The 244,717-nt window shown below is 39.2% G+C and overlaps 1 protein-coding gene and 1 non-coding gene across 2 annotated transcripts; both read right to left on the reverse strand.

The window, feature by feature from the left end:
* Positions 1 to 46,286: 46,286 nt before the first annotated feature.
* Positions 46,287 to 193,175, reverse strand: Scp1 (Sarcoplasmic calcium-binding protein 1). Its single transcript, XM_083133841.1, has 6 exons — positions 193,066 to 193,175; positions 96,152 to 96,205; positions 68,934 to 69,100; positions 66,425 to 66,554; positions 52,740 to 52,843; positions 46,287 to 49,021 (listed from the first exon to the last, which is right to left on the reverse strand). Exons 2-6 carry the CDS (start codon positions 96,201 to 96,203, stop codon positions 48,893 to 48,895), a joined length of 582 nt encoding a protein of 193 aa, XP_082989967.1. The 5' UTR covers positions 96,204 to 96,205; positions 193,066 to 193,175; the 3' UTR covers positions 46,287 to 48,892.
* Positions 122,064 to 122,137, reverse strand: TRNAT-UGU (transfer RNA threonine (anticodon UGU)). Its single transcript has one exon. It is a non-coding gene; the product is annotated as a tRNA-Thr (tRNA).
* Positions 193,176 to 244,717: the final 51,542 nt, after the last annotated feature.

Below are 244,717 nucleotides of genomic sequence, written 5' to 3' on the forward strand. Positions count from 1 at the left end.
TAAGGGGTCAAGAAATTCTTTGTGAACGTAAAGGCGTTCACCTGAAATTCTTTACATCCGGTATGACAGATATTGTCATATGGCTGGTTTATCTTACTGTATATAGACACATGTAAGATGATTAGAGGTGATTTGAACATGTCCATGTACATGGCATGCAAGTAATTGAGAGAATACACGAAAGATGGAGTATAAGTGCTGTTAAAAATAATCACTGCTCACGTTATCACGTTAATATGAAAAAATTAATGTTGGAAGGCCCCAATCGAAATTTTAGGAATTAAACTATAAATTCTCGAGTTACGTCACGTGTAGATATCGATCTTATGATAAAATACATTTTGATTCATATTTAAGCTTCCTGGTAGCACTTTTTGACTTTAGGTTATAATATCCTTTATTTTAATAATAATTACCGCGAAAAGTTTGATGTCGCCTTTTGCACAGGGACATTTCGGGCTGACAGCGATTTTACGGGGTCTTGCAATTTGTACACTTAACCTTAAAAATTAACTTATGCAGCATGTTATTCTCCATTATTTCGCATAAATAAAATAACTATGAGTATTTAAGTCTTTATTACAATAAGATCATTGATACATACATATATATATTAGTACTCAATATTATGTTCAGAAAAATTCGTGTTGTTACGCGGAAAAACGTGATGTAAAAAAGAGTTGTTGGGACTTGGAGGGAAAGTGTAAGAAAAAAGAAAGGATCGTGGAATTTTGGTAGGTTCGATGCAGAACCGAGAGGAAAATAATCCTCAAAGATTGGCTTTCACAGGATACGTGGACGACGTTGGAGTAATGTATTACTATTTTGAACAATAGGAGATCATCTGATGGAATGGGCATTTAGTGAAAGTGAAATCGAACGTTTATAACGATCCATGAAAAAAGGTAGGGTGAGTGGATGCTTCACGTGATCCCACCGCTTCAGGAGGTAAGCCGTTGTAGTTATATATCTTTCATGGGCTCATGTTTTAGTACTTATTGGGTAGATCTGCCTAAAATACGTTTGTGGACAAAGCATGCTAGCGTGTGATTCGAAGTGGTGAAATATAGATCGCGAAACGATCATTCTGAATCTCGTGGCTTGCAGCAAATGGCGGGCGATGCCATTACTATAAATAATTGAGTTTTCTCAAATATCTAGAACAAAACCTGATTAAATCATCAGAAAAGAAAGAACTTTGAATAGGTAATTTAGGTCTGGGTAGGAATCAATAACAAAGTGCACTTTAATACGTCAAAATATTTCAAGGTCATATGTCCTTATATGGGCATGTAGTTTGCAGACAAAGACAGAATAGTGAATATTTTGCACGGCTTGTAATTGATGTGCAATTGTTTTCAACCTTCTGTTCACGAGTGATCCTAGTTAATACTATTACCTTAACGTAAATTATGTGCAAATGAGGCGATGTTGCCTAACTTGTCACATGGTGGAAATACTTAAGACTTAAATCAGCTGTTCATGCTGCAATAAGCAACGAGGTGTGTGCTTTTGAATAAATAAACAGCTCCAGTTGTTGATATGTATCAGAGGTGTAATATCTCATATTAATAAATGAGTTAATTAATTTATGAGTTCTATTTCACCCTGAATATGTTCACTAGAATTGGTATGTGATAAGTGCATGTTTCATGTATTAATATTTGTGTGTTTTCTTACAGAAGGGGAAACTTTGTGTGTCCTGCCCATGTATCTCATGTTATCTTATGCTTGTAATTGATATGGCATATATCCAGGGATAGGTTAGGAATTTGGGTAACTTCAAAATTTTGAAATGCAATAGACATGCTTGAGAGGCATGGAAGTGGGTGGGGACAAAACATGTAAATTACTCCAGATACATCTGTGCTAATTCTGAATTTGAAGTCAAAGGTTGAATTATTTGGTGACTTAGTCAAGTATATCCTTTATTTGGATATTTTATTTTTATTGGGTAATTTTATAGTTTCCAAACAGCAATATAATTTTTTGTGGCTTAGATTTCCTCTTCAGTAATCAACAAATCTGCGCTTCCCGCGTTACGGGTATGACACATGAGAGCCATCTGAAAATACAAGATTGAAGTTGTCATTTTGGTGTCAAGGGAATTTTTTTTTCGGGTGCTCTCGTGACGTGATTGCGTGCAGGTAACCCTCACCTATGACGTACCGCCATACCGGGAATTAACTTGCATCTACTGAAGTTTTGTAAAAGGTGTAACCCAAAAACTGCTCATAGCAACAACCAAACTAAATGTATTTTTCTTGCAGTTTACGATTCTTACAAGCACTAACTACTAACTAACTATTTAGCCTTCTTGAACTCGAAACTTTATGGCTGCACCAATACTAGCCTTCCATCTGTCACTATCCTGGGCGTGATAAATCCAATATTTTCCTTCCTTACCGATTTCCTTTATCAACTTTATCCCCTCATCTTCGTCTTGGCCTTCCTACAAGTATCTTACCATCAGGTTTCCCAACAAGAATCCTGTAAATTCGTCTTTACTCTCCCATTCGTACCACATAGCCTACCCATCTAAGTCTTAAAGCACAAGCACAATTCTTGCTGTTACTTTTCGGGAAGACACACGTTCCCTTACACATAAGTTGGCAAATACATTTTATGGTTGAGCTAAGGCTGAGAGACATTGTGTTCTCTTAAGGGATTTCCCTCAACTACACAATACCAACTGTAATCACAATACCAATGTGTAAAGATCAGCACTCGTAGTGTAAATTGTTAGGTGGGTATGTTATTTTAGTCTTGGAGGTAGTTGAGAAGAATTCTTCGCATAATATAATCCTTGCTAGGAGAACACTTTTCCCTTTATCGCCCAATTACTATGCTTATCATATCTCGTTCTTAAATTGTGCCAAAAATATAGGAAAACTACAAACATCACAAAATTTGGGTGCCCAGAACTGTGTATTTTTAATGGCGTCACTCGACGGTAAAATGTTTTACAAACCATGAAACATATTTCAGTGATTTTACGAGAGGTGGCTGAAAAGTTTTGAACCTCAAGAAAACCAAAGAAGTTAGAGATTTGACAATGCTTTTATTTTAGAAGCTAACCCACCTCAAGGGCTACACATTGCTCCAGTGGTGTTGAAGCGTCTTTATCCCAGTGGAAAGGAACTCTTCATGTTGGGACCATACGTACACCTCCACGGCTTCAATGATTGCAACGACGTCGTTGGTCAACGAAACTGGAACCCGGAGCCATGGATTGTAGCCGTGGCAATCGCTGTGGTGCGTGCGGGAGCATTGTCCTGTTGGAAGAGGACTCTTCTGGTCAGCATGCTTGGTCTCTTTCCTTGACCTTGCACTCTGAGACGTTCCGGTAGGTCAGAGTAAACTCTCCGGTGCTGGTGTGACTCCATGCAAGGGAATTAATAAGCACATCATGGAAAACCTAGCGATCCCGAAAATCTGATGCCATCACCTTCCCGGTTGACGGGGTGACCTTGACCTCTTTCGGTGTGAAAGGTGATGCCTGCTCCTATTGCTTGGATTCTTCTTTTGTTTCCGGCTGATAGTAGTGGGACCAACACTCATCCATAGTAGTGAATCGAGCAAGAAACTTGTCCACATCCGCTTCAAAAAATTCCAAATTGTTCCTTGACATCTTGTGCTGAGTGTGCTTCTACTCAGGAGTCAGAAGACATGGGACCAATCGATCAGAAAGTTCTGAGAAGCCAAACTATATCTTCACAAGGTAATCGGCTCGCACTTATGAGACGTCTGATCTGTCTGCTACTTGACATGTTGACAATTGGCGATGTTGAATGATCATTTTCAAAACAAGGTCAATATTTTCTTTAGTGGTGGTGGCAGTTGTTTATCTCTATGAGAGGACTGTTTACAGAGCAAAGAGAGGCAAGGATAGGGATCACAAATATAAAAAGCGATGCGGCGATGTCTGTTGAAAGAGGCCTGGTTTTCATACACGTTTACATGGAATATCGAGGAAGAAGTAGAGAACCATGTCAAATAAAATTGAAATAATAGAGAAGATAATTCTTCATGGTAATGAGTGACTGGTGTGCTGTAGTAGGAAGCCAATAAAAAGATATTGATAAAGCCAGAATAAGAACTCATTAATTGTTGGAAATACACGTGGTCATGCGACTAGAAGCTTTAGAAAGTGGTTATGATGAATAAAGGAGCACGCGAAACCGTGAAATAGTTTGTGAAAAAAACGATACCAGAAGTGATCAAGACAAGAAAATTTAGCTGGAAGGAATAGTTAAGAAGAAAAGTCTACGGAAGAAGAACATATCAGCTAATAGATGGTAGGAGATAGTAATATATGGTTTGCCTCTAAGATAGGAATATTTGATGCTAGATGCACTATTAATAGAGTTTGATTTTGGAAGGTTAGACTAATAGTACGTGTTTTGAAGTAATCTCAGAAGAATGCTTTACTATAAAATATATATCGTGTTAGCGATAAAAGCAACGACCTCTGTAGGCTGGACATATGTTTGCAGACTAGAGATGCCACTGATTGAATTAATGTACTGCATGTTCTGTGTATCAGTGACTGCGGCGGTAGAGTGGTTAGCGTTGCGATCTACGAAGCGAAAGATCCTATGTTCGAATCCTGATTAGGACATAAATACCTTAACGTCTGTCTTGTTGTTTATTCAACGTGTAATGATAGAAAATGCCTGAGAATATTACGTACTTTCAACTGACTATTCTGATAGTGGAACCCTGGGTCACTCGGGGAATAGCTGGATCTGCTAAGAAATAGAAAAGAAGAACGAACTGCCTGGATCCGACAGAGGACAGTTTACATGGAACCCTTCCCCTACGACGCAGAAGCGGAATGTTTCCTACCGCAACTAAGAAGAAAAGAGGGTGGAGAACGATTAAAGATAAATAACAGAGAAAATTAGATCAATAGGTACACATACTTATTAGAAAACCCATTTTCTAATAAATATGTATAACTTTGATCTAATTTTAAATTTCAATTACCCCATTTTTCCTACTTGCTCCTCACCTATAAGGATCAGTCAGTGGAAAGCAAGCCACCTCGTATCTCGATGTGTAGATACAGCGGCTTCACGAAACTCCTGCTGCCAGGGGAATGGGGGTTACTTTGTGGCTCGGTACATGGCATTCGCGTAACAGGCTCGTGTGAAGCAGTGCGAGTGTTAGCCGTGTGAATTGCAAACGTGCAGGGACTTGCCGTCCGACATGCCGCAGAGGCCAGTAAGGAAGAGCAGCGAGCAGTCATTCGTTTCCTGGTGGCGGAAGGCGCTAGTACGCGAGACATTCACCGTCGAATGACGGCAGTGATTTAGGGATTTTGATCCTTTGTAAAAAAAACAAAAGAAAGAAAACACCTACCCACCCCACCACCTACCAAAATAAATCTCTACGAAGCGGAAAAGAGATTGCGGATGCATTTGCTTGTCATTTCAAGCGATGACAAATCAAGCTACGAAACAACATTCCCCCTGGATAACACTAACGAACTATTGGGCATGCTCCATATTGGTGAAATTTCCCTAAATGACGTGGAAGATGCAATAAAATCACTAAAACCGAAAAGATCTGTTGGTCCCGATATGGTCCCCCGTACGTGATAAAAGGATGCTCGGAAAGCCTTAAGTACCCGCTACACATTCTTATTCAACCTTTCACTCTCCACCTGCGTTTTCCCGGAAATATGGAAGCTTTCTGAGGTGTGGCCCGTACCAAAGACCTCCAACAAAGCTGATATCAACAACTATAGGCCAGTCGCACTTATTTCAACTCCCAGAAAACTCTTCGAACAAATCTTATGTAAATACATTTCCGGTCACCTTCATCCGATACTGTCCCCTCACCACCGTGGATTCATACCTAAACGGTCCATTGTAACAAATTTATTGGAAATCTCCGACTTTATAACCTTCATGCTGGACAGGAAAGGGCGAGTTAATGTAATTTATACTGATTTTTCAAAAGTGTTCGATCCTGTTGACCATGGTACACTTCTCCAAAAGCTTCACCATCTTAACCTCTCAGCCCGTGTTTTAAAACTTATCTCCTCCTACCTGAAAGACCGAAAACAGTATGTTAATAGCATGTCTACTGTATTTCAGACCTCCTCGGGTGTCCCGCAAGGATCGAACCTTGGACCACTGCTATTTCTTGTGATTGTTAACTATCTCCCAGAATGCCTGTGCTACATTCCAAGAAACTCCTGTACACAGATGACCTGAAAATATTTAAGTCTATAACGAACGATATTGATACCTTGGAACTTCAAAAAGACATTGAAAATCTTCTAGATGGTGCGCTCATAACAAACTATGAAACTCAATTTTAACAAATGAAAAATTATGACTTTCACTCGAAAGAAACAACCCTACACGCACACTTACGCAATCAGTGGCCATACGTTAGACAGAGTTTCAAGTTATAAAGATCTTGGTGTTCAGTTTGAAGAAAATAACAGTTTCCGAAAGCACATCGACCGCATTGTAGCAGAAGGGTACCGAAACCTTGGGTTTATAATGAGAATGGGAAACGACTTTAAAAAGTCAGAAACATTCCAAATGCTATACAATACCTACGTAAGCAGGCCCCTGTGGCGGAGTGGTTAGCACATCGCGCTACGACGCGAGGGGTCCCGGGTTCGAATCCTGGCCTGGGCATGGATATATGTGAGTGTCCATTCATCAATTTCATCATATCATCACTGATCCCCATCTTCGTAAATTAGCCAAAAGTGGCACAGAAGGCGAAGTAAAATAAATCAAATCACAAATCACAATACCTACGTAAGGTCGAAATTGGAATACGCGTCTATCGTCTTGTCCCCACAAAACCTAAATGAAACCAGCGGAATAGAGAATGTACAAAACAAGTTCCTTCGATTCTTAAGACTGAAAAAAGACGGTGTTTACCCTGAAACCTACATATTTTTATCAACATAAAACTAGATTCCAATATTAATATTTCTTGCATTCATAACTTAGGTATGGTACATAACTTTTACAAACTGTTTACTATATTCGATAGTCATTTGTTTTATTTTGAACACGTACGTTCATAAATTCACATTACAAACTCATCATAACTCAACACAACACAACACGTACGTTCATAAATTCACATTACAAACTCATCACAACATTGTAACTACTGTGCTCGTCACAATATAATCAGGCCCGTTGCACCGGCGGCAAAAAGCCGAATAAGGTAAATTTCAGAATTCATTTGTCTCTGCATGAACGAAGTCGCCACCAGTCGGCGCGACCATCGATGCCAAATCCTAAATTTCTCGTTAAAAATTTAGTTTAAGTCTCTATTAATCAATAATAATCAATTGAACATGATTTTATATTTTATTAAACGCCTTTTTCTTCTTAAACATGTATAAGAAAAATCGTACTTTTAAAGTCACTACTTCTACATGACGAAACCTGTGACGTAACATCGTTCCATATATGATCTGTGATGGTACCGTATTCGCTATTCAACGACAACTGAACGAAACTTTAACCCTCGAACGCTTTCGCCCTCGGCTTTTCTTTTTGTCTTGTTATAATATTGATCGAGACGCCTACCATCTCAGCTTCACATTTACATCTCCTTTGATTTACACTTTACCGATACTCACCGCCCCTCTCCCTAATATTAATTATACCGATTTCGGTCGACACGAATACTACAAAGAATTATGGCCCGACTACACTTTTATTTACACAGACGGTTCCAAAGATGCCGACCGCGTTGGATGTGCCTTTTATGTCCCTCGATACAATGTTGTACGTCAATTTTCCTTATCGTCAGAAGCGTCTATTTACTCGGCAGAGTGCTATGCCATTTATCAGGCTTTGCTCCACGCTCGTGAAGCACACTACACGCAAACTTTAATTCTCACAGATGCCCTCAGTGTATTATTTACGATCGCTCGTTGTGGTAAGGCAGCTTATCGTTTGCAACTCTTTCCCACCTTAATTTTACAGGAGTACTTTCACCTCCACCACAACGACCAACGAGTACAGTTCACTTATGTCAAAGCACATAGCAATCTTAATCCTTATCAAGACCTAGTGGATCTTTATGCCAAAACAGCTGTGGACGTTCCTTCCCCCTCTCCTATCCGACTTGCCTATACTGATCTTTTACCTCGGGTCAAAAAAAAAAAATTCATTCCCAGTGGGAAAATTGGGCTCATGCCGCAGTGGCAAAAACCACTACTTATAAATGGTTCAACGATAAACTCCTTATTCGACCCTAGTTTCATCACCTAAAAATGCCTCGTGAAGTGATCACTTGTATCCTACGCCTTAGAACGGGACACGTGACCACTAACGATCATCTGGCAAGAATTCACCAAACTCCTTCTCCCAATTGTACCTGTGGAGAACATAAACAAACCCCCACCCATTTATTTTTTCAATGCCCGCTATGGAATACACAACGTCAGGCACTCTTTCACAGACTCCTTCGAAAAAAGGTTCCTTTTCCTCTCTCCTTGCCCTCTTTACTTTCATCACCTTCCCCCTCTACTATGTGGATTCTCTATGGATTTGCTCGACAGTGTGAACTTCGCTTTTGATATCATCCCTCATCATTGCAGTGTTATAGTGACATTGAAGTGAAGTGGAACAAAATATTGTGCTGTTTATACTAGTGCGCGAATTTCCAGCCCTCAATGTTTTCAGACCGTTGCCCAAGACTGCTACCATACAAGCGATGAGGGGCATGAAGAAGAAGAAGAAGATCTGTGATGGACGTTCACTGACTGACTATAAGGATAGAACAACAAGAAAATAAATAGAACAACATGGCTTATTGTGCAGATTTTTATTGTACGAACTGTCAGAAGAGGAACCCAGAGCTGTCTTTTTTTCGTGTTGCGTCAAATCCTGAAAGGTTAGTTATTTATGAATTCTGCTTGCTCTTTATGTAAAAATCATTTACGTGAAGTTAGTTTCCACATATGATTTCCACGGAGAATAATTCCTAGCATGTCTTCGTATTCTGTATTTTGCTTAATTTAAATAAAAGGTCATGTGTTAAGACAAAGTCTGAAAGGTAAAGGTTCGATTTTGTAACTTAATGCTATTTATAAATAACATAGGAGGATAGGAAGCCAACGAGAATAGTGGGAATAACTTGAAGTTTGCTTGAAGTTCAGAAAAGCTCATTTGTGCATGTTATAATGCAGAAAGTTGCAAGTTATCGCGCTCCTATTCGCTACTGCATGAAGTTTATTTCTTGTAGCATATAAAACTTTGTCAACATGTACAGAAGATGAATAAAAGCGTGTAAATATTAAAGCGATGAAACCTAAGGTAACTGTTCCTATCGTTCTATGATTTGTTATAAAATTCTCTAAGCAAGAATACTAATTATCGTAGAATTTTAGCAATCATTGTCACACGAAATATGAACCTTTTATATATATTTAAAATACCTAAAATATTTTACCAACATTTACACATGTGTTACTGTAAAGAACAATCCTTTCTCACTGGTGCCACGGAAGGAAGATTTTGTGTTTCAAATCACATTTTAATCTATGTGCTTTAGTCCAACACTACAGAATTATTGATGTTACTCCTATTATTAATAATAATAAATTTTGTTAATGGAATCATCTAATTATATCTGTAGTTAATCTTCTTCAGAAATATGTTGTGTCATAACATTTTTCTTGAAAGCAATCCATTCAATGACAAAAATTGCATTGTTAGCCAGTTGTAGGTTAGGCAGCAAGGTTCAGTTACTCTTTCTAAAAAATAATGTGGTAAATCTTTGCTTCATATGTTAGGAAGTTTAGTGCAATATCTATATATTTTTTATTTGCATTGCCACACATTGTATGGTAACATAAGAATTAGTTGCGATGAGAAATAATGTGAGAATTAAGTAAAAATAAATCAATTGAATGGTGACAAGCACATAAGATTTTCCGCAATAGTTGAAGGAGCTATCATAGAATGGACCCTTATACATTTGACACTACTTTATTCAGCAGATACAGATAGTGATCTAATGCATATTCATTTTCAGTAACTTTTCTTGGTGATGACACGCTTTGACCTTAGCTCACAAACAACTCTTGCTTAATGGAATTTTGAGTGACATAAAATGCAGAATGCTTTGTCTTGCATAGTTATATGTTTCTAAAATAATTTTTCATCTTATTTTTCTTGTAGAGCTGAAATATGGTTCGAGAAAATATGGCGAAAGGACTTGAGGCACAAAACATACAAAAGTTACAGAGTTTGTGGAGACAATTTTTCAGAGAAAATGTTTATGAATTCTAATAGAAATAAGTTAGTGCATGATGCATACCGAGATGTAGAACGAAGTAAGTATATTGCATTTCTTATGGAATAAATTTGTCATCAGATATGGCTCATGCATAATAAATGATATTCTCCCTTTTCTGGATTAAAAAAAAATATATGCTTTAGAGATAAATTTTGCTTAAAGTACATAACACCTAACAACACAATACATGGCTTGAGGATGTTAGAAACAAATGTATTTAATGTTTCACTAAATATTCCAAGCAGGGTGGATGAAAAACGATGATATGATTTTCAGCTAAACAGTCCTGAAAATATTTGAACAGTTTGATTAAATGAAATAAAATGCACACATTTTTCTGTTTGAGACTGTACATATGTGAACCTATTATGGAAATGTTTGTTGAGTGTGTTAATGATGCTTCAATAATTTCAGTAACTTTTATTCCAGTGAAAGTCTGTAGGCCCCTTATGAGATCATCATACCTTATGCAAAATATATTAATTACTAGTGATTCAATAAATATATGTATACCTGAATAACAATATGTTTGTTTATTTTCCCTTACATTTGTTATTAGCAATAGAATATAATGTTTTACATTTTCACAGTATGAGTACTAAATCATTAAGAGTAATGTACTTACTCTGAAACTGTTTTCTTCTTCTGGAGTATTTCAACATGTAAATTCATTCTTGGTGAAGTATAACATGTCACCATAGTGAGTGTCCGACCAAGAATCCTATCAGTATGACTATCAATGGTTTGTCTCATGGAATTTCATTAAGAAATATTACGATAATATTCAATACAGTGGAAATTAATTGATGCAGTGTTTTAAGGATTTCTTATAGTCTTTTACTCTATATTCCATATGTTTAATGCTAACAATATGATTTATATATGTAATTGGAAGTAAGATGCTTGAAATGAATTTTGGGACTTTTAGGCATATATGGCCATATTGGGCCATTCAAGGTATGTGAGGAAGAATCCTCTTATCTGATATCGTTACTTGAGTTTGAACTGTTCTTTTAGGTCTACTTTATGCACATAAAGGCTAATTGGGTTGAACCAACAGTTTAAAGTGGGATCCGAAACACTATGGGTCTCCATCAGGTATCGAACCCATACCCGAGTTAAAAAGTGGGTGTGAAGAGCCCCTTGAGAAAAGTTTAATGTTATAAAGACTTGCAAAGGACATACACAAAACTACGAACTTCCTCAGAGACAGTATAAGAGCCCTGCTCTTCTCAAAAAGGTAATGAAATTAGTTAAAGTGCTGTCATTATCTCCCAACCTGGTCAATAATTGGTAAGATCAAAAGTTTGAGGAAAGTATAATCTACACATTAGAAAGGAATAAGCCAATCACTTAACATTTAGACAGGGCACATTAAATGGTCTAGCCCTTGCAGCAAATGATCATGAGTGAGACACCTAAGTTCGATACGAAGCGAAGTTAAATTTACTTCTTGATGGAAGGGATGGTATGAGAAACTTCATGCACCAATGATCGACCTGATAGTGTGAAGCTTGAAAGAACGATTATCACTTTCTTTTAGACTGACTAGAAAGATGTGTGACATTATTTAGAAGCTGATAATGAGTAACAGGGATTTTGTCAATACGTCATCCACTATAGGTGAAACGTTGCTGTTCATTGGTTCATCTCCAAGTGACATATGTCACATGTCACTTTCGTGTGAAATCTCTCTAAATTGCAAAAAATACTGTTGGTTTCTTTGTCATCAGCTGGAAATTTGCACATTTCTTTTCTTTTTGAGTTAACTTTAAAATTCATGTGCAATATTTATTCTGAATGCATAGATTGTATCATCTTCAGTACTGTATTAAGTATATGAATATATAAAATACATGTCTGTGCGGAATAAGATCTTTCAGTTTTGTATCTTAAATCGTCTTCTTTACATATCGATTGAGCACTTACTAAGGGGAGAAATGAGAAGGTCAGATGGAGTTTTACAGTTTACTCAGCTAAACAAATGAGAGTAGGAGGAGAAGGGTAGGTGGCTGAGGGATGCGCCAACACTTACCTCTGCTTCCTGGCGGCGGCACTGGCTGCTACTACCAACTGATTACAACTCAAAATAAGACCTGGTGACAGGGCACCCTTCGCTTAAATAGTAGCCAGTTCCGCTGTACTTTGCAACCTCCGTTTCCTGTGGAATTCTCCTCTGCAAGTCGGAACATTCCAGGAGACGGAGGAAACCGGACGAGAAGTACACCAGGAAGCAAACGTTCTGCACCCGCATCCCCAGCCATCTACACTCCCCTGCCCTGAGGAACCTTGATATGGGGGAAATTTGCATATCGTGAAGTTTGTTTGCAAGAAGGCTAACGTCTTGATTATCCTGAGCGGTGCTATTTGGAACGGCCGTGCGTGGAAAGGAGGCGCCCTGAACGGTCGTTGCTCTGGCTGACTCGACTGGATGGGCAGCTGTTTCCGCCGTGGGAGCTGCTGCGCTCGCAAGTTTGTGCCTATGAACGTGTTTCCTTCGTGTCGGCTTCGCAAGGATTTTCTCCTCGTCAGACGAGAAGGAATCGGAAGACGACGTGCCGGAATTAGAACCAAATATTGTATTGAATTTTTCTTGCCGATTGCGTTCTTTAGCGATGACTCGACGCTTCTCCACGCGTCTGAGCCAACTAATAAGGTCTTCCAAACTTGCGAACTCCTTCTCGGCGGCTTCCAGGTATTTATCCTGGAGGCCACTTATGATGGAATACATGAGCTTATTCTCTCGAATGCCAGGAACAAGTTTCCTGACCAGAGCGGATTTACTCGTTACGTAATTCATCACCGTTTCATCCTTCCTTTGGATCCTAGCACGGATCCTGTCCTCGGCTAACCTGAGGTCACCTTTCTCTGGGAACGTGTCTTTTAATTTGTCCTTGAGATCGTTGTAGGACAACCTAGCAAAGTTCGGGGAAAGCTTAATGCCAGAAAACCATTCCAGGGCGATTCCCTGCAACGCTAACGCCAGAGCCGATTTCTTTCGCTCTTCGTTCCACCCGTGAAATTCCGTCAGGTTGTCGAACTTCAACAAGAACTGATGGACACTGTCTCGTTTTCCTCCCGAAAATGCGGGCGTTTTAAAGGATGCGGTATTCGACATGTTGACCGCAAGGTCGCACGATTTTACTTGATGCCCTAAGGACTCTTCGGGGTGGTTTGGACAGTGCGGATCAGCTAATGCATCGATTCGAGTGGCCTGTATTTGCCTACTTAAAGATCTGGTAATGACTCGCCGATTGGTGTGGGGGATGGGGGTAGACGAAACAGCTAATGAATGAAGTTCATCGAGGGTGCGATCAAGTTCATCTTCGAGTTCATTGAGCCTATCCATTGAACACTCATTGCTTGGCAAATGGAAATAGACATGCCTATTGGGGGGAGGGGGGGTTGATGCCAAAAGAGAGAAAAATAAAGGTTGAAAAACCGGGAAGCCAAGCCTCCACCACTTAAATCGTCTTCTTTACATATCGATTGAGCACTTACTAAGGGGAGAAATTAGAAGGTCAGATGGAGTTTTACAGTTTACTCAGCTAAACAAATGAGAGTAGGAGGAGAAGGGTAGGTGGCTGAGGGATGCGCCAACACTTACCTCTGCTTCCTGGCGGCGGCACTGGCTGCTACTACCAACTGAAGTAGTGGGATTTGTGGTATAACCAGGACCGGAAAGGATGAGCCCCCCTCAAGCAGATTTGGCTACACTTAAAACAGGCTCAACATGCCCATATGAGCTTTTTGCTCAAGTGTGGAACCCCGTCTAATCCAAGATTTTTGTAAAAATGCCCTCGGGAAGTTCCCGAGAAATGATGACGCCCCTCAGATTGATTTGCCTACACTTATAAAAGGCACTTCTGTGAGATTGTTGTCCATAAATTTGTTAAAAATATGCCCCTCTTGATATTTTTTTTGCCCACACCTAAAAGTAGGCCACACACACACACACATACACACCCACACCCACCCACATACACACCTACACACACAAACACACACACACACACACACACACACACACACACACACACATACATACACACCTACACATACACACATACACATATTTATTTTACCTGGAATATTTCAATTGGGCACCAGGCTCAACTTGTGTATCTAGTATTAAGATAATATAATTCTTCTAGAATTGCTCTGTGACCCTCTCATTTCTTACATCATAAACATATGATTTTTCACCTATGAGAATAACACTACATATGGTGTCATCAGGTAATGCCTCATGGAATTCACAGATAATTTTAATGTTTGTCCTGTCATTAACCACAACTTGTTTCCTTTTTGAAGTGTTGATTACAAACATGGGTCTCTGTGCTTTGAATTCATCTGGTGTGTAATACATGTCAGTATTGCCAGTAGTGACCCTTTTGTATGCTGTAAATGCTTCATATAATTTGAGGAAATCATCCTTGGACATGTCTAAATTATAATTTTCTCTAGGAAATACCTCATTTCTGCCATTTTTAAGATATATGTTCTTGATGTTGCAGTTATGAAATCTACTTGAATTTTTTTCCTGATTGTTGTGTCTTCCAGTATGAAACAATACCACCACAAAATCCGGCATGTCATATTGTATGCTGGAGAATGAATTTGTAGCATCAAACTCATAATAAGTACCAGTTGCGGGCTTCTGTACACATTGATATGTATAAAATTGTAAAAGAACCTGTGGATTTTTTATTATATCAGCTTTGTATTTAAGAGCATAACTGGCCTCATATTCAACAACCGGGATTCTTAACTCCATAGTCTGAATAATGCATTTGCCTGCATCTGGTAGGGTATTAGGCAGAGCTTCCCCTGTAGAGTTTAATGTACTGTACCTCATCAAAGCATTGTTATCATTTGCAGCTCTTCTAAATGTGATTCTTAAACCACCCTTCCACATAATATCTTTATAATCTGAGAAGAATCCTGGCAACAGGCGCATAGGGAACAGCACAGTGTGATTTTTAGATAATATTTTCTCACCAGCCTCAAATCCACCTATTTTGTAGTAAGAAGCCTCGGTTTTGGATAATTTTAGTGTGGCCAAAGCTGTGGAGGTAATGCCGGGATAATCCACTCTGTTTATAACAACACCATGCTTTCTGATCTCAATTTCAGAGAATAGATGAGGCACAAAATTGTCTACCAATCTTATATTTGAATTTGCCGGATAATCTGTTCCATCGAGCTTTACAACATCAAATTTGATGTATAGATCTGCTCTGTGAGGGTGTATAAAGCCATCCCTTACATCAAGATCAACCTCAATTTCTGTGTTGGGTTGATTTAAATTTGCAAATGTCCTCCTGTTTGGGGGGAATGATTGTAGCTCATAACTCTCAATATTTTCCATTTTTTTTTGTATGTATTTTTATTTAAATATTAATCTCTATGATAGCAGTTGTTGTGGCTCCAGCAAAATCAACTAATTCTTCTTTTTCATTAGTGACCATCAACTCAATATAATCTATTCTATTATGGCACACAGGAAAATATAATGTTGGGGATGGAGTGTAGATGATGGGCTCCATAAATTCAGAATTAGGTTTGAATGTTGCAATGATGCCAGTTTGTTTGTGAGTGCCTATGACATTTGATTTGGTGATCATACCCTCGGCCACATTACAGTGAATATTCAGAGTCTCTATGGCCAAGAATTTAGGTATATTCATAGCAGTGTGTTTGATGCCTGGTTCAAGTTTTGTGTTGTTCTCAAAGCCTAACAGCTCTCCTATAGTACCCAGATCCACTGTTTCTGTAGCAGATACAATCTCTACTCTGTGAGTGACAGAATTTTGACTTAACACTACACCTCTGGGTAATTGAGCATTTAGAGTGGACAGATTATATTGCCCTGGAGTGATGACAATTTTTTGATCCCCTAATGCAATTTTGTTGTTGTGGTGTGTAATATTAGGGATTAAGTACATGCCATAAAATGCTCTGAGAGCTATTGTTTTGGGATACACTATGTCATCATGCAATTTGAGTTTCAATATTGAATTTTGGCTGGTGAGATGGAATACCCCCATGATGTTTCAGATACCACAGGGCTTTTTGAAAATTTTCAATTCATGGTTTATTTATTTGAGACATATATCTAAGAACTGATAAGCACAAATGTCCACAATTAACATCTTTGAAGTTTTGAACACGGGCATTATTGTAATAAAGATTGGGTGATTTTAAATATTTTATTAAATTTTCAGGCGGAACACCTCCAAATGAATCAAACACAAATGCCTCATTGTTTAAATATTTAAGATAACAAATCCAGTGAGTGCCCTGATTTTTGAACTTATCCAAATTAACAATGCCACACTCTTTGTTGAGTGGTTGCTCTGGCAAAGAATCAGACATGTACACACCTCTAAAATGTTTGATGCCCAGTGGCTTGATTAAAGCTTCAATATCTTATTTTGTAAGCGGCTCTTGTTTTTTTAAACTTATTCATGACTCTCTTAACACCTTTGCCTTGTTTCTCCATGGCCAGGTTATGGCGCTTCAATTCATCTAATTCTGCCCTATTTTTCTTGGCATCTATTACTGTTTTTGCTATGGCGGCTGATCCCCCGGCCAAGCTCCCAACAGCCCCGAGAGCAGCTAAGATGGCAGGGATGGTAAATATAAATCCCCCCACATGTGATTTTTTTCTAGATTGCTGTAATTTTTTTAATTGGGGGGTGCTAAGTAACAATTTCATACCATGCCCTTTTGCTTCATACCATGCCCTTTTGCAATACAAGAATTTTTTTCTTCCGCTGCTTTTTGGTCAAAAGGCTATCAATAGGCCCAAGAGATTTGAGACCTGCATAAGGTATTTGATACATAACACCCTTGGCCTTCATCCTAGGTTTATTATGTACATATTCACAACCCCCACCCCAGTTTTTGTTTGGTGCTCATAGCTATGGTGGTTCCCAATGCTGCTATTTTTTCACTTAAAGAAGCATCTTTGCTTACAAATCTACCAAATGCAGCCTCTTCTAATTTCTTGTCTGCAACATGTCTCTTGTCAAGATCAGAATGTGTGTTGTATGCTATGTCATGGTCTCTACAAGCAGCATCTAGGGGATTAACACCAGGATCACCTCTGTTTAATCTATGGTCCAATTTTGTGCCTGGACCACAATACTGATAGCCTGGAATGTGTAGTTCAAATGGCAACTTGTTTATAATGTTATTAACAAGGCCCCGACCCTCAGAAATATTCCAAAATTTAGGTGGTAGAGTATTAATAATTTTTATAAGATATCCAATCCCCTTAGTGTCATTCACTATAAAATTAGACAATTTTGTGCTTATCATGTCCATAATTCCAACCTTTTCATTGTAAAAATTGTGGTTCCCAGCATTTTCCTCCCCAGCTATCACCAATAACCTATCTACAAGTTTCCTGACATCATCAACCCAGACAAATTCTTTAGGCAGGGTGTTGTATTGTTTGATTCCACTGCCAGTTTTGATTTGTGACCATATGGGCTTGATTAAGTTGTTATATTTTGCCCCACTGCTAGACTTGACTCTTTTTTGTGTGGGATCATTGTTCTGGTACAGAGCATCTGATTTTATTAATATTTCTTTGTAATGTTCATAATCGTGATCTGCATAGCTGCCAGGTCTCTTCCTAGTCATCAGTTCCCACAATCCAGGTGTGCCGGGGTACTTAACAAAAGCACCTTTTTCTCCGAGACGAGATTCTGAATATACAATCAGATCATCTCCCATAAATGTTACTCTGAAATTGCCCATTCTATGTATGATGCTACCATCAGGCTCTGTGTCAGCATATAAGCCAAACACCTCATCTTTATTGTCTTTAGGTGTGGTTAAATATTTTTGAGCAAGAAGACCCAATTCAATAGGATCCTGAGTAGCTTCAATTCTTCTAGGAGCAACAGGACTAGGTGTATGAATGCTGGAAAGTGGGGTGAATGGATAATCTAATATGTTCCTTGCAGCTACAGGTACAAGCTCTGTGATCAAATTTTGATTTTGCTCTGTAACAGTTTTGATATTCTTACCTAATTCACCAATAGCATCAATTATGGGCTGTTCTGTTTGTTTGTGTTTTTCATAAATTCCTCGGTTCTCTGATTTCCATCCCTTAAATCTTTTTACAAGATAATCTCTTAATTTAAGATCATCAATAATTGGCCTTTTCATGTTTATTTATATATGTTTCAATGTCTAGAAAATTGTTGATTTTATTTCTGTATTTGCCAGTATTAGGTGTTCTTGTCATATCAATTGTGACAAACCCATAACTGTCCTGGTTCCAGCACCTGCTGCAAAATTTAGAAAAATCATTGTAGCTCAAGTCCCCACCTACATATTCATCATGTATGTGTTTGAGGTTGGTATGATCTTGATGAAACACACATATAAAATTGCTATTGTCTCGGATCAGTTGCTTGGGTATTTTTGAAAAAGTCTGTGCCAGGTAGAAGCAATCAATGTTTTTGTGTCGGCCCTGTGTAAAGAAATTTCTAACCTTGTTTTGATTATCCAGTATAATGTCATCAAACACAACAACAGAATTATCGAGACATTCATGGAGTGGCTTAACATCTGGTTCAAAAGTGGCTATATCCAATCCATCATATAGCTTCATCAGCTGCTGATATTTTAGTTGTTCCAAGCTCTTAGAGAAGATATACAAGTGCCTGTTTTTCCAGTCTAACCAGTTGGGTGCCAATAAAAAATTATCAGCCATTAGTGTAGTTTTACCACAAGCAGATGGCCCAACAATAAGACACCTAATATTTTCAGGCAGCAATTTTCCATTTCTCTTATTCTGTTGTTCAGGTTCTGGCAGCCTTTTTATAACATCCCAGGTGCTCATATTACTATTTTGCTTGCATCGATCCAGCTGTGTTCTGGAAGTCCTAGCCATTTGACAAGTAACTTGTTGCCTTTTCTGCGGATGATTTTTTCTATGAGATATGTGTCAGGCTGTTTACTTTTGCTGAGCTCTTGTTCATAGAACCTGCCTTTGAGAATTTCTCCTCGGCGATCCTTTATTATATATGTGTTAAGGGTCCCAGGTTTAATTTGAACCACTCTAAATAATTCTGTAGTCCAGTTTCTTGTAAAGCCTCTTTTGAATAAGTGCTTATATTTGCTGATTCTTACTTGATCACCCACCCTGTATTTGGCCTTTCTTATTGTTGGCTGGTATCTAGGATAATAAACAGTTCTGATCAATTTTTGCTCATCAGATGAAGTTACTTCAGAGGGTTTCATGTTGATTGTGGAATGGACCGAGTTGTTATATTTATGTAGAAGTTCTGGAAGAATATTAATCCATTCATAATTACCTTGGAGTGTAAATTGTTTATACATAAGATTTTTTAAGGTTCTGTTGAATCTCTCTACAATTGAGGCCTTGAGGTCACTGTAATTCGAATAATGTTTTATTGCCTGGCTTTTAATAAATTGTTGAAACACTGAATTATAAAATTCTTTGCCATTATCTGTTTGCAAATAGCGCGGGGATCTTCCACTCTGATTGATGATTGTCCTGATGGCTTCTGTAACACATTTTCCCGTCTTGGATTTGAGTGGCACAGCCCAGGCAAATTTTGAAAATGTGTCTATTACAGTGAGTAGATACTTGTAGCCCTTGTTGATTTTGTCTAAGTTTTTCAACTGTCCACTTGCCATTTCAATCAAGTCGCTCTGCCATAAATCATCTATGCCCTTTGTGACTACTGGGAGTCTCTTAAAATTATGTCGGGCTTGTCTGTGTAATTCATCAACAATAATTTGTCTAGACATAATATGAAAACAAGAATATTGCAACTATGGGGTGTTCAGCAGCTGATACTGCAGGATTTTCTAAATATAATTTGTCCCCTATTTGTATTTTAAATTCCAGAGAGCCATCATCTTCAGCATATGCTGTTTCTAATGTATTGGGATCTGTAAAATCCTCTAACTCTACACTGGTGATTTTCACTTTGTTGTCAGCATTTGTTATTGATAAGGTAGGGTAGTGGTGTGCCTGTGGTTGAAGCCAATATTTGATCTTGATTGGTCTCAATGTGCCCCCAACAAAAAATTGGTAATAAAATTGTGCAGGGGACAGCATATATATTTTGCCACCTGGTGTAAATGGAGAATCATATTCTTTGTTGGGGATGCTGTACAATTCAAGAATTACTGTATGTTTTGGATTCTCGATTATGCCTGTTATTTCTTTTTCTGCTGTAAGCAATCTGCTTGTTACAGATTCAAGATGCTCATTGATGGTCCTAACAACATCATCATGGCCTGGCTTGATTTTTATGTCCACAACAAGTTTTTTGTATTGTTGCACAATTTCTTGTAGCTGGGTGGCAAAAACAGACAGAGCATTTGCTTGATTGGATTCCATGGTCCCTAGCTGTTGCTTGATATTAGCTACAATTTGTTGCAAATTTTCAACAATTGCCAATTTTGAATTTTGAGCAGTAAGATCATGGACCTGTCTTCTGATATCCTCAAACAGGGCATGCAGTTCATTAATATGTTGATTGGTTGGTAGAGTGGCCACTGTCTGAGTGAGATGTTTGATCTCTGCCTGGATATTCTTGATATCTTCTGATTTCAATATGCGATTCACTGCCCTCTTTATATTTTTAAGTTCCTGTGATGTAGGCAAATTTGATACTGTATTTTGCAAAAATTCAAGTGCCAATTTCACATTGTTTAATTCAGAAGCATCAGTCTCATTTTGCATAGCATCTTGGAGCAGCGCTATATCTGCCTGAGTGGGTGTAGATTGTTGTAAAATTTCAAGTTTTGTTTGGATATCATCGATCAAGTGATGAAAATGAGATAGTTCAGATTCAGTGTTGAGGTTTTCAAGCTTTGTGATCTGTTCCTGGACACTGACAAGGGTATCTACAATCCCAGGGAGGCGGGATTCTAGTACATTTGCCAAATCACTTTGCACTGCTGCTATTGTACCTTCAAGATGGGTTATGGAACTTTGAATTTTTCCAAAATCTTCATATGTTTCAAGTTGCAGCTTAATATTTGCAACACTCCGAGTTATTGCACTCAAAGCATCAGAAGATGGCAAGTTGTTCATAAAATTTTCAAGTGTCTCAATTTTTTCTTTAACCTCGGCTATGGCATTGTTCAGAGGGTCCAGATTAGGTATTTGGAGTGATTGAATCTGTTCTTTTAGAGTGGAAATCACTAGATCAAAATCTTCTTGTGATTTTATGCTTTTGACAATTGTTTGGAGCTGTGCCTGGACATTATTTATCTGCTCTTCCAATTGCTGTTTCAATTGCTCAGAATTGGTGGCCTGGGTCTTAAATTTGGCTTGAAGAGCTGCTACAGCTTCTTCCAAACTTTGAAAATTATCCAATGTGGCCAGATCAGTATATTTCTGATGCAATAATTTGAGTTCAGAATCAATTTTAAGAAGAGGGTCCATGCATTGTGATTGCAAATTTGTAATTTCTAATTGAAGACTGGCATTGAGTGTGGTTTGTAAAGCTTGTAAATCACTTCTTAATTTCTTGACTCTGACATCAAGCATCAGAATCTCATCACTGTGATCTTCATGTCTTGTATGGCCAAAAATATCATTAGGCATTTTTGATTTAGTGGTTATTTATTATAGAGTATCTGATTCTTAATTCTATAAAAAAAGGTATAAGCTTGTCATAAGATCCAGGGACCTCAATATATAAGCAGTCACCAGCAGAAACAGTATAAACAGTGCCAGAAACCATGTTTGAGTGCTTAATTCTGTAAATATTTCTCCCTACTGAAATTTTAACATCACCCTCAGGGGTTGTAATAAATTGCAATTGCCCACCTACAGGTAATTGGTAATAATTTAAATTATTGTTAAATATGTACAATGTTTTACCTGTTTCATCATCAACATCTGTAAGTATGCTGTTCAGATGAATAATTAACAAAGCACTCAGTTTAGACAGCATATCAGAAGAGGGTTGTGGTATTGGCAGGTCCATAATACCTTGTTTTTTAAACCCAAATAAGTTCATAGGCATGTTTATTTATTTCAAATCATGCTCTGTGTTTGGGCATTGTTTCCCACTTTTCAAATCACAATGACCCCATGGTAAAGTATGTATGCCACATGATAAAATACATCTCTTATCATCATGTGGGTCCAGAGCCACTTTTCTTACAATATTGCTAGTCAATAAGTGATCCACACTCTGAATTCTGGATTCTGATGTTTTGATTGTGCTACATAATTTGAGACAATTTTTATAATCTTCAAATTCAAGCTCTTTTTCAACAGTAACTCTGCCAATGCCCTTTGCCTTTTTGGCAACAGCGCCACTACATGTCTCAAAACTGTACATTTTGGCCCTTAACCCAGCAAATGCCACAATAACATCACCAAGTGTCTCATCTTTTAACTTGCCAGGCACCTTTTTGTTGTGGGGTTTAATTTTTGAATGTTCACTGGTATCAAAATATTCAAGCAATTCAGGCTGTGACATATCTTGATAAACATCTTCTGTTTTAATATCAAGAACAAAACTATCCGTGTCCATGTACATCAATTTTACACAATCACCATAAAAAGGTTTCAGCACATCATAATACAATTTTAACATATGTAATTTGGCCAATTCCAATATCACAGCCCCTACATAAATAGGTTTATCAAACTTAATTTTTGTTTTTTTCATGTTGAAAAGTGCCATATTTTCATCATAAATTCTTCTATAATTGAAATTAGGCTTTGCAACCAATTTTTTGCTCAGGCTGTGGTCAGTAATTATTTTAACATCGGTATGTTTTCTGACATTTTCAATTGTTTTGCCATATACAGAATTGACCATCAATTTAAACAAGGCCTTATCAAATTGGCTCTTTGCAGATGTTCGAAGCTCTGTATTTGTATCAATATATGGATTCAACCATCTTGAGTGCCTGAACCTCAAAACTTTGCCAATTTTGGTTACTTGAACACCATGATGCATCAGGAACTGGAGGTTTTTGTAATATATGACATAGCCCTGTTTTGACTCCAGTGTCACCATGAGCTTCTTCTGTTTAGAGCCAGGTGAGCACTGAACCTCGGGAATTGGGGGCAGATCAGAAAATTTGTTGTGTAAATCATCAGGAATTGTCAGATCAACCTCTAAGAAGAGGCCACAGTCACTGTCATCAAAATCCTTAAGATCTTCAATATTGAAATCTTCAACCCATTCAAGCCCTGCATATGGCAGTTTTTGCATCATGGCATAACCATACAGGCTGTTTGCATCTACATAAAGTATATAATTTGATGGCCGTGCTGGATTATAATCAGGCATATATTTGTTATTTGCTCTGGCATATCTCTGAGAACATTGCACCATGCCTCCTCTTATACATTGCTCCATAAACAAGTACATATCTTGATCTTGGATTAGATCCAATTGCTTTTTAGTGTTTAAAAACATTGCAGTCCATGCTAGACCTGGGGCACTGTAAAAATATATTGGATCCAGTTCATAATTTTGCATTGATGATTTTCTGAATGCTTGAAGTATATCAGCTAAGAGGGTCACATCAAGTTTTAAATATGCCATGTGATAATCACCAAATGTCTGGCATTTTAAATTGTTCCACATCAATTGGGCATGGTGATAATCATCATCAGTGATTCCAGATCCTCTGATTTTGCTGTAAAACTGTTGTTTTGGTGGCAGAGAACACTCATCAAATTTAGAAAAATCTGTAACATAATCATATGGATATACACCCTTCCGCCTAATTAATTTCAGGTCCTGATTTGGAAACAATGCGCATGTAATTTTGAATTGATCATCAGATAATTGAGTGGCCAGTGTAGCCAGGCTAGCCGATAAAATTCTGTAAGAATCAAGAAATCTTATGTGAATAGGAACACCATTAACTTTAATTATTTTGCTAATAGCAATATATTTCTCATCATTTTCAGCTAAAATATTTAAATTCTGCTTGTCAAACCCCTCATATCTGATCAAATGATGAAAATCATAATTGGATGCTCCATGGCAAAATATGGGGACAAATTTTGGTCTCTTGATCTTAATATTACAGCTATTACACAGGGCCATTAAGAATTTACCATCTGTATGAGAATGGTGTTTCACCTTGATATTTGTATCTGAAAATTCAGAATCACATACCGGGCATTTTTCTGCATTGTTGAAATCTTCAATCTGTTTCTCTGTTAAAGGCAACATGGGTTTTGATTTTAATAAAATATTAGATGCTATGTCATGGCACTCATTTTCTATTCTAAGTGCAAATTCTTTGATGGCATCTGCTCCCATGTATAAATTTTCTTTACTAACAACACCATCCTGTACAACCACATAATAAAAGCTGGAAGGTTCATGTAGCTGGTATGGTGTAATTGAAGATTCTTCAGGATCTGGATTGCAGAATGCAAGAGGTTTGAGGTTTGATTCAAAATCACAGACAATATATGCTGGGTGTTCCAACAAGGCTTCAAACTTTTTGAATTTTGCTTTTTCACTTGGATTAGGCATCACCATATGAACAGGTTTATAATTGCCACAGTATTTCAGATGCTCAATTAACTTATTTTTTCCAATTTCTGCACTCTCTTCACAAACACTATTCACCATTTTTCTACCATCAAATACACTTAAACATCTTCTGCACAACTTGAATATTGTATTGGATTTGTCTAGTTGTGTTCTCACTAAAGCTTCAAGATTATGTATCAGAGTGTAATGATATTTGCCATCCCCTTCAATTAAGAGCAGATCAATCGGAACAGCAGAATCGTCATCAAATGTATTGATTCTGAGAGGTGCTATCAAGCAATTATCACGACCAGTGGAACAAACAAATACATTAATAGATAATTGTTTGCCATTGATATGCCTGGCCTTTTTTTCAAATTTATCAATATTCTGAACAGACATTGGATATTCTAAACCCTCCATTGCCTCATCGAAATTGTGTTCATATTGTTTATAATAAGTTATTCTCTCAGGATGCCTTGAAACTGGATACAAAGCAGCTAAAATACACCACAAAAAGCATTTCTCATCATTATTTTTTATATTAACCACGGCTGTTTTGTTTTTGATATTGGCAGGTAATGGCACATAAGTGGAACCTTGTAATGGGTTGAATTCAGAAATATTAACATAGAGCCTGTGTGGAGATCCGCATAGGCTCCATCCAGACTCTTTTGCAGCAAATTCAGAGTGTTTAATATTCAATTGTTCCATCAAACTGCTTATTATTTTGTCTGAATTTGCATTTGAATATACCGGTACAGTTTCTGTTATGTGGGGCTGTGTAAATTTTGTGCCATTTGGCTTCTTATATTGTGTAAACAATTTGAGGGACAGCTTATAAGACCCATTTTGTGCATTTAGAATTGCCTGCACATCAGAATTTATACTGTTCAAAAAATTCTTAATGTCACATTTTTGCTCTGATACAAGCCGATAATCTTTTAATTGGCCATTAAAACTGCTATGGATAGGTGGTTCATAGCGTGGCTGTTTTGCCGGTCCAGCATTAACAGGTGCTTCATGCTTTCTTTTCAGACCAGATGTAGAGGGTTGTGGGGGCAATGTTGATAACTGTGCAGAGCAAGTATCTTTATGTGTATGTGTGAAGTATTGCATACTATATTCTCTATGGCATTTTGGGCATATTTTTGTGGGAGTTCTGCATTTGTCTGGATTACAATTCCTTTGATGCCTGGCCCAATTGGGGCTGGTTATATTCTTTTTGCATTGATTACAATATTTTTGATTTAACATTTTTTGTTGTTGTTTATTATATACAATTTCTTGGGGTTCAAATCAAAATTCTATGCTTAATAAAAAATAACAGTTGGGTTCAGCAGTGTGATTTGTGTGTGTGTATATGTGTATGTGTGTATGTGTGTTAATATTTTTTGGCTTTGGTATTTATATAAAATTTATTGGGACCCAAATCAAAACTCTATACTTAATAAACCTATGACAGGTTGTCAAAAATTCTGTCTATTAAATCAAATAGATTTGTAATTCAATTTATATAAATTTGCAATATTTTTGTGTTTAAAAATATGAGCAGCACTGCAACAACACACCCTTTCTCTTCAACAACTCTCACAATACTGGCTGATATGCAATGCAAAATCTCTTTATATACCCTAAGCACGGACCGCATTGAAAACATCTGAAACAATAGGCCAATCAGAATATAACACATCATTACATTATGTCATAAGCAACCAATCAGAAAACAACACATGTCTAATAATTTGTTGCACATGATGCAATAGAAATAAACCAGAAATAGGCCACAAGTAGACCGGAAGTAAATATGTGTGGGTGGGTGTGGGTGTGTGTGGGTGTGTATGTGGGTGGGTGTGGGTGGGTGTAGGTGTGTATGTGGGTGGGTGAACGTCAGTGAACGTCTGTCAACGTCAATCAACGTCAGTGAACGTCAGTGAACGTCAGTCAGGGTCAAGGTCAATATCAGGGTCAAGGTCAATGTCAGGGTCAAGGTCAATATGTATGTGTATGTGTGTGGGTGTGGGTGGGTGTGGGTGGGTGTAGGTGTGTATGTGGGTGGGTGTGGGTGTGTATGTGTGTGTGTGTGTGGCCTACTTTTAGGTGTGGGCAAAAAAAATATCAAGAGGGGCATATTTTTAACAAATTTATGGACAACAATCTCACAGAAGTGCCTTTTATAAGTGTAGGCAAATCAATCTGAGGGGGGTCATCATTTCTCGGGAACTTCCCGAGGGCATTTTTACAAAAATCTTGGATTAGACGGGGTTCCACACTTGAGCAAAAAGCTCATATGGGCATGTTGAGCCTGTTTTAAGTGTAGCCAAATCTGCTTGAGGGGGGCTCATCCTTTCCGGTCCTGGTTATACCACAAATCCTACTACTAACTGATTACAACTCAAAATAAGACCTGGTGACAGGGCACCCTTCGCTTAAATAGTAGCCAGTTCCGCTGTACTTTGCAACCTCCGTTTCCTGTAGAATTCTCCTCTGCAAGTCGGAACATTCCAGGAGACAGAGGAAACCGGACGAGAAGTACACCAGGAAGCAAACGTTCTGCACCCGCATCCCCAGCCATCTACAGTATTTATAATCCCATTGTGTGTGTGTTAAGGAGTGGAGACTGGGAGTGTGCTTATCTAGCTTGATCCTACATACTCCATGACTGCTTTGTTTTGTATTCTAAGACATTCATATTTCGAGTCCAGATTTTTGTGTAACTATGGAATATGCAATGCCATATGATGGAATTGTAGTCAATATGTAGAGTGGTTCCAGTAAGTAACTTCGAACAAAACTCGCTTGTATGACATATTCCTACTCCCATTCTAGATTATAAATTAGATATGTTTGACAAATACTAAATGAATAAGCATGCAGTGATTAGTTAATAATATATCATACAAACATCCACACGTTTTTAGAAATGGGTTGAAATTACTATCATGCAAACCAAAAAAGTGAAATTTTATACAACTTCGATTGATGGATGGATTTGGTGTTTTAAGTCCACTTTATTCACAGTAAGGCCAATCGGGACTGGACCTACAGTTTAAAGTGGGATCCGAACCACTATGCGTCTTCATATACAACTTCGAGATGAGGTGGTTGCTATATAGGCATTCTAGGTTAACTTGTGTAAGGTGTGACCTTTTCTTACTCTATTTTCCTATTACTATTCATTATCATCATCATAGTACAGGGTGGGCCAAAAGTCCCTTACCACCCCTTGTAAAAATCGTTTTAGTGGAAATTGATGAATAACAACCATGTGTGACCACATTAGGCCTAGGGGGAAGTCATAAGGTGGGGGTGCCCTTGACGGCGGCCATCTTGAAAGCCGCCAACTTGGATACAAGTCCAGTTTTGTAAATGGGAAGGTAGGCATGCGATACATGATTTTAGGCTAGAATTTGATAAGGAAAACAATGGTGAAGTCGTAATGTTGAAATCTTCATTTGTTAAAAAGTTACAGGCATTCAAATGTTGGAATCACACTTTTACATATGGTGCTCTACGTGCTCTACGTGAGCGCCCTCCGCACCACGCACGTGTGTAGTCGTTCACCCCAATTGTCCATGACCCTGCTAAGTGTGTCAGGTAAAATATCAGCACAGGCTGCAAAGATCCTTTCTTCCAGGTGAGCAACGTTCCTGATCTTCTCGGCGTATACCTTGGCCTTTAAATGACCACACAAATAAAAATCCAATGGAGTCAGATCGGGTGAACGTGCCGGCCACTCAATGGGACCACGACGCCCGATCCACCGTCCAGGAAATTGTTCATGCAGATAATCACGGACGTTTAATCCATAATGGGGAGGTGCACCAACCTGTTGGAAAAATAAGGGAAATGTGCCATTATCGGACAACACGGACGGCAGGATGAGATCACGCAACATTGCCAAATAATGATCAGCATTAAGGTTACCAGGAATGACGAATGGACCAATTAGTTTGGTACCCCATAGGCCACACCACACCATAACTTTACCAGCTCCTACCAATTTACAGGGGTCAACCCAGTGAGGATTGGTAGCGGACCAATAGCGACAGTTTTGTTTGTTGACCTCTCCTTGTACATAAAAATTCGCTTCGTCGGAAAACAGGATTTTTGCGGCGAATGTGGGATCTGCTTCAAGTTGGGCAACTGCCCAGTCACAGAATTCCAGGCGTCGATCTGGGTCGTCTTCTGATAAATAATGTTGAAGTTGCAATTTGTACGGATGCCAATTGTTTTTCTTTAGGATGCGTCTGATGGATGTACGGCTGACACCACATGCCGCTGAGAGGCGACGAGTACTGCGGTGTGGTTTTGTTGCAACAGATGCCAACACTGCTATGGTTGTGCCTTCGTCTGTTGCAGTAGTGGGTCTTCCAGACCTGGGTTTGTCCGCTACTGAACCAGTATCCATGAATTTCTGGAAGAGGTTGGCAACACTCACATGAGACACAGGATCTCGATCTGGGTGCCGTTCATTAAATTCAGCTGCTACAACCCTTGCACTCCTTCCACCCCATGCCCTTATTAACTCTTTCCTCTCCTCTGTGGTTAGTGGCATGATTTAGGCACCTGCAATAAATAAAAAATGAAGGTGTGATTCCGACATTTGAATGCCTGTAACTTTTTAACAAATGAAGATTTCAACATTACGACTTCACCATTGTTTTCCTTATCATTTTTCTAGCCTAAAATCATGTATCGCATGCCTACCTTCTCATTTACAAAACTGGACTTGTATCCAAGATGGCGGCTTTCAAAATGGCCGCCGTCAAGGGCACCCCCACCTTATGACTTCCCCCTAGGCCTAATGTGGTCACACATGGTTGTTATTCATCAATTTCCACTAAAACGATTTTTACAAGGGGTGGTAAGGGACTTTTGGCCCACCCTGTAGTTTTTACAGAGAAATAGACTGATAGAATTAAAACAATTACAATTTTATTCCAGAAATTATTTTGTTTGATAACTTCCCCAATGAGCTGTGTCACTCATAGCTATTATTTTATTCTATTCTCTCTATTCTATTCACTGAACTTGTTTCTATGTTGTATTTTCCAAAATATTATTTCATCTACAGAACACTGAATGTAAGTTGTGATAGAAATTAACTGTAGTGTAAAATATTTTCTTTTATGTACAGCATAACATAACCCATGGTTCTACAGAATCGTTTCTCAACCTATAGGGTGCGACCCACTCCTGGTTCCTGAGGGGACATTTGGTGGGTCGGGAAGTTGGGCTCGAAACTTTGTTAACTGGGTCTTAAAAACCTATTACATTAAATTACTTAGATATATTGAATTAACAATTTAAATTCAGGCCGTGTTGTTGTAAAAGAGCAAATATATGATTATAAACTGGGTGCACACCCCTACAAAGTAATTCCGCTGGTTCCCATCTTATGGGTCCCATGAAGTGTAATATCCCTCAAGGTGGGTCCCTGACTGACAAAGGTTGAGATCCACTGCTTTACAACACTGGAAGGACTTTGGCCTATCTCCTCCAGTCTGCCTCCCACAACCCTACCTAGAGGTGTGGAGATCTTCAACCAGTAATGGGGTGACGTGCGGTCAGCACATCGAACCCTCAGCTGTTATAGGAGATATCCCAGACTGGGTTACGCTACTCACTTGTAGGTCCCCAATTTTCTTAGGATGGTGGGTTGCCACCAGTCCTATACACAGACTGAAAACCCAGAGAATGAACCAAGGTGGACTCAAGCCCATAAGAAAAAAAACTGTGTGATGAAAGTTCCGTTAATATATTACATCACATTTTAAGTTTGGAAAACAAATACTGACTATACGTATACTATATCTTTTATTCCAGTATATTTCATACCTACAAGCCCACAGCCGATTTGTAATGGTTTTGTTAGATGAATAGCGCTAATGTTCCATCAGTAGTTTTTAATAAAACGTTTTATGTTTTATTCTTATTTCCTGAGACAAAACCTTCGAATCCTGTCTTTTGTTTCCCTGGCATTTTCAGCATCATATCTCCCCCCCTCTCAGGGTACTCCACTGATATCAATTGCAGAGAAAGTGAATGCATTTGTCTTTCGTTTTATGAGGCCATAGACAGATGAATGGAATTTTCTACGTTGGTAAATCAGAAGTGTCTACATCTTGCGATTGAATATGGTACACAATTACAGCCGATCCCCCTATAATACTAGACACTCAATGACGGCACCATAAACAGTTGCTGATATTAAGTGTGCTGTATCCTGCAGATTGCCACCCACGTTAAACTGTACAGCAATTGTTATGAAGAGAAAAATACAATTTGGGAAATGTTGCAACATGGCTCGAGCGCCCTTTAGAACACTTTGGGTAGCGCAATGATCCGCTCACCCCACCCTTCCATTCCTGCTTTTATTTTTCTGCTAATTATTCGGACATATCTCGTAAGGTCATAGTATTTATTTTATTTAAGTGCATAAAAATGTTCTACAAGGATAAATACCATTGTTCAGTTAATGCAGGGGTCCTGCCTGAGTTCGAATCCCTGTTAGAGCTTTCTTTGCGTCATCAATTTTTCATAGGATCGTCGCGATTAGCCTAAAAGTGGAAAAATGCGTCTCTAAATAACAAACAACGACAAGTGAGGGGTAAAATGCATTGATGTACGAACAAAGTAATCGCCGTAGAGTTTACACAAGATACATTCGCGATTTGCCCAAAATGTCAGTAAAGCAAACGCATAACAGGGAGAATACGAAATAAAAATACGTATTACCACAGATAATACACGGACCATTTTTCATGCACAACGGAATGATTTACGTGCTGGAATTTCAGGAACTTGAAATTATTTTCCTATGTTGTGCTTCTGGGCTACTAATTCTGTATATCTCGTAACTTATACTCGTATGTAGAAATCATTCAAACGTAACATGCATTAACTGAACAATGGTATTTATCCTTGTAGAACATTTTTATGCACTTAAATAAAATAATTAATACGACGTTAGCAGATATGTCCCGAATTATTTGCAGAAAATAAAAGCAGGAATGGAAGGGTGGGGTGAGCGGATGATTGCGCTGAGACGCATTCAACTGTCACTGCCAAGAGTAAGATGTGATTGGCGGAGAGGTTGCTATGACAACGCTTTAAGTTTCGAAGGCGCCGTAGGGTGGCTCCACATGCCATTTTCTTTGAGTTCGTGTTTTAAGTCCACTTTATGCACAGTAAGGCTAATCGGGACTGGACCTACAGTTTAAAGTGGGATCCGAACCACTTGTGCCTCCACCGGGTATCGAACCCGGGACCCCTTGATTACAAGGCAATGACGACATGCCATTTTCGGTATACGCACAGATTACAAAGGAGAGATAGGAAGTAAGCGATCTTGTTAATCTGTGATATAATCCCCTCCCGTAGGAAACATTTTCTGCGTGAGACAATTATTCAATATACATTAAATTGTCGAACAAGAAGAAAGTTTACAATAAATGGGGTAGATTACAAACTGCTTTCTACAAACACTAACGCAATACAAATATTTGCGTTCAAGCATGCCATTCATACATAATTTAGGTAATTTTCTTTGTCGTAAAGTATTTTGGATCTGTTGATTTGAGCATGGATTTGATTGCTGAACGTTGCTCGAAATTCTGCTTGCACCACCAATTGTTGTAGGTTCGGTATTTCGGGAATATGCAAAATTTCTGGTCAACGAAAATCTGGCGTTTTGAAAGAAACTTGTCCAACATTGAATGATTGTTTGGATTTGTTGTTCAGAAATTTGGTTGTCTTATTTCTTCTCATAAATTCTTCCTGGTCCTCTGGAACTTTTTTCCGGAATGAACCAAATCAATTCTGTCTAAAATAGATATCAGTCTGTCCATACTTGGTATATCATGACATGACACATGTTCTGACACATTTCTCGGTATTTGTCGCAACACTAACTGAATCATATCAGATTCAGATGGGTCTTCTTCCAAATTTGAATAGGCAGAATAGAGTTTTAATGCAAGAGTAGCTAAGTTTTCATCAACATTAGGATCATATTTTCTTGTTCGTAGAGCTGGCAATTGTGCTTGTACTACTTGTTCAGAAGCATAATGATGCAAAAACTTTCCTACGAAATCCTGAAAACTTGAAAATCTCTTCTTATGAGAATTATACCATAACAATGCCTTGCCGTAAAAACACTTATATATACTATTCAGCCTGTATTCCTCCGGAACTCCCATTAGATTGAATGTTGAAACTAACTGATCAATGTAGTCTCTAGGACTTTGTTTCTCTAAATTTCCCCCGAACTTTGGGAGTAGGTTCAAGTCACTCACTTTTAATATGCGTTGCATAGTCTCATTACAGCCAGTTACTATTGCTTGTGAAGGACGGTTATTCAACGAAGTCATCGAATTCAGAAGACGGGGTGTCATTGGGTCAAACGGTACTGTAGTTACTACTGTGCTATCCTGATTATTCGGACTTATGAAGTGTACATTACTTCTGGCAGTACTAAAACCTGTGCCGCGATTATATGTAGCATTATTTCGTTCAGAATTATTGTCTAACACACAACTATTTCTGCAAACTGTTAATGGGCAGGAATTGGTATGAATACTACAGTTAATAGAATCCGTAGTCATAGCATTTGTTGAACAGTCCGGGACACAAGTATGGACATTTCTCGTACTATTGTCAGGCGAGTTGTGAACAGAACCGGTGTAAAATTGCCCTTGTAACGAATTATCACAACAGCATAAATCTCGTGTGACATATGAATTAGTGAAAGAAGCATTTGTACAGTGTTTAGAATTAACATTACTGATGGCCTGATAACGCTCCCTAACTAATTCTCTTCTTTTCGTTCTCTTGGCCTTGTACGTTTGCTTTACATGCGTAGTATTCGAATCTTCACTCCCAAAATCTGTTACATCTGTATCGGATGAAGTTGCGTTCGTATTTTTGCCTTTAAAAGAAACAAATTTCTTCTTTCTCTTAACATAGTTTCTAGTTAAAGCTGTTATTGGAGTAGTTTGTGCAGTTTGAGAATTTACATCGACTTGATTGGCTTCAGACAAGTCAGATATTTTATCAACGGTTGGTGCATTATCATTCTCAGGAGCTAACACTTTTGTACTACTAATGTGCCCTATTTTAGTTTTAATATCACCAATCTCATCTTCTAAGCGAGAAATAGATACTTGTTGTTCATTTAGTGTAATTTTAACAGCACTTATATTGCAGACTTGTTCTTCCGCTTGTGACGTTAGTTCGACGAGATGTTCCTGATGAGAAGAAGTCTTTGCAATAAGTGATTCTATATTAGACTGCACACCACTTAATTTCTCTTTAACCTAATTTTTAAGGGCGTTAGTATTTAGTTTGCAAGCATCAGCCACCTGTTTTATTTCTTCTCGGAGTTCAGCGCGAAAAGTAACAAGAGACTGATTGAAACTTTCTGAAAGAGTCGCTGTTATTAACTCCTCACTTTCAGAAAACTTGTTTATTTGATCAGTGAGTTGCTGTTTCATCTGCTCTTGGCTGTCTGTAAGCTGTTGTTTCATCTGCGCTTGGCTGTCTGTAAGCTGCTGTTTCATCTGCGCTTGACTGTCTGTAAGCTGTTTCATATGTGCTTGGCTGTCTGTAAGCTGTTGTTTTATCTGCGCTTGCCTATCTGTAAGCTGCTGTTTCATCTGCGCTTCACTGTCTGTAAGCTGCTGTTTCATCTGCGCTTGACTGTCTGTAAGCTGTTTCATCTACGCTTGGCTGTCTGTAAGCTGTTTCATCTGTGCTTGGCTGTCTGTAAGCTGTTGTTTCATCTGCGCTTGACTGTCTGTAAGCTGCTGTTTCACCTGCGCTTGACTGTCTGTAAGCTGCTGTTTCATCTACGCTTGACTGTCTGTAAGCTGTTTCATCTTCACTTGGCTGTCTGTAAGCTGTTTCATCTGTGCTTGGCTGTCTGTAAGCTGTTGTTTCATCTGCGCTTGGTTGTCTGTAAGCTGGTTTCATCTGCGCTTGACTGTCTGTAAGCTGCTGTTTCATCTGCGCTTGGCTGTCTGTAAGCTGTTTCATCTGTGCTTGGCTGTCTGTAAGCTGTTGTTTCATCTGCGCTTGGCTGTCTGTAAACTGCTGTTTCATCTGCGCTTGGCTGTCTGTAAACTGCAAACCGAACGTCATCCATTTTATGAATTATTGTCTCCAATAATGCATTAAAATTATTATCTTTATTGTGTTCAGTCCCATGCTGGCCAAACATCGGATCGCATACTTTGCACAAGTACTGTTCAAATGTATCAGAATTACTGGAATGTAACGCTGCTAACTGTAGACATTTATAGTGATATAACTTTCCACATTTGCGACAAGTTATACACTTAGCATTCTTATCTGGATCCTTACAACAAATCCAATTTTCAATATTGATTTCCACATTGTCAGAAATCAAGCTTTCATCAATCATGTGTCCTTTTCGTGTTGATCTTTTCCCTTTATCTGTCATTATTTAACTATATTATTAAGAAAAACGTATAGCTAAACACTTACTAATTCGAATCCTGGAAACTTGGTCGCCAAATTATTGAAACCTACACATTTTTATCAATATAAAACTAGGTTCCAATATTAATATTTCTTGTATTCATAACTTGGATATTTTACAAACTATATTCGATAGTCATTTGTTTCATTTTGAACAAGTACGTTCATAAATTCACATTACAAACTCATCATAACTCAACACAACACAACATTGTAACTATTGTGCTCGTCACAACCCCAAATATACTCCTTATCATACCCTAAAAAAATATTCAACGTATAATCCCTAGGCGATAGAAGTAACATAGATCACTTACTATTCTTGCATAAACTTTTAAACAACTCATTAGATTCCTCTCAGCTGCTATCAGAAATTCCTTTTTATGTACCATATAATAAGGCAAGACCACGGAATGAGCTGTTTCAAGTACCGAGAGCTCAAACAAAGTCAGTCGATGCGGCACCCACTCGGAGAATGTATAGGGGTCATTCCATGTCAAATCATCCAGAATTTTGTGAAAATGTCACCCACCATCCCCGATTTTGATGAAATTCGGTGTACTTATAGAACTTTTAATGCTGATTACAAAAATGACAATTTTTTTTAGATTGGTCAAGGGGTTCAGACGTTACGCACTTTTTAAATTCTCTGTATAGGTCACTTACGGCTCCACTTTGAATGACATGCATTAGGTTATAAATGATAGTATCTACCCTCAGGTTTGCCGTAGAAACTTCAAGTTTGTTTTCTTTTGTTCAGGATAGTGTAAGCTTTCATTTAAATATGGTTTGAGATGAGTAACCATGTATTTTTATGTATAGTTTCATGTATTTCTTTTAGAAAAATAAATGACTAAATTCAAGAGCGAATTTCGTGCAATGCCCCCGCTTCAATTTCCCTCCAATTTTATATGTAGGTAGCTCAGAGTGGGTACTAATGCCTGATGGAAAAATTGGGATCGGCGGTTCAGAGACAGGGTGATAAAAAAATCATTTGCATCAAATGACATTAAAAGTTAATCTCAGTAAAAATGCTTATGTACTGAACACAAAGCCTGAAGTACAATATGTTTTAAGGTAAAATATTCAAAATTTCTGTTCACTGTGTGTGAAGGTAAGCATTGGGTGGAAATCTTTGTGATTTTCTCAATCCATATATAGTTCCCAAGTTACGCCCATGAAGATGCTACCTACCTAATAATATTTACTCTATACTCTATTGTACTTATATATGTTCATTGTTAGATAACAAGTTCTGGATCAGTTCTAGACATGTATTAGATATCCAGAATTGGATGTATTCTGGATATCCAGTTTTGGACAAGATCTGGGTATGTTTAAGATATCCAGAATTGGACGTGTTTTGGATATCCCGTATTGGACAAGATCTGGATTGATTTTGGATATCCAGATTTGGATGTGTTTTGGATATCCAGTTTTGGACAAGATCTGCCGACGTATTGGATATTCGGAACTAGACAATGTTCCTGAAAGCCAGTTCTACACATGTTTAGGCTGTGTATAAGATATCAAGAATTGGTCCAGTTTCAGATGTCCAGTTCCGGATATCCTATATACGTCCAATGGATATCCAGAAATATATATCTAATGAGCATCCAATGGATATCCATAATATCCATGATCTGGACATTGTGGATATCTAATGGATATCCCTGGGAGATTTGTGCTGTATGGGACCAAGGTGCCAACCGAATGTTTGCTGCCAACAACATCCTTCAGCGTACTTGGCATGAGGTGTTACATGGGCCTTATATCCTTCGCTGTGGTGGTAGTCATGTGAAGTTTAAGCCGACCTCAGTGCGAGAGTGGTTAGCACCGCGCGATAGAACGCAAAGGATCCCCAGTTCGAATCCCCGCCTGGGCATGTGTGATCTTTGTGTGTGTCCTTTCATCATTTCCATCATACCATAACCGATCCTCATCTTCCAAAGGTGGCAGAGAAGCAAGTAAAATATGGAAATGAAAGTTTACTAATGATTATTAATGTGTTTGCATATTCATTTTTATTTTTTATATTTTGTGCACTTCTCAAAGCTGGGACTGAAGTTAATAGGTGATACTTAAACAGCAGTGTACAGTTTTGTACAGTCACCGGCAATAGAAATGGTATATGCATATTTTAAAATACTAGTTTTCTTGCAATGTGTTACGTTATGTATGCTACAGTCACCAGACTGTTATGTCCCTGAATCTCGTATGTGAAATCTGTTGTCTCACATTAAGAGCGGAGAGATAGTACAGTCATTAGCAAAGATAATAGCAAATTGTCCATAGTTATTTTCATTCTTTTTATTCTTCTTCCTGTGTTGTTTTAAGGAATGTATTTCTGTTTATGCAAACCAGATGTTGCACTCGGCTTATTGACGTTCTTATTTCAATTGCAGGTTAGGAAATTGTGAATAACAGACTGACTGAAGATGGCGATGGAAAATTCACCTCCTGTTACTTTTGCCGTTGTGTGTACAGTCATGGAAAAAAGTTCTTCCCCATAAGGCTTTAATAGGAGCAAGTAATGCAGGAGGGTAGGCAACACATATTGCACCCTTCGATGATCGGGTGATTTTGCCTGTCTTAACACCGAGAAATGTGTTCCACGCGAAGGTCAACATGACAGGAAAGCAAAGAGGGTCACGTGACTATTGGTTACGTGGAGTGTTGTGCTTCTCCACGTCCCCAGTTCTTGATCCACATTGCAGAAAAAGTAGAGCTGCATGCAATATATGAAAATAGGTTGTTTTCAACTACACGCTTAATTATGATTTTCCCAATTGTAAATCTATCAGACGTGTCTCCCGATTTAGTCGGGACAGTCTTTTACTTTGAATTCCTGTTTGTCATAGGCGTAACTTGACGGGAGCAGAAAGGGCATTTGTAACCCCCCAAAAAATCAGGTTTCTTAAAGCTGCTAAAACAGGAATTAAATACTATGATTTGACGCGTCCAAAAAAAGTATTATATTGAAAGATTTTTCCCAAATACGTAGATAGAAATTTAATACTTTGAAAGTGTCTCAGATTTGTTTATTGTCACAACTTAGTGTGGCACAGGTCTACTACAAAAGTGGAATTTCGTAACAGAAATATGAACCCACTCCTTTTATTTCGTAGCCGATTTCATCTTGAAACTGAAATTAAGAATATTAGTTAATAATGTCATTGGTAAACAATAAAAAAAATGTGTTAGACCCAATTCTTTAATACCTTATCATAATCTTTATCGCAAGTTGAAATTTTGTTGTAAGTCCACTGTATGCAAAAAAAAAAAAAAAAAAAGGTAAAGTTCTCACCTGTGCTTGGCGCTACGCCATTAAGGCGTATAGGTGGTGTGGGGGTAACGCCCCACACTTTCTTGATTCGTTCGTGAGTGGGGGTGATGTGATCAGCATCACGCCGCCCCACACTTTCTTGATTCGTTCGTGAGTGGGGATGATGTGATCAGCATCACGCCGCCCCACACTTTCTTGATTCGTTCGTGAGTGGGGATGATGTGATCAGCATCACGCCCCTGGCCGCCTTTACCACCAGGGTTTCCCCCAGGTACCCATGTCATTCGACGCTGGGTGGGCGCTGGGGCCGCTTCCAACGTTAGAAAAGTTCCCGGGCTTGAACCGGCCGGGAATCGAACCCGGGACCTATAGCATGGTAGTCAGACGGGTTTACAGTCTGAGTCACCGGCACAGATAGACTAATCTGAAGTGCATACAGTTTAAAGTGGGATCCGAACCACTATGTGCGATCACCTGGTATCGTACCCCAGACCCCTTGATTACAAGGCCTTACCACTACGCCATCAGTGAGGCGCACACAATCTTTGTATTTCGACCTTTTTAAACCTATATGTATCATATAAGAGGTTGTTTAACGTTGCTATGCCTCTATGGATTATATTTAGCCAGTATTCGAGCACATAGCGTCAGGTTTCATAGAATATAAGCTTCTCTTCCATGTTTATGGTTTCCTGTCTGCAGTAGAAAAACTGGCAGGTTCCCATAGCTTTTCTTTCAATAGTCTTCCAATGGTTGCATATCATATCACTCAAATTTGATTCATTCGTTTCGAACACAATCCCCGATGGCGCAGTGGGATCGTGGGCGCCTTGTAATTAAGGGATCCCGGGTTCGATACTCGGTGGAGGAACATAGTGGTTCGGATCCCCCTTTAAATTATAGGTCCATTCACGATTAGCCTAACAGGACATAAAGTGGACTTAAGACACCAAATCAAGCAACTAACACAATCCCGTTATTGTCCAGATTATCGAATCCAGAACCGTCGTCGCGAATAACATAAGCAGGAAGACAACGTGAAATAACCGAACAGAAACAGAACCTAAAACCTACATCGGATAGATTGGATTAAGTCGACAATACAGCACGGGTTCTGAAATGAAAAAGAATACGAAAGTTGAAGGACCTCTATACGCACCCACTTTTCCTCCACTCAATGGGGAAGATATCCTTCTAGCTGAGAAGCCTTTACGTAGGAGTGCCCTGAGGGAACTTCAAGGCCACGACGATAAAGTGCAATGACGGGACCAAAACATACGGCAGATAGCTGTGTTCCTGCTTATTTCGTACGCCATTGATAACTGGAACACGTGACCTCGTCTTTGGTAGAGCAGAAGCCTGCTTGCTTGCCACCACCCTTTAGTTCAGTGACCTTCGCCCGTAGTCAGCAAGAGTGAATGACTCACCATATACTTGTCTGTGAGGCTACACAAGAATAGATATTTCGTTAGTGGCTGTAAGTATTGTTTCATCTGCAGTTATATCAGTTACCATTTCAATAGTTTCCTTCCTGATGGTTACGTTAGTGATAAACATGTAAATTAGTTCTCGAGAGTGAACGTTTTATCTATTTGAACGGGGGATTTTTATACAGCCTGCATGCATTATTTTTTTCCTGAAACAAGAAGAAATTCGAAGACGCAAAAAGAGTTGTATAAGAGTAGTTAACAAAAGGAAAAAAGAAGAAGAAATCGAAAATGTAAATGCTGAAATAAATTATGGTAGAGATCGAGTGAATAACATTTTGTCATGGGTCCTCCTCAATGGCGTAGTGATAACGTCGTCGCCTTGTAATCAGTGGATCTCGGGTTTGATACACGGTGGATGCACATAGTGGTTAGTATCCCACTTTAAACCAAAACTAAGAAAGAAATTGTCGCAGTGTAAGAAAATGTCATGTTCAACCAGATACGAAACAAAATTGAATAATATATTGCAGGTTGGAGTTCACATCTGTAGCATCTAACCAGCACAATTATGAATCGCAACTTATCGTATCAGATCCATTTTTATTATACATGTATGATAATATAAGAGAAGTAGAGGAAAGAGAAAACCAAGCGAAACACGGACGCCTTCTCCAGAATTTCAAATCTCGTTACATAAGGTTCTGGGTTGGAGTCCCGAACAGGCATGACTTTCTTGTTCTTGCCCTTTTATCTGCTTCATTTCATCATAATTCATCGTTATGGTTTCCCTGCAGGGGAAGAATAATGACAATAATTGCCAATACAAAGCCAATGACAAACAGAACAACTCGATTACGGAGGTGCCAAGAATAAACGAGATTTGACAGTGTCTCCGTCTCTCGGTTTGTCGAATTGAAAATTGCTCTCCCGTTCTCGGTCTCGATTAGTTAAATATAGAAATCGAAAATGTATGTGAATGAATATACATGTATTTTATATATTCCGGTTTTGTAGGAGATTTCGTGAGAGATGAAATAAGTACTCTTCTATCGTATTTATTTTTATAATTTTTATTCCCTGTTCGATGATCGCGACGATAAGGACGAGTGACCATTACATGAAATTGATGACGAAATAGTCAAACACCCCCGACAAGGACGGTACTCAAACCCGGAAACTTTGGCGACGATATCGAATGTCAATCACTTAATGAGCTTGACCACCGAGCCTGCTTAATGTTGTTTCTGTCAGGTAATTCGTAATAATATCCCACATTCACTATCATTTGCTTCATAACTTATCTTATTGTTGTGATTAACCTGAATTCAAAGAATAAGTTGAAAGGCAAAAATGCAAGATTGAATGTCTCTGATGTTACTTCGTGCCGAATAATATGACGTGGTATTATGATATGAATTTATTAATCATATAATATGCCTATTCATTCCATTGATTGATCCCAATTGAGCACACAAAATATGCTATAATGTCCACTCCATGGAGGAGTGGTTAGCACAGCGCGCTACGATGCCATGGGTCCCTGGTTAGAATCTCAACTTGGGCGTGGGTGTCCTTGGTAAGTGTCCCTTCATCAATTTCATCATAGCATCACTCATCTTCATCGTCGCTATTTGCCAAAAGTGAAAGAATAGCAAATCTAAATAACAAACATCCAATCAAATCGAACATCTCTACCGATTTAATTCTATACGGTACCGAATTCCCACTTTATTACTGCATCTTAAGTCATTTTACAGCATCTCAATTGTTTTCCGATTCGAAAACATTTGGAATGTTGTTTTGTGCAGTTGATTGTGCATTGTTTCGTTGTTTGGATTGTTTAATTAACGTCGCATTAATTAGTTTTAGACCAATCGTGACAGGGGAAAGCAAGAGCACAAAGGAAGCGAAAAAGACAAGGAAGAGACCACGGCTTTCTTTAAAGATAGCATCCCGTGAATGCAACTCAAGTGACTGCAGAATATTATGAATAAAATTTATTTCGCTTTTTCCTTTTATTTCTGTTTCAGTTATTTTACTTCGCTTTTCTTCTACCACTCGCGTTACTCGTGTCGGTGAGGAAGAATTATAAACTCGTGAAATGGACGATGGTACAAAAAAATATATGCCTCTCCCACGGTTCGAAACTGTCAGTACAAAATATTGTCTTCTTTTTAAAATTTACGGTCAAATATGGTTTGTCACGTAGCAATTTTCGCTTATCTCTTTCTCAAGGGGTTCCATTGCCTCTCTGATGTCGTAGTGGTAACGTCTTCGCCATGTAATGAAAGGCTTCCGAATTCAATACCAAATAGAGAGGCATTTGGTTCGGATCCCATTTTAATCTGTAGGTCCAGTGCATGAACTGGACTTAAACAATTAACGTGTGGCATGTGGTCTGTGATGAGAACCATCATTTCAGCGAACCTTCTTGACAATGACTCTAATATCACTTGAAAGAATAGTATTTCCTTACGAGTAGCTCTTGTCAAGAAACCAGTTCCTGATATTTTCTTCTGGAGGCATCGTAGCACCCAGCTGTTTGTTGTGGCTGGGGCACGAGTCATGTGACTCATGCTATCAAAGCTCAATCCTTCCCGAGAACTCAGAATCACCAGGCAAACTTAAGCGAATATCTTGTTATTTGGGTTGCATAAACAACAGGCTTTAAGACGTTACGAAATTCTACGTCCCGTGGCCCAGGTATTTTTTTCTAAGACTGTACATCCTTCCTTCACATACCACATTAATTGATCTTCAATATGTCAATTTTCCTCTCCAATGGTATCTTCTTGTAATGAAGGGGTCTCGGGTTTGATCCCCGGTGCAGATACATCCTATAGTGTCTCGGATTCCACTAAGCTGCAGACCCACTAGCGATTAGCTTACATAAGCATAAAGCTCATACAGGACACACTTTTATATTTCAATCTCTCTTGATCACTTATCAACTAAGGGCGGATCTCAGTAGGGGTAATTGCCCCCATAACTCCCCGAACCTTTTTGTCCTTATTTAATTTATTCCTTCTTGTTCATATTCAGCAGTATAAGTATGTATATCATAACACCATTAAGTCATGTTTCCATGATTATGAAAAATTAAATATGCTGACCAAGGCAGTAATTTATTTTATTAAAAACATAACCTAAACGTAACGTTTCAACCTTCTAGCAAGGTCTTCATCAGACTCTGTATCAAGTACAAAAGTAACAAGATACACAAAAAGGGGCATTATATATACACAAACATTACTTCCTTCTGACTATTAGAAAGTTATTAGGAACTTTCTAGCAGGTGGCTTTCACTTGCCAACTGCACTTTCACCTAAAAGGCTAAACATATTTTCTTCCATCTAGAATGTGGTTGGACTCTTTATCTCACGCTCTTTTTCCTTCATTCTTCTTCCTTCTCCTCTCCTCTTTCTCTCTTGTCCTTTCTACTCTTTCTAACACCTTATTCCATTATTTGTTTAACTTCAGTCCCCCATTCTAGTTCATTGTCTCTTCTTCACCTTTCCTCTCTATTTCCTTGGCTTAAACGTTACGTTTAGTTTATGTTTTTAATAAAATAAATTACTGCCTTGGTCAGCATATTTAGTTTTTCATGTATATCATATGTTTAATTTGTGTAAGGCATTTTCCTTCTTTTTGTAGGACTTGTAATTCGGAATGTCTGTTTTCATTATCAATAACAAGAGCATCCTCACTATTATTATTAACTCCTAAATCTATATTGAGGCCTTTATATTCTATGATATGAGTATCTTTATGGGTACGACTTCATTGTAGGCAAAATCACTTTTATCTTTTATTTTGTTTTGCTTGTTTGCTGACGTCATACGTCTACGTATTTTTACATATTTAGATTAATTGTAACGATTTATAGAATTATGATAATTGTGGAGGGAATATAAGAATATCTATTACTTACTCGGGATTCTAACCCATGATCACTAAACCCTAGACCAACCAGTCAGGTAGACGTCTCTCTCTGTACAGAATTATGTAATAATATACTGGGTGAGCCGGAAGTGTGGAACAACCCCTATAACAAACAAACACATTGTCCCTAAACATGATGTGAGTGAAGGAAAAAACAGCTAGGCCATGCTTCCATTATATCCAGCATCTTGGAGCCCCTTATTCTCTTAAAAGAAGAGGTGGTCATGTGACATTCCAAGATGGGATAGACTTTGACCAGTAACAGGATGGTGTGATCAATTTTATCGTAACTTGAATCACTCTCAAGCAATTGGTTGCTTTCTAAAAGTTCACTGGCAAAAGGCACTCATATTATCAGTTCATCATTCATCGCCATTCTCGCGATTAACCCAGGAAACAGAAAAGCCACTTGATTACGTAAAATTAAATTTACGATAAAACTGAACACACTATCGTGTTTCTGTCAAATTCTAGCCCACTTTGATATGTCACATGACCAAGGCCGGATTAACGTAGGTGCTATTGACGCTGCAGCATTAGGCCCATTCCTGAAATAGGCCCAGATGAAAACAGACGAGAATTTTCCGAAAGCTGAACAGTTTTCTTTTGCTATATTAACCTGAAAATAAATCTTAGAATGGAATTTGGAGACCCAATTTCGGACGCCTAGACACAGCGTTACTTATTATACAGTTACTATTATTCTTTACGCTGTGACGTAACTTTAACGTCTTTGTATTTATTGTTCACCGAAGATTTCTAGCATCCGGCCCAATTTCGTCTTAATCCGGCCCTGGACATGACTATCTTAGATTAATACATTAGACTTGTGTATAATAATTTTAAAATGTATCATGTCTATTACAGTATGAATACAGTAACCTAAGTAAGAAACGTAAATTATACAACCTTAAATGTTGAAGAAATATATTCTGTCATCAGTTTATAGAAAATATCTTAGTAGGGTAATAGATTGTAAAACAAATCTGGAAAAATTAAGTGTGAAGGTGCTTCATTATAATACCAGAGGATATCATAATGTATTTGCAGCTACAGTCTTGAAATCCAACACTTGGATGGACAAATTGGTAACGCTAGAGGGGTAAATGTCCCAATGTATAGAAATGAAATTCGACAATAATGTAGACTAAATTAAGAACAATTATTTTTTAACTTTTATTTTTTTTTAAATTTCTGACTTTTGTATTGAATGGATATTATTATAAGCCTCTTTTATGTAGCTAACCTTACTCTGTAAAATGGTTTTATGCATCCATGTATATAAATGCACGGTGTTTTATAAAGGTGTAAATCGGTTCACCAATTTCAATCTTTTCATTTAAGAATGTAAGATTGATTTCAAGATGGCGGCTACCAAAAGTTTGCCATCTTGTTAGCATGACCGAGATAGTTTTCCCTTCATTCACCTCACGTTTAGGAACATTGGATTGGTGTGTATCAGCCTGCTTGCTTTTTGTAGGAGCGGTTACGTACTTTTGGTGGACTACAAGAACTGACCAATTACGTGAGAACGATTAAAGTTAGGATAAAACTAAGAACACCATCGTGTTTCTCGTCAAGTTCTAGCCTGATTAAAGGAAATTATGTTGACTCCAAGATGATGGCCATCTTTGTAGCATGGCCTAGATGGTTTTGCACATCATGTTTAAGGATATTGAATTGGTGAGTGTCAGCCCACCAGCTTGCGCAGGATTTTCTTTTCTCACTGGAATTGTAAAGGTGGATATTATATAGCTGCTTTCTAGGGGGGGAGGGGTTACATTGTAAAATATTTCGTAATTGCCATTGTAACCTTCGTTTTAAAAGCTGTTTATAAGCAAAATTGCTAACTGGGGCAATTTTAAAAGGGGTTTGCATTTACCCCTTTGGTTTATCCCAAGTTCTTTACTGCTTGCTTTCATTTGAAAATGTTGATTTTCTGAAAATTTCAGGGAGGGCTGTAGCCCCACTAGGTCCCCCTTTTGTACGGCAGTGTATCAGCCCGTTTATTTTTTATAATGGTGGCTCCACACTTTTTTCCCACTCTACATTATTTGTATTTATGAAAAGAACTATGTAAATGCTGGTTGAAATAATAAAATATGAAAGAAAAATCTATATAAATGCTGATTGAAGACCGAAAAATTGCTCTACAAAAAACGTTCCATTCCTGGATCCGCTACTGATGTCAACTAAACGTTCATACACTACAGGAATTTCAATGCAGATGGTGAATTATTTGTTTTTTTTTCATGGAACCACTGCCAGGAAATGCATTACTGACAGCTACAAAGTAAAACTCCATTGTGGTTCAAAATTTCTGTTTTTATTGTGTAATACTGACAAGCATCCAATGAAACATGAACTTCTATGAACAGTACATCCAACGAGTTTGTCGTCACCCACAAATAACCAACAACAAATAAAACAAACGTATGGAATGGGAATCGAAAAGATGGCGAAAGATGGAGTTTTAAGGAAAGGTTGAAGTTGGAGCTTGTTATTCAGGTATTACACATATACTGTAGAGATATATACTTTTTTAGATGATTTAACGAGGCATAATGTACACCCCGATCGCACAGAACACACACCATATTTTAACCAGCAGAAATGCATGTTAAGTGACCAGACAGAAAATAACATGGTCGGCCACTGGTTGTTACTCAGTGTACAGATTTCTGAAACATCAATGCGGTGGTGTCTAAAAGCAGGAATAAACAAAGAGAAAATTATGTGCTGTGCAGAATTCAAACAATTAACATAATTGACAATATTAGCTAGAGCCAGTATCTGAACACGAAATGTCTTAATATAAACGACACACACAGAATCAATGAGTAGCTTATGTTTTCCTTCAGTAACATTAACATATACATATATATATAAGATGTGTAATACATGGTCCAGAATGCAAACACGTGACAGGTATCTGGCATTTCAGGATTATTGTCTTATGTGCAATGTTCGTGCTGGAAATGTATTCACATGAGCATATTGTTTAGATGGTCGATAACATTTCAAAGAAAATGCAACAGAGTGTTGCATTGTTGAAGTACAATCAGAAACTCCAATCAATAGAGGTTGTATTCTCTTTTAATCCTGGTGTTCACCAGATTATCTCAAATCGCGAAACAGCAGAATAACGTTTTTGCAGTTATTGATGCAAAAAACCATGGTCCAGTGTCAGACAATAATCCTAACTGTAGTGTAAAAAGCCAGAATAAACCTGCTGTAACATTGTCTGTATGTACAGGCTTTGGGTCCCTGTAAAGTATGTGTATAAATGCTACAATAATAGCAAATATGTATGAACAAACAAGGTACAATAATGAGTGCGGAATGAGTAAATATGTATTATTTTTTAAATACACTAAACACGACTAAATCTTTCCCTGTTAAATAACTCACTTCCTAAACTACATTTCATCTCAGAAAGGGCCTACTGTCATTGCTAGTCAACTACACTGTGTGTGTATGTTTTAGTATGATGTAAAAATATTTTTTTAAAATTTATGGATAAACCAGCACCATAAGTTAGCATGTAGAATCCATGTTAGTGTTCTGAGGTTGAACTGGGCTCAGCTTGTTGTGTTCTGATGGTCAAACTAGCATGGACCTGCTGTACACAAACTTTCCTGTCTGCCTAAAAGCACTCAAATTCATCACAAGTGTATTTCTGATGCAGGTAAAGTGTCAGAAGTCACATGTTGATAGTGTCAGTGGTGATTTCCTACCTCAATGGATATGTCTCCGTGTGTCGGCGTGTACGTGAGTGTGTGTGTAGTGTTCTTCGTTCTTACATCCTTCATACCTCACAACAGAGGAAGCTAGCCATCTGCCATCCATCACCCCAGAACTGGAAACAGCAATAGCAGCAATAGTCGGACAAACCATCTGCTTACTGGTTGGAGGCGACAGCTCCTGTCTCTGTGCAAAGTGTACCAGACACATGTCTGGGAAATCCCCCAAAGGCTTGGTTACGAAATTAAGAGGAGAAGATACATGAATGCCATTTTTTAAACCTCAAACACAATGTTAGTAGATGAGTTTAGAAAGAAAAAAAGGCATGAAGCATCAGAGAATGATATGTTCTACTTCTTTTGTGACAAATCTTCGGATTTGTCATAGTAAACAAAAGTACATACAATTGGGAAGTACAAGGGTTGATCTTCACAATGGATCATTTCTTGAAAAATACAAGTGCAAATTGTGGAATGAAATTATGAGTGTTCAGAATTTCCAGAAAGAAACTCCACAGGGCATTGATCTTCATTTAGCCACGCATTCCTTGATAGTGTTGGAGCAACAAGTATTGTTATAAGATACTGCGATACAAACAAAGACAGAGCGAACACAACGACAACAAAGAAAACAACGACAACCTCTTTGGCATTTGTAAAATTTTCAAAAATAATCCATTCGGTCAATATCAATGTAGGGCATGTCCAAACCAACTTTCTTGTCAAAAGAAAACAACACTGCATTTCTTATTTTTTTAAAAACCCAATTCTTTGTAAACTCTGAGGCCAAACAGAACAACAGCAACAATCGCTTTCCTATACCATCTGCAACAGGGAAATTCACATGCAAAAAATGATCCAATTTATTTTAATCTTCTTTTTTTTAATAAATATATTTTTTCATGATGGTTGACCGTGTACAGCGTAGTTGCTGAAACGTTGTGGAAAATCGAACGTACCACGAAACCTTCTTAAGACGATAATTTACAAGAAAAACAGGGAGGTCATTTATGTGTGTATTTTGGACAACGTTTCATTCTGTTGAGCTTTTACAAAATATTTTTTTTATGGTACTCGGTGGAGCTGAGTCGTCTTGATAAGGTTCCAAGGCTCCAGACGACCGCGTCACAACACAGGTTGGTCTTTCAGCATTTCCTGCAGCGGGGCTTAGCTGAGTTCCTGAAGAGGTCCGAAGAGGTACACGGCTGGGCTGTTCTCGTCAGCGTTGCCGATGAACTGGGAGTACAGCTCCTGGTAGCGTTGAAGTGTGATGCCTCCCTTCTTCTTGTCCTCATCCTGTAACGAAAAGAAAGGAGACTGTATTGGTAAAAGTTTCAAGAGTCACTTAGGCATGGGCAATTTTTCCCCTGGAACGCAGCGGTGTAAAATGCACCTTTACAATTCCAGTCCCCTGCGAAGAAAATCCTGCGTACGTTAGTTGTGTGTGTGTGTGTATGTATGTAAGCGTTGTATATATCTGCTCCAGGTTCATATATAGCTATATATATAGACAGGTAGAAACAACTCTAGTAGAAGATTTTAATTGCTCAATGTAAGTAGTTCTTTCTTATAAGTATTTTTCCCGAATGTTTAATTTTTAGTGTTATTGACAATATTGGTAAAGTTATTAACGGTATACAAACTGACAATTCACAAAAGCAATACCAATAACATGAAATATAATAGCATGCTGTACTGCATACTTTGTGTTCATATGCGATCATTAAAATCCCCGTTTCATATTTTTACGTTTTCTCCATTGTAATATGCCTCATTTATGGCAATTGTGAGTGTCATCATCATCATCATCATCAATATTATATCTTTAATGCAATTTTTGCAGAAGTTAAATTAATTTATACAGATATTTAGTGAAAATATATTCCATACTTAATGGAAACTTTCTCCCCTAAAAGTTTCACGAAATTTAACGTATACCCTCTGAAACTTTGGAACTACAGTACTGACTAGTACCATAATGTAGTATAATGGGTTCAAGATGGTTTTGATTCTATGGATTGAAAGTTAATGAAACTTTTTGCATTTGGATACAAAAAGCGAGAATTTTTCAACGGCTGCATCTTTCATCTATTAAATTATTTGAAGCTTTACAAGGGGGCACAAATGGGTTCAGTGTATTTAGGAGGATACTAAAAAGTTTAGGGTGTTACAAGGTACACCGTTCCACTCTGCCACTACACTCCTGCATATATTCTGTGACATCGTTTTGATCTTAAGCCGCATTTTTAGCTGTGTTCTGATTTTTCTGACCTCCACCTTAGACTATTAGGCAGGGTGGCATTTGAAGGGATGAGGAAAAATTTATCCCTTTGGCTTTTGCATCACCACCTCTGGTCGGTACTTTGAGAGGTCTACATGTAGTTCATATAATAGTCCGATGCTTTAAGAGTATTACTGTAATTTCTCACCCACTGCTCTCAGCCAGTATGTACAGGGTTGTTAGAAATGATTGACCCGATTTCATAAATTCACTGTAGCTTTATTATTTAACATATTGTCAAAAAAACTTTGCAGACGTATAGGAAAACTCAAAAAGTTTTTTTGTGTTGCACGTTCGCTTCTGATTTCTGCCACGAGAGCGCAGCAGTGAGCATTTATTCAATATGGCGACAGGCAGAGAGAAAGCTTATGTTGTGCTCGAGTTTCATTCACATCAGTCTGTCGTAACAGTGCAACAACACTTTCGTGAATTCCTAAACAGGAGATTGACAAACCGATGGATCGGTCGTGGTGGGGATGATGATCAGCAATTCCGGTCATGGCCTCCACGCTCTCCGAACCTAACCCCATGCGATTTTTTGTGTGGGGTTGTGAAGGATACATTGTTTATGCCTCAGCTACCAACAAACCTAACAGAACTGAGAGCTCGCATCAACAGTGCTTTCCAACGGATTGATAGGGACATGCTGCACCGAGTGTGGGAAGAACTTGATTATCGACTTGATATTTGAAGAATTGCTAGGGGAGGACATATAGAGCACTTGCAACATGTCACAAAAAAACTTCTTGAGTTTTTTGACAATATGTCAAATAATAAAGCTACAGTGAATTTATGAAATCAGGTCAATCATTTATAATAACCCTGTATTGTGTTGGGTGGTGATTCCTTGGTCTTAAAGTGTTGATCTTTTAACTCAAACTGATTGCCGATGATTACTCTCGCTCGATTTTGTCCCCATGTTAGCATGTCTCTGTAAGTTTTAAGAGCCTTTTGCTTTCTTATTCTTCAACAAGGGATATTTACCTCATCATTAGAAGGGTGCAAATATCAATTTAGGCGTGCGGAGGGGAGGCCGTACTTATGTGGACAATGTTATCCTAACTGTCGTAACTTCATGTATTAGGCATATGAAGATAAAATTTCAACATAACAGTATCTTGGTAATCGTTAGCACAGATTTTCTTATCATTGTGATGATACTTATGATAGGGGGCGGAAGTTGATGACCTAAAAAATATATGTATATGACCTATAGAATGTCCTAAAAAAAATGGGAAAAATGACGTAAAAAATGCAAAAATGACAATTAAATTTGTGAGTTTCAGGTTAAAAATTCAAATGGAAAGGAAATTAAACAAGATTCAATCTTGCTTTAAAAAATAAATGGCACCAAATGATACTACATGCGCATTCAATTAAAATATGCAACGAGGATTTGCAATGGAAACAACCGAATAATTTTAAAACAATCTAATGAAAAAGTCGTATACACTGAATGAATTGGTGTAAAATGCATTATTTTCCCGCATCTTTGCCTGGTGATGTAGTGTGGTGTGTTTCTGTGGCACTGTAAATAGAAGAAATCCTGCGAGATATATATAGGCCTATGTTCACCTTGGTGAAAAGACTCAAGAATATTACCAAAATGAATGAAGTGACAAAATATGACGAAACAATACACCGAATATTGCGAAAAATGCCGAAAATCTGGGGAAATGACCTAAAACCTGAAAATTGGCAAGAAATGCAAAAACAATGCACTTTAAAATCACCATTTTTGGGTTCTAGACGAAGTGTAATATTGTGTATACTTAATGGGCATCGTGTCCGAGATGTCAGAAAAAAGATGACATTTCATCAACTTCCGCTCCATACATGACATTTAAATAATGAATGTGAACGATATTAGTACAGAATAAGCAACTCGAACAAGTGTAATACAATACCAGGCCATATATATAGGAATTACAGCTGAATCCCACTCATTAAATATATTAAGTTTCTCCACGTCTTTTTTAATGTGCATCACTTCATGAAATATAATATTGTACACTCACCGGCAATAAAAATGGGACACCTAGATACTGAAATACTCAGTTCCGTGCAACGGCTACAAGTTGATTTTAATAGCAAATTTTCAACGGTAAGTTCTGCCATCGCCGTAAAGTTAGGTAACACACATGACGTCTTGCAGGGAAGCCAGTATTTCAGGATGGTGTCCTATTTGTATTGCCGGTGACTGTACGTGATCACTTGATAGCTATACACTTGGTGATTCTTAGGGGAGAGAGAGGGAGGGAAGGGGGAGCAGAACGTGTCAAATGAAACGAAATAGCTTACGGTTTAAAGCACGGATATTATTTTTAATATTTTAACGGTAATTTCTACATTTTAAATTTTTTGAGGATACATTAGGAGGTGCGAAGGCACCCCTGGCAACCCCCGTGTGCACGGCTATGAGTTTATACCGCGTTTGTTACAACCTGTCCCGGTTCCCGCGCTAGCTGATCGCTGGCTTTTCTCCGTGCTGGGGAAAGTAAAAGCCAGGCAGCCAATTAAAATACGCAACGTCGCAACAGCATCTACGTAAGCGCCTCTCTTCTGGCTTCCATTCGCTCCTCGCTGCCCAGCAGACGATTTTTTCCTCGTTTCTCATTGGCACCGAAACTGTCGAGCGATGGCTAGCGCGGGAAACGGGACAGGTTCTAACAAACGCGGTATAGTATCGATATGTTCATTTTAAAGATTAAAGAAAGGAAAGAAGATACTCACGTTCAGCAACTTGCTGAAGGCCTCATCAATAACCTCGACGTTGGTGTATGCGCTTCTGGCGATGCAGTCGTAACGGAACTCCTCCACTCCCAACACTCCATCAGCTGAGGATAAACAACGAACGCATGAGCCACGACAATCTCATACTGAATACACTGAGCAAATAATGTTAAAGTTTTTTTTCCAAAATAGCCCAATTTCAAAACATTGTATGCCGTGGCATTGTTAAACAACAAAGGCAGTTTTCTTTAAATATGTAAATTACGCCAGAAATGTAATCTTACCATGGAAAACCAAAATATTTATATTTAATGTTACTTAAAGTGTTTCTACTTGGATTGCATCAATATGTATTACATCAAATGCTACGTTAAGGCTTTTTCCAAGTGTTTCAAAGACAAACTTTGATTGCAAATCTAAAGAAACGGGTGTGTCTTGGCTGCAAGGGACTTCCATTTCGAAATGCTAGTAATATAACTTCTACTCACGAATTCATAAGTACTTAATTCAATATTTTAAGGGCTCTGGAATAAAACATGGTGACATTTTGGTCATTTTTGAGTTTATTAAGAAGTATGGTTATTAGAAGCTATATTGTAGATAATTTTTTTTCATGGTGTGTTTACCAATTTTAGAAAGGTTAAATGAGTCCAATACAATGTGACAATTAGAAGCAAAAATTGAAGGACGGCTCTTTTTACTTTGGAACTCAATAATGGCCATTACATGTTTTACCACCGAACCCTTTAGCGCACTGAAACGTTTTGCTACGATGTTTTAACTTTAATGTATTTTAATTTAACTGGCAAAATAGAATTTGGGCTATTTTTGATAACTTGTAATTTTATTGATTGGTATTATTTATTTTTACTTCGTTTTTCTGCTACGCTTGACCAATTGCGAATATTTAGTAAATTGGTTGGTGTCAATTGATGGAGTTGTAATTCAGAAGTTCCAATATTTATCGCTTAACTTAATATATTAATTACCTCAATTCTACATGCTATATTTTAATTATACAAGTATATCTAGCTTCATATTTAACCTATATCTAGTATGCTACTATCATACTTTTACAGTGTATACTGAATAGCTTTGCGATATTACACACTTAGAAATGGGGTTTCTGTTTAGTGGTTCGTAGATCTAGATCTATGGTAGCTATACGTTTTATTGTATTTGTAAATACCGACTTTGGACAACTACAAACAATTATTACTAACATTTAACAAGATTATAAACAAGCAATAAAATCGTTTGAAAAAAAACTCTTGGAGGAAAGATATGGCCCATGGCACTGCTCTTTAAACATTTAGATTTTTCTTACAGTGAAACTTTTATATTTAAATGATAGAAATACCACAAAATATTCCATTGTTCTTACTTTTAGAAATACTATAAGTTTAAATATGAATGAATATTATTGATAGACAGCTTTTTCTTCTGTAATGATTTGTTTCTGCCAACAGTGGGCATTTGTATATTAATAGAAACGTCATTTTCAAAATTGTTTTGAACATTTGTTCCCTTGCTAATACTTGTTTCTAATTTTAATTATTATATAATTAATACAATGTTCACTAAATAAATCAATACATCCGTTAACTTCTTCTCTTAAATATGCAAGAGTGTAAAATCTTATATTTAGTAGCTTACTAGAATATGTCACGGACTTGATGTCACAGATATGTATTTTCCATATTTCACATAGCATTTCTGCCAGTGTTGACTAATTGGAACAAGGAGGATGATATTGTGAGTGGTAACATGAAATTGACAAAGGGAAACGCATGTTCAGTTAAAGACTCGAACCTACAACCCTTGAATGTTGCTCAACGCTTCATAGAAAATTCCATAGGCTATTCGTCCCTTGGAAACACTTGTAGCTACATAGCTTTCCTATGCTCGCCTTCATAAAGTACTATTTTTGAACCCTTGATGTAAGGCAAAAATAGTTGATACGATCAATGGGAACCGAATCGATAACGGCTTCGATTGTTTCATGATTTTTTTTAAATTCTCCTTGCAGAAAGACTAATTATTGTAGAATTTTGGCATTCATTTTCACACGAAATTTGGATCTTCCTTAAAGTAATGAGCATTGTTTGGAAAAATCTTTAAAATTACCTTACGCCAACATGCGCGCTCCCCATGGACAAGGCATTCTCACCTGGTGGAGGCACATAGTGGTTCGGATCCCACTTTAAACTGTAGGTCCAGTCTCGATTAACCTTCCTGTGCTTAAAGTGGACTTAAAACACTAAATCAACAACAAGAACAACTACAAGGCATTCTCCGTTGATAGAAGTGACAGCAAAGGATCGTAGACTAGTGGAAATGTAAAAGTAATTTGGAGCCCTTCTGAAACTATTCAGCACAGTTTCCATTTCGAAAAACTTCAATTTATGGGTAAACTAAGATGTTAGAGGCACCTGCGCAAAACTCCCAATTTAGCACGTTGACGCATTGCACAGACTACCACCTAATTTAACTACGAAAACATGTAGGGAGATTTTTTTAATGCCGGTATTGGTGCTACAACTATTTTTCGTCTTCTTCTTCTTCTAAGAGAACCAAACCCAAGAAGTCTAACCTAACCAACACTACTACACCAAAAAACTAGCAGCCAATGGCAATGCTTGAAACAGTTGTAGCAGCAATCACTACCTTATTTTAATGCTGAGAGAACTAAACCTGAGACGCCTAACCTAATCACAAAACCATTAGGGTTATTAAAATTCAAAGGTAACAAAACCTGACCCTCCTAACTTAATTACGAAAGCATGCATTGAACAAAATTTACTAACATTTTGGACACAAGAATTGTATAGAAGTATATGGAAGTGAAAAACCAGTGTCAAGGAAACACGCAGTAATCGCTAATGCTCTGCAGTGTGTGTTAACAGACGTAAATCGAAGTCAAACCATGTAAAAAAAATGCATACGTAACATGACGAAATCGCAATCAAACAAAAGTAACTTGGCCAAAGAATCATAAAACACTTTTCATTAGAATGTTTACAATAATGTACGGGCTCACGACAACCAACGACACAAAGCACCAGTCATCAGCTACATCAAAAGCACAACAGAGAAATGACATTGCAGACGTTCTTATCGAAGTGTCGATCTGGGTTTTGCATTGAACAATCAACTTACCATTCATGTCGGATGTCTTGAACTTTGAATCTATGAATATTTTCAAGGAGTTTGGGAATTCATCGTACGCCTTGCCCACGCAAACGTTCTTTACGGCGAGCTTAAATTCCTCGACTGTCACTTGTCCGTCCTGCAATTACGAATACAGCTCACTCAAGGAGAGAAGGCGCTTTCTAACTCTTAAATATCAGCTTTGAATAAGTGTTCGTTTGTGGCATTTATAGACATTCCGTCCTTTCCTTAGTGACGCTGCTCGAAGCTCAAGAGATTTAACTTGAAAACGAAGAAGAAAATCATTGGGAAATAAACTGTGGTGTGCAAGGGCAAAATTAAGTCAGAATTATGATGCAAGATTATCTACATATACACTTTTCCTTGATGTAACAAGTACAAAATAATTTTAAAACAACGAAAGCTCTTTAAATTGTGGGATTGAGTAATTCAAATATCAGTTTTGAATTAAGTGTTGATTTGTGGCAGTTCTAGACAGGGGCATATCCAGAAATAAAATTTGGTATCCATCCAGGGGTACACATCCCTCAAGGCCAATAAAGCATCAGCCTCCCCCCAATAATAGTACGAGAATGGTTATCTCGTTTTTGTTTGGTTATTCTTGGAATCGAAATTTCAGAATTAAATTTCTGTTGACACTTTTTAGAAGCAGTTTGAAATATTTGGCTGAACTTGAACTGTCATCATGTCAGGGAAACAGTTTTTTTTAATTATTATATTTTTAATACTCTAATGAATTAGGTAATATCATGAATACAGATATGTATGTGTGGATGTGTGTGCCGGTACGATTGAACGAAGATTCAGTAATTAGTGAAAAAGCATTTTACGTTATTATTATTATTATTATTTAGGTTTTTATATTTTTTTACATGGCAACTATGTATGTAGACAAATCAGAGCCGAGTACGGAGTGCACCGAGCCTCGAAAAAGGAGGTAAGGTGTGGATAAGCCAGGCAAGTCATAAACACTTCATCGTAAATCTCCCAAAGTTTCCGATTCTGGTTTGTGAATTAGTAAGAGCAGAGGCTAAATCGTGACGAGGGCTCTTAATACTTTAACAGCTGAACAGCAAGACTGAAAACCTTTTCACAGATAAATAGTGTAATTCAAAAATTCCTCCTCTACTGCGGGTAGATGATCACTTGCTTGGGATGGGTCACTCTGACAGCTCCACTTAACTGACAGGGTTGAAGAAATTTAACAAAAACATGAAGTGAATCATGTTTCACACACTGACAATAGTCAAAACAGATTCTCAACTGACATATCACTACCAAGTTTGAAACTTGAAAACTTTTAGTTGGTGTTATTTTAGAATCCACAAACCGTGCACACGGAGATAAATGTTATACATCTGCTATAAAATGTCTCATCCGGAAGTATGGTGAATCTACCTTGTAGTATTTGGTTCTAGACACTCCTTCCCTTGCACACTGGCGCTGTTCGAAGGTTAAGAGTAGAGTTCCTGGATGTATGACTTGACGTCAAGTCATACATCCAGGGTCTCTAGTTAGATTTAACTTGTAAACGAAGAAGATAATCATTGGGATATAAACTGTGGTGTGCAAGAGCAAAATTAGAAATATGATGCAGGCCCATCTACTTACATATTATTTTCTTGATGAAACGAGCACAAAATATGTCTTAAAACCGTGAAAAGCAGTGAAAGGCGAAAACTCTTAAACTTGTAGCTGTTAGGTAACATTTTGGTAACTATACCTAGATATTAAAAGCAAGAAAGTTTCAGTAATCTGTGCGAGGAAATCCAGTGATCCCATATCGCTATATATATTATTGCGTCGTTGGATGGTAGGAATACAAATCGTTGGCTAGGGGTTGGATTGAACTGACGTCATCAACATGCTGGGAACCGCACCAGGTGACAGTGATTAGCACGGAATGGATTTATATGTAAATACATATCTTCATATGATGCTAAAATCAATGTTATTTTGCATTATATTTGGTAATCATGGTATGTAAGCTCAAAACTGCCCTTCTTATTTTCTATATTTTTACACATGTTAGCTTTTAGCACATGTTTTAAATATTTTAGTAATTTTACATTTAATTTCCGAACATTTTCCAACATATTCCATATTCATGCTATTACATTTTCCATTCTGTTAATGCCAAAGGTTTTCCTCTCGTCTATTTGCACTCTGTTTATTTTAACTCTCAGCAAGAAAAAAATGCATCTGTTATTCTAACATCCTTTCAACAATAGAGAATGCAAGCTCAAGCTTTCGCGGTGAAATTCATTGCATTGTTTGCGTAATGAAAATTCAGAATTGTAAGTAGATATTTAATTACATATTTTTATTAAAATAACTAAATATACATTTATATATCCGACACTATTTTAGTACATATAGCCTAAATCTATTCCATGGTGATTAGGAAAACACGACTAAATCTAATGTGACGAACAGGTTAACGAAAATAATCACGCCTGTAGCCCTGAAAGTCAGGGGTGCCCATTCCCCCCAAGGCCCATGACACACTCCATCCCAAAAAGGTAGAACATTTACCTCCGTTTATGCCGAATTACTCACATTATTTTTGTCAGACAAAATTTGCGAAAAATATAATACCAGAGGTGCAACCACGAATTTTTTTCTGCGGGAGGCAAAACGTACCAATATTAATAATAATAATAACATCATAATGGCTTTATTATTATTATTACTACTACCAGTACTAGTAATATGAAAGACGTTATTATCCTCATAAATTACGCAAAAAGGGGGTAGAAGACTGTGCTAAAGCATTTGTTTGGAACAAACGATTTGAAATATTTTTCAACACCGTCAATTTAACATTAGCTAATAATAGAAATCAAGCACACAAACTGTATTATTGAATGACACAAAATGAATGATAAATGCATTCCGAAGATACATGTGTCACTTTCATGTACAACATATGTTTTACACATATGCAACATGGAGCGACAAGAAATAAATAAAATACATATGCAACAAGCTAACGCTAAAATGTGTAGGTATTCAAAGCTTTTTCAATACAAATATACAACACATATTATTTAAATTCATTACATTACAGAAAACAACTAGAATGCGAATGAAGCGAGCAAGAAAGTTTTTAGATCCAATTTTTGCAATTGAAAACAATATTGATTTAATAGGGCGCAAATAATTTCACTGGACGCCATGACATTCTCTCTTTTACAATTTTTTTACATCATTCGGCGCCCATGGCCGACTCCCGCCGCCCCTAGCTACAGCTCTGAACTTGACGAAAACGAGAAAAGCAGATGATGCGAGAGAAGCAAGCAAGAAAATTTTACAAAATGAATTTTTATTTGCATAAAATTTTAAATCGAAGGGGTAATTGCTCCTCTGTGCCCCCCTGCAGGTGCCCTTGGCCGTCAATGTTTACCTCCCCTTGCTACCCTAGAATTGACTTCTGTCGAAGGTTGGGGGAGGGGCAATAGCCCCCTCCCCCCCGTGGTTGCGTCACTGTATAATACAGACATATTTAATCAATATATGTTTACTTTAGATACGTTAGGCTCACTGCAATTGTTAGTCAACCTTTTTCTGCACAGTTTGTCTGCTCGACTAACCTTGTATTAATGCAAATACCACGCCCTCCCTGCAACCAAACCGATTCTAAAGGCATAAGAGGTGGTGTTTCATTTCAACCCACAGGTGATCAATAACAAGTCAATCAAACGATACGATCCCTCCATTTTTGTGTGAAGATATATAGAATTGGTATAAAATTTTGCCCCCCCCCCAAAAAAAAAATTACCATGACGCAGGCGCGTCATGAATCCCCTCTGTGGGCACCCCTGCTGGGAGTATAATCGAAAATTTCTGTGTAAAGTGGCAAAATTATCAAGTTTGGTAGAATATTTGAATGCATCTAGGTTAACATTCATTCGTTGTCACTGTTCTTGTAAAACATGCGAAGCTTTTTTATTTGTCGATGATTGTAAGTTACTTATTACATACACTAATTATATTTTTTCTTTACTTCCATTTTGAAAAAAAAATGCCCCCTACATCAAGAAGTCTTGGTCCTATGTTCGAACACTTGTTAAGGTATGATTGCGTTCGCCCCATCATCCAATTCGTCTCTTTATACTCACAGTCGCGATTAACCTAAGTGATAGAAAACCTAAATAGAAAGATAAGATTTGTGCAGATTTGTATCGCTTTGTAATCTAGTGCTTCTGGATTCCATTCCTGGTGGAGATACAGGAGAGTGCTCGGGAACCATATTTAAAATGCAGGTGTCAAAATATGGACAAACAAAACTATACCCAAACGTTATTACCATCTTTGTTTGGGGTATACTTTTATGTACATATTTGGTTCTTACACTACTTCTGAAAATATGACAGCGTACAGTCACGGATAAAAGTACTTCCACCACAGAGCCTTATAGGGGAAGTATTTCTTTCCAAAACTGTACAAGCAATTTTGTTACTGAATAAGATTTCAGTTTTCTTTCCACGTGTCTATCGTCTGAAACACCCTCTGAAATATTTAACAACCTGTATGTGAGGGATCTATAATCGTCCATTGAAACGAGAAGCGTATCTCATAGCCTATTCTGTTTGCCACTATTGTCCTTGCTTCGCAAGATGAATAATGCAGTGCCGAGTCTTGCTTGCTCATGCCAGTTAGACCTTAATCACGTTTTTCCTGTATAAGCGAGTGTAATTTGCTATGCAAAGTCTAATCATGCAGAAAAGTGGATCATTATTTTCGGTGCCTCAAAGTGGAAGTGAAAAAGGAATTTGGTGTGCACTGTTGCCTCTAAGGGCATTGGATTCCAAACTATGCGCTGTAAAGACATTTTACCAGGCACTAGATAGGTGGCACAATCTCTAATTGAGTGTTTAACGTTGCTTCTTTGCAGTCATTGGAAGTAAGTTACGTTTTTGACCTTTAGAAATGAGGAACTACAAGTAATCACTTTTTGAATGTAGTAACTGTAGCTACTTTTTTTAAATTAGCACGTTTTGTACTTCATTATTTAGCTGCGACGATGAGGATGAATCATGCTTTCCCTAGAGTGAAGGGCGATTCTAGTTTCTATTATAATATCCCTCTTGTACTTCTCAATACATATGTAAGTACATCCTTTTTCGGTTTTCATGTTAACGAAGTTAGGTTTGCGCGACTTTTGAAACATTTTGTATAATATGAGCCTACTTAATTTTCGTCAACCATAAGTGTGACTTCACGTTTACTTTTAATAACAAATACGATATGCAAATTTTTAATTATGATTCTAACAGTGAGGTCAGGTTACGTGACAATTATGTTTCTAATATACAGGGTGTCTCATAAGTAATAGCGCAAACTGACACAGTTGAAAGTACACGATAATAGAAGCAAAAAAAAGTATCAGTAAACATGGGTCTGCAAACGAGCCGTTTTCGAGATAATTGCGAATGTGTGGTTACAAGCCTCCACTGACTTCATTGTTTGTAAACGTCGTCCTAGTTGGTAAAATATACTCTTCGTTGCTGTAAGGTTCCATTTTCACCACACAGTACAGCACAACTGACGTGACTCCCACAGTACGATTAGACCGTGTACTGATTGTATCCATCCTGTTTGATTACAACGCCACCTCTCGGAAATGTTCTGTTTTGTAAACAGAGCAAACCTCGGAACGCGCAAGGAGTAAAGCACTCGGTGTTTACAAAAGGCAATGAGTGACGGCTTCTAACCACACATTCGCACACATTATTAGCATTTTACAAACTAGGACGACGTTTAGAAACAATGAAGTCAATGGCAGCTTGTAACCACACATTCGCAATTACTGTATCTCGAAAACGGCTCCTTTGCAGACCCATGTTTACTCAGACTTTTTTGCTTATATTCTCGTGTACTTTCAACTGTGTCAGTTTGCGCCATTACTTATGAGACACCCTGTATATATATATATATATATATATATATATATATATATATATATATATATATATATATATATATATATATATATATATTCATTTTATGAACCTTTACAACATTTCGTGACATGTCCATGGATTATGTAAGGAGTGAATTGAACCTTTTTAAAGGACAGGTTGGCCAAGGAAGTTCCACCAATCCCTCTGGCTACAGCACTGCAGACACATGATGCCTTCTGGTGGTTGTACAGTCACCGGTAATACAAATGGGACACCTATACCCTAAAATGCTCGCTTTAGCAAGGCGTCATGTGTGTTGCCTAACTTTACGGCACTGGTAAAAGTTGTAATTGAAAATTTGCTATTTAAATCCACTAATCGCCGTGGAGTTAGACAACACACATGACGCCTTGCAGGGAAACGAGCATATCAGGATCTAGGTATTTGTATTGCCGCTGACTGTACATATAAGCAATCTGCAGGCAATTCTGCTCAATCGCTTGTTTTTGTTTAACTCTTGTATTACAGGTGTCATTGTAAGTCAAATTTCTGTTAAATAATTATTGCAAGTAACAAAACAAGAACTGCTTTTGATTGTCCACAAACGAACACTTAATTCTCTAAACTGCTGATTACTTTAACTCATTCCGCATTCCTTCGCTGCTACGCCATCTTTGTGGTCCATTTTGATGCTACATTCACAACGGATAAACGTTATTAGTAAAGAGGAAAGCGCTAACTAAAGTCACAAAACAATGCCATAATTTTAGTTGACAGCAGAGAAAAATACCTTGAAATCTTATATACATGCCTCAAATTCTCATTACACAGGTATAATAATGCGAGTTGTGATTCTTTGTTGACATTTCTATAGAAATAAGTTCAATAAGTTGAGTTTCAACGTAAGTATACAATTTAGAGTTGTTCTGTGTTCCATAAGATTCTTAGGAGTTAAAATCTTATGTTAAGTAATTTTAATTTTACATGTCTTTTGCTGATATGTATGTTATGGGTAATTTCGTGCACATAATTAAGCTCGTTTGGCATGAAAGATTAAAGAAACGTTGTGGTTATGAGTATAAAAGGTGTCTCAAAATAATGATCTTTATTTCAGACAGGTAATATGTTTCAGCGATGCCTCTGGTCTGGTAGCCTGTTGCAGATAAACAGGTTCACTAGTCAAGTTCCAGCGGAAGTTTGCTTCAGTCTTCAAACTCTCAGCTAGGAGCGCTCTCGTTGCTGAATGTGTACAATGGCATCGGTTCAGGAAAATGTACATTGCGATGTTACCCCACTGAATTTATCCTTTCGGGATACATGTAGGACGTGGTGTATGCACAACTGTGCCCGATAAGAACATATTACGTGAACGCTTCAGAAGTGCAAACTGTAGTCGACAATCCCCAAAACGTTGTACACAGTGGCGGCGATTAAGTGGGACTTTGGGAAGGGGGGGCAGTTGCCTCCCCGCTTTTGCCACTTTTGCCCCCGCACCTTGTGTGTCATTATGGGTGTCATATTAAGTGTTTAAAGTGAATGCTCTAAAACTAAAGGGGTATATGTAAGTACCAAGTTACCTTCCCGATGGCGTACTGATCAAGGGGGGCCGGGTTCGATACCCTGTGGAGGCACATAGTGGTTCGGATCCCACTTTAAACTGTAGGTCCAGTCCAGATTTGCTAATAGGCGCATAAACGTGCACTTAAAACAAAAAAAAAACTCAAATTCGTTACCAAGTTATGACCAGTTGAAATCAGAGGTTATCATAAATAGAAAGAAATTAACCTTTGCAACATCTACATAATCAAATCTATCAGTAAAAGTTAAATGGCACTTGTAGCGAAGTACGCTGCAGCTGTGATGATAGTTTGATCAGGGACAGCTCAACTTCTAACTCGTTTGTCTCTATATTAGCGTAGAACGTGGGCAAATACTCGTATTTTACCAAGAATATGGTGACATTAGCAGGGCATTTCCTATTTGAGTCTCTGTCCAGATTTTCTTTGAACGTAAAAATGCCAAAATGTCCTTTTGTGTGACTATGCCTTATGGTCTGTCTATATGATGGGTATGTGTATATTAAGCAGTACGTAACGCCAGAAATATTGAGAAAATGGAAGCTAACACCTGGCGATTGTTACGTAGAAATTATTTCGCATTTCAATGTCAACAATGTACATATTCCAATTTCTTAAAATATTGGAGTTTCCTCTCTGTTTGCCTGGAACTAATGTCCCCACTCAACGAGTTTTTGTACATTCATGTGGACAACTGATAAAAACGCTCTTTCAGTACAAACTTTCAAAGATATGTTGATTAAGAAAGTGAACTTTAATCTCACATGTGTAAACTTTTACAAAATATTATTTGAAAAGAAGATTGTACTGAAGAAGATCCATTCATCGGCAAAATATCAATGAATGACTTTAGGACTGCATGTTTGGAGTGCAATGCATATCACCATATTATGTAAGTTATTTGCACAGTATTTATTTATTTCATTAGTGTTCAATCATAACTATTTATGACGAAACAGTATTTGTATTTAAAAATGTGTTTGCCGCCCTATTTTAACTTCAGGAAAATATAAATAGATATTCCGTTTTTTTGTTGTAAAAATCTACCAAAAATGAAACAATTTTCTCGACGTACATGTGGCGGTACAAAACTGGCAAGAGAGGCTTTCTTTCAGAATAAATTAGCTTGTAAACATTGCAAACTCAAAGACTTATTGTCCCAGTTTCGATGTGATTTTCATCGTAAATTGTTTCACAAGACCTCAATCGTATTTGCAAGACAACGAACAGAGGACAGCGTTGCCAGACAAAAAATACACAAAAGCAATAATGAGCACACGTATATCACCATATTAGACGGAACGAAATCCGATTTCCGCAAAGACTTCTGGGTCATTTGCTGAAAGTGCGACGCTTGTAATCCTGTTAGGATGGGAAAGGCTTTTGTCTTTCTGGCTGATAAGAGACCACCTCAAGGTGTTTTCAAGCACAGCAGGGGAGGATATTTCACGATATTTGGCCCGTAAATTTAGCTGTAAAAAGCTTTACGATTCTTGCAACCTCACTGGAATACTCCATAAACTACAGGTATTGTGTTCACAACTCGAAATGAAATAGCGAATCTTGCGTCGTGAAAAACTTAAGCTGTCAGAAATGTGAGGATAAATAAGGACACGAATACTTTCATGATTTGGCTTTCAACACGATACGTATTATGTGCTCAGAACAGGAAAGCTTTTCAGCAAGAACAGAAAGATGAGAATGCAGCACAGACCGCTAAAAAAGGAATTCAACTGCGCAGTGTGCTAATGAAATATTTTGCTTGGGAGGGGAGGGGGTGCTAGGAAATTCGCTCTATGTGTGGGGTATTGAATTCGCTATTATTATTATTATTATTATTATTATTATTATTATTATTATTATTATTATTATTATTATTATTATTATGGTGTCGTTCTGATTGTTAAATTCTCGAGACATTTCTTATATTTCTACGAGCAAAATCAAATAGCGTGGTACCTTGAGTTCTGGAAACTGCAGAGGAAAAATTTATGAAAGTATTTTTTAGAGCTGAGCCAATACCACCGATACCCAAACGAATACTGATACCGATCCTTAAAAATTGTAACAATTAAAAGTTGTTCAAAATTTTTATTAATATTAGTGGTTGAGTATTCCACTTCAACAAATATAAGCATCAATTTACCTGAGTTTTACTTTGAAATATTCAAGAACTACATCAGGATATAAAAATACCTCTGAAGTAATCACAAAATACAGTCTCGCACATAGTATTTCTATAAAATTAATGAAAACTTCGTACTTTGCACAATTTCCAGGATAAATAGACTCCGCGATATAGTGCGGCATTTTTGAGGATCCTCTGAACCATCGAAATGACGGAAAAGTATCGGTAAATAAAATCCAACTGATGCTTTCCGATACCGAAGCATCGAAATTGTGATCGGCTCATTCCTATTTTCTTCTACATAGGGATCCTTCTTCAATTCAACTTCCTTATTTTCCTACACGGTATAGATGTACAACATTCCTCATAGCGTCAAATATAAAATCACTGCTGAATTAAACAAAGTGGGAGGGGGGACTAAGTGCAATTAGTACCAACAACCCTTTCGTCTTTTGTCAATATCGTCCTTCACTCACAGACAGAAACTTTCTATGTAACCTGACTTTTGACTCACCCTATATTTCAGTTAATCGAGATTAGTTCCACGATATCAAAACCTGATTGAGACTGAACGAAAACTGAGCAAGGGAAGAGATAAGAACGAAATCACCAGGTTTTCACACAGCGAAGTTCTGTTTATCAGCGCATGTTTAATTGTCAAAGTGAATTACAAGTATCGACTGTAGTATTTATGTTAAATTCAAGGCTTGCAATGATGGTTTTCACTTCTTATTAAATAAGATCTTCACTCCTGCAAAAATGCTGTTAGTAAGTAATTATCACTAAAAGAAATACAAAACAAAACACACCAGGATAGCCAATAAACGACGTGCGAGTTAGTCGCGAACTGACAAAATGTCCAGGTGCAAGGGCATGCTGAAATATAAGTATCAAGAATCATACTGTTGATGTCAATGGTCTTGAAGTTGGAATCAATGAACATTTTAAGGGCCTGGGGGAAATTGTCGTAGTTCTTGCCGACACAAGCGTTCTGCACGGCCTTCTTGAATTCGTCCACGGTGACAACTCCGTCCTGAAATGCAATATTGGAAACAATTAGAATATGACGCACAGAAATAATATCCATATTCAGGGGCGTACTGGCCATACGAACAAGGTTCATGTGTAAAAAAAAAACATGCTGAAACATACTGAAGTATTATTGCAATATTTAAGACAAAATATATGAATTGTAAACGCAATTTGCTATACCTTTTACTTTGATGATAATTGGAAAATTCGTAAAAATTATTTCTTGGTCTTGACTTTTGGCTATTGGTAGTAGTATTATACTGTACAGCCTATGACATTACTGCTTGCTTATATTTACGATATCTTGTAAATAATAATTTAGATGTTTCTTGGAAACAGTTAATATCTTCTATTTTTTCAACTTTTAAAATTATAACATTGCTAGTATAAGAGTAATAGTAACTGTTATAGTTTTTTCGTATGTTGTATATTTTCCTAAAGTATAAAACTTGGCATCTGTAACTTTAGTTTTCTGGTAATCATTCAAATAACTCCAAGCATTCTGTGAACTGATTATTTATAATAATAATAATAATAATAGCATAATGGTAATCGCCAATGGGACGAAACTTATCATATCAGACTTAAATTGTTCTAAGATGAAGAGAAAAATGTACAAAAGGGACTCTTAGATTCTGGCAACACTGTGGTACAGTAGCAATTATCAGGATCTATATCAGGAAGTATCAGCAAATATTGTTACAACAATAGAACAATAGCGGAGCAGCACCTTAGCAATCATTGTTGGTAGGATTTGTATAAACTATTTCTATGGTAACTTTATCACCTATCAATTATTACTACGCAAATAGAACTTCTGTGGTAATTATCTTCCATAGCAACCATATGCCACAGTGCACCATAATATTATCAATTCTAGTAAGTATTGCTATGGTATTAACATTCCTTAGCAACTGCTACAGCAGATATAACATCTCCTAGAAACTGTTCCTACGTGCATATTCTAATAACTATTGTTGTGGTAATAGTATCCCATTGCGCGAAGAAACTGTATTCTGTAACCACCATTGTTACAGTAATAAGAATTCTTCATATGCGCTTTCATGGTAATTCTATTCTATAACAACCCTTCTTGCATTATATCATCTATTAGCAATGGTTGCTACGGTACCAGTATAGCCCAGCAACCGTTAATAAGGCTTAGAAACCGTACATGTGGAATGCTAATTCCTGACAACTGCTCGCTAGTAAATGTCTACATTTATCATCTATTGGCATGTTAATAGACCTCTCTGGCTACCGCTGCTGTACAGTGGGATCCATGAGCATTACCGTGCAAATTGTCCATGACTATTTTCATTAATTTTTCTCTTATATCCTATGTGTTTTTAAGGGATGGATTTTTATGTATGAAGTTGTCAACAGCTTGTTTTGAATTTTATTTTAATTCTTAATGTTCTTATTGGGTCAAATAAGGTACACGAACATGGTGATGGACAATTTGACCGGTAATACTCATGGATACCACTGTATACCAACTGATGCCTTTATAGGTGGGGCGTAATGGCATGGACGCCCACAGGAAAACATCGAAAGGGGATGAGAGTGAAAATTAAAAGTTGTAATATATTGACATCATCATAAGAAGGAAGTATTGAAAGGGAGATAGATAGCAAAATATGTGAAAGAAGTGGTAGAGGAAGGATGGAAGATAAGCCAGACGCACTCAAAGAGAGAAGAAAAATAAAGAAGCAAGATGGAGGACCGAAAAAGAGGACAATAGAATAAAGAGAAATGGAAAAGAAGAGAATATAAAGTGAGAGAGAGAGAGAGCAAGAGAGAGGAGAGATAAAGAAGTTGGAGACAGTGAAAAAGAAAGAGAGAAAGCAAAGAAAGACAAAGAAACAAGACAGACAGAAAGGGAATAGGGTAGAAATAAAGAAACAAGAAAGATAGAAAGGGAGAGATATATAGAAACTACACACACAAAGAGATAGAGAGAAGGAAATAGAGAAGCGTGGCGGAGAGAGAGAGAGCGAGAGAAAATGAAATATAGAAACGAGAAGGATAAAGGGGGAGTAGGAAGAGAAATAGCAGAAGATCGATAGAAAGACAGGAAGAAAACACAATATGAGACATGAAAAAAAGAGAGAGAGAGAGAGAGAGATAAACGGGTTATAAAAACGAGAAGGCAAGAAAAAGTATGCAATTGTTCTTTATCCAAGAGGAGTTAAGTGAATCTCTCGACTCCACACCATGCAATCTGCCATACGTAATGCAATTCAGGATCAATATTATCACAAAGAAGTGATACATTTTATGACCAATCACTGCTTTCGACAACAGTACCCAACGCAAGGCCCCACATATCCTATTGTGTTTCTCTAGCACGTAACAGAAAATTAAAGAAAGTTCAAACCTTGTTGAAATCAGCCAACTCGGCGATCTCGTTCCACAAGTTCAACATGATTTTCTGGTTTTCCTGGAATTTTGCCTTGCTGAAGTCTCCCTTGCCCTCCAAGATGGTTGCTCGCAGGGCCAGGCACTCGAAGTCATTCTTGTCCAGGTAGCCATTGTTGTCAATATCTGTGAAGGGGAAATAAGAGATAAAAATCAGATATTGCCAGTCACGTCTCTATCGACAGTGTTTGTTTACAGGTTGAGAAATTTTGTAATGAACAGAGAGACCAGCCATTTATAAGATTAAAAAAAAAAGTGAATATAACGAGTCCAGGGAAAAGCCTATGATACACCTGTTTTTACAAGAGAGCATATCAAACTTTCAAGACTCACTACTTTCCTCCTGAATTCCATTGTTAAACTTTCACATTTTTCAGAACTTAGAGAGTTTTTGGTCTGCGCACTTACACCCACATAGGACTACACTGATGGAGCTATTTCATGCCATCGACAACAGCAAATCGATGAAGTTGGACTTTCCCAATTTTCAATTATCTTCAGTCGGTATGCATTCTCAAAGTTATCACGCGTTTACTTGTTACTTAGTAATATTAGCAATCACTGGGAGTAGGCATTGTTGTCAAAGAATTAAAATTTCCAATTATCAGCTGTAATGCATGGATTAAAATAATTGAAACCGTTGATTACATTGATCTGTGAGAAGCAAAAACAATTCCCCACTCACCTAGGATGCTCATTAAGTTGCCTTCGCCAGTAGAAAGGCGAATCATGACCGTACAAGAGAACACAGACAATAACAAGCACTCGGTGGAGGAATTTGTGATGTGAGTGGAGAGAGAGAGAGGGGGGGGGGAAGGAGAGAGACAGAATGAGAGGGAGAGAGAATGACAGAGAGAATGAGAGAGAGAGAGAAAGAAAAACAGAGAGAGAGAGAGAGAAAGGGACAGAATGAGAGAGATAGAAAGAGACAGAATGAGAGGGAGAAGGAGAAAGAGTGAGTGAGTGAGAGAGAGAAGGAGACAGATAGGGGGAAAAGAAGATCGAGAGAGAAAAAGAGAGAGGAGAAAGAGTGGGAGAGAGAGAGGAAGAGGGAGAAAGAGACAGAATGAGATAGAAAGAGAGAGAGAAAAAAGAGAGAGAGAGAGAGAGAGAAGGAGGAAAGGAGAGAGAGAGAGAGAAAGTGACATAATGAGGGAGAGAGAGAGAGAGAAAGAGACAGAATGAGAGAGAGAGATAGAGGAGAGAAAGAGACAGAATGAGAGAGAGGAGATCGAGAGAGAAAAAGAGAGAGGAGAAAGAGTGAGAGAGAGAGAGGAGAAAGAGTGAGAGAGAGAGGAGAAAGAGTGAGAGAGAGAGGAGAAAGAGTGTGTGAGAGAGAGAGGATAAAGAGTGTGTGTGAGAGGGAGAGAGAGAGAGAGATCCAAAGGGAGAGAAAGAGATTGAGAAAGAGAGACAGAGAAAAAGAGTGTAGAAAAGTAGAGGAAGAGAGAAAATAGAGAAAGAGAAGAAAGAAGGGGACAGAGATAATGAGAAAATGATACACATGCAGAAAGTGAAAGAAGGAAAGACGCACATGGAATGAGAGAGACTGAGAGAGAGAGAGGGGGGGGGGAGAGCAATCCACAACCAAGTCCTGACGTCTTCAGGTGTCCCTATTTGGAAAATTCGATTTGTGCCTTCAAAGGGCGCACGAAATGGCCACTCAAGGGGAGCAGCCCTTGTTGTTCCAGCCAATTGACTGGAGCGGGCAGAGGCGACGGGGAACCAGGGAAACATCAGCGAGGTGCTGGAACTGGAAAACGCAGCCATTTGAAACATAGCATAAGATAGCTAGCAGCGGTGGGAACAAAGAAAACGAAGTCATGGCACCTTAATGACCCACAAGTAGCGAGTGCAAGGCGGATAAAAAGTTCATTTCTGATTTCTCGCCTCTGTTCGCCGTTAACATGTATTTTCGGACAAATGTGTTTCACGTGGAGACATCCCGGCCATGTTTTAGTATATAAACTCTGCTGGCACTGGCGTACGCAGGAGAAGCTAATAGGGCTACAGCCCCTCCCGAAATTTTTAGGAAATCAAACATTTTGAAATGAAGCTAGTAAAGATCTTGGGAAAAACCAAAGTGGTAAATGCAAGCCCCTTTAAAATTATCTCCATTTATCATTTTTGTCTTTAGATGACTTTTAAAACGAGGACTTAGAATTGCAAATACAAAATACTTTACGGTGTATCTCCCCCCCCCCCCCAACCTAGAACACAGCTACGCAATATCCACCTTTAGAATTCTGAAATTTCCTGACTTAACAGCTTGTATTCCAGAAGTGCAAGAACAACCATGTGAAGATGGAATGGTGTGTACAATTCGAGATTTTCATCACATCGGGAAATTTCGTAAACTTCCCGTTCTGAAAATTTTCCTACCTGATCGGGAAATGGAGATTTTTCAGTCACGAGCGTCAGAATTCCGACCTTACCAGCGGAATCGAACTCTGGTCTCCCACATAGCAGTCAGACTCCATACCGACGAGACCACCGCAATACTGATGATGATGTCGGCAGGGCACAAAACATAGCATAGGGGTCCAAATTTTATAACCTCCCCCCTGACGCGAGTATAGGTTTGTCAACAGCGCGCCTGTCGTCCAATCATATTTCAGAATGGTCTTTTTCCTTCCCAGTCGACCAGGCAGTCATGTTATGTATCTCGCTCGCTTTAAAACGCACGGAACAAGTGGGTATGACCCTACAATGCAGTGTCGATTTCACAGAGGATCGGAGCTAGAGGGAGATTATTTCCATAACATGTTTTGCTGTTATGCATTTGAAGCTTCGGAACGAGTCACAACTCTCGAAGCAGCCAATCAACGAAGCGAGCCGCTGACGTCATCTCAAACCAGAACCTATCGCTAAGCCCCGTGCTCAGGCTCTACACGCCCACTAGGCTCGCTAGACAGACTCGCGTAGTCCGCTGGAGATGTTCCGAAATTAATTCGACTCTACTAGAAAACGTTTGTTATTGATTTACTGACGGTTAGGAATTAGTGTTTACGCCTCCTTCATTCGGTTGACGTCACAGGCCAGAGTTGTTCAATTACCTTTAGAGCATAGGCTCTCATCCTTTTTCAATACGGGGCCCACCTTGAAGGATATTGCACTTCATGGGACTCATAAGCAGAATTGCTTGTACTTGTAGGGGTGTGCATCCAGTTTATAATCGTATTTTTGCTTACATCGAGTACGTTAAGAAAGCCTTTTCTTTACGCTTTCTTAAACAAATTACACATACTTCATTCTAGGAAAGTAAATATGTAATTTTTATGTATGGCAACCGCGTACACACTCACAGACGGTCGGAAATATCAAACAACACCTTAAGTTGACATGCATGTGGCACACAGATAATGAACTCATTGCTGCGACCGAATTGAAAACGACAGATATGCGATTCCCTTGAGTGAAACATCAGAGAGATGCTGGTTAAAAGAAATGGTATATCGCGATTAACAGAAATGTAGTTTAGACTACGTACAACAGAGGTTGAATTTAAATTGTTAAAACAATATAATTTAAATGTAATAGGTTTTTAAGACACAGCAAATAAATTTTCGAGCCCGATTCCCCCCTCTTCAGTACCCAGCACTGGGTCACGCCCCGTAGGCTGAGAAACGATGCTTTAGAGGCTTCTATCGACTATAGACCCTGTTAGGCGAAAGTTAAATTGAGGCAATCAATACTTAAGCTTTCTTAACTGGACATCTGGCTTTCATTCTTGCTGCCTACTGCGCATGCATCGTTGTTCATTGTCGTCCAGTGTTGATTTGTATGTTCCAACAACACAAACAAACGATCACAAGCAACAGTTTCTAAAAAAAATGCTATGTTGCTCAACAATGAATTTTTAAAGTCAGAGTTCGGGGACTTTATAAAAGCACTAATATCGTCGGTATATTTTTTGATGTTAAATATTGATACAGTCATGATTACTGAATGAACTGCTTTAACTTGGCCAACAACTTTAAAAGTTTGTTCGTCTGGGTTTTTATCGATACTTAATACTCAGATAACCAAGTTCTGGGTGGAATCCGGAATCAATGAGCCCCCACCAGTAATCGAACTTTTGATCGCGAGACGTTAGCCACTACGCTTGCGGGGTGGCCTTCCTAACAACTTAATACCAGGGAAGATTTAGGGTTGACTTGACCTGTGGCAATATTGATGTTAGTGACTAAGCATGCCAAGCAGTCTTTGATTTTGAACTGAGTTTGAATTGATGTTTCAAGTCCACTTTATGCACAGATAGGTTAATCGGGACTGGACCTACAGTTTAATGTGGGATCCGAACCACTGTGCAATGTGGCTCCACCAGGTATCGATTACAAGGGGACGACGTTACCACTACGCCATCGGGGAGGCCAATATGCATGTTTTGTATGGTATTAGTAGTTCGACTACCACCCCCAGAAAATATCCCCGCTGCCCTTTGCCACTCAAACATTTTAACTGGCGTCGTAAAGGTGTCAAACAGGCAGTGACGTGCCCAAGGGAAGTTGGTGGGGGTCATAACCTCACATTGGCCCAGTATTCTTAAAAAAAAAGAACACCAAAAGTAGGAAAAATGTCAAAATAAGGGTTGACTACTAAAAAAGTATACGTACAACCCCTCTGTTGAAAATCCAGGGTTCGCGACCGCGAACATCATAATTTTTTTTCTAATAAAACCCTGCATCAGAAATGATATGGAAACAGTTTTTCCTGCTTTTTACAACCAGTTATGAAATCAACGACACCCTGTACTACATAATTGAGCATTTGAAATCCTCTTAGGTAAGCAGCATGGCCGTAGGCAGGAAAAAAAATCGGGGGGGGGGGGTTCATTCATAATTGTTCCCATGGGCGTCGCCAGAAATTTGAATAATAGAAATAATAACAATAATTGTACAGTCTTAGAAAAAAATACCTGGCCACGGGACGTAGAATTTCGTAACGTCTTAAAGCCTGTTGTTTATGCAACCGAAATAACAAGATATTCGCTTAAGTTTGCCTGGTGATTCTGAGTTCTCGGGAAGGATTGAGCTTTGATAGCATGAGTCACATGACTCGTGCCCCAGCAACAACAAACAGCTGGGTGCTACGATGCCTCCAGAAGAAAATTTCAGGAACTGGTTTCTTGACAAGAGCTACTCGTAAGGAAATACTATTCTTTCAAGTGATATTAGAGTCATTGTCAAGAAGGTTCGCTGAAATGATGGTTCTCATCACAGACCACATGCCACACGTTAATTGTTTAAGTCCAGTTCATGCACTGGACCTACAGATTAAAATGGGATCCGAACCAAATGCCTCTCTATTTGGTATTGAATTCGGAAGCCTTTCATTACATGGCGAAGACGTTACCACTACGACATCAGAGAGGCAATGGAACCCCTTGAGAAATAGATAAGCAAAAATTGCTACGTGACAAACCATATTTGACCGTAAATTTTAAAAATAAGACAATATTTTGTACTGACAGTTTCGAACCGTGGGAGAGGCATATATTTTTTTGTACCATCGCCCATTTCACGAGTTTATAATTCTTCCTCACCGACACGAGTAACGCGAGTGGTAGAAGAAAAGCGAAGTAAAATAACTGAAACAGAAATAAAAGGAAAAAGCGAAATAAATTTTATTCATAATATTCTGCAGTCACTTGAGTTGCATTCACGGGATGCTATCTTTAAAGAAAGCCGTGGTCTCTTCCTTGTCTTTTTCGCTTTCTTTGTGCTCTTGCTTTCCCCTGTCACGATTGGTCTAAAACTAATTAATGCGACGTTAATTAAACAATCCAAACAACGAAACAATGCACAATCAACTGCACAAAACAACATTCCAAATGTTTTCGAATCGGAAAACAATTGAGATGCTGTAAAATGACTTAAGATGCAGTAATAAAGTGGGAATTCGGTACCGTATAGAATTAAATCGGTAGAGATGTTCGATTTGATTGGATGTTTGTTATTTAGATTTGCTATTCTTTCACTTTTGGCAAATAGCGACGATGAAGATGAGTGATGCTACGATGAAATTGATGAAGGGACACTTACCAAGGACACCCACGCCCAAGTCGAGATTCTAACCAGGGACCCATGGCATCGTAGCGCGCTGTGCTAACCACTCCTCCATGGAGTGGACATTATACCATATTTTGTGTGCTCAATTGGGATCAATCAATGGAATGAATAGGCATATTGTATGATTAATAAATTCATATCATAATACCACGTCATATTATTCGGCACGAAGTAACATCAGAGACATTCAATCTTGCATTCTTGCCTTTCAACTAATTCTTTGAATTCAGGTTAATCACAACAATAAGATAAGTTATGAAGCAAATGATAGTGAACGTGGGATATTATTACGAATTACCTGACAGAAACAACATTAAGCAGGCTCGGTGGTCAAGCTCATTAAGTGATTGACATTCGATATCGTCGCCAAAGTTCCCGGGTTTGAGTACCGTCCTTGTCGGGGGTGTTTGACTATTTCGTCATCAATTTCATGTAATGGTCACTCGTCCTTATCGTCGCGATCATCGAACAGGGAATAAAAATTATAAAAATAAATACGATGGTTTTTGAGTTGGTGTTTTTTAAGTCCACTTTATGCACAGCAAGGCTAATCGGGACTGGACCTACAGTTTCAAGTGGGATCCGAACCACTTGTGCCTCCACCAGGTATCGAACCTGGGACCCCTTGATTACAAGGCGACGATGCTACCACTGCGCCATCGGGGAGGCCCTAATAAATACGATGGAAGAGTATTTATTTCATCTCTCACGAAATCTCCTACAAAACCGGAATATATGAAATACATGTATATTCATTCACATACATTTTCGATTTCTATATTTAACTAATCGAGACCGAGAACGGGAGAGCAATTTTCAATTCGAGAAACCGAGAGACGGAGAAACTGTCAAGTCTCGTTTCTTCTTGGCACCTCCGTAATCGAGTTGTTCTGTTTGTCATTGGCTTTGTATTGGCAATTATTGTCATTATTCCTCCCCTGCAGGTAAACCATAACGATGAATTATGATTAAATGAAGCAGATAAAAGGGCAAGAACAAGAAAGTCATGCCTGTTCGAGACTCCAACCCAGAACCTTACGTAACGAGATTTGAAATTCTGGAGAAGGCGTCCGTGTTTCGCTTGGTTTTCTCTTTCCTCTACTTCTCTTATATTATCATACATGTATAATAAAAATGGATCTGATACGATATGTTGCGATTCATAATTGTGCTGGTTAGATGCTACAGATGTGAACTCCAACCTGCAATATATTATTCCCTTTTGTTTCGTATCTGGTTGAACATGACATTTTCTTACACTGCGACAATTTCTTTCTTAGTTTTGGTTTGGTGCACAGATATGCTAATCTGGACTCGACCTTCAGTTTAAAGTGGGATACTAACCACTATGTGCATCCACCGTGTATCAAACCCGGGATCCACTGATTACAAGGCGACGACGTTATCACTACGCCATCGAGGAGGCTCCATGACAAAATTTTATTCACTTGATCTCTACCATAATTTATTTCAGCATTTACATTTTCGTTTTCTTCTTCTTTTTTCCTTTTGTTAAGTACTCTTATACAACTCTTTTTGCATCTTCGAATTTCTTCTTGTTTCAGGAAAAAATAATACATGCAGGCTGTATAAAAATCCCCCGTTCAAATAGATAAAACGTTCACTCTCGAGAACTAATTTACATGTTTATCACTAAAGTAACCATTAGGAAGGAAACTATTGAAATGCTAACTGATATAACTGCAGATGAAACAATACTTACAGCCACTAACGAAATATCTATTCTTGTGTAGCCTCACAGACAAGTATATGGTGAGTCATTCACTCTTGCGAAGGTCACTGAACTAGAGGGTGGTGGCAAGCAAGCAGGCTTCTGCTCTACCAAAGACGAGGTCACGTGTTCCAGTTATCAATGGCGTACGAAATAAGGAGGAACACAGCTATCTGACGTATGTTTTGGTTCCGTCATTGCACGTAGAACACTTTATCGTCGTGGCCTTGAAGTTCCCTCAGGGCACTCCTACGTAAAGGCTTCTCAGCTAGAAGGATATCTTCCCCATTGAGTGGAGGAAAAGTGGGTGCGTATAGAGGTACTTCAACTTTCGTATTCTTTTTCACTTCAGAACCCGTGCTGTATCGTCGACTTAATTCAATCTATCCGATGTAAGTTTTAGGTTCTGTTTCTGTGCGGTTATTTCACGTTGTCTTCCTGCTTATGTTATTCGCGACGAAGGTTCTGGATTCGATAATTTGGACAATAACGGGATTGTGTTGGTTGGTTGATTGGTGTCTTAAGTCCACTTTATGTCCTGTTAGGCTAATCGTGAATGGACCTATAGTTTAAAGGGGGATCCGAACCACTATGTTCCTCCACCGAGTATCGAACCCGGGATCCCTTAATTACAAGGCGCCCACGATCCCACTGCGCCATCGGGGATTGTGTTCGAAACGAATGAATCAAATTTGAGTGATATGATATGCAACCATTGGAAGACTATTGAAAGAAAAGCTATGGGAACCTGCCAGTTTTTCTACTGCAGACAGGAAACCATAAACATGGAAGAGAAGCTTATATTCTATAAAACCTGACGCTATGTTCTCGAATACTGGCTAAATATAATCCATAGAGGCATAGCAACGTTAAACAACCTCTTATATGATACATATAGGTTTAAAAAGGTCGAAATACAAAGATTGTGTGCGCCTCACTGATGGCGTAGTGGTAAGGCCTTGTAATCAAGGGGTCTGGGGTACGATACCAGGTGATCGCACATAGTGGTTCGGATCCCACTTTAAACTGTATGCACTTCAGATTAGTCTATCTGTGCCGGTGACTCAGTCGGTAACGCGTCTGACTACCATGCTATAGGCCCCGGGTTCGATTCCCGGCCGGTTCAAGCCCGGGAACTTTTCTAACGTTGGAAGCGACCCCGGCGCCCACCCAGCGTCGAATGACATGGGTACCTGGGGGAAATCCTGGGGGTAAAGGCGGTCAGGGGCGTGATGCTGATCACATCACCCACACTCACGAACGAATCAAGAAAGTGTGGGGCGGCGTGATGCTGATCACATCACCCCCACTCACGAACGAATCAAGAAAGTGTGGGGCGTTACCCCCACACCCCCTATACGCCTTCATGGCGTAGCACCAAGCTCAGGTGAGAACTTTACCTTTTTTTTGCATAAAGTGGACTTACAACAAAATTTAAACTTGCGTTAAAGATTATGATAAGGTATTAAAGAATTGGGTCTAACACATTTTTTTATTGTTTACCAATGACATTGTTAAGTAATATTCTTAATTTCAGTTTCAAGATGAAATCGGCTACGAAATAAAAGGAGTGGGTTCATATTTCTGTTACGAAATTCCACTTTTGTAGTAGACCTGTGCCACACTAAGTTGTGACAATAAACAAATCTGAGACACTTTCAAAGTATTAAATTGCTATCTACGTATTTGGGAAATATCTTTCAATATAATACTTTTTTTGGATGCGTCAAATCATAGTATTTAATTCCTGTTTTAGCAGCTTTAAGAAACCTGATTTTTTTGGGGGGAGGGGTTACAAATGCCCTTTCTGCTCCCGTCAAGTTACGCCTATGACAAACAGGAATTCAAAGTAAAAGACTGTCCGGACTAAATCGGGAGACACGTCTGATAGATTTACAATTGGGAAAATCATAATTAAGCGTGTAGTTGAAAACAACCTATTTTCATATATTGCATGCAGCTCTACTTTTTCTGCAATGTGGATCAAGAACTGGGGACGTGGAGAAGCACAACACTCCACGTAACCAATAGTCACGTGACCCTCTTTGCTTTCCTGTCATGTTGACCTTCGCGTGGAACACATTTCTCGGTGTTAAGACAGGCAAAATCAACCGATCATCGAAGGGTGCAATATGTGTTGCCTACCCTCCTGCATTACTTGCTCCTATTAAAGCCTTATGGTGAAGAACTTTTTTCCATGACTGTACAATAATAATTAAAATTTCATAATAATAAAACAATTTTATTCCATAATAATAATACTAATAATAATTATTATTATATTATTGTTATATACTTGAGGGGGCTTACTCAATCCAGCAGATGAGTGAATATCCAGCACAAGTTTCCTTTTGTTTTGTTTTACGTTTCATACAGTGTGTACTGAAATGCACAATTATTCTACTTCGTCATTAAACTTTAGATACCTTCAAGAGAAAAGCTTTAAAAGTTAGATGGAAATTTTAGTCATAAAGCTTTTGTTGTTTGACTTTAACATTTTTGGAATTTTGAAAAGTGTGGAACCAGTCATTCTTTTTAAAAACTTAGCCTGGTGCATGGATTGTAACCTCAATCGCGAACGTAATGCGCTACAAAACTGGAGATCCTAGGTTTGAACTCCTATCAAGGGGGATTTTCGACTTTTCGGACAGGGAATTTAAAAGCTGGAAATGGAATTTTGGGACAATCATAAGGGAATCTACAGTCTATATTCCTTGTGACGCAGGAGCAACACTGGAAAGATGACAGCAGAAGTGATAATGGAGGGGTCGCGGGTGGGCTACGATTCTGAGAATAAATCCTGTTTCACTCAAGTTTCAGAATTCCAAATGTATGAAAATTCTAGCTCGATTGTTTCAACATTGTCTACATGTATTTTTGTGATGCTTCGAAAAAAAATTGAAAATTTGTTACAGATTTTGGTTTCTGAACTTCCATTAATGCAACATGTCATAAGTTTCGGGGGGGTTTGAACCCTAGAAACCCCCCCCCCCTCTAAATACGGCCATGGTAAGCAGAACGACAGCTATTACTCTAATCAACATTTCGCCGGCGTTATCTTATAGAAAGCAAGAACTTTAACGCAAGTAGTTCAGTTTAAAGCTCACAGATGGCACTGTCGTCCAACAGCTAGGGACGGTTAGTGCAGTTACATTGCATGATGCTTGCGAAAGTCACCTCTTTGCCTGTTTCTGTGGCGACTTTGATTTGTAATGCTTGTTATCTTATGATCATAATGACATTTCTTTTTCGGGTTGGCTTGATTTACTTTACTTACTTCACGTGTGAATGAGGTGCTTGGCATGCTCTTATTAACTTGCTCCTATTTTACAGCGTCATTCTAAATCACGTATCTCTCCTTTATTTGCCATAAAACGAACCCAAATCTGCGAAGAACATTTAATCGTTCTGTAGTTTGCTTCCTTTGTGATGTTTGAACATGACTTTAAAAGGCCAGCACAAGTCTGTCAATGTTTTTGATTTATTCTTGAAAGAAAGAAACACTTAACCAAACGAGTTAGAGCAATGCCATCTTATAACAAGGCCGTTGCAGACTCTCTGCGACGTCATCACGTGTAGGTCATGGATCGCAACAAGATATGAGCATCGCAGTCTCATTGGCATAGTTTGAACATAGTATTCGTCGTGTGTGCGTGTATAAAGTGTAGAAATAGCAATTTACTGGTATTGTGTGACTGTGTTGCCGATATTGCGATGCGATCTGTTACCTACCAGTGATGACGTTGCATAAACAAAGCGTCTACACGCAGGCCTTGTTATACGAAGACATTGTTTTTTCCCGTTCCTTTGAACTTACGTTCACCCATCTTTCTTCGCGATGAATCACATTGCACGAATAAGCGATGTTAAGGGACGGTAAGGGAGAGTCAGCTCCTTAGCAATTTAAGGTGTTTTCATTGGTTGGTAGCATAAATATAGACAAGTCTGATTTGTAGTTTTAATTACGCTTTTATTGGCTGAGCAATTAGCATTGTATGCTTTACTGATTAAATATTACCTTGTCTTTTTTGGGAGGCTATTGCCATAACAGAATGTAAAGTAACCCTAGACATTCTCTGGTAGAGATTTCCTTCCCGTTTTCTTCTTTCCTCTTCAACTTAATGGTAAAGGAATGGTAATAAAGTAGGGGGAAGTATATTCCCTATATTACCTACCTCTACATCAATGTTTCCTCTTTAGTTCGTAAACGTATATGCAGAGAAACTTAAATACAATTGCTCTATCACTATGTTAAGAGCAGAGCCATCTAGTTGCGAGCCTGGAAATGACAAGTTCATATTTGAAGACTCGCAACTTGTGTAGCAACAGCGACCCAAAGATGACGAAAATGTTAGGGTCACCTTATCCGGTGTTTTGAAACTTTATTTTCCCCCCTTCAAAAATCGTTTACGTTGCTTTTCCGTATCTTTAGATTACAGGTGCCCGCAGAAATTTCCTCGGCGGGGGGGGAAGGGGGAGGGATTAAGATTTCAAATCTTGTCCTTCACTCATAGAAATTTATATTTTACATTCTATTATTATTATTTGACAAATCATAAAATTAAAATTGAATTGGGAACAATTTGGCGTTGTTAACAAGTTCAGTCTTGAGCCCACTAATTAAATAGAAACTGGATTCGCCTTGCTTCCTTTCCATAAATATCTATCACTTTATTCATGAAGAGTTCTTTGTTATTTGGTACTTCTTCACGATGCACAGATATCAAACAGAGACCACGTTGTCTACTCTCCTCCGTGGTACTTCTGATTCATGCTTTTGCGTTTCGAAATGTACGTTCAGAATGAGGTCGAGAAATTCCAAATGTTCGTGTTTGAATGTGGTTAATTAATGGTGTTTTGTGCAGTATAAGTCACTGATATTTCCTGAAATTAACAGTTTTTATTCCATAAGTGCAAAAAGAGTCACGATTTTCACCGCGTCGAGAATGACGATTTTTTTCTGTCCCTTACTTTAGGATTGTAATAACATTTTGTCCCAGTCGCGTCCCGACCAAAAAAAATCCATCCCGCTCACTCATGGTTACGGCAGTCAATACGATTCTAATGTCTCTTGTGAAAACGTTCTCTCGTTATTTTGTTGGACATGGCAGTTAATTGCTGGGACTGAAAGCCTGTAATTTGCAGAAAACAATTTGTAATAAAATATCGCATTAATTTTACCACTCCGGTTGCATGACCTTTTCCCAGATATCTCAGTGGGCTAGTGCCCCCTCTGCCTCCCCCTTGTGGGCGTCCTTGCCTGTACTTCTGAGCTCCTTGTACTGGCAATTACAGCGACTCGTGTAAACATGGCAGGTTAGATTGTAGGAAGGAAACTAACATGAAAAGAAGAGAGAAAGAATGTCGAGAAACGGTGGAATGGAATTTCATGCGCAAAGGTGACGGGGGTTAATGTTGAAACGTTCTCCTAGTTCATGGTATTTGTTCGCTGGCATACATGATGCCTCTGACATTTAAAACGCCCTCCCTTCCCTCTAGCGGCAGCCGTGCGAAGCTCCCGCAGTGCGGGGAAAGCGATGCAATACTTATGAGCGTGGGACGCATGCCTCCAACCGTGAGAGATCTGTTGACATTTAGGGAATACTCCCACAGATGAGGATATTTCGTAAATGCCACAGGTCCTCGCAAGAAACGAATATTTCCATCATTTCTGCGGAAGCACCGTTTAAATGCGCACTAACTCAGAACAGCGCAAGTCGGAATATGTGAAGAAATCTATCAGCACCATCTATCGTGAAAATTAATAATTAAAACGATGTACTGGCGTTCAATTCAAACCACATTTGGAAACAAGTCTGCATGGAAATTCGAAAATACGTTGATGGCCGTGTGCACGAACGAAGATCAAATTTTAAACTCGGATCGGGAAAGGATCACTGGAAAATTCCATTGCACGAAGACGGTTCAACACTTGATCGCGATCTAGGAACATCAAAACGAGATTATCTTCTGATCGGCCATTCGCGACCGTTTTGGTGTCTGATCCTGGTTCACGATACTGATGCTTCGACTGCAGGCAGTTGTTTTTTAATATAAAAACAGCGGAAAGTTATATCGAGGGCGTGCTAACGTTAGAGATGTTGGATGTACAATGCTGATAATTCGAGAACTATGTCAACTAAAAACTGCCAAAATAATAATAATAATTTGTGGTTCTGTGGTGCAAAGTCGTAATGTTTATAAATACCGTACTTTCTATCCCAGAACACAAAACATATATAAATGTCATATATTACGTGCAAGGTAAATTATAACACAGCAATGTTTACGATATTGCTACATGGTGTTGGAAATATGATTGTATAAATTTACGAAAATACTTGTTACTGGCTATTTACACCAGTTTACACGACACGACAATATAAATACATAAGAATCAAGAAATGAAAAATTCAAATACTTACCACAGTACAGTAATAATAGAAATAATAATAACATATCTTTATTTAGCGGGCGAGGTTCAGCATACGCTGTTCTAAAATCGAATGCATTTGGTATGGCATTAAAGTCCCGTAGAAGAAGGTTCCATGCTTTCTCCTTCTCCTTTTGTGTTGTACCGTCAGTTCTTTTTTAATATTATTCTTTTTTTACACTCCACTACATCCTTGTACATATTGAGAAGGTTGATTAGTACATCTCTCAAATTCATAGAAGTTTGCAGCCCGAATTATTTTCTTCTCCTACATGTTGATACTTTAACACATCACATTACTCTATTGGATTCTTGATTGTCATTTGTTTTAGCCAACCAATCAGGTATAGCCTTACAAATTAATCTCGGATCAGTTGAACGGAATCTCCTGAACGTCGTTTTTCGTTGGTGCAATGCAAATCTTTAAACCACGTTCATTTAGAGTGGATTACAGTTGATCTCGTTCATCTGAACTTCGAAATAATCGGCGTTGGTGCACGCGGCCATGAGTGGACGATAATGAACCAATACTTTGAACTCCAATCAATATCTTTCTGAATAGGCCAGTAGAAACTATTAGGAACACAATAATATTTTGAAAGGAGTAAATCTTATTCAGGCCGCCCTCTGTGTGGGACTGGTTAGCAGGTTCGCATCACAGACTGGGCATGGGTGTGTGAGTGTGCCTTCATCAATTTCATCATATGATCACTCATCCTCATCGTCGCGATTGGCCAAAAGTGGCAAAAAAGCAACACTAAATAACAAACATGAAACTTCTTCAGTTACTCTCTGTGACAGTAGGAACGGTTAACTGTACAAAGAATTACTAAGAGGAAGTGCTTCGTACGGCAACTCCATTTCCGCTTGTTCACCCTATTAAGACGCTGAAGTGAAGGAATTTTCCGACTAAGCCCCGCGACAGGTTAACTTTGCAGCAAGTTTTATGTATTAATCCTCGCGAGAACGACGCTCAGCACCTCTTGTGCCAGTCTTACCTCATCTGCCGAACAGTTCAACCACATACAGTGAGAAAATCCGTAGTATTGCAGCGGAAGAATATTCTGCGTGCACGATTGGGGTTTATATATGCGAAAAGATTGCTGCAAACTTAAGCTGTCGCGGGGCTTAGTAGTCCACGACCACCTTTATATATATAAAGGTAAAGGTAAAAGTAAAGTGCTCCCCTGTGCTTAGCACCACGCCATGAAGGCGTATAGGGGGTGTGGCAGTAACGCCCCACACTTTCTTGATCCGGTCGTGAGTGGGGGTGATGTGATCAGCACCACGCCCCTGACCGCCTTTACCCCCCAGGGTTTCCCCCAGGTACCCATGTTATTCGACGCTGGGTGGGCGCCGGGGCCGCTTCCAACGTTAGAAAAGTTCCCGGATTTGAACCGGCCGGGGATCGAACCCGGGACCTTGAGCATGGTAGTCAGACACGTTACCGACTTTTTTTTTTTTTTTTTTTTTTAAAGGAAAGCCCCTATGCGGAAGCTTCCCCCATCACACTTCATTCACTCATATCATTTCATTCATATTTCAATTTCAAGACTTTTCAGGACAGACAATCACAAACATCCATGGCCGAGCCGGGAATCGAACCCGGGACCCCTGGCGTCGTAGCGCGATGTGCTAACCACTCCGCCACAGGGGCCGCCCACCGACTGAGCCACCGCGTATATATATATATAAATATATTAAAAATATTCATTTTATATATATACACTTTATCACACAATTTAAATACGAACTTATGTGTTTAAGCTTAAGCCATTGTGTTAATAGTGGCTTTACTGAAGTCCCTTAGGTTCATAGAAAAGATGTCAATGGTGTTATTCTTGATTACCAAGTTATTGTAAATGGTACACATTCTCCACAATGGAGATTTCTTTTTAATTTCGGATCTAGCCTTCTTTATAAGAAAAACTTCATTCTTTAGTCTAGTTTTCGACGACGGGATTCGAAAATTAATCTGGCAGAGTAGATGTTATACGTTACGTACTGCTTACGGTTCTGCAAATAGGAAGCGAACAGTTGACGCAGTGGTTCAGAAATATTGAAGCATGCTAATTTACTTAATAGAATATCGTGGTTAACCAAGTTATAACCAAGTTTGCAAAAGTCGGTATATATTACGTCAACCCGACCTCCTTCGTCCAATGTTGAACTAATAAAATTGGTAATATCGGAGAGATTGGTCAACACCGATCTACGTGGTACAAAGCCATGCTGAAACGATGATATTGCAGGTTTTACGTGGGTAAATATGTAACGGTGCATGATTTTTTCGAATATTTTTGCTGGGGCTGATACTATACTTATTGGTCGGTAGTTTTGTACGTCATTAGTGTTATTGCTTTTGGGAAGTGGACAAATTGCCGTGGCTTTCCATTTTTCAGGAAATTTGTGTTTTGTAAGAATTAAATTGAAAATGAGATATAACGGGTATTCCCTTCTCTGTCTCATTTTCTTTCTCTCTCGTTATCGATTTTTTCTATTTCTCTTCCTTCACTATCTCTATCTCCCTCTCTCTCCATTATACTCTCTCTTTCTCTCTCCGTCGTTTCTCTTTTTCTTCCTTGGATTTTCTCTCTCTCTCTACATCTGTCTCTCCCTGGTGCGGAGATTTTATGATTTTTCTTCTTCTCCTATCCTTTCTTCTCTATCCTTTATTGCTTCTTTATTTCTCTTTCTTTCCCTGCCCAATGCTTCTTCATTTCTCCTCTCCTCTCTCTCTTCTATCTATATTCTTCTATTTATTTTCCTGCTCTATCTCTCTTACACTCTCTTTCTTTCTGCCCCGTATCTCTTTTTTTTTCTTGGTCTCTCTCTCTCTCATTATCGATCATCTATTTATCTTCCTTCTTTATCTCTCTCTCTCTTTCTCTTGTTCTGTCGTGCATTCTTGGTCTCTCTCTCTCTCTCCCTCTCCTCTTTCTCTCTCTCTCTCTCTGTGGCTTTTTGAAATACCTTTCTTTCTCTTATTCTGTACCACTTCTTTCACATCTATTATCTTCTGTCTCCCTTCAAACGTTCCTTTCTTTTGACGTCAACATCTCCCACTTGCGATACAAGTTTTGAATGTTGACGCTCTTTGGAGATCTTGCAGAAAGAATCCTAGATGTATTAGGCATTAATAGCTCTTCCTTTTCGATTTTGTTTTCTTTTAAGCTCGCTTTTATACTAAGATGGGCTAATTGGGACAGAACCTGCTGTATGCAATAGAACATTATTGTTAATTTTTACTTTTATTTTGAGCGATCTTCATTTGGAAGATACTGGCAACTCTGCGTTGAAGCTTTTCCCTAGAGCACTCTGCATGAAAGGAACAGAAAGGGAATGAGAGATCTAGTGCTTGCCAGCGGGGGGGGGGGGTGAAATCTCTAATTTGACTGGGGCAGACTTGGTTATTCTTTATCCTGATATCGATGCAAGATTTGACGCACTTGTTTACACACTGCGTGCACCGCACACGCATATCTCCTCTCCTCTCCGGAGAAGAGAGTGAGCCACGCCTGGTCGCCATGGTAACGCACGGTTCTACTTTGATCTACCTGCTGCGAGAAGGAATGGAGGGGAAGAGCATGGAAAGTTTCCCGGCCGGATCGTCGGTAATTAATAGTCGGGCGTTTTTCTGCAAATGCACCTCCACTGTGGCTACACTCGGTTCATCTTTCGCTTCGAACAGGCAAATTATTTAATTCCTCTTCACGGATCACTTACTTTACTACAAGGTTCGTTTGCTCCAGAAGTTAACGGAAGGAAAGTTGGGTTTCGATCAGTCTGGAATGAATGTGTTGTTTCTTTTTTGGCCGCGGTAGCTCAGTCGTTAGGGCGTCTGACTACCATGCGAGGGACCCGGATTCGATCCCCGGCGGAAGAATACCGGGATTTTTTCCACCTGTTCAAGCGGCTCCGGCGCCCACCCAGCGTTGTATAAAGTAGGTACCTGCAGGAAACTCTGGGGGGTAAAGGCGACCAGGGGCGTGGTGCTGATCACGTCACCCCACCTTCGGCCGTGATCAAGAAAGTGCGGGGACCTAACCCCAAACTCCCTATAGGACTTCATGGCGTGGTGTATAGCACAGGGGAGCACCTTACCTTCACCTTTTATTTCTTTTTTTTTTTTGGGTACATCAGTCAGACCAGTACAGAGAAATTTTTGCGGTGGTGGAATAAGCGTGAGAGGGCACACGAAAAAAGGGTGGAAATTTCCCTTTCGCGGTTGTTCTGGCGACCCGATATTCTTTGGGGCGGGGGGGGGGGGATTTGAAATTATGAAACATTGATTGATATGCCGTTTTAAGTCCACTTTATGCACAGTAAGGCTAATCGGGACTGGACCTACAGTATAAAGTGGGATCTCAACCACTATGTGCCTCCACCGGCTATCGAACCCTGGGCCCCTTGATTACAAGGCGACGGGGACGCCTACTATAAAATATGGAACAAAGAGAATATCCGAAATGCTCTAGTACTGATTGAATTAGATTATTTTACGTCGCTTTTCTGCCATTCTGGCTAATTGCGACGATGAGGAAACTGATGACGTCACACTCACAAAGAACACTCATGCCCAGGCTGGGATTCGAATGCGGAATCCCTGGGATCGTAGCGCGCTGTGCTAATCACCCTGCCACGGTGGTCGCGTAAATGCTGTTGAAGTATTACATGTGACCACAGTGTTATGGTAGTATTACAGCTACAGCTAAACGTACAACTGTACAGTTGAAATATTATGGTCCAAAGCAACGAAAAAAATCGTCTCACCGTTAGCCCACACCGAAATTTCATGAAAATTGTTTCGCTTTAGCATCCAGAGAAGACACATAGTTGCAAAAAGGCTTGCCAAAATTTATCTCTTAGGTTTAAGTAATTGTAAAAGTAACTGTTGAATAAGGAAACAAGAAAGAAAGAAGGGGAGAGAAATATAGAAACTACACACACACACACACAAGGAGATAGAGAGAAGAAAATAGAAGAGAAATAGAGAACCGTGAAGGACAGAGAGAGAGAGAAAGGATAGTAATTAAGAAACCTGAAAGAAAGAAGAGCAATATTGAAACTACACACACAAAGACAGAGAGAGAGAGAGAGAGAGAAGGAAAGGAAGAAAGAAAAAGAGAGAGAATGAGAGGGTGGGAAATAGAAATAGAAATAAAGAGGGAATGGATAGAGAAACGAGACACAGAGAGAGAGAGAGAAAGAAAAATAGAAACGAGAAGGAGAAAGGGAGAGTAGGAAGAGAAATAGCAGAAGATCGATAGAAAGACAAGGAGAAAACACAATATGAGACATGAAAAGAGAAAGAGAGAGAGAAACGGGTTATAAAAACGAGAAGGCAAGAAAAAGTATACAATTGTTCTTTATCCAAGAGGAGTTAAGTGAATCTCTTGACTCCACTTGAAATGTTACTTCTATTGCAAAAAAGTAATTATGTTTGAAGTAACTAGTTACACTTAGAATTACTCCAAAAGTAACTGTTACTTACAAACACTGGATTTTACATTCAGTATGCATTTTTGGTCAAATCGGGACATCGTGGTGGCCTGCTCTGGCTATTCTTTTCCTGGGAATCGGTTGCAGGCTTCTATGAACAGCCTAGCCTGTTCAGCTATGTGATGCTGCTGCTATCTCCTGGGGAATGTATGAAGCAAAACTTTTCCGGATACCATGTATTATCCTATTCATTTGAGAACACCAGAAGATCGTGACTTTTTCCCGACAAGAACATACGTACTTTTCTACAACAGTAACTGAATCAGCACGAGACTTTCGGAACACCCGTCGATTTTCACTCTCTTCACGGGCAATCGCATAATTTGGCAGCAAGAGACGAGGTGGAATCACCTACATGCTCTTTATCACATTTGTTTTCCTTTTTGGAGAAACCTGATATTACAAAGCTTCTAGTCAATTTCACCTGGAACGGATTTGAAACGAGCGAAGTCGTTTTTTTCCCCAGACACTTCCGCCGTGGAGTTTTGGATATCGTAAATAAAAGCAAAACAAATCTCTTATCCAATCCCCACCCTCCACGGTACTTGATTCAAATCGTTCGTATTTTTTTCTTGTTCGTTTCACCTCCCCCTCTCACCTCCCTTTATCCCCCCTCTCGCGTTCTTTCTCCCGCTCCCTCTCTCGCTAGCCCCTCGCCCACAGATCCAGTGTTGCCACATGAAGGGAAATTTCCCTTTTGCAGGAAAATTCGGACCGAAATTTTAGCCAAAAGGGAAAAAGGGAATTTCGATTAAAAATGCCACAATTCCAGGGAAATTTTAAGACATCTGAGTACATTATTACACTTTATGTTAAGTTCCAGTTTCATATTCACATTTTTCTGTTCTTTTATCTGCTCCCTTGAATATAGCCTGTATCTATTTATATTTCTGTTAAGTACATCGCTTTTCTGCACCTTCAGATAATTGTAACGATGAGATTAACGATCAAATGGATTCCTGACCAGGATCCAAACCTGGGACATCAGGTCAGGAAGCGATGAAAGTGACACGTATGTGAAAATTTAACATTTTCTATTCCACGGACACGGACCGACGGAAATACTGCTACTACTGCTTTCACCACCACCACTAATAATAATAATAATTACAACTACTTCTACTACCACTACTAATACTTATTATTATTATTATTATTGTATGATTAGCTTAGGTGAAGGGAAAAATTGGTCCAAAAAGGGAAATTTTGCCCCTAGGAGAGGGAAATTGTGCCCTCATATTGTGGCAACACTGCACAGATCTCCAGGTACCAGACCGGAAACGTAAACCTATTAACACGAGTCAACCTGAAGCCAATATTCTACCATGGTGGCGAACATAACTTCATATTTCCAGTCGCAACAACTATTTGTTTCTTTCGCTGTTCCTCTTTACCTTCATCTCCTTGACTTTTCATTTTTCCTTCTTTTTCTCTCTCTATTTACCTCTCTTTCGCGTGTCAATTTTCTCTCTTTGTCTTGACATATCTTTCTTTCTCTCTCTCTCTCTCTCTCTCTATCATTCATTTTATTTTACTCTTCTTCAATCTCTTCTTTTTATTCTTGCTTTTCTTTCTCCTTTCCTTCTTTATTTCTGTTTCCAAATATTTTTTGGTGTTTTTAGTCCATTTTATGCACAGTAAGGCTAATCGGGACTGAGATACAATTTAAAGTGGGATCCGAACCACTATGTGCCTCTTTTTTCCTTGTTCTTTCTTTCTCTTTTATGCTTGTTCTTTCTATTTTCCTTGTTCTTTGCCCTGTTTCTTTGCTCTTTCTTTCCCTTTTTCATTGTATTTTGTTTATCTTTTTCCTTGTTATATCTTTCTCTTTTATTCTTGTTCTTTCTATTTTTCTTAGTTCTTTCTCATTTAACCTTGTTCTTTCTCTTTTTCCATGTTATTTATTTCTCTTTTTCCATGTTATTTATTTCTCTTTTATTCTTGTTATTTATATTTTTCTTAGTTCTTTCTCTTTTAACTTTGTTATTTCTCTTTTTCCATGTTATTTATTTCTCTTTTATTCATGTTATTTCTATTTTTCTTAGTTCTTTCTCTTTTAACCCTGCTCTTTCTCTTTCTCAAAGTTATTTATTTTTCTTTTATTCTTGTTCTTTCTATTTTTCTTAGTTCTTTCTCTTTTAACCTTGTTCTTTCTCTTTTTCCATGTTCTTTATTTCTCTTATATTCTTGTTATTTCTAGTTCCCCTTGTTCTTTCTCTATTAACCTTGTTCTTTCTTTTTTACCCTTGTTCTTTCCCTTTTAGCTTTATTTTTGTCTTCTTTATTCTTATTCTTTCTTTATTTTTTATTCTTGTTCTTTCATTCTCTTTTACCATTGTTCTTTCTTCCATCTTTACTGCATTTTCTTTCTTTCTCCATCACTCTTATTCTATCTTTCTCTTTTATTCTTGTTCTTTCTCCTTTCAGCTTGTTCTTCCTTTTTCCTTTACGATTGTTCTTTTTTTCTCCTCTACTCTTGTTCTTTCTTTATCTTTCCTCTCTTCAACTCTCCATGTTCTCTTACGAACTCGTGTTATCTTTTTCTTTTTCCCCTCTCCTTACACACCTCTCTCTCTGCCATTCCTCCCCTCTCTCTCCCCACCTTGTAGTTTGCTCGTTTAAGACCTTCATCCACTCACCTCCAGGTGAGCTTGAAGAAAAAACAGATCTGCTCCGTGCAGCTTCTAGTTGCGTGCCTCGTTGCCCGGCAACGGAAACCTTTCGCGGTTGCCATGGAAACGGCTTTGGTCTCGGAGAGAGAGAGAGAGAAAGGGGCTTCCATTTCGAATACAAATTTAATGGCATCGGAAGCTCGCTGCTACCCCTTTTGTTTTTTTTCTGCTTCCTTTTTGTTGTTTTGTTTCTTTGTTTTTGTTTACGAGTCCGGAATTTCCTGGATTTTAATTTGGGAAATGCGATGAAGGAATGCAAGTATACAAGGTGGTTCACAAATGCTCTATTCATACTTTGCAACATTTTATAGTAAATATGAAATGCAATATATGAAAAATGGAAAAGAGTTTCACTGGCATTTTTTCACAGTAAAATAATAACGAAAGCCTTTGGACCAATATTTGAAGATTTTATGGATATTTCTACAGAATGTCCAATTAGGGACTTTCCGTTATTGTCATGCATGGCTCATTCTCAACTCTCTTCTTTTGAATGAGAAATGAGATTGCGTTACCCATTCTCACTCTTTTCTCGTCTGGTGAATGAGAAATGAGATTGCGTGATGCATTCTTACTTCTTTCTCATCTAGTGAGCGATAAATGAAATTGCTCTCATCTCGTGAATGAGAAAAAAATTACATGACTAATTCTCATTCTTCTCTCATCTCGTGAATGACAAATGAGATTACGTGACTCATTCTTATTATTTTCTCATCTCGTGAATGACAAATGAAGTTGCATGACTCATTCTTACTTCTACCTCATCTTCTGAATGAGAAATGAAAATGTGTGACTCATTCTTACTCTTTTCTCATCTCGTGAACGAGAAATGAGATTACGTGACTCATTGTCACTCTTTTCTCATCTCGTGAATGAGAAATGAAGTTGCGTGACTCATTCTTACTTCTACCTCATCTTTCATCTTCTGAATGAGAAATGAGAATGTGTGACTCATTCTTACTCTTTTCTCATCTCGTGAACGAGAAATGAGATTACGTGACTCATTGTCACTCTTTTCTCATCTCATGAATGAGAAATGAGATTGCGTGACGCATTCTTACTTCGTTCTCATCTAGTGAACGAGAAATGAAATTGCTCTCATCTCGTGAATGAGAAATAAAATTACGTGACTAATTCTCATTCTTCTCTCATCTCGTGAATGACAAATGAGATTGCGTGACTCATTCTCACTTCTTTCTCATCTAGTGAATTGAAAAATAAGATTGTTCTCATCTCGTGAATGAGAAATAAGATTGCGTGATTCATTCTTACTATTTTCTCATCTCTTGAACGGGAAATGAGAATGTGTGACTCATTCGCACTCTTTCTCATATCGTGAATGAGAAATGAGATTGCGTGACTCGTTCTCACTTCTTTCTCATCTAGTGAATTGAAAAATAAGATTGTTCTCATCTCGTGAAAGAGAAATGTGAATGTGTGACTCATTCTCACTTTCTTATCTCGTGAATGAGAAATGAGATTGCTTGACTCATTCTCACTCTTTTCTCATCTCGTGAGTGAGAAATGAGAATTTGTGACTCATTCTCACTCTTTTCTCATCTCGTGAGTGAGAAATGAGAATTTGTGACTCATTCTCACTCTTTTCTCATCTCGTGAATGAACAATGAGAATGCGTGACTCATTCTCACTCTCTTCTTGTGAATTAGAATGCTTGGCTCATTCTCAGTCTTCTTGTCTCGTGAACGAGAAATCAGAATACCGGAAGTAAACAGTCAAAAATTAACCTCAAGTTTAAGTTCTCGACAACGTGAAGAAAGTGTCTTGCTCAGAATTTTTAATGTTGCCAACCCTCGTGAGTGTTCCCACCAAAAGAAAACATCTACCGAGTGGGGCCAATTAACTCCCTGAGAGAAACGTGAATATCAAAACCCCGCCAGTTGCCAATCACGCTGATAGTTGACTGGATTTATTTCTCTTGGCAACGTCTCAAGAAACGCACAGCTGCAGAACCGGCTCTCACTTGTTTCCCTCCACTCATTTCTTGGCCGACAACAAATTATGCCTCATCTCTTATCCGCATAACTCATCGCTCGCAGAGTTATGTCCGCTACGAGATCGTAACTTACTGCAACTCATCGAGGTTATAAACTTGTCACAGTCGCTTCTGCAGTATTAAACAAGGAACTGTAACGTGGAACACTTCTTTAAGTACGAGCAAGAAAAATATTTTGGCGCCGTTTTGGTGTCGTTGTGACAGGGTCCGTTCATGCCTTCAAAGTCCACCAATAGGTGGCGTTCGTCTAATAATATGCAAATCTCAGGCTTATTATCAAACACATAGGATACTTCCTGTTGGGGAACATTCAGAAACAATATATTTACCTCGTCTTGAAAATCGTGTAGTGCATGAAACCACAGGCTACAAATCCTTAAGTACCGTTCACATAATTTAAATAATCATGTACTAATAAGTTCGAGGTAATTTAGTTTAGTAAGTAACATATTCCTTGCAGGCACTTTGCGTTGCTTGAGCTTTCCAAGTATCCATAAAGAGTGGACATTGTGGAAATTTCGTGAATAATAAACGCTGTCAGAATGCAGTTGGTGGAAATTTGTGGATATTTCGTGAGTAATAAACGCTATGAGAATGTAGTTGGTGGAAATTTATGAAGATCGAGCCCTACAAGATATATGAACTGTAGATATTGTGGAAATTTCGTGAGTAATAAACGCTGTCACAATGCAGTTGGTGAAAATTTGTAAAAATGGACATTGCGGAAATTTCGGGAGTAATAAACGCTGTCAAAATGCAGTTAGTGGAAATTTGTGAAAAATGAACATTGTGGATATTTCGTGAGTAATAAACGCTATCAGAATGTAGTTGGTGGAAATTTGTGAAGATCGACCCCTACAAGATATATGAAGTGTAGATATTGTGGAAATTTCGTGAGTAATAAACGCTGTCAGAATGCAGTTGGTGGAAATTTGAGAAAAATAGACATTGTGGAAATTTCGTGAGTAATAAACGCTATGAGAATGCAGTTTGTGGAAATTTGTGAAGATCGAGTCCTACAAGATATATGAAGTGTAGATATTGTGGAAATTTCATGAGTAAACGCTGTCAGAATGCAGTTGGTGAAAATTTGTGGAAAATGGACATTTTGGAAATTTTGTGAGTAATAAGCGCTGTCACAATGCAGTTGGAAATTTGTTAAAAATGGACATTGTGGAAAATTCGTGAGTAATAAACGCTATCAGAATGCAGTTGGTGGAAATTTGTTAAAAATGGACATTGTGGAAATTTCGTGAGTAATAAACGCTATCTGAATGCAGTTGATGGAAATTTGTGAAGATCGAGCCCCACAAGATATACGAAGTGTAGATATTGTGGAAAGTTTCGTGAGTAATAAACGCTATGAAAGAGAGAAACACGCATTATCTAGGATAGTTAAAATGCTAATCACGTTGTAATTCTTAGAATGATCTGTTCAATTACTGAGAAACTGTTTGCAATGGCCTTGAGCGAGTAGGGAAATGAATCCCAACCAAAGCCGTGCTAATCCGAACGAGTGTGAACTTAGCAAGCGCTTAGAAAGGAAAAGTTGAGACACTTCTAATATGCTTACATCAGGACAAAGTAAGACCCAGCCGAGAACAGACAGCGTGATTGCTCGCATATTGCACCGGATCCCTGCGGATGCGAGGATAACATTGCACTTTGTTCCCTCAACACGCTGAAGTTATTTATATGTAAATTCTGAAAATTGATTGCATAACTACGTCAACTGCTTGCAAGGCTCTGTGACCCCGAAGGCAGGGAGACGCTTGGGGGAGACTCAGCCTCAGAACGGGATGAAACTCAGTCCCCCAGGGAATTACAAGGAGGGATGATGGAGATTTCGGATTACAGTCTGTGCAGTGCATTTCTCAATGTTTTTCAGTAACCTGTATCTTTAGTAATCTGAGTCCCAGCTTATTTTATAAGCAGGGGCGTCCCCAGTGAGGGGGCTAGAGTAATCCTTAGCTCACTCAAATTGCCTATATGCCAAGTATATAGTAAAGCAAGAATCACTCATATATTGGAATAAAGAGAGAGACAGAGAGTAAGAGAGGGAGAGAGAAGGATAGATCGAATATGAATGATAGCTAAAGTCCAATTGAAGCACAGCAAGGCTAATTCACACTGAACCTTCAGTTTAGAGGGGAATCTGAAACACGACGTGCCTTCACCAAGTATCGATCGATAGATTGATTTGCTTGATTTTACTTATCTTTTTTTTTTGCCACTTTTGTCTAATTTGAGAAGATGGAGATGAGTGATGAAATGATGAAATTGATGAATGGGCACAGACAAACATCTATGCTCAGGCCAGGATTCGAACCCGGGACCCCTTGATTACAAGGCGACGACATTACCACTACGTCATCGGGGAGAGCGAGAGAGATTGTAATGAGAAATGTAAAGTATTGGAGATGAGAGAAAGATATAGAAAGAATAAAATAGAGAAATATGGAAAGAAAGAGGAATATAAAGAATGAGAGAGAGAGAGAGAGAGAGAGAAAGAGAGAGAAACATTTCCGTAGTTTTTCACTAACTCGCCGTTTAGGTAGTCGACAACAAGAACAGAACGCAAGGAGAGTAACACGCAGTCTACTGCGCAGCCGGGTTTGTTCAGGGTTCAGCCGCAAAGCTACAACTCATCAACTGTAGTTGCAACAGCCATCGCCAATACCCACATTCCATTGAACTCGTAAAAATCTCTTGAAATTCTAACTTCACTTGAAACTCCAAAAGCTTTTACTTACCGTACATATAACGGACGACGAATTTCACTCTGTTGTCCCAAGTGTAAGCCATGGCTGCAAAACAATAGAAATATTTTAGTGATCAAGAATCATTACACATTGAAAGAGAATAGCACAGAAACATTTATGACATCTTAATGCGAATATAGATGGCACTAAAATCTTAATTACAACTATAATGACTTTTTCTGTCTTATTCCACAACTAATTCTAAAAATATCTATCCAGGATATGGTAAATTATATTTACTTTAAAACTAGGAGGAGATTTCTTACAAAAATGCGGTATAATCATTGCTTTTTTATCGGTTTACGTCCAGACCTGTGATTATTGTACGAGCTATTTATTATATTAAATAGTTTTTCATCATCATACAACGAGCATTTTTATAACTTTCAGGGGCTATGTACCAGATCAAATTACTTTTGAAAAGCGCTATGAAAATTAAATTTTGGAGACATTTTATATTTATTTATTTATTTATTTATTTATTCAAAGTTTCAGATACAGCACTTTTAAGGCCATTTTACACTGAAAACTCTAACAAATAACAAGAACAAGTCAAGGTGGTTTAAGGTAAAAACAAGAAAAGTTAAATATAAACATAAGGCATAAACAAGGAAACAAGATTTACATATTCATTTTTAGGGAAGATCGGAAAATGCTTTCAGGGGCAAAAATGTCTATGTTTATGGGTAAATTATTGTAGAACTGGGGCAGCCTGTGGAATAGAGCGCGCTGTATAAGGGAAAGCCTAGCTGTGGAGGTGTGGAACAATTCAGTGTTTCGGGTCGATCGAGTTTTCGTTATTGTACTTTGGAGGAAAATTGTACCCAATTTGCAACACTGCTATTGTTTTTTATTTGTAATTCAAGGTCTGATTACATTGAATCTACAAATTTTAGTGAACATGATTCTTCAGTGAAAGAAGTTAGAGACTGTTATCGCAGAATATTATAAATTTTCTTTACACACATGGATATAACTCAATATTATGTAACTGTTATTGTTGTCAAAATGTACGCTCCTTGCTACAAGCTAGTTGTAAACAATTTTTCATACACTTATTTTCCACCTATCAAATAAAACAAGAATTTGCAAATCAAATATGTACGTTTCGTTGCTGTTGAAAGCCTTATATTATTATGTGAACTTAGGATAAGCTTACTGTTTGTCCAGTGTTGCCAGGCATCCTGGATTTTCCATTTTTGTGTTTGAATTCGTACACTAGAGCTACGGTCGAACAGTACAGTGAGATCCATGCGTATTACCGTGCAAATTGTCCATGACTATTTTCATTAATTTTTCTATTACATCCTATGTGTTTTTAAGCGATTTATTTTTATGTATGCTGGTGCAGAAGTTGTCAACAGCTTGTTTTGAACTTTCTTTTAATTCTTGAAGCTCTTATTGGGTCAAATAATGTGCACGATCATGGTGATGGACAATTTGTACGGCAATACTAATGGATCCTACTGTACGTTATATTAACACTTACATTTGTCCTTCAACAGACAAAGCTATTAATTGAAACGATAAGCTACTTTATACATCGCGAGAGCTGAATTTTGATGGGCGTGTGTTGGAAACTTTGGAAGCGTGCAAAGGCGACAGAACTGACATCTGCCAAAGATCAAAGGTAACAACAACTCTCGGGATTAAGGTTTGAGTTGACAGATGTCACTACCATCGAAGCTTCGATGTTCATGTGTTCATACCAGGGAAGGAATGGGCGACAAAGAAGTGGCACACTGAAGGATTACATTAATCGCATACAGAGTTAGCAGTTCAGAACATTTTTTTGTGGATTTCTTCAATGTCTAAAATGAAAATTGGTAGGTGAGAATTTATATTGTGCAAATAATGGTGCCTATGCCTGTTATGTAGGTTATAGTTGTTACGTCATGAGGAAGGTTCGTCCTTTAAGGAAATTGTTAGTTATTTGCCACTTTTTGCCAATCGCCACGATGAGGGCGAGATTGTAATTACATGAAAACTCGAAACAATTGAAGACTAAAATTGGTAAACGCTGTAAGTGCCACAATAATTCAAGCACTGTTTTCCACGTTAAACTGTGAAATGTGTCATGCTTTATAATGTGGTAAACGTAAAATGTGGCTGGTAGGCCTCTAAGTAGTTCAAAGGGCGCGTAAAGAGGTCACTAGTGTGCACGTTCTTACGGGCTGATGTGTGGAACGATGCGATTTCCCAACACTTCCGCTTTTGGCACTTACAACGTTTACCACTTTTAGTCCTCAATTATAAATAACTCGTTCTACCCCGAAAATATGACTTAATCATGATATAATTAAAACTAGAAGTGAATAATGTGGCAAACTGAAAAAAATACTAAGGAATTTTTCAGAATGTTCAATTTGAGGAAAATTTCGGACACACTGTAAGCAATATTACAAGCGAAGCAAATGACTTATTTTAATTTTATTTTTAAATGCATATTTTGAGAAAATAAGCAATAACGGCTTTTTGTAAGTCATTTTTTTAACGTTGGCTTATGTTTCAACATATTCATGGTCAGTAATGACAAAGTGTACACTTTTCAGGCCTCTTTGACAGTAGAAAATGTTATTTCGGGCGCTGGAGTGGAAATTGAAAATAGAACGATTTTGTAAAACTTGTGTGTAGAGAAACATTATAGTGTGTATGGGCATGTGCTGTGAATATGTATAATTGAAAAGATTTTCTCAGGTATTGAAGAGTAGATTTCATCTCCAGAGCCTGAGTTTTCGGTTTACTGTGTAAACATTTAGGATAATCAGAAAAGTTGGAAGAGATATCCGAACCAATGAGGATGCATAAGTATTGCCACGCAAATTGTCCATCACCATATTTATTGCCTTTGTTTTACACAATGAGAGCTTTGAGAATTGAAGCTAAACTCGAAACTAGTTGGTAATAACTTCTACCAGCATATATTAAAAGCTAGTCCTTAAAAACACGAAGGATGCAAGAGAAAAATTAATGAAAATTGTCATGGATAATTTGGCGACCAATATTTGTGCATCCCACCGTACTGTTATCAGCAACCCGCAACCCCTTAAAGGTTCAGAATTATACGCCTGCCTTAGCAACGAATAATTATTAAGGCTTTTTATGGATTTCTTTTGCTGGCTTCGTTATGGTTTCTTCACTAGCTACATTTTTTTTAACGTAGGCAAATTTCGAGGCTTCTAAAATTGTTTTACGGATTATAAATACATTATTTGTTCCTTATCGAAAGGCTAAAAACCACACTTACGTTTCTGGTGAATTTAGTTTTCTGTTTGTAGGGTGACATGAAAGTTTCTATTTTCTGAGTGCATTCTTGGAGGCGATGCAGTTCTTGCAGTACACCTGCTTGAACACCAATTATCAGTTACATCATTTGCAACGAGATTCGAGTCCTCTTGAAGCGAAAAAAACAAACGCAGTTTGAGTGGCTGCTAAAACAAGGCCCACCAGAACTGCACTCTTTTCTCGACCCATCTTGTTTCCAGCGCTCCTCGTGGCAGAACTTCGAAGCTCCATTAATAAATGAAGTAGCCTCTGCATGTAGGTCTAGGACGATGAAAGAGGATCGACTGGCTTTCGTTATTCGTGCTCTTTTCCCCCTTTCAACGCTCGTTGCAATTTAATTCAACTGCAGACAAAAATAACGGTGAAGAGTTTTTCTCGGGGGCTGGAGGAGGAGTTCTATAATTATCCACGCTTTCACTTCTGCTCACGTATTTCGGATTAGGTAATGAATTTTCTTCCCCATCCCTTTCCTAGTGTCGTTCTATTTTTGCATCTCTTTTCTTGCCGACATGCGTAATTGGTTTGCCTTCTAGAACGGAACCGGAAAGTTTCCGTCTTGTAATGGCATGTGATGAAACATATAGCACCCCCCCCCCCTTTCTCCTCAGTCCCATTAGAGGAGGGACGACGTCCCTTCGATGAAGAAGAACTCGATACTCTAATTAAGGTCGAATCACATGGAACTGGATTTCCAGTAGGAATGCCCTGGTTGACGCTGGACTGGCTAACTGGCAGGAAATAAAGGCTGGCTACGTCACTGGTTTTGACGATTGGACCGTGTTCTAATTGCAACCAGCTTTCTCTGCTGGATTCTGTAGAACAGTCAATCAGAGAGAAGTTTGGTCATATGACGATATTCTGTGAGTTTGGAAAGAGAAAGTTTCTAGTCTGTGGCTTCCGAATGGCGTTTGTTTTTGTTGGCTGTTCGATGAAATAAAAGAGCAAAGATAATGTGTTCGGGGTCATTATTATTTAGGAATCTACCCAAAGCAGCCATATTTGTACACGACAAATGTGATAGCCGATAATTATTACGTGTATTAATTGTTTGACATATTTAGTTGAACAAAATATATATTTTTATGAATCCTGTGAATTTCATGTATACATACCCGAGTTCATTAAAAAGCTTGTTGAGTATACCTGGATTACAAAATTGTCTTTCGAGCCAATTTATAGCCCATGTTTTTCTTTTAATTTTGGCAATTGTAAGGAAAATAGCAGCAGTAGATATTCTACTACTACTACTACTAGTCCACCTTTTTTAGCTTGTCTCCTCTGCGCAATGCCTTGTGGGAACAAAACATACCGACATGTACGGCAACGAGTACCGTGTGATGCGGAATCTAGCAGGCGATTAAGTACCACACGACTAGTCCAAGGCCAAGCAGGAAATCTACCCTTCGGTCCACTGATGGGCCTATTTAAGGGGGTGTTCAAAGGTTACAACCCACCCCCTTTTGGTTCAGTAAAATTACCAGATTACCTGTTGTATCCGCTTGTTCATAAAAATTTCTTCGGACTTATTTTGTTCTCATAAATTCGAGACGTATAGGACGGGATACGGATGGGAAGGAAAGTACGTAATTCCACACACCAGATGGGACTGCAGGCCAAATATATGCAATTTCCTGATAGTTTCGGAATTTTTACGATAAGAAACTGCATTGAGACTGTCAAATCAGTTATTTTTTCTCCCCTCCAGTCTTCTTAAAGGAATTTTGTTTTTAAAAGTGTAGTGCAAGAAAGCCAGGGAAACATTCTCAAGTTGTTTGACACAAGATGGACAGAAAAGTATCAATACTAAGTAGCGTGACTTGTAGAATTGTATTCACTAAGTTTGATCCTCATTCTTTGGAACAGTGTGTCAAAATGTTGGATGGCCTAGTTGATATATTTGATTTTGATAACCTGATCATACCTAGGCCTGCTGCACGTCCCGAATTTTTCGGGACAATCCCGGAATGATATAATTTGTCCTGGTGTTCCGAATAGTTTCTTCGGGATGCACAAATGTCCTGCAATCGGGTGAGAAACAATATTAAAATTATCATTTTACTAAACAATCTAATTGTACATTGAACCACTTCCTCTCGATAATACAGTATAATAGTTATCGAGTTACAAGAAGATGCTGCAAAGATATTAGACTTCACGATAGCGCCACCATCTGCTGGCAGCACTGAATTTCAGTTGCAAATCTCTTCCATTGCATAGTGAGCTCTTTACTGTAAACAGTCAGTGCTTGGATGCCCGCACTGTTCAGTCCACAGTTTTCAAATAAAGTTTCGACATTGTGAGATAGGGCTTAGTTCATTATGGCACCGGAAAGTAATTGCAAGATTAATAGTATAATTTGAAGTGGATTTCGTTTTTTTAAGAACTGTAAATAATATGATTATGGATATGTACATACACACAAATTTGTCGGGTCCAGCACATCCCGCCCCCTACCTCTCCCGCTCCCCAACAAGCTTCCGGTCAGTAGTGACCCGGATTTTTACTTATGAAATATAGCAACCCTAATCATACCAAAAATTGAACCCCCCTCCCTTACGTGAACTATATATACGATTATTCCTCTATATTTCAATTTATTGATGAGGTAGATATGTATTTAGTATATTTAAAGTACACTTAACTTCCAATTAAATAGATTATAGTAAAGTAAAGTAAATAATTAATATCATCATAAGTACCTCATTAATTATTATAACAATTACCTCAATAGTAATAATATTATCCACATTATTATAAAAAAAAACAATTACAGACCGAGAAAAAAGATCCCGCTTCGAATGTTGATTTGACCCCAAATCCTCAGCCCGAATTCCAGTTTATACACAGGTAGGCTAATCGCAACTGGGCCTACAGTTTTTAAAGTGGGATCCGAACGACCTCCACTGGACCTTCGTTTACAAGGCTTCGACATTACCACTACACCAACGTATTTTGCAAGAATTTTCAACTGATGAGTGTGAAGTCACATTTTTCTCACCTGGACCCAACTAACGATCCGTCTCGGTAGAGCAATGCCCCAGAATACATCGCGATGAGTTATTCAAATGTGCTTAACCAGAAAGAAACTAAATATACTTATTATTTAGTCTACGTTAAGTCGTGTACCCTTTCTAATAACACACTTAAAGAAGTTATCCCATCACTCTAATATCACTTTTTGTTGTGACACTCTCAACGACAAATGGCCGAGTTTGGCCATGTTTATATTTATAATCCATATTTGGTCTTTCCGAACAGAACCTATATCATCATTCTCGTGTTACAAGCCTTATCATGGTATTTTACATTGTCTGAAGAGGGTGTGTTATTCACATAAGGGTCATTCCACGAAAAGTGGTCCTACTCCATGATAATAACAAAATAAATTAATATGAACATTATTGTTATTTCTAATTGCATTAAGGTTTAGGTATTTGTGAATGCATATAATTTGCACACTTAACCAATAAAAGTTACTAACATCTGCAGGCTATATACTTAACAGACAAATGAAGTCAAAATGTGCTACACTTTTAAAGTGTCACACACACAACACACTTTACACATGCTTTACATGCATTCAGTCTGAGCATTCCATTTGTTAGCAGACACCACAAAGTACTTCATAATTCCATGAAATCAGTTCATTATGAATATTTTCATCTAATCTCTTGTCTAGAATATTACATTTTGTGTGTAAAATGTCACACTCGTAACGCTGGAATGCCCCATAAGTTTCAAGTCTGATTCATTTCCATTCTCGCATGTGGTTGATAGTACAACACAAAGTTGGTACAATTCAAGGTTGCTAGAGATATTGTGGTTGGGTAGAGGGATTGTTCAATAAATGTGTACAAACAATACACATTTATTTTGCTTCTACTTGTTAACGTAATGCTTTTCTGCTTTCAGCTTAATCGCAACGGTGAAGATGAATAGATAAGGAGCCAAAGCAGCTATGATTGTGCATCTGCATCCAGGATTCAACACTGAAGTTCTCTCTGGGGATCGAACTTACAGCCTTCGAACACGAGTCCAGAACTCAACACGCTCGACCAAGAAGATCATACATGAAGCAGGTAAGTCAAGAAATAATATCACTATTTACTATAACGATATCAAGTTTTCGTCAATTGTCTAATCCAAATTAAACAGCAATTCCAGAAAAAATGTCAACCTTGATGGTCAAAATTGTACGTCAGTAAAGAAGAGTAATGTGCTGTACATTGTTTTAAAGGAGAACATTTCTAGATTGCAAATATACAGGGTGTACCAAAAGTCCCATTACCCCCGCCTCCCCTTCGAATTGTAGACAAACCTGCAAAATGTTATTTTAACAGCGTGCGTATGATGAGAGGATGGTATACCATTAAATCAGACAAATGACCACCATTTACTCCAGAGGATCTGTGTGCACCCCGTCATTTTCATGGCACAGTATTATTCGCCTCCAGTGCGATGTGAAATCCTCCGTAACATAAGATGTCAGATCTGGATTTCGGGGTGGCCATTTTAAGAGAACACCTCAATGATGTGTTCAGAGACAAATGGATTGGACGAGGATCGACAAATTTACCAGCACCTCTAAATGGCCACCCCAAAGTCCAAATCTGTCATCTTGTGATAAAGCGCTATGGGGACACATCAAACAGAAAGTCGCCCATAATCGTTATCAGACAACTGGGGAACTTCAAGAAGCTGTTCGCAGTGCGTTTGCTTCCCTCACGCCAGGCATGTTACGGAGGATTTCACATCGCACCTGGAGGCGAATAATACTGTGCCATGAAAATGGCAGTTTGCACAGATTCTCTGTAGTAAATGGTGGTCATTTGTTTGATTTAATGGTATACCATCCTCTCATCATACGCACGTTGTTAAAATAACATTTTGTAGGTTTGTCTACAATTCAAAGGGGGGTTATGGGACTTTTAGTACACCCTGTACAATACGTGTGTTTCTAAACTCTAAAATTTGTCTAAAAACATGCGTCATTAATTACTATTCCACTAATTTTGATTCAGGATATACAGATTCATAGGTTGTCAGTTGTGTCAGCCTCTTACCTTCAAATTTATATTTATATTGTGTTGGCAGAATACGGATGAAGACATTTTCCTATGCAAGATGAAAGGCTACTACTGTACTTGTAAATTTCCTGCGTTATATTTTGTTTCATAAGTAACTGGAGCTGGGTTACTTTTTAGTAAAGTAACGGGAACTGGGTTAACTTTTGAGTAAAGTAACGAACTAGGTTAATTTTTGAGTAAAGTAACGAACTGGGTTAACTTTTGAGTAAAGTAACGAACTGGGTTAACTTTTGAGTAAAGTAACGAACTGGGTTAACTTTTGAGTAAAGTAACGAACTGGGTTAATTTTTGAGTAAAGTAACGAACTGGGTTAATTTTGAGTAAAGTAACGAACTGGGTTAACTTTTGAGTAAAGTAACGAACTGGGTTAACTTTTGAGTAAAGTAACGAACTGGGCTAACTTTTGAGTAAAGTAACGAACTAGGTTACTTCTTGAGCAAAGCCACTGTAAGTGTGTTACTTTGGGTTAATGTTTTTAGTAAAGTAACTGACTTACTTTTTCACCGAAGTAACTATAATTGATTTTCTTTTGGAGAAAAGTAACTGTAACAGTTCTTACAGTTACATTTCTACAAAACAGTTACTGCAATTGAGTTACTTTTAAAGAAAAGTAACTTCCACTGAATTTACTTTCCTAACACAACCCTGGAGACGATGTTTCACGGACACTGATTGAGATTTTTTTTCGTCCGTTAAGAAACGTATTTCTGCCTGCCTCCTTCAAGCGTTGAAATAACTTGCAATTCCTAGACTTCAAGCTGAAGTTTCGCTTCATTCTCAACCACGTCGCGTGCATCGTCAAACCAGACGGCTTCCCCTCCTTCCCAACAGTCACTCCTGTGATTATGTGCCGATGCCTGAAACGAACTTTCAAGAAAACTTCAAAGTGTTCACGGTTTCTGAGTTCTTGGGATATTTGTCTGTTGGTTTCCAAGTGATCCTTCATGGAACTACGTTAATTCGAATCGGAATCAGTTTACGTGGAGTAAGAAAATGCGGAAACAGGTCACTTTCCCTGTCGAAGTTTCTGATTCAGACACCTAGCGACATCTCTCGGACTCGCAAAGGAAGTAATAGTTAACGGTTTCCTTGTTCTTATCATTATCTCAATAGGGTTACAATTATGCCATACAACAGTTCATTTAGAACAATATTAATACAAATAATGACTTGATGCCCTATGTTGAAATTATATATATATATATATATATATATATATATATATATATACAAATGCTACAACTAAGGAAGATGAGATGAATTTACATTAGTATTAAAGTGTTACATAGTAGAAATGAAATAAGGAACGTTTGAGTGTTATTTAAAAGAAAAGAAGATTTTGGGTGTGTTATGGAATTACTGTTTAAAAAGGATAGGGACGAAAATTTAAATCATATGTGCGTGGGGGGGGGGGTGGATAAGCACTGAAAATAATATTACTGGAGTTAGAATTGATAGGCATATGAACGTAGAAGACGACAGAACTGCGCTTTGCTGGTACTGAGTTTGACCTTCGTCGGGAGTGAATTCCAGGTTGCCGCTGCGATGTACGAGAAAGCCTTCTGACCAAATCTGCTTTCGTTAGGTTTGGGGATTACTAGGTCTCTGTGTAAGGACGATCTCTTGTTTCGGGTACTGAACTCAGAGCAGAGCTTAATCCCATGGTGCAATGGAGATGATTTGTTATGTATACTATGGATACAGGTAGATGTAGTGTATTCTCGAAGTGAGTGTGGGTATGTTGTAAATCTTGCGCAATGTGGAATTATTTGTGAAACTTGGTCCCTTACATTGAAAGAACATAAATTGAGAGTATTTGAAAATAAGATCCTTAGGAAAATATTTGGACCTAAAAGAGATGAGGAGACAGGTGAGTGGAGAAGGTTACATAATTTAGAACTACATAATTTGTATTCATGTCCAAATAATACTAGAATAATTAAATCAAGAAGACTTAGGTGGGCAGGCCATGTGGCACGAATGGGAGAGGAAAGAGGAGTATACAGGATTCTTGTTGGGAAACCTGATGGTAAGAGACCTGTAGGAAGGCCAAGACGAAGATGGAGGGACAACGTTGAGACGGATCTAAATGAAATCGGTAGGGATGGAAAAGAGTATATAGATCTCAGGATAGGGACAGATGGTTGGCCTGTGTTGCTGCAGCCATGAACCTTCGGGTTTAAAAAGGCTAGAGAGTTAGTTAGTTGTATGTGTCATGAATCACATAGAAAAAAAATACAAATAAACTGTTTCTAAAGTGACAGTCCGTTGTTTCTGGAATTGCTCATAAAAATTTCGAATGAAAGTTATGGAAGAATGTTAAGATGGTTCAATATTTAAGGAAATGTTATTTAAAGAAACTTTTAGCTTGTAAAAGTACACATAATGTTTGTGTAGAAGATTAAAGTACTTACATTTAGGATGCAACTGTCCGAAAAATAAGTTTTCGTTTACTGTCAGCTTCAGTGGATTTCTGTACTGTAATTCTTAGAGAAAATCCAAACCGTTTTACGCTACGTAAGGTAACGTTATTGTTATGGAAATGAATGTGTGCCCTTGTTTAAGATGTCAACAGTGCTAATGTGATAATCAGGCGATTGTAGAAGTTTTATAATTGTTGACCTCTGTATAGATTAACTTTCAAAATGTTCCATTAAAGGATTATAAAATACGCATTTTGAAAATTGTAATTATATTGTTAAGAAACTCGTAAAGGTAGCATAAAATTATGGAAGTTAAGTTATTACGTCTTAAAGGTGCGTTTGCAAAAAAGCAGAAGATGTGCAAGGTATAAGCTACAATAAGTAATTCCAGTGTTGAAAGCCAAAAAGGAGGAAATTTCCGTCTCCTCGACAGAGAAAAGCCTGTCCCATGCCAGGGAGCAGTGTTGCCAAATGTCAGGTATCTATTGTTGCAATAATAGACGTGCAGCGGCAATTTACAATTATTCGAATGTACGCCGTTTCTTTTTGTACTTTGTAAAAGCTGGCGAGAACCCCGAACGGTGAGTGGGTGGCAACAGCGGAAATGTATCTCCCTCTCTCTCTCTGCGCGTAGTTGTCAAGCTCAGCCGCTTTCATATCGCTCGTCGACTCTACAGAGTGCCGCGGTGAGAGGGTTTCGCTCGGGCGCGAAATAGTTCTCACGGACGACGCTAGATAGCGTACGGAATTAAGAGCTTCTTCACTCGAGCGAATAACGCTCAAACAGGCAAAACGAGCGGTATAGGCTAGAAGCCTAGCAGTGCACGTATAAGGGCCTTTTGTCTGTGGTAGTGGGGCCTCAAATATCGATCGTGAGGTGAAACACGCAGTTAAATTGAAACTTAAGTGAACATAGTCTTCATCTCCATGTTGAATGGAGGTTATCTAAGTGTCCCCCTCCGATTTCCATTAAACGTGGCAGGTGTATAGAGGGGTCCAAAGGAAGAAATACGTTTTTTTTTGTTTCGGCTAAAAAACTGTTTTAGGGGGCAAAACCCATCTCAAATGTCAAGATGAGGACAAATTGTAGTGGACACGTGACCCCGAAACCACGTAAATACGGCATAGGAAGAACACGCACGATAGCACTTGCGTTTGGTACAGACAATCCTACAGTTCAGTGCTGTGTGTGTACCAATTATATGTGCATGTTCTTCCCATGCCCCCCTCTATACACGTGCCACGTTTCATGTGAATCGGAGGGGGACACTTAGATAACCTCCCTTGTAAATGATTTATGAAAATGAAATAGATGATGGTGGGCTGAAACTGCCAAGACGGATATTTTACACATATGTGTCTACTATTATTGTCACATTAAAGTGATAACCCATTGTATACGCTCGAGGATTGGAGACCCAACGAGTACGAGCGAGCCAAAGTGGTCCCATGCAGGACTACTACATAGATAATTCATGCCCGTTTCGCCCAGTACCGAATAACTTGTTGGCCCAAGTTGCCTAACACGCCCCAGAACGGAAGTACCGTTTCACCCAGAAGGAAAGGTGAAAGTAAGAATTCCCAATCGTGTAGAGCCACGTGTCCTTTTTCTTTACACCCCACCTATAACCTAACCTAACCTCTCTGGCTAATACTATTGTTGATATTGTGTTCGTACTGTGTGTTCTTATGTACATGCATCTGTATTTCTGTTATTAATGCATTAAGCAATGCGACAAGTCTCCCCTTAGAAAGCCTCACCTGATTGCTTGGCTCTTTCACATTTCCGTTCACCTTCAAACCATCTTTTAGAAATTCCCTCTGGGCGAAACGGTACTTCCGTTCTGGCGCGTGTTATCACTTGGGCCAACAAGTTCTTCGGTACTGGGCGAAACGGGAAGACACGACGTAGATTGACAAGCGATAAATTGAAATGACGTTGCTCAGAAAAGCGCTGTCTAGTTTGCTGCATTTTTTCACACTAGATGTAGTGCAGTGTATCCCGTGTCAGGCTGGTGCAAGGAAATGACGTTCAACCAAGTAGACTGATAGCGGTGTTCAGATTCAGAAGATTGAACAAATGCCTGTCTCCTTTAAACGTTCATTTGATTAGTCAGCAAGCACCACGTGATCATAAACCACACACTGCAACGCTCCGGAACGTAGTGCAAACGTTGCAGACACTAAATACGCTACTTGACACAAAATGAACGAAGTAGATGAGTCAGTGTAACGTGTAACGAACTATACTCTGTCCATGGTATCTCTGGAGTAAAGTCGCGCTTAACGGCACAGAAAGGGGGGAATCGAGTGGGCAGAGCGAAGCAGCACACGCTGCTGCGAAGGCTGGTAACTGCAGTCGCTTTCCCCCTCCACGCAATCCCGTTCCTCGCACGTGTTCATTGGGAGAGCCGTCTAGCGTCACTACTTGCGCAGAGCCTTGTTTTCGTTCGCCTGCTCCGGAGATAAGTGGGACAGAGTGTAGACGCGCGAGTTCAGGGAGTCAGCGAAAGACTTGTTAATGCAGCACTTAGGCAAACCCGTAACGCCAATGCGCACTTTGGGTTGCATACACGGCAGGCGTTTAGAGAGTCGTTGAGGAGGAGAAAAGCACTTCTTGTGGAATAAACAGCAAGTGAGGTGTGGCTTACCTTGCTGAAATCCCAAGCGTTTCTGCATTTCACTTTTCGCACCAAAATGTAGCACAGCTTCCGCCCTCCGATGCATGCATGCGTGAAGAGTAAATGCCACTAGACAGATCTCCAGTACCTGTCAATCCAAATGCCGCCAACACCTTTCCACAAGATGAGGCCGACACCTTTCCACAAGATGAGGCAAGTACACTCAACGGCAATACAAATTGAACACCCAGATCCAGACTCGCTTCCCTGCCTAACTGTACGGCGGTGGTGGAAGTTACCATTGAAAATTTGCTATTAATATCCACTTATCACCGTGGAGTTAGGCAACACACACGACGCCTTGCAGGGAATCGAGTATTTCAAGATCTAGGTGTCCAATTTTATTGCCGCTGACTGTACATAATGGAATTTGTTATGTCTGCATTACATACCCACGAGAACATCCCGTCTCGGTAACATGCTTTCCTTATATCGGTCTTATAATATTAACCAATCATTCAACATGAGTGAAGATTGTGTTGGAGAAATTTTATACAGGGTGAGCCTTAAAGAAATAGACGGATTAAACGCTTTATAAAACTATTTGTTGTATCAGGAAGCATTTAGTACTGTTTTACAGAGTAAGTCTTCACGTTTACGACTTCCACTTTTCGTTTTTCTTCGTGACGTCAGCATCACGTGAACGGCCTTCACGTCCGTCGATAAATCTAGCCGCTAGCCAGGTAGAAGAGGCTTTCTCTGTGCTGGAATTTGCAAAAACAATTTCTGTTACTGTTGCATAGCGTGGTTTTACAACACGGTATGACAAACAACCATCCACAAGACAGTTCATCTACGATTGGAGCAAGATATTTTAGGAAATTGGTTGCCTGTGCAAGAGGAAAAGTCGTGTTTGGGGAGAACTGGACTGTCGTGTTACAAAAGGGTCACACACAAACATTAGCAATTTAGCCATGTAAGCATTTCAGACATGTTATTAAAGCTTTTGTTTCTGCAAAACTTTGAAACTGTCCATTTCTTTTAGGCTCACTTTGTACATAGAAATTAAGCTCTAGCAGAGATGAGGGGAAATTGTGCAAGTATTAAATTAATAATAATATATAGTTTAAATTCATCTGTGGTGTAGAGATTTTCTATTAATTTAGTAAAGAAACATCGAGGGAAAAGCTTGGGAATTTAATTAGGTTGGCCAAGAAATTTTCAGGTGAAGCAGTGTATCTGATATTGATTTGAGGGTTGGACTTATGTGGGTTTTTTTGTTTAATGCATCTCATAAGATTTTTCGGACCTATTTTAGGATTCTTCGAACCTATTTTAGTTACCTAAAAGCACAGTTTTTAGAACCTAAAAATCCAAGGTCTAGTGATGACAAACATAATTTTCCAGTTGAGGAACACTTCAGAGGGCAAAGAAGGGCCTAAAGCTCTCTTAAATATGCCCCTGAAACTGGCCAAGGGTTTCTAATGCTATGCTTTGCAACTGAAATCGTCCCTCCAACGAAAATTCAACGTCCCTGTTGTGTCTTCCAGTCAGACACTGAAGAAGAGATCCGCATCTTTCGTAAACCTTACAAAGTGTCTCGCTTTGGATCAAGGCGTTGCCAATGTGCCTCTTTCCACCACTGTTGCCAAGTTAGCTCTTTTGGAGCAAGATATGGCTCTTTTGAAGACTCGTTTGCCTACTAAGCTCTACGGAGCAATTTAACTCCGCGATGGGAAATTTAGCTCCTTTTAGTGTTAAATTGTCAATAAAAGTATTTTCCCAAGCCAAGTTCATTTTTATTCCTCCGGAAAACAATCGTGTTTACGCCAACAAAGCGACTCCGCCAGCAAGCACTAGTCATTGTTGTGAATCTGCAGTTGCATACACGTCACACACTCACGAGTAGGGAACAATACAATTAACAGGACAACAATGCCCTGGTTTTATTTCATAGGTCTGACAGTCAAGTTAGAATGCAATTGTAAATATATCCATGGACGTCCGCAGGATTTTTTCCAGGTAGGGGCAAAGAAGGTATTTTTATCAAGGGGGGCAAACAAGGTACATTACCCCCAATAATAGTGTTGTTCCCTCAACTAATATTGCTTAAATTTCAATTTATCAAATTGATGCAATAATTAACACATATTATTGTGGCTGAAATGAAATTATATGTGAAAAATACATAATTTTTGATTGACTTTCATTTTCCACGGTGGGGCCACGGCCCCACCCTTGCCCACCCTTCCGGACGGTCATGAATATATCATAATCAACAGCTTCACTGAGAGAAAACTTCCTAAAACTCAATCTTCACAAACATTTCCCACAGAATGGATAAAGAGCGAGAATTATAAAGGATGGTTGTTTTCTCTTAAAGGAAATTACTTTAAGTGTTTAGCAAATTGTCATCAGTTTAAAGTTAATGATAATAGAAACCTCCCCTCCACTTGATACTTCAAATTACCGTAGGGAGCGTATATGACGCAGCAGTCAAACGTATTGTCACTTGCTGCGAGGGCTGGACCCTCCGTTTTACGTATTCGGCATATTCTTGTTGAATGTGTTGATTTTGCTCTCCTCAGGCAGACTTTTAATTTTCACAACTGTTTTCCATCCCTGTTGGGAGATGACTGCATCTTAACAAATGTTTTTAGCTTAGAAGAGCTGGTGTCTTCTACTGTGCGAGGAAGCTTTTAGTACATTCTGACTTTCTAATGTGTTGTGTTCGTGCAGGTCCTTTTTCAACCTTGCACTTTTAATTTTTACCAAGGGGCTTTTTACATATGTTATTTTAAATTTTTAAGTAAGAATTTTAGATAAGAGGATATTTCCCCGTATGCACCGAAGGGTGCAAAATGATGCCGACGCACCCAAAAACCTTTAATCAATCAATCATTGTAGCTCCATTTAAGGTGTAACTTAGCTCTTTTATGCGGATCGGGTTTGGCAACACTGCTTCCCACGACAAGAGTCCCACGGGCCGTGCGAAGCGAAGCACATTTCTCGCAAGAAGCGTCTTAACCAGGACACGATGCGATGCATGACAAGAATATCCACACGTTTTTTTATTCTCACAACTTCCCTGCTTGTCGCCCGTTCCCTGCTTTCCAGCCTCTTACCTGGAACAAGATTCCAAGAACAGGGATCACAAGACACACCCGGTTTTCCTGGATATATCCGTCTCTTTTCCAGGACTACTTTCCTTCTCGGAATTTCCTCCGTCCTTCTTAAAGAACCCTTTCAATTCGTAAATTTCATTTCTGAAGGAAGCAACAATGGAAAACGACAACAATGATGAGGAAACTCAGTTTCAAGTTTCACAAAGAGCCATTCTACGAGAACCATGTTGTTATATTTCGTTTTCCGTTTCGTCTCATTATATCGCCCTCCCTTCATTCAATTCTGTTCTGTTTCTCTCCTTTTCCTGAGATCTTGACAAGATTTCGCGCTGAAATTAGATAATAAGATATTTTTTCAATTCTTCTTAAAATATCCTTCAGTGCTAGGCAACCAGAACTACAGACGAGTTAAGCTGATTGTATATGTTTCCACAGCAACGTTTAATTTTAGATGCTTCGTCTCTTCGTCATGAACATCATCTCCCTGATATAACAGCACAATGGACTGCAGAGTAAGCCGGGTTCGAATCACGTCTTCTCTAAATTTGGACAGCCACGCTAGTATAGTGTTTAACGTTGTTACCTTGAAATTGGAAAAAAGTTACTTTAAGTACACCCATCGGCAATAAAAAATATGTATGCACAATTTCAATTCCTTACAAAAATAATATAATATAGATAATGCATTCAGTAAATCTCCACAAAATAGATATCTCAATTCGTTACCTTGAAATATTCCTGATGTTGGATAAAATTTAGAATTTTTGGATAAAAAATTACATTTTCGAATCACAATATCGTAAAACAACGAACTCAACGAATAGTACACAACAACTATCTTTTATAAATATCGAAGCATTCAGAATTAATATATATATATATATTTATATATATATATATATATATATATATATATATATATATATATATATATATATATATATATATATATATAAAGAGACGCAACCTTATTGGGATGCTATTTGTTGTACTTTATTCACAATAAGTGGTTGCTATTGTGAGATAGACGTGAGTGAATACAATGGATCATGTTTTTAAAGATTCTTCTTAACGTTTACTGTGAATCACAAGACAAAAACATAGACACAGCAAATCATATGTCTACTGCAACATTTTTTGTCTAATCAGCTGTTTATGTATTTTACAGCCTGTTACTGACCACACAAAAAGCAGAAATGTAGAAATAATAATCAACTGCATTTCCCCATAAAGCTGAGTCTCTTTTTGATCACCCTGTATTTATTTTGTGTATGATCTCTGTACATTTTTTTTAAATACGAGGGTTGCAGAAAAAGTCATGCAACTATTTGTTTCCATGATAATGCGTGTGAGGCAAGAAATTGTAAAGTGTACAGTTGGAAGGTCACGATACATGCTAACGTTTAATGTATGAATTTTGATCAACATAGATATCTGTATCAGGATAGAGAAAAAGACAAAATGAGAAATGTCGTCCTGAACATTGCATGTCGGCAGTTGCTTCTCTTCCACGCCCGAATGCTGCTGCCCACCACACAACAGTTCGGTATGGCAGAGCAACATTTCCCAAAGCTTCCACAAGCTCAGTGTGACATTCCCTGGCATTCCTTCCACGGATAACTGCAATTTTCACATAAGAACGCTGTTCACCATGGGTCACATTCATCCTGCACGATTGTTAAACACGCACTGACTTCCCAGTTCAATGTCTTGGCAGCCACTGCCATCTAGTGGCGTCACTATATATTGCATGTAACGGGGTCTCCACTGTATATTTTAAACTTTCTTGTGTGGCCCGCATTATACTGGGAAAGAAATGTCGTCATGCCTTTGCTGTAACCCTCGTTAAATAAATGTTCCGACTGTAAAGAGTGTACACTAACAATAATGTCACTGCCTGGGCACGTGACCTAGAGCGACTTCCCCTCATACCCCTCCACGGGTTACTGCAAGTGGTACGTAATGGCACATAATAAGCACCAACCAATCAGCGACATAGTTCTCTAAACTACTATGTGTTAAAAAAAAAAGAAGTGTATGGATTTTGGCAAAGAAAAACTTTGCAATAGGATCTGAAGCAAGTTGTCGAGAGGGCTAAAATCACAAATCCACTCCCTTCCCCCCAACCCGTCCTGGATTTACCCCGTGGGAAATTAAGGAGCCGGAACATATCCCAACGATTGCCATGCTGTGACCTGGTATTCCCCTTCACCTGAGGTTGTGCAATCATGGAAAATTCCATTAGTAAGGGTTCAAGAGAATTTTCAGTGTTGTGTCATTTAATTATGATATTGCATAGGATTTGTCAGTGAAATATCTAAATGGGAAACGAATTGTTCAAGAAACGAAAGGAAAGAGAAAAGTATTCGTAACTTTAAGTCCAGAGTATAGATCACAGCACAAGACACGAATAAAAAATTCATTTTTTTAAACTGGAGGATGGATACAGCTTTCCCATTGACCTAGAACCCTAGCAAATTAGTCAAGAAAATTCACAACAGCGTTGAAAAAAATCTTGAAATATTAAATACGTATGATTGATGTGTAAATATCTTCAATTTTGTACAAATTTACATATATGTACATATTGCACACGAGATTTCAGTAAATTACCTAAATGTGAATAGAACTGTCCAAGTAATGATAATTATATTTTAAAAATTTGGTCCCGACAAAGTGAATACGAAAGAAAGCATTAATAACTTGAAGTATAGGTGGCAGCACTAGATATGAATGAAAACTTCATTTGTTTCTAATGGCAGACTCCATACACACTGATCTAGAATCTATGGAAAAGCATGGAACTTTGCAAAAATATTAAGATCTATTGTCAGAATCTGGAAATATAAGTATCATTTCTATGCACTTACTTTCAATATGAATTTTGCACATATTTACTACTAGCTCCTAAGCTGCTACTACATAACGGTCAGAGATGCTACGCCGGGTTCCATTGTGCTTTGTGAATGCCCCTTCATCAAGTTAAGCATATCGTCACTCATCGTTATCGTCGCGGTTAGCTAAAAGTGGCAGAAAAGCTTCATCAAAATAACAAATATCAACAAATGAACAGCAGAGACGTTACGAGAATAATTTCATTCTACGTTGCTTATGTTTGGTCAATGCCAAAGACGGGTAGGGGATTACAAAATATTCTCTGGTGTTCTATTTAATTTTAGGTAGTGATTGCTGCTACAACTGTTTTAAGCATTTCCATTGGCTGGTAGGTTTGTAGAGTCTCACTTATCGGAGACAACTTTAACACCATCGGTGGTTAGGTTAGGCTTATGGGGTCTGGACGAAAAATAGTTGTAGCAGCAATACCGACATTAATTGTATTAATTTGTAATCGTTTTGAATCATTAGTCGAAAGTCGACAGGACCTATAGAATCGTGTTCGACTTTAGAACCTTGAACAAGGCGTCCTATTGTTTGGACACGTTGCGGACCCCAATTGCTACACTATTTGCAGTCGTCATGTGGACCTGGTGTTGGCAAGAACCAAATTTGGTCCGTGTCCCGTCCCTTGTACAATTTCGCGACCCAGGAGATCTGATTGGCCCGCAGCTTAGCGATCGCCGCATTCGAGTTTCTTTTTTTCGAGGTAAACCTCTGGATATGCAGGTCAACCTTGGGATGTTGCTTAAAACAGAAAAAGCCCAGGTCGCTCACCTGATTGGACCCCTGCCAACAGGGCCTCTCGGCCAGTCTGGCTTCTGGGAGTTCTCAGCCCAGAGTCCCGGGTTCAGGGTCACGAAGAACTCCGCACCAATCTATACAAAGGTATTTGCTATGGCCCTTGTTACAAAATGTGTACATTATGTTCAGACTGTACGATTATGAATGTCAAACGTGCCAACCTTCGTGGCGGAGTGGTTAGCACATCGGGCTACGACGCCAAAGTCCCGGGCTCGAATCCCTGCATGTCCGTTCATCAATATCATCATTAACACTCATCATAGCGATTAGCAAAAGTGTCGGAAAAGCGACGCCAAATAACAAAAAGCAAATTAAATTAAGTCACACTACTAACAAAAACAAAAACAACCAAAAATGAGAGAAACCTGAGCCACTATTCATAATGAACTAGATACAGTGGGATGCATAAGTATTGCGCGGCAAATTGTGCACAACTACTTCCATTATTCTTTTCATCCATCCTACGTTATTTTAATAACCACAGTTTATGCTAGTTCAGAGATTGTTTGCTATTTTGTTCCAATTCTTGAACTCATTGCTCACATTAGTAATAGTAATACTTGTGCCATGGTAATTATGGTAACACTTAGTAATACAATGGCCACATATATAGACAGAAATTATGAGCGGTCCAACTTTCAGCAGCCTGAGAAAAGTAAAATCTGAATAGTTACAGACCATTTCTAGTAATAGTAATAACTATATTTGTACAAGGGTTTCTAATTATTATCATTATTATTATCATTAATCAGTTTACAATTTATTAATAAGATATTTCCTTTAAAGAATCTCGTTTCATATATGATTATGCACCTATTAATATTATTATTCTTCACTAAGTTTATTGTAGAAGTTCAATCATATTTGCACTATCAATTATTGAAAAAATATCAAAATGTATTTTAATTCTGAATGATTATGACTACATGCAATTAATTAGTACCAATTACAATATGCTTTCTCATAACAAATTCTGAAACATGCTTAGGTTATGAAGAAAATAACATTATTGTAATGGAGGAATATGTGACCATCCATTATAAATGAGCAATCAACATTTTTTTCAGATTTTTTGCAAGTAATACAACGAAACGATTGATTTCATTATGTAATTAATGTTCGGTAAACCAATGGGGTTGACTTGAACCCGCTAAACCCTCCACTTATATACGGCCATGCATTCCACTCTACTTGTTTTGATTTTGCAATTCACTTATGCTTATTACCTTATACTTTTCATTGAATCCAGCCAACGAGCCTATCGAAAACGAAACTGCAGCTCGAACGACTCGCCCAAGTAATTGAGCTATAACAGTTGGTGCTTGCTGAACTTATAGAACCAATTCGCTTCGAAATGAATCTCTTGTGGGCAAAGCTGTTCGAGGTCAATTATAATAGCATAAAACCTCTGCAATTGGGCATTTACAGACGAGGACGTCCAATCCAAGGCTCGTAATGTTTTATGTAGAACCAATAACGTGGCCAATCATCGTCGGCGAAATAAAAAAAGAAACGGATGTGTTTACGGGCACGTTTTGTGGGTTAGATGAGATATGGACAACTCCAACATCGATCGATTACACTGGGGAACAAAAAAAAGATTTTATTTTGTGACATAAAGTTTAATAACAGTTTCAGGACACAAAACAGCTGTGATTGCCAATTGTATCATTGGTACAGTTAAATTGACTCCAGTTATAAAAATAAACACACCATGGAAAATGTAGGGGGTAAAATTACTCCACGCTTTTCTCGGTAATACCAAAATTTGATAATGGGTTGAAATTCCCATTAAGAAACTTATTTATTTATTTATTTGTAAATTGTTGCTAGGCAACTTATGAAGCATTGCTAGGCAATATATATCTTAATGTTGAATTTTGTAGTATAAGCAAAATAAGAAGTTTAATGTGAATACATTGGAAATATGAGTTCCTCACGTAGTAAGTGTTTCAATAAACCAAATGTTTTTTGCTATATATGTGGAATATATTTTCTACCATCACAGGGAAGAAATTTCACGGATGTAGTGAGAGATTTGTATCAGGCTTATTTTGCCAAAAATCTGGGACAACAGCATAAAAAATGGGTCCCACATGTAGTTTGCAAAACTTGTTTCGAATCACTTCGTTATTGGGGCCAAGGCGGACGAAAGGGACTCAAATTTGGAGTGCCCATGACATGGAGTTAACCAAAAAATCATGTTAATGATTGTAATCACAAAAATAAATATTATATTGTTGTTGGAAGTTAATTTATATGTATGTCTTATGTTTCCGCCATTTTGGTTTAGTTGCATTTATTTCATAAATAAGAGCCAATTCAGGAAATATATTATTATATCATTATTCAGCAGCGTGAAATCGTCCTAAATTAGCTCTCAAACTCTGTGCCGCAATTTCACTGTTCCCCAGTGTTATTTAACTTACGGTCAGGTTTAATTTGCTCGTTCCTTTTTCTCTTGGTGTTATAAAAGAGAGAACTGTTCACAGATATACACACGTCAAGGTTCTACTTGATACTGTAATATACAAGCCATTTCATATATAGGTTCTTCTTTAAACACAAAACATAAGTTACAGAACTTCAAATGTACGCGTATTTTCGTATACTCACCGCTATGTTAAGTATTTCATTTCTTTATTTATTGAACTCAACATGTAGAGTGAGATGCACAAGTATTACCAAGTAAATTGCTATCACCATGTTTATTCCTCTTTGTGAAGGAGTGGTTAGCACACACCTGGTTCCACCTCGTTTACAGCAACAATTCTTATTTACTGTATATATTAATTATACACCCATGTTATATACAATACAAATAAAACAACATACAAGTAAAACAACATGCAAATAAAGGGGTGACCTTCCTCGTAGTACACCCAAATGTCAACCTCACTTCCACATAGTACACCCTGGACTGAAGACTAACGAGGCTCTGGCGACTGGCCCCATGGCCAGTATAATTTTGTTTCTGTTGTCCTGTGTTTTGTCCTTCTTTGTGCTGAGTGCTCCTTTACAGCCTCAGCTTTTAATGAAAGTCAGAACATTTTAATATTTTATGATTTTAGTTCTGCAACGATAGAGTTGTTATTTGTAACGATAAGGGGCTGGACCCCGTATAATGTGACGGGTGTAAAATAGCCTTAGTGCTGAGGCACCCACAATTTTAAATTTAAATCAAATCAAACATGCAAATGAAACAAAAACAGAAATCCGACAATTTCAAATTTTCGGTCAATTTCTATATTTTTCACAACATTTCCCTCTTTACCTAAAATTGGACCTCGATTCCCCTTCACGTAGTAACACTGCCTCTGCCAAGCGTGGGACAGCAAGCAGGAAGAAACAAATTAGGAGCTTGTTTCTATAGTTAGCATATCCAATGAGCAATTACCCATGTAAATAAATCAAAATATGCAAAAATATAAAAAGTTGGTTTACTGGCGACATACGCATATCATGTGTAATATACGTTTGTCACAATGTCTAATGAACTACAGACGGCCGAAGAGGAAAGTAGTCGGTATAGAATCATTTTTTTCTAGTTGTACTCAAATCTCTGAGTTTTGGCGAATACTTAAATTGAATAAGAGAATGAAGGGGTAAAGGAGTGAACATTGTTCTGAAATTGCAACATGAAAGCATTAGCTCCAGCCATGGATTTATTCTGATCCTTATGAATTTGGCGCACGCGCGAGCGATTTCAACCAATCACAGCCTTCTTCTGCACATGGCTGTTGTTTAGGCTTAACGGAATTAACTGTCAAGATCCGTGCGCATGCGCGTTTTGTCACACCCACAATTCTTTTCCCGCGTTCATCGAAGAATCGATCACGATTTAGCTGTGCATTTTAAGTTCCAATTTTTTCGGTTTGGAAAAGGGTTTTAGTGCAAAATCCCGCGAAATAAAAACCCATTCTTGTCCAGCCGGCCCTTAAGGTGCATAAAAGAGCACCTTTTACGCGTGGTCACTTCGCCATTCACCAATTTCACTCGGGTGAGGCACAGGCAACCCCCTCCACTTCCAGAGTAGTTTCTCGCCACTGTTCTCTCCGATTTCTCACGTAGTTGACCACAGAGGGCATTGATCGCAAATTTCCACTTTCTTCTCTCTCGCTTGCAACGTCAAAAAAGCCATTTTTCCTTTAGCTTTGACTGTCGTTCAACTAAATCATGAATGCCGATCATACAAATACCGTTGTTGTACTCAAACCTTCCACATTTTAATATTTGTTACTGAGCGTTCCTTGCTTTCGTTACTAGTTTGGCTAATTGCGACGATAGATGAATGATGAATGATGATTCGATGAATGATGATGTTTATTACAACGTCCTCAACAAAAACTATTTTTGCTGGAGTAGTATTCACTGTTCATGACACAGTTCCACAAAACCAACCATAGTTGGTAGGAGAATAGATTGCAGGTGAATGTAGTACATTTTCTCATAGCATGTCGATTAATGTGATGTGTTGTTTTGTGATAAAGCAACTGAAACAAATGTGTTCAAATCCATGATAACTTTTATCTTTGTGGCAGTGCTTCATCAACTAAGAACACACGAAATCTAATCTAGAACACTTAATTTCCTAATATTTGCAGTTTGCAACATTGTCGTTTCACATTTCTTGGATAACTTTGCTTTATGATTTATTTTCACACGCCAGTTACATTAAAAAAAATACAATTCAAATTCTTACAGTTCCACATAATAGTGCAGAGTATTTAAATAGAATAACAAATAACCAAGTTAATAAAATAACATACAAAAGTCTTGAATACAGAAAATTCTTGACGGTATAAATCTCCTGGTCTCAAAGTCTAGCTCAATCGTTGAATCAATCCATATTCAAAACTCGTTCTCTTTGATATATGTTTAGCATAAGGGCACTGGTTCTACTCTATTTCTCATGTATTCCCTTTCAGATAACACCGACAAGTAAATAAAATATTTTGTTTTCTGATTCCCTTACGCGTTTCACTCGAGTGTTGCAGAAAAAGCACATCAAATCGAGAAGTTGAATGATATTACATTAATAAAACATATGTTCATTTTTGGAAACATTCTCAAGGATACCCTCTTAATGGACAGTTTGCGTGATGCATCACATTCACCGACATCACCACTGCCGCAATTCGTAGCTCGAGAATCCAAAAATTTCTTCTTACCTTTGATCAATACCCCATACTTTTGTTATTATTTGTCCACACCATCAATATTGTGTCTTTTCTTTATGGAAAAATTTATATTCCATGGTTGTACAGTGGGATCCAAGTATTACCGTGCAAATTGTCCATGACAATTTTAATTAATTTTTCTGTTACATCCTATGTGCTTTTAAGCGATGGATTTTTATGTATGCTGGTGCAGAAGTTGTCAACAGCTTGTTTTGAGTTTTCTTTTAAATCTTGAAGCTCTTATTGGGTTAAATAAAGTGCAAGAACATGGTGATGGACAATTTGCACGGTAATACTCATGGATCCTACTGTACCAGTCGATCGTCAATTTCCAGATCTTTTGCATTTATAGGTTCAGAAATGAAATTACATGCAAATTTTCTACATATAGTTGAGTTTTAGTTGGTGTTTTAAGTCCACTTTATGCACAGTAAGGCTAATCGGGTCTGGACCTACAGTTTAAAGTGGGAACCGAACCACTTGTGCCTCCACCGGGTATCGAACCCGGGACCCCTTGATTACAAGACAATGACGCTACCACTGCGCCATGGGGAGGCTCTTTTCTACGTATAGATGTATAACTGCTGTTGGCATCACATTAAAAGGGTGAGATTGTAAAATATTGTATTGCTTTGTGTGATATCGTGGGAATTCCATCAGGACCTAATAATCGACTCAACGGCGAAGAAGAACTGTCTGAGGAGACGCAAAGCTGAAAAGAACTACATAGAACAAGCTAAAATATAGTCCCAAAAGATTTTTGACACATTGAGGTTTGATCTGAATTGCAGAAGGATGAAGGAAGACAAGAATCAGTAATTGTTTCTTAGAGTCACGAATGAAAATAAAATTACCAGAGCGACAATAAAATTACTCGAGATATGCTAAATATGATTTTAAACCTTGGAATACCTACAAAGGAATGAGTTTATATTCAAGAATCAAACAAGAGCTCCATTTTTGTTGAGTGTATACGTATATGGCCACGCTTTCAGTCTTTGTAAAAGTTTACGGTAAACCATGATCGTAATCTAGTACAATGGGATCCATATGTATTGCGCAGCAATTTGTCCATGACTATTTTCGTTGTTTTTTGGTGTTTTGTGTCAGTTCTTTAAGCTCTCATTGCACAAAACAAAGGGAGTAAACGTGGTGATGGACAATTTGCTTGGAAATACTTATGGACCGCACTGTACATATGAAGTAGTTAGCCAGTAATTCATCTGACAATCTAATATTTAATCTTTAACCGTGTTATTTGGTGTAAAAGTAGTTACAATAAATTTGCAATTCGGTCTTATCAATTCTCTGAAAGTCGTCGCTGGATATTTTTAAACAACGTTTGTTTCGTTTAAGAGAAGGACCTGCCACCTCGTGCAGGTGTTCGTGAAATCAACTTGTGTACCGTGCAAATTGTCCACGACCATGTTCCTGCACTTTATTTGACCAAATAAGAGCTTCAAAAATTGAAAGAAAACTCAAAACAAGCTGTTGACAACTTCTGCACCAGCATACATAAAAATCCATCGCTTAAAAACACATAGCATGTAAGAGAAAGAGTAATGAAAATAGTCATGGACAATTTGCACGGTAATACTCATGGATCGCACTCATATTGCTTTGCAAATTGTCCATGACTATTTTTATTAATTTTTATCTTGCATACTACTTGTTTTTAAAGAATTAATTTTTACGTATGCTGGTACAGAGGGTGTCAAGAGCTTGTTTAGCGTTATGTTCCAATTCTTGAAGTTCTCATTGCGTAAAATACAGAGAATAAACATGGAGATGGACAAATTTATTAGTAATGCTCTACCAGCGGGGTCATGTCTTGCAGCAATAATCCTATCTCTTTTCCCCTTTGGCACAGGGCAGCTAAAACTTGGCCAGGTGCACTTGTTTTTGTTAATCGACATGCACAGAAAGCGCCATCGTTCTAACCGCTAGAAGGAGCTAGCTAATCCCTATTTGCAGGGAAGCCATAAAGCAACGCGATCACTTTACTCATTTCCTGAACGTATCCTTGCCAAACCCACATAGCAATCGCACTTGGTAAGGGAATGGGATTTGCTAAACCACCGAGAGAACACCTCTTTTGTGTTCCGAGGTACGGAACTCGCATAAAACCCTCGTAACGTCCTGCCAGAACACGCTAGGTGGAGCGTGACCGATACACAACCCATCCAACGTTCCAAAATACACCTTTGATTTACGAAGCTCGAGCAAATAAATCTCCGAACTGGACGCGGCCCAGGTTTCTCGGGTCCAGGGGCATGGAAACAAGAAGACAATCCCTCCCCACACTTTTCCCACACCCACTATCCTCGCGACCGTTGAGGAAAAAGGCTATTTCGGTCCACCGTCCGCTCGTTCCAAGTTTAGAAGTCGCATTTTTGCACCGGCCACCTGTAACCAACTCGTGTCACGTGATCTTGTCTTGGTCGTCGTTTCCCGGGGGCGCTATTATTTCGACTAGCTGGCCCACCGCGATTTCGGGTTTCCGTCTGTCCGTCTGCTGGTAAAATTAGTCCGTTTGGGAGTCTGTTTCTTCGTTTATATTTGGGACGAAATGGAAAGCTGTTTTCGCCAGGATTCAAGATCGTTTTGCTCAAGTCCACATGCGGTAATGTTCGTACTTGAATGTCGGACACGGCGAGATGGGACGGACCAACTGTGTTTTACAGCTATTACACTTGACAGACACACACTTGACACTTCGCTTAATTCTAGTAAATGGTTTTTTAAAAAAGATTTGAAGTGTATTCTCGACAAACGCTCACATACATCCCAAATCCTTTCCTACAAGCACAACCGTTACATTTTTGATGTCAAACTCCTCTTCGAAATAATAATAAAAATAAAGCATGAAACGTTGACAATATTTCATCTGTAAGACCTTGGACAGACACGCTGTCTTGTGGATATACTGGCAGGCACGTGTCCCCGAAATTGTCATTTGACCATTAACATTTTCCGAGACTTAGAGAGAAATTATACTTTAAAATTTTAAAAGAAAAACCCAGTATTCCTTTTAAACAAAACTTTGCATCTATCACAGTCAGTTTCACGTTTTCATATTTTTAGTTATTGTACTAGTTTGGATGTAAACTAAGATAAACATTAATATAATAATAATAATAATAATAATTATGTACATGTATATTAAAAACTACTGTAATATATAAATAAAAACTTAATGTGAAACAGAAATTGTATCTGTGTAGTTTGAATATTATTATTATTATTATTATAAATTAAAGTGCTCTCCTGTGCTTTTCACCACGCCATGAAGGCGTATAGGGGGTGTGGAGTTAGAACCCCACAGTTTCTTGATCACGGCCGAACATGGATTTCAGAGTTTTCTCTAGGTACCTACTTTATACGGCGCTGGGTGGGCGCCGGAGCCGCTTGTACAGGTGGAAAAAATCCCGGTTCTCCTCCACCGGGATCGAACCCGGGTCTCTTGCATGGTATTATTATAGAAAACAATATATGCCACTGCTTTAAGTTATGCACAACTTATATAATTTTAAGTTCCTCAATGGCACAGTGCTAACGTCGTTGCCCTGTGATCAAGGGGTCCCGGGTTCGATACCCGGTGGAGGCAGATGATGGTTCGGATGCTACTACAAACTATAGGTTCAGTCTCGATTAGCCTTTCTGTGCATAAGGTTGAGTTGAAAAGAAACTCAACAATAAACAAATGCTTCCAGATTATTGGTGAGGAGTGTGCTCTTCCCTCCCTGTTTAAACTCAAAACCGGCCAGAAGTGAGAGCTAGGCAGAATGACATTCTTCCACAGATCGAGAGATTGCAATGCGAGAAGCGAGCCCAACTCCACTTTAGTGCATCCTGTTGGCTAAAGTGGTCGGTAGCAAGCGTGCATTGTTCAAGTCCAGAACTTGGCTCGTGAGAATCCGTTGAAAGAATATGCAAATTGTCCACGTAGCTTACTTGAAGAGTAGGTGCGGGAAGTTTTGACAGACACTTGGCAAGCTTCTTGGCACGGTTATTGTCGTTGATGGACAAAGGAATGTCGGTCCCTTTGAATTTCAACCCGTCCTTGTATAATATAAGTACCTCTTCAAGGGTGTCGACCACCCCGAGACAATAAGACCACCCTATACATTACGCTCAGCAAAAAAGTTAACTAATCTGTGTCCTCGGTAAGAGTGAAGACAACGTAAACAACGCGTGGCTTGTGAGAGATCATATTGGTTGTAACAATAGCAGCTGTGTAGGAATATAGTGAATGTAAAGGGTGTCCCAAAAGTAACGCAGGATTTTAGATCTGCGCCATTTTCCCCCCCGCAGGATTGGCAGCGTTCTGCGAGGTCACATGTTGTAGTAAAATCATTGCGGTTAGTAAATATGGAGCGCTACACGACGGAGGAGCGAGTGACGATCATTAAAATTCGATACAAGTACGGAGACTGTGGGAAAATCACCCAACATGTTCGATAGGAGAAGTTCCGGAGTTCGATACCCGGTGCAGGCACAAGTGGTTCGGATCTCACTTTAAAAATAAAGTAAAAGGTACTTATTTTACAAAGCCCCCATCCGATAACCCGTGAGCCCCCCTTGGAGATCAATTGTAGCTACGGGCCTGCCTGTATTATGAGTGTACAGCTATGAGCAATATACTTATGAACAAGATGAGACTCAAAGTATCAAAGAGGAAGGAAAGATTTCTTAGCAGTCACCTGGTTTTGTTTACATAAACTTCGTTTTTATAGTAGGTGGAGAATAGTGTTGTGTTAGTAGACTACGTATTAGACCCAAGGCTTCTCAGCGATGGTTCTGAGTTCGAAACCTTAATAAATGGACCGTTTCATTGTCTGTTCTTTTACGAGTTTAATCTAATCATCTATATCGTTCCGATTTTTCTAAAGGAGATAGAAAGGCGATATTAATTAATAACACACAAACACAACGGACCTCCCGGTGGCGAAGTGGTAACACCATCGCCTTGTAATCAGGGGATCCCGTTTCGATACCCGATTGAAGGCACAGTGGTTCGGATCCCACTTTAAACGGTACGTCCAGGTAGTACACCCACATGTCAGCCTCACTTCCACGTAGTACACCCTGGACTGCATTTTGCAGACTAACGAGGCTCTGGCGACTGACCTTATGGCCAGTATAATCCTTTGTCGGACTTGTGTTGTGTCCCTTCATCTACTTCATCTCATCACCTCTCATCCTCATTTTCGCAATTAGCCAAACCTTTCAGAAAAGCGACATAAAATAAATCAAATCAAATCCAATATGATTAGCGCATCTTTGCATAAAGTGAACTTGAAACAAAAGTTCAGACAGACACTTAGCGTGGGTGGGTACATTTTTAAAAAATATAACAATAGAGACACCCATTTAATATAACAATAAAGATACTTATTAGACATAAACAATAATGACAAAATGAAATAAATCCGAAATTCAGTGTTATGAAGTGAAATGTGGATACATTATAATGTTGATGTTACCTGCCGTCGCTAGATGGCACTGGCAAAATATATAAAATAAACTTAAGTTTTCGTAACACAAATAATGGTATGTTTGATTATAAATATAATGAAAAATTGTGTTTTAACACCCTTCAAAAGATGTGAACATGTGAACATTAAGCTACAAGAATCAGAAGAAAATGTAATGCAGTGAATAAAAGTGAATCTCCCATGACCAATACTTCTAATTTATGACTATATAATCAGGAGCTGTGTGGTGAAAAAAACCCACTCAGAGTTCAGTTAGTTCATATGAACTTTCCAGCCTGCTCATTACCAGTATGTAGTTATAGATCAGTTAGTTCATTGAACTATCCAACTTGACTAGTGCCTATTTTAAGGGGGAGCAAGAAAATTAACAACAAACATTGGTGGATGACTGTTGGATGCATCCTTTCATATCGAAATAATATCCATATGAGATCCAAAATTAGTCCAAAAATTGTACTTTTCGTGTCCATACAATATCCAAAGTGCGTACAAGAAAGTCTAAATGAAAGCATAATGTCCAGATTACGTCCCACTTGATGTACAAAACATGTCCAAATGTGATCCGGAAATGTCCAAAACATATCCATTTCTGGATATCCCGTATGCGGACAAATGGATATCCAGGAGATATCCAATGAATGTGTTTTGGATATTCCTGGATATCTATTGGATATCTTAAGTATATGCACTAAGAAACAAAAACAAAAATCGGGACAAATATTAAACAGGGCGCATCTAACGTTACTTAAAGTAAACAAATCTAAAATCAATAAAGATAAAAATGTACCACATTTTTCATGAACACCCTGTGGAAATAATTACCGCATATCACCAGAGTACGCATTGCAGACGTAATTTTTTTTAAATCGTCGCAGGCAGCATAGCTTGAAAGCATCCATTTGGAGGCTCACAATACAATGCTCTAAATGCAACGTTAAGGGCTTATTATTGGCAGCCCGCCTCACCTGCCCCTCGCTTATGACGCCCGTTCGTTCCGACAAAAGAGCGAGTCTATTGTGCTCGTCGTATGAAAGGCAGGAAGTAGGCCGCACGTATGTTCGATGCGGGTTCGCTGTCACCATGTCAGATTCAAAGGAGCGTGTGAAATCCATTACCACGGTGTATAATATCCATGTTGTCGAGTTTGTTGTGATAAAATTTCGTGAGGCTTCGCAAGCGCATGTCTAGGCAATAATCGGAAATATCCCAGCGTAATAAAAGTGTAAGATTTTTGACAGTTTTTTTTTATCTGAACGTAGTTTGTATATTGAGAAAGGATTGAAGCTTACCTTATCCATGAAATGTAGCGTATCGACTGATAACAATGTCGTATTTGTATCCAGTAGTTACTCTTGGGACACATACGAGGGGCGATCAGGTTGCTCTGACCCTAACATAGAAAGAGCGGCAATAGGGTTTCAATTATTTTTTTTATTTTGAACATACTCCCCTGCAACTCCAATGCACTTTTCCCATCGGTGCTCCAACGCCTGGATACCTTGCAAAAAAAAATCTTCCGACTGGTCCTCCAACCATGAGTCCACAGCCCTTATCACCTCAGAATCATCAGAATTTTTTTGCCCACGAATGTCATTCTTCAAATGTTTGAACAAATAGAAATCACTGGGGGCCGAATCTGGGGAATAGGGTGAGTGGGGCAACAATTCGAACGATGCATCTGCGATAGCAGCCCTCGCAATGCGTGAGGTGTGGACAGGTGCATTGTCCTGGTATAGGAGCACACCACGGGTCAACATCCCACGCCTCTTTTTCTTGATGGAATCACGTAAATTTTTAATTAGGTCACTGTAGTATGTGCCAGTGATGGTTTGACCTCTTTGTAGATAGTCCACAAGAAGGACACCCTTGCAGTCCCAGAAAATTGAGGCCATCACCTTCTTGGCTGACGTTTCCACCTTGAACATCTTCGTTGGTGGAGAATGTGGGTGTTTCCACTCCATGCTTTGTGATTTTGTTTCTGAGTCGAAGTGATGGACCCATGTTTCATCCATAGTTACAAATCGGGGAAGGAAATCGTCTATATCAGCACGAAACTTGTCAAGAATTTCTTGACTGATGAGCACTCGGGTGCGCTTCTGATCTGGGGTGAGGTTTCGAGGGACCCATCTTGCAGCAATTTTTTTCATTTGCAATTCCTGGGTAATTATGTTTTAAACAATACCATATGACAGGCCACACATCTCAGCAACAAGACGGATAGTGACTCGACGATCCTTCAGCACGATATCGTGGACTTTGTTAATGTTTTCGGTCGTCATGACAGTTTTTGGTGCTCCACCTGCATGTTCATCCTCACACGACTCTCTCCCACAATTAAACTCACGACACCATCTGTTCACCATACTGTATGAAGGAGCAGTGTCCCCTAGTGTATCCACCAAGTCCTCATGAATTTTGAATACCGTCCACTTCTTCTTCACAAAATATTTGATCACCGCTCTCACCTCAGTTTTCTCCATTCTGGCACATTGACGCAACTTCACTCAGTTAAACCCCTGTAAAAAGAAAACTGTACGCTACTCAGACTTGCAATTCAGAATGAAAGCATATAAAGGATCACTAAACAATAACAAAATAAAAAATCAATCGTGACGTCATTCCTTCTATGTTAGGGTCGGAGCAACCTGATCGCCCCTCGTACTAGGATTGCTAAACGACCAGAAATTTCAAATAAATTCAATTCCGATCCAGGAGAGAAAATTAGCAAAATTAACAACCCTGGCGCATAGATAAAAGGAAGTTTCTTACCGTACAAGGTTTGAAACACTCAACCTTGTGAAGTCTGCAAGCGGAATGAAAGGATGCTTGTGTCAGTCGTAAACCAAGAAAGACAGTGTATCTCACTCATAACACAACCAACAACCAACATCGTGTTCTGGCGTCAGCGCGGAATGCCTTCGTTGTTAAGTTACGCTTCTCAGGTTTAATAATCTTAGCATAAATAATACTTTTTTAGCCAGCCAAGATAAAAATGACAGTGTATTTTTGCTAACAGACCAGACAAAGTAGTATGTATGTACTGTAAACCATAATTATTATTTATAGTCTCTTTACACCTCTTAATACAAAACAGAAATTCAGTTCGAAGTCAATCATTCGTTCCCGGTGCCACAATGAACTAAGCATCACAATCTGGAGATTGATTTCAAAACTGCAGACTGAACAGATAAGCGCCCGAGCACTGGCTGTTTACAGTAAGCAGCTTACTATACAACGAAAGAGAATCTTCACTAAAATCAGCACTGGGAAGCACATGAAAGTAATATTATTACTAATTGTTATCATTTAATAACATATATAATTATATTACTAATCAAAACATTATTAAAATAAAGTGCATTGAGCGGTGCCATCATGAAGTCAAAGATGTTTGCGGCATCTTCTTGTAACTCGATACCTCTTGTAGTGTCGAGAGGGAGCGGTTCAATGCACAGTTAGATTGTTTTGTGAAAGGCGCATATTAAAAATTACATCCATGCATTTAAATAGAAATAATGTTCATGCAGGAACAGTCTTAATCATTTCTTCTTTCCTACCCGATCCCGGGACATTTTGTGCGTCCCGAAGAAACCTTTCGGGACACCGGGACAAATGATACCATAACGCCACCTATTTTATATAATTATATTTTATAGAACTAACATCAGTGGAACCTATATTTAGTGTTGACTGAAAGCTAGTGTGAGGTGGTGTTAACGTCTTGTTCTCCGCGAAAGGAGTGAAGGTAGGTTGTTTTCGTAGTAAAACCGGAGAACGTAACAAAATGTAATAAAAATATGGGTGTCACACGTGGAAGAATAGGCAGGAGTTTATAAGCCCGTCCGGAAAACTGACACCCTTCATTGGATTGTAGAACATAAATTTGTACACTGACCTGGCAACCCTGCGTAAAGAGGTAACAAATCCACCCCCTTCATTATTTTCGGTTTGTCTAGCATTAGACATGCAAGACGGAGGATGTCAAAAGAAGAGACATTCTAGAGAAGTCTTCTGACTGGATGCTCTCAGAGTTCTCGAAGTGGCTTTGATTAGCCGACCGCAAGACGCTTCTGGATCCGTTTCAACAGTCCTTCCCCTAAGAAACCTGCCACATGGAACACAAACCTATATTAACGGTCCCTGTCTGACTGGGTTTTCGGAGACAAATATTCTGCCCAACGACCTCCTGCCATATGACGGAGCGTGACTTTTTTTTTCGGAGACTTAAAAGGGCGTGCTTTGACACTAGATAGGAGCTTATGTAAATATTTACTATTAAAGATGTCTACATTACTTATTCAGCATGGTGTAGAAATGTTAAATATCATGTGTCTTCTATGGTGGTGTAGTTAGCAGCAGGATGTATGTTTTATGTATAACATGATATAAAACATTATACAGGGTGTCCCAAATAAAATTATACCCAGTATAACCAAAACCACGTCAAAAATATTCCCTACCGTGCTACTACCATCCAATAAACAAAAAAACCTACAAATTATTATCACAAATCAAATCATCATACATTCGGGTACTTTGATTTGGAACACCCTGTACATATTAGCTATATCTCGGCCTGTTATGAAGGTCTGCCCATGGAGCATTACTCTCGTTCAAAACAAGTGGTGGCAAGATTTAGGTCTATCTCAATCCAGTACGTAGCAAGTTTTAGTAACTACGTGTATAAGTTTATATTCCAACAGGTACACTCACCGGCAATAAAAGTGGGACACCTATATCCTGAAATACTTGCTTCCCTGCAGTGCGTTGTCTAAATCTAGGAGGGTGAGCCAAGTTTAATTGCAACTTTTCAATAGGAAGTTCTACTATCGCCTCATGGTTATGCAACCCACATAATACATTGCAAGGAAGCCAGTGTTTGAGGATATAAGTGTCCCATATTTATTGCTGCTGACTGTACATTCATGATACGGTAACATGGAGGGCGGAATAGTGGTAACATCGGCGCCTTGCTATAAGGAGTCCCGGATTTGATACCCAGTAAAGGCACATAGTTCGGATGGCACATTAAATTGTAGGCCCAGTCACGATTAGCCTTTCTGTGCATAAAGTGTACTTAAAACAAAACTCAAACGGAAACATGGAGCATTTCCATACTGAGACGTTTGGTACAGACCAAACGATTTGTAGACCGTACAGAACGTGTTCATACATGCGTGTCTTGAAAGGAGTGACATGTGGAAGGGGATATTTTAATTTCAAAATTATTGATAATAAAAAAAAAGTAACTATTTACTTGAGTAATGATAAAGATACGGTTTCAATAAAGAGCTAACTGATGTGATCCTGTCGTAGTCCATACGTAAATGGTTTGATGATGTAACATGCTCATGGAGCCCTGGATGTGCCAGACCAGAATTCATTTTGATCCAAATTAATGAGCGCTTTTCTGTGAGGAAGCAACACTGTTTGGGGAAATAAAATGCATTGCTTGCCAATCCCTGCAATTTTCCTCGCACTGTCAAGCATTGGTGTGTGATGGCTTCGTTTATCTTAGAAATATTGGCCACAACTATTCATCTTTCAAGAGATGAGGAGGGGCATAGCTTTTATCTTCTGTAGCCTGGATTCCAGTCTTCCTCGAGGCGCCGAAAACAATTCGAGCCGTCCGATAGGTGGCTCTGTGTGTCTGCCTGCTTTGAAACTGGTCGCCAATTAGGGGCGAGAATAAAAGATTGCGACTTCAAAAGAGCGAGAATTAATCCGATCTCACGTGTGAACAGAGAATCGACAGTCAGTGGTGCCAACTTGCCAGATTTTCACTAGAATTCACGATAGGTGCCAGAAAACAACGCTGATCAGCCAGAGATGCTATGAAAACAATCACACTCTACCTCGCTACACTCGCATTACATGATTTTTGACCATGCTTGGGTGCTGGATTCTTGCCAATTGCTATCTGTTCCGGTTATTTACATTGGATTAATCGCGACGATGAGGATGTATTATGAATTCGTGGAACTGTGTGATGGAACAAAAACACTTATGCATCCAAGTCACAGCTACGGTTTCAACTTTGAACTTCAGGCTTCGTAATTCGATACGACACTAGTTTGATTTAGTGAATAACATCAGAATTTCAAGTGTTCGCCCCGTATTTCACATCTACCAAATTACAGCACAAAGATTTAAACAAAAATTTCTGTTGTACAAACAAAACTATTTTTCGTATTCTGGGCGCATGCGTCAATTGTTTGGAAAATAATTATTACTTTATTTTACTTCAGATCCAAGAAATGTAATATGAGCTTAGTTGAGCGCTCTCGTGTAAAATAAATACTTCTCCTATATGAAGAAATTAGAATGTATAAATGCTCATTAATGTCGTCGCAGAGCAAGCTGTCCGATGTACCGCATCAGCGAATGAAGATTTTTACGTGGGCAAGCTCTGCTCCCGTGCTTCTTCCCTCCGCTTTCCGCTTGTTCCCTTTCACAATGCGTGAATATGGCGTTGGCTGCATGCTGTGAAATGACAGCTACAGAGAAGAATATGCTTGTTGTTTCGTTGAACAAAGAGGTGGCAGCAATTGATTTTTTTCCCTTGGAGGTACAGTGCAATGCACATTTAGCTTAAAGTTTGGTTTATTTTCATTTCTGGGCCTCTTTCAAAGTTCCACATGGCTTAATGCAGTATTTTCCCGAAATATTTTCTCTCTTCTTCCACACAATTCACAGCTCCTTCTTAAATTTCTACGCCTACCGAAGTGCTTCCACACAATTTTCAGTACATCCAAATTAAAAATTGTTTATAATTTTTCATTACCAAGTCCTTCTGAGAAAAAATAACCTTTAGATGTAAAAGTGTGCTTCGAAGTCAGAGATTCTGAGTTCGAATCCTCAGAAAAGGGATAACAATTCCATTATATTTGTTCCCCCGCCTATTTCATCGTCGCGATTAACTTTAGAGTTAGAAACGTTACTCGAAATGAACAAAATAGAACTAGAAGCTTTCTTTAATAGTGACAAATTCTGTGAAATGTACAACAATGTTTCAAAATGATCATATGAACAAGTTTATATACGAGAAAATGTCGAAGATTAATGCCTGTTAGTTACATTACAACGTAACGTTTACGTCTAAAATTCTTCCTTTTTTTCTACGTACTATTTCGTTTCACGTACATAGTTTTGCAGAAGTAATATAAAACCAAAACAGAGACCTGTCATTCTGTTGTACTTGTGATTTTGTAGTAAAATCCCTGTTGGACACAGTTTAGCTCCTTTCTGTAGCTGTAAGTTGGCGACACTGCCTCTTCTCTAATTTGACATTTGCGAGAGTGGTAGCGACAAGTTGATGAACGAGATACGTCAGGGAGTTTCTCAATTCGGTTTTCACGAAACCATGTAATTGTCTCCTTCTCTTCCCCCCTGTCAAGCCCTATTTTCTATCTGTTCGTACATCATTGTTGACACGGTGGGATTTTAATTGTGTGGTTTTCATTCAGCTTGGTTTCTTGTTAATGCGAGACTGTCCAGCGGAGGAAATAAAGTTAAATTACTTCGCCTTGCCTAGGTTTTTATGCATCCATCAAACCAAGTGGCCCGTTTTTGGACCGTTTCATGCGCGTGCGCTAGATTATTTCATAGAATATGCCACTTACGCCCAGAATGTTAATACGGAAGATACTAGTGCCGCCAAGCGGATGGTTTGAATGTCAGTCGTTTAACAGTGGAACGTTAGGTGAACAAGAACTCTGAAAATGATAATATGATTTACAGCAATGTGCGATTTAGTGTGATTTGACTTATATTACTGTACAAAGTGATGCACAAGTATTGTTCGGCAAATTGCCCATTACGTTTTGAAATTTTTGCCTTGCATCCTACGTGTTCTTTACGCTGGTGCAGAGGTGGTTGATTGTGTTGTTTTTGTTTAAATTCTCGAGTTTTCATTGGATGAAACCACGAGAATAGACATAGTGACGGACTATTCGATTGTAAACTATGCATTTCACTCTACGTTTGTTCAGTTTTGTGAATAATTACATTTTCGTTTGTTGTATATTCCCACGAAACTAAAGAGTGACATCATTTTTTGTCGAGCAATGATCGTCTACTGCCTTTAATTGACTCACCTGTATGCATTCGTCTTTCTGGATCAACATTTCTTCAGACCCTTCTGCGACACCTTTGGCTAGAAATTGCTTGAAGGCGGTGTGAGCCAAGAAAAGAAGAAGAAGAAGCTTTTACGATTAAATTCTCGATAGTTGTTAGTAAGCACGATGTGGTGCATGTTACCTACACACAAATCAACATTCAACTGTCTTGCACACTGAAAGACAGTGCAGTTTTCTTTTAAAACTCTCTTATGTGCAAGATCTCGTCTTGGATACACACTTCCATTTCGTTTCGTAAGACGAAAAGGTGTGGAAGAAGCTTTCGACCACTTACGAACCTTGTGGATCTTCTGTTTTAAGGCCAGTGCAGTGGGTAGAGCTTTTCCCGACATGCCTTTCGCCATTTTTTCCCACCAGAGAAACGACGCGGAAACCTAATATTACCCGTACGTGGAAGACAAGCTTCTCCAAGGAAGAAATAAACAACTCTCCTTTTATACCTTTTTCGCAGAAGATCTCGAAGTGCCTTGTAGAAACTAACTCAGTTGTCGAGGCGTTTGTTTTCCGATAAGAAGCTTTTTATACAAATTAATACAGATGGAAATTCATAACGACGGGAGTTCGAAGCGAAATTCCTTTGAACTCCCAACAATAGAAATGAATCATTTTTTTTCTGTAACTCAAGGATAATATCAGTCTTTTCAGCAAGACATTAAAGTAATTTGATTCATCTGAAAGAGCGTAATATGGTGTTCTAGGGTGAGGAAGAACCACGAGGGCAAGGAGAGAAAGATACTGTATAAAGGAAAAGGAATACAATACAAAAGAGAGAGAGAGAGAGAGAGAGAGAGAGAGTTGACCATGTTACATACGGTTTTAAATTAGAAAAAATAATAACCTTATTTTTAAATGCTTTAAGTAATTTAAACACTACATTTATTGTAGGTATGTATTTATTTAATGCCTTAAATAATGATATCAAAATAAGGGTAATCTCTTAGCTTAGATTGAACTGCTACTTGAGTTTGCAACGTATGTATTATATTATACAGCAGTACATTCAAATATATCTTAGATACACTCGGAAGTCTGGAGCTTGGGTAATGAACCTTTTCTTCGAGCAAGGCCTCAGATCCAGGAAGCTATCAACTCGCGGCAAGCCACGGCACCTAGCGGCCTGTTGAGTGAGATGAGTCAAGGCAAAATGGATAATAAACGTTTTCCTGCTCCCACAAAAATAGGCAATAATTAGGCTGGAGAATTTAATGAACTATTGGATAATAAACCTTCGGATGGATACTAACTTAGTTGAATACTTCTTTATACGTGCTTAACAATTAATTACAGGTTTGAACTTGTTAAATCATGAAAACCACTTTTGTTTTTCTTTTCATACACTAAATATTCTTAATACACCCCCTTCATCATCTGTACATTTTTCTATTACATCTCTATTTTCACTAAATCGATATTTATCCTTCAACAAATAATTTATATTCTTTTGTCAAGTGCTGCCATCTATTTTTCTTCTCCAAAACTTCCTTCTTTCCAACGGGTTATGCTTTACATCTTGTATTATCTGGTTTGTAAGTTGTAACAACTCTTTTTGAAACAAATATCCACGTTTATGTAATCAACATTAAGGTTTTGGCAATACTCAAGGAGGATACACCGTTTGGAGTCCCCTTAAGGTGTGCCATGCTCAAGAGAGGTGAGAGAGAAATGGTAAAATGATAGAGAGAGAGATGGAGAAGAGAGAGAAAGAGAGAGAAAACAAGAGAGAGAAAGTAAGATGGACAAATGTAAATAGACTGAAGAGAAAGAAACACAGCGAGAGAGAGAATGAGCGAAATGCGGATAAACAGAGAAGAAGACGAAAATGAAGGGGAGAAAAACAGATAGGAAGGAAGACAGAAAGAAAATATAGTAAGAACTAAGGTAGACCTTAATGGGGCTTTCAGACCGAAGCGACAGGCGACACATGTAGTGGCGAAGATGGGGAAGTTGCACCCCCCCCCCCCCACCACACGTTTTGGCACTTTTGGCCCCTCAATATTCTAAACCTTATTTAACAAACGAAAGTAAACTTTCCTTGAACCGAGTTTTGAAAAATAATCGGCGCCACGGCGTGTAGCTTGTCGCTTGCGTGTCATTTGGACTGGGCCGTTTTCTCAACACAGTGCATCGCATCGCCCCAGTCTGTGGTTTGCGACTGGATGAGGCCTGTCGTCTGTCACTTCGGATTGATATCAGCATGTTGTTTGTTGTTGACTATGAGCTTGAACGTGCTGAGTGATGAAAACCACTTCTATTTTCCTTTCCATGTATTGTGTATTTTTTATACATTGCGCTCATATCTTTGTATTTTTTCCTTATATTTTTACTTTCACTAAATTGATACTTATGATCAAACAATTAATTTATATTCTTTGACTTTGTGCCGCCATCTATGTTTCTTTTCTGAAACTCCTTTCCATCTCGTTATTGTTTATAATATGAAATATCTGGTATTTAACAACTCTTTTCTAAAACAAATAGCCACGTTATCACGTTATATAACCAAATCAAAGTTTTGGCCATAGGCGTGCGCAGACCCTCCGATTAGGGGGGGCAAGAGCCTTGAAAGTTTAGTCGGGAAAGAAAAGCCTCATTTTATCTCACTGTCTTAGTGTTATTGCATTGATGGGTATCTGTGTGTGTATGTATATATGTATTTATAGATATAAACATATTATTTAGATACATTATATAATCAATTCATCCACCCCATAATAAACCAACAGCAAAAATGATATAAATTGTCTCTGAAATGTACGCGTTCCTTTTCCTCCAAACCAAACTGTTACAGCAGCAACTGTCTGAAGTACTTAGTTATTCTTACTTCTCTCTGTGGCAATTTACAATGTATTACTGAAAATAAATTGTGAGCGAAGCGAGCAAGAACATTTTTCGATCCAAATATCTGCAAATTGCAAACAGTATTGATTTAATAGGACGCAAAAAAAACTTCATGGGACTGGCACCATGGCATTCTCTTTTACAATTTTTCTCAATCAGATTGTTCTGTGCCCAGGGACAACTCCCGCCGCTCCCTAGCTACGGCTCTGAACTTGACAAGACTAATAAAATCAGAAATTGCAAGCGAAGCGAGCTAGAAAATTTTACGAAATGTATTTTTATTTGTATAAAATTTGAAGTCGAGGGGACAATACCATTTGTGCAGGTTTTCGTGGCCGTCTGGAAGAAATAATTCAAGGAAGACGTGAAAACTAATTATATCTTGAGTATCGTTTTGTCCTGCTACTCGTAGATTCTGCTAGTATTGCTTTCATTTACGTCTATGTTTGCCCCCCTAGAATTGATTTCCGTCCAAGGTTTGGATCAGGCAATGCCCCTCTGCCCCTTAAGGTTGCACCACTGCACCCCCTTCCCCCGTAGATGCTTTGAACTTTCATCGGCTTGAAAATACTTCATTTCCTTTAAGAGTATAATATCGTTTAATAACAGCGATTAGATTCCTCTAAACTAAATTTCTAGGTGAAAGTATAATAATATAGGGGCAAAGAACGTCTGGAGGGGGGGCAAGGATGGCCACACCTTCCCCTTCGAAAACGTATATTTCACACGTATAGTTTGATTTCAGTCATAGTAATTTACATTAATTATTATGTAATGGGGACGCAGGAATTCGATAATTTCAAATTCAAGTGGTGTTTCTTGAGGGGGCAACACTATGATCGGGGTAATATACCTTGCCTGTCCCTTCGTGGAAAAAATCTGACCCCCGTGCGCACGCCTATGGATTTGGCGCTACTCAAGGGTCAAATAGATGAGAAAAGGAGGTACCAATAGGGAAAAAGAAAAAAAATAGGAAGAGAAACACAACTGGAGAAGAAATGAAAGAAGAAGGGGAGATGAAGCGTAACAGAGAAGACCTTTAGAACATGTTAAAGCAAGGCACGCGATAGAGGCAGATCCGATCTCTCTATCTCTCTCTGAGGAGGTGTAGAACGTGACCCACTCGCAATTGAAAGGCAGGAGATGAGTGGACAACGCAAGAGTCTCGAGAACTCTTCGGACCGAGCGACAAACAAGATTTCCCACCCTTCCCATTAGGCTCTAACGACGAGAGGCCTTCTCCTTGAAAGAGGCGTTAATCAGAAGGGACTTGGGCACATTAGCAGACACGTGATGCGGAGGATGTCTCGTTAAGATCGCTGCGTTGCGGCCACGGTTTCGCTTCCCTGCCATCGCAAACGCCCAAGATAATGTGTCATCCAGCGCTTCCATAATGGATGACTCTTCCTAAGCCAATTCTGACCATGGCGTCTTAACTTTTGACTTGTACGGTCATCCCCGTAATTGCAATGTTGCAGGCCAGGAAGGTTCTACCGTCAGAACCTACGGCCAATACAATCCTCTGTAAGGTTGTGTGTTGACCTGTGTTCTGTCCTTACTTGTGCTGAGCTAACAATGTGGTGGATGCAAATATCCTAAGTGCTGACGCACCCATAAAGTTCAAATTTGAATCAATTGACTTGTACGCTTTCCAGAAAAAAATAGTTGCAGTCAAATCAACCACTTTATTCTGGCAAATAGGCAAACCGAAAGAGCAAGAGTGGGCATATTGTATAGCGCCCATGGCGTTATGTACAGTTCGATGCCGGCCATGTAGGAATGGATTACGTATGGTTACATGCCTTTAATTGTTTACCCTCTTCGAGCCGACCTCCGTGGCGTAGTGGTTAGCATATCGTGCTACGACGCCTGAAGCCCTAGGTTCGAATCTCGGTTTCCACATGGGTGGTCCTTGTGAGTATCCTTTCATCATATCATCGCTCATCTTCATCTTCGCGATTAGTGGCAGAAAAGCGACGTTAAAATTACAAAAATACAACACGATGCCACCCTCTGTATTTATCAGTTTTGCTTGCTTCTCGTTCCTTTTGAACATTGGGTCGATAAGAATGATGAAGAACTGATGAACTATTTGATTTGATTTAATTTTTGTGTTTTAGTGTCGCTCTTCTGGCACTTTTGGCTAATCGCGGAGATGAGGATGAATGGTGTAAGATGAATTGGATAAAAGACAATCGCAAACACACAAGGACAGACCATAACACGAGCCCCACGGAGGATTTTACTGTCTGTAATCCCAGGCGCCAGAGCCTTGCTAGTCTGCAAATTGCATTCCAGCGTGTATTACGTGGAAGGGAGATTGAAATGTTGATATCTACGGAAAGAGTCATCCCTTACACCATATATTGCGAAAGGAACAGTCATGAAGAACACCGATATTCAAGTGGGAGTCGAACCCTGGACCTCTGGCGCTGTAGCGGGCTGTGCTAACCACTCCACCACGGAGGTCGGTAAACTGAACTGATGGAAGACAGTAACTGAGCCATGGTGCACCTAAAATCAAGGAGCAATTCCAAGCCAGTTCACACGCGTCGGCTCTCAGCGCTCCCACCCGAATTGAACTTTCAAACCCTCCACCAGGGTCGCACGGAGCTCGATTCAATCCCACCGCATTGTCGCCACTTACCGGCCCGTTTCCAGGAACGAAAGCGATGCCACAGCGTTGCTTCCGTTTTGCAAAATCGCTCATGCATTCACAACTCCAAACTCCCTGAGAATGAATTCCAGTCTCACCGACCTATTCACTCCCAACTCCGGAAAATCTGCAGGGCTCAGCTGCATGCTACCATGGTAACGAAGCCCGGAGGTGGATTATCTGCGGAGAATAACAACCCCTTTGGGTGATCGCCTCTCCCCTCCAACCCCCTTAACCTATTGGTCCATTCTTCCCGTCCAGATTAAACGTTCTCCTCCTACTTCGTTCGGTAAAGACCCACGTATTAGAACAGGTCACTTGGATATGTCTGGATTCACTTGGTTCGTCTGCATATTGATACCAAGTCAACTAGGGATGTAGGATTTATATCCGGACGAACTCACATTTCTAGTGGAGAAAGAGAACTCTCGTGAACTATGTTTGGATCTCTCTCCACCAGGAGAACTTTTGGCGCTGTTGCAGGTAAGGGGAAACAAAATTGTAAGCTGAATACTCAATTTCGTTTTCAACTTCATGAAAATATTAGGTGTAGAAATTAACTCTTCGGCCACTTTTTCTAAAGAAAGAAAATGTGGTAACAGTTCCGTATATCGGAAACACATGAAAATCGGATATTTTGTGTTTCGCATGGTTCGTACTTACCAATTGTGTATTGCGGAACATAGTTCAAGGTGCCATTATGCTATTTACACGAAAACAAACGCGATTTTTCACATTCAGAGTCCTTTTTTTTATTCCTTTCTTCGCTTCTGGAACACATAATATGGCGGGCACATCTTGACTCAAGTTGTGGGTATGCAGTGTTTCAAGCTTCTTCACCGAAAAATACCTACTATCGTGTTCGTCACCGGTGGAAATTATACATTATGCACGGGTAGCTGACGATAGCCCGGGTAGCTGACGGATAGCCCCTCGAACCACTGACGGATAGCTCCACGAACCATTCACGGATAGCTCCACGAACCATTATGCACGGTAGCTGACGGATAGCCCCACGAACCATTCACGGATAGCTCCACGAACCATTATGCACGGTAGCTGACGGATAGCCCCACGAACCATTCACGTATAGCCCCACGAACCATTCACGTATAGCCCCACGAACCATTTCCATAAGGTTTGGTAGGGTTAGGCAAGCATAGTAAAAAAAAAGGAGTTTGAAACACTGACAGTGGGTTACGTCATCGAACGTGCGGAGCACGTAGTTCCGTAGCGAAAGCAATGGCAATTGTGCGTCGGTGAGTTATTTCTCTTGAAAAATACATGATTTCCCGGTCAAATAGATTCCACGATGAAAGAAAATACCTCGACGAACGTTGGAAAGCTTGCAGAAACTAATTTCCGTAAGTAGTTTCTTCTGTAAAGATGAAGAAATGTGTTTCCGATATACGGAACTGTTACCGAAAATGTTTATTCATGAAAAATACTCTTACAATTTAATCGGCTAAGTAATGTAACCTGGAATTTGTACACCTTTGCCATCTTTCGGTCAGCTCGCGAATCCCCTGGTGATATAACTACGGCTGTTTAGAGACTGTAAACTTAACAATGCCATCTATATTCCACCTCTTGAAGGTTTGCGAAGTAAGAATCCACTATACTGGTCACATTTCCAGTTGGCGGCTGGGAAATAACGAATCAACGATCAGTTCACTTGTCTTCGACTGACATCGGGCATTTTCGAGTCTCAGGGCACCGAAAGTTGCTGCAGAGACGAAAAAATGAGCGTCGGTTGCACAGCCTGTTGCCAAACCTACTGTAAAACGGGGGAGAGAGTTCGTCAGTGCCGTTACTGGATAAAAGTTGTACACTAGTACACAAAGAACGGAACATTAGTGCACAAAACACCCAAACACTGTACAAAGAAGCTAATGAAAACAACTCACAAAAACAGACGCACGCTTGGCAACGTTGTAACGGAAGAGCGATGTTACCCCTACAACTTGTCCTTCTCAACTGAGGTCGTTGACACTCATCCAGGCACACACACGTCCGAAACGATTGCTGGAAAGATGGAGCTATGTAGGTAAGCCGACAGTTGGATCTGTGATCAGTATTGGTTGTGCTGCAGGGAGAGGAACAGGTGATAGCTTGAAGGGACCAGGTCAGGAGAATAAACTACATGAGGCAGAACATCCCAACTCAATGAATAGAGCGTCTCCCTAGCTCCTTTCGCAGTGTGCGGCCTGGCGTTATCATGCAACAATATCAACCTGCCTAGTCCCACTCCCATTAAGGGATCTGTTCCTCTCAATTTCGTTACTCAAGCAAATCAGCCGAAGCCCGAGCAAATCATTTCCTTCGCCTCAGCGGCATTTTTCTTCAGTTGGTATGCAAAACGCATGCCTGACGCGCTGCTTCTTTATGTTCCGTCGTCCGCCAGTTGGGTATGTTACCTTCATATGTTGGTATTGGAGTGCCCAAACGTGGCGGGTAAAGTTCAAATTTGAGCAATCGCTACAGTAAATCTTAATATGTAATGTTTCTCCACATTACACGTTTTTAAAAAAGTGTTGTACTTGATAAATAAACTGTAACTGGTCCTTTTTCACATCTCCGGCAACAAACGTGTAACATTTTATTTACACCGCACTTATAAGATAGGTATCTTATGATGAAGAACATTTACTAGCATTGAAAATATCCATGTATTTTGAAAACTGAGATGACAACACCATTTTAACATTCTTCTGCAAGACAACGCCATCTCACCGTCATCATGACGTTCTCGAAACGCTGCCTCACACGCTAACCGCGAATTTCGTGAACATCCTTCCTACTTTCCTGATCTTTTCCTACGCATTTTTTTCTTTTTGCAAATGCGAATGAACTTCTACGGCGCGAAGGATTTCACACGAGTGTCGATATCAAGGTAGCCGTCAGTATAAATGACTAGAGGAAACTTATGAAACAACCCTCGTATTAAAAATGTTGGAAAATTAAGGTATACAGCAAACAATAAAGATAATTGAGTGCATTCGCGATTCGGTACTTACTAGAAAGTAGAACCTGCCCCACCTCGCTTTATTAAAAAAACTGACCAATAGTATTTGTTGGCCCTCTCTTATGGCGTATTGGTAACCACACCGCCTTATAATATTTGATCCATATACAAGTACAGTAAAACCTCGTTAATCCGGACGCCGATAAGCCGGACTTCGTTTAATCCGGACAAGCGAAAGGCAAAAAAAAGCAGAATCGAAGGATTTAAATGTGGGTAGAAGTTAACAAGAGAACTTATCAAAGAAAAGGCAGTCAACCACTGATGAAATCTGTTTCCCGCAGACTTTGTACTGTACTGTATAGTGTACTTAGGCCTATACCCTTTAAATACACCATAGTAAACGTGTTTTGTTGCTATAAACGGAGTTTTAATGCACTTTCTACTGTTCTTTTAGGTTATTTCAGGTAATCCGGACTTTCGTTAAACCGGTCAACATATCCCCGCATTAGTCCGGATTAGCGAGGTTTTACTGTACTATATTATTAGATTATTCTCTAGCAATGTTAGGAACACAAAATGTATGTACATATGTATATATATATATATATATATATATATATATATATATTTACAATCTCTTCTTTGATATATGATTTCACAAATGGACATCACAATAACATGAACACGTATGAAGCGGACTGCAGGATAGGATAAGTAAATAGCAGATATTAATCAGAAGAGGGAAGTCTATTTAATTAACGTGTTTACTCATGAAATTAATCTCGCTTCGCATTGTTAAATATATAAACGGTATTATTACTACTCCACGTACACATTCGTATAATTATCACTTACAGACTGGAATATCCAAAACAAGCACACGTGGAATACAACGTACCTGTAACAAATAAAACTATATTAATATCTTAATAACAACAATTGAATTATAATATTACAAACGCTACAGGAGCTGACCAGGACAGTTTTATTATAAACTAAAAAACACTTCACACGTTACGTTTCTACCCTATATCAGGGTCTTCTTCGGACGGAGAACTTGGCTAAAATAAATAGCTTGAAAAAACAGCTTGATCAGCACCTTTGTTTTTAATATGGAAACAAGGCTTAATAGTGTTATAATTAGGCCTCAGATTTCAAGTTTTTAATCTATTTTCACCTTCACAGGTATGAAAGAAATAATAAGTTATGTCAGCGTTTCGTTAAAAAACGTAACAACTGATGAAGTTTTATAGTGCCTAAAAAAAACTATTTTGCTTGTTATAACCTATTTTAGGTTTATGCGCCTAAATAAAGCCTTTTTTAAGGTTTTTATGTATTTTTAAAGGTTTTACAGACTTTTTATGTCACACAGAGGCATTTGCTTTGTTTGGTCACGAAAAAGTTCAATCACGAACGTGTTTGAAAAGTAATCTCTGTCGATTTCCTTTCCTCCAAGTCCATGGTGATTTTCCAAAGTTCTGCCACTGTTACCTGTACAATCCAGTGGTCTGATCTGTGTGGTCTTGCTCACTTTCGCGTCACTTTGGTGCTTTGTGGCATTCACGCCTTGCAAACTAACATTTCAGCATTGAAGTTTGCACCACTGACTATGTTTTTGTTGAAAGCTTATTTTCAGCATATAAGATGATCCTCATAGACAAAATTGCGGAGTTTGACTGTGGACAACATGAAAACAGATTGTTGCCTAACTATACGGCGAAGAGTGGATTTCAATAGCTAATTCCCAATGGTAAGTTCTGCCATCGCCGTAGGGTTAGGCAACACACATAACGTTATGCAAGATGGTGCGGATTTCAGGATAGGTATCCATATTCATTGCTAATGACTATACCTAATCATCATTTCCATGAATTTTGAACTATTTTTAATCCACTTCAGGATTTTTCGAGCCTAACTTAATATTTTTAGAGCCTATTTTAGGGTTTTTAGAACCTAAAAATCCGAGGCCTAGTTATGATATTACAGTACTACAACAAAATACAAATACAAGAAGCGTGGATAATTTCTCGAGATAAGCACAAAAATACCAGATCGCCATCTTGGTCTGGAAACCAGTGTGCCAGCAACATCTGATTAACACTTGCGCAACTTAGCTTTGATCTACTGAGAGAGTTATCCAACATGTGGACTTCCAGCCAGCTTGGTCAAATGTGGGAGGGGTGAAAAACGAATTCCCCTGACTTTTCCGCGTAGTTTCCTGCAACTTAGTCCACCCGCTCACCTCCCGCATGAAAGCAGGCACGCGACCCCTTCCCCTCTTTTTTTTTTTCCTCCGGCCACATCAAAGGGTTCGGAAAGGTCGCCTCCGTTCACGATGCCTTTGTCAACGTTGCCAGAGCGTGTTGATTACGGGAGCTAAATTCGAAGTCTCTACGCTCGGAGCCTTTGCGGAGAACGATATTCGATACGTGAAGTAGTCCGGGAAATAATAGATAAGCCATTGGAATCGTTCAGATGAGATCTAGGTATCTATTTTCGTCTCCTACAGGTTTTCATTTTCCTGTCAGGATTGAAGTTGGCTGAATATCCTTAGAATCAACGCCAGGTATCGACAAACAGGTTTCTACTCTGTGACTTTGTTGATATGAAAGATTGAATCACGGCGAGCCAATCGCTTGTTTGCCTTGCGATGACGAAACGACGGTAAGAGGTGAATTTAACCAGTGAAACAGATTCCAAATCTATGCGCTAGTGTTGCAATATGCAGATAGGAAAAAATGTCAGAAACTGAACAAATGAAATCGATTGATTTGCTTTATTTTACTTTGCTATTTGTGCCACTTTTAGCTGATTTGCGATGATGGGGGTGAGTGATGACGTGATGAAATTGATGAATGGACACTTACAAGCACCCATGCCCAGGTCGGGATTGGAACCAATTGAAATCGAGTACACGAATGCGTATTTCCCGATGTAAGATATTTCTCCTTTATAAGTAATAAACCCATGAACAGTATATGCTTCAGATAAATTGAATACACTGACTGGTAGCTACTTATACATAACGTGCAATAAAAACTATTGCCCGATATAAGGTGCAATGAGATTTTTTCTGTTTCAATATGTTACAATGAAACACAAAATGCAATACAAATAATACAAACTGCAATTAAATTGATGAAGTTTAGTAAATCACTCTATGAGATTCTTGAGCCGCGGTCTATGGCTTTGTAACTTCAAGTTCCCGTCCAACCGTTTGACGGCGCTAGTAGCTACCGCATCTACTTTTCCACAAACTGTGGTAAACATTCTTACCTAGAGATTGTTCTTGTTCTGGTGTTTAATATCTGCATATTGCAACACTGTCGTTCCGTCGCTTCACGAGGCGTTATTTGATTTATTAAAGGACATGCAGTTACAATTTACATTTTTAGACACTGAAATTTAGTCGCCAACTGTGATATAACAGCGAACCTGATTAGGTTAAAGATTTACCAAAGTGATTTCATCTGCTGGCGACTTGACTCAAACAGGTGTTCTTGCGTTACCAATCAGTCGACGTTTACTTAGCGCTAGAGCAAAGAGTGACAGTTTTACATTAGTTATGCATTGACTTCAATATCGTCGCAATTGGCATTGCTACTAAAAAATACCTCACATTGTACAAGAGTGTATGAATTTCTCCACATGTTGCAGGTGTAAAGCTGTTTATAAAGTTGATTATTAAGCTAGATACGGTCTGTAAAATGTATGATGAATAAGTGTATACAGAATCCCATCTGCTCCTTGTGGACAAGAACAAGTTACGGCTAATCAAATAGAAGTTTCGGCTCTTCCCAACACAAACAAAATCTTCAACCTGTCCTCTTTTCGTTCATGTACTTTTCGCCATCGGAAATTTGAAATTCCTAGTAAGAGTAAATGCTAAATTTTTCACTTCCTAAGACCATCCACCGCACAGACCTGTCTCTCCAAATCGCCCGCGGCGAAAGGTCGGTCGGTTTAAGGTCTTTTCAGAACCTCTTGTCTAGCTGGACACTTAAACTGTTCCTCGTGGCCTTAATCTGGCTGGTAACACGAGGAAATATTATGATTGTTGTTACATATTTGAGAACTGCAACATTTCTACAAGAGATTACATGGTGATAAACATTTCTTAGGTTCGATCCTTCTTTTCAACAAGCTGCAGTTCTATTTTTAGGTTGCATACAAGAAAATTAAACTACCAAATAAAAGTACCAAATTTAGTGTGAAGTGTTATGTTAATTTATACAACAGTTGTAAATAAATTAACACAAGCGGAGGGGAAAAGGAGAACTGTCGTAATTGGATATTAAGTAGCTCTAATGCATCTTATATATTATTATAGCTGGGGGAGGGGGATGTTTCTGTAACATTTGTAAGATTCAGAAACAATTACAAGAGAGAGCCTAACGTTATTTTTTTCTTTCGTTGCGAAAAAGGAATAAGAGGGAAACACATAGTTTAATTGAGTGAACAGGCCCTCGCTTATACTCTTTTGAAGTTGGCAAAGTCATTTTAACTACGAGACTTGTTATCTTGTCGCTGCGACGTCCCCGAGGCAGTGGAAGGGGTATTTTTTTAACCTCTTTGTCTGCTGCTAGTTGCAGGGAAGGTAGCGACTCAAGCTCCGAGCGGTAGCCACGGAAATACCAAAGGTTGCTGTCGACAGAACTCTCTTTGTTGGTTGTGTCAAAGTTCGGGACACTGAAAGAGCTGTTGCCATCGACCAAGTGTTTTTGTCTGGTTTCCAGGCGAACGAAGCAAAGCGGGGATTCAGTGCGGCTGAATTGAATTGAAAATACGTTTTATTCCTGCTTTTGCCAGTATCTTTAATCACTGTTACCTTTTGGTCTGAATATTATCACCTAATCTATTTCAGCGTCAAGCGTTCGTTGAACACTGTGCAGAAAGAAGCTTGCTTGGAAGAACTAAGAAATTGAAGATGGTTGTCAACCATTGGATTAAATAAGGTACAACGAGTTTTTGTTCACTACCATCAAAAGATTTGGACAAATTTGTATAGAACTATTATTTTTTAATCACCAGTTCCATGTTTACTAAGGCCAAACACACGCCGGATCCGACACAACGAGTCGCGACACAGGGGCGGCGCCAGAAATTTTCGACCGGGTGGGCAGAAGCTGTATATTGATAGATTAGGGTGGGCAGGTATAAATGTAAGGCCACACACATACACATATATGTGTGTGTGTGTGCTTGGTGTCTTTCCTCTTTCTCCTCTAATCTATTCTCGCCTCATGTTCCACTTCTTTGTCTCCGATGGACACAATTATTTCAAGGTAAGTGTTTGTGTGTGTGCACCCATACATTGTAATCACATTCTTTCTTTCATGTCAATGTAGTGCAACAATGTAAATTGGTTGCATCACATTTTGTCCTTCAAGTGCAAAAATACAAGGTACATACCTACTCCACTTTAGGCTATATATTAAGCGACAGTGATAGAAATTGTGATGGTAGAAATGATGAAGGATTAAATTACTTTTTCGTAATTTAAATGCATGTTCCTGATCATATTATTTTCATCACATGAGTTTTTGACTGAAACTTGGGGGTTAATGATCACTTTTCTTGGCTTACAAGGTTATTGCAACTGAAAAATGTATCTGAATGTTTGCTGTAACGGCTATCGGGTGCCAAAACTTGAGGGCAAGGACAGTTTACTTTTTAGGTAGAAAAGTCTTAGCATTAAGAGGCCATAGAGTGGGTGCAACAAGTGGCAAAATGTGGCGGGGGGAACTCCCCCTTCGCTCCTCCTAATCGCCGCCAATTGATATTTGGATTAAAATTAATGTCTTCTTGGGAATGTAAACACACACACGCGGAAAAACCAATTCTTTGTTATGAAAGGGTACTTTGACAAAATATCGCCCAAAAGTAATAATCAAGTAACATTGAAAAATTTGTTAGCTAAGTTGTTATTCGTTTCTGAAGTAAGTCTTCGTTACTCATGCGGGAGAAGTGATACACGCATGGCTAGATGAACACATGCACTGAGGTAGCAAATAGTTTACATTTTGTAGAATATGATTTTGGACACAAGGAATTCATCGAAATTGATCACTATACCCGGTAATTCATCTCTTTTTCACAGACGACTTGGGTTGTATGGCGTGACCTTTTCGAAAGCGCTCAAATGTCAACCTCTATCCTACGCAGTATACCCTGGAAACTTGAATCTTGTAGGCAAACGAGTCTCCGGCGCCTGGAACCACAGTCAAAATAATAATTTGTGGGGGGTTGTATTTTCAATATCTGCGTGTATTTGTCCCCCCCCCCCACACACACTTTCGATACTTTCATCTAATCACCATTGAACCTCATTGTCGCCATTAGCCAAAATTAGCAGAAAAGTGACTTCACATAGAACAAGTCAGTCGAATCAGCAACAACTTACTCTTCCAAAAGTAGTGTTTCGTTAGTTCATACCACTTCGAAAGTTGAGGTGGTAGTTTCAATTTCACAGTGTTTCATTGTTGCATCAAGGCAGCTAACTCCGTGAACAATAACGTTGTTTTCCGAAAGTCTCAAATATATGTCTCTTAAATGAACGCATCTTTTATGGTGATAATATAACATGTTCCCTGTATATATTTTTTTCTCCAATGGCATAACGTTCTCGCCTTATAATGAAGAGATTCTGGTTTCTACTGCCCCCTCCCCTGGTGGAAGCACAATGCACACTGGTTCGGACTATCTGAGCATAACATTCGACTTAAAAACAAATAAACAAAATTTTCTTGTGGATACTTCGTGACATACCTTTTCTTCTTTACATCATCTGCATCTACATATTCTGTTGACCTTTTCGGCCAAGCCTCTGATGCTTCTAACTTTTAAACCATTCTCATCGTGATTGATTAGTTCTCTGACGCCCTCAATTCTCAAAACAAAGCTTTTCTTCCAACTCCTTTTTCTTTTAATTCTACGTAAGTTCATCACAAGAAGAATCGCATTATTACGTAACTGATAGGCAAAATTTATGTGTGGAACTAGGATTTCTAAATAGAATTAGCCACCCATTATCAATTCAATAACTCTGTTGCTTTTTCCTAACCCACGTAACTGTTACATAAAAAATAATATACCTCGGTATTGTAGTGGTTATTATGATTGCTTCCTATTAGTATTTATTAGTAGAACGAATACAAAGTTGTTATTTTGTATACCATGTAGATATTTCAAAATGACAGGTATGTAAAATATAAATATTAATATTGTAAAGAAATAAGGAAAAAGCCACTTCTGGAATTTCAATGTATAAAAAAAGTAATTAAAAAGTCGAAATAATTAATTGTGTTACTGGAGGAAGCAACGCTGAGGTATTTATTTGTTTATTTAGAGATTACTCATACGCAGGCCGGGATTTATATATGTGAAGACCCGGAGCTTACAACACCAAGACCCCACCCCAATCCCCTCCACAGTTTCAGTTATAACTTTTCGCCAAGCTACATGAGGTGGTTGTTATACGTATTTCTACATTTTTCATCACATCCGAAGTACCTATTTTTTTCTTTATGTGGTACTATTCAAAGCAGTTTTTACCCCCAGTGAAGGCCCGGAGCTGCAGCCCTCAAGCTCACCCTAAATCCAGATCTCATCCTGACCATACCATGCATAATTTTGCGCCTCCTAAGCCCACTAGCTTCTTCTAATCATAAAAGTATTCAATTGGTCAAGTTTTCTTGTTTCAAGATCTCTAGTAATTCCTTTTTCTTTCTAATGACAAAGTTAAATCAGCTTTTTATGGGATGATGATATGTGAATATTTCTAGTATAGACAATATTCATTAGTAAAATATACATGTAATAAACACAAGAATACACTTATTTATTGCAACATTCACGTATCTCTAAGTATATGTATTTAGTAAATTTGATTGGGTGAGCAATCGGGTGGGCACAGGAATTTTTGGGTGGGCGCCTGCCCACCCGTGCCCACCCCTGTCGCCGTCCCTGTCGCGACACGACAAGCCAAGACGAGTCAATTTGTTGGCGAAAATCTGATGGCAGATTTCGTCCATGAACGCATAGGTCTAGGTCTGTCTTTTATGATTTGGGAAGCGAGTAACGTAACAGTTTACAGCAGAATCAATGTGTATGTAGAATTGATGTGTCAGTTTACATGATGTGAATGGAATATTTTTCTAGCAAATAATTGGTTAAGAAATACGATATTAACCATTTAACGTAAGGCTCAATGAATACATTTAGGCCGCGCACGAATCGGCAGCAGATGTCGCCTCGAGCACCGTTCCATCCGGGGACTCAGCCTACCTTCCGTTGTCCGAATTGGCGGCAGACGTGGAGTCGGAGGGAAGAGGTGCAGGGCACGACAGATGCACGCTTCAACTCGCTGTGGCCCTGCGCTTGGCAGCCATATTGCAACTTCCGCTTTGCGGAGACAACGTTTACTGAATAGACGATGTAAGACTCAGTGATTCTTGGACATTTCATGGATAAAACTGAATGTAGAAAAATTGAAAATGAAGAAATCACATGCCACATTCTTAATATTAGTAGTAAATAGGTGGAAATCATTGAAACGTGTGGTTGGCGTCTGCCTTCTGCTTTCATCCTGTGGGTGATCTTAAGGGCGACACCTGGCGGGAAAAGTGACAACCGTACTGCAAGGGGACAGACGAAAGCAACGGGAGAGAACGTGACGGATCGCTTGCCAATCCGGACATGGCCTTAATTGCTTGCTTCAAGTTGCTCCCGTTTCTGGTCTGTGGGTAGATATCTGTGCCTGAATGGATTGGCGCATGCGCAAATCGTTTGTCGCAAGCTGCTCCACGCGAGACCAAATTCCACGGACCTTCGTTGTTTTGTCGCAAACCGTCGTAACGTGACTGAAGTCAAATGTATCGTCCGGTGTGCGGCCCCCCATAAGAGACTATGGTAAAACCTTCCCTGAGGCGGTTTGCGACAAGAATGACTCGTGGTGTCGTGTCGGTTTCGGTGTGCGGCTGGCCTAAATCGGATTAAATGTTGTTCGGAAGAGACGTGTTTTTTTATCACCACTTCAATGTTTGCTGAATCTGATTGAGTGATGTTTAGAAGGGATCTATTTTAGGATCACCACATCCATGTTTACTGAATCTAATTACATGTCCAGAAGGGATGTGTGGACCCACAACCTGTATAATCCTCTGTAGGGTTTGTGTTCTGTCCTGTTCTTGTGTGTTTGTCATTGTCCTTTGATTCTGGTCTTTGCTATTGGACAGAAGTAACAGAAGAGAGAAAGTAAAACATAAGAAATCAATCAATCTTATCCGCCTTTCGCTTGGTAATATTTCAGCAATCAACGTTTCAAGGATACGTCGCCCAAAACGGGAAAATCCTTCCACGTAACTTTAGGGTGCGGTGTGGAGCGTCCACAGCGATCCAACAGGTGGTTATCCGCGCGGCAGGTGAACGCCACGAACAATGCGTGGTCACGGTCGAAATACCTGCGATAATTGCCAAAGCAGTTTGGTCCACGGGGGGATCGATCAATACGTAGCGATCTTCGATGGCGTTGTTCGACGGGATTGAAATCCATTGTAGGCAGCCACGAAGCGCTCCTGTCGGCTATTTATGGCGCTAAATCACAGTGGAGGAGTTATTCAGAGGGATGGATTGTTACGGTGCCTGCAGTGGTCTGGCTCTTACTGATAAAACCGTCGAGATCCATATCTTTCATTGGTGATCAACATGGGCGTGGTTGGTCCAGTGACAAAGGTGCTGTGTTGTTGTTGTGGTGTAGATTATTGGTATTGCGTTTGTTGATCTCCTTCCTTTTTCTTCCTCTTGCAGATCTGGTTAAGCAAAGCCTGTTCTGTGACTACAAAACTTGACCATTCCATCGGCGATATGGTCTTCCTAAATTTGTTTCTCCTTTCGCCCTGCAATTTAATACTTTTCGAGGCAAACGGCTATGTAGAATCCTTAGTACGAGGATGTCGATTCCTTTCCAGATGTTCCAGCAGGTGGCCTTCTCCTGTCAATTGTTGTTTCACCTGACACGCGATTTCGATGAACATTTCCTTTCATCTGGAACGTGGTTGGACTCCTTATCTCACGCTCTTTTTTCTTATCCTTTCTTTCTTCATTCCTCTTCCTTCTTTTCTCCTCCTTCGCTCTTGTCCTTTCACTCTATAACACCTTCTTCCATTCTTTGTTTATCTTCAGTCCCCCATTCTAGTTCATTGTGTGTTCTTCCCCTTTCTTCTTTATTTCCTTGGCCTCATTCCATTTTCTCACTAGTACTCTCTTCTCCCTTCCTACCTGCTTAGCCTCATCCCACTCTTGCCATGTCCTGTATATCTCGTGTCAGCATATTGAGTTTCTGGTTATCATGGAAACAAGGCTTAATGGTGTCATGTTATGGCATCTAATTTTGAATTTTTTTCTCATCTTGTTTTCCAATTTTTTTTAAAAAAAAATCCATTTTATCTATTACGATTGTTCCGAACAACATTTCTTCTCTGCTTTTATCACCGGGAAAGCACAGAAGAAGTTACTACAGTCTGTCCCAGTAGTATCTGTAGCAATGCTGTGTAGATAAGGGGAGAAAGCAAGTGGAAGCTGCAAACTGCTGGTAAACGAGTGGATGATTTATTTTACTTCACGGGGAACTTCTGGCTAATTGCTAAGTCCTGTAGAGGATTACACTGGACATGGGAGCAGGCGCCCAAATTTGCCTGAAGCACCGCAGCCACAGTGTGTACTACCCGAAAGTGAGGTTCACTTTTGGGTGCTTTCAGCGAAGGTCACACCTTACACACCACAAGTGTGTGTGTATACAGTGTGCTCTTTTTCGTAGCGGTACGCAACGGTGCACCGTAACGACACCTTTTATTTAGGCGACAATGACGAAACAAAAGTGTGTGTGTGCAACATGTCAAAATATTTTGAGTAGTTCTTGTGATGAATACAAAAATGCACCAGCATAAGAACAATAACAAGTCAACTTGTAGAGGAGCGTTGTAAAACTGGCTTTAGATGAAAGCATTTCGTTTAACATTTTTGCTAGCATAAATGTAATGTAAATGCTTCCAAAAATCTTATAACAGTTAGTACTTTGCACGAAAGCATTTTATGGATCATGTCGGTTAGCTGTTTCAATTACAATGTACAATGCATACAGCACAAAAGGCACGTCGAGTTGCACCGTCTACAGTGAGTGCAAGGTGTTTACAATTGAAAACACTAAAATATTCTTCCATTCGTGTACAGTAAATGCTATATAGTATGTATATAAGCAGTGCCATTGCTTTTGTACCTAATAACGTTTTACACGAAACGTTATTCCTCTCGGTTGAATAGTTATCGGCTTTTAAAAATGTGAAGTGATACATCTCACGCGGCCGCCATTACAACTGCACTCGTGACCTAGAGGTCGCTCCTGATTGGTTACGCTACGAAAAATGATACGGACCGAGCCTATCCTTGAGAAGTGCCATTAAATATTCCATTGGCATCTGAAATGCCATAACATTTCTCGCTATACACGGTAGCATTTTGGTCATGGAATAAATTTTACTAAAAATGCTAAGAAAAATGCTTTCGTCTAAAGCGCGCCCTTTTCGAAGACACCAAAATATCAACCTCCCTTCCACGTAGTACACCATAGACTGCATTATACACAGTAACAAGACACTTGCGTCTGGTCTCATGGCGAGTATAATACTCTATGTGAGTTCGTTGTGTATTGTCCATATGTGTTTGTGATTGTTACTTCATCTCTTCCATCTTATCACAATTCATCCTCATCTTCGCGATTAGCCAAAATTGGAAGAAAAGTTAGGTAAAATGAAACAAATCAACCAATCAATATAAATATTTGTAGAAGAACGGTACCTTCCCATAGAAAAGCACCGTGTTTGCGTTTGCATCTCGGCGTGAGATACACATTACTGAGCTTTAACGTCCTAAGATAAAAGGATGGATCGAACGCGTGCCAACTGGACGATTTTCGGACGCCTAGCAGTCTGGGCTTGTTGCTCACACTTAGAGGTGTCGCGTGCACAGGAGCTGCCCTGTATATGCCTTGGACATCCTCCTCGATGGAGCTTCACCACTTCAGCCTCTACCAGAGTAGAGTCCTGGGAAAAGTCCAGTCGCTCCCCCCCATCCCCCCCCCCCCAACTGTTGGCAGGGATCGATTGAAGTGGACGCACTTCAGGGCCCGAGGAAATGGACGGCAACGAATTCCCTCAAGAGGAATACTCCAGATCAAAGAAATAAATGGGAGGAGAAATTCAATAAGGGCTCGAGAGAATGTGTCTGCTTTCATTTCGACAAAATTCCACTTCCTTCACTTCCTCCACTCTAGGGAAGGAAACAGGCGTGAGTTGAGGTATGGTTGACCTTTTTCGGAAAATACTTTTATTTTAAAAAAAAAATCCCTCTAAGATACATATTCAAAATTCCGAAATATTACATCTGTTCAGATGTACTCTATCCCCGGAAACTGTGGAGCAAAGTCGCGCATAGCGGCAGAAAAGGGGAGGAAATCGAGTGGGCGGAGTGAAGCAGTACACGCTGCTGGGAATGTCCAGGAACCCATAAATTCTCGCATAATTTAAATTCGGTCCAAGTTGAGTGTTGTTTCATTGAAAAAAGGTTCCTGGACCGAATTGAAATACTTACAGATAAAAAGGTTCTTTACGGTCCAGAACCAATTTACGCTCGATGATTTTCTCTCCTGGACCGGAATTGAATTTATTTAAAATTACTGGACATTTAAAACCCTGCTGGTGGTAACTGTGGTCGCTTTCACCCTCCTCGAGACAATCCCGTTTCCTCTCACGTGTTCATTGGTGGAGCCGTCTCGACTTCTTTTCGTTCGCTTGCTCCAGTGACAACGTAGACAAAGTTAGAGAACAGTAGAACATGAACCGATCTTCGTGGCGGGGTGGTTAGCCAGCGGTCCCGGATTCGAATCTCGGCTTGGGCCTTCGTGAGTGTCCATTAATTCCACCATATCATCACTCAACCACGCCCTCGCGATTAGCCAAAAGTGGAGGAAAGCGGCTCTAAATATGAAAAATCAAATCAAATTAGAACATTGTTTTGATATATGCAACAGTTTGGTGGTGCCGTAACCAATTTCCTTTATCACGGAGTGTAAAGGGGATGACCCTAATGTCAACAACCTCCCCTCCACGTAGTACACGCCGGACTGCATTTTGCGGACTAACGAGGCTCTGGCGACTGGATTCACAGCTAGTAGGATCCTCTATGAGTCTATTGTGTCCTGTCCATGTGTGTTTGTGATTGTCCTTTCATCAAATTCACCTTATCATCTTCGTCTCGATCGCCGATCACCCTGACGTAGTGTACGGAAAGTTACTTTTTATAAGGTAACTAGTTATAGTTAAAAACGTAACTCAGTTACTTTCCACTGGAAAGTTTCTTGCAAACAAATTACACAAATCGATTACTAATTGTAATAAAAAAGAAATAAATCTATCAGATGCTGCTTATACAAGGGGGACGCAATTATGAGGCCACAGATGAACAAACTACAGAAACTAGACACTTCACAGCACACAACTGAAATGGCAAACTGACAGCAATAGGAAAGAATCCTCCTCCTAATCTCATCTTCCTGCTTCTGGGAAATCCATCCTTCTTCAGACTTATTCATATCGCTTACAATTAAGTACTACCAAACGAAAGATGAAACCTGCGATATACCTGTCACTCTGAAATGCTTGGAACCCAGAGCCTAGGGACTGGCCATGGACAGGAGACAAATCTAGTTCAACAACTTTCTCTTTTCCTCTTCCATTGTTTGCAGGAATTAATGTAACAAAGGATGGACATTTGTATCGCAGCAGAAACTGGTAGTTTATGGATGGTTCTGGTTCACTTTGAGTCCTAAATACCAATAATTTATGACCCTTATATAGCAACTTAAGTGTCATCGAGAACTCTAAAAGTAACTGTTGAAACGTTACTTCTATTGGAAAAATGTAACTCAGTTACAGCTACTTAAAAGTAACTAGTTACAGTTAAATTTCTTCAAAGAAGTAACTGTTAATTGTAACTAGTTACTTCCAAACACTGGTTAGCACAACACGCTACGTCGCCAGGCGTCATCATTTCTGAGCCCTATCTTCGCGATTAGCCTAAAGTGGAGAGAAAGCGATCTAAATTTACCAAATCAATCAATCATTATTTTGTAGACAGCATCGAAAGCATACAATACAATGTTTCATATGAGAACCTTTTTTATCTTAAACAGGCCAAATATCCAGATGTACATTGAAATCCATACAGGACACGGCGTTATTATAATACTCCAAGCTAGATTGGATCACATGATCTGGAGTTGTCAAAATACACTCAGTAAATAGGTCACAAACAGTAATCTGATAGCCGACAATCGTAGTATTTTCAAAAATCGCCACTAGATGGCAGCTTCATTACAGGTATCTACCAACGAATTAGAATATATGAATTGAGTGGCTGAAGGTCTCCCGTGACCATAACAAAGTGGCAAAATTCCTTTCTCGCTGGTGCTTGCACTTACGAGAATCTAAAACGAAATCCCTTGATTGCAGGGAGTAGCGTATAATAAAGTTTGTTAATAGAAAAGATATGACTGTGTTATATCTTTAGGTTCTTTGGCCAATCGTCTCATATTTTACTTCTGCAAGAGTGTGAACTTCCGCTTTATTTCTTATAAAATTTTAAGCCATTGGGAGGAGAGGGGAAGGAGTTTGTTTCTCGTTCCGCCACTGTGTACACGTACATGGCTACATTGAAGACCATACATGACCAATAGCTTTGGTTACGACACGGCAGCTGCTTTCGAATCTTCCTCTCCTTTCGACTAATCACTATTATATTTCAAAATCTGAAAAATTACATGTGCTATTTATTCTACAATATTTACGTAAATCTGGTTTGCTTCTGGACATTGCCAAGACATTCTCAATAGTTTCGTGGGTGGGTGTAAGTCTATTAAATTATTGACAATATACGGATAGACAACAACGAAAGCAAACCACATGAATGCTGCGTGAAAGGGATTCTAAGCATAGTTATGTAAGTTTTAGGATTTTGGAATATCATAGAGGTTTCCGAAAGGAGAGGAAAATTCCAAAACGGCTGCCCTGGTGTCTCTAAAAGTCCAGCCGTGCGTCTATCACCCTTGCAATGAAACGTAAAAGGAAGAAAATCCTCGTATTTACGCCCATGCCATGCAATAAAGACAAAATATTATAAAAATAAATATAATCTGTTAATATCATGCCTAAGGGATAAAGACAGAGAAAATGATAGAAGAAGAGAAGCAGAGTAAGAGTGAGAGGTGTAAATTGCAAAAAAGGAAATTGGAGAGAAGGGAAAGATAGAAAAAGGAGGGGGAAACAGGGAGATGAATATGGAGAGAGATGAAGAAAGGAATTAATGGAAACAATAAATAGAGCGAAAGAGAGCCAGGAAACAGGCAGAAAGAGATAAGGAAAGAGTGGAAAGGTAAAAGGGCGCAACAGGAAAGAGAGCGATATAGAAACAAAGAAAGGAAAAAGAGAGAGACAGAGGAAGAGTAGAGATAAGAAACAGAAGAGGAGAGAGAAGAAACAGAAGAGGAAGAGCAGAGAGAAGAAGCAGAAGAGGAAGAGCAGAGAGAAGAAACAGAAGAAGAAGAGTAGAGAGAAGAAACAGAAAAGGAAGAGTAGAGAGAGGAAACAGAAGAGGAAGAAAGATATGGAGAAACGAAGGGAGAATGAAAGTAAAGAAAGAAAAGGCAGAAATAGAGTGAGATAGAGAGACAGAGGGAAGAGAGAGAGGTAGATGGAGATAAAAGGAAACAGAGCGATAAACAGAGATGGATAAAACAGGAAAAGAAAGAAAAACGTAAAAATAAAGAGATAGTAAGATAGAAAATGGAACAGAGAGGGAGATAGATAGAAGCAGGAAAACAAGAAAAACGGAGAAAGTTATAGAAAGGGAGAAAAACAGATAGAGAGATAGACAGAGATGGAGAAAACAGGAAAAGAAAGAGAGAAGAGACAGATGGAAAATGAAAAACAAAACAATGGAAAAAGAGAGAAAGATAAAGCGGAGAAAGTGAGGTGAAAAGAGAGGAACAGAGAAACGGAAAAGAAAGAAACAACAACAAAGAGAGAGAAGGGAAGAAATAAACAGAGGAAAGAGAGAGAAAGAAATTAAAAGACGAAAAGAGAAAGGGAGAACAGATAGCAGCAGCCATAAGGACAGAAACAAAACAATCCCTTCCTGCTTCCTCCACCTTCGACCCCACCCGAAACAAAATTCTCTGATGACGTCACTGGTTAGTATAGACTAGAGAGAACACACATAGGAACAAGGCTAAATACTTGTAAGACTTCGCAAACGCAAACAAGCTGCTTCCTTGTTATTGAGCTTGAAACGCCTTTGTGTGATGTTGTACGGATTCCTTGTTTGCATGGCTGTTAGGCAGCCATTTTTTTGTGGTAGATGGCGTCCCAGTCGACAAACGTAGGAGGAATATAAAGAAGGATCGATGAAGGCCATATGTCGCGGCGCTTTGGGAGGTCCTTTTCCATTGTTAAGCAGCAGAGATGAAAGTTCTAAATGCAGAGAGATCCGTTGTTCTAGATGCAGGAATCAATACTGGCTGAAAAAGAGTCAACATACCTCGTTTCCGGTTTAGATCCATTCCACTTCCGGTAGTGTTTTCTCATACTTGTTACACTATAACAAAAAGTTGTTCTTATATAACCCTGGGGTCTCTAAAGGAGCTTCAAAAAGTAACTCAGTAACTTGGTTCAAAATGTAACTCAGTTACAGTTACTCATTTTGTAAAGTAACTCAGATACAGTTGCTTAAAAAGTAACCGAGTCAGAGTTACATTACACAATGAGTAATTGTAACTCTCAAAAAATAACTCAGTTTCAGTTACTTATTTTGGAAAGTAACTCAGATACAGTTACATAAAACTAATCGAATCAGAGTTACTTTACACAATAAGTAATTGTAACTCTCAAAAAGTAACTCAGTTTCAGTTACTTATTTTGTAAAGTAACTCAGATACAGTTGCTTAAAAAGTAACCGAGTCAGAGTTACATTACACAATGAGTAATTGTAACTCTCAAAAAATAACTCAGTTTCAGTTACTTATTTTGGAAAGTAACTCAGATACAGTTACATAAAACTAATCGAATCAGAGTTACTTTACACAATAAGTAATTGTAACTCTCAAAAAGTAACTCAGTTTCAGTTACTTATTTTGGTAAGTAACTCAGATACAGTTACATAAAAAGTAATCGAATCAGAGTTACTTTACAGAATGAGTAACTGTAACTCTCAAAAAGTAACTCTGTAGTTACAGTTACACATTTTGTAAAGTAACTCAGATACAGTTACATAAAAAGTAATCGAGTGAGAGTTACTTTACACAAAGAGTAACTGTAACTCTCAAAAAGTAACTCTGTAGTTACAGTTACACATTTTGTAAAGTAACTCAGATACTGTTACATAAAAAGTAATCGAGTGAGAGTTACTTTACACAAAGAGTAACTATAACTCTCAAAAAGTAACTCAGTAGTTTCAGTTACTCATTTTGTAAAGTAACTCAGATACAGTTACATAAAAAGTAATCGAGTCAAAGTTACTTTACACATTGAGTAATTGTAACTCTCAAAAAGTAACTCAGTTACAGTTACTCATTTTTTAAAGTAACTCAGATACAGTTACTGGTAATGAAAAGTAACCGAGTCTGAGGTACTTGGTTCGGAAAGTAACTCAATTACAGGCTTTATTGTTTCAATATAAGGGTACCAATTGAAAGCAATGAAAGTAGTTGTAAGTGAATTAAAGGACGTGAAGGAACCTGAAGAGCACAAAGGTAAGGAAGTAGGGATCTCTATTTCTCGGTGTTACTTTTCCCAAAATGTAGTACACTTTTCTGCCAAATAGGCTATACGTAAAATTAAATCTTCATTGTGATTAGTAAACTACTATTTTAATCTCTGTGTCGCATACTCTATGGCTGTAAGTGGCAGTTTTACATATTGCAAATGATTTTCGTAAATACCGATGTTACGGCTTTAGTGTGACGGAAGGTGTGCGCTCAATCTCCGCCAAAACCGCGCCACTCTGATCGGTCATGAAAGAATGTTCCGATATATGGTGAAAAATCGTGGGAAAAATCTGTTTACGCGTGGTTTATTTAGCTGTCGGAATTATTCCATGTATAACATGCACCATAGTTATTTTGGGGATAAAATTATGGAAAGCATGCTCGTTATACAAGTGCAAACATGGTGTATTTAATTTCATGAGCCTAAATCACCAAGACAAGTAGACTTTTCGCGGTAGAAAATTGTTTAATATCACGTCAAGGTCAAAAATAGTTATTTACGTCAAATTCCTGTTATTTCACTGTTTTAAATGCATGAAAATGTCTTTAGAACATTCAATTGCACATAAATAAACACTTTTTTTTGCCGAAATTAATATGATTCGGTGTTATCGAGTTTGCGAAAAATCAAGATCCCTCCAACTAATCGAGAAAAACAAATAAAGGATTGAAAGTGTAAATAGAATAAAAAGAAAGGAACGATAAAAAGGAAATGATGAAAATAGAATTACAGAAATGAACCTGTTTGAAGGCATAAATGCAGTGCTCTCGCTTCAGTGTGGGGGAACTTATGTCCATACGCGTTTCAGAACCCTATGGCTGGATGCGACGGCTCTAGCCAATCACCGCGCAGGACGGTTGATCAGATCGATCTCTTGGAGCGATAAAACAACCACTTGCCCCGCTCTTCACGGGGCAGGGCACATTAAAGGCCAAAGAACGTGTATAAATAAACCAATCGCTTCTACAACGGCCGCTAACATCCACGTTTTGAAGCTTTTCCTGCTTGAAGTGTTCGTCAGTGTTGCCAGCAGTGTAAGATAAAATATTCGTGGGTGTGGTCAGTGTTGCCAGCAGTGGAAGAGAAAATTTTCGGGGAAGTGATCAGTGTTGCCAGCAGTGAAAGAGAAAATATTTGTGGATTTGGTCAGTGTTGCCAGCAGTGGCAGAGAAAATATTCGAGAAATGATCAGTGTTGCCAGCAGTGGAAGGGAAATATTCCGGCAAGTGATCAGTGTTGCAAACAGTCGAAGAGAAAGTATTCTGGAAATTGATCAGTGTTGACACACGTATCGTTTAGTTTATTGGGTTTAGGGCACTAATTATCAAATGTTACAATCGGAGACTGGTTTATGTAGGTGGGGTGCTGATGCTTAGTAATGTTATTTTCAAATAAATCAAAATGTAAGGATTAATTTCTCTTTGGTATTTCTCCTTCGATGAAAGGCGTTGTTCTTAATTATGTATTTTTCTTGTGCATTAGGTATTATTTTGTTTTAAGTGTCGATTATTTAAAATCGCCCGATTCGTTGCCGCACCCTGTAGTTTCTGCATTGATTACAGCATTTTCTTTCACAATAATAATATTATATCAATATCCGAACGTGACTTTTGGAACACCCTGTATCTTGGCCTGACAAATCAACCATGGCTGCATAAGGCAAAGACCTATATAAAATCGCCTATCGATAACTTAGCAATCGAAAATGTCGTGATTGAACCTTGCCTTTGAAATGGGATAAGTTGCAATTCTTACACATTCACTTATTTAGAGTCTCTTTTATGTCTTTTAAAACTAATCGCGAAGATGAGGATGAATGATTCGATGAGACTGATGAAACTACAAACACTTATGCCCAGACCAGGACTCGAACCAGTATTCAGCAGGGTGATGGGGAGTCGACAATTCGCTGTCGGTTATCGTGGCAGCCGACGATCCGATCCGCTGAAACTTGATCTATAGAAATTCTAACCCGTTTACCCTTGATTACAAGGCAATTATGTTATTAGGGAAGCCTTGTTCCCAGTATTTGTGCAGAAAGCAAGGGTTATGTTGCGCATGCGCTCTATGGATCAGTCATGGCTGGCTGGAAGTCGAACGTGGGTAATCGAACACTCTTTGGCGGTTAGGTTGCGTTTGATCTTCCCGTCACACGGCCAATTAAATTGTTGTGTTTGTTGACTGACGCAGATTGCAACTTCCCGCCTGTATTGTTTAAGTACACATGCCTCTTTACAAGTCCTACGCTCAATTAACAACCTGTGTTTCAATAGAAGCTGGAATGCAAATATCGTGATCGGTCTTGGATGCATATTTACAAAACCCACGTTGAAATCGCAACCGTGGGCGTGGTTAATGATAACAACCAATAGTAGCGCGTTTCTTACATGACGGTTCCTCGACTATGCCGTGTGATACATGCGCCGCAAAGGATAGTCGAGGCCCAGGAGCGTATTTACAAAACCCACATGGAAATTGCAATTGTGGGTGTTGCTAATGGTAACAGCCAATAGTAGCCGTTTTCTCAGCTACGTCGACTGTTGTACGCACCTTGAAGGAAATGTCAAGAATAGGTGCGTATTTACAAAACCCACATGGGAATCGCAACCTTAGGCGTGACTAATGGTGACAGCCAATAGTAGCGCGTTTATTAAATGGGAGAACTGTCCATCACCTACGTCGGCTGCTTCATGCACCATAAAGGAAATACAAGACGTCTGACGATATGTTAATTTGTCATTTGCAACCAATATAAGTCACGTGCAACATGTGATGGATTTAGGATTGGCGATTATATGGGTTGAGTAAAAAAGTGATATTTTAAAGTCATATCACCTTAGCTGACAACACTAGCAGGTCGAACAACTGGTGCAGGCTACATGTGCGGAACCTACGTTTAGAACCTTGCGCTATGAAACTCGGATACGCATTCTCTGTATCCCAACCAACATACTGTGGGTACCGTTTCATGAGAATCACCCTGTATTTATAGCAGCCATCAATTTGTAACTTGTTCCGATCTGATTTCTATTGACTCCCTTCAACTCCATTGTACAGACCGACCCCTGGGAGCTGGCTTTCATCCCACGGGAAATCTAGCCCCGGTAAACGAGAAGACATGATTTCATATGTGCAGCTGACTGACTCCCTCTCTCTCTCTCTCTCTCTCTCTCTCTCTCTCTCTCGCTCGCTCGCTTCATAATGGATTCGCCAATCAATAGAACCAACTACCTGTCTAACAGTGGAACGCACAGGTGCTCTCCACGAACCGGAAACTTCCTCGCATTCATTTGTTTCTTCTGCTGGGCTTGCTTCTGTCGTAGCCACGCCCCTGTTCCAAGATCGAAAGGTGAATCTGAGAAGAATTGCAAGCATGTACACCCAACGGCGAAAGAAACAGCAGGCGAATTGTCCACCACCATTTTCATTCGGTCTGTATTACACAATGTGATGTCAATGAATTGAAACAATGACGTCAATAAGCAGAGACAATGCCTGCTTCGAACCAATATAGTTTCATTCTTTAAAACAACACAGGATGTAGAATAAAAAAGTAGTGAAAATAGCGGTGGATAATTTGCCTACCATTATCTTTGCGTTGACTGTACAAGGCAAAGTTCCCAGTGCATATAGCGCCGTGCCATGAAGGAACATTTAGGGTAATGTGGCTGTAGGGCATTCTCGACCTCTGCCATTATGGAGCTGATGGGATCAACACCAGGCTCCGGCCGGCTTTACCCGCCAGGTATCCATTGATTAGAGGCTTGGTAAGCTCCGGAGCTGGAAAAAATCCGACCTTACATCACCCACCCCAGGAATCGAACCAGGATCTTCCGAGTGGAAGTCAGTCGCCATACCGACTTTTTTCTTAATGTTCGTTATTTTTTTTTTCTAGGTAGACCTCTGCGCGGACTGCCTTGCCCTCACATCAAATTCATACATGTCAATTTCTTTCAATTCTCATTTTCATCGGGACGGACGAACAGGATCCATGTCCGAGCCGGGATTCGAACCCGGGACACGCTAACCACTCCGCCACGGATTGATGGATTGATTTGCTTTATTTTACTTCGCCTTTTGTGCCACTTTTGGCTAATTTGCGAAGATTGGGTTGAGTGATGATGTGATGAAATTGATGAATGGACACTCACAAACATCCATGCCCAGGCTAGGATTCCAACCCGGGACCCCTGGCGTCGTAGCGCAATGTGCTATCCACTCCGCCACGGGGGCCGACGACTGGACCACAGCGGCTCGTAATATATTAGTTTTAAAAAATCAGTGAGGAAGTTTTAACAAGACATATTTCATTTTCTTCTTGGTGGCGTGTCCTAATATCAAAATCAGACAATAAACTTTGTAGCATATTTTTACAGATTACCATGATCAGTGTTAGCAGACAGGGAAAATTTGTACTAGCAGAATGTAGGCAAAGAAGATGAAAATACCGGGTGGCCAGAATTAAAGTTACCCAACTCAGAGCCCTATGTAGCCTGTTTGAGGCATCGTAGAACTCTGAAATTTGGTGAATCCACTATGCAGACCATGGTTAAGAGGATGGCGATAAAAAATAGTTAAATTTTCCGCCAACAGGTTGAAATGTGGCGCTGTACTTCCATGATGGGTTGTAATAATGACGTAAACTGCTCCAATTGGTTATGGATTTGCCCTTACCTTGCAATCTTGCAATAAACGAGAGATTGTTTTCTCGCAACTTCCAGTCACTAACAAATGTCTTTCTAATTAATAACTCATCAGCTAAATCAATTAACGTGGTAATATTCATTATTACAGCGCCACATTTCAACCTGGTGGCGGAAAATTTAACTTTTTTATATCTCCACCCTCTTCCCCATGGTCTGCATAGTGGATTCACCAAATTTCAGAGTTCTACGATGCCTCAAACAGGCTACAGAGGGCTCTGAGTTGGGTAATTTTAATTCCAGCCATCCGGTATGTGAATCCGGACCTTGAGACCTTCTCATTTACTTTTTCTATTATTTAAAGGCGAATATACACTGCGCTTAACAAAGACCTTAATAATATTCTTGGAATAGGCCTGTTGCTCACAAACGCGGGCATACGATGAGCAGGGTTGCCAGCACTTAAAAATTGAGAGAGCGCAGTTTTAAACATCGCAAGTTTATAAGGGCTGGGAGAAATCTCTCTTCTTACATTGTTGTCACTCCTTCAGGGCCGACTTCGATTGCCCGGGGCGTTTTTCTTGAGTAGCACCAAAACTTTCATTTTGATTATATAAGCGTGGCTATTTCAAAAAGAGTTGTTACAAATCAAATACTTCAATAACACCAAATTGAAGCGAAAATAGTTTTACAAAAGAAAAATAGATGGCAGCACAAGATGAAAGAATATAAATAATTTGTTGGAGGATAAGTGTCGATTTAGTGAAAGTAGAAATACAGTGAAAAGATGTATAAAATACAAAAACAATGTGTAAAAAATATATAATAGATCGAAAGAAAACAGAAGTGTTTTTTCATCATTCAATAAGTTAAAGCGTGTAGTCAATTGTTAGGTACGCATATAGAAGTAATCAAGTAAAAATGTGGGAACGTCAGAATTGCATTCTATTCTTTTTTGTACCAGTGCGTAGTTAAAGATCGGTTTGTTCATTGAACTCTCCAGCCTACCTATTGCCTATTTTTGTGGGAGCAGGAAAAGGTTTATTATCCATTTGCCTTCCGGTGCTTGCACCGAGTTGATACTTTCCTGGAGATGAGGCCTTGCTCTTAAAAAAGGTTTATTATCCATCAGAATTGAATTCTAATTATGCTGACTGCATAACATTATATATGCATTGCAAAGTCACGTACCAACTTAAGCTACGAGATTAATGTTATTTTGAAATCATTATGTAGGCATTAAACAAATGCATGCCTACAATAAAAGTATTATTTAACAGTAATACTTATAGTATTTAAAACTTAGGCTATTATTTGTCTTATTTAAAACGATAATGAAATATGAAACGTGGACAAGGTTTTATTGGGAATGGAAAGTATGGGAGCGTGAAAACCCCAGTTTGCCAGTGCAAGAATTTTATCTTGAGGCGCCGCTGCAGTCCTTGTATCTTCCATTTTTTTTCCCTATTCGGTTTCGCTTTCACTGGCACTCCTAACAAACAATCCGATTTAGGCGGGACAAGTTTGAACGCGTCAGATTCAGTTAACTCTTGACAAGGGATTATGACGGTCGGAAAGGAATGAACATGGGAATTCACTCCGTCCACGTCCGCCGCTCAAGTTACGGCGGGAAATGATAACGGACAGCGTCGTTTCGTGCGTCAACGAAAATATAATTATTTATCTCTTTTTCAGCAGCAAGAGGAGATCCAATTTCTTTTTGGACAAAATAACGCAATAAAAATTGTTTCCAATTTCAGATATTACTGCGAAAGGGAAGCAAGTTATGGGAGCGGGTAAAAGAGTTCCAATATACAGGGTGGCTAGGAATTAAGGGGCATCTTTTGTCACTAACTTTTGTATTAATTGAGCTAGTACCAGGTGGTTATAATTAAAGTGACGGTGTTCAGAGTGGTACAGCACGAGCAGAGGCCTGCACAAGACCTGGAGCAGACCCGTTCGCGAGACATCGCTCCTGAAATTCCATGCAACCTGGGGAACACCCTAGCTTGAGCAGCTTGTATGTCCACCTCCCCAGATCGTTCCTGGCAGGCATTGTAGACCCGCCGGGTACCCGCAGTCTTACGATACCTAGTAGGTCTCAGTTCGTTCTTTCCATCAACTGCAGACCCCTCCCTCTGCATGACGTAGTTGCTTCGAGTAGAAACTGCACCGGGCCCACACCGTTCTGCAGTGTTGCCAACTGCAATAGATTTTCACTACTTAAAAAAGGGAACTCAAAGCTTCGTAAGCCACATCACCAATGAAATCAGATTTACGAATGTTGCTACCCCCCCCCCCCACACACACACACACATTGAAATAGGTTTTCCGTGGCACAGGATCCATAAGTATATGTCGTAAATAACCAATATACATATATATAGTGATATAGGGCAGGACTGAAACATGTCACGTTGGACGCTGAGGTCGCGAGTCAAACAACACACTGTTCTACTGCGAACACCAGGGCCGTAGCCAGCCAGGGGCATTGCCGTTACCCTCGTTTGGGGGGGGGGCAAGTACTTGGATAAACGTAACAACAACAACAATCACAATAATAGTAATAAAGTAGCATGAAAGGCATTATTATCCTCATAAATCACGCAAAAGGGGGGTAGAAGTCCGTTCTCACGTATTTGTGTTGAAACAGAGGATTAGAAATATTTTTTTTTCAACACATCAATTTCACGTTAGCTAATAATGGAAAACAAGCACACAAACTATTTTTGAAAGAAAGAAAGTGCATGATAAATGCATTCCGAATGTACATACATATGGCATGTAAAATTTCCATCTACAATATTTTCTTTTCACATGGAGCGACGTATTACATAATTAATTCATCCAACTCGTACCAAACCAACATTAATAGCAAATAATATCACGGGCCGCCATTCTCTGTTTTAAAACTTTTCTCACTTAGATCGTTCGGCGCTCAGGGCCGACTCCCACTACCCCTTTGCTACGGCATTGAACTTGATGAGACTTGTACTTTAATGTTTGACCCCCACCCTGACCCCTCCGCTAGACAATTTCCGTCCAAGGTTGTGAGCAATGCGCCCTGCCCCCTCTGGTTGCGCCACTGCGTGCCTGGTTAAGGCATCATGCAATGAAAAACAATTAGTTTTCAGTGAGGAGATTTTTGTTTGCTCGATCATTCATTTAGATAAATGAAGCTGTAATACTGCGTGCATTTCCTGGCAATAAGATAAAAACTGCTTACGCTGAACTGAAATCGCAAAGTATATAAATTCTCCTTGGAGAAGAAGCTCCTCCTAGGACTTCGTAGGATTTAGTAGCTACGTAAGTAGGCAACACTGGCTGCAGCCGTCCACTTGGTGATGAAACACCTGGAGCGACACGTTGCCGGAGGGCTGTTTCCTTCCAGCAGGTTTTGCAGGCGCCCGGGTCTTGATGAATGCCCAGGTACCTTGTAAGCGCAGAGCGCCTTGAAGACCAAGAACCCGGGTAAAGACGCAAGTCGACTCGTTGCCGTGGGCAGGCGAGCAGGTAAACCTGTTATCGCGTGCAAGCGGGCAGTGGGTAGGTAAAAGGCAGACTATGCTGGGCACTAAGCACGAGCTGTAATGAGAGTAGCAGTCTGAAACTTCGTAGATATGCTAATGAAGCAATGCGCTCGCAAATTATGAAAAAAAAAAGAAGTTCCAATTCTCGCCACCATGGTAAAAAATGGCGCTGTAAGCAGTCAAAACGTGGAATTTTTCGTAACTCTGACGTCAAAGTCGGTGACATTGCCTAACCATTGTGTGAACTCCCTGGTTGTTGTTGGTGACGCTTGTTGCTTTTTCCTTTAGTAATGTTCATGTAATTCGAATAGTGAAATTGTAGCGATATTTTATTACAAAGAGTATTGTTTTCTGCGATTTATAGTGTTTTTCCTGTAACTATACCAAGTTTTGCCTGCTTACAGCGCCATTTTTTACCCTGGTGGCGAGAATTGGAACTTCTTTTTTTTTTTTGCATAATTCGCGAGCGCATTGCTTCATTAGCATATCTACGAAGTTTCAGACTGCTACTCTCATTACAGCCCGTGCTGTACCACTCTGAACACCGTCACTTTAATTATAACCACCTGTTATTTTTCTTTACTTTTTATCTTTCTTTACACGTATGTAAAATCTAACCGACATAGCGAAAGAAGTGGAAGTTATTTAATTGATTGATTTGGTGTTTAAAGTTCATATTATGCACAGTGAGGCTAATCGGGACTGGGCCTACAGTTTAAAGTGAGCTGAAGTTCAGCGACGAATGCTGCAGGAATGTGGACCTCCAGCACTTGAAAGTGACGCTATCTCAAGAATCAACAAGCTATTTGATACAGCCGGAAGTGTTTCAGACCTTACAAATCTGTTAAGCCACGAACAGATAGACGGAAAGCCAATCACGTCTCCAAGCTTGATTTAAATGGAGATTGATAATTATGTGGAAGAGAGATACAATTGTCATTGCTTTGTCTAAGTTACTATTTTCAGAAAATAAGTTGACAATATTATAAATATGTTCTCATTGTTAAACGTAATTGATGATCAAAATGTGCCCTCTTAATTCGTGCCCACCCTATATATACACTGTATAATCAGGTAAAGGGACCAGTCGCTATAGCGCCTGTTACAGAAAACCCTGGTTCGATTCCCGGGATGGGTGATTCAAGGTGTACATTTTTCCATCAACAGCTCTGAGAATCATTCAGCCTCCAATATATAGGTACCTTGAGACAACCCTGCAGGTACAAGGAGGCCGGAGCGTGGTGCTGATTAAATCTCCTCCACAAAATGGCTGAGAATGCGAATGTGTGAGATTCTATTTCCACATACCACTATCCCCCTCACGGTATGTTGAAATGTGTATGGGGTAGCCTTACCATTCCTTACCTACATACATAGATAGTACTGTTTATAATTTGAATATTGCTTATGTGATGGTCGCGCTGTGTGTCTTTCTGTCCCTCTGTCCGTGCAGAGCTTTAAAGTCAAAATTAAGGCGACTGGTGGACGTACCAAATTACTGCCAACTGGAGAAATAAACCATCGTTCTCCAAAATGCTGGTTTGATGCACAATCCACATTAACAAAGCTATTAAAAGGTCCTTAATTGTCCCTTTATACGGCCCACAAACGCGTCATTCAGTGGTGCCATCTGCAGAGAATCTCACATAGAGAAAAATCAGACGCTTGATCAAACCAAAGTAGACACAGAACGGTTGATTCACTCCGTCCGCCACGAATGAGTGGCGCTACTATCGAAAACTATGACTGCATAGCCGAATGATCACAGATGGCGCTAGTGAATAATATCGTGTATAGATAAACATAGATTAAATAAATAAATTGTATTTATCTTCATTATTGTAAAAGTTAGAGCTGTTTTTTTGCATGGAATTAAATACGAAAGATTTTTATAATGTAAACTCAGAGATATCTTTCAATATGTAATAGTAAAACTGACAACTGTAGCAAATATTGAAAGAAATTGCATGAGAAGCAATTGCAAGATAATTTGCATCAGATTTTTCATCTATCAATTATTTCATTGCAAGAAAAAGAGGACGCAGCCTATTTGCAACTGAAGGAATATCTTCACATCCGACTGCTAATTATTATCTGTTCATAGTACGGACGAAATTAATATAAGCAAATGAACATGGTTTGTGAGATTGAATCGCGAAGTCGTGGATGAATGGTGATAATATGGAAAAGGACAATGACAAACACATATGTACGACACAAGCCCACAGAGAACTGTGCTGGCTATGAATCCACATGCCAGAGCCTCTTCAGAATGCAGTCCAGGATGTACAATGTGGAAATGACGTTGGGTGCTTTCGGCAAAATCACCTCTTACTTCCCGTGGCTTGTGAGGAATACTATTAGTTGCTATAATGGAATATTGGGCGACGGTGTATAGTTCGTTTGAGTTACGTGTCCTTATATTATGAGCTGTACAGCTATGAACAGTGTATTCATGGGCAGAATAATATCAGAAGTAAGACATTGAAAAGGAACTATTTGTTGCGGAAGAATCTGTGAAGTATTCTGCTAAGAATCTAGCTACCATTAGGCTCTCTTTAGACGGAAGCATTTCCTTTAATATTTTTGCTAGCATAAATACTATGTAAATGCTTCCAAAAATTTTATAGCAGACAGTACTTTAAACGGAGCATTGATTGTAGGTAGCATATCGGGTAGCTTTTGCTATTACAATGTATAATACATACAGCACGAAAGGCACGTCGAGATACACCATCTATGATTGTGCACGGTCTTTGTTCCATACGTGTACAGTTAACGTTGTAAAGTATGTATTTAATCAGCGCCATTGTTGTGTACCTAATAACGTTTTATACGAAACGTTATTTCTCTCGGTTGAATAGTTATCGGCTTTTAAAAATGTGAGGTGATACATTATTTACATGTCACGCGACCGCCATTACAACTGCACTCGTGACCTAGAGGTCGCTTCTGATTGGTTACGCTACGAAAAATGCTTCGGACCGAGCCTATCCTTGAGAAGTGCCATGAAATAAAGATGTTTCACTTTACACGGTAGCAATTCGGTCATGGCACAAATGTTAAGAAAAATGCTAAGGAAAATGCTTTCGTCTAAAGCCGGCTTTACGCTGAATTTGAGCAGAGGCAAAAAAATAATGAATTCCTCATCCTCAAATTCCGTACATGCTGTCTTCCATGAACAGTCAACATGGCCGACGTCCAAGCGGAGAGCTTACGCAGGGAATCAGCAATATTTCCCCCACTGGGTCGTGGATCACGAGGGAATTTATGGCGACGGTGGACGAAGTGGACAGCAACGTTCCCCGCGTCTCTTTAATAACTCCGTTACATTAACAGCTCGGCCAGTATTTTGGACCTCCACTAAATCACTGGCCAGCGAAGCTATTAGACTCTCGATCAATATGCCTCTCGCTTGATTATATCAGGCTCTGTTCTCTGCTGTTCGGGCGTGGATGAATTATTACTGCTCTTAAAAACAGGTGTTCCCTGTTGCTACCGATTGACCCTTTTTGTCCCTGCGTCTATGATTTAGAGCTGTTCTGGCAATCTTTAGTACGTACTTAGATTCGAATATCGGGTAAGAATTTCTCAATCGTCGGGACCTGCCATCAATTATACTAAGCGCCGGTTCCTGTGGTGGAGTGGTTAGCACATCGCGCTGCAACGCTAGGGGTCCTGGGTTCGAATCCTGGCCTGGGCATGAAGTGTCCATTAATCAATTTCATCATATCATACCTCATTCCCATCTTAGCTAAAAGTGGCACAAAAAGCGAAGTAAAATAAAGCAAATCAATTAATCAATCACAAGACCGCATATTTTTCAGCAGGAAATCTTTGATTACTGGACCATTAATAGACACGAATTACTTTTCAATTGTATGTGTTACGTAGTTATATACTAGAATATGGTTTCAATTCAATTTTATTTGAGGGGGGAAAGAAGCATCCCTGGAAGGGTAGCCGGACAATTGCGATGGCGGACAGTTGCGATGACGGACAATTGTGATGAACACAGAAGTGAAAGGGCGGTGGACAATTGTCATGACATTTTAAATCTTCTATGAAATTGAAGGGTGACTTAACACCCCGTACAATACCTCTTACAAGAGAATTATGTGAAATATTGATATTTTCCGCTGGGAATTTGGACCAATCACATTTTTGAATATGGGTTAGAGCCCACAGACCACCTTTTGAAGTCACCCGTCCGTTTCCTCATATGTGCGAATACACTTCCCAACTCTTGTCGATTTTGATGTCACGTTTCTTCCTTTTCTGCCCTTCTAGATTAAGTTCCATCCGCATGTACTTGATGTTGGTGTATTCTCTTGGCTCTTGAGGCAGGCCAGAACATCATGTGTTTTTGGAAGCGGTCTTCCAAGCCACCTATTTATTTTGTTGTTCCAATCTTCTACAGCATTATTAGTTCTGTGGCGCCTTTGGTTAGGCCCTGATCGTCGGAATTGCCCTACCATTAATTTGTAAAATGACCTTCACCGTCAAAATCACTGCAATTGTCCGTGATTTTGGCTTCATCGCAATTGTCCGCCATCGCAATTGTCCTACATTCATTATTTTTGCCGGGGATAATTTTTCTGTGTGGGGAACCCCTGTTAATTCGCACACTGCTGAGGAGAATACGAAATTTCATCGGATTCAGCGGTTGACAAATAACTTAAACCTAACTGCATATTTGTCGACGTAATGGAACTATTACCCTAGATAATTATGCCACACTATATTAATATTTAATACCAAGCTAACTAACTAACTAACTAACTCTCTAGCCTTCTTAAACCCGAAGGTTCATGGCTGCAGCAACACAGGCCTTCCATCTGTCCCTATCTTGTGCAAGATCTATATACTCTTTTCCATCCCTACCGATTTCCCTTAGGTCCATCTCGACGTTGTCCTTCCATCTTCGTCTTGGCCTTCCTACTGGTCTCTTACCATCAGGTTTCCCAACAAGAATCCTGTAAACTCCTCTTTCCTCTCCCATTCGTGCCACATGGCCTGCCCACCTAAGTCTTCTTGATTTAATTATTCTAATAATGTCTGGACATGAATACAAATTATGTAGTTCTAAATTATGTAACCTTCTCCACTCACCTGTCTCCTCATCCCTTTTAGGTCCAAATATTTTCCTAAGGATCCTATTTTCAAATACTCTCAATTTATGTTCCTCTTTCAATGTAAGGGACCAAGTTTCACACCCATATAATACTACAGGCAAAATTACTGTTATGAATATTTTAACTTTTAGTTTCTTAGATATTAAACGAGAAGACAAAAGTTTATGAAGAGAGAAGTAACATGCATTTCCTGAATTAAGCCTACTTTTTATTTCCTCTTTAATATAATTTTCATTTGTTAATATTACTCCTAAGTATTTGAATTTGGAAACTGTTTCAAACGAGTTGTTACCAATAATTAGATTTTGATTATTATCTAGCACTTGGTTTCGGCCTGTAAGCATATATTTAGTTTTCTCTTTGTTAACTTCCAAACCTATCTCTTTAGCAGTTTTGAAAAATATTTTAGCATTATTCTTAATTGTATTCACATCATCCCCCAGTAAGTCTACATCATCTGCATATGCTAACAACTGAGTCACACCATTTAATTTTAGTCCTTCTTTAGTTTCGTTTACCTTCCTAACAGCATATTCTAAGGCAAAATTAAAGAGCAATGGAGATAATGCATCTCCTTGTTTTAACCCATCATGAATTGTAAATTTGTCAGACATATTAATACCCACACGAATTTTACTTTCTGTTTCACTGGTGCATACTTTTATCATACTAACAAGCTTCTTAGGTATTCCAAAGTCTACTAATATATTATATAATTTATCTCTTTTGACCGAATCATATGCTTTTTTGAAATCAACGAATAGCTGATGGACATTTTGATTATATTCCCACTTTTTTTCGAGTGTCTGTCTGATGTGAAAAATTTGATCTGTAGTTGATCTGTTGCGTTTAAATCCACATTGATAATCACCTATAATTTCATTAGCATATGGGGTTAGTCTTGTTAAAAGAATGTTAGATAATATTTTATATGTTGTTGAGAGTAGAGAAATTCCACGGTAATTATTGCAGTTCATTTTATCACCTTTTTTAAACACAGGAACAATTATGGATTCTTTCCACTGTTGAGGGATTTCTTCTTTATTCCATATTAAACAAATTAATTTATGAATTTGACATATTAATGAATTTCCACCATATTTAATTAACTCAGCTGGTATTAAATCAATGCCAGGTGCTTTGTTATTCTTTAGCTTTTTAATAGCATCTTTAACTTCAGTCAAGTTAGGTTCTGGAACTAAAGGTTCTGCTGTGTGTACTTCATTTACTTCTGATTTATCTCCTACATGGACATTTAAAAGGTCATTAAAGTAGTTCTTCCATCTATTTAGAATATCGCTTGGGTCAGCTAGAAAATCACCGTCTTTATCTTTTATCAAGTTTACTTTAGGTTGCCACCCCTTTCTAAACTCATTTACACCTTTATATAAATCTCTGATATTTTTATTTTTGCTGTTTGTTTCAATTTAATACCAAGCATACATATTAATTGAATCATTCACACAAACAATGTTTTTCCCAACAAAATCCATATGCCACACAAACAGCAGAACAATTAGTCATGTTAATTTCTCTCGTACGTTTCTCATCAAGCAAGAAATTCCACGGTGCAGAAAACTCTTTCATCTGTTCATAAAACGATGCCAAAGACGATTTTTCTCCAATTTTATATCTCTGTCCACAAAACCGGTGGCTACAACGCTGTTCGTGTGGCTGATTCAATTAATGAATAAAGTTAAAAACATTAGAAAAGTATTGGGACTGGAGCATCAACGTTTAGAAAAATAATTTACCAGGACGAGATATCACAAAGATTGAACCAGGACATAGTGTTTTTTGCCTTGCGTGGACATCCTGGATCATATTCCCGACCATCGTAACTTGGCGGGGGTAAGAGGAGGGCACTCGCTCCTCCCTAATATTTAGGTTTATCCAAATTTACATGTAAGGGGTATTTTTTGAACCTTCTGGAACCCTAGGTTAAAAAAATATGTATAGCACAAAACTAGCGTTTCCTGGTTCGAATCCCGGCCCGCGCATGGGTGTTCTTCATGAGTCTCCCTTCATCACTCATCCTCATCGTCGCAATTATTCAAAAGTGGAAGAAAAGCTAGGATAAATAATAAAAATCGAACCTGACTATGCACTAACCCGAGTGGCGAAGGCAGAGGTTATCGAACTCTTGCCAAGGGACACATCTTATCCAGAAGTCTGATTGGAAGGTCTGAAAGAGAATTTCGGAGCAACCATGAGGGATTTGTTTACCTGGACAGCCACTGGAAAGAGGACAGCGAGAATTGTAAGTGGAGGGTGCCCACACTGGGCTCTGGGACCAAGAATAAAACTTGTTTAGCAGAAGTTTCAGGAATTCCAAATGTTTGAAGATTGTGACTCGATTGTCTCAAGGGAGAAGTCCGTTACCATTGCCTCCCTGCTGTATTTTTCTACAGCTTTGAATAAATATTTGAAAATGAGTTGCCGATTTAAGTTTCCCCTAGGCTATTCTCACCGATTTCCACAAATACCGATGCTTGGAATCAGTGGCGGCGATTGGCACAGGCGAGGCGTCTGGTCATCTGGAAATGCGGCGACGACCAAGCAAAATAATAAAAATATTGTATTTTATATATTTTAGAGAAGGAGTAAAAATAATAAGTCAGAATACTCGCATATTTGTGCGAACAAGCCAAGCGACAGCATGAAACAGCTCGAAATACGCAAGAGATTCGCTAATCTCAGGACATCGAAATGAGGCCCCAGTACTACCCCTCGCGCCGAACCCTATTGAAGGCAATGGTGTTCGTCGGCCCAGCTCATCGCAGAATGGTGCGAATCTCTTTGGTATCTCCCGGTGCCGAGAACAGCCGACAGGCAGACAGGTCCAACGACCTGTACTTTCCCCCACCCTTGAAGGTCTGGGTCATAACAGGTCCTTTTTTCAGCCCTCATCCCCAGGTTTACAGCCACGGCAGGGTTTTGTCTGGAGTCAGCAAGATTCTTCCGAGTGTCCAGTGGCGTGCTCAAGGAGGGGTGGTGAGGATCATAATTCTGCTTAGGCTCAATATTCTTTGAAAAAAAAGAAGAAAGAAAAGGCAAGAAGAGATGGCAAAATGAGGACTTCAGGAATGACTACTAAAAAGTACAAGTAACCCCCCCCCCCGCTTTGAAAATCCTGGACACACCACTCGAATGTCTGCTATTTCCACTTGTTAAGAGGAAAAGCACACATTGAACGATATGAATCTGCTTTTCATTATCAAAACAACAATTGGAGGAGAACCATAAAGGTTCTGCCTACCTTTAAACGCGACAATTGAGATGTTTGCATTCCAGTTTCCATCATATTTAATAATTCTCGTCGTATGGGATAGAATTATATGTCTTTTGTAGTCCTAAGGTCTGTGGTATGAGCTTTTACATTGAATTGGCAGTGACCTTGGCGTTTATCGCAGAGAAATATTGTGCCCCCGCCTCTCCGTTGAAAGATCGACCCTGACGTTTGGCAAATCTCGCGATGACTACGTAACAATATCGCGCTTCGCCACTGGTGATTGGGTTCCAAAACTCGGGGGGGGGGGGGGACAAGGACAGTTTACTTTTCCTTGTTAGATAAGGTTTAGCACAGTAGGGGGGGGAAGTTGTTAAAACAGGGGGGCAACTACTCCCCCTGACCCCCTCTAATCGCCGCCACTGCTTGGAATTTTTTAACAATTAAAAGTTGTTAGAAACATTGATTAATATTATTGAGAGAGGATTTCACTCCAGTCGCAAGCATCATATTTTTAAATGAACAAAACCCCGTGGCGCAACAGCCCATCGAGGGCCCGGGCCTCACTCCCACCTCATCAAACCAGCTACGCGGTGGCGGGTGGTCAGCACGACGAACCCCCCGTCGTTGCTGTAGGTTTCCATGGTCGGGTTACGCTACTCATCCGTAGCTCCCCAATTTCCTCACGATGGCGAGTGTCCACCCGGTCCCACACACAGACCGAAATCTCAGGAGAAAAGTTGTCACGCTTCCTCCCGGGGACTCCAATTTTAATATACCGTCAAACGGGGTCTTTAAGCTTACTTCGTCATGAGACCGATAGATGTCGGTAGGAGTCACATGCTGGTGGAACAAAGGGAGTGTGAAGCCACGCGGGTCTTCCTCTTCGCACAACAGTTTTGCTACCTTGTGCTCTGACGTCAGACGAGGAATGCCTACAAGGTTATACTGCAAGAGGCCTTAGAAAGATCGCTTCGCGGGCTAACAGCAGACGTCGCTCGCACACTGTTGCCGATACTCTCGTGTCGTCTGCTCCTCAGCCGAACAAACAGGCCGAGGTAGCAAGAGGCAGAGTTCACCTACCGTTCCAGAAGGGTGCAGCGAGCTAGCTGTGGCAACCGGGCTCGCTCATTCGCGGACCTGATTTCTTCTCGCAGACACACCCCCATATTGTCGTCTGCCCGCGAAGCGATCTTTCTAAGGCCTCATGGAGTATAGTTTAGGCCTGTTAGGTTAGGTTCCATTAGCATAAATACAATGAAAAATTATTATTTAGGCTAAGAGGACTAGACATAGCTAGCCTTCACCTAACAACGTAGGCATTTAGCCTAAAATTAAAAAGCCTTCTCCCGTGACGTCAGAACACAAGGTTGCTCAAGTGTTGTGCGATAAGTGAGACCCGAAGCCACACACGTGCAGTTGTGGAGCGGACATCAAGGGAGTTGTGTTGTACTTTGGCGCTGTTTGTAGCATTTACTCGTGCACGATGCCAAGGACATGTAAGAAGGTAGTTGGTGGTCGGAAATATCAGAACTATACCTCCGATCAGGTGCAGGAGGCTTTACGACTGATCGGAACGGGAAAGAGGATCGCGGAAGCGTGACGATCTTACCTCTTCATGAGGGTAATTTTGACCTGCTAGGAAGGTAAGCAGAGATGACGAAATTACCCCCATTTGCTGAGTTAACTTCGTCACAAAAATGCTGACGTATTTGCCCCCCTTAATATTTTGGAATTTCTTTGGTGTTCCTTCACTACATTTATAAAGGACAAGCTGTTCCTCGCGTATAATTTTCGTGTTGTCACTCGCCACGGATTTTGCAGGGCACATTACAATAGCCTATGCCAAAATCTGTACGAATTTACTCCGTTTGACGGCACCTGTTATGCAATCACAAAATAATATTCACTTATTTCTTCCCGGACGCGTATTTCACATGTGCACATTGAAATAGAGATTAGGGGCGTGGTTTGTGCATGAATGCTCCCTATTGGCTAGCAGACTTTCTCAATGATAATATATTATATGATAGCAAACTGGCATTTTTTTAATTGACTAGGGTGAACATTTTTTGTAAACCACAGACTACTATGCCCCAGCACAAGCAGAACCATCTGGTGGGGGAAGACAACGTACTCGAATAGTAATCAATACTCGGAAAGCGAATAGACTTTCTTAATGGAAATAATAAAGGAAATAATTTTAAAAATGTTGCATTTGATGAAAATTCTTATACAATTACTAAATATATTGGGTCATTTTCCGGTTTTCGTCAGATGCTAGCAAGAAACATTTTGAATTCTTACTTAAAAAATGTATCAGACCCTTGTTTAGCGCCAAAACCTTAATTTTGACTGTATAAGCGCGCGCCTATTTGTTTTAAAAAGAGTTGTTGCAAATCAGATATAAGAACACAAAGTGAAAAGAAAGGAGTTTCGATAAAGAAATGTAGATGGCAGCACAAGGTGATAGAATGTAAATAAATCGTTGGAGGATAAGTATCGATTTAGTGAAAGTGAAGCTGTAATAGAAACATTTAGAAAAGATGAAAGGAATGTACTAAAAGTAGATGATAGATGAGAAAGGAAAATATAAGTGGTTTTCAGCTTTCAACAAGTTCAAGACTATAGTCAAATTGTAAGGCACGCCATACAAATACTCAACAAAGTAAAAAAAGTCACTCCAGCCAACCAGAAACTTCTCCATTACAAATCTCTATTTCAATGTGCACATGTGAAATACGCTTCCCGGACCCGGCGAACGATTAAATCGTATCAATTCTATACAGTTTCATACTTTATTATGACCACAAAGGTAATTACTCTCCATTCTTGCCTATCAGAAGCACAGCCATGAAGCAGTCGCTAGAAACTGCAAGTATTGCTGAGTAAAGATATTACCTCAATCTTTGTGGGGCACCAGGTTAACAAACAACTTTGAGGACGTACAGATGTGCATCGACCTGGTGTTTACAACAGCAATCCTTGGAGGATAAATAGGGTGTATTCTGATAGAGAGGGATCAGTGAGATGTGAACAGAGAGCAGGGGATTATAGACACTACTGGAGAGAGAGTGGTCTTGCTACGAACATCGATCTGAAGGCCTGGTGCAGGTCTGACACCAAGGTAGTGGTGCAGTTACGATATCGGAAAGAACAAGTCTATGTTCTCCTTCCATACCACGAGTCTTCGGAGACCATCAGCTTCTAGTTGAAACAGGTATTTTTCTAAACATCATGGCGAGACAATTTTAGTCAGACCTAAAATCCAAATTAGAGTGTATTGTGTGTTCCTTTGCCATTTAATGCTATCCAGGTACAGCCTCCCGCAAGAGGATTAATCGTTAAGCGAGTACGAATGATGAAGAGTGCTAACGCTACCCAGGGGACATCTGAAGGTCCCAGGTTAAGATTCCCGGTTCCTAAGGGAACGATACGAAATGACATAAAATTATCGGCAAATAGAATGTAACCGTTACATTCCCATGCCGATACCACTGGTATTGGCCGATACCGATCCATCAGCCGTAGTTTCTGCTCTTTCATTGATCCAACAGGAGGTTCGAAGGGTTGAATCCTAAACCCCCTTTTGAATACGACCGTGTTTGAGGTCGACATTCTACTCCCTTACATCGATCGCCACGACGAGGATAAAGATACGGATTAGGGAACAACCACAAAGCTGCTAGGATACGAACCGAGAATTCTCGGTTGAGCTGCACGCTACTGTAACCACTATACCACACAGACCGGCGAAACGTGTTTAAGTAAATCCTGGCATGTGTTGCCATACATTGCTCTACTTACGTGCACTAGTGCGGAAACCTCTATTCAGCTGGTGCTTACCTGAAACAAGATGAAAATACATAAGTATCGAAAGAAGATGTGGGGAATGATATAGGTAGTACACTCGCGTATAAAGGTATTTACAGTTTATGAAAAAAATAAAAGGATGCCCTCAATACTGCCGCACCAAGAAGAGAAACGCCGCGGCTAATCGCGTACTAAACTGGACAGTCATTTGTTTTCTCCAATAGCTTCCCCTTCACTTGTGCCCACGCGTTGCCACATTTATAACTGTGTTTCCTTGTGAAAACTTCAACGACGTTAAATATTACGTCTCTGATTTCTCTCTGTACGGTTGTCCCCTTCATGATACAAGCACTTGCCACTGAATAGACGTGACAACGATGTGTTGACCCATTTTGGCAACGTAGGGGCAGTATTACAGGGCAAGCAGCTGATTACATCCCCCACTTTACCCTTTGCTGTTTTAGGGTTGAAAATGCGACAACAGCGCCAGAGGGGTTTGTTTCTCTTTTTGGTTCAGCGCTATGTACCCTTACCCATGTACTCTTTTACAAATATACTGGTTACATAGCATCTAAGGATATTACGTCACATGTAGTGGTAGTGACGTAATTATGCAGATTTTTAGATTCTTTTACGCTCATTGTACAATAAACATTACGCTAGTGTGTGCAAAAAACATGAAAATCAACAAAATGATATCGTTCGAGATTCAAAAGCTCTATTAAAATGTAGCTAAAACATGTAAGTACCCTATCTTTAGTTAAATTAGTGCTTTGGTTTAATTTATGTTAATTATCGTCTCTTTACTTCCACTTTTGGCTAATCGCAAATATGAGGGTGAGTGATGATATGATGAAGCTTAACGTTGCAAAGACGAAGGCCATGGTGCTTCACACCGGTAAGGGAATTCACAATAATTGCGCAAGTTTTACAACATACCCACACTCACTTCGAGAATACATTACATCTACCTGAATAAGGTATTCCATAGTATACATAACAAATCATCTCCATTGCATCATAGGATTAAGCTCCGCTCAGAGTTCAGTACCCGATACACCAGATCGTCCTTACATAGACACCTAGTAATCCCCAAACCTAACAAAAGCAGATTTGGCCAGAAGTCCTTCTCGTACCTAGCAGCGGTAACCTGGAATTCACTCCCGACGAAGATCAAACTCAGTACCAGCAAAGCGCAGTTCTGCCGTCTTCTACGTTCACATGCCTATCAATTCTAAACAACAGTAATATTATTCTCAGTGCTTACTCTCCGCTCCATTCCTAAAACACGTATGTTTTAAAATTTTCATCCCTGTACTTCGAACAGTAATTCCATACACACTTTCCTTTCTTCTAAGAGGGATGATCGGAAAAAAAGGTTACAAAGCATATAACTTTTGTTTTATTCACTGTAACGTAAAGAAAATTTATGTGTAAATTAATAACATGTATACCCGAGAAGCGGACATTTAAAATGGTGACTCGTCTAGAAAATTGATCAAGAGTAGAAGTGAGGGCAGTGGTGCGGTTCCTGTGGGCCAAAAACACTACACCTGCTGACATTCATAGGCAGATTGTGGAGGTGTATGGGGAGGGGACAATTTCAAGGCAACATGTAGCGAAGTGGTGTCGTGCCTTCAAAGAAGGACGGACCAGTATTGTTAATGACAACCCTGGACACAGTGGTAGGCCCAGTACCTCAACCACTGACATGAACTGTGCTCTTGTGGATGAGTGTATTCGTGAGGACAGAAGAAAAACATTACGCTCAATATCAGCTGAGCTGGGACTACCATTTGGTTGGCTGGCCACCATTATTTGACATGTGATGTCAAAAGTGCTGCCTCACGGTGGCTACGAGAACTTGACGCGGATTTCTGTGCAACCGGTATCGAAAACCTCATCTACCGTTGTTACAAGTGCTTGAACAAAAAAGGTGATTACATCGAGGACTAGTGTTGAGTGCCCTCCATCATCAGGTGTGTTGATCTTCCAGCTATGTCTAACAAATACGCCATAATAGGCTTTGTAACCTTTTTTTTTCGATCATCCCTCGTAATTGTGTGTAACTCTCAATCAAATTTTCTATATTTAATTGCTACTATAGAACACTTTATATACTCATGTAAATTCATCTCATTGTCCTTCGACATAGCTTTTGTATATTTTTTTACTACATAGGATATCAACAGTGGCGTATGCTGAGCCTAAGACTTGGACTAGCTCACAATGACAACTGGTCCTAGGCTATGGAGGAAGGGAGAAGACTAGGCTCATTCTTGAGGTCTTCAAGGAAGCCACGTTGCCATCCCATCGGTAGTCAGGTTGCAAACTTATAAAAATTCAGGTTGCCAACTCTTAAGAATTCAGGTTGCCAACTCTTAAGAATTCAGGTTGCCAACTCCATAAGAATTCAAGTTGCCAACTCCTAAGAATTCAGGTTGCCAACTCCCTAAGAATTCAGGTTGCCAACTCCCTAAGAATTCATGTTGCCAACATCAGAATCTCCATTATCTTCTTATTGAAAATTAGGCTTATTCACAGTTTCTAATCGAATTTTCTTCAGTGGTTTACTTTCTAGGCTTCAGGCTTCGCAGCTAGCCTGCAATATACGTTCCTGGATATCAAGTCATTATTTGTATTAATATTGTTCAAAATGAAATGTTGTATGGCTTAATTGTAACCTTATTGAGATAATAATAAATAATAATAATAATAATAATAAAGATACATTCACAAAGAACACCCGTACACAGGCCGGGATTCCTGATGTCGGTGCGCAGTGTGCTAACCACTTCGCCGCAGAGGTTGGCAACTACAGCTTTATAAGACGTTTCCAACCGCATGGTGGTGACGTCATCGCCTTGTAATCAAAGAGTGCCGGGTTGGAATCCAGTGGAGGCGCATGGGAGTTCGGGTCCTACTTTAAACTGTAGGTCCAGTCCCGATTAGTTTGTGCATACAGCGGGCATAAATTAATGCTTTACGATTTCTCCTGTTTAAAAATATTTTCGTACCCTGCATCACCTAATTGTATTTCAGGACACGCTTCACTTGTCTTCGTCACGTAGCTACGATTTTATTGAGGGGATTTAGATCAGCGGAAGTTCGAGCCTCGAGTGAAAAGCGGGATTCTTCCATAGATGGAATGCAATTTCCCTTCCGGATCACTGCACAAATGCTGGGATTAAAACAGCCGCCTAAAGGACGAGCTTTAACGCAACGATACTGGTGGATTTACAGCCGATAGACTCAACGCTGCAGAATGCTGAACAATTTTAAAACGCATCATATTCCTGCAACGTGACGGATCTTTCGCTCGTTTATTGGTGCTCAACGCAATCCTTCTCTTGAAGTTGTTTCAGCAATTGTCAGTCAAGGCCTATCCAGTGGTGTCAGCTCCAGAAAAACATTGGGTGGTCAGAACTCGGACATTTGTTTCATAATTTTATCCAATATTGTGTCATCAGTAAACTGAGGATTTGCCATAAAATGGCTTTAGTTCCTTGGCTAGAATGGCTAGAATGTATAGGCTTTAAAAATTGATTCAAGCCATTTCTGATTGGAATACATGTATTTTGCCTAGTGTAGTCATAAGTGCCTATTTTGAAGAAAACTGCTTTTGAATGCCTATATGACTGAAGATTTGTCGATGTTTAGCAATTCTAGTGCCTATTTTGTATTTTTCGGTGCTTTTTGCCTGCCTATTTTGAGAATTTTTAGTGCCTATCCACCCTCATCCTGGTTATAAGCCCTTTGGCTTCCTTACTTTCATAATAACCATGTGACCACAGATGGTATAAAGTACTAAAATTATCGTATTGGATATGTAACAAATTATTATGAAATATTTTGGTAACAGTCAATAAGTTGTGAGAATTCTTTAAGTGCATAATGATGGAACACTTTGTTTTGTAAACGCTGGGACTTTTCTTTCTAAATAAAATACAATAACAGGCAATTTTTGCGGAGGGCTTAAGCCCCACAGGCCCATATAGGTTGGCGCCACTGCATGTAACTTCCCCATACTGAGTTCTGTAATCGCATTGCCTTGTAGACTGTAAAAATAAACATACTGTGTACATTGCTCTCTCTTCAGCAGTCGCCATTCTGAATTATAACGTCATAATCTCCCAGACATCAATGCGACGAGTGCAGCGTTGCCAGATAAAACTTCTTGAGTTGCTCTTTCACGCTTCCACGGAATGGCTGGATTTCGTAAACTTTTTCTCGTTATTTTCATACCTTCATCTAATCAATCATCAATGTGTACATAATTGTATTTAATAACTCATTTGAATGTTTAAGTAAGTTTAAAGTTTCCAAATGATAGGGGAAAGCTATGTTACACAATACCCACCAAATTCTACGTTCTTTTCCTAACAAAGGAGAAAATCATTCTCACTATTGTAGTACATGGTTACTACTAAAGGAACTACACACTTGAAACGTTTGATATAAACCAAAGTATTATTGAAATAGTTGTAACGACGTGAACATTACATTACAGTTTTATGTTACTTATCTTTGGACTTTTTTAGTTCGTACAGATTTTATGTTGTCAACTGTTTAGCGTGTCACAGACAACTAGTGTCAGAACGACAAGTGAACAGTATAATCTGTAGATGTCAACCTGAAAACGAGATTTACAAATATTCAACTTATGAATAGTCTGGAAATATCCAGACTAAATCGAGAGAAATACCGAATTGGTCTCTTAAGCTTGTAAAAACGTTGCAAGTAATTACAACATTTTATTAAAGTTAATAAGTCTGAGCCATTTGTGACACGACAGATATCAAAGTGATATTTCAAATTCATTCCAAACAAACCCAGGCATATCCTTGCCAACACTCGCTGTTATAATGACTGTTTTGAATGGTTTACACTTACGGGAAGTAGGGAGACAAAAATGTATCTTTGATATAACCCCACAAGAGAAAAATCACAAGGCGTTAGATCCGGATTCGTGCTGGCCAGCGTGCTGCACCATATTCTGGTCCACTGAGCGACAAATACAATGTCGAAGCAGGTAATTTCTAACCTCCCTGTGCTATGGACAGAGCAAGTAATTGCATCAACTTTGTAACTTATTCATAGATGGCAGTACTATCACATTTTCTCTTTATACTTTCATTTCGATAGGAAACGAGGAGGCCTTAAACAATATTATGATAAAGGCATAAGTAGTAATAACCTCATTATAATTGTAAAAACTACAGTTGAATATCTTCTTCATACAACTGCTTTCTGCATAATATATCAAGATATCGTGTTACTTTATTGAAAATTATAATTTAAAAAAAAATGAGTTGTTTCGTAAATTGAACTAGAATAAAATTCTTCGAGAGACATTCTTTTTATGTGTGTAGTGATATGTTTTCAACACATTTATCATATATTCAAAATTAAATTTGAAACATTGGAATGGAAACAGTGTCGCTAGTGTTGCTTTAACAACGCTGGGGAAAACTGTATGTAGTTCAGATATTTTCCTAAGTATCAGATATCTTAGCACTAGTATAGTGTACTATTGGAAGTTACCGTTAATATATATCAGTCTAATTGCTAATTTACAAAAACGGAAAGCGATCATTTTTTTTCGTGACCGAAAGCGCATTTATGACGTCACTTATCTGTTTTGTGGCTAGAATGAAAAGTAAACGTAGTGTTGTTAGCCGATTAAAATAGCTATTAAACACAGACATATTTTATGTGTGTGTGTGTGTGTAAGCCGATTTCCTCCATGGGGGGAGTGGTTAGCACAGCGCGCTACGACGTCATGGGTCTTGGATGGGTTCGAATCCCAGCCTGGGCGTTATTTGCGTCGCGATTAGCCAAAAGTGGCAGAAAAGCGACGTAAAATAACCTAATTTAATCAGTGATATATATATAGAGAGACCCTATCGTGTCATACCCTTGGTATGGGGGATCTTTTGGGAATGCAGCTCACTTCATCATTCATCCTTCATGGTAGAGCACTCTCTGCTCATGGTGAGCTTGATGGTAAAGAGCAAGAAGTACTAATTTACACACTTGAATGGCAATACACAACTCTTGAGTTTTAAACCCCTACAGATTGGATCAGCATGGCTAATTAAAGGATATATCTGTCTCTGTACTGCAACTGAAGATCTGCCGTTAGAGGTTATGCTTGTGACTGTACGTAGAGTCTGACACTCTCCCTAGAACCCCCTCCTCTCTCTCTATTCAATCGTAACTTGCTCCTCAATAACTGAATTAGAACTCACCTCGATCTCCCTGCCTCCCACACATTTATTCAAATTCAATTTACTAAACAAATGCAGAGTCAGGCCTGTAGCCTTTCGCCTGTTTACATGTTTATGCTGCTGATGACCAGGAAGAGCTTTAATGCTGCCTGACGCTGCATTCCTCTGATGTTTCTGATTATCTCCTGGTTGGAAAACGATGGTTGAATGGTTGGGAGTTGAAGTTCGTTGTACATTATAATGAAAAGATACTACGGGACGTTACGCTATATTACAATGAGACGAAAGGGAAGAAAAATTTTCAAATTTAAATTTGAATATTATATCAGACACAACTGAATCATTAAATTTATATGAATTACCTTTTTTGATGGCAGTGGAAAATAACGGTATAATCTATTCTTCCTGTGGGGAATGACTAATATTATATAATAAAAACAATCATATATTCTGGACTGGGCCTACAATTTAAAGTGGGATCCGAAGCATTGTACCTGCGAATCGACCGGGTATCGAATCCTGGGCCCCTTAATTAAAGTTGAACACCTTACCGCCACGAGGCCCGTTTATGTGACCCTGCACTTTGTTCGATGCAGATCACATACCACCTTAAGCAATGTGGACTGGACCTACAGTTCTTTGATGGCCGGCAGAGGCGTCTCCTTGACGCATGCTGTGCATGCTGCGCATGCGTCAATTTGGGAAAAAGGACAGCTTGCTCTGCGACGACATTAATGAGCATTTCTACATTCTAAATTTTTCATATAGGAGAAGTGTTTATTTTACACGAGAGCGCTGAACTAAGATTATATTACATTTCTTGATCTGAAGTGACGCATGCGTCAATTGTGGGAAAATAATTATTATTATTTCTTTCACTTCAGATCTAAGAATGTAATATAAGCTTAGTTGAGCGCTCTCGTGTAAATTAAATACTTCTCCTATATGAAGAAATTGGAATGTTAGAATTGCTCATTAATTTCGTCGCAGAGCAAGCTGTCCTTTTCCCCACAATTGACGCATGCGCAGCATGCACGCATGCGTTTAGGAGACGCCTCTGTGGCCGGTAATCGAAGCTGGGATCATACTGTCGCAAGGGCTTGTTGAACCATTAGTGCATACTCCACTTCTGTCAGAGAAAAAAGGAGACAACATGCTTCTTAAAAAGTTCAGGCAAACGTTGGACTGAAGCTACGGTTTATAGTGTGATCCAAAGCGTTGAAATGTACACCAGCTGTGAATCGAACCCTTGACTCATTTCTTTCTTGACCGTAGTGTTTTCAAGATACCAGCTCCGATTATAAACAGTTCGTGGTTTTTGCTAATATCAGATTTTATCCATACATCCGTTGCTGAGTTCATGAGAACATGGGGAATTGGAAGAAATGACATTGGGAACATTGCCGAACAACGACACAAAAAGAAGGTATACGGAAGAAAGTACTGGCCACATTATATCACGGGAAGGAAATTGTTTGGAACGTTTTATTATATTAGGGCGTATTTTAAAATATCTCAAGAAAAGGAGTTGATCACAGATTACTTCCACAGATAACTAAAAAATGTGTCTTTGATACAACCCCACAAGACAAAAATCACAAGGCGTTAGGTTCGGATTTCATGCTGGCCAACGTGCTAGCGCCATATTCTGGTCCATTATGCGATCAATACAACATCAAAGCAGGTAATTTCTAACCTCCCTCTGCTACGGATAGAGCAAGTAATTACTTCGACTTTATAACTTTTTCATAGATGGCAGTAGTATCACATTATTTCTTCTTACTTTCACTTCGATGGGTGACGAGGAGACTTTCACAAGATTATAACATAGGCATAGCTAGTAATAACTTCATTATAATTGCAAAAACTACAGTTGCATATCCTCTTAGCGCAACTGCTTTTTAAACAATATATCAAGGTTTCGTGTTAGTTTTGTAGATTATAATTTTAATTTATGTGGGTTCTTTCCTAAATTGGTTTTAAGTTCGATCCATACTTTAAATTTTATCGTTACTATAGGAAGACATTCTTATGTCCGTCACAACTGTACACACACTGCAAATCATTCCAAACTTTCCTTTCTGAATCTTTATTTTTGTGTTAACTGTTCTACAAGCTTGTCTATTTACTGTATTTCCCTCTCGGCTGTCACTTCTTAATTTCTAGAGCGTCATCAAAATTTCAGCCACACTTTACAGCACAGCCTGTATAACTCGGCCCTCACCTTAGTACATAAAAGAAGTTGCTCTTAATTATTGATTCATCACAAGGTCCTGAACCTAGAAACCTCAAAGTTTAGGCGTGTGTTGTTTCTGTGACGTAAGCAGCCGCTAAGAAGAGATTTTCCGAGATGAAACCTCTAATAATGGAAAAATGGGTAGGAATATGAAAATGAGTAAATTATAAACAAAAGTTCTCAAGAGATGGCGTTGTGTGTATTATACAACTCAATATGGTTTTGTTTCATTGAAACTTAAAAAGCTAATAAGTAAACAGATTACTTAATGAAATAAATAATAATTTTGATACTGACTGATATTGTACTAAACTAATGATTCGTAAGTACTAAAATGAACGCTAGTTTCTGATACGTACAGATATTAATTATACTGAACTAATACTTCATAATCAAGTGCCATTAACGAAGTTTGAGGATTAAATTATCGATTAAAGTAATTTGATTATTATTTTCTATCGTCTGATGAATTAACGTATAAGTATAATACAAAACGGGCAAATTGTGGCATGTTCATGATATGTCCATTGCGCTTTTTCCTCCTTTTTGCATACTTCACGCTATACTTGACAGCTCTTTTATGCTAGAAGTCAAATCGTGATTTCCAAACGAGATTGATTTGGATTGGTTTACTTAGCTTTTCTGCAAATTTTGGCTAATCGCGGGGAGATTTGTTTGGGTGGTGCCGTTTTTAATTCAGCCCCTTTAGTTAAATGACTTTTGACAGATGCTTCGGTAAACTTCGAAAGGAACACTTGATTTAGCAGAATTATAGGTAAGACACAAGCGCATCATTCATTTGTGTGGTCTTTTCATGGTCTTTCGTCATTTACTAGTCATAATTATAACTTGCACGATTATACCGCAAATGCTTCTTCGGTGAAAGCGGTCCAGGATTCGATCCCCGGTAAGACCTCAAAATTTAGGTAAGAATTAGCGGCATCGAAAGCCAGAAAACAGGGGCGATGGGACACGATGCGCTGACCAAGCGTCATTCCCCTTTGCTTGTTCTTGGCTCTCGAAGGGGAGTTGCACCATCGAGTTTATAATTTAATGATTATAGCGCCAGGTTATAAGTGCAAATGTTCACCAAATGCAAGGGTAACCTCAAGCGTGGCTACAATGCTAACGGCTGCCTTCGTGGTGAAGAAGTGAGCATAACGTGCTAGTAAGCTAAAGGTCCTACGTTCGAACCCTGGTAAAGACAAAGATGTACCATTGTGTTTGTCCTATCATCTACTTCACAATAATTTAGCATTCATCCTCATCGTCGCGATGAACACAAGAGGTGTAAAGTAACCGAAACTGGAAAGAAGATTGTAACTAAGGAGACTATTTCCTAACTCATGTCGTTAACCACTACATCACTTAGGCTGGCTCTACCAATCTGAGCCTCCTGGTGGCTTTGTGGTAATGCTATCGCCTTTAAATCAAGGGACCCCAGGTTCGATATCTGGTGGAGACACATAATGGTTCGGATCCCACTTTAAACTCTAGGCCCAGTCCCGATTAGCCAATATGTGCACTAAAGTGGACTTTAAACACCAACTCAATTTACCACTTTGATGGTAGTAGTTTATTTTTTTAGTCATTTAGCGTTTCTTTTCTGCCACTTCCGGCTAATCGCGACGATGAGGATGTGTGATGATGTGATGGACGCACACACACACAAAGAACACCAAGGCCTAGATTCGAACCCTCGATCACTGGAGCTGCGCTAGCCAGTCCGCCACGAAGGTCGGTGGGAGAGGAATTTACTTTGTAGAATTTCATTGGTGCTTCTTGAGGTTAAGCGCGAGATTGATTAATTGGCTGTTGAATCAACGTCGCTTTATTTCACAAGAAGGATAACGACGACGACGACGAAATGAGATAAGAAGGGAAGGATAGAGGAGCTTCTAAAGGTACTGCAGCAGCATTGACCTGAAGGGACTGAGAGAAACCACGGAAAAATAAGACCAAGGGGTCTTGCTCGGGGTTCGCAATCAAGGCTACTCAGTGGCGTAGTGGTTAGCACAGTACGCTACGACGCCAGGGATCCCGGGTTCGAATCCCAGCTACGTTATGAGTGTCCCTTCTTCAATTTCATCATCAGGGCCTCCCCGATGGCGCAGTGGTAGCGTCGTCGCCTTGCAACGGGTTTGATACCCGGATGGAGGCACATAGTGGTTCGGATGCCACTATAAACTGTAGATCCAGTCCCCATTATCCTTACTGTGCATAATGTGGACTTACAACACCAACTCAAGCCAAACTCATCATTACTCATTCTCAGGTAGAGCCTTGTAATCAAGCGGTCTGGGGTTCGATACTCGCTGGAGACCGCAGGGTAGTTGGGATCTCACTTTAAACTGTGCGTCATTCCTGATTAGCCTATATGTGCTTAAAGTGGACTGAAACAACAATTCAACATCGCGATTAGGCAATAGTGGCAGAAAAGCGAAGTGAAATAAACCAAAGATGAAATCCCTAGTTTCAGGTCCTAAAGCTTCGTTCCCAGAGCTACTGAAATGAAAGGTACAAGGTGAGGTCTTGAGTAAGCACCTTGATGAACGCAGCTAAGTTCACAGAACGGTTTTCCTGCGAGAACGCAACCAGCGATACGTCGCTGCTTCCCTTGAATGCAACAAGTGCTCCCCACGTGGTAAGGGCAGGCCACCCTCTCTGTGTGTATCTGTTGCTTCACCCTCCACAAACTCACCTGTTGAATGCTGCTACGCTGTCCCTCTGTTCCAGACTACCTACACACACACACTGGCAGACGACGGAACGACCGATCCCTCCACGAGAAGCACGCAGCGCCGCCAAACGACAGTTTTCGGAAGCAGCCACCAGCTATTCCCGTCCCTAGGAGAGTTAACTTTTGTACCTCAGCCCGAGTGGGAAAGGGGGTCACTCTCTGGATCCGGAAAGCTACTAAAAATAATCCCCCCTCGCACCTCCCTGAGCTACGATAAGATAGCCCGCGAGATATTGAAGTAATCGCATTTTAAAAAACTGGCCTACTCGACGTGACGTGACGTCAGTCGTGGGATCATGTGCATTTCCGCTTTGTAATAGCATAATAACATCGTGGCCAGGGTTCACCGCGAGATAATGATCGCTTGGAGTATTTAGATTTCAATCAGTTGTATGTGGCCGGGTACGTTTAGGCTGTTGGACGAATTTGCGAAAGCTTGCATCCTAAATAGCTTGCCCAGGAGTAGAGAAGGGATCTGATAAAACTCATTCCTCCTTACTTATCCATATCCTTGTTTTAAGGATAGTGAGATCATGAACAAGGTTCACGGTAGCTTCAATTTTCAAGTATTATCTGAGAACGGGTATATATGCAAATATATATTTAGTTACTTTTATCAAAATATGTACATAACATTATGAAAAAGTGGAAATTTTCATTAAGCAATAAGCATTTTTCATTAAGGTTCACCTGCCGGACCCTGTGGCCGAGTGGTTAGCACATCGCGCTGTGACGCCCGGGTTTGAATTCCGCTCGGGATTGGTTGTTGGTGAATGTCCATTCATCAATTTCATCATTTCATCACTCATCCCCATCTTCGGAAATTAGCCAAGAGGCACAAAATGCGAAGTAAAATAAACTAAATCAATCAATCAATTAAGGTTCACCTAACTAAATAAAATTGACGACTAAAAGTGGTAAACGTTGTAAGTGGCAAAAGCGAAAGTGTTGGGAAATCACATCGTTCAGCACATCAACCCGTAAGAACGTTCACACTACTGACCTCTTTACACGCCCTTTGAACTACTTAGATACCTACCAGCCACATTTCACGTTTACCACATTATCAAGCATGGCACATTTCACAGTTTAACGTGGAAAACGGTGTTTGAATTCTTGTGGCACTTACAGCGTTTAGAAATTTTAGTCTTCAATTCATTTGGCTTATATGGCATTAATTGTAACGTAAATACAAAATGCGCTTATTTTTTGTTCCAAAACAATGGATTATTCTTCTATTGAGTGAAATATCGCATGATGTCATAGCATTGATTGATTTTGTTTCTTTCAGTTCGATTTTGTGTCACTTTTGGGTAATCGTGAAGATGATGGTGAGTGACGATATGATGAAATTGATGAAAAGACACTCACAAAGACCGCCCATGCCCAAGCCTGGTATTATAACCATTCCGCCACGGATGCCAGCTGAAGTCATAGAAGTACAGTAAACCCTCGTTAATCCGGACTAATGGGGGATAAGGTGACCGATTTAACGAAAGTCAGGATTATCTGAAATAACCTTAAAGAACAGTAGAAAGTGCATTAAAACTCCGTTTATAGCAACAAAACACATTTATTATAGTGTATTTAAAGGTTATAGGCCTAAATACACTATACAGTACAGTACAAAGTCTGCGGGAAACAGAATTTCATCAGTGGTGACTGCCTTTTTTTTGGGAAGTTCTCTTGTTGACTTCTAGCCACATGTAAAATCTTGCATTCTGCACTTTTTTTTGGCCTTTTGCCTGTCCAGATTAACGAGGTTTTACTGTATATTTAAAATATGAGATTAATTTCACTACGAAAGCTTGAGGTTGCATTCTCTATTGTTGATAAGAATATTATAACAAATGCATTGTCTATTTTCAAGATATAAAATAAACAAACGAACAGATCACAGATAAAGGAAAAACCTTTAGTATTTAACACAAAAAGAAAAAAATATATAGTAACGGCATGATTTTTTTTTTTTTTGTAATTTGATGTAGTTTATTTTATTTCGCTTTTTGTGCCACTTTTGGCTAATTTGCGAAGATGGGGCTGAGTGATGAATTGATGAAATTGATGAATAGACACTCACAAACGTCCATGCCCAGGCCAGGATTCGAACCCGGGACCCCTGGCGTCGTAGCGAATAGCATGGCGGGAAATGTTTGAAAAGGTGGGAGTTATGTTTAAAAAGAACTAAAATATGCGCTAAATGTAATAGAAAATAAGAACAGCATTTTGCAAGCTTACATACTACGATTCGCAAGTATAATAGGAAATAACATTGAATTTAGCATAATCTGAAGTTTTGTATTTACTTATAAATCCGTTCACTGTCTATTATAGCAATTCAGTACAACAGTATATGTTCATGTAGAATTGTTCCAGAATTTACGATCTTGGGTGTAAGGTCGGTTTTATGAGGATACACCTAACTTTTGGATTTTGTGAAAAAATCTAGGAGGGTTTTTAAGATAAAATTTATTTAATGTTATTGGCTATGTGGATGAATCACTGTATTCACAAACCAAGAATCGAACACGGGACTACAATTTTCATAATTATGGTACACAGACCGAGCCAGCCTTTTCATTACTATTGTTTGTTACGTAGCGTCGGTATTCTTCCAGTTTCGGCTAATCGTGGCGATGAGTGATGATGTGATGAAATTGATCACGAGACACTCGCACAGAACGTCAAAGTGCAGACCGGGATTCGAACAAGAGTCCTTCTGTCGTTGTAGGGCGGTCTGATAACTACTCCTTCAACGAGAACGGGATTGATCTTACACTCGAGACGAGAAGTCCCACGTCCCAATTTTTCATTCCGGTGCGGTGGGACGGATGATAGAGGCAGACGTCATCTGATGCTGGTGTGTAGGTAGGATTGTAAGGGGGTGCGATAAATAATGGAGAATTATAAATTTTAAATTTGATCCCCCTATGCGACTCTTATTGATCCATCTATCTCGTTCTCTCTCTCTCTCTCTCTCTCTTTCCCCCTATTTCTCTGTCTCTCTCTCTCTCACTTTCTCTTCCTTTCTCTCTCTCCATCTCTCTATCTTTCTTTATATCTCTCTCTTTCTCTCTCTTTCTCTGTCTCTCTCTCTATATATTTCTCTCTCTCTCTTTCTCTCTCTCTCTATCTCTCACTCTTTTTTCTCTCTCTCTTTATATCTCTATCTCTCTCTCTCTTTGTCTCTCTCTCTCTCTCTTTCACTTTTTCTCTCTATATATCTCTCTCTCTGTTTCTCTATCTCCTTATCTCTCTATATTTCTCTCTCTTTCTCTCTCTATATTTCTCTCTCTCTGTTTCTCTCTCTCCTTCTCTCTCTATATTTCTCTCTATCTCCTTCTCTCTTTCTTTCTCTCTCTATCTTTCTCTTTCTCTATCTCTTTCTCCCTCTCTCTCTTTCTCTTTCTCTCTCTCTCTTTCTCTCTATATATCTCTCTCTCTTCCTGTCTTTGTCTCTCTCTTTCTCTTTATTTCTCTCTCGCTCTCTCGTTCTCTCTCTTTCTCTCTCTTTTCCCCTATTTCTCTCTCTCCCTTTCTCCCTATTTCTCTCTCTCTTTCTCTCACTCTCTCTCTGTCTCCGTAAATTTCAAATTTTCTCTCTCCCTTCCACAGTTTGTCTCTCTATTTATTTCCTTTACATCATTTCTCTCTCTTCCGTTTACTATTTATCTATCCGTCTCTCTCCCTGCCGCCATTTGTCTATACTTTTCACCATTCCTCCATCTATTTCTCTCCCTCTCACCACTTCTCTCGCTCTCTCTAACCCTTTCTCCATGTTTGAGATTTATTAGGCAAAGTTTAAGATCCTGACTGCTATATACGAGATGGAATCAAATCTAAGTGCATATTCTTAGTTCGCCACACTCTATTAGATACTAATTATAGGAGTAGAAATGCTTGTATTATAATGATGAGGTTGGAGGGGACATGTATTATAGATCCATAAGGTCTATAGCTGAGTGGACCTCAGAGCTTCTTAAAGTATAGTTTAATTGTAGAAGAAACTCTTCTCTTGCCTGCTCATTATATTTCGACCAAAGCTCGCAGTGTATCTATACTCTATTCCGGGAAACTCTGGAGCAAGCGAACGAAAACAAGTCTCTGCGCAACTAGTAACTCGAGCGTATTCTGTTTCGCTCCTCTCACTCGATTTCTCCCCTACTCTACCGTTGTGCGCGGCCTTGCTCCAAAGATTCCTGGGATAGAGTACAGGGTGCCTGAAAGTGATCCCCGGTTTTTCAATCCAAGTTATTTTTTTTTACTTTCAGAATCATATCGTACAGTAAAACCTCGTTAATCCGGACAACGATAAGCCGGACTTCGCTTAATCCGGACAGGCAAAACGAAAATAAAAAAAGGCAGAATGGAAGGTTTTAAATGTGGCTAGAAGTCAACAAGAGAAGAAAAGGCAGTCAACCACTGATGAAATTCTGTTTCCCGCAGACTTTGTACTGCACTGTATAGTGATTTAGGCCTATGCCCTTTAAATACAGTTGCTATAAACGGAGTTTTAATGCACTTTCTACTGTTCTTTTAGGATATTTCAGTTAATCCGGACTTTCGTTAAACCGGTCAACTTATCCCCCTATTAGTCCGAATTAACGAGGTTTTACTGTATTTTATGGAAGTACAATGTTCATAATTTCATTAAATTTAGTGTAATTCAATGTGTACGCCATACAGACATCAAACCGACACTTCTCTTCCGTCCACACTCAGGTAAGTTTATCTACAGGAATTTCATCTGTGGTTGTGGTTATTCTTTAGCACAGGGGGTCAATTGACTGCGTTTTTCTTGATACACAATGTATTTTACGTAGGCCCCCAAATATCCATGGGCGACAAATCGGGACATCGCGGTGGCCAAGGAATGGGACCTACTCTGGCTATCCATTTTTTTTTGGGAATCGGATGCGCGGCTTCTACAGGGAGGTTATTTCAGTCGTTCACCGTCAGACGGTCGGCCGTCGAGCGCCCCGTTCATGCAACAGTTCCCGGCAAATTGACTTACAGGAAGTCCGTAACAGAAACCGCTTGCTTTGTAATGTTTCCACTTTTCACAATTACAGTTACAATTACAATTGAAATAAGCACGTACCTTATCGCAAGGATGCTGGAAAAGGTGTCCTCCCAAATACAAATATTTCTGGCACCTTATTTCTGACATCTAATCCTAGATTAGACATCGCTACTTTATCCTCAGTTTTTCGCGACAGCGCCGGCAGCTTATCGGGGGTCGGGGAGTTGTCAGCCGCGAGAAGGCGCTTCATACTGAACGAACCCAACACCTGTCGCCAGTGATGCCAACCGTAGGGACATGTCCCTACGTATAGGAGACTTTTACTATATTTCGCCCGCGTAGGGACAGATTTTACCAAATAAGGGCAAACTTAGGGACTTTTTTCAATCTTGAAAAAACAACATTTTATTGTGCAAAGGTGCAAAGCTTCCTCGCCAATCAGTTGCACTTTCTTCGTGCTCGGTTTGGAATGAATGGATTAGTTTATCTGGATACTTTAGCGAGGAGGAGAACAAAGAATTAACCAACAAATCTCCATCAGAATTTTGAAACATGTTATCGGTTACCAAGAACTTTCAAGGCAAGTTCATTTTTGAAAACATTTCCACTCTCGCGAAAATAGTGCTAACATTGCCACATTCTAACGCGGAAACGGAAAGAATATTTTCAATGTTAAGTGATACAGAAACAAAAAAAGATAAATAAAATGGGATCAGAATTGTTGAAGACTGCAGGAAATACAGCATCACCAACCAATATCTATCTCTTCACAGGAGCGGCATGTATGACTTCAAATAACATAATCAACAGTAAATGACTCAACGTTATTCATTAGGGGTGTGCGGGATCCCGAAAAGTCAGGACCGGGATCGGGAAAAAATTTCCCGTCCCGATCCAAACTTTTCGGGATCCCAAACAGTGGGGAAATACCGAATGGTCACTTTAAAAAGTCGTTAATTCTCGACGTTTTCTGCATTGTAAGTTTCTGGAACTTATCGGAAATTGTAAGTTTTTATTCTAGAAATGCAAAAACAATCACTTAAAGTGAAAAGCAAATTTTTTCGTCCCGAATGTCGGGATTTACAAAAATTCCCGTCCAGACCCAAAAAATTCTGTCCCGCACACCATTATTATTCATTAAGGCAAGAATTTACAATACCGGACCATTCTGTAATTTCTATGCTACGTCTTATACTCACGAAATAATTAGTCGTGATGATTTATCTCAAGTTAACATGTTGGGGTGAGGTAAAAAAAAATATTCATTAACGTGAAGAAGTTGTAAAATAAGCTTTTCAATTCTCGCAATGATTCTCAGTATACAAGTATGGTAGCCATATTTGTTGATATGAACAATTGACGACGTTGGCAATTAGTTACGCTGTCTACAGCGTTGCCACACTGTTGATTTCATACTTGGAGAGCATGGATCGTGTAAGAATGGCGGAAGAGAACAGTAAAAATGTTGTAAATGTTGTACAGATTGTTAGGTGGAGTGTGCAGGAGGATGGCCGTGGGCTAATTAATAAACTTATGGATTTCGGTATATTGCCCAAAGAAGTTGCTTACATGTGACAGCGACAATCACGATGTAGAAGAACATGTGGAGTGTGGACTGATTTGATTACAGGTAAGTTTGGCAATAGTGCATCGATCGTAAAAGTGCAGGATACGAAAATGGCGTCTTCGATGATGAACGTTTGCCGTTAAAGTGCTACGAAAATAAGATTTTTTATCGGTTCGTAATCACAATTAAATCAAAACTATTCACGTATAGCCCCACTGACCATTCTAGGTAAGGTTAGGTTAAGTTAGGTTAGGCAAGGCAAACATAGTTAAAATTTGGGGTCGAAAAACCATGCACGGGTAGCCCCACAAACCATTGACGAATAGCCCCACGAACCATTCAGGTAAGGTTAGGTTAGGATAGGATAGGATAGGCAAACATAGTTAAAATTTGGGGTCGTAGTAATATCAGGAATGTATATTTCGTTTTTTAAGTATTGGAAACACAAAATCTTCCGGTAAATAATGAGCAATCGTGCCGATCGCGGACCACTCAATTTCACTTATTTTGCAATTTCTACAGGTGACCCCCAAATTTTAACTTCAAATTCGTGATTATAGGAGGCCTCAATTAGTGAGTATGCGAAATATTACAAAAATCGGGGAGGGGTCCTGTATTGTAAATTCGCTCCTCCATTAATTGTGTAAGCACCGAGCAGAAAGATTTCGTAAGTAAATGTGTATATTTTATCTTCCGTTTTGCATGCTCATGAGGTGTTGTTTTTTTCAGTCGCTTTACTTGGCTTTACGTGTTTGTAGGGACATTGCCGAAAAATGGTTAGCAACACTATCGGCTATCAGACGTAGTGAGTGTACCGTACCCTCATGCACACTTCAGTTTGCGTTTATCAGTACGCGTGTTTTTTATACTGTTTTATTGAGTTAGTGCTATTCAGTGCTAGTGCTTTATTGTGTGTTAATTGTTATTCATTCATTAGTTATGCCGCTAAACAAATATAGTCTTGAACAAAGAGTTTTTAAGTACGATAATTACGTGAAAACGAATTCTTGCAGAAAAGTGGTCAGGCAATTACGACAGACAGGATCTCTTGAACCTAAGAAACGTGTTGTATTGCTGTTGAAGGAGGTCATTTTCAACATCTCTTATAACACAGGAGGTTAGTGATCATCATTATTATTATTATTACTATTAAATATCATTTTAAGCTTTCGGTTTGCTTTATGCGCCGGGATGCTGTCTTCTATTTCTGTCAAACTGAGGATAATGTCAGAAATAAGGTGCCGGAAATATTTGTATTTGGGAAGACACCTTTTCCAGCATCCTTGAGACAAGGTACGTGCTTATTTCAATTGTAATTGTAACTGTAATTGTGAAAAGTGGAAACATTACAAAGCAAGCGGTTTCTGTTACGGACTTCCTGTAAGTCAATTTGCCGGGAACTGTTGCATGAACGGGGCGCTCGACGGCCGACGGTCTGACGGTGAACGACTGAAATAACCTCCCTGTATGAACAGCTTAGCCTATACAGCCTTGTGGCGCTGCTGCTATCTGGTGAGGAATTTGTGAAGCAGTACTTGCTTGTTGTCGCTTCACGATTACGCTCAACACACCATTGTATGCTGCAACAAAAGTAATATACTCGTGTTGGAAATACCGGAGTTCTTTTTCGCTCTCGCTGTATAGTTCCTAAGCTGCTCGTCAAGTCAACCTTGCAGCAGGTTTTATGTATCAATCCGCGCGAGAACTGAGCTCAGAATCTTCCGTGCCAGTCTTTCCTCAACCGCCGAACTGCTTACATCGCAGACACTGAGAAAATCCACAGTATTGCCAACCGCACAACACATCAAAACCCGCATGCATGTCAAGTGGAATGTATTTTTGCTTCTCTTTGTCTCCTGAAACATAAAATTTTAAAAGTACTTTCTGCGCATAGATTATTTAATAAATGTGTCATTACTTAATATAAATGCGAAATATCTTCGAAACATGAGAGCGTGTGTGTATATTTCGAGCACGCAAAAATAAAAATGAACAAAGATAAAAGTAAACAACGATAGGCCCTCTTGAATTTAATGACAATTTTTTTTTTTTTTGGTTTAGAAAGAAATACATTTATGAAAAATGTGGTTGCTTCGTCCGCAATACATCCGTTCCTGTAAGACACACGCAATTCAAGTTATACCACCAAAAAAGCATCATTTGTTATTGGTGATATATACAATCAGGTGCATTGTCTGTCGCTATTACTCTGGTTTCAATTTATGAATCACTTCACTAAACCAGGATTCAAATCTTGGTCTGTCCATTTCTTGCGGATAATCACCCTTCCCTTTCTTTGCGCGGAACAGTAAATATGCACCTTCAACAAAGCTTTCATTGCCGCCAGTGGGTGAAACAATAAGCCTCCCCCTTCCCCTCATCGTTGGTTTCTTCAGCCCTGGCGTGGTTTTGCATGCTGGTATCCTTCCATGTTTTATTCCCCCTTCCCCCACCCACCGAGTTGAAGGACGTCTCGTCCAAATAATAAACATGTTTCTTCTCACTGCGATATCTTTTAATACCGCGGAGATTCTTTTGTCGTCAAAAAACAAACAATCGTTTCCTCTTGCTAAACTCAAACAGCAAATCATTCAACACCCGTGATACAATTCGTGCGCACATTGACGGCAAATCACCTCACGCCCTGTTTTACTTTGATCTTGTTGCCGCAAGGAGGATTATGCATTCAAAACAACTTGCTTGTCTTTGAAGAAAATTTCCCTTCGGACGAAGTCCAAAATAACATTCGGGTAAAACCGCGCGCTGAACAGTAGATTCAGCCATTCTCGCCGCTCTACAATAAACATAGGGTTAAAATAGTGGGATGTGCAACACTGGTATCGCCGATTTCACGCGTTCTGCAACGCATTCAGTCTCGCTCGACTCGCTCTAAAGTTTCAGTGTCTCTTCAACGCACTACACATTGCAGTTGGCGAATCTACGGTTCCAAGTTCGTCTGCACAGTGATTGCAACCAATTAAGTCCATACCTGCTAATGGATGTACTATTTTGTCTGTATATTACAAATTAAATAACTGTTTTCTTGCAAGTATGCAGTTGTGTCGGAATAGAACCCGTCTCAGTGGAACTATGTTCTTGCGCGCACGTTTGGAACTACATATGCGAAAACCTGCTGCAAGGTTGACTTGACGAGCAGCTTAGACGCGTACAGTCAGTCATATCAAGAAGAGAATGACCGTGACCAATTCGCGAACTAAAGTGGACAGTCATTTGTTTCCTCCTCTCGCTTCCCACGTTAACACGTTCATTCCTCTCGTTTGCTTCCTTGTAGAAAAAAAAAACCATCAACGTTCTATACAGCGTGTCCCAAAATAATTACCCTAATTTCAGACTTGTTATTTTTAACACGTGATTTCTGATTCTTCTCTGCAGGTAAGTTGGTGTTATCTTCAATTTTTTGTGGCTGTATATACTAGTTCCCAATCTGCCTCTAGGAGCGCTGTAGCTGCTGAATCTGCGAAATGGGGGCCGTTTCAGGTTAGTTTAAGTGAGGTTAGAAGAAAGCATAGTGTGTTCTCTGTCCGACTGAGATTCTATTCTGTGGACATACGTTAAGCTCATACTGTATGTGAGACCTGTACATTGGGATCCATGAGTATTACCGTGCAAATTGTCCAACTCCATGTTCGTGTACTTTATTTGACCCAATAAGAGCGTCAAGAATTAAAAGAAAACTCAAAACAAGCTGTTGACAACTTCTGCACCAGCATACATAAAAACACATAGGATTTAAGAGAAAAATTAATGAAAATAGTCATGGACTACTTTCACGGTAACACTTATGGATCCCACTGTACCAGATGTGGACACGTTGCGTGTCACTGCAGATGCCGATGTTGAGTGCTTAATGTAAAGACTGCATTTCAGTTAAAAACCTTATGCTTATGTATATTGTTGTTGAAAATCGGGTGTCTTTATATACAGTGTGCCCACTTAAAAGTACAATAAATGAAAAATTAATATGTTGTAAGTTTATTAAGATATTTGCGTACAGTTTTCTTCTACCTATAAAGTAACTCAAAAAGTTTTTTTTTACATACCTAGTACACCTCAATATGAGCACCATTAGTTGCTCTACAGATGTCCGACCTATATTAAAGCTCCACCCATGTGTTGTTCAGCATTACTGGAGTCACATTTCGGATTGCACCACAAATGCGATGTCGTAGATCAGGAAGATCACGAACTCGTGTCTGGTACACTTAACGGACTTCAACTCGGCGAGAGCAAGAACACACCACGCCATCTGCTGCGAAATCCACATGGCTACTGACGGCTACGACTGTTCAATTCAGTTCAGTTCAGTTTGCGCGCGCACGCAATCCAACGAGTGCTGACGTTTTGCAAGTGCGGGATTTTTTCTTATTAGATTATCTTTCAAACTACGTAAGGCTTAAGGTGCTCTTTGTTAAATATTACAAGTAATGATTTATTCTTTTATTGTACTTTTAAGCCGGACACGCTGCATATTCAACATAGAGTTTAAAGCAGTTGAAATCAGGGTAATCATTTTGGGACGCTCTGTATTACAAGTCTGCTTCAGCTGTGTACAGTTTTCCTCTTTTCACGATGACACACATTTGGCACTGAGGTCCCGTGTTTGGTCGATCCAACGTTTATAGGGTGCACACTACAAGCTAAGTTCCAGAAATTCTTTCTGTAAGCTGGCAACACTGCCACTCTTATACATTGCTAGTATTTTTTCTCCATGAAGTATCACCATATTTTCAATGAAACTTTGTGGTTGTGTAAATGTACCACTGCATTATTTCATTCACTTTGGTTTACTGTTGTGGCCACAGGGGAGTGGCGAATAACATTTTTTTAGGGGGGATTGCGATTATCTTCCTTCGAGGGTAAAATCTTCTCAAAATCATTTTCGACGTTTCAATTTTTTCATAAGCAGATTGTAGTACAAGCAGGATCATTGTTATTGGGTGCGCAAGAGTGGACATAAAACGTTACTCTACCGCACTGACCACCTCACCCGTTCTCATGAATAGGAGTAAGTTTTTAACAGAATCAGTATTTCATTGTTTATTATATGTAGAGTTAGATTCACGCACGCACGCACACATAAAAATAGAAAAAAAGAGAGATGGGATAGATAGAAAAAGGAAATCAAGAAGAGAGAAAAATAGAATTTTAATAAGAGGCAGAGGAGTAGAGAATTAAAGAGAGTGAAGGAAGAGAATGAATAAGATAAAGAGGAAAATTAAGAAGTGAAAAGCGAAGGAATTGGAGAGGAAAAAGGAGAACAAAGGAGGGAGAGAAAAATTAGAGATATAGGAACAAAGAGACAGAGTAAGAGAAAAGATAGAGAGAGTATGAGAGACAGAGAGAGAGAGAGAGAGAGAGAGATAAGGATTAAAAGAAGTAAGAGTGAATGCATCCATTGAAATAGGAAAATTATGAAGAAAGAAGAAAACATAAAGTTTTTAGAAAAATACATAAAAGGACAGCAATGAACAAAGAGAGACAGAGAGAGAGAGAGAGTGAGAGAGAGAGAGAGAGAGAGAGAGATAGAGAAAACATTGGCAAAGAGAAACGAAGTAGAAGCACGGGAAGGACAGAGAAAGAAAAAAATTAAAGCAAGCAAGAAAATAGGTTAATTAATTTATTTGGCGTTTTAAGACCACAGTGAGGCTAATCGGGACTGGCCCTACAGTTTAAGTGGAATCCAAACCACTATGTGTCTCCACCGGGTATCGAACCTGGGACACCTTGATTACAAGGCGACGTCGCTACCACTGTGCCATCGGGGATGCTCTAAGAAAATATATTAAGCGAGAAATTTATTGATTGATTTTGTTCATTTTACATCGGTTTTCTGCTACTTTTAGCTATTCACAAAGATGAGGATGAGTGATGATATGACGACATCGATGAAGGTGCATTCACAAAGATGACCCACGGTCAGACCGGGATTCGAACCCGTGACTCTGGCGACGTAGCGTGTGCGATAAACACTCCGCGACATAAATTTTGCATCCAAATAAAGAGAAGAGAAAAATAGCACAGCCGGAGAGAGAGGAATAGAATTGGAGAAGATAGACAGAATATGAAAGATAAAGAGTGGATAGAGAGAGAGAGAGACAAGGAATAGGAAAATAACAAAGTGATAGCATCCTAAAAAGAGGAGAATAAAGATGTACAAAAGGCAGAATAGGAGATTAAAGGACAGCAAAGAATAGAGAAAGAATTGAAGATAAAGGAGCACAGAGTGTAAAAGAATAATAAGAGAGAGAGATATGCAATAGAACGATTAAGAAAAGAAGGAATAATGAAATAAGGAAGAATCAAGAGAAAGAATATGAATCACGCTTTCGAATGTTGAGGGCATGAGGGAATGAATCTTCGTTTGCAGTAATAAGAAAACAAAACAAGACAAAATAAACCCTAGCCACAGCCTCTAGTTTATCGTGCTGGTTCTTGGGTGAAGATCGTAGATCCAAGGTAGCGATAAGTGAATCGAGGTATAGAACAAATATTTGCCAAAGAAATTACTCTTCTGTGTACACTTAGCACTTTGTAATGACCTGGACTGGACATTACATTGTAATTCTTTGTTATTTACTTAAAATCTTGTGTTTGTTCGTTTTCAATTTGGCAAATATTTATGATGTCATAGACAACTAATGTCAGATGGACAAATAGACTAACTTCGATGTGCCAGGACCTGGCAACATTTATCAAACAGAGATTTATCAACAAGCAAAACATACCATAGGAACAAGAATATAGTGGAAAAAGATGTCGTGAATAATTGTAATATGTGGTTTCAAGTTATTTAATTGCTGTTAAGTGTGTGTTTCCAAGAATAAACCTTTTAGAAAGGTGAAATAGTATGTTCTGTTTTCCACGCCTTGTGATTGCTAGAGTCTCGTGATAAAGGCATGAGGAGCGAAGGGATAATTCCTGGTTAAATTGAATGGTACGTAACAACTTGTACACTTTATGACGGGTAATTTTCATGATATTTTTATTATTATTTATTATCTCAATAGAGTTACAATTAAGCCATACAATATTTCATTTACAACAATATTAGGGCTAATACAAATAATGACTTGATGCCCTATGTTGTGTGTGTGTGTGTGTGTGTGTGTGTGTGTGTATATATATATATATATATATATATATATATATATATATCAGAGGCGTATATTCGGGGCTATCTAGGCTATCTGCGAAGCCCAGACTCAGGGAATAAAATACAGAAAATGTGCATAAAATTGTTCATTTCAATAAGATGATGAACATGATTTCGTAGAGGAGTTGGAAACATTGCCTGCTTTCTTTGAATTCGCGAGACGGCTGGCAACTCCACGGGGGTCACCGTGGTCAAGCTTGACAGGACCGCGATCAATGTTGCAAATCAATTTTTCCCAGCATGCAATTTCCCCAGGATCGGGAAATTATGGAGCCACTGTTACAGGAGAGAGAACAGGCTTGCATATGGCGGGGGGAAAAACCCTCTGAACTTCCTCAACAGTCTGGGTCAATGTTGCAAACCAATTTTTCCCAGAATGTAATTTTCCCAGGAATGGGGAATTTTGAAGCCAAATTATCGCAGCAAGGGGAAAGTGTGTCACATGCAGGGACAAGAACATCATTGAACGCTTGCAGAGGAGTTGAAAAAGAGGTCGTTGACCTTCAAGCAACTAGAGATACAGTGTAGAGGAGTAGAATATTGTTGGCTGAGCGGGTATGGTTTCTGAGTGCATCTAATAATTGCCGAAATGACAAGGACCAGTTCTAGTCTAGATCGCGCCGAGTGGTCTTGGTCCGTGGAATTTATTTAGAGGCAGCGTGTGAATACAGTAGGGAGTGGATTGCATTTTTGTGAATGATATGTGCTGTGTTGTGTAGTGAACTGAAATTAGGGACATAATTAACATGCTGTCTTTTCGGCTTACGAATTACGATAAGCTCCAAATCGTTGTGGATTTTTCTTGTATGTCCACTTTATGAACAGATAAGCTAATGGGGATCGGGCCTACAGTTAAAGTGGTATCTAAACCACCATGTATCGAACCCGGGACCCCTTAGTTTCAAGGCAACGACGTTACCACTGCACCAACAAGAGGTACCCAAACTTAAAATCGTGAAAATAGGTAGGTTGAAATTTTATTTTTAGTCTCGTACGTAGGCCTACATATTATTTCACAATATGGGCCTCTTATTTATGCAAATAAGAATGAAATTCTTGAAATCCTTTCCTTACTGACAGTGTACATTTCCATGTTTTATTTATGAGGTATATATTTTTAATCAGAGTCACATCACTTCAACCCGCCACCCCAAATGAGTTAAAAAAAAAACAGCCTGCTTAAGGCGGAAACCTCCTCAACGCGGAAACTGAACACCATTTAAAGACCAACGAGAGGTTTTTATTCTCTGTATAAGACGGAAATTTCTTCCTTTATTTTATTCGCTCGCAAGAAAACAATGCAATACTGTAAGTGGAACACGCCTCTGTTGCCACTCGCTTATCGGTAACATTGTCGATATGAAAGAATGTACTACAATACTCATAGCTGTTACGATTCAGTTTCTTTCTTCCAACTCTTACCCTCTTTCTCCACCTTTCTTTGTCTATTTCTCCTCTGTTCTTTCGTCATCTTTCTATTTTTCTTGTTATCTCTCTTTGTTTCTTTCTTTTTCTTCACTTTTATCTTAATCTTTCTTCACCTCTCTTATTCCATCTTTCAATCTTTCTCTTTCCCTCTATGCACATCGCGCTACGACGCCAGGGGTCCCGGGTTCGAAAAGATACATAAGTACGTACTGTACATTCTTACAATACTGTAAAACGTGTACCAACATGTTGTGTAGTTAAATAATTATAATCTCTGCTATGCTTATTGCGACTGTATCGCATTTTTATTCATGTACGTACATGCATTAGTACTATACATTATAAGTAATGCGAAATGTAAATCTGTCTTTCCATTATTTCCTGCAGCGCTCTATACTGTATTTAAAGTCAACCCTGTATAAGAAGGAAAACTGTTAAGACGGAAAATTTTGCTCGGAACCATCATGTTCCGGGATAGACAGGTTTTACTGTACATATATAAGGAAAATGAGATGAATTTCCATGAGCATGTAGAGTGTTACATAGTAGCGATGAAATAAGGGAAGTTTGAGTGTGATTTTAAAGAAAAGAGGGTGTATGGGTTTGGATATGAGTGAGTATGGAATTGCTGTTTGAAAAGGATAGGGACGAAAATTTAAATCATATGTGCGTGGGGGGGGGGGGATAACCACTGAGAATAATATTACTGTGAGTTAGAATTTATAGGCATGTGAACGCAGAAGACGACAGAACTGCGCTTTGCTGGTACTGAGTTTGACCTTCGTCGGGAGTGAATTCCAGGTTACCGCTGCTAGGTACTACTGATGCCGTGAAGTGAAGCTAGGCCGTGTTGGTACCACATCAATGTGCTCACAAATTTGTTGAATTTTCTCTGTCTTGCATTATCAAGAACAAACAATCAGGGAAGATGCCCGCCCACTTGCCTTTATGTGGCGGCGCTTATGGCAAAGAGGAGATTCTTTAGAAGGAAAAGGGGTGCCAGCTCTGTAGCATATCTGGATCGTTGATCTCTGTGTGGTTTTGTGGTGAAACATATATCTCTTAGGAAGATTTCAGGCGCAACAACAAGAGACGTCCGACAGAGGCCGTTTACATCGAAGTGACTAGCGACAAGCAACGTAAGCTCCTTCAGTCTACAAGCAAGCATTGCGCGAGCACAGAGACGACACGATGCACTGCATTGAGAAAACCACCCAGTCTGGGCCACTCACAACCGACACGTTCAGCTTGTCGTATCGCTTTCGGTTCGAAATGTTGCATTGATCATTTTTCCCTTCCAAGAGACACGCGTCGCTTGTCGTTTAGGTCTGAAGGGTCCCTTTGGAAGACAGAGACAGGAGACAAGTGACAGTGGAGATTCGCACCGAAGTGACAAGCGACTCAAGCAAGCATTCACCTCACACGATACACGATACACGCTAGAGAAAGCGGCCCAGTTCGAGCGACATGCGTAGTTTGTCGCGTTAATTCGGTTCCAAAGGTTGGATTCGCTTCCAGTCGACAGGAGGCAAGGGCCCCTTCAGTCTATATATATATATATATGTATGTATGTATGTATGTATATATATATGTATATATTTATATATATGTATATATATATATATATATATATATATATATATATATATATATATATATATATATAAAGCAGCATTCACCGCACTCAATATCTCAATACCGTGCATCGTGTCACCTCGGTCTGTTGTTCACGCATGCTCAGTGAATGGTGTTCTTTAGTTTGAAGGGGGCCGTGTCGCTTAGGTGTAAATGCTCACGTCGCTGTCGCTTCGGTCTGAATGTCCCTTACTGTTTAAAGCAAATTCGTGCAGGAAAAGTGGCATGTCTTATCTGAGGCTTTCCCCAAACCTCTCGAGCGTAAATGTGAGGTTGACAGCACATATATTTTACCAGGAGTTATATCTGTCGTTACTTCGGCACATTTGTCGGCTGGGGTGCACTTCAGCACACATTACAACAATATCACAAGTTTTGAAGCATTATCCTCACTTCTCAATTTACAAAATAATTCAATCCATCTAAACTTTCGTACGGTTGAGTTCGTCGTGCATGTACTTCCTCGTAGTGCATATGCGATAATTGTATGTCTCCGCATACAACTGGCGGCCACAAAGGGACAGAGCCGGACTGGCCCTCCGGTACTCCGGGGAAAAGCCGGATGCGCCCTTCCGAAAACTCACATGAGGCGCCCTTTTCCCCCTCAGTACTCACAAACAGTCACAGATGTAGCAGTGGGGAAAATAAAACTTTTCTCTTCTCATGGGCATACAAACAAGAAAGCACGACCGATGACCTGGCACCTACTGAAAAGAAACGATAGCTTCAAAGGATTAATACGAGGGATGGTCGGAAAATAACTTTCCCTCGTCTGCAATTTGCACAGAGTTTGGAGAAAGATCATGACATGAGCAGAAAGAGGCATCAGTACACTATTCTTCCACAAAGTCCAAAGCGATATTCAGGTACTTGTCGTACCGCTTCACAAGTTTCAAGAAACCCTATTCGTAATACTACGTGTCCTGTTTGCGGACGAAGTTGCGTACCGTAGTACGCACCGTAGTACGCACTTTTGCTGTGAAACGCTTCCCTCCTTCTTCAGAACAGGGAAAATGTAAAAGTCACTTCACTTCGCACTTCATCCTTTGTCCACGACTGCAACATCTCTGTTCTTCATACCGGCCGGGCACGCCCTTGACCTTTCTCAACTCTTCATGTCTTCAACACGACAGTGCGCTGGCGCCCTCTGCAAGGAAAAGGACGTGCGCCAGACAACAAAAGAAAGATGATGCCCGTATAACCACAACGTATCATCAACTCACAAACTCCACGCTTTCTGAAAAGACAAATTACAGAGAACACAAAGAAAAGAAGAGCTTGTGAGGGAGAGAAAGAGAAAAAATACAGAAACAGAACAAGAAACAGGAAACGGCATAAAAATTGAAATAAAGAGCGAAAAGAGAGAGACTGTAAAGTAAGATAAGGCTAAAGAGAGGAAAGAAATATACTAAACGGGGGAGCACAGCGAAAGATAAAAATACAAGGAGAAAGATATATAGACTATAATCGGAAAGAGAGTGTAAAAAGATCAAGTGAAAGAGAATGGAGTTAAATGGGAAAGAGAGGTATGGAAAGAAAGATAGCTTAAAAGTGGAAAGAAAATGAACAAAATAAAATTAGATAGAAAGAAAGAAAGATAGGCTAAAAGGGGAAAAGGGGAAAGAGGATGAAGAAACGAGTAAAAGGGGAAAGAGGGAAAGAAAAAATATAGGGAAAAGATAAAGATGGACTAAATAGGAAGAAGACGGAACAATTGAATTAAAGGGAAAGAGAATAAAAGGAGAAAAAGCTGAAGAAAGACTAAGACAGGAAATGGATATAAATGGGGCAAAAAGAGAAAGATAAGAAAGGAATATATAAGGGGAAATCAAAAAAAGAAGGAAAAAATAAATTGAGAATGTTTCTTTTGATCAGTTTTAAATATTTGAAAATTAAGAATTGTGTTTGTAACCTTTTTTCCCGACTATCCGTCGTAATAATCAGGAAAAAAAACTTGGTTCGCCCCGACTGAACAGCGCCGTATTTAAGCCAATTACAGTAACATCTCACCAGTTCGGATTCCGAAATCAACATAGTGGAACGACATAGCCAGGATTATAGACTTCATCAAAGTACCGACAAAGAACAACCATGGGAGTGTTCCTCGATGTGGAGAGCCCCATTGGTCGTGTCTGGACCAAAGGCCTCATCAAGAAACTCTTCGGCCTGTTAATTTAATTCCTGGCTGCTACACCCACTTCCTGAGAAGTTACCTGGAAGAACGGATCGCACGTGAGAGGCTAAGTGAGAGCATGGGGGGGGGGGGGGGGAGCGGCCGCATCTACCAGTCATTTGCAGCAGTGCTCTTTGCATTGCTTTGGTTCCACCGTTATGCGTGGCCTTGCTCCACACATTCGCGAGGCAGAGTGTGGTGGGTATGTTTCAGACTTGCAATCAATGTTGCCGCAATCTGAGAACAGAAATTCCCTTTGGAAGGGTGAATATTTCCCTTTTTTCGTCCAATTTTTCCCTACATCTAATGAAATCATATAATAATACTAATCATAATGATAGAGTCGTCCAAAACGGGGACTGTGGGTCAAATGGGGATCTTCGGTATCTCACTCATTAATGCTGTTAACTGCTACTCAAAATGTCTGCCCGTCTATATAGTCTTTGGGCCAGTCAAGAATGGGGTATAATTTGGAGGTACTAATTTTCCTTATATCAATTATTAATTAAATAGGACTAAGAACACATCCTGCTATAAGAATTCGCTGCGTACACTACATAATTCATTCGTTTTATATAAATTCTGAGACCAAAAACAACAAGTGTAATATGTCTATGCTACAATTTTTGTTTCAAACACTTTCTTCTCAGATGCCTAGATTATTATAAAATTAATGATTAACATAAAATAGTTAGTAAAAAATACGAATTTGTTTTAGTAATCCGTGAATAACTACTTAATAGTTGCTCCTGTCGAAAAATCTAAGATAACCTTAAATATAGAACACATCTTAAGCTTTCATTTGAAAACAGATCGTTGAAATCGGACCATTGGTTTCAGAGGTATAGTTATTTTTTCAAATGTCAACATCCGCCATTTTGGATTGGCCGCCATTTCTATTAGGTATCACTTTGATATGGCAATCATGGTTTTTTGGAATCTTTACGCACCCAAATAACTGTAGTATTATAACGATAAAATCTTGCTAATTATCAGGTAAATCAATTAATCATCGTAATAAGCAATAATACGCATTGGATTGTGGCTGTTCACCTGGACTTGGACGGCAGAGTGCGAATGACTAGCCTGTTTCCCGAGAGAAGAGGCCGAGCCTCGGGTAAAGAAATATAAAAATACAACTTTGTTACCAATGGTCAGATTCAACTGAAATTAAAGACAGCCCAGCAGCAGATTATCATCGACGAAATCCCCAAAGCAGAATTTGATAGGAGATAAATTAAGCCCGATATTAAAGGTTAAACAGCTAGACTGGATAACAATAGCTACAGACTCCCTGGCACTGTCTTCGGAACGAACGTGCAGGTTACAATGGGCTTGGTCTTTGGCTAACCTCTACTCGAGGTGCTGCTCGAGAAGGGTCAAAGAACTCCAAATATACGGGCGAAGATAGCAGGACAAGAGCCTACGATTTGATGACAATTTAGCAACGCCTGGACAGAGAGGGTACCGTAACAGACCTTTTGAATAACAAATAAATAGACGCGCAGAGAAGGGAAACCACCAGTTTTACTCAGATTTTCTTCGACGTGTTATCATCGTCAATCTTTCGCGAACCACCCGCGTAAAGTATCCGCTTTGTGTCGCACCGTTCCGTGTTGTGTTATTTCGCACGTGTCTGTGTACTATCAATATGGAGTAGAGACAGAGAAAGGCCCTGCTGGGGGGCGTCCGACCCAGTTGCCAAACCTTGAAGATGCGGAGATCCTATCTTATCGCCCGGAAGCCATCTATTGACCACGCCGCAAACATCCACGACTTTACCACGAGGACTTCAGTCAGAGCCGACAAAGGTAAGCCGGAATGGACGTGAAAATGGATAAGCTTCGTTCGCCCCGTCGTGACATCCAATGAACTCGCTAATTACGTAAACATTACCAAGACATTGCTTATTACGGTGATTAAATTGCATCAACTATCATTTAACATGTAAAACCGTACAGCGTTCAATTATCCATTCATCCAAAGTATTTAACATTCAGATTGTACGACGCTATAAATTGTCAATATAATTATATATCAGTGATCCTTGTTAACCTCAAAATTAACAATATATAGATTAACATTCATTCAACAACAACAACTTAAAAGGAGTAGTGTTTTGTCGTACAGGTGAAGCTCCGACCGGAACATGTTTTCCCGGAAATGCAAAAGTAAATGTCAAATTAAGAACAATTTAAATTAATGTAGCTAACTTTAAACATGCCGCCGAACTATTATTGTATTAATTACTCATGTCTATTGGATTGCCGAGAAATGAATGCGAGTGTGACTGTGAGAATGAAAGGGGCAATGATGTAATGTTTATGCATGTGCTTTTTTATAGAAATTACAGTGTATATATATAGAACTAACCCTGTGGTGTGATTTGTTCTACCCTATGTAATCTCTTGGGCTCCAACTGATGGCACTTACCCTGGGACAAAAGGTAAATAGGTTGTTAATGATTGCCTTTTGTTTATGTGTTTAATTGTTTTGTGGGTTTGACCTTACCCTCGTAACGTAGAATCAAAATGACGTCAGGCACGTTAAATAAATATTCGACGTTGAGTCAGTTAAAAGATGGCGCCCGAACATGTGACATGTAGGTTCGACGAGTAATTCCGAACATTGTGACATGTAGGTTCGACGAGTAATCCCGAACAATGTGACATGTAGGTTCGATGTGTAATTCCGAACAAGTGACATGTATATTCGACGAGTAAGCCCGAACATTCGACGTGTAGGTCCGAGTAGGCCCGAATATGCGATAATTAGGCCCGAGTAGGCCCGAAGTTTAAATAAGTGTCGATAGTTGGAAGGAAGTTATTAATAGTCGCAAAAATGAGTTTATTGTGCCATAATTATTCAGTTATAGAGCTATGTGCCTACATGCCTTCGACAGGAACCAAGAGATTGATAGAGGTAGAAAATCAAATATTAATCACTTATTGCAGTTAAAAAAATACCACGCAGGACGCCTAGAGTATGAAGCGTTTAGTTCTTTGTGTTGCTATAATCAGTAATTTTCTAGTTTAGAGTATTTAAGTGTATTTACGCATAGTTAGCATGTGAATTGAGTATTTAATAGTTTGTGCAATATATATAGTGGGCGTGAAGTAACAATGGTTAAGGTAATTTACATAGCGAGAGATTTTGGATTTTTATGCGGCGATAAGGATAAAGCATCGATCAAGGATGGTAAGGGGGGAGACGCAAAACCCCGTAGGGTCTATTTATGAAAAAGAAAAGAGAAATTTATATCTCGCTGCGAGAACGCATCGAATCCAAGGAAGAAGAGAGAGAGAATAACGACCGAGGAGAAGGGTGATGGAGAGAATAACTCGACAAAGGAAGAAGATTGAAGAAATGGACAATCCAAAGGAAGGAGAGGAAGTGACGTTACTGGAAGGCGACCAGGGAGGAGAAAGCAACCGTGCTCCGGAGAATACCGTTATCCCTGAAAGTGAGCAGCCAACGGCAGTGTTACCAACCCAAGGCACCATGGATGTTCAAGCGATAATGGCGCTCTTCACTACGATGATGAAGCAACAAGAAGAAGAGAAAGAACGTCGAAAAGAGGAGAAAGAAAGGAAGAGAAAATTGGAAGAAGAAGAGAAAGAGGAGAAGAGAAAATTGGAAGAACAAGAGAAAGAACGTCGAAAAGAGGAGAAAGAAAGGAAGAGGAAATTGGAAGAACAAGAGAAAGAACGTCGAAAAGAGGAGAAAGAAAGGAAGAGAAAATTGGAAGAAGAAGAGAAAGAGGAGAAGAGAAAATTGGAAGAACAAGAGAAAGAACGTCGAAAAGAGGAGAAAGAAAGGAAGAGGAAATTGGAAGAAGAAGAGAAAGAAAAGCAAAAAGAATTGCGAAGAAGAGAGAAAGAACAACAACACCGAGAGATGATGGATCAGTTTCTACAAGCATTAAAAAAGAATGATGAGAAAATAGAAAAAGCCCAAGAAGAGTGTGTTGAAAGACATCGTGATAACTCGAAAGACATTGAGAACCTGGAAAAAACGGTGGAAACTGAAGTCAGGCAGATCCATGAACACCTGGCACACCTGGGAGAGAAGATAGAAGAAAAGAAGAATGACGTAGAAAAGAGAATAGAAGAGGAATTCCGAATGGTTGATCGTCGACTTGCAGCGGATTCCAGAATGGTGGAAGAAAGATTTGGACAAATCGAAACAAAGATGACCTCGGAAGAACAGCAATGGAGGAAGATAAAAAACATGACGCAAGACTTACGCCAAGACGTCACACGAATCAAAGAAACGATGCAGAGAGAGACTTCTTCAATCGTTATTACGTCACCACGAACAAGGAACGAGGAAGACCAGCGAGAAACAACGCCCCTGGCGACATTAGCGCAGCAACCATCTCGATCGGGGAGTCAAGCCACAGGCGATGACGTCATGGAGCAGGATAGCAGTTGCTCGCGAGTCCACTCCGTGGTACAGACCAGTGTAGCCACCTCGGAAATAGGCAGGCGTGCCATCTTCTCGAAGTTTTCACTGGACAACTTTATGATTTTCGACCAAGAGAAGACAGAAACTTTGCCATCCACGTTTCTTCAAGAATTCAAAAGAGATTGCATTTTATATGGGATTCACGAAGAGGATCACCTGAAGCTCATCCAGAAACTTCTTCGCGGTTCCGCACGCATTTGGTTAGACCACCAGGTACCAGCGTTCAAGACCTTTAGCACCTTCGAAAAAGCTTTCATTGAACAATTTCAGTGCAGATCATTGGTAGAGAGGAAGGTTACCCAGTTAAGAAACAAGCGGTACGACGTCAACGGAAAGCTCACATACAAACAGTTTTTCTGGCAGAGGGTGAATGAATTCCGTTCGCTTAAGCCCGGAACCGAAGTGATAGAAATCCTCACGGCCATCAGAGCTATGTACCCGAGCTACGTACAGAGACAGCTTACAGGAGATGTGTTAGAAAATTTTGACCGAATGTCGCTTATCCTTGAAGACATGGATTTGCTGAAGGAGAACGAAAAACATCGATGGGAAGATCAATCAAGCAGAAGAGGGAATAATAATTTTGATAGGAAGAGAGGAGAAAATTTTCCACGAGTGCAAATGGCGACTACACGCAATACATACAATGGACGTCGACAACAATTCAATCGACAAGAACAATCGCAGTACAGTCCTCCAAGACAGCGGGACAGGGATACCAAACGCTCGAATCGAGGAAACTACCGTGGAGGCGGACAGAACACAAACGCAGGTTACCGAGGGCGTGGCGACATACGATTTTCACGCGGGGAAGAAGACAATCGTATGGAAGAAGGCAGAACACAAGCTATTCATTTAGTAAGAACCGCCTACAACAATGAGAAGCAAGAGACTGACGAGCAATGGCCTCAACCATCAACGAGTAGGGGACTCAATCCCAACGCGCCAGATTACCAGTAGAGCCTTTAAACTTGTAAATTATTTCGCATACTAGTGTAAATAATTTAACACAATTATGATATTATTATTATTAATATTCAAAAAACTGAGAACTTATATATATATCTATATACATATCAATATCTGAGCATATATCATGTTATGTTTATGCCAACATTAATAACGTATTATTTATATTCTTATTACCCAGAATAGATATTATTTAGTAAAGAAACATGTATTTTAAATGGTTTGAATTGATGATAAGAAATATTTTATGTATTAACTCAATAATTCTGAACTATATCTCAAAGAGTGAATTTTCATCATAACTTAGAGTGTGAATGTAGTAAGTTTACATATGTACATGCATACATAATAGGATAATTCTCATAAGTGTTAGCAAGGTGTTTGTTTAAATGATCAATGTTACAGAGTCAAGAACTGAAAATGAATGTTGAGTAATCCTGCAATTTTATGTTTGGTTAATATTAAAGGTAATGATGTAAAATTAATTGAAAAGTGCAATTTAGTCTATAGAGAAAGACAACTATATATTCCAGGGTTCGAGTCCCTATTCGAGCGCCTATGTGTAACAATTAGGCAAGATTTAACGTTAATTATTAATTGTGTTTTGATGAATTTCTCCTTCGCATATAATCTTAAGCTCAGAAAAAATTCATGTGTAAGGAGAGGGGAATGTTATAACGATAAAATCTTGCTAATTATCAGGTAAATCAATTAATCATCGTAATAAGCAATAATACGCATTGGATTGTGGCTGTTCACCGGGACTTGGACGGCAGAGTGCGAAGGACTAGCCTGTTTCCCGAGAGAAGAGGCCGAGCCTCGGGTAAAGAAATATAAAAATACAACTTTGTTACCAATGGTCAGATTCAACTGAAATTAAAGACAGCCCAGCAGCAGATTATCATCGACGAAATCCCCAAAGCAGAATTTGATAGGAGATAAATTAAGCCCGATATTAAAGGTTAAACAGCTAGACTGGATAACAATAGCTACAGACTCCCTGGCACTGTCTTCGGAACGAACGTGCAGGTTACAATGGGCTTGGTCTTTGGCTAACCTCTACTCGAGGTGCTGCTCGAGAAGGGTCAAAGAACTCCAAATATACGGGCGAAGATAGCAGGACAAGAGCCTACGATTTGATGACAATTTAGCAACGCTTGGACAGAGAGGGTACCGTAACAGACCTTTTGAATAACAAATAAATAGACGCGCAGAGAAGGGAAACCACCAGTTTTACTCAGATTTTCTTCGACGTGTTATCATCGTCAATCTTTCGCGAACCACCCGCGTAAAGTATCCGCTTTGTGTCGCACCGTTCCGTGTTGTGTTATTTCGCACGTGTCTGTGTACTATCAATATGGAGTAGAGACAGAGAAAGGCCCTGCTGGGGGGCGTCCGACCCAGTTGCCAAACCTTGAAGATGCGGAGATCCTATCTTATCGCCCGGAAGCCATCTATTGACCACGCCGCAAACATCCACGACTTCACCACGAGGACTTCAGTCAGAGCCGACAAAGGTAAGCCGGAATGGACGTGAAAATGGATAAGCTTCGTTCGCCCCGTCGTGACATCCAATGAACTCGCTAATTACGTAAACATTACCAAGACATTGCTTATTACGGTGATTAAATTGCATCAACTATCATTTAACATGTAAAACCGTACAGCGTTCAATTATCCATTCATCCAAAGTATTTAACATTCAGATTGTACGACGCTATAAATTGTCAATATAATTATATATCAGTGATCCTTGTTAACCTCAAAATTAACAATATATAGATTAACATTCATTCAACAACAACAACTTAAAAGGAGTAGTGTTTTGTCGTACAGGTGAAGCTCCGACCGGAACATGTTTTCCCGGAAATGCAAAAGTAAATGTCAAATTAAGAACAGTTTAAATTAATGTAGCTAACTTTAAACATGCCGCCGAACTATTATTGTATTAATTACTCATGTCTATTGGATTGCCGAGAAATGAATGCGAGTGTGACTGTGAGAATGAAAGGGGCAATGATGTAATGTTTATGCATGTGCTTTTTTATAGAAATTACAGTGTATATATATAGAACTAACCCTGTGGTGTGATTTGTTCTACCCTATGTAATCTCTTGGGCTCCAACTGATGGCACTTACCCTGGGACAAAAGGTAAATAGGTTGTTAATGATTGCCTTTTGTTTATGTGTTTAATTGTTTTGTGGGTTTGACCTTACCCTCGTAACGTAGAATCAAAATGACGTCAGGCACGTTAAATAAATATTCGACGTTGAGTCAGTTAAAGTATAAAGGAAACTTAGTACCTCCAATTATACCAAATTATTGATTATGGCTACTTGGCCCATAGACTAATATGCCACTTTGAATCGAGTCGTGGATGCGGCAGCCCGACCTTTTTTGTTCTACAAAGTTTTCAAGTTTTGGTGAAAAAACGTTTTCAACTTTGCTCCTATACTGTGTTGGGTATTATCAAGTTGGATCGTACATTGATTCTTCCACATTTAAGTTACATTTTGACATACTGCGCTTGATAGATTATCTTACATCTGTGTGAAGAAGAGACGCCGCCATGTTTTGTAGAGTCCGTCAATGTCTGCTAAAACGGGGACCAACATTAAAATATGTTTTAGCTACTAGTAGGCCTAGGCTTTAATTCTCAGGCAAATCTGCGATATTATATTATTTATTAAGTGTTTAAATTTGTTAGTGTAAACGTTTAAAATAGATGTCGTGCAATGAACGCACGTATATCGAGCACACGAAGGAAATTTCGTGCATCGAACGCACACTTCCTGAATGACCTTTAAACGACCGTATATCGAGCGCGCACATATTTTTTACCTTTATGATTAAATGTCAACCTTCCATCACACATTTTTCCAGGCTTGGGACTGGACAATGTGTAATCTAATACACAATGGTGTAAATTAATTTAAGATTAATACTTTTTAATTCAGCAGTCAGCTTCGTCGAAACTATTCACAATAATTTATTTTCAATCCGAAATAGCCTCTTATCCTCCAGTAAGATGTACACCGCTGGAAAAAGGTTTGTTTCTTTTTCTGAACTTCCACAATCAGCATGGATTGTATAAATCTGTTGAAACTGTTTAGAACAGTGAATGTGTCGTCTAAGAAGAAAGAGTCTCTGGATTGTAATATCTTTCTGCCACTGTCACTTCCAAACACCATGGATTTCTTTCCATTATTCAGAGTTATGTCGAACATAAGGAAGCTCGTCCCGTCGAAAAGTCGCAGAATTTCCTCAATGAAAGACATTTCGGAACTGTCGGCTCAATTTTGCGTAGTTCCCAGTGCTTTCCTGCATATCTGGCACAGATTGCCTTTCACGTTCTCGTATCTAAGACCTTCGGTCACCAATTCGTATCCACTGTTGAACAGTTTACCAAACTCTTGCTTGTAGATAGCTTTGACTGACTTCGTAAAGTCCTCTCTGGCTCTTTCCGTTTGGCACACATTGATGAAGTTTCGATTCCAAAACATCGTTGTTCGATGACGTTTTCACTGAACCCTTGCACTTGAGTTGCCGTTCCTCCACACACCGCCAGTGGATAATCTTCTCGGTTTGACGGCCAACACGGTACCGATATCCGTCGAGCAGGACACTAGGTTAACTCTTGTAAGTGGTGATTACTTCCATTAGAAGAAAACGTTATCTGGACTTCAGGTGCGCTCGATAAACGGCTTCTCTTCCGTGTGCGCTCGATATACGCGCGCTCGACACACGTACTCTTAAAATAAATGACAACAATACTTCATGCCTCATAATTTTATTGTATTTGCATGGTTAACTTGAGTTCTGTTCTTTCAAAAACGTTTGTGACGTTCCTTTCTGGTGTTCGCCACTGGATCACTACGTCACGGTAGCTACCCAATCTATCCCTGTGCGGCGGAGTTATGATACTCTCCTTAATGTTATGCTACAATGAGCATTCTCAGGACGTAACGATTTAAAAAAAAATTTAGCTTCTTGCCATTTTACAAATTTAATAACACATTTTACCTTTAAGCAATCACTGAAAAAAAACAACAATATTCACAAACACAATCACATTTCAATTAAGCTGCGGCTTTCACTTTATAACAGTGTTTTTCACAAAATTAACATCATCTCACGCAACTCAACTTATTTTTTCCTTTTCACGCACTGTTGTCCTGGCAACGGAATCAATAAAAGATTGGACAGTTCTACAAATGTTTATAAACCGGAAATGACTTCCGCTTCCGATATTGCGTGTAACAAATATACAGCAAAAATTACAAATTTAAATCAACACAACTAACAAATAAATCAAACAGATTTCTGTGAAATTAACAGAAAACAAATAAAATATTACATATGGCCAAAATAAACAAGGCGTATCAAGTTCTCCCATACAAACAAAGAAAATTGACGCAATGTACATGAAGGAAATTTTCTTTATAGAATAAAGTTGATTCTTCTACGAGCTTACTTCAGAACTATTCACTCTAAAACCTGCATGCAAACTCGCTCTGAGAAAATTAATATGATCCTACATTTTTTAATCATCAAAACAAATCTTCAAACTATCTGTTCTCTTGTTTTGTGTAGAACTTATTTTCTTTCTTTCGTCATCCTTTCCACATCTTCTAAGAGCTTCTTAACATTAACAGCTTGTTCTTCATCCAACTATACATTTCCTAAACATTTGTATTTCCAAACGTTTAACTTCCGAAATTGTTCTGGCCTTAAGCTTATTTATTGACATTGAAGTCTCACATAAAATTATACATTTGTTCCCTATTAGCCCTTTATCATTTTCAACTATGGCTGTCCTTTTCCTTTGACTTCGCCATTCATTCTCAGATTGGCCTCCTGGAACTAAATTATCAACATTGTAAACCTTTTTTTCTTCTGGGAATTATACCTAACGTCAGCCCTCTTTCGGTTTAATAATAATCACTACAGGAAATGAAATTCAAGTTGTATCCAAATCATGTACACAAGCCAAGCATCATCTGAATAATTAGATGACTTTATAAAACTCTTCATTATCCATTTCCTTCAAAGAATATGCAGGACTCTCGACGATTACTTTCTATGATGGAATATACCTTTCAACCTTCACAATGCAACCAAAAGATAGATGTTCGTATAAATCTGATAACACGTACTTCACATCTTCACGTGCAAGCTTATTTGATAAAGTGTTTTACAAGCGGTTTCTTGTTGTTTTCTGAACTGTCTTCTTCTTCCTTCTTTTTCTCCATAGATCAAACCTTTCTTTCTTCTCTTGCTACTTTAATAATTCTTCTTCCAACTTTTTCCTCTTTGACAACGGAGCAGGATAAGGATTGGAGTAAACAGGATCTTCACTGGTTAGATTTATCTCGCAGATAGAATTCCTAGATAATTTTGGCTTGTCGGCGAATATTCTTCCATATTTCAACAATAAATTAAATAGCTGCTCATTTTCCTCAACTCTCAAAACATCTGAAGCAAAGGCTTTATCTCTTATGTCTGATTCTGTTGCTGTCCACTCATCAGCGTCAGCTTCTTCCTCCGCTTTCGTACACTGTATTAAGGCTGTCTTCTCCCGCGACTCGCCCTTCTCTGAATCTCCAGCGTTAGGAAATATATATTGCTCTACTGTGTGTCCGCCATTGATCAGATACAATTTTTCTGCGCCTGCATCCAGAGTGGCTTTGCATCTTCGAAGGAAAGGATAACGAAATAATAAGTCAGCTTCTAAGCACTTGACCACATATACCAAGTTTTCAAATATAAAACATCCAATTTGAAAATGTATTCGCCTACAACCAGCTATCCGCGATCTTTCTTTTCCAGCAAAATCTTTTAATATTACGCCTGGACACTTCTGCAATTTAAGACCAGGTAATCACTCTCGTAATTGAACCATATATTATAATTCATAAGGGTACATTCGCTACCCGTGTCCAGAGTGCACTTTATCTGGAATCCTAATACCTCAACTAAAATTTCAGGTTTCTTCACATTATCCCTATCTTCTTCCATTATAGTCTTTCTAATTTTTAAATAATTTAGAGGAGTGGCTTCGATATTCAAGTACAATACTTCTAACGGATCTTCTGTTAGGAATGGGTCGTCACTCTCGTCGCTTTCTTGTTCTTGCATGCTCTTCATTGCAAGCGTAAGAGCACCGCTTACAACGGGCGCTGGGCTAAACCCAGAACTTCATTGCAGTTAATTTCCCATGGTGACGCTGTAACTCTAAGATTACTGGAAGGTAGCTCTTCCGTCTGTATTGCACACTCTTTTCGTTCTGGAGTTCTTTGATCCCTTCTCCAACTATTTATGTACGGCGTAGTCCTTCTATAAAGCCTGTTACTTGTCCAGTTTCTATTCTTCCACCTTCCACCCGGGAATCGCTGTCCTTCTCTGGTGATTGGTTCCTTCCCATTTCCGCTCTCTGCGCTGCGGGATCCTCCAGGATTATTAGTAGAAGTTGTCATCTGTACTCTGCGAACCCGGGGTTGGTTAGGTCTCCTTTCTTCTGCTTTATTTCCGTCGCCTCTCCACCCATCTATCTGTTCTGAGGCTTCGTACTTCCCCAAGAAGTTATCAACTGGTCAATGTTTCGAGGATCCCTTGTTAATACTAGCTGCCGAATTCTGTATGGGAGATGATGAATAATTAAACTTAACACTTCTGTTTGGTCCACACGTTCGACCAAGTTACAGTATTACCCGTAGATGTCCCAACAATAATCCTCCATAGAAAGACCTGAGGATTTTTAATATCTCCTGTTTCTTACAATCTGGATCTCCCTCTGCTTCGCTTCTGCAGAGGCATACTGTTTTTTAAACGCTGCACAAAACTGTTCAAAAGACTTCCACCTTCTCTCGTTGGCAATAAACCAGGCTTTAGCTTTCCCTTTCATTACAGAAGGAAGCACCTTTAATCTATAGTGCATAGGCATTCTCATTATGTCCATGGACGTTTTCAGTTCTTCCAAATAACGCTCCGCTGATATGGAATTTATTTCTCCGGTAAATTTGCTCAGAGAGTTAATATCCGACATTCTAAACAAAATGTCCAGTGTGAGATGGACTATGAGAGATATCAGGAGATTTATCAATATCTTATCTGGGTATCCCTTTTGTACTTTGGATACGTCTTCTCCTCTTACGGTTCCTTTTAGTCAACAATTCAGCAGAAGATACAGATTCTGTTGAAGATATACCGGAAAACGAAGGGCCATTATCATCTCTCACCCATCGAATACTTTCCACAGATCTGTCAGTATTTCCAGCAGTCATTTCTGGATTTCTTTGCACAGATTCTAAATGTAATCTGTCCAACTTTCCTAAAAGGAATTCCTCCATAAAATAGAACTTCTGGTTAATTTCTTTATTCATCTTCTCACTGTCCTGCATACACAAATTCCTTGAAGTACTTTGCTGATCCCAGACGGATTCTATCTTTGCCTTTACGGTGCCCAATTCGTTCATTACTTTTCGTCTGTCTACTTCCCTGACTTCTTCTATCTTATTTACTGCATCTCTCCCTTCATCAATTTCTTTTAACAAATCACATCGCACAACTTCCAATTCTTCTTTGTTTTCTTGTCTTCTGTCTTCTATTACTTTCATTATTTCATTTTTATCATCTATCCGCTCATCCTCAATCTTCTTCATCAATTCTTCTTGGTCTGCTTTCATTCTCGTCATCATTTCCTCCTTATCATCCTCTAAGTTTCCGAAAGCTAGTTTAGTTTCGTTTCTTCCGTCTTCAATAATCTTCATAAATTCTTTCTTATCCTCTTTCCGCCCTTCTTCAATCATCTTCCTCAATTCATTCTCATCTTCTAGCCTTCCTTCTTCTATTTTCTCAAACCTTTTTAACATTTCATTCTGATCTTCTTTCCTTCCTTGTTCAATGATCTTTCTTAATTCATTCTCATCTTCTAGCCTTCCTTCTTCTATTTTCTCAAACCTTTTTAACATTTCATTCTGATCTTCTTTCCTTCCTTCTTCAATAATCTTCCTTAATTCATTCCTTCCTTCTTCAATTCTCTTTAACCAGCCACAAAGTACCTCCATATTAAAAGTAGCACTATTCGATTTGCAATTTTTACAAACTAAGTCACCATCAGGAAGAAATTCTCTGGATATTGGCAAATTTGCACACCCTAAATGGAAATATGCCTCGCATTTCCTGCACTGAACTATTTCGTCCAAGGGCTTATCTTTATCATTACAACTCAATTTATCCATTTTCTTCTTGTTCTGGCTTCTCAAAATTCTCTTACTCTTACCTTGATATCTCTGCAAAATCAATCACATGACTTACATCTATGTGTTATCAGACTTTGTAACGCTCGACAATTTCCTCATGACTTAACACTGCCACAAAACACACGTTTTTTCACATGATATTACAGTTACATTTATCCTTTTACATCATCGGTGCCTTCACGTTGGTCGCCAAATTTACCCGTGACGTTCCTTTCTGGTGTTCGCCACTGGATCACTACGTCACGGTAGCTACCCAATCTCCCTGTGCGGCGGAGTTATGAGACTCTCCTTAATGTTATGCTACACTGAGCATTCTCAGGACGTAACGATTTGAAAAAAAAATAGCTTCTTGCCATTTTACAAATTTAATAACACATTTTACCTTTAAACAATAACTGCAAAAAAACAAAAAAAAAACAATATTCACAAACACAATCACATTTCAATTAAGCTGCGGCTTTCACTTTATAACAGTGTTTTTCACAAAATTAACATCATCTCACGCAAGTCAACTTACTTTTTCCTTTTCACGCACCGTTGTCCTGGCAACGGAATCAATAAAAGATTGGACAGTTCTACAAATGTTTATAAACCGGAAATGACTTCCGCTTCCGATATTGCGTGTAACAAATATACAGCAAAAATTACAAATTTAAATCAACACAAACAACAGTATTGAAACTAACAAATAATTCAAACAGATTTCTGTCAAATTAACAGAAAACAAAACAAAAAAAATAATGACCAAAATAAACAAGGCGTATCACGTTTTTGTAACACAATTTTTGCATTAGACCTCGAATTTACATTTCTCTTATGAGTACATCACTTTACACAACCGGTTGTCCAAAACGGAGACATTGCATGTTTTCCAGAAAACATTTTCTCCTTTCTCCCCTGGTGTGTTATTTACGCGAACAACCTTGTTTCCTGATAGATTATGACCTTCTCAGAAAGGAAAAGTTTTGCAACATTTCTTCATTGATAACTTTGCTTTAGGTTAGGCCAAAATATGTTAGAGTTCCCATTTTGGACGACTCTCCACTATTCGTTTTGTTGGCCAGCACGAGATGCTACAGTATCTGATTAGTGCCATGTTGCAAAATGATGAAATTGCATCGGGAAAAGGACGAAGAGGGACATGAATGAACCATACAAGCGGTGTCGTCACAGCAAACGACTGAGCACTATTTAAGTCCAAACGTGGTTTTCTCGTATTCAAAACCATTGGTTTTTCAATCGGAAGGGGTAGCTTTAATTATTGCTACAGCAGTTATGAAACAAAATGGTGATACGTATCGTTCACCAATGTAAAGATGAGATTTCGGAGAATACGTCGTACAGGGCATAAGGCAAACAATAACTGGAGTAACGAAATCATTAATTTTAAAAGAAAATCGAGCTCTTCCATTTCCGAACACAGCCGACTATCAACCAAGGCAGACCGAGCTCAACTTCACGTGACTGCAGCGCAAGCGCCTATTGGCTGCCGTTTCGGATCGGAAGCCGGTGGGAGCATTCGCTTTACTATATTCTAATTATTTTATTCTTTACCTTATGCTCTGTAAAATATGTGTTATATATAGACATATTCTCCGAAATCTCATCTTTACATTGATGTACGATGCACGTCACAATTTTGTTTCATAACTGCTGTCACAATTCTTAAAGCTACCCCTTCCGATGGAAAATTCCATGTTTTTGCATAGGCTAAAACTACATGATCGCTTTGTTTGGACTCAATCTTCCAGCGTGACGTCACACTAATATGGTCCACTGCTCGTCCAACAAAACGTCACGAAATGTTTTGTTCGATTGTGTTTTGTTTCGACCCATCGAGCTCCACCACACAGATACCGCAAGTTCCTGACGTGCGCCAGACAGCGGCTGTTGAGCCAGGGAAGGGAATTTTGCAGAATTAAATGCCGCGGCATATTTTCCCGGCGTATTGATTCGCCAATTGATTAATTACACAATGGCTTCGGTAATTAATGTCGCGAAAGGTTGAACCTGCCTTCGAGCTTGATTAGCGTCAGGCGAAGGGGGGGGGGGGGGGAACAACGACTGCTATTTCAATCTGTAGACAACGTTCCGGGAATCACATGAGCCTATTTTCATCCTTAACACATATTTGTAATTCTATTAATATTTTGCATAGCCTTTTCCTTACTTTTCGGGGTGCCCACAGGGGGGAGCGGTTCATGACAAGCCTGCGTCATGAGAATTTTTGGGGGGACAAAATTTTTTACCCATTCTATATATCTTCACACAAAAATGGGGAGATCGTATCGTTTGATTGAGTTGTTATTGATTTTTAGTTTTGGTTATGATGTATAGTTTTCTACCTACCTGTGGATGATCGCGGCGATGGGGTTGAAATGAATCATCACCTCTTATGCCTTTAGAATCGGTTCGGATGGAGGGGGGTGGTATTCGCATTAATACAAGGTTAGTCGAGCAGACAAACTGTACAGAATAAGGTTGACTAACAATGGCAGTGAGCCTAAAGTGTCTAAAGTAAACATATATTGCTTAAATATGTCTGTATTATACAGTGACGCAACCATAGGGGGGGCAGGGGGTCATTGCCCCCAAACCTTTGACGGAAGTTAATTCTAGGGGGCAAGGGGGGACAAACATTGACGGCCAAGGGCACCTGCAGAGGGGACAGTGGAGCAATTAGCCCCTTCGATTTTAAATTTTATGCAAATCATAATACATTTTGTAAAATTTTCTTGCTTGCTGCTCTCGCACTGTCTGCTTTTCCGTTTTCGCCAAGTTCAGTGCTGTAGCTAGGGGCGGCGGGAGTCTGCCATGGGTGCCGAATGATCTAAAAAAACTTGTAAAAGAGATAATGCCATGGCGTCCAGTGAAATTATTTACGCTCGTATTAAATCAATATTGTTTTCAATTGCAAAAATTGGATCTAAAAATATTCTTGCTCGCTTCGCTCGCATTCTTCTTCTTTTCTGTAATGTAATGTATTTCAATAATATGTGTTGTATATTTGTATTGAATAAGCTTTGAATACGTGCACAATTTAGTGTTAGATTGTTGCATATGTATTTTTTTTATTTCTTGTCGCTCCATGTTGCATATGTGTGAAACATATGTTGTACATGAAAGTTACACATGTATCTTCGGAATGCATTTTCATTCATTTTCTGTCATTCAATAATACAGTTTGTGTGTTTGATTTCCATTATTAGCTAATGTGAAATTGACGGTCTTGGAAAAATATTTCAAATAATTTGTTCCAAACAAATGATTTAGCACAGACTTCTGCCCCCTTTTGCGAAATTTATGACGATACTACTACTACTACTACCACCACGACCACCACCACCACCACCACCAGTAGTAGTAATAATGTCATTATTATTATTGGTACGTTTGTCCTGGTACTTGCATCCCTCACCCAGACAAAAATTCGTGGTTGCATCTCTGGTATTATATTTTTTAGCAAATTTTGACTGACAAAAATAATTTGAGTAATTAATTCGGCATAAACGGGGGGCAAATGTTCGAGCTTTTTTGGGGGGAGCGCATCATGGGCCTTGGGGGGGGGGGGGATGGGCACCCTTGCGAAGGAGAATCAAGTTTTGGACTCCAATTAAATCTTAACCGGTAGGCCTATATAGAAACGAGTTACATCAAAATTTAGCTCATTCAATTCGGCGTTTATCTCTGCTAATATTTTTTTTATTATACAAACTATTTTTTATCGTGGTAAGAACAAATTAGGGCTGTTTTTTTTAAGTTTTAAAAACGATTGCTCTTTTTGAAATTCTATAAAATAAACGTGTGATCCGAACGTCATGAAATGTTAATGCGGTGCAGGCAGAAAGGTTTTAAACACAATTCTTAATTTTCAGATTTTTAACATTTGTGAAAAAAAACGTTCTTATGAATTTTGCGAGACAAATTTTTCCTAGTATTGGGTAGTCCTACAAATAACAATATTGGTCTTGTTTTGAAGCTCTTTGCGTCGGTTTTTAAAATCCATTATCATTGTCAGTTCACATTTCGAAACCGATTTGATACAGATTTTTATTCAAGGGAGTAAAGATGTGCGTGGAACGCAGCAACACCGCACGCGCTGAGTCGCAGTGACAGCCATAGGCGCCGACTACATGGGGCTTCGGGGTCGAGCCCCTCCAATGTTATCGATGTGGGGGCAGAGCCCCCCAAATAATTTTGCTTAAGAGAATCTAATGTATTATTTTGCTTCTCTTGTAAAGTTTACTCTGAATTGTGCCACATGAACTTAACTTTAAATACACATTTGAAATGAGACCGCTAAACCATCAACTTTGGGGAAGGGGGGGCTATGACCAGAGACAGCAAAACACATGACTTATTACTATATATATTAAGTATGTAATTATGAGTATTGTTAAAATTTTTACTAAAAAGTGTTTCAAAAGAAGATGTGCATGAACTAGGAGAGTGAACGGGACGTTCGGGCTACAAATGGCTCTAACATGACATTCAGAACGAGATCATTGACATATTAGGGAGATCTGTTTTGCGCTCCGTGGTAGCAGATATTAAAAGTCGGGAATATTTTGCTATTATGGTTGACAAAACCTGTGACATATCCATCCGTGAACAATTAACATTCGAACTGTAAATGAAAATTTTAATATTTTTGAGGAATTCATGGGCTTTTACGAGATTCCGAACACTGAGGCCAAAACTTAAAAAAGGGAGGGAGTGAGTCATTCATCAATTTAGTTCAGTGATCAGAGCCCCTCCCCCAATAATTTTGACAAGTCGGCGCGCCTGGTGACAGCCCGCAGTTTCCATGCTTCAGCGAACATCGCTGTGTGCAGATTAACGAGGAATTGAATAAGCTAAATTTTGACGTAACTCTTTTTTTATGTAGGTGTACTGGTTAATATTTAATCGGAGTCAAAACTCGAGTATCTATAATTTTTAATCCGACAGTAGATTGGATCTCTTACAGTGTTGGAAGTATCCTATTTACAATACTCTGCTGTTAAGATTTAACAGTCTGCTCGTTAATTTACAAGAACGGGGTGTAAGGATTGGCCCTATCTGAAGGCATCCAAATGTTACCTCTTCCACGGAGTAAGTAAACCCTGGACTGCATTTTGCAGACTGGCGGGGCTCTGGCGAATTCAGGCGGGGAAAAGAACTGTTTCAATTTTCACCACCAGGTGAAAATGTGGCGCTGAAGTCTAGTGCACGGTGAACAACATCGTGGGAAACACATCGACCGACCATTGATCACACTGCCTTACTCTTCCGAAGGTTCATTAACGTTCTACAAACATAAACGCAAATTACTTGTTGTTGTTACTTCAGCGCTACATTTGCAGCTCGTGGTGAAAATTTGAACTATTTTTTTTTCTTGTCGGCATTCGCTTTCCAATGGTCAGCATAGCCTCTATAGGAAATTTCAGCGCAATCCGTTGCTGGGCAGGGCAACTTTAATTGTGCTGCCCTGTATCATCCGGTGTGGGACATGTGTTTTTTTTGGGGGGGGGATGCTGTCCATAATTGCTTGTGATTGTCCTTTCATATCATGATAATTCATCCTCATCTTTGCAATTAGCCAAACGGAACGGAACTTTCTTTTTTTACATGTTAATATTTTATCTTGCACACAGATAGGTAATGTGGCACCGTGACGTCGCTTTGTAATAAAGGGATCACAGGTTCGATACCCGTTGGAGGCACATACTGGTTCGGATCCCATTTTAAACTGTAGTTCCGATCTCGATTAGCCTTACTGTGCATAAAGTGGACTTAAAGCAAAAACTCATATAGATAATGATTACAAATTGCACTGGAAATTACCACACATTCATTTTTAATAAGTGAATAATTTAAATTACGTCAATCAGGTTAATTTGATAGCTTAAAAACAGTCATGACAAATGTTTTTAACGATAGTTGGGCGGCAGCTGAAATTGACGGTTTTAGACCGCAATTTCTCCAGTCAGTTGTTTATAGTGTAGGCAGAACTTATTATGACGGGATGGTTACTCTCTAGCCTTCTAAAACCCGAAGGTTTATGGCTGCAGAAACACGAGCCTTCCATCTGTCCCTATCATGGGCAACATCAATCCTATCTTTACCATTCTTACCGATTTCGTTTAGGTCCTTCTCAACGTTATCCCTCCATCTTCGTCTTGGCCTTCCTACTGGTCTCTTACGAGAAGGTTTCCCAACAAGGATCTTATTAAACTCTTCTTTCCTCTTCCATTCGTGCCACGACCTGCCCACCTAAGTCCTCTTGATTTAATTATTTTAATAATATCTGGACATGAATACAAATTATGTAGTTCTATTTATGTAACCTTCTCCACTCACCTGTCACCTCATTCCTTTTAGGTCCAAATATTTTCAAATACTCTTAATTTATGTTCCTCTTTTAATGTAAGGCACCAAGTCTCACATCCATAAAATACTACAGGGAAAGGTAACAATGGAAAATATAATTTCTTGATTAAAGTGAATAAGCAAACAGATTACTGTGCTTGGAATAAGATAAAAGGCAATAAAACCAGGACTCGGCAACTTTGGCTAGAAATCGCTTAAAGGCGGTGTGAGCCAAAAAAGAAAAAAGAAAAAGAAGGGATTGTTACTCAGGCACCCTCGGCTATCGAAATGTGGCTGTCAGGAGGTCGAACCAAGTATCTGAGAAATAATAATAATATAAATGTTTAAATGTTTAGCGTCAATATACAGGGAGTCCATGAAGTCCTGCAAAAAACTAAAACTCTATAACTTTTCAGCTGTTGCATTTAACAAAACACATTTTTTGGGTGAGAACGGTGGAAGTTTAAAGTTTTGTTCTGGCCACACTGCTCAGTGACGCTTGCACTGGTAATCACGTGATCATGTGACTGAAGATGGCGTCCATCCAGGAAAAGGCACCGTGTGTTCTGTGGTTTGCAGTCTGTTCTGTGATTTGCAGAGTAAAAATCTTGTGTTTCAGTGCAGAGAAAGTTCCAGACAACATGTGGGAAACCACCCCCAGCAAATTCAAGTATCAAGAGATGGTATGAAAAGTCCAAGGCAACGGGAAGTGTGTCAGATTTGCCACGCAGTGGAAGGCCAGGATCGAGTGACGATGTGATTCAGTCAGTGTAGGACTTCGTGCATCGGAGTCCAATGAAACCGCTGAAACGAAGATCACTGGAACTTGGAATACCAAAGTCAAGGTTACCCAAGATCGTACGCAAGAAGCTGTAGGCCCATCCTTACAAGTTAAACTTTGTACACGAGCTGATAGTCGAAGACTGTAACATGAGATGGATAGGCGGAAGAGGGCCCAAACCTTGGCCTGCAAGATAACCAGACTTGACACCTTGCAATTATTGGTTGTGGGGACATGTAAAGACCAAGGTGTATTCACAGAAACCAGCTAATCTGGATGACATAAAAGAAAAAAATAAGAGATGTGATTCTGAATATCCCAGGAGAGCACCGTCAGCACGCAATTCACGGTTTCACAAAAATACTGCAACAGTGTTTGGACGTGAATGGTGCACAATTAGAGGTTTGGAAACGAACCTAACAAGCAGGAAATAAACTTTGAACCTTGCTGTAAGTACACACAAAATATTTTGTTAATAAACTTAATAGTTTTCAAGTTATGGAGTTTTAGTTTTTTGCAGGACTTTACGGACTCACTGTAATACTATACAGATCTATTCATAACAACATGTAGATTAATCGTATTGCTATTATTACATGAATAGATTAAAAGACGGGGGGAAGATGGCGCCATAAAAGTACATATATATTTTCTATCTCAGGAGTGCTACTTTAGGGTCACTAAAATTTAAATAACAACTGTCCTAGAAAAGAAATTATTGTGAGGAAAGTAAAACAATGAATATTTACTGGAAAACAAAGAAGATTGTTACATCCAGTTGACTAGGGTGACCAGATATTTGTTGACCAAAAAGAGTATAGTCTATAGGTTGAAGGTGCGCATGCACAAATCATAAAAATAAAACGAAAATAAGGGTGGCTATTTGTTATTGCTTCTATCATAGCCCCTATAAAATAGGCCTACACACTACAGATCAAATTACTTATAGGTCTAATGTAATTAGCTAATTACAAATACTTCCTCCCCAATAGGCACCATCATTCATACTTCTGGGATGGTTTTGCTTTCTTGAGTATGTTTAAATCGTCCTTTATTGCCAGTCCAAACTCTTCACAGGCAATGTCCACATTGAATTTCACATTCATTACTTGTTCGAGTGTTGACACCAGGAGGGACCTCCCCGATGGCGCAGTGGTAGCGTCGTCGCCTTGTAATCAAGGGGTCCCGGGTTCGATACCCGGTAGTAGTTATGCACCCCCGTAGAGTCCGATAAATCAATTGATTGGAAAAGATCGATCAAAGATCAATTGATGACCAAGCAGTGTGGGCAAGCAAGGGTGGCGGTTTTGAGCGTTTTGATTGGTTGTTGGGAAAAAGTGGGCGGGGCTTAATGATATGGACTTCCTGTTGTTAATGAGGAGAGTGATAAGTGTTTCCGGTCTGGGGGGCGTTTTCGGGACTTTGATAAGATTGCGGGTTTCCTGTTGTTATTGAGGACTTGATAAGGGTTTCCGGTGTTGATGAGATATATGTCTATTTTTGGGGGGCGTTTCCCGTTTGAGACCGTTGATGAGTCTGAGATTCCTGGAAATGTGTGTAACGGTTTTCTGTCTGAATAGAACATGTCCGAACATGTTTTGGGCGTAGGTTTGGATGAATTTGCAATTTCTGAGAGTCACGTGACTGTGACGTCACAAAATGGAAGTCACGTGACCAGATTATATTATTAAATCTTATAATATTATTATTATGAATTGTTTTAATTTCTGTGACGCCATTTTGTTTCTTGTTACGCTATTTTGGCGTGTGACGTCATATATAAATTGGAGTACGTGTTTCCGGTGTTTGAAAACAGATGGCGTTGATGAGTCTGAAATTCTCGGATTATTATTATTATTATTATTATTATTATTATTATTATGAATTGTTTTAATTTCTGTGACGCCATTTTCTTCCTCTTAGGGGGGAGGAGGGAAAGTATTCGGGATTTTTGTGGCTATTTTTTTGGGGGGCGTTTCCCGTTTTGAGATCGTTGATGAGTCTGAGATTCCTGGAAACGGGTGTAACGGTTTTCTGTCTGAATAGAACATGTCCGAACATGTTTTGGGCGTAGGTTTGGATGAATTTGCAATTTCTGGGTGGTGTAACGGTTCTGTGTGAACATGCCCGAACATGTTTTGGGCGTAGCCTTGTAGTTTGAAGTCTGTTTAACGGAAATGGTGACGTAGGAGGGAAAAAGGTATAAATAGAAAGGAAAGAGGATCTTAGTATCATGTGAGGATGGATGTAAGCGGTACACGTTTGTCTGATAATGGTGTGAATTTCTACGAGATCAGCTACGAAGAGTTCTGGGAACTTGTTTGGTCTTGCGGTGATCTGGACAGCGATCGAACGGCCCTGGATCGGTTGCTGAGTTATTTCCCGTTTATGTATGTAGCGATACCTGAATCTCCCTGGTGTGGATGTCACGTGGTCAACGGATCAGGAAAAATAATTCACCGTCGCTGCGAGACTTTGAAGGAGATAGAAGAGAGGAAAAGAAGAGGTGACGAGAGAACAGGATTTCCGAGTCACGGGTGTATCTGCGAACTACGTCGCAGGAAGGAAGAGTTGGGCGAAGCTTTGAAGAAGAGAGTGAAAGAGTGGCTTTCTTTGTTGGCAGACAGAAATTCCGTGTGGTGTTCTGGCTGTGATCGTCCATTGTTACTTAACTTAGAAGGTCATCCTTGTTTCCCTGTGGTTCCTCCCGAAGGTTTCGATTTTCGCAGACGGCTGTTCCCCGACGATCCTGAGGATAATCTGGCTGAACCTTTATCGCCGATACCAAGGACCCCGTCACCTACAGTATCTGATTTTGAGAATATTCTGGCTGAACCTTCATACCCGATACCTACAGTATCATATGAGTTTTCTTTGTTCGACATATGAGAGTGTATACTTACCATACTCGTCTGATAGCAGGCGGTCCTTTTACCACCGATTATATGTCGGTGAATGCGAGATACAAGACTTACAGAAAGTGGCCAATAGGATTACGTCAGACTGCTGAAGAATTAGTCACTGCAGGTTTTTATTATTCAGGATTCAGTGATAGGGTAATATGTTTCCATTGTGGGTACGGAGTGTGTGATTGGACATCCGAAGATTGCCCGATTCTAGAACATTACCAGGCAATACCAGCCTGTAGTTACATACAGAGTGTTGCAGCGTTACACAGTGATTCGAAAAGTTGCAAATATTGCGACAGTGTGGAAACTACTGAAAAAACATCCGATAAAAAGAGTGTGGATTCTGTGCTACTCTGTAAAATATGTTTTGAAAACTGTCGCAGTGTGGTAATTCTTCCGTGTCGACATTTTGTAGCCTGTGGTCTCTGTGCCTCTCAATTGGACAAGTGTGCTATATGTCGGGGCAGTATTGATGATACATTGACAGTGTTCACCTGTTGAACAAAATGGATGCCTGTTTTTTGGACATTCAAGGTTTTCGAGGAGTCGAAGGAGAATTTGTGTGTAAAGAAGTAGGAATTTTAAAATTTCCTTTCGACAGTGCATTTGACTGTTTAGTGAAACCTCCATATGGTTTACACTTGTTGAGTGAAAAGTATCGCCGAGTGAATTACTGGCTCCGTACCAACAAACATGGTCTCGATTGGAATGATGGATGGCTACCGTACGAGAAATTAGAAGATCTTCTGTATTTAGTGCTTATGAATCAGCAAGTTTATGTTAAAGGTACGGAGAAAATGGAATGGGTGAAAACATTAGTGGGGAAAAAAGGTGAGGGTAAGATGACTGTATGCAATATCGAAGAACTTGAATGTCCAAAGTTAAGCAGTGTCAAAAACAGTTCGGAAAGTTTAAAATGTAAAGAACATGGTAAAGGTGAAAAAACCTGTGCAGTTGAAAATGTCTGGAAAATGTACACTTTTTATTGTAATAAATAAAAGAAATGTTCAAAATATACAAATGTTTTATTTATAATTGATAGTATGGATATAGAATAACACAAATATTTTATTTACAATTGATGATATAGAAGGTTTACAATACCTGAAGGGTTATATTACAATACATAAAATAACAAAGACTGAATTACAATACATAAAAATAACAATGGTTCATTTACAATATGGAATAGATTTACAATGGATACTTTACAGCATCAGATACATAACATAAGTTATTTACAATATCAATGTGTGTCCAAGATTGTTCTGAAGATATATTTCAATCATCAGTTCGTTCTACCAAAGTACATAAAAATAGTTCAATACATCGGGTACTTCTTTTTTTTCTGAAACCATATTTTTTTTATACAATATACAAAACCCTCCATTTCGGGTTGTAATTTATGATAACGTTCGTTCATTAATTTTTGCAGAGGTCTAAAAAGATTACACATAAATAAATGTAGTTCAGAGGCTGTGAAAATGAAAGCATCCGGTGAATGATGTTGATACATTGAGATGCAACGTTTCCCGAAAAAATTTACACCACTAACGGTGATATTTCCAGTAACCAAATAATTGAATCGTCGACCAGTGTCGACGTAATTCAGTAAGTCAGATTTTAAAGCACACAGTTCTCTAATCTGTTTAGAATCGATGCGTACGGGTGATCTCCCCTGTTGCGAAAACTCCCACACCAAATTGAAAGGGGATTCCTTCTCGAATCCTATGGCTACGTACTTGTTTTTTTCCTTGTTCAGAAAATATGTGTTTGCAAGATAGAGATCTAAACATGCATCTACGTCATGTAGTTTAGGACACTCGATTTTGTCTGTGGAAAAACCAATTTCCCTACGTCTCTTTATGAAATCACAGTCCGTAGTCACATCCATTCCCTCGTCAGCCGTCTCGTTCTTGATAGTAACGGTTTCTAATTTAATAGGTTGCACACGTTTGCGAGGTTTACGTTTGGAAACATCATCCTTATGGGTCATACGTGTCACAAGTTTGTCGTGTTTCTCCATTATAGAAGCCGCAGTAGGTTCCATGGTGTGTTCACTAGAACTGTCTCGATGGCACTGAGAGAAAGATACGGCAGCACATATTTTAATTAGATTTCTTCATGACGCGAGCCTGGATCGTGTGGATAGAACAACACGTTTGTTCCCCTCTGGAACACTTGGAATGTGGTAAACATTTGAAGATCTGACGAAAACGGTGTAGGATATATCCATCTTTACTGATACCTGGTGGAAATGTGTGGATGAAATCCTTGGTTGTAACGTGACGTGCTTTGTAATAAGCATACACGCAACAGTAATGACCGCATGTTGTGGCCAATACCCCCTGTAAGGGAATGTTGTTGTAAGTCCAGACCGAGGAATGGCTATTCAGGAAAGTTACGAATTCTTGATAGAAAGGATGAAATCCGTATGAATCGAAATACTCGGCTACATTGTTTTTGTTGAAATAGAAGGCTACCCAGTGTGTACCCCGGGAGTCGGACTTGTCAGTGTTTGCGATGACCAAGGCTGGCTTAGGAAACGTCCGAGGTAAAAGATCTCTCGGGTAAACACCGTAAAAAATGTTTCTGGTGGAACAGTTTCGAGATAGAATCTGTCTGATCTGCGACGTGTTCATGCTGCTTATGTTTTCAATAATGTATAATAATGTGTCTGTCTTTGGTCATTTCTATGCTTCCTGGGCTGTTGTCAAATAGTTCGGGAAACAATTGTATGTTCACAGGTTTTGAAGTTGTCACTTTCGAAGAAACACTACTATGCTTAATAGTACGGGTTATCACTTTGGTGGGTTTTTCCATCACAAGCAGTATAATGTTTACATAAGAGCTATTTCGGTAACACTGTGAGTCAGAAACACAGGCACACATATTTATGGAAAATTCGGTCTCACTGATGGAGGATGACACTTCTATCTTTAGGTATATCTACTGCAGATTCAAATTCAGCATACAAAAGGCATGTTATATTTTCCGACAGCTGAGGAGAAAACTGCATTTCGGCTCCGATGATGCCTTGTTCCTGGAGACTGGTGTGCGTGTCGTTTCCTGAAGAGTCTGGTGTTATGTCGTAAATCAGGAAAAAGAATCCATTCTCGAACATTTTCCGTGTGATCTGGTGTCCGTAATTGGCGTGGTGAATGCCTGTACCGGAAAATAGAGTTTGATAGGCACGTGTTATCAATCCGCTGTTTCCTCCTGTGGTGATTTGTAAAGGTTCGGAAGGTACGAGTTCTCCATTTTTCACAAGATGGAAAGAAGATAGGTTAAAACTTCTAAAGTCGAACGGATTTTTCTTACTGTCTCCGAGAAAGCTGGCGGTGGATACCATAGCAAAAAGAACAACATTCGGAAAAGGACCTTGAAAAGCATTATCGATCGAAATCTGTTGCGTTCCGGCGACGTAAGAATAAGCTTTGATGACGCTTCTGGTGAACGGATAATGAGCAGGAGCGTAAGTGAGTGCTCTGTCTATGGCCAAACTGGTGGTAGGAGTAGGAATGATGTGATTTATTTCGAGAACAGCCTTTAAAATTTTTATTCTGACTGTAGGTGATGTCTGGTCTCCCCAGATGTAAAAAGCGTCACGTGATCTAGCTAGATCGATGCGTACTTCAACACCGTTGATCAGGTATTTAGACTGGTGGAAGAAATCTATGTGAAGTTTTCCCATAAGGTCGACCACGGCTGTCACTTCCGTAAGATTTCCGGTCGTCGGAACATACTGGAAAAATTTTTTTCTGGTGGTGAAACCTGTGTTGTCGGCAGTGATTTCATCTTGATGTTCAGGTGTGTCCAAATACCACATGGCATTCGTGAGATGCGTGTTTGCGGCATCGCTTCCGTAATTGATAGCTGCTTCGAAGATCGCTTTATATGCGTAATTGTTATCGGCGGTTGTTACAGCAATGCCGTTGAGAGTCACTGTACATTGGGAAAAGAGTGAATGGAGAAGATAATTCACGACCCCGCAGTTTTTTGTGAGGGCATTTTCGGTTTCGGAAGCACTCATGGGACTTCCATCCTGTTTAACCATTTGCGTTTGCAGACGAAGATAGGCAGATGAAAGATCGAGAAAATCAGTTCCTGCCGCCGGTATGACAAACTGAATTATATTCTGATTATCGATGGAAGCGATAGGCTTGTAGGTGGCTGTGTACGTTTTTTCCACATTTTGCTGAATAGGTTTTTTCCGGAAGAGGTCGAACTGCGAGATCATGCACATGTTATCCTCCATCATTATCCAAAAATATCTTTCCCTGAGACCTTCTGTTTGATTTTTCTTTTACGTGTTCTCCTAGATTTTGCGGATGTTTTCCTTCGTTTTTTGGATGCTTGTTTTTTACGGATCGTAGATGTTCTAATACGGGTGGCTGAACGTTTTAACATCAACTGAGCAATTCTTGTTGCAGGTTTTGTTCTTATACCAGAACCTACCAGAGAGTCGATTTTTCGTTGTGCTTTACTTTGAAGATTTTGACCTGCTTCACGTACCCGTTGACGAACAATAGTTTTCGGAGTTTGTTGGTTTGTTGCAATGTCGGTGATAATGTTAGCGCCTGTTTTTAAAGCTTCTCTTCCGATCGCCTTTGCACCGCTCCAGAGTAGAGGTTTCACCATTCTAAACAGTCCTGCGAAAAGTGACCCCAATCCTCTCCCTTTTTGATTTCTAGTTGAACGGTAGATGGGGCCAATTCCTCCACGGATTTGGTTACTGTAATATTCGGTCTGCGAATTCATGATGATTCATTCGCTTTTCGACAAAGACTGAGACAAATAGCTGTCTACTGTTTTTTAAAAGGATTTTGCTTTTCTACGAAAATGTAAAACAGCGATTGTGGGTACGGAGCCAGTTCTCAAAGGTAAGAAATTTCCTTTTCTATCGTACAACGCAATTTCTATTGTTTCGAAAGAGGCTTTATCCAGAGGAACGTAATGAATCGGGTCGAATGATTGATGGGCTACGGGTACTGTGCAAGACGTATTTGTGTCCGAACACTGTTTTCGGGTAAGACGCAAGAGACGTACCATTTCTCCCCCGACCAATTGTTGTTTCACCAGATCGGAGTAAATAAATATATATGGGTTTTTATCCACAACACTATTGGACATTGCGTGCGTAGAATAAATAGATTTCAATATGTCATATCGAAATTTAGCATAGTCATCAGTTTCGTCTATGGGTGTAACGGTATTTGTTGGAGCATCGTCAGGTTCAGGCTTCGGAACCCCTATCACGGATAGATGTTTGTACACGGCCTGTTTGAAGAAAAACCTGAGATGAGTAGGAACAGCTACATTAGCAGGGTCTGTTTTCAGGAAATAAATCAGATCCTCTATCGTATATGTTGTTGCAGGAAAATAAAATGGTTGTTCGTTAATATAGAGTGTGTTATCCGTACAGGTAGTAGATCCAAATGTTCCCCATTGCGGTTCCGTCAAAAAATGCCAGAATTTCTCGAGAACGGATCTCCTTATTTCCAGGTCGTCGGGGAGAGATTCGATGATGGTAGAGACTAGGTCCTCAGCACTTGCATATGTCCGAACAGGAAGAGTTAACATTCCAGAATCAGTTTCCAAAACATTGTCGTATAGAGTTGAATAATGTAGTTCTGCCAATCCGACTTCCCACAATTCTGGAGACAGATCGATCCGTTTAGCAAGTTTTACGGTGAAATGGGTGAGTGTGTTGTCTGGAAAATATTCCTCCGATGCAGATGATAGGAGGTAAACGTAGAAATTATCATCCATTCTCGCCGAACACAGAAGACTCACTGGATCGCAGTACCGTTATATTTTGATATAAATATGTTTTGGAAATTATTTTCCCGATAACTGTTTTACGGAAGATGCCTTGATCCATGAATCGAAACTAGGCGGATATCCGAGCCAACGAACCAGGTATTCCAATTTTTTTCCTTTTCCCCGGGTGTTCAAAATTTTATCAATTTTATACTCTTCGTCAGGATCCGAATAAACTTTCTGCAGTTCATGTTTGTAAAATGTACCTTTTACTGGTTCTTCATTTAAGTCGTCTAATATGTATACAGGTACAGGTGTTCGCTGAACAAGGGAATGGATTTTGAAAAGTTCTCGTGACCACGTTTGTTCGTATCCTTTCTCAAAATGTCCTTTGACGACAGAAATTCGTACAATATCACCTACATTAAGATCTGAAGACGGTTGTGAAACATGTTTGTCAGGTTTGTTGAGACGTTTCCACACAATGTAAACGTTTGTTTCGTTGACATCTCGAGGGGCCATTCCTATGGAACTGTGGATTGCTGTATTGTAACCTTCGAGAAGTTGCGGTAAAACATCTACATAACGTCTTGTCTGTTTTGAGGTGAAATATTTCCACATCCGTTCTTTTAATGTTCTGTTGAAACGTTCCACTACACTCGCTTTCACAGGATAATTTGTTGCTGTCGAGAACTGTACATGTTCATTTTTTAAAAAATTCTGGAATGTAGAATTTGTAAATTCCGTTCCTTGGTCGGTCTGTAGTGTAACAGGTTTCCGTCTGTTTTCTTCGAAAATAGTTTTGAAAGCTTCGGTTACCGAATTGCTTGTTTTATTTTTTAGCGGTAATGCAAAGGCATATTTTGAAAATACGTCGATCACTGTCAGAAGATATTTGTATCCGTCGTTATGTTTTTGTATCGATGTCATGTCGTTGAGATCGGCTTCCCAAAGCATGTCTATGTTCCATACATTGTAATGATTTCGAGGAAACCTTTTTCTCGCAGGTTTGTGGAGAGTGTAGGTTTCCTGATGCATCAACCATTTTTTCACCGTATCGCGGGATATATTTTTATCCCGTACCGCTTTCCACAGACGATCTACAGATGAGAATGAAGCATGGTGTCGGGGATCGTAATATATTTTGGTGAGAATTTTATCGTGTTTCAACTTAGAGACTCCCATGACCGATCTCTCTGTCTACGGCTTTTTCTCAGAGGAACCAGTTTGTAAGCGTCAGGTGTTCTCAGAAAAGGTGTAGTTTTCCTGGAAACACGGACGGTCACTTTCTTCTTCTTCTTCTTCTGTCGATGAGACGGTCCAGGGCTTTCCGTTGGCGACGATGAGAAGTTCAATGTTTTCGGATCCGGAAGTGTTTTTTCCTGACGTTCGTCTATCAAATGTTGTGCCGTGGATTGGTACTCATCGATGATATTCTGTAACTGATGACGTGTATTACGGGGTAATGTCTCTGCCAGATTCTGAGGAAAATACGTCGATTCTGGTGAAATAGTAGAAGAACCGTCGTTATCTTGCACAATAGGAATCTGTAATGGTTCTTTGGATTTTCGACTCAACCATAAATACTCGTCCAGTTCCTTTCTGTAAAGACGCCATTTTTGATCGTCTGATATATTTTTCATTTTTAGAATATCATTCATCTTCTTATCTAGAACGGATAATTTTTGAGTCACAGACAATTCGGAACCACGAATACGTGCTAACTGTTCCGGTGAAAGAACGATCATTTTTTTGTAAGAAGATGTCATTTCTCAATGAGGAATGAGAGTACCGAGAAGACCCGATAACAAGGAGCCTAGAAGTAAAGGTAGAAATCCTCCTTTCTGAACAAGAAGCTTTCTGCGTTTCTCGATGTTCACTTTCGGTTTCACTAGATTGCGTATGACCGACTTGTAAGGTGTCAGACGACGTTTTGCGGACGGTTTAATTTTCACGTTTCCTTTTAAAACGTTCAGGCAGCATTCGCTGATGAAACGTATCGTTTTTTTCGGAGCACTTTTCAATAATGATTTACGGATTTTGGGCGGCGAATTTTTCAACACGTGCAAGAAAGGTGAATGTTTCTTGAAAGAAGTGGAATGTCTATTCCTGTTAGAACGTGAGTTGGTACGTGTCTTCCTCGTTTTCCTCATCTCGATGTTTTAAACAATCCTGAGGAAGATATACAGTTGAGTAATTCTGGTTGAAAACGTCTGTTTGATAACGTAAAGGATCCGGTGTTGACTGTGAGAGATCAATATACAAATAACTGTAAGGTTGCGTGGTAGCATCTATATATACTTTTTCGAGTTCCTTCATGCGGTGAGGATGAAGTTGTCTTGCAAAAACAGTGAATTGGTTCATATCTCGAGGATTTTTAAAAATAACAAAGTGCTTCACGTTCAACGAAATGTCCCTGCAATTTTTTTCCTTGGTGGAAAAGATTCTGTGTTATGAACACCACCGAAATGTTTTTGTGATGGCTGCCTTTTGTGAAAAGGTCGGCGACTTTTTCCCCTTGTGCAACCATCATAAGATCATCCAGGATTATGAGTGTAGGAGTTTTTCCGTTCCATGACTGCCAATCGACGATACCTTTATGATATTGCACATCTCGAAGACTTTGTGGAATACTGTTCTCCTGATCGTAACACCATATGATTTTCTTGACGGATCCTTCTACAAGATGAACGATGGAATCGACCATGTTTGTCACAAAAGTAGTTTTTCCGCTTCCTGATGCTCCACAAACCATCATGGTGAAAGGATGAGAAAGTTTAGGAATCATGCTGAAGAAACGTCTTACAGATTCTGAAGAAAAATGAAGGTCTGTCAGTCTGCGAACACGTTTTATATCAGCCCCGAAGGGTACGAACTCTGGACCGTTACAGACATATTTTAGTCTGCACAGTATCCGAAAGGAAACGATAAATGTTCATGGTCGAATTGTCGTTTCAGCAATACTGGCTGAAACAGCTTTTTTTCATTTGTACTGATGACTTGGAACTGTTTTGTTCTTCTGATTCGGAAAATATTTTCGACCATAACTTCAGGTTTCTCATTGTTTATCATGTCGCACATGGTATCGAAATTAATCAATTCTGATGTGGA

This window comes from Lepisma saccharinum, chromosome 13 (genome assembly GCF_977018435.1).
Source record: "Lepisma saccharinum chromosome 13, izLepSacc3.1, whole genome shotgun sequence".
Taxonomy (NCBI): Eukaryota; Metazoa; Arthropoda; class Insecta; order Zygentoma; family Lepismatidae; genus Lepisma; species Lepisma saccharinum.

Excerpts from the sequence above, each read along its gene's own strand:
- Scp1 (XM_083133841.1), bottom strand. The coding sequence starts at position 96,203 with ATGGCTTACACTTGGGACAACAGAGTGAAATTCGTCGTCCGTTATATG. Across the intron at positions 66,555-68,933 it reads AGTTGGCTGATTTCAACAAG|GACGGAGTTGTCACCGTGGA; the intron begins GTTTGAACTTTC and ends ATTGCATTTCAG. Across the intron at positions 52,844-66,424 it reads CAAGACCATTGACATCAACA|CTGATGGAGTGTTGGGAGTG; the intron begins GTATGATTCTTG and ends GTTTATCCTCAG.